Source organism: Pinus tabuliformis, chromosome 5_2, assembly GCF_031772625.1.
Source record: "Pinus tabuliformis cultivar Carrire ecotype Pingquan chromosome 5_2, CPIR1, whole genome shotgun sequence".
Lineage (NCBI taxonomy): Eukaryota > Viridiplantae > Streptophyta > Pinopsida > Pinales > Pinaceae > Pinus > Pinus tabuliformis.
The window spans coordinates 164,531,591-164,819,948 of NC_142306.1; positions in this window are offsets into that span (position 1 = coordinate 164,531,591).

Here is a 288,358-nt window from a genome sequence, read left to right on the forward strand (position 1 = left end):
ATTTTTATCGGACGGTTGAAGTTTTGTAATCTTCTAACATCTAATCGTATGACGTTCAAGGATGACAAGTAGGCAAAAAGGGGAATGGATTTCAGAGGGAACGCCTTATGGCGTAAAAATGAGTTAAACATTAAAAAAAACATTGCAATTATTTATGTAAATTTACTGTGGTAATTTACTTTTCGAAGGAAGAGGTATTATAGGGGGTATTAGAGCCCAGGTTACAAAATTGTGGCCTTTGAGTTAACTATGTTCTTGTTGACTAATGGGTGACTTTGGGTGTACAGAAAAGACAGAGAGTGATTTTGAAGGAGATGTGAAGATTAAGCGAAATGGATAAACCACATGGCACACATGTTGGAGAAGAGGAAATTTATGTACACCTAGGATAATAACGTAAAATCTTAACAGAGAATTTTGGATATGATGAGAAATATATAGACTAAAATAATAATTTTATGTGCAAGACACGAGAAAAAGCTGAAATTCAATGCAGAATAGGGGTAATTAATAAAAAATGAAGAGAATCAAGGGAAATGTCTAAATGTAAGAATTTGGAGGAAGTAGAAAAAAGAAAAGAGGAGAAAATTGTTGAAGCAAGGGATCATATCTCCTCCAAAATGCAAGTGAAGGTGGGAAACAAGTCGAAGATACAACTCCATGGATAGTTTCGAAAAATAATTCCCCTGAATTTTGATGGGGAAATGAGGAAGCAACTAAAGCTCGGTTGCTGATTATTAATAGATATTTCCAAGTATATTATTGCTCCTCAGAATTAAAGTCAAAGTTGGCCACATATTAGTTGTAAGGGAAAACCTCCTTATGGTGGGATGAAATGACAAAAATCCACAATTTGGAAGGTGAGGAGGTTGAATGGGAAGAGTTTCAGAGGTTGTTCAAAGGGAAGTATTTAACTAAGCATTACTTTGATGACAAATCAAAATAATTCCATGATTTAAGATTGGGACAAATGTAAATAGATGAGTTGGTAACAAAATTTACTCATTTATTATGTTATGTGCCCTATCTTAAGGATGAAAAGGAAAAAAATACAATGTTTCTTGAATTATCTTCCACTTTCTCTTAAAGAAAGGGTTGAGTATGATAATCTGAAGACTATGGATGAAGTAATTAGAAAACATTGGATTTGTTATCAAAAATCTAAACAGAGTGAAATTCAAAAGTCATGACCAAGTAAGGAAAAATACAAAATGCATTAGGGGGTAAGGAGTGGGAAACTTGGTTTGTGTAAACAGTTTAGGAGGAGAAAATAGAGAGGGAGATGGTACAATATTGGTAGCCAAACAACCAAGGCACAAAATCAGTCCCAAGTTGGGACCAAGAAAACATAAATTAATAAAGGAGGCAATGGTAAGACAAGGAACCTTTGAGATGTTGGGTTGTGGAGAACCTCATTTATTGAGGATTTTCACTTACACCAATAAAAATGTGCAAAATTTATAGCATTTATATGAGGCTTCTACTGTCAATGATGTAGCTATGAGCATACCATGCATTAACATACTGTTAGAAGGAAGATGGGCCAAACATCAGTCCATGAGGGTGTAACTTGATGGTATTATTTCTAACCAAAAAAATTATATATTGATAGATCCTCCTGCTAGTCTAAGTTACATTAGCCCTCAGGTAGTAGAAAAATGAAAGCTTAAATCTAAAAAATACAAAAACTCGTGGTTAGTTTGCTAGACATAGGACAAAAAGGAAGGTGACAAGATGGGTAACAACTTTCCCAATGACTTTGAATGGAATTTACACCACTGAAAATTTGAACATATTACCTTTGGGTTATTACGACATTTTGAGAGGGATGGATTGGTTGGTAGAACAATGATCAATTTTTTATTATTTAAATAAAACTATTACATGCATAACATAAAATGGGAAGTACAAATTATCAGAGATATACCAAGACTTATTTCTATGTGGCAAGTGACAACATTATAGTTAAAATGAGCAAAAAAGAAGGGGTGCCAACATTTTTCCATCCAAGTTGAGTATCAAACAACAAATAAAAGGGGAAAATCTATGGATGAATTGGAGATTGTTGGAGATTACCCAAACATGTTTCCAGATGGCATTCTAGGACTACCACCAAAAAGAGATATATATTTCTCTATAGATTTGATACCAAGAGTAGCTCCGGTATCAAATGCCCCATATTGAATGAGAGTTCCATAACTTACCGAATTAAAAATACAATTGCAAGAAATGCTTAATAAGGGATACATACGACCTAGTGTGTCACCACGGGTTGCACCAATTCTCTTTGTTGAACCAATAGATTATGCATTGATTACCATCAATTAAACAAATCGACTATTAAAACAAGTATCCTCTTTTAAGGATTGATGACTTGTTTAATCAAGTCAAAGGAGCGACGATATTTTCAAAAAATATACCTCAAATATGGATACCACCAGTTGAAGATCAAGGAAGAAGAAATTTCCAAGATGGATTTTTGAATGTGGTACAAATATTATGAATGTACGGTTTTACCCTTCGAGCTCACAAACTCCCCTGCTACATTTATGTGTTTAATGAACATGCTTAGTAAGTTGGACAAGTTTGTGCTGATTTTAATAGATGACATATTGGTATACTCCAAGACATTGGAGGAGCACAAACAACACTTGGAAATAGTGTTGCAAACACTGCGAGATCATTAATTATATGCAAATTTCAGAAAGTGTAAATTCTACCATGATAAGATACAATATATTGGTCATTTTATATCCAAATATGGCATAGCAGTGGACCCGGAAAAAGTAAAAGCTATACACGATTGGCCAGTCCTCAAGGACATGGAAGACATAAGGTCATTCAGGGGAATAACCAGATATTATTGCAGAGTTATAGAACGTTTTTAAAGAATAGCACACCCCATAACTTCCTTACAAAAGAAGGGGGTAAAATTCGAATGGACTCAAAGATGTTAGAACAACTTTAAGAGACTAAAACATTTGTTGATAGAGGCACCCATATTACAAATAGTAGACCTAAAAAAAGAATTCATTGTGTGTATTGATTCAAGTTTGAATGGTTTAGGGGGGATATTGATGTAAGCAGGACACGTGATAACATATGAGTCTAGTAAATTAAAGGAACATGAGAAAAACTGTGCAGTTTATGATATGAAGTTAGTAGTTGTTATATACACCCTTAAAACATGGCAACATTATTTATTGGATAAGAGATTTAAATTAATAATAGACCACCTTAAACTAAAATATTCTTTTAGCCATCCTCACTTAAATTTCAGGCAGGTTAGGTGGATGGTGTTCTTGAGCGAATACAATTTTGACATAAAACATATCAAAGGGAAGGAGAATAGGGTGGCTAATGCTTTAAGTGGAAATTGAGGATCCTTATGTGAAATTGGAGTGAGCAAAGTTAAAATATATTTTTTTGAACAAGTAAAAATGGAAACAATAAGTGATCAAAATTATAAAATGATTTATGACAAAGTGAGAGATGGAATTACACAAGAAAGGAATTTAAAGTATGAAATTAGGAAAAATGGATTATTGTTATACAAAAAACACTTTTCATTCGAAATGAGGATGAAATTAAACATTTATTTTTGGTTGAAAACCACAACAAACCATATGCACCACACCTAGATTACCAAAAATGATTTTTGCACTTAAAAAAGAGTTTTATTGGCCTAGAACGAAAAGGGATGTTCTAGAATACTTGAAAATATGTCAGGAATTTTAGTTGGTGAAAGTAAAACACCAGTATATAGAAGGATTGTTGAATCCCCTACCAATTCCAAAGTGGAAATGGGAAGTGATATCCCTGGACTTTATCGTCGGTTTACCCAAAACAAGAAAGCAACACAATTATATTATTGTAGTGGTGGAAAACTAACCAAGGTTGCTCACTTTGTTCCTGTACATTCCACTTATAAAGTTGTAGAAGTTGTAGAAGTTTTTATGAGAGAAATATTTTGACTACATGGAATGCCAAAGATAGTAATATTGTACATGTATGCAAAGTTCACATTGAACTTCTAGAAATCTTTGTTTATTAGATTAGGAACATAGCTAAATTTTAGTACTGTATATCATCCGCAAATACATGGACATATATAAAGGGTTAATCAGGTATTAGAAGACATGTTGTGCATGTAAATTATAAATCAACCCACTAAGTGGGAAGATTATCTACACTTGGTGGAATTTTCCTACAATAATGGATATCAGGCCTCATTTATGATGAGTCCCTTTCAAGCCTTGTATGGAAAAAGATGTCAAGTTTACTTGAAGTAGTGTAAACCAGAAGACAGACTCATGTTAGGGCTAGAACAACTGCAAGAAATGGAGGAAATGATAAAAAAGATCAAGCAAAATTTAAAGGTTGCCCAAGATAGGAAGCAAAGTTTACATTGACCTCAAAAGAAAACAAATAATTTAGCGTGGGATAATTTGTCTACATCAAAATAAAACCAAAGAAGATTTCCTTAAGGATGGGAAATTTTTCTAAATTAGCTCCACGATTTTGTGGACCCTTTGAGATTCTAGCGAGAGTTGGATTAGTGGCTTATCAACTGAGATTGCCAGCACATGTTAAAGTTCATAATGTTTTTCATGTATCTTTGTTAAAAATGTATGTATGGGATCCATCTCATGTAATTTATTGCCATGTGGCATAGGTCGAATTAGAAGGAGAATTCCATGTCGAACCACAACAAGATATTGGCCCAGAGGGAGATTATAGTATGGAGTCGAACCGTTGCCTAGGTTAAAGTGAAATGGAAGCACTTTGGACCTAAGAATGATACTTGGGAACTAGAATATGAGATGAGAAATTATTTCCCAACACTACTCAAATGAATACGAACCCATGAAAGTACATTGAGGATGGTGTTTTTTTTAGTGGGGGGGAGATGTAAAACCATCGTGAAAATTAATATATGAGTTATTTTATTTAATTTTGATCAAAGAAGGTAAATGGCATGTGATAAATATTATAATAGAAGTATTATTTGACAAAAAATAAATTATGAAATTATATTAAGTTGTTAATCCTCTAAGGAAAAAAAAAAGTAAAATGCTAACATTAGAGATTAACCCCTAACTGTCAGGGAAAATAGTTGGATTTGGTTGTGCCTAGTGAGGTAGAAATAAAATAGAAAAATCCTTCTTCTATTAGTTCTTATGGTAGAAAAGAGAAGAAATATAGATTGAAAGATCACAATATATTTACATGGTTGGAGATATATTCCATGATGTGGAATCTATGAAAATCAAGATCTTTGGGAGATAAAGATAGTTCTTGAACCAAAGAACAATAGGAGAGAAACACTGGTAGAACCCAATTATTTTAGCAGGACAATGCTAAGGGTTCAGCAGAAGTTAAAGATAGAGAAAAAACTCTTTATGTGATGTCGTTTTTCCTGGCAGTTTGGGGGAAGCTTGGGGGAAACTAGTGAAGAATTGGTTCATGGTCGGGTGGAATGTGGTAGGCTCTTACTTCTTCTTTTTTTCCATAAAGGATTCAAATAAGAGTAGGATACAATTCTTTGTTTATATATATAAATGAGAGTAGAGTAGTTTTATAGAAGAAAAATGTTTTCTATGGACTAATTGTGTTTTTCAAGAAGAACTATACATAAAATATGTACTGGTACAAAAATGTAGGTTTTGTGTAGAAGAAAGATAATTGTTAAATATTTGTTAAACTAACTATGACATGTTACAAGATAGGAATGGACTAAGAAAGAAAAGAAAATAAACACTTCTAGAAAAAAGAGTTGTTATACTAATAATCTAGGTTGATTACAGGTATTGAACAATGTTTAAGTTTTTATGAATGTTTTGTTGGAACTATTTATGTATAGGAAATGAACATTGGTATATGCAGTAATTAAGTATATACATATTGTGATGAATAAATATTAAATAAAATTCATACAAGTTAGAAGGAATGTTGAAGGAGAAAACCCCCATAGAAAAACTTCAATCCTAAACGAATAAAATAAGACTTGGAGAAAGGGTAGGGGTTCTCTAATATAGAGATCCCCTTCGTTATCTCTAGACTAGAATACATTATTTTAAAAGAAAACTACTCATTAAGATAAGTAGAAGATTATTCATAACTTAATATCAGTACAACATAGTAGATAAGTGTATCCCACAATAAATAGTGGTACAATAACTATATGTATAAATGTAAAAATAAAATATGTGCATAAGCTAGGTCGTTACTATGCGGGAAAAAGAATAAGAGATTATTTATCATTCAAAAAAAAACATACAACAGTGTCTATGGGACCTTTATTTTATGCAAAACGAATTTGACTCTTAAATGTATTTGTATGTATATCCATTGAGGTTGGAAAAAACAGAACAAAAAATAAATCTTTGTAGCAAAACTAATTATTGGGGTTTCAAAACCAATACCATAACCTCGAAACTACATATTTGATGTTTTAACTGAGAGAAAAAATTGAGAATATAGACAAGAAATCATTATAGAAGCATTGAAAAGTAATCACAGTACAACACAAAGGGCATACAACTCTTTTGTTGGAAGAATAAAGAACATAAACTATATGTTAAAGAGTTTTCTAATAATCTATGGTGCATCAGAGTACAAATATTTTGGTTTGAAATCTCACGATCCATCATCTACGGAAACAAAAAAATATAGGTCGATGACCTATATCTTAGAATCACTTTTGACATATTCTAAATATATTACAAACTAAATGATTGGAAATAACGAAATCTAGAGCCAACTCCTGAAGAGTTAGGGTTTCAAAATAACATCACAGTGAGCGAACTCTACCACAAATAGGACTAAATTGCAATGACATAGTCTCACGATGTGGCCCATACTGTTGTAAAGGTCAAGAAAAATGTCATTTTTTTAGTTTTGTTGTGAGCCATAATTATGACTTATGACTTCTAAGGCATATTTATTTCAACTAAAAATGCCATTCATCACAAGTGGGATAGACTATGATTGGATTTGGACTTGTGAAAAATTACTTTTATGGTCAAATTTTTGCAATTGATGGTTTTTTGCATCATGTGTTTAATGAAGAGCTAATGTGTTAAAATTATGTTCTCACTATAATCTTCTTAAAACTTAGGAATAATGGTTTTGGTCTTATCGATCAAACTAGAAGGGAATCTTAATAAATCAACAATAATGCTTGCAATTAGGTGGCAACCTTCTATCAATTTTGGCGATCATATTTTTGTATACATCTAGACATAGAACATCATGATTTGAAGGGCCCAGGACAAATTAGAATATGTTAGCTCCATTCTTAAAGGAATTCTAATGTGGGAAACATTTGATCCTAGAGAATAAGATCAGGTTGCATGCACAAACACATGGGATAGTCTGAATTTTCCTAGGGATGGCATCCTTTCCAATATGGAACTCAATTTCTTTTAATATAGTTTCATACCTGCAACTCGAGTTGGAATTAATGGTGGTTCAAATGGTCTCAATTCTTGTTAGGATCCCTCTTCATTATATAATGGAAACCTATGATTATGTAATTGTATAGAATTTGGGCACAAAATCCTTCTCTGTCAAATTAATATTCTAGTTTGTTTCAATTTAGTGAAGATGGAGAACGAAAATAGTTTAACGGAGGATGTGTTTGGACATATGATGTCATGAGTGATAGGTGCCTTGGAATTCTTTAGTGAGTCCATCTCCAGGCATGCAGAGATGATTTTGATGGAGTCCCAAACTCAGATCAAGCTTCTGTCACAATGAATTGGCCTCTTGGAGGCCAAACTAAACCATTTTGCAGTTACCCTATGAAATGTTAAACTTTCAGATAGAGAACAAATTGTTGGCCTATGAATTTTAAGCAAGTGGGGTTCATCTCACAAAAGATGAGGATAACATGGAGATGTAGGGAAATTATGCAAAATGAAGAAGACAATTCCTCTGTTGGAGAAGAACAGGAAGTCACTCCTCCACAGTTTGACACTAAAGAACTGAATAGCCAGTCAACTATAATATGGAAGAAATTTAGAGACTTGATTAGTATTATATTAGTTATCATGTCATGTAAATATGTAGCATTCGTAGGTGTTTTCTAGTGAATCTACGATGAAAATTAGTTTAGGATAGAATTTAATAGCTTAGGTGGTAATAATGTTAATCCATTAGAGAATTTTTAGACTATTGTACAAGAAGTTTTGGCATATGATGTATAAGGTTCTTTCCTTCAAACCATAATTTTTTTATGAAATACATAACTGTTTCCTTTAAAAAAAATGTGTTGATGTTTACTGACTCCTACCAATATTTTCTTGAATATTAAAGTGGAACTAAGATCTTTGATACAATTTCTTCATAAAAAAAAATCCTTCATAAACATCAATGACCAATGTAACATATAACCCTCAGATTGTTGATTCAATATGAGAAGAGCTTCCACCATAATTTCACAATGGAAAGGATAGATTATAGCTGCAATATCAAATATATATATATATATATATATATGTGTGTGTGTGTGTATATTACGCACTATTGAGCTATATCTAATCATGTACAAGTAGTGCCTACATATCAATGAATGAAGATGAAAAAGTCTGCATTCAAGGAATGCATGAAGATGAACATCAAAACTTGTAATGGAAGCAAGATTTTATTTTTTACCTTTATGTTAGACATGAAGCTCCTCTACATGAATGTAAGTGAAGCTCCACTAAATTATTGTAAGTAACAAATTGAAATAAATATATTATATTACATAAAACACATAACCACAACCACCCCTTGCTACATTGTACTCCAATTGAGTGGCAATCGATCAGGAAGGGATGACAAGAACATTACACATCTCTAAGGATACATATATACCCACCATGTCTAAAATTTCAAATTCAATTGTGTCACCAACAACAGACACATTTCCTTAACAAAACTTATATGGCAGTCAAAATTCCCATTTTTTCATCGCGACATGGAAAAAAGCATAACCTACAAACCATGGTTATGATATTGCATTAAAAAAAATGTAAACTACCAAGTGCATTGCATAAATAAATGACAATATGAACCCTACACTTAGATGCATAACTCGCTAACAATGAAACAATAACACAAAATGTGGACACCAAAGTTAGAGTAGAGAAAACCCCCAATAGGGAAAAATCCATTATCTTCCGAATGTGTGAAAAATCATACAAAGGACTACATTGATAATGTGATACTCCAAAGTGGCTGCTTCAATTCTCATATTGAGAGGAATCTGAACAACCAAAAGATAGTCATTATTCAAGTAGCTCTCTCATCAATTTGGCGCATACACTTATCCTCACAACACGAAGTCCCTCTCCTTAACACTTCGGAACTTTGTTATTTATAAAAGAAAATATAAAACATACTAATACATAAACCATTAGGCAAAGCTTGTCAATACATTGCAACAAACTTGCAAGAATTTATTGCATCTTTCTAGCATAAAACCTTAAGACCTGATATGTTTAGAGAATGTCATCTATGCATTATTCTCTAAAGAGGAGTAATTATCATAACTTGTTTCCTCTTAAGATCATCTATCCTCCATGATCTCAAGACCATTGTTATGCTTCCTACATAACAATATGAAAAATATAGCTACATAGTAAATATGATTTTTTTTGCATATATCTCATTTGCCAGTTGTTATAAAATATATTCATTGGACAAATAAAAAAATGAGTGGAAAGGTCACAATTGAACCATTAAACAAATTCACTAAGGAAAATACACACATAACAAAAATGTATGAAGTAATGGGGTGGCTCTTTAAAATTATTAAACATTTAATCAATGGGGCATTAGTTCGCTGGTGTAGATAAGAGTATTATGTCATTTACCATAGTTGCAATCTTTGATGCAATATGCCCCACCCACATAGCATGAGTTTCAAATGGATAGGTAGTTGTATAAGTCTCAATAATATTGAAAAAAATAGACACCCCTCAACATTAACACCAAACCAAAGTATGCTCTCTGTAGTGCACATTCTTAGGAAATATTTTTTGTTTAAGTATATATACATATTTTTGAAATTCCAAGTCTTAGCCAGCATAAATAAAAAGTAATTGCCTCAAAATGCTAGAATGCAAGCCCTAGGTCCTAGAATTTTAACTGGCTCTAATACCATATGTGAAGTCCTTAACCTTCCAACTAGGTTTATTACCTAAGTTACCCAAAATAGGTGTTTTTTTTAATGAACAAGAAGACTCCTTAAGAGATTTATTGTTAGAGTCTTGCATGTGTTCCTTTACATCTTGGCGGTTGTGAACAAATTATAGTTCCAATCATAACAATAAATGAATAAAATTATAAATAATAGTTAAATCAAAGAACTTGTCGCTCATTCAATTATAACTACTAGAAAATATATGAAGTTACTATTGCCATAAGACACATGTTTTCCTAAAAGATAATTAACATAGTCACCAAGATCTAGAGTTAATGCATTTGTAGAAGTATAACACACAATCAAGGAAATCAGGATGAATTATGGCACTTGAAATTAAAGGATCATAGAAAATAACAAGTCCTAAGAGGCACAAATGTATAAAAGAGAGTTTAGAGGTTGCAACAATTGAGACCTGAGGGAACAACAATTGTGACTTGAGGGAACAACGGTTGTTACTTGAGGGAACGACAATTGTTACTTGAGGGAACATAAATAGTAATTAAAGGTAATATTTTTTTTGTTTCATGTGTGACAGACCATGTTTAGGGTCACTATTGCGACGAATCACATATGTTGTCGCAGTTGTGATGACCTATGGTTGTTTGCACCCCGAGGTTAATTTGATCGTTTGTTTAATTGGTCATCTATGACTTTAACTAGTCCTATGTCATGAAAATTGTGACAATAAATAAATATATAAATATCCCGCATGTAAGAGATGTTGTGACATATTTTCTATAACTGCAATAATTTTGAAAGGATATCAGGCCTTTTTTGCGAGCGAAAAAACATACTTTTTTTATATAATTGTTTTGTGGTTGCACGTGGGAAGAATGCCAAATAACATTAAATAGGGTTTGATAACTAATATGCAAGGGTAAATAATGGGAAATGTTATTGCCCTTGCAATTAATTGTAGGTGCAAACATCCATGAAGAATTTCATTTGAAATAGCTTATAGACATTGTAGGAAGAATGGGCACATTGAAGGGGGGGAACAAATATCATCCAGTGGTAAGTTGCTATTTATATTGAATCATTATATATATTTTCTTTATACTAATAATATTTGTAAAAATAATTATTGTTATAATATTTCTTCTACAAACTAATTATTTCACATGATTGTTTAAAATTATTATAATGTCAAGATGGCCCTCTAGGTCCACCTCCCACATTTACCAACTTTCACCAATTTTCCCAGGGTAAACATGAGTTGAGGGTCACTATGATAAGACACAACCTTCAAAATGACTTTAAGGAAATGGAGTTGAAAACTTAAAACCTTACTAACTTCCCTCAGGTGCTACAGGACCTCCAGGAGCAACCAAACCCCTCTAGGTGTCCAACTCTTGAGATAACACTCTTTTTCACTAACCTAGAGCCGCAGTTGCTCCCTTGCCAAGGAATGCAAGTGATTGTAGCTATCTAGTCACACTGATAAGGTACCTCCATGCGACTATGGACTTTTCCAGTCAGATCTATGATAGTGACCCCAAATTCTGAGCCACTTTTTCAGGGTCAGGACTCAGGCCTCTGCCCACAACTCAGTGAAACTTCCAAAGATGACAAATGACATAGAAATAAATCTTATGAACTAAAAATTAAACCAGGAATTAACCTAACCTCTCCCAACCAGGACTGGTATTTCGTCAAACACACGGTGAACATGCAACCTATAGGTCATGAAAGCATATATGAACATAAGGGTCTGAAAACTTATCTGGATTTAACAATAAGGGTTTATGCCTTCTCACAGTAGCTATCATAACACCAATTAGGTCTTTCATTCATTATCCATACATTCATAAGAGAAATGTGTTAAGTTCCATACTTAGATCTATCAATTAACCATGCTTATAACCATCGCATAATGAGATAAATAACAATGAGAGAACAACCATCATAGCCACATAATAACAAGTACATTTACTTATCAAAATCAAGAGGAACTTAGATCTTATTAACCATAAGAAAAAGGCAACCAAGTCAGGGACTTCCACATACCACCCAACCATAGATTCGGCTTAACCAAATCTTTCTTTCATCTAATCACCCCCATGCCATATTCCAAGCATGAGTGTGGGATCTCATGGTATAAAACCATCCATAAACAACCAAGGGAATCTAGAGGTTAAACCACCTCCACCCTCACCATACCGTGGTCTCACCTAAACTGGTCCTCATATCACAAAATCAAACCGAGCTTAGATGCCTCATAATTCCTTCACCATCCCTTGAGGAGTTTTCATGTCTCCACCCATGTGTTGAGTGCTTCCTGGAGAAAACCATCCCCACCCCCAACCCTTGGTATTTTCCTAATACCACCTCACCCAAATCCAAAACCTTCTGGAAATCCATAGCTCAATCAAGAAAGAATCCCATCACACCATAGCTATTTGTAAATGGAAAGGAAAGGTTGATATAATTGTCAAAGCCTGAAAAAATTGATGCAACTAACAAAAAAGAAACCAAAATACACACATGCATATGCCATGCATGCCAAGACTAGCTAAGAAACCATACATGTAATCTATTACCTGTAATTATTCCTCCTGTAGTTGCTTGATCTGACCTTTCCTTGATTGGTCCTTACTTTCCTTTTCTTTCCTTGTCCTTTATTTTCTTTCCTTATCTTTCCTTTGCTTCCCTTTTCCTTCCTTTGCTTGCTTGATTTCCTTATCCTCTTGGTGATCTTCTCCTCTCTGAGACTAACTCTAAAAATAAATTGACAAATGGATACAAACTCATGCTCTGATGTGTTTTATTATTGATGCCTCTAATTTCTTCATTTTCCTTAATTTTCCTTTAATTTCCTCCTCACAAGAAACCTGTGACCTTTCACCTCCCTTTTCTCCTAATTTCCTTTATTTTCATAAACAAATATGTCAATAATACCTTTTTGCCTTTTCAAATCCCTTACCAATGCCTTTTCTAATTTCCCTTAACCACAAACACAACAAGTGATGCCCACTATTTTGCCCAAAATTCAACTTGGAATAAGTGTCCCTTGAACTTGGTCTTATTTTTCCTTTATTAACTTTTATTACATGAACTTTTGACCCGGAGTTGTTACAGACCCCTCCCCCTTAGGGGAACACCATCCTCAGTGTTCTATGTCGCCTACAACCAGCAAAACTGTTGAAATCCAAAACATACTACCCATGGAACTTTATAATGCAGCTTGTTGCATTATTTACAATGAACAACTTGCTCCAAAGAAAAATCACCATGACAAACATGACATCATGACAACCATACCACTTGTTGGAGATTTATAACACAACTCATTGTAGTATTTACAATAACAACCATACATGAATATGTACATATACCAAAATTGATTTGCCTCAACCAACAAACGATGAAGGATACATAGCCCACATCTGATCATCCATCTCCCATGTGGCTTCATTGGGCCCTAAGTGCTTCCACTGCACTTTAACTTGTTTGATTGCTTAGTTATGGAGCATGAGTTGTTTCCACTACAATATGCACTGAGGTTCTGACTAGAATTCTTCTTCTAGTTCCACCTGCAATACAGACCAATCAATAACATGATCAACATCCTTTACATATCTTTTAAAGAAATGAAACATGGAAAACATCATGGACTTTCATTATCGAAGGCAGTGCAAGTCTGTAGGCTAATGGTCCAATCCTCTCAAGGATCTTGAAAGGCCCACAATATTGTGGTGCCTACTTGGCACATGTTCCAATCCTCAAGGATCTCTTCTTAGGCTTGATGCACAAATACACATGCTCCCCAACCTAAAACTCCTTGACTTCCCTGTGTTGGTCTGCATAAATCTTCTGCATGTCTTGTGTTTCCCTTAGATTCTTCTTTACAAATTTCATTTATTGTTCCACGTCAGCCAACAAGTCTGGTCAAATAAGTACCCTGTTCACTAGATCACTCCAACTTATGGGAGTATTACAACTCTACCCATACAATGCTTCAAGTAGACTCATCCTCAGTGACTCCTGATAACCGTTGTTGTAGGAAAACTCAACCAAATGAAGTTACTCCTCCCATCTCCTTTGTTGATGTATCACGTACATACTTAGCATATCCTCCAGAATCTTGCTAACCCTCTCCGTTTGTCCATCTTTCTGCGGATGCTAGCATTGTATTAAAGGCCAACTCTGTCCTCAAACCTACAAACAACTCCTTCCAAAACTTGGAAGTGAACTTAGCATCCCTGTCTGACACAATAAACTTCGGAACACCATGCAATCTCATAATCTCTGTGATGGAGACCTATGCCACCTCACTAAAAGAATAAGCAGTCTTCACTAGAATGAAGTGAGCTACCTTTCTTAACCTGTCTACCAAAACCATGATAGAATCATGTTTCCTCGATGTCCTCAGAAGACCTGTAATGAAGTCCATGGAAATGACCTCTCATTTCCTTTCTGGAATCGGAATAGGCTGAAGTAATCAACCTAGATGCTTACACTCTACTTTCACCTGCTGGTATTCTAAACATATATCCGCGAACTCTACCACTTCTTTCTTCAGATTTGACTAGTAGTAGAACATATTCACTGTTGTTAATGTATTTTGATATCGTAAGTGACCTAAATATGGATTGACATGAAACTCCCTCAAGATAATATTCTTCAGCCCATTTTCATCCAGCACATAGATCCCGTCGCTGAATCTCACCAATCCATCTTCCATGAGATGATAGTCCACATCCTGATCACTTGTACGTTGTTTCTATAACATGTACCTAAGCTCCCTGTACATGTCATCATGTTATCCTTCCTATAAGATATGATCCTGTAAATATGCCCATACATGCTCACTACTACAACATGGTTCATCTTCACTCTCTTGCTAAGAGCATCAACAACCCTTATTTCCTTACCCTTCATGTATCTGATCTCAAATTCTAACTCAAAGAGGGTGGCCAACCATCTAACTTGCCTGACATTTAGATTTTGTTGGTCAAATATATATCTCAATCCACTATGATCACTCATTAATACAAACTCCTGCTAAGAAGATAGTGTCTCCACATCTTCAATGCATGGATAATAGCTTCCAACTCAAGATCATGAGTCACATATTTCTACTTGTGCTCATTCAGTTTCCTAATCTCATATAATACCACATGTCCCTCCTGCACCAAGACTCCACCAATTCCTCTCTTGCAGACATTTGTTCACACAACAAACTCTTTATCTCGTTCTGCAATCTTGAGAACTGGAGCATTTGTCAACAATTTCTTCAGCTTCTCAAAACATGCTACACATTCCTCTATCCATTCAAATTTATTCCCTTTCTTATGTAAATATGTAATGAGATATGCAATGAGTGAAAAGTTCCTAATGATGTAGTAACCTGCTAATCGCATGAATGATCTAACGTCATCCACATTCTTAGGAGCTACCCACTCGATGATAACCATTATCTTGTATGGATCTACTACTATGCCTTCTTTGGAAATAACATGTCCCAAGTTATGCACCTATGTTTGAAAGAAACTACACTTTCTAAGCTTGGCATACAACTCATGCTCTCTTAGCAATCTCAACACTATTGCTAAATGCTTGGCATGCACTTCCTCATTCTTAGAATATATCAAGAGGTCATCAATGAATACAATAACAAACTTGTCTAGATAAGTGCACAACAAGCTATTCATCAAGCACATAAAAGTAATTGGAGCATTACTCAAACCGAATGGAACTACAACAAACTCATAATCCCCATACATGGTCTTGAAAGTAGTCTTGTAGATGTCCCCTTCCTTGATTCGTACCTGATGATACCTAATCATAGATCAATCTTCGAGAACACTATTTCTTCCTTGAACTAATCAAACAAGTCATCAATCCTTGACAATGGGTACCTATTCTTGATCGCCACCTTATTTAATTTCTTGTGATCATGCACAACCTAATAGTATCATCCTTCTTCTTCATGAACAATACTAGTGCACCCCAAGGCAATACACTTGATCAGGTGCTCAAAAATAAAAGTGTCAAAATTTTGTTAAACTTAGCTTCATATTGAATAGCTTGCCATTCTGATTCCAATGGTGTAAACAAAACTCAAATCCGAGCTCGTATGCAGAAGTTAGAGAAATTCAAAGTTCATATTTGACTTTCTTACATGGCATGATTGGATGATGTGGCAAGGTCTTTTAGCGAATGAGGAGGCACCAAGAGGAAAACCACCATTCGCCCTGGCATATCGCGAATCACATGTCGCAAGCGGGTCGTGTTAAAGAATCAGCCCCAAGCGAGGCCAGGGTTGTGATGCGGTAAATCGCAATCGCACTTCGCAACAGGGAAGTCATTGCAGAAATTGGCCCCTGGTAGGTATCGGGTTGCGATGCGATCACAATCGTAGATCAACGAAGGGTCATGTTAAATAATTGCCCCCAGCATACTCGGGTTGCGATGCAATATCGCAATCACAAATCGCAACACTGCAAGTCTCACATATACAAACACCCCATGTTATCTGCTGATTGCGAAATGTGAATAAGATCTGAGATGTGAGATGTCATCAGTCCCAGTTTAATGTCCTGTCAGGTCTGCGGAATCGAAATTGCATATTGTTGTTGGGTTTATAGTACATAATCCCACATGACTCCGCTGATTAAGATTTGCGATGGATAGTCGGTGCCGATGGATTATGGCCCACTGCTTGACAAAATTCTCGCTTGGTTAGTAGATTTTGGAGTGAAATTGTGGGTTTATGTCGAGTTTGGAGTAATTTGTGGAATAGATAGTGGGAGAACTAGGAGAAGTCATAAATGCTTTAGTTTTCCAACAATTTGATTGCAAAAAGAGGCTAGATAGCCATTTTTTAGTATTTTGAACTCATTGAGATAGGTTTCAGAGAAATTTGAGCATTGTAAACACACTTTTGTTGTAATTTTGAGCATAACGGAGAGGCCCAAGCATTGGAAGCTAGACTAAGGAGACGTAGCCTAGAATGGGCGAACTCCTCATCAAATATTTTTGTCGTTTGTTGTATTTTGATGTTCTTTGCTGTTATTTTGCTATTGTTCAACATATGTTTTATGTTAAATTGTTTATAAAATTTACATAAGAAAATCTCATGGGAATTAGTTAATTAAGAAAAAATGGTGAATCCTTAAGCACTTGATAAGAAAATGATAAGCATCTCGCGTTTGATTCTGAATGGGGAATTAGCACAACATTACTAATCTAGTTCATTTCAGATCAAGTTGGTATTAGAGCACTGGTTTTTGCTTACTAGATTTGCTTTGTGAAAGAAGGATTTTATTATTTTCTAGTTTTACGTTCTGCTAACAAGGTTAAAACTCAAAAGAGGTGAAGGAAATCTAGTTGGAAGCCCTAAAGTTGGGTTAAGGGGAAGAAGAGAAAGGTTGCCACAATCTCCAACACCATTTTAACCTCAAGTTCCAGTTGAGACTCCAAAGATCATGTCTCATGGAGGAGAACCTACAAGCATGATAGAAGATGAGAATACCTTCAGAAAGGATTTCTTTGATATGATAGATATGGTGAAGGTCCTCTATGAAGGGAGGAATAGCAAGTTGCAAGGAGAAAGTTCCAAACCTCCCAAAGGAGAAGGCTCTTTAGGAGAAGGTAATGGAAACATAGGTAATGGGAATGGAGACAAACCTCCACCCTCTTCACCATCTTCTTCATCTTCTTATTCACAAGCATCTTCACACTCTTCCACTAATACAACCCTTACTCATACTCATCATAATTCTTCAAAAGGAGTTGGAAAATCACCTCTACTTAAACTAGATGTTAAATTCTGGTTGCCCATGTATAATGGTGAAGTGAATGCAAAGAAGCTTGATAATTCAATTCATAAGTTGGAGGTGTATTGCAGAATTCAGAACCTTCAAGAGGATGATATCAAAATTCAGTTGGCTTCATTGAGAATGGAGAGTGCAACACTCATTTGGTGGGAAGCAAGGACTCAATACGAGATCAAAAAACATGGTAAGATCTCTATTACTTGGTTTGATTTCATTTCTGCTAGAAAAAGAAAATTCTACCCTTTAGCTCATATGTAAAAGGCTATCATTAATTGGAAAAATTTCAAACAGTTAAAAGGTCAAAATGTGCAAGAGTATATTTAGGAGTTTGGGAGGAGCTCTTATGCTAGGAGTATACTTGCAGTCACAAGATATTGTTTTAGAATACATAGGAGGTTTGCATAACTATCTTCGACACACCATACTTATGTTTAATACCACGAATGTTGATGAGGTCTATGTTCAAGCTACACACCTCGAAGCAAGAGGAAAAAATGTACAAGAAGAAGGTAATAAGAATTCATTCCAGAGTGGTGAAAAAAGAAAGAAATCTAAAGGAAAGAAGAAGAAAAATTATTTTGTTAATAAAGAAGGGGAGAAAACTGTGTGAAAGAATTGTTCCAAATAGGGCCATGATGAAGGAAATTACTGGAAGCTTCATCCCGAATTAAGACCAATGAAATTTAACAATAAAGGGAAACAGAGGACAAACATTCTTGTACAACAAGACTTCGGTTCTGATTTAGGTGATGAAACAAAGATTGCAGCCATAGTCACTAAAGGAAAATCTGTGGAAAAAAATCAAAGAGGAAGTCATGGCAAGCATCAACGCAACAAATAACTCCAACAATGCTTCAAATGAAGAAAACATAATTGAGTTGTTCCGTATCAGAGTTATTTCCAAACACACCAAGATTGATACATTGTTTGACTGTGGATCCCAGGAAAATTTAATTTATACGGACTTGGTCAAGAAGTTGAAACTGGAAACTATGCCTCATCATAAACCGTATCCGTTAGGTTGGATAACCAAGGATGCAAATCTTCAAGTCACAAGGAAATGCGTTTTCAGGTTTTCTATTACTGCCAATTTAATTGATGAAGTCGAATTAGATGTAGTGCCATTGGATATTTTTGGAATTGTGTTGGGAAGACCATATCTATATGACTGTAAAATAGTTTTCCATAGATTTAAGAACAAATATTATTTGTTAAAAGATGGAGTGGAGTATATTGTGAGAGCCCATCATAGAAATCTTAATCTATCTTTAGCAAGCGCAGGGAAAATGAAGCAACTGGTCAATTCCAACAAGAATCTTGTGCTCCTTATGATCAAGCAGAAGAATGACACAAAGCGTGAATCCTTTGTAGGTTGTGACGTGAAGTTGAAATCCGAATTGGTTGATGTGGTCAATCAATATGGAGATGTGTTTCAAGAACCAAAGGGATTTCCACCAAAAAGGGGAATTCAACACGAAATTCATCTACCACAAGACTATCCACTCCCAAATATCAGTATGTATCGAATGTCAATTCTGGAAAGTTTAGAAATTAAGAAACAAGTCTAGGAATTGTTAGATAAAGGTGTAATTCATCCCTCTACTTCTCCATGTGGTTCACCAATTGTTTTGGTACCAAAGAAAGATGGAATCTAGTGCATGTGTGTAGATTATTGAGCTTTGAATAAAATTACCATAAATAATCGATACCCACTGCTCAGAATAGATGATTTTCTAGATCAGTTGAAGAATGCAAAATATTTCACTAAATTAGACTTGAGAAGTGGATATCATCAAGTTATAATAGTTGAGGAGCATATTTGGAAGACTGCTTTTAAAACCAAACATGGATTGTTTAAGTGGTAGGTTATGCCTTTCGATTTTTGCAATGCTCTAGATACATTCATAAGAGTTATGAATGATGTTTTAAGATCCTTTATTGATGAGTTTGTAATTGTCTATTCAGATGATATTTTGATATTCAACAAATCACTAGAAGAGCATGTCAAACATGTGAGGAAAGTGTTGGATGTCTTGAAAAAAGAACAGTTATTTCTGAAGATGTCTAAATGTGAATTCGAGAACACTTCCTTAGTGTATTTGGCCACATAGTTGGAGGAGATGAGGTGAAGATTGACCCCTCTAAAGTTTTGGTCATTTTGAATTGGCCAATAACCAAATCAGTCACAGAAGTAAGGATTTTTCTGGGAGTAGCGCGACACTGGAGGAACTTCATTATCAATTTCTCTTCCATAGAAACTCCACTACATGCTTTAACCAACGTGAAGGTTTTCTTCTAGTGGGGAGGAAAACAACAAAAAACATTCGATGCTTTAAAACAAAAGATATGTTCAAACCCATTTTTAGCATTTCCGACTTTGAAACAACCATTTGAAATACAAATAGATGCAAGTGACTACACCATGGGTGCATTTATTTTAAAACACGGTAAGCCCATTTCATTTCATTCTAATATTTTTAATGGTGCTATTATTAACCATCCGACATATGATAAAGAGATTTACACATTGGTGCAAAGTGTGAAGAAATTGAAGCATTACTTAATGGGAAAAGAAACCATTACTCACACCGATCATCTATCTTTGCAATATATGCAATCTCAAATAAAATTGCAGAAATCAAGGCACTTCTGTTGGATGGGAGTCTTACAACAATTCCACTTGGTAATCAGGTACAAGAAAGGTATTTATAATAGAGTTTCTTATATGCTTTCTAGACCTCTACTTAAACTAGATGTTAAATTCTACTTGCCCATGTATAATGGTGAAGTGAATGCAAAGAAGCTTGATAATTCAATTCATAAGTTGGAGGTGTATTGCAGAATTCAGAACCTTCAAGAGGATGATATCAAAATTCAGTTGGCTTCATTGAGAATGGAGAGTGCAACACTCATTTGGTGGGAAGCAAGGACTCAATACGAAATCAAAAAACATGGTAAGATCTCTATTACTTGGTTTGATTTCATTTCTGCTAGAAAAAGAAAATTCTACCCTTTAGCTCATATGTAAAAGGCTATCATGAATTGGAAAAATTTCAGACAGTTAAAAGGTCAAAATGTGCAAGAGCATATTTAGGAGTTTGGGAGGAGCTCTTATGCTAGGAGTATACTTGCAGTCACAAGATATTGTTTTAGAATACATAGGAGGTTTGCATAACTATCTTCGACACACCATACTTATGTTTAATACCACGAATGTTGATGAGGTCTATGTTCAAGCTATACACCTCGAAGCAAGAGGAAAAAATGTACAAGAAGAAGGTAAGAAGAATTCATTCCAGAGTGGTGAAAAAAGAAAGAAATCTAAAGGAAAGAAGAAGAAAAATTCTTTTGTTAATAAAGAAGGGGAGAAAACTGTGTGAAAGAATTGTTCCAAATAGGGCCATGATGAAGGAAATTACTGGAAGCTTCATCCTGAATTAAGACCAATGAAATTTAACAATAAAGGGAAACAGAGGACAAACATTCTTGTACAACAAGACTTCGGTTCTGATTTAGGTGATGAAACAAAGATTGTAGCCATAGTCACTAAAGGAAAATCTGTGGAAAAAAATCAAAGAGGAAGTCATGGCAAGCATCAACGCAACAAATAACTCCAACAATGCTTCAAATGAAGAAAACATAATTGAGTTGTTCCGTATCAGAGTTATTTCCAAACACACCAAGATTGATACATTGTTTGACTGTGGATCCCAGGAAAATTTAATTTATACAGACTTGGTCAAGAAGTTGAAACTGGAAACTATGCCTCATCATAAACCGTATCCGTTAGGTTGGATAACCAAGGATGCAAATCTTCAAGTCACAAGGAAATGCGTTTTCAGGTTTTCTATTACTGCCAATTTAATTGATGAAGTCGAATTAGATGTAGTGCCATTGGATATTTTTGGAATTGTGTTGGGAAGACCATATCTATATGACTGTAAAATAGTTTTCCATAGATTTAAGAACAAATATTATTTGTTAAAAGATGGAGTGGAGTATATTGTGAGAGCCCATCATAGAAATCTTAATCTATCTTTAGCAAGCGCAGGGAAAATGAAGCAACTGGTCAATTCCAACAAGAATCTTGTGCTCCTTATGATCAAGCAGAAGAATGACACAAAGCGTGAATCCTTTGTAGGTTGTGACGTGAAGTTGAAATCCGAATTGGTTGATGTGGTCAATCAATATGGAGATGTGTTTCAAGAACCAAAGGGATTTCCACCAAAAAGGGGAATTCAACACGAAATTCAGCTACAACAAGACTATCCACTCCCAAATATCAGTATGTATCGAATGTCAATTCTGGAAAGTTTAGAAATTAAGAAACAAGTCTAGGAATTGTTAGATAAAGGTGTAATTCATCCCTCTACTTCTCCATGTGGTTCACCAATTGTTTTGGTACCCAAGAAAGATGGAATCTAGTGCATGTGTGTAGATTATTGAGCTTTGAATAAAATTACCATAAATAATCGATACCCACTGCTCAGAATAGATGATTTTCTAGATCAGTTGAAGAATGCAAAATATTTCACTAAATTAGACTTGAGAAGTGGATATCATCAAGTTATAATAGTTGAGGAGCATATTTGGAAGACTGCTTTTAAAACCAAACATGGATTGTTTAAGTGGTAGGTTATGCCTTTCGATTTTTGCAATGCTCTAGATACATTCATAAGAGTTATGAATGATGTTTTAAGATCCTTTATTGATGAGATTGTAATTGTCTATTTAGATGATATTTTGATATTCAACAAATCACTATAAGAGCATGTCAAACATGTGAGGAAAGTGTTGGATGTCTTGAAAAAAGAACAGTTATTTTTGAAGATGTCTAAATGTGAATTCGAGAACACTTCCTTAGTGTATTTGGCCACATAGTTGGAGGAGATGAGGTGAAGATTGACCCCTCTAAAGTTTTGGTCATTTTGAATTGGCCAATAACCAAATCAGTCACAGAAGTAAGGATTTTTCTGGGAGTAGCACGGCACTCGAGGAACTTCATTATCAATTTCTCTTCCATAGAAACTCCACTACATGCTTTAACCAACGTGAAGGTTTTATTCTAGTGGGGAGGAAAACAACAAAAAACATTCGATGCTTTAAAACAAAAGATATGTTCAAACCCATTTTTAGCATTTCCGACTTTGAAACAACCATTTGAAATACAAATAGATGCAAGTGACTACACCATGGGTGCATTTCTTTTACAACATGGTAATCCCATTTCATTTCATTCTAATATTTTTAATGGTGCTATTATTAACCATCCGACATATGATAAAGAGCTTTACACATTGGTGCAAAGTGTGAAGAAATTGAAGCATTACTTAATGGGAAAAGAAACCATTACTCACACCGATCATCAATATTTGCAATATATGCAATCTCAAATAAAATTGCAGAAATCAAGGCACTTTAGTTGGATGGGAGTCTTACAACAATTCCACTTGGTAATCAGGTACAAGAAAGGTATTTATAATAGAGTTTCTTATATGCTTTCTAGACTAGTTGTTAATGTATCTATTTTACTCAAGAATCATTCTATTTTTCCTGAAAGTTATGTTGAACAATATGCACATGATCCTGACTTTCAAGAGGTATATTCAAAATTGAGTCAAGGCCACCAAGTTGAGAAATTAGACTACAATGTACATGATAATATTTTGTATCATTTGGGAAAACTTTGTGTTCCACAGGGAGAGAGAGTAAATTTCACAAGGGAAGGGCACACTTCTCTTACTGTTGGACATTTCGGTGTAAGTAAAACAATGGAAAATATTCAGAGGTATTTTTACTGTCCTCGTATTCTTGAAAGTGTGTCACGTTTTATCAGAGGTTGTTCATTGTGTGAAGTTAGTAAGCCTAGTAATATGAAGCTAGGATTGTACACACCACTTTCAATGCCTTCACGTCCATGGGAGAGTGTTTCTATGGATTTTGTAGGAGGTCTTTCTTATGAAGAAAAGGTCATGATTATTTGTACGTAGTTGTGGATAGGTTCAACAAGATGTGCATATTAATTCCTTGTAAAAAAAAATTACAGCTGAACAAACAGCTCAACTTTTCTTTCAAAATGTATGGGTTCATTTTGGATTATCTACTTCTAATTTGTTTGGAATTTTTGGTCAAATTTATGGAACTTGATCGACACCAAGTTGAAGAAAATTACAACCTTCCATCCGTAAATAGATGGTCAAACTGAAGTGGTTAACATGACAATTATTCATTTGATAAGAGGATATTACAACAAACATCCTAAGTTGTGGGATGAACAGCTGCATTATATTCATCACGCTTACAACCGAGCAAAACACTCTTCTACTCTAACTTCGCCTTTTGAGGAATGTCTTGGTTATTTGGCTAAATTTCCTTTGGATTTCATCTTTGAGAAAGATGTAGTTGTAGATGGACATAGTGACATAGATAGAGCAAAGAAATTCATTGAGAAAATTTAGTTGATTCACCAAACAGTGCAAGAACAACTAGAAAAGGGTCAAGGTAGGTGTAAGGAAAGGCATGATAAGCATCATGTGGATCATCAATTTCAAGTAGGAAATGAAGTTTGGCTTTACATTAGAAAGGAAAGGCTTCAAGGTGAAGGTAAAAAGTTGAAACCAATCCGTTATGGTCCATTTAAAATTATGGAAAAGATTGGTAATAATGCTTTGAAGCTTGATTTGCCTTCATATATGAAAATTTATTCCATTGTTAATGTTGAAAATTTCAAATCGTATGAGCCTCATTTGATTGGAGATCAAGGAGAAAGTATACAGATTTCATCAATTGAATATTTTTCTCCAGGCCAAATGGATTGAAGAGGGGAAAGTGAGGGAACAATACCCTCATCTATTCAATAACTGAATATAATATTTTGGGTTACAAAAGCTTCCAGTGGGGAGGTGTGATTAGGTGCTCAAAATTATGCTAAAAAATCGAAGTGTCAGATTTCTATTAAACTTAACTTCAAATCGAAGAGCTCATCATTCTCATTCCAATGGTGTGAACGACACTGAAATCTGATCTCGTATGCAGAAGTTAGAAAAAGTCAAAGTTCAAATTTTGCTTTCTTACATGGGAGGATTGGATGATGTGGCAAGGTCTTTCAACGACTGAGGAGGCGCCAAGCTACTAATATCCCCCACATATCATAAATCGCATGTCGCTGGCAGGTCGTGTTAAATAATCGACCCCAATCAAGGACAGGGTTGCGATGCAATTATTCTCAATCACACTTCACAACAGGGAAGGCATTGCAGAAATCATCCCCCAAAGATACTCGGGTTGTGATGCAATATCACAATCACAAATCGCAACGCTGCAAATCTCACATATATAAAGACCCTAAGTTATCCTCTGATTGTGAAATGAGAATAAGTTCCTGGATGGGAGATGTCATCAGTTCTAGTTTAATGTCCCGTTGGGTCTGCTGAATCGTAATTTCATATCGTCACTCGGTTTATAGTCCATAAGCCCGCATAACTCCATCGATTGCGATTTGCGATGGACAGTCGGTGTCGATGGATTATGGCCCACTGCTCGGTGAAATTCTTGCTCAGTTAGTGGATTTTGGAGTGAAATTGTGGGTTTATGTCGGGTTTGGAGCAATATGTGAAATGAATAGTGGGGGAACTAGGAGAAGTCATAACTTCTTCAATTTTGCACCAAATTTGTTGCAAAAAGAGGCTAGATAGCCATTTTTTAGTATTCTAAACTCATTGAGGTAGGTTTCAGATGCATTTGAGCATTTTAAACACACTTTTTGTTGTAATTTTGATCATAATATAGAGGCCCAAGCATTGGAAGCTGGACCAAGGAGCCGTAAGCCAGGAGGGGTGAACTCCTCATCAGATATTTGTGTTGTGTGTTGTATTTTGATGTTATTTGCTATTATTTTGTTGTTTTTCAACATATTCTTTATTTTAAAATGTTTATAACATTTAAATAAGAAACTCTCATGGGAATCAGTTAATTAAGTAAAATTCGCGAATCCTTAAGCACTTGATAAGAAAATGATAAGCACCTTGGGTTTTATTCTGAATGGGGAATTAGAAAAGAATTACTAATCTACTCCATTTCAGATCAACACTTGGCCTAATGTATCCCTTATCAAGCATTTCATTCAAATGAAAATTCAAATCTACTAACTCTAGTGTTCTCATCTTGTAAGTTTCCTTTGATGTTGGTGCTACCCCTGGTACTAACTCAATATAAAGGTCCACTTCCCTATGGGGAGGTAACTCTGGAATCTTTACTGGAAACACACCCTGAAACTATTGTAGTATAGGGTACTTCTTGAATATTTTTGTATCCTCAACATCCCTACCTTTGTCACTAGATATATGGACTGCAAACATCACACATAATTTCCTGCAACTGCACTTAGCTTGCATAGCGGTGACCATCCTCACTGATGTAGGATTATTATTTCCTTGCAGAATTCTCTTTTCCCCATTATCATCCAGGAACTCAATAGCCTTGTCATAAAAATCTACTTTGGTCTTATGAAGGTACAACGAATCCATACCCAAAAGCATACTATATGATCCTAGTGGAAATACATTTAGATGTGTTGTTGTAGGCATACCATTCATCTCGAATGAATAAGCTCTTACCCAGTGATGAACTCTCTTCTTAGTACTTGTAGCCAACTGCACCAACCAATACTTTGCATGCACTTCTTTTCTCAAGCCACACTTATCCACCAGGCTAGGATTAACATAACTATAGTTAGATCCAGTACCAATAAAAATAGAAACAACTTGACCACAAATCTTACCTTTTGTCTCAATAATGGATGCTCGATGATCTTCCTATTTGTTTTCCACAACAACATAAATTTGAGGAATGCTATGACCAACATGCCCAATTGTCTATGTCTCCTAAGCACTATAGATATGAGGCCTACCCCCTAGTATAATGTAAAATTCTTCTTGTGATGATATTTGCCACATATCCAACACTGCAACTATCCTCTACTATCACCTCAGTTCTACTACTCTCCAGGTTGTGACCCATGTCCCTTCTCAATTGCATTGAAATTCTTATAAGGAACCACTTTTTCTTTCTCGCCTACATCCTAAGGTCTTCCTCGCTTTGGTGGCCACTTCCCTTTAAATTTATCATTTCCTTTCAAGTCACGCTTAGGTTTAGCTTTGTGCTTTGAATTCTCATAACAATGTTTTATCTTCCTGATGGCTTCCTCTAATGATTTAGGCTCATCAAACTCAATCTGGTCTCGATATGTTGCCAAAATTCCACTGATGAATCTCTAGATCTTATCCTTCTCATCCTTGAGATAAGGCACATACCTCAATAGCTTCAGGAACCTGCTAGTATACTCATCATCTATCATATAACCCATCTGCAACTCATAAAACTCCTTAGCTCTATCATCATAGTACCTCTCCGACAGGTACTTCTTCTTGAAGAGTCTTTCAAATTAACCCAAAATCAACGCCCTTGACATTATTCACATCTTCCCACGAAATATATGCTTCCCCTTTGATACTGAAGGTGGATATCTTGGCTTTCATGTTCTCTGAATAGGTGTGAAATCTAAATAATTTTGTCATCCCAAGCAACCATGCCTTTGCATCTTCTGACTTCTTCATCCCTGCACAAAACATAGGCAGCTTGAATTTATTGAACTCCCCAAGTAATTACTCACCTCTATTATAAGGATGATGATGGTGATGACTGTGATGATGTCTCCTAAATGAGGAACTAGAATGATCCCCATGCATATTAGTCCTCTTGTCAGGTGTGTCCAGTGATCTGCCACCTCTAACTGTATCCCCTCTATCCAACTTGTATCTGGACCGAGACCTGCTACCATAGGTTCCATTAGTTTTCTCTTCCTACTCTTGACTAATTCTCAACTATCACTATCTCTACAAATATGAAAAGCTCTGAAGAATCGTTGGATTGACCTCTACCCGCTTCTCTTGAGCCTTTGCAAGTCTTTCTTGAGCCTCAACCAACCTGTCATTGCCCCCTTTGCAACTTCTCATCTCTGCCCTCCAACTCCTCAATGTATCTACTATACGAGGAGAATGCTCTCCTCCTTGTTTTCCAACTAATATGTAGGGAGAGTCATGGGAACTGTATTCTACCACTTTTCTCGTCATCTTTGCTTTTATTCTTCTTGCAAGTGTACCATGTCAAATAAACCAAATAGATACCAAAATCAAAACCATACCTCATTGATGTTCAAGGGAGGCTTATCTCATCTGTAAGATCAGTCGACATTAGCGTGATACATATATAATTATAATCACATAAATATGACAACATCATGCATGACCATACCAATTGTACGTCATGACCCCATGCATGACAACCATAGCCATGAAAACATTAGATTTTACCCAAAGAGAGAGCAACCCTCTCTGATATCACCTTTTGGTATCAAATATCAACAAAAGAGAATGGAAACATGCCTTAATACCACTTTGTGGTATCATATATTACCCAAAGTGAGCAAAACCTACTCTGATACCACCATGTAACCTACCACCTCCCACATTTATCCACTTTCACCGGTTTTCCTGGGGTAAACATTAGTTGAGGGTCACTATGATATGACTCAAGCTCCTAAATTAGCTTAAGGAAAAGGAGTTGACAACTTAAGACCTTACTAACTTCCCTCAAGTGCTACAGGACCTCTAGGAGAAACCCAACACCTCTAGGTGTCCAACACCTGAGATGACTCTCTTTTTCATTGACCTAGAGCCCCAGTCACTACCTTTCCAAGGCATAAAAGTAACTATATCCCTCTAGTCACATTGAGAAGCCTGCCTCCATGCGACTGTGGAATTTTCAAGTCAGATCTATGCTAGCAACCCTGAATTATGAGCGACTTTTTTAGGGCCACGAATCATACGTTTTCCCAAAACTCAGTGAAACTTCCAGAGATTTCAAATGACATAGAAAAAAAATTCTTATGAACCAAAAATTGAACTAGGACTTGACTTGATATCTCCCAACCAAACCTAATATTCTGTCAAACACATGGTGAACATGCAAACTACAGGTCATGAATGCATATCTGAACATAAGGATCTGAAAACTTATATGAGATTTAAGAAGAAGGGTTTATGCCTTCTCACGATATCTATCATAACACCAATTAGATCTGGCATTCATTATCCAGACATTCATTAAGAGAAACGTGTTAAGATCCATACATAGATCTGTCAATTAATCATGTTTATAACCAAAATATAACTAGATAAATAACAATGAGAGAACAACCATTAAATCCACATAATAACAAGTACATTTACTCATCAAAAGCAAGATGAACTTAGCTCTTATTAACCATATGCAAAATTCAATGAAGATAGGGACTTGCACGTACCACCCAACCATAGATTGGGCTAAATCAAATCTTTCTTTCATCCAATCACCCCAATTTCATATTCCAAGCATGAATGTTGGATCTCATGGGATAAAACCATCCATAAACAACTAAGGGAATCCAGAGGTTAAACCACCTCCACCCTCACCATACTATGATCTCACCTAAACTGGTCCCGAGATTGCAAAACCAAATTGAGCTTGGATGCCTTAGAAATCCTTCACCATCCTTTGAGGAATTTTCTTGTCTCCACCCACCTGATGAGGGTTTCTTGGAGAAAACCATATCCACCCCCAACCTTTGTGATTTTTCAAAGACCACCTTACCCAGATCCAAAACCTTCCATCAATCCATAGTTCAACTGAGAAAAAATCCTATCAAACCAAGGCTATCTGGAAATGGCAAGGCAAGGATGAAACCATTGTCAAAACCCAACAAAATACATGCCACCGATAACAAAGAAACTAAAATACACACATGTATATGTCATGCATGCCAAAACCAGCTAGGAAACCATACATGCAGTCTATTACCTGTAAGTATTCCTATTGAAGCTGCTTGATCTGACCTTTCCTTGCTTGGTTCTTTCTTTGCTTTGCTTTCCTTATCCTTCTTCTACTTTCCTTGTCCTTCTTATGCTTGCTTGATCTCCTTCTCCTCTTGGTGCTCTTCTCCTCTTTGAGACTAACTCTAAAACATAACTAACAAAAGGATACAAACTAATGCTTTGATGTATTTTTATTATTGATACCTCTAATTTCTTCACTTTCCTTAATTTTCCTTCTATTTCCCCGTCATGTGCAACTTGTGACATTTCACCTCCCTTTTCTCCTAATTTCCTTTATTTTCATAAAAAAAAATATGCTAATGATACCTTTTTTCCTTTTCAAAGCCTTTACCAATGCCTTTCCCAATTTTCCTTAGCCATAAACACAACAAGTGATGCCCACTATGATATTTTTCCCAACATTCACCTTGGAATAAGTGTCCCTTGACCTTGGTCTTAGTTTATCTTTATTATCTTTTATTACATGAACTTTTGACCTGGGTTGTTACAGTTACCTCATACATATTAAGATTTATGTGTTTTTATGAAAGAAATTTGAATGGAGTATCAAGCTATATATGTCAATGTCCTAATGATCATATTATATATTATGGAAAACATGCATCAAAAACAAATTGCTTGAAATGTAACAAAAGTAGATATCAAACTGATCAAATAACAAAACAGGTGCCTCAAAAAGTTCTTTGTCATATTCCCATATTTCTATGTTTACAACCATTTTTTAGGTGTGAAATCACATCAAAGTTTATGCATTACCATACATGGAAGAGAAGTGAAGATGGTTTTCTTCGAATGCTTGTAGATGGTTATGTATTTAGGTAAATTGAGGAGAAATGGACACGTTTTAAATATGAACCTCCTATTATTAGGATTTCATTAACAGTTGATAGTGTTAATTCATTTGGAGAACCCAGGTCTATTTACTCAGTGTGGGGAATCCATGAGGAATGAAAAGTTATCCCGATGAATTCATGAGGTTGTCCTACTATGAGCACCTAATAATGGCCCATTTGTTTGATACAATGCATATAGAGAAGAATATTACAAAAACTTTAAGGAGGATCATAAATGGTAGGAGGGATAAAGAAAAAAGCTAGAAAATTTGTAATGACATTGTGGAAGCCAATCATTTAATGAAGAGTGGGATACGATTCAATAACGATGGAGATTGAAACAATTCTTCCATGGTTATTAATAGAGAAGCAAAGTGATGATCTAAAAGAGGTCATTTGAAGAATTAAATTTGCCACAGGATTTTCTTCAAACATAAATAATATCTCAACAAAGAAAGGTGAATTTGGTGGAGTAAAAACACACGATTGGCATACCTTCATTAAGGTAATTATTTTGGTACATATATTTCTATATTGGTCTATTATATACATATTTATAGTTTTTTTTGTCCACTTTGGATTAAACAAATAATGATTCATTTTTTTTGTTACAATATGTTATGCCTCTATAGCTCCCAAGCGACTTCGAGAAAAACACCAAACAAGTTATATATTATCTTGGAAAATACATGAGGTAAGTAGTGATTTATATGCCAAGTGTTTTTTCAATTAGTTGTTGATCAACTTAATGTAATATAATACTTTTGATGTAATATATTATGTTTTGTTGAAACATGTACCTATTTTCTTGTATCATATGTAGATGATTGTCATTGAAATAACACATAAAGACGATATAAATCAGTGGAAGAGATAAATTCCTTGGATAATGTGTGAAATGAAAAAGTATCTACCTCTCGAATTTTTTAATGCACGAGAACTGTTATGAAACTAGCTCAAGAAAAGATAGAAAAGATAGATCAACGCCTTAGAATTCAGCCTCTTCGAGGGGGCAACCTCCTTTACATTACATAAATGAACAATTCTTGGATGATACAAATGACAAAACCTCCTTTCTATATATAGGAGTCTAAGGAGTCATAATATAATCCAGCCAACCTAACAATAATAATATAAAGCCACAAAAATAACAATAGAGGGATTCTATGGGGCACAGTAATAACAATATGGGGGCAATAGGGGCACAACAATATTAATAAGGGTTATAACTACAATAGTAATGGGGTAATCACTAGTATTATAGGGACCCAACATGCCCCTCTCCTTCAAAAAAAGTGTTGTCCTCAACGCTTGAGTAGTTCTGGATACTTCTGCATAAAATTCTCATCCTCCCATGTGGAATCTTCAGCGGATAAGTTCTTCCACTTGATAAGATACTCTGAAATTGATCGATTTCGTAGCTGTCGAGTTCTTGTTTCTGTGACTGCTTCCGGTTCCAATATAATTTTTCCTTCCTCGTCAAGTTCAGGCAATATTGTTTGAACTGGGAGCTTGTCGCCTTAACCTTATTTAAACATGAAACATGGGAAACTGGGTGCGATCGAGAAGCTGCAGGAAGCTCCAATTTGTATGCCATAGTACCAATCTTTTGCAACACCTTATACGGACCATAATACTTTGGTGATAATTTATTATCCTTCTTAGCTTGCTTGAGGGACATTTGCTTATATGGTTGTAGTCTTAGGAATACCCAATCACCTACATCAAAACTTCTTTCACTGCGATGTTGATCTGCCTGTTGTTTCATTCTATTATGTGCCAACACAAGGTTATCCTTTAAGAGTTGGAGGACTTGTTGTTGATGTTCGATGTGATGTTCCACTGCCTGAACCTTAGAATTTCCTCTTAAATATGATGTGATGGATGGTGGTTGATACCCATAAAGTGCCATAAATGGGGTCATTTTTGTTGCTGTATGGAAGGAAGTGTTATACCACCATTCAGCCAAAGGCAACCATTTGACCCATTGTTTCTATTTATCAGATACAAAGAAACGAAGATATCCTTCCAAACATTTGTTTACTATCTCAGTTTGCCCATCAGATTGAGGATGATAAGATGAGCTATGAGCTAACTAAGTACCAAGACAAGAAAATAATTCTGTCCAAAAATTTCTAGTGAAAATGGGATCTCTATCACTTACAATAATCTTTGGGTTTCCATATAGCTTTTGAATTGTTTCCATAAATGCAGTAGAAACTGTACTGGCTTTAAATGGATGTGATAATGCACAAAAGTGTGCATACTTGGTAAGTCTGTCAACTACCACCATGATGACACTCTTTCCCTCAGAATTTAGTAAACCTGTGATAAAATCCATTGAAACCTCCTCCCAACGTTGGCTTGGAATGGAAAAAGGTTGTAATAGACCTGGTGTCTTAATTGTTTCAACTTTATTTTGTTGGAAAACCAAACATTCCGCCACAAACTTTTGAATATCTGATTTAAGGCCATCCCAAAAAAATTCCTTCTGAACCCTGTGGTAAGTTTTTAAAAATCTTGAGTGCCCTCCTAAGGGAGAAGTTTGCAATTCCATAAGAATCTTTTGTTTTAGCTGGGAATTCTTACAGAGGTATAAGCGATCTTTGTACCATAACGAATCATTTTGCCAGCTAAATGTATCAGACATACTGGAATCTTGTTGTAACTTTCGAATAAGTGCCCACACTTCTTCGTCATTCTTCCATTCCTCCCTTGCTTCGTTTATCCAATCTGGTTGGATAATAGAAATGGCGCACAACAATGCTTCCACATCCTCATCCTTTCTTGAGAGTGCATCTGCCACCACATTTTGCTTCCCTTTTTTGTAGATGATTTCAAAGTCATAACCCAACATCTTTGTGACCCACTTTTGTTGCTCTTCAGAGGATAATCTTTGTTCTAAAAAGTATTTAAGGCTATCATGATCCGTTTTTACGTTGAAGTGTCTTCCCATTAGGTAGGGTCACAATTTCTTAAGTGAATGGAGTATTGCCAAGATTTCCTTCTCATAAATAGCTTTGTGTAAAAACTTTCCCTTGATTGGACGACTTTCAAAAGCAATGGGTCTTTCATCTTGCATTAAAACAGCACCAATTCCATTTCCTGAAGCATCACATTCCACAATAAAGGTTTTTGTGAAGTCTAGTGTAGCTAAGACCGGTGCTTGGCACATTGCCTCTTTAAGATGTTCGAATGCCTTCGTTGCTTCCGGGGTCCATGAAAATGCATCTTTCTTCAATAATCTTGTTAGAGGTGCTGCCATTCTCCCATAATTCTTAACAAACTTGCGATAATACCCTGTCAACCCGAGAAATCCTCGTAGATGCTTTATGGATGTGGGAATTTTCCATTCCTTAATGGCTTTAATTTTGCTAGGGTCTACCTTAACTCCTTCATGAGATACATTATGACCCAGATATTCCACCTCTTGTACTCCAAAGAAACATTTGGATCTTTTTGCATATAACTGTTTCTCATCCAATAGTTGTAACACCCTGTCAACATGTTCAACATGATCCTTCCAAGACTTGCTGTAGATTAGTATATCATCAAAAAATACTAACACAAATTTTCTAAGGAATGGTTTGAAAATTGAATTCATCAAAGATTGAAATGTTGAAGGTGCATTGGTAAGGCCAAAAGGCATGACCAAAAATTCATAATGACCCTCATGAGTTCTAAATGCTGTTTTCGGAATGTCTTCAATCTTCACTCTGATTTGATGATATCCCGAACGAAGATCCAACTTGGTGATGTAAATTGATCCATGCAATTCATCTAGTAATTCATCAATGACAGGAATGGGAAACTTATCTTTAATAGTGAGCTTGTTGAGCTCCCTATAATCTGGACACACGCGCCATGATCCATCCTTCTTGTGCACCAATACAACTGGAGCAGAGAAAGAACTTTGACTTGGTTGAATTATACCAACCTCTAGCATTTCTGCAACCATACGTTCAATTTCACTCTTTTGGGCATAGGGATATCTGTACGGCCTGATGTTTGGAGGAACACTTCCTGGAATCAGATGAATAGCATGATCATGATCACAAATAGGTGGGAGACATTTGGGAGTCTCAAATACCTTGGAATGATTGTCCAAGACTTTTTGGAGATCTGGAGAAATAGATGATTCCACTGTGGACACATCTAGCGAACATAATTGTGTAATTACACCTCTTTGTTCCTTTTTTAGAAGCTTTGTCATACCGTTAGAGCTGATTATCTTTCCTGGTTTTCCTGCAATACCCCTTAATTCAACTTCCTTTCCTTCCACAGAAAATTTCATGAAAAGTTCTTGAAAATTAAAAGCTATTGTACCCAAGGATTGTAGCCATTGGACTCCTAGTACAACATCAGCACCTCCCATTAGAATGGAAAGCATTGGGCTAGTCAATACATATTCTCCCATGGATAGCTTGATATTATGGCACTTTCCCGAGCAATTTATTGTTCCTCCATTCGCAACCATCACTTGACACTCTGGTGCTGGATATAAGAAGCAATTCAATTCTCTTGCTACCTTACAATGAATAAAATTGTGGGTACTTCCTGAATCAATCAACACTATTACCTTTTTCTTCTTGATTTGTCCTTCTATCTTGATGGTTTGAGGAGTGGTAATTCCCGCCAATGCATTACAAGATATGGTCGGATTCATTTCTTCTTTATCTAGGCTTTGTTCCTGGAGTATATCCTCTTCTTTTGACCTTTCTTGCTCCTTTTCTTCTTCCTCTTCACAATCTATGTAGAATAATTTCTTCTCAGCACACTTATGACCTTTAGTGTATTTGCTATCACAACTGTAACAAAGCCCTTTTGCTCTTTTTTCTTCCAATTGTTGTGGTGTCAACCTTATAGGTTGTGGAAGACTAGCAGCAACAACACTTCCGTCTTGATAGTTGTGAGTGGTATGCTTCCTGGTTGCCATAATTTTTCTTTCCATTTTTCTTGCTAACCTGAATGCCTTCTCTAATGAATCAGGTTCCTAAAGGCGAACATCATGTTGGATATTATCCTTTAAAGACCCTATGAACACATCAATCCTATGCTCCTCTGGAATATCTTTTACCCTTATGTTCAATTTTTGGAACTCCTCAATGTGCTCCATTATTGAACCCTTTTGTTTGAGACTTATCAATTGACTAAAAAAAGTGTTGCTTTTTGTATCCTCATAATGTGCTATCAATTCTTCCGTAAAAATTGCCCAAGTGATAAATTGTTTACGAGAGCAAAGCCATTGATACCATACAAACTGATTTGGTTCCAAATATAAAGTTGCCATACGTACCTTTTGTGTGTTTTGCACATTATTGAGATCGAAGAATTGCTCCATCTGTAATATCCATGTGGCGGGATCCCTACCATCAAACTTCCTCATATCGATTTTTGGAATATGGTGAGTCTTCTATCCAGCATTAGAGTCTATGGAATCATGATTAAATTTCTTTTGTTCTCATAATGAGTTTCCTTTAGTACCCTTTCACCCTTAGTGACCATTTCTTGTAGCAACTTATTCATATTTATCTTCAATTGTTCCATCTTATCATCCATGCCATCAATTTTAGCGTCCATGCCATTCACCTTAGCTTCCATGCCATCCATCTTAGCTTCTACGCCTTTCTTTAAACAATCCATCTTAGCTTCTACACCCTTCTTTAAACCATCCATCTTAGCTTCTACATCTTTCCTTAAACCATCCATCTTAGATTCTGTTGCTTTTTGTGCAAGTGACACTTGTTGCACTTGTTCTTGTAATTTTGATATATCATATAGCATTTCTTCTTCTTCTTCATGAGTCATGCTAGAGCTTTCAGGTTCCTTACTAGGTGTTTGCATTTTCTTTCCTCGGAGCATCAGTTACCGATAATAATTCTCTAATATGCCCTTTGAATTCCTTCAAAATAAATTTTCAAACCAAGCTTAAGCAAAAATTAAAGAAAATCTACACACCTTTTTTCACTTTGTAGGAGCTCGATATTGCCTCTGATGTATCTCTGTACTTTCTAATTATCTAGTTCTGAATTTGTGACTTGTAGTAGCCTTCTGTGTCCTCTTTCCAATGCCACAAGTCTGACCCAAATTGGATTCTCCAAGGAAGAGTTATGCGAAATCTCCCACAGTGACTTGATTATAGACTAGTTCAGTAGAGCGAACTTGTACGACGTGCCACGAGTCACTGTTTCGACCTTTGGATCTGAAAAACACCCACAAGAAACTACAGTCTGTCCTCTTCTTATACCTTCTTACAAAACTTCAATCCAATCCCAGAGAGAAAGTTATGACGATTTTCCCCAGGTCACCTGTTTTGAATGTAATTCAGGAGTCTACAAAAAGACCATCTTCCTCAGATCATATCTCCGCAAATATCGCGCGAAAATCTCTGAAATTAGGACCCAAGGTTCAGCGCGATTGCTTCTCAAATGGGTTTTTTTGCGACTTCTGAAACGTCACAGAAAAAAAGTTATAGCGAAAATGCCACGATGACTTGTTTGGAGCAGCGAAACCCTAGAATCCAAAGATCTGATACCAAATGTTATGAAACCAACTCAAGAAAAGATAGAAAAGATAGATCAACGCCTTAGAATTCAGCCTCTTCGAGGGGGCAACCTCCTTTACATTACATAAATGAACAATTCTTGGATGATACAAATGACAAAACCTCCTTTCTATATATAGGAGTCTAAGGAGTCACAATATAATCCAGCCAACCTAACAATAATAATATAAAGCCACAAAAATAACAATAGAGGGATTCTATGGGACACAGTAATAACAATATGGGGGCAATAGGGGCACAACAATATTAATAAAGGTTATAACTACAATAGTAATGGGGTAATCACTAGTATTATAGGGACCCAACAAGAACACTACCGCATACACCAAGTTGAGGAGATTGAATTGTGTGGACCTATACACACAAGGCCAATGTGGATGGTGGAGAGGCAATTGAAATCATTGGAGGCTTTGGTTAGACAAAGAGCACATCTTGAGGGTTCTATGGTGGAGGAATATATGGCATATCAATCCATGGTGTACATTGCTCAGTATCTTCCTATATTGTCATCAATATGCAGAAAATATGTATGGGAAAGCAATTGTTACTTAAGAGAACAAAAATGGTAATTCAAGGAAACAACAACAGTATCCTAAAGTAAAATAAAAATAAAATGTGCAAAATCAAACACAAAAAAAATCAAACAACAAATTAAAGGATAATGGGAAATTAAAGGATCATAGAAAATAACAAGTCCCAAGAGGCACAAATGTATAAAAGAGAATTTAGAGGTTGCAGTAGCTAAGACCTGAGGGAACAACAATTGTGACTTGAGGGAACAACATTTGTTACTTGAGGGAACAATGGTTGTTACTTAAGGGAACAACAATGGTAATTTGAGGTAACATCAACTATATATTAAAGTAAAAGCAAATAAAAAAGGTGGAAAATCAAACAATAAAACAACAAAGTAAAACTAAAAAGAAAAAAAACATAACTATACAATATTTATTTATTTGCAAAGATTCATATTTATACACATATTGAAACCAAGCAAAATAATTTTTACCTGATAACGGATAAGGGGGAATCCCTTGGTACTTGCAACTTTCAAATCTTTGTCATCTAAAATTTTACAAAGAAAGACTCTTTAATTAGTGGCTAGTGATATAAACACAATCGATGACCATTTACAAGGAAAGACACGCCATATACATCAATTGTAATGAGGTTTATCATTCCATTATCATATACCTCATCAACCTCATAGGGTCCTAGCCACATGGTTTGTAATTTTCCCAGAAAATCTTTGAATCTCTAGTCGTAGAGCAATTCCTAGTCAACTTTCTGAAAGGTTTTCTTTTAATGAATCGATCATGTGGCCGAGCTCTTTGTTTAATTATAGAGGTCTAGTGAAGAGCATACAAGCACATCTCATATAGTTTCCTTATCTCGTTTAGGTGTTGTTTCTATGCTTTTGAGAGGTCCAATCTAAATTCTCGGGTTGTTCGAAGATTCTTACTCTCAAATTTGATTGGGAAAATTAGAATTTTACCATACACAAGTTGATAGGGTGAAAATATTATGGTATTATGCCAAGTGGTGTGGTAAGACCATAAGGTTTTAGGGAGCCTATATTCCCAGTATTAGCGATTAGTAGCCAATTATTTTTTTAAGATCTATTCTAACACCTTATTTGTGCTTTCAACCTACCCATTCACTTGAGGATGGTAGGAAGAAGTGATCATGTGCTTAATACCATGATTCTGTAATGTTGTTGAAACACTTGCATAGGTTGGGCTTGCTCTCTTTTATTGGACATACAATGAAATATTGAAGGGATTTGTTGGTGACATCTTTTTTTCGAATGATTTTGTTGAATCATCATAGATTTTGAGAGTACATAGGATTATTAAAACTATTATATGCAAGATCATAAATAGACATATCCTTTTTAATAGTTAGTAATTTATAAATTGATTATTATCTCTAATACCACCAATAATTTCCTATCATTTTGTGTCCCATATTTTGAGTTTTGAAGGGCTTGCAATTTTACAATGTTATTTTTAAGGGTCACCATAATATTTCCACTTAGGGATAGAATTTGATGGAAAAATTGTCATCACAGGGAATTTTGGCTATCGAATATGATTACAAAATTTAACTTCTTATTGTCAATCGTATGAGATGACTGATTAAAGAGTAACAAACTCAACCTTTCTTGTGATCAACTTATTTATTTTTTACATTGATGTAGAGTTTTTCCTAGCTATATTAATTTTCTTTCAAAATTTCAATGCCATGAATAATTTTAACATGTTATACCAAGAACTATGAAAAATTATAAATCCCACTGTTATTCCCACTTTGCAAGAGAAACACAATGTTAACTCTCTGAGTTATATATATATATGTGTGTGTGTGTGTGTGTTAACATCTAAAATTATAAACATTAAGTTTTAAAATTACAAAAATTAAGTTTTCAGTTCTATATGTTAAACATTCTAACATATATAACATTATACATAAAATATTAAAATATATATAACATTCTATATAAAATGTTTAACATATATAAAATTAAAATAATGTTTTAACTAGGTTTAATAATTTTCCTGTCATTTTTGAGCATTGAGTCTGTGGAAAAATAAATGGAGCACTGGTTCCCGTGGAAAAAGGAATCGAGTACTGAGCCTTGGCTTCACTTATTTATAGTTGGAGCCCTTAGGGAAATTACAAAATTGTCGTTTCATTCATCGTTTTTTACCCTAGTTTATTTGCTAGTGTTTTGTTTCTTTCCAAAGGCCTCTACTTACGGAGTCATATAGGTTTTGGGAAGTACCAGAGCCATGCTAGCCATTTTGTGAGGGTTCACCATTCTAGGAGTATTTTTATTGGAATAAGCCATCCAAGGTTTTGGGAAGCATTGAAGTCATTCCATCCATTTCGCGAGGGTTCACCATTCTAGGAGTATCTTTATTGGAATAATCCATCCAAGTTTTTGGAAAGTAACAAAGCCATTTCAGTAATTTAGCAAAGGTTCACCATTCTAGGAGTATTTTTATCGCAATAAGACCTCCAAGGCTTTGGGAAGTACCATATCCATTCCATCCATTTTGAGAGGGTTCATCATTATAGAAGTATTTTAGTTGGAATATGTTATGAAACCAGCTCAAGAAAAGTTAGAAAAGATAGATCAACGCCTTAGAATTCAGCCTCTTCGAGGAGGAAACCTCCTTTACATTACATATATGAACAATTCTTGGATGATTCAAATGACAAAACCTCCTTTCTATATATAAGAGTCTAAGGAGTCACAATATAATCCAACCGACCTAACAATAATAATATAAAGCCATAAAAATAACAATAGAGGGATTCTATAGGGCACAGAAATAACAACATGGGGGTAATAGGGGCACAAAAATATAAATAAGGGGTATAACTACAATAGTAATGGGGTAATCACTAGTATTATAGGGACCCAACATGCCCCTCTCCTTCAAAAAAGTGTTGTCCTCAACGCTTGAGTAGTTCTGGATACTTCTGCATAAAATTCTCATCCTCCCATGTGGAATCTTCAGCGAATAAGTTCTTCCACTTGATAAGATACTCTGAAATTGATCGATTTCGTAGCTGTCGAGTTCTTGTTTCTGTGATTGCTTTCGGTTCCAATATAATTTTTCCTTCCTCATCAAGTTCTGGCAATATTGTTTGAACTGGGAGCTTGTCTCCTATAACCTTCTTTAAACATGAAACATGGAAAACTGGGTGCAATCGAGAAGCTGCAGGAAGCTCCAATTTGTATGCCATAGTACCAATCTTTTGCAACACCTTGTACGGACCATAATACTTTGGTGATAATTTAGTATCCTTCTTAACTTGCTTTTGGGACATTTGCTTATATGGTTGTAGCCGTAGGAATACCCAATCACCTACATCAAAACTTCTTTCACTGCGATGTTGATATGCCTATTGTTTCATTCTATTTTGTGCCAACACGAGGTTATCCTTTAAGAGTTGGAGGACTTTTTGTTGATGTTCGATGTGATGTTCCACTGCCTGAACCTTAGAATTTTCTCTTAAATATGATGTGATGGATGGTGGTTGATACCCATAAAGTGCCATAAATGGGGTGATTTTTGTTGCTGTATGGAAGGAAGTGGTATACCACCATTCAGCCAGAGGCAACCATTTGACCCATTGTGTCTGTTTATCAGAAACAAAGCAACGAAGATATCCTTCCAAAAATTTGTTTACTATCTCAGTTTTCCCATCAGATTGAGGATGATAAGATGAGCTTTGAGCTAACTGAGTACCAAGACAAGAAAATAATTTTGTCCAAAAATTTCCAGTGAAAATGGGATCTCTGTCACTTACAATAATCTTTGGGTTTCCATGTAGCTTTTGAATTGTTTCCATAAATGCAGTAGAAACTGTATTGGCTTTAAATGGATGTGATAATGCACAAAAGTGTGCATAATTGGTAAGTCTATCAACTACCACCATGATTACACTCTTTCCCTCAGACTTGGGTAAACCTGTGATAAAATCCATTGAAACCTCCTCCCAACGTTGGCTTGGAATGGATAAAGGTTGTAATAGACCCGGTGTCTTAATTGTTTCAACTTTATTTTGTTGGAAAACCAAACATTCTGCCACAAACTTTTGAATATCTTAGTTAAGGCCATCCAAAAAAAATTCCTTCTTAACCCTATGGTAAGTTTTTAAAAATCTTGAGTGCCCTCCTAAGGGAGAAGTGTGCAATTCCATAAGAATCTTTTGTTTTAGCTGGGAATTCTTACAGAGGTATAAGCGATCTTTGTACCATAACGAATCATTTTGCCAGCTAAATGTATCAGACGTACTGGAACCTTGTTGTAGCTTTCGAATAAGTGCCCACACTTCTTCATCATTCTTCCATTCCTCCCTTGCTTCGTTTATCCAATCTGATTGGATAATAGAAATGGCGCACAACAATGCTTCCATATCCTCATCCTTTCTTGAGAGTGCATCTGCCACCACATTTTGCTTCCCTTTTTTGTAGATAATTTCAAAGTCATAACCCAACATCTTTGTGACCCACTTTTGTTGCTCTTCAGAGGATAATCTTTGTTCTAAAAAGTATTTAAGGCTATCGTGATCCGTTTTTACCTTGAAGTGTCTTCCCATTAGGTAAGGTCACCATTTCTTAAGTGCATGGAGTATTGCCAACATTTCCTTCTCATAAACAGCTTTGCTTAAAAACTTTCCCTTGATTGGACGACTTTCAAAAGCAATGGGTCTTTCATCTTGCATTAGAACAGCACCAATTCCATTTCCTGAAGCATCACATTCCACAATAACTTTTTTTGTGAAGTCCGGTGTAGCTAAGACCGGTGCTTGGCACATTGCCTCTTTAAGATGTTCAAAGGCCTTTGTTTCTTCCGGAGTCCATGAAAATGCATATTTCTTCAATAATGTTGTTAGAGGTGCTGCTATTCTCCGATAGTTCTTAACAAATTTGCGATAATACCCTGTCAACCCAAGAAATCCTCGCAGATGCTTTATGGATGTGGGGATTTTCCATTCCTTAATGGCTTTAATTTTGCTAGGGTCTACCTTAACTCCTTCATGAGATACAATATGACCCAAATATTCCACCTCCTGGACTCCAAAGAAACATTTGGATCTTTTTGCATATAATTGTTTCTCCTCCAATAGTTGTAGCACCTTGTCAACATGTTCAACATGATCCTTCCAAGACTTGTTGTACATTAGTATATCATCAAAAAATACTAACACAAATTTTCTAAGGAATGGTTTGAAAATTTAATTCATCAAACCTTGAAATGTTGAAGGTGCATTGGTAAGGCCAGAAGGCATGACCAAAGATTCATAATGACCCTCATGAGTTCTAAATGCTGTTTTCAGAATGTCTTCAATCTTCATTCTGATTTGATGATATCCCGAATGAAGATCCAACTTGGTGAAGTAAATTGATCCATGCAATTCATCCAATAATTCATCAATGACAGGAATGGGGAACTTATCTTTAATAGTGAGCTTGTTGAGCTCCCTATAATCCGGACACATGCACCATGATCCATCCTTCTTGTGCACCAATACTACTGGAGCAGAGAAAGAACTTTGACTTGGTTGAATTATACCAGCCTCTAACATTTCTGCAACCATACGTTCAAATTCACTTTTTTCGACATAGGGATATCTATACAGCCTGATGTTTGGAGGAACACTTCCTGGAATCAGATGAATAGCATGATCATGATCATGCATAGGTGGGAGACTTTTGGGAGTCTCAAATACCTTGGAATGATTGTCAAGGACCTTTTGGAGATCTAGAGAAATAGATGATTCCAATGTGGAAACATCTAGCGAACATAATTGTGCAATTACACCTCTTTGCTCATTTTTTAGAAGCTTTGTCATACCATTAGAGCTGATTATCTTTCCTAGTTTCCCTGCAATACCCCTTAATTCAACTTCCTTTCCTTCCGTAGAAAATTTTATGAAAAGTTCATGAAAATTAAAAGCTATTGTACCCAGGATTGTAGCCATTGGACTCCTAGTACAACATCAGCACCTCCCATTGGAATGGAAAGCATTGGGCTAGTCAATACATATTCTCCCATGGATAGCTTGATATTATGGCACCTTCCAGAGCAATTTATTGTTCCTCCATTTGCAATCATCACTTGACACTCTGGTGATGGATATAGGAAGCAATTCAATTCTTTTGCTACCCTACAATGAATAAAATTGTGGGTGCTTCCTGAATCAATCAACATTATTACCTTTTTCTTCTTGATTTGTCCTTCTATCTTGATGGTTTGAGGAGTGGTAATTCCCGCCAATGCATTATAAGATATGGTCGGATTTATTTGTTCTTCATCTAGGCTTTGTTCCTGGAGTATATCTTCTTCTTTTGACCTTTCTTGCTCCTTTTCTTCTTCCTCTTCATAATCTATGTAGAATAATTTCTTCTCAGCACACTTATGACCTTTAGTGTATTTGCTATCACAACTGTAACAAAGCCCTTTTGCTCTTTTTTCTTCCAATTGTTGTGGTGTTAACCTTATATGTTGTGGAAGACTAGGGGCAACAACACTTCCGTCTTTATAGTTGTGAGTGGTATGCTTCCTGGTTGCCATAATTTTGCTTTCCATTTTTCTTGCTAACCTGAATGCCTTCTCTAATGAATCAGGTTCCCAAAGGCGAACATCATGTTGGATATTATCCTTTAATGACCCTATGAACACATCAATCCTATGCTCCTCTGGAATATCTTTTACCCTTATGTTCAATTTTTGGAACTCCTCAATGTGCTCCATTACTGAACCCTTTTGTTTGAGACTTATCAATTGGCTAAAAAAAGTGTTGCTTTTTGTATCTTCATAATGTGCTATCAATTCTTCCGTAAAAATTGCCCAAGTGATATTTTTTTGACGAGAGCAAAGCCATTGATACCATACAAATTGATTTGGTTCCAAATATACAGTTGCCATACGTACCTTTTGTGTGTTTTGCACATTATTGAGATCGAAGAACTGCTCCATCTGTAATATCCATGTGGCGGGATCCTTGCCATCAAACTTCCTCATATCGACTTTTGGAATATGGTGGGTCTTCGATCCAACATTAGAGTCTATGGAATCATGATTAGCATTAATTTTGTTCACATCATGAGTTTCCTTTACAACCTTTTCACCATTAGTAAGTATTTCTTGTAGAAAATTTGTCAAATCTGTCTTCAAATCTGCCATGTCTGTCTTCAAATCTGTCTTCAAATCTGCCATGTCTCTCTTCAAATTTGTCTTCGAATCATCCATCTTAGCTTCCATGCCCTTTATCTTAGATTCCACGCCATTTATCTTACATTCCACGCCATTTATCTTAGCTTCTGTTAGCTTTTGTGAGCGTGACATTTGTTGCACTTGTTCTTGTAATTTTGATATATCATGTAGCATTTCTTCCTCTCCTTCATGAGTCATGCTATAGCTTTCAAGTTCCTTACTAGGTTTTTGCATTTTATTTCCTCGGGGCATCAGTTACTGATAATAATGCTTTACTATGCCCTTTTAATTCCGTTAAACCAAGCTTACGCAAAAATTTAAAAAAAAACCTACACACCTTTTTTCACTTTATAGAAGCTTGATATTGAATCTGATGTATCTCTGTAGTTTCGGATCATCCAGTTCTGAAATTGTGATTTGTAGTAGCCTTCTGCGTCCTCTTTCCAATGCCACAAGTCTGACCCAAATTGGATTCTCCAAGGAAGAGTTATGTAAAATCTCCCACAGTGACTTGCTTCTAGACTAGTTTAGTAGAGCGAACTTGTACGACGTGCCATGAGTCATTGTTTCAACCTTTGGATCTGAAACATGCACAAAAGAAACTAAAGTCCATTCTATTTCTGTAAATTCTTACGAAATTTCAATCCGATCCCCAGAGAGAAAGTTATGACGATATTCCCTAGGTCACCTGTTTTGAATGTAATTCATGAATCTGCAAAAATACCAAATTCCTCAGATCATATCTCCACAAATATCACGTGAAAAGCTCTGAAATTTGGACCCAAGGTTCAGCACGATTTCTTCTCAAATGAGTTTTTTATGTGACTTCTGAAAGATCACATAAAAACAGTTATAGCGAAAATGCCACGATGACCTGTTTGGAGCAGCGAAACCCTAGAATCCAAAGCTCTGATACCAAATGTTATGAAACCAACTCAAGAAAAGATAGAAAAGATAGATCAACGCCTTAGAATTCAGCCTCTTCGAGGGGGAAACCTCCTTTACAATACATAAATGAACAATTCTTGGATGATTCAAATGACAAAACCTCCTTTCTATATATAGGAGTCTAAGGAGTCACAATATAATCCAACCGACCTAACAATAATAATATAAAGCCACAAAAATAACAATAGAGGGATTCTATGGGGCACAGAAATAACAACATGGGGGTAATAGGGGCACAACAATATAAATAAGGGGTATAACTACAATAGTAATGGGGTAATCACTAGTATTATAGGGACCCAACAGAATAAGAAATCCAGGATTTTGGGAAGTACCGGAGCTACTCTAGTCGTTTCCTGAGCGTTCACTATTCTAGGAGTATTTTGATTGGAATATGGGAATGCAGGGTCAGAACAAAATTGATTCAGATCCTTTGCAGGTATGTCCTCAACCTTCCAATTTCATATAAGGTTTTATGTTCCAGTTATATGTTCCCTATCCTCTGTAGCAAATTTATACCCCATTCATTCCCTGTCAAGTTTTTAGCAATTGGAACAAAGATGTGGTCATAGACAGGCACCAATAGAACAATAAATAGGCTAATAAAACAGTGTAGGCTTGCAAGAGGAATCTCAAAATTTTTTCCAACCTTCCTATCCATTTCACTACCCTATTTTGTGAAATTTTAATGTTTGTGAAAATATAACTCCAAACATCAAACATGCCATCCAAACTGGTGACAACCCAAGAACAAATTTCACCTCTTCAACCTCTTGGACTATGCATAGTTGCTAGTTATGGATTGTTTTTCACTCATAATCTCTTCCATTTTCAATAGTTTCTTTGTCAAGAAATGTGAAAGACAAAAGTGAGGGTATCCATTCTAGATCTCTCAATTCATATAAAAATGTCCATAACAAATTAATCCAACAAAAAGCAATAAAGACAAGACTGAAATAAAACAACATTAGGAATTAAGTATCACTACATTGTATTCATGGTCAACTGACACCAATGTCTTGTCCTATGTTTTTAAAAAATTCATTTATTTCTTCCTTTATTCCTACAAAGGATTATTTCAACTACCAAGAGATTCAACATTTCACATGTCATAGGGAAAAATCACTGTGACTCCAATAAATTCGATTTGCAGCATTGGCCAAATTTAGAAAAGTAATTTTAGTGGCAATGATTTTCCATGATTGATTTAATATAAGGGTAAAAACACTAAATGTGAATTGGGAAGAACTAGAGAGGGCTTACCTAAATTGATCAATAGACATATATTGTCTTCTTGAGTTAGATTTCAGAGCTTCACTTTCTTTAATGATAATTGCTTTTTTTGAAGCATTCCATTTGTGAAATGTTACAAAAAAGACATGGATAATTCAAGTGAGAGGACTACCACTACGAATTTTATTCTGGTAGAACATTGTCCCACAAAAGATGACAAACAATGCTACTGCCATTGTCACGGGTGGAATTATAAATCCCAGACCCCATCCAACATTGTCTTGAATGCACATGACTATAGTGAATCCTACAATAGTACTAATGCATATACCAAAGTACCACCAATTGAAGAATGATCTATTGTGCTTCTTCTCTTTCGGGTGCTCCTCGTCAAACTAATCTGCACCAAATTCTTGTAAACAAGATTTTTGGCCTCCTTTCCCCAAAGAAACCAAGTATATTGAGAAGAATAAATCCCCATTATGGAATGGTGAAGCTTTAGGACAATATTATGAGTTTTTGTTGCATGGAGGAGGTCTAAAACTCCCCAAAGAGGCTGATAAAGTGACCAAAATTAATCCCTGTAACAATCCATTTCATGTAGTGTTAGTTATTTTGGGTTTTGTACACTAGGTCAAAGTAGAAAAATTAACAACTATTTTGAAATAAGTTGAGGGTTCAATTCACCCAAATACATAGAAAACCTGACGTTATCCATCGATTTTGAATGAATTCATTGATCAAGTAGTTATACAGATAGAGGATTACTCATTTCTTAATGTCGGAAGCAAAAAAAAACCTCATGGGTTGTCTAAATCATTAAGCTAGTTAGGTACTCATCAACCCTGGTTTCGATAAAGGTCTTTCTCTACAAGTTTGATTCTTTCAAAGTAAGGTCCACGTTGGCTTTATTGAGGTGGTATTGTTCATGTAAGATCATGTGCTAGAAATATGAGATTTATTGAATGTTAAGTTGTTCATTGGTGTTCCATTTTCATTTGTTGTACTAATCAACCTTGTTCTGACAAAAGGTATAATCTTCAATGTTGATATTTTGAAAGTAAGGTCCATCTTGGCTTTATTGAATTCAAGTCTCAACATAGCCAATCCTTGAATAATCATGTAACATTATGAAATTTATTGCATGTTAAGTTGTTTGCTAGTGTTCCATTTTCATTGTGGTATAGATTCATGTTGTTATAGGCCATTTTGCACATCTGATCAATATGGAAGCAAATCAGATCAATCACCATCTGCGAACATGTTGTCATAATCCCTACACAAATCCATAAGAATGACCTTTCCAAATAACTAAGTCTCTAGGCCTATTTTCTTCAAATAATTGCTTTTAAGGCCTAGCGCACTCTACTGCTTTAGAGACTTGTGTTCAATAGTAGGCCGCTCCATTCTACACCAACGTTGATCAAATACAACTTTCTCCTTGCTAGGGGTGCATTTATTCTAGAAATTTAGTAAAATTAAAAAGGATCCCAAAGCTTCCTCTTAAATAAGCTTCCAGAGGTTATTTAACCATTCACCTTGGATAACAAGTTCAAATCCTATCTGATCTTACCTTGGGGACTTCACCTCTTATCCCCTGAGCTCATCCTCCCATCTTAAGCCTAGATTGGGAAATGGATAAGAATTACCAAACTACCATACCTCTACTATAAATTTACTACGGTCTACAACATTAGGGTTGGATTTGGATATTGATCATGGCATCATGATTCTTCCTTGAATCTAAGAGAGTCATCATCTTCATGCATTAGGGTGACATTAAGGTGTGCTTTGTGACAAGGAAGGACAAGTCAACTTGGGGAGATCTCTGCAAGATCAACTACTATTCTTGGTTGTAAACTCTCTCATGTTCTATTAATATAAATAATATATCATTTTCCTATATGTGTTATGTGATATTTACATTCATGTATTTAAGTGCTTCAATAATCCATTGAATAGAGTAATTGAATTATGTTATGTATATTTTGTGGATATTTGGCTTGTTATGAATGTATGTGCATATTCTAATTATAACAATCGAAGCTACGATTAGAATTTACAAGCCAGGAGGAAAGTAAGGCTTGCTACAGAATCTAAGGAAGCCTATTTCCCATTCTTCAATTTCTCTAAGGGAAACTTTATATTCTTTTCTTTTTGTTGTTCTAGACTAATCCACTAGGTATAGGGAACATACTTTTGTCCACAATCGTAAATTCTGCATAACAAATTGGTGACTCCACCAGGCATTGTTTTTTTCCCATAAATGGTTTCCTTGACCTTAGCCCTTGTTTCACCTCTTGAGTATACCTTCATTGCCTCACTCAGTTTGGATTGATCGAGGAAGACATTTCATTGAGCTTGATTTGATTATTTGTAGTGGAATTTGGCCACATCTTAATCAATGCTCCCCTGTTCTAGAGATAGAGCGTTGCAGCGCACCCTAGCCTTCTCTTAAATTGTGTTTCAGAGCACTGATGATCTCTTAGCACCTGTGTTGACCCTTATTTGATGAAAAAAATTGCCATTTTGTGCTTTGCTCTCTGATTATCTCTGTTCTAGCTAGTTCTCCTTGTGTCCCTGAGTGTGTCTTGGTCTCTAAGAAGCCTTTATCTTGTTTGATTTCCTTTGATAAGAGTGTTTTTTGGATTTTGACTTGTTCTTGTCAATTAGGTCATTAGCAAATTGATAACTTAATCGTTGATTGCTTGGAAGAATTGGTGTTTCAGTCATCATTCTGAATAGTTTCTTTGGTAGTGATTTAGCAACTATCTTAGTTTTCATCTCATTTGAAAATCAAGAGGATTGAAAATAAATATATCATGCATTTTGCATTTCATTTAGGGTTTTGTGTGTGAAAATGGAATTTGGAACAGTTGCATTAGGGTATTGACTTAACAATTTTGTTTGTTGCATGTTGTATGTTGCATTACTCTTTCTTTTATTGCCTCTCGTACTTAGATTTTCATTGAAAAGAAGATTTTGCTTTGTCATGCTAGATTGAATCTTTAGGATATTCAGGTGAAATTCACAGTGAGCCTTGAAAATAGAAACATAATTCAAGATAAAATTTAAAATTTGTTGAATCAATCTCGAGAATTTGAAACATTAACAAAAACATCTAGAGTTCTAGGCTAGAGACGTGTTCTGACATTTATAAACATAGGAGCTATCATTTTCTCCAGCGTTTCATTTCGGGGTTGGTATCTGATTCCATGTACTTAAGTGTATCAGATTTTTCTCCACGTACCTCCGAGTATATTGGATGGTGCTCCATGCATGAAAAGTATATGGGAATGATCTCATCGTATGGTTACATATTAGAGAGCACTAACACAGACTGCACTTCCATGTACCATCGAGTATATTTTGGATGTCCACCATAGGTTACTATCCTCACCTTAGGTAATTGAGTCATCCGCCTTGTATACTATGATACACCGAACACAACATTCAAGGACATCATCTGCTCGTATGTAAATCCTTGGTTCTCTAAGGTACTATATTGTAGTTCACAGTTGCTTGGTAAACCTTTATGCTTGGATTACCCTATTTGATTTATTTTTGTTGTTAATTTTTTGAATATATTAAACCAACGTGGAAGAACAACACCCTACACTCTGTCGTTCACACAGAATGCAAAATAAGCCTCCTCTTCCACTTGATGCAACTCTTGGTTGTCGTCAGAAGAAAAAATGATTCAGACTACCAAATCTAGTGCTTTAAGAGGTACTACTTCTGGTCCCCCACCTTAAGTGGATCCCCCAGAATCATCCTTTCCTATGAGTATTGAACTCGAGATTACTTCTTCATTGGCTAGTGAGACTGACATAGTTGAAATAGAAGCACATGTAATATAATTACTTGAGGTTATTGAACCTGACTATATTGAATCATAATTGAACAACCGAAGGTTATACAACCTAAGGCACATCACTTATCTACACCTATTACTTCAAGACCTGCCTCTTCTCTTCCTCTGTCTCAGACCCAACCACCACCTCTATATCTTGGACCTGACGATGAACCACTTCCACCTGGTCTTATGAGTATTACGTATATTCCTTAGGAAGAGCCTCAAGCATCCTCTCCTATCCGAGTAGGGACTCATTTTTATTAGGCTCATCCTTTTCCTTCTCCTCACACTCCATCACAAGATCCTTTTTCTCATTCTTTTCCTTTCAACTCATCCTTGAGTTTCCCTCGATAGCCCCCTTTGGGATAGTTAACCATGATTGAATCTACTATGGTTTATCAGCTTTCATCTACTATTATGACCTAAACAACCAATTTTGCAACTTCATACATGTTTGTAACATCGCCATATACACATTTGTATGGTGGCCTGTCTGTTCTACCTGGTTACCAATCTTTGTCTGGTACCTTTTTTGGCGCAACATCCAGTCCATGGACCTCTCCCATGTTTTCTGCATCTGGAATCTTATCTCACACTTCTTTGATTAGTGCTACACAATCTTCTCTTCCTCCTCCATCTACACCTATGGTTTAGCAGCAGGTTGGTCCTTATGTAAATGGGCATGTACAACTATAACAACCCAATTCGCCTCCTATTGGGAACCCTCATGTTGGGGTGAAATTTCCTCCATATAACCCTCCTCTTTCGGCAAGGGGGAAACCTATTGCGAGAATATTTCCATCTCCTCAAGTTAGTGCTCAACCTCATTTGAGTCCTCCACATTTGAGAATGGATGTTAATGTTTGGAAACCTATCATTCCCATACAACCTGGTTTGGTTGTGGCTTCATCTTTAATCTCTCAACTTGTTCCACCTACATCTCAGATTCTTGTTCATCAACCTATATCTCAACCTATTCAAGCTCAAGTGAATGTAAGCCAACCTTTACAGGCTGCATCTTTAACTTCACCTATTCCACCAGTATCTGGTGCCTCTCAATCCATGTATACCCAACCTTTTCAAGGTAACTTACAATCTCAATCGCTTGGTCAGGCCATTCCTCAAATTCAAGTGGGTCAAAATGTATATGGTATGGTGTAGCGACAACCTAACCAACCTTATCTCTGGATGATGAAAAACCATACAAGGCAACCATCTCAACCATATCAAGGTATCCCTCAAATACCTTACGGTGAGTGAATCCAAACCTAGTCATTTCAACCTTTACAAGTTTATCCTGAGGTTGGGAAGTAAGGTTATGTGTATACTGGTTATCAAAATCCTCCCTATTCTGGGACACATATACATGTTGCTCAGGCCATCCCATCTTACACAAGATATCCTCCACCGGACCTCAACAAGCAGTTTTGATTCATAGCAACTCTTGAATTTCCAGATTTGACTAGGCTCACTAATGATCCCATTGTTCATTATCCTTGGTGGTCAGTTATTCAAATGAAATTTCCCATTGATATCCCTAAATTCAATGGAAATCCCAGGGAAGACCCATCTAGACACGTCATGACTTATTATTTGTGGTGTTGTTCAGACTCTATCAATTATAACTTCGTTCGCTTATGTCTTTTCAAGCGCACACTCATCGGTACAGAAACAAAATGCTATATTGAACTACCACAAGCTTTGTTAGATAATTTTAGTTCCTTGGCTACCACATTCCTCACACATTTCCAGTTACGCATTCAATATGAGACTAGAACTGAACTTTTAACCAATTTCAAACCAACTGATGCTCTCACATTTTGGATCACATTTTTTATTGGTGATTGCATCGTCGTTTGGTTAAAATTTTTGTTCCTAATCAGTTGTTAGATGAATGGTTCATTAAGTCTTTGTTGGAAATAATACTGAGAGGGGGGGGTGAATCAATATAAATTTTGCGTTTCCATATTAAGATTCATATACGCTACTTCAATTAAGGAAAACCGCGTGTATACGCAACTATGTGTAGTGAAACAAGCATATATCCATTAAACTTATGATTCAGTTAGTTGATCCTTAATGAGTGCATTAGAACATTATTAGCCATATGAACAGTAAACAGGAGCAGTAAAACAAAACAGATCATCACACACAAGAAGCACACATGAACACCATGATATAAGGTGGAAACCCAATGTGGGTGAAAACCACCTACTGCAAGTCGTCTCAATCTTTTTTTAATAAGAAACTTCTTTTTACAATATTTCTGTACTGGTGCAGTCTTATACCAGCACGCAGGCTTCAACCTGCTGAAGGCAATAACCTTCTCTCGTTCTCCAGCTTCTCCTGGAAGGGAGCTACAACCCCCTTAGCTCTTGTACTAGCTGAGATACTAGTACGTAGGTGCCGGTCTACTGAATGCTCCAACCTTCACTCGTTTTCCAGCTGCTACTGGAAGGGATCTACCACCCCATTAGCTTTTGTACTAGCTGATGTACTAGTACCTAGGTGCCAACCTACAAAATGCTACAACCTTCTCTTTCTTCCTCCAGGTACCATGTTTCATAAATTTTTAGACTAAATACTCATGGAACACGTCATCATAATCTGAAGGCCACGTTTCATCAAATTTTCATACTAGACCCATCAACAACATTGAAGCACAAAATTAATCATCACGGCAATACACCCATCAACTACACTTGCATCATCAATCTCTGAATCACCCAATATTGAAACACTGAAACCCTATCAACAACACAGTCACCAAAACACAAAACAGACAATAGAACTCTGCAACAATAATCAGATCCAACTGCAACTTCAATTATCATATCTCATAATGTATATGCTACTATGAAGAACCAAACCCGCGTACATACGCGCTTTCACCAAAGCCAACCCGCGTACAAATCTGCAAATATTTACTCACAACTTTGCGACTGTTTCAGACATCAGTCATACCCAGATCATAACATTCATACAATAAAACATGCATCAATAATTTAGATCTAGTATATCCATAATCAAACCATATAATGATAAACATTCCAAGCCTTAAGATCCTGATCCATCCTTAGATCTTGTTCTCCATCAACCGTTGAGATTCCTTCTTAGCTTAGATCAAGCCATGCATCATGAACCCATAACCTGCATACTGGATCTCATACTTCATCAAATATTCAAGACTTTCTCAATGCCTTTTCCTAATGATCTTCTTCTCCTTTTATAGTCTTAGGCCTTACTCAATACCATGGTCCAAAGCCATTGAGAACCAATACTAGGGACCCAATACCTGGGTTCAACACTTCGGACGCAATACCAAGGACCAAAACCATAGGTCTAAATACCATGGACCCAAAAATAAGCTTTCCCACATGTACGTGCTTTTCCGTGCATGAAAGTGCGTGCATACGCATACGCGACTTTTGATCAGCAATCACGCGTGTATACGCGTCATTGTATATAGTGAACCTGCATGTATAGCCTGTGTGTATACCCTACTTGGTATATAGTGAACCTGCGTATATACGCGACTTGGTACATAGTGAACCTGCGTATAACCTGCGTATGTACACGACTTGGTATATAGTGAACCTGCGTATATACTCTTCTTTCTTCATTCTTTGTAGTCTGATCATCAACTCTTTGCTACTGACTTGCTGCACTATGATCTGTCATCTGTGTGAGTTGCCATCAAGGACAACACTTGTATCATAATGCCAACAATCTCCCCCTTTGGACTTGATGGAAAAGCTAACTTGTCATACTGAGAACTGTCATCTGATTCCTTTGAGATGTCCTGCATCCCATGTATTCTGTCACATCTGATATCTCTTCTGTAGATTCATCTAGTTATATATAAGTGAGTTGTTCTTCTACGAGTAGGTTGTCATCAAGTAAAACACATGCATCATAATGCCAACAATCTACCCCTTTGGACTTGATGGCAACAACACCAAATCACTCTCCCCCTTTGACATCAAGGGCAAAGGACGGACCAAGATATTCTCTTTCCTTGATAAACATTCCGCTGTCCATACTCCCCCTGAGTACCTGCTGAAATCTCTGAATGAGCTCCCCCTTTGTATATGCCAAGGTGTACCAATCTGACCATGCTCCCTCTAAGTACATGTTGAAGTCTCTGCTCTGTTGAAGTGTGTTGTTCATGCTCCCCCTGACTGTAAGCAAGGTCTGCAAAAAGATGTTATACAAGAAGAACATGACTCTATCGTAAATGACCTTCTATCACCAAGGACTCATACATACATCCATCTCCCAACCCAGTGGGGATATACCAATATTGACTCATCCACCGAACCAAGTGGGGATATGCTAGATACCAAATGTTTATACATGACTTAACTATTATATCATCCTTCCCATGCATAGTGGGGGTACAAATTACATCATATGACCAAACGGGATTCATCAAATGACTACAATAGATAGAGACAAACTATTACATCATGATTCTTGATATGACCTTTACATGAAATTTATAATAGAGACCAAACATCTAAATAAGATCATGATAGTCATTAGCAACTATCATACACAATGTATGACTTGCTCCATAATCATCTGAAAATAGAATTCTAGACCAGCAACAAGGTATGTCTGCATCAACTCATCCTTTTGAACAGAATTCTGCATATGACATACAGAATCATTCACATTATATCATATGTAAAAAACACCATAGCCATCTCATCAACATCAAGATCTGCATGATCCAAGTACCATCACATGGGAACATTTGCATCAATCAACATATGTAAGTATCAACCTATCATCATATAGGTAAGAACTTATCATCATCATGTCTCCAACAATGCAACTTTGAGTAAACATTCATGTATCCAGCACTATGTATCTTGAGCTCAAGATCATTTGTCAAGACTTCTTGATATCATCAACAACAACAATCCTCATCCACATGAGCGCCAAGAACTATAAGAATCCTGCATCATAATTGTATTATATGATCTTTATGCATATGACGACAGCAGCATATGAGTGACTCATCATCAAGTGTATTCAAGCTTTGTACTTCTCCTTATCCTTATGAAGATCACCATGTAAGCACCATATATGCATCCACAAATCTGATCAGAACACCAACTATGTAAACCCAAGAATCATATGAGATTTTGTCATGGACAACTCATAACCATATCATAGCAAGATGTATCATTTAGCCATATAAGCATCATCACTAAGGACTACTAACCATAATGCCAACAATGCATTATTAAAAGCATATGCTCCCCCTGAACCTGTGCCATCTTGCTTACTGTCAGATCTGATCATGCATATATTAGCAAGAAGTATCATCATCCACAAGTTAAGATCAAATCATTCCTAAACATCTTACAAGTATCAAGACATTTCCACACAACATCAACAGATTGTAACCATTATGAAATAGAGCAAATAATGGACTGAATCATATCAGACCCCTTTTCCTGAGCCTGTCCCACTGCTTTTCCTCAAACTAACATATACGTGACTGTGCAGTAACCAACTCGTGTATATACGCGACTTCCCTTTATGAAACTTGCGTATGAGATTTAGGACACTGAATTTTTACACTTTCAGCTCCCTCTGAGTCTGTTATGTCTGTATATTGTGTTGTGTCACATCTTTCTGTCTGTACTTCCTTCTTCTTCCATATCTTCAAGTGTGATGATGTTTTATCCTTTTGGTATGGTGCCAGTACTTTGTTCCCACAATCCTTAGCTATATGTCCAAGCTTGTTACATGCATAACATCTCACATGTTTCATATTCCTTCTATAGCAATCAACAGCTCTGTGACCAAACATATTGCAAGCAAAGCAATATCCCTTAAAGTACCTGGAACGTGATGGTCTTTCTGTGCGATGGTATTGAACCATTCTTCTTCTGCATCTGGCTCCAACATGTCCAAGATTATGACATACATAACATTCAACATTATTCATTGGAGGAGTAAAATATTTTCTTTGAAGAATTTCTTTCCTTGGCTTTTGATAGGGTAGTCCTCTCATCTCCTTGTTGATTATTTTAGATTTCTCATTAGAATTGCTTGCCTCTCCTTATGAGCTAGATTCATCTTCAACAGATTCATAAAAACCAAGGCCAGTTTTGATACCAGGAGATCTTTGACTACTAAGAATATCATCCAAGATCTTAATACTTTCTTGAAATTGTAAGAGCTTATCCTTTTCTTCTAAGTTATCTTTTAGAATATTTACCTCAATCTGATGTTGCTCCTCTTTTTCATGATACTGCTTCTTCATGTTTTCTTCAGCTTTTCTTCCTTATTCCAACTAATGTCTTAGTTCAAGAACTTCTTTTTCTTGTTTTTCAAGAGCTTGGAGTAGTTCTTTATTCTGCTTATTTGATTCTTCAAGATCTTCTTTTAGTGAGAGAATCGTAGCTTCAAGACTTTCATAGTAACTGGATCTTTCTCTGAGTTTCTTGATTGTTGTGCTCCTTCCATTTACTTCATTTCTTAATGATGTCACTTCATCCTGCAACTTTTGACATTGATCTTCCTTTTCCTTGACTAGCATCCTTACCTTGTTTCCTTCCTCTAGTTGAGCTTTTAGTTTGGTAACTTCTTCTTTGGAGATACATTCCTTTTTGTGCAATAGATCTTGTTGATCTCTAATTTTGTTTGTAAGCCTTTTAAATTCTTCTTCTATTTGATATCTTTCTTTCTCACCCATAAGAGAAAATTCAGTTGTTTCACTATCACTTTCATCATCTTCAAATGGATAGATAAGTGTATCACCAGAGGATAACAAATTCATACCTGATAGTTCATCTTCATTCTGAAGTGATTTTGAATCTGAAGTGATTCTCCCACATATTCGCCAATCAATTCTCCCACTGTCATAGTTCTTCTTAGATGTCTTCTTCTTCTTAGGCGCTTTCTTCTTAAGCTTCTTTCCCATTGTTCTACGGATCTCCTTCAAGAGATCAAGCTTCTACCAAAGGACCTGCTTTGATACCAATTGTTGGAAATAATACTGAGCAGGGGGTGAATCAATATTATTAAATCAATATAACTTTTTCATTTCCATATTAAGATTCATATATGCTACTTCAGTTAAGGAAAAACGTGTGTATATGCAACTGTGTGTAGTGCAACAAGCGTATATCCATTAAACTTATGATTCACTTAGTTGATCCTTAATGAGTGCATCAGAACATTATTAGCCATATGAATAGTAAACAGGAGCAGTAAACAAGAACAGATCATCACACACAAGAAGCACACATGAACACCATGATATAAGGTGGAAACCCAATGTGGGTGAAAACCACCTACTGCAAGTCGTCTCTATCTTATTTTAATAAGAAACTTCTTTTTACAATATTTCTGTACTGGTGCAGTCTTATACCAGCACGCAGGCTTCAACTTGCAGAAGGCTACAACCTTCTCTCTTTCTCCAGCTTCTCCTGGAAGGGAGCTACAACCCCCTTAGATCTTGTACTAGCTGAGATACTAGTACGTAGGTGCCGGCCTACTGAATGCTCCAACCTTCACTCGTTTTCCAGCTGCTACTGGAAGGGAGCTACCACCCCCTTAGCTTTTGTACTAGCTGATGTACTAGTACGTAGGTGCCAACCTATAGAAGGCTACAACCTTCTCTTTCTTCCTCCAGGTACCACGTTTCATAAATTTTCAGACTGGATACTCATGGAACACATCATCATAATCTGAAGGCCACGTTTCATCCAATTTTCATACTGGACCCATCAACAACATTGAAGCACAAAATTAATCATCACAGCAATACACCCATCAACTACACCTGCATCATCAATCTCTGAATCACCCAATACTGAAACACTGAAACCCTGTCAACAACACAGTCACCAAAACACAAAACAGACAACAGAACTCTGCAACAATAACCAAATCCAACTGCAACTTCAATTATGATATCTCATAATGTATATGCTACAATGAAGAACCAAACCCGCGTACATACGCACTTTCACCAAAGCCAACCCGCGTACAGATCTGCAAATATTTACTCACAACTTTGCGACTGTTTCAGACATCAACCATACCCAAATCATAACATTCATACAATAAAACATTCGTCAATAATTTAGATCTAGTCTATCCATAATCAAACCATATAATGATAAACATTCCAAGCCTTAAGATCCCGATCCACCCTTAGATCTTGTTCTCCATCAACCGTTGATATTCCTCCTTAGCTTAGATCAAGCCATGCATCATGAACCCATAACCTGCATACTGGATCTCATATTTCATTAGATATTCAAGACTTTCTCAATGCCTTTGCCTAATGATCTTCTTCTCCTTTTATAGTCTTAGGCCTTACTCAATACCATGGTCCAAAACCATTGAGAACCAATACTAGGGACCCAATACCTGGGTTCAACACTTCAGACACAATACCAAGGACCAAAACCATAGGTCTAAATACCATGGACCCAAAAATAAGCTTTCCCACATGTACGCACTTTTCCATGAATGAAAGTGTGTGCATACGCATACGCGACTTTTGATCAGCAATCACGTGTGTATACGCGTCTTTGTATATAGTGAACCTGCGTGTATACCCTATTTGATATATAGCGAACCTGCATATATACGTGACTTGGTACATAGTGAACCTACGTATAACCTGCATATGTACGCGACTTGGTATATAGTGAACCTGCGTATATACTCTTCTTTCTTCATTCTTTGTAGTCTGATCATCAACTCTTTGCTACTGACCTGCTGCACTATGATCTGTCATCTGTGTGAATTGCCATCAAGGACAACACTTGTATCATAATGCCAACAGTCTTTGTTACCATCCATCACAAAATATTTTTCCAAGCGCGAAGTTGTGATCGAAGGGCAGGTAATTTCTCATGCCCAGTATTTGGATCTTATTTATACCCAATCTGGCATGCTCTATGATAAAATACCAAATTCTTTGTGACCTTCCAATATTGTTCCTCAACCTCCCAGTAAAGAATCACATGCCACTGATGGTCTGATTGGTTCTGCCAACTAGGAGTCGACAAGTAAACCATCTGGTTCGACTCCTGTTGTGGCTACCCAGATCCCTCATTCCACTCTTGTGACTTCTACTTCCATGATTAATGTTGTTCAATATTCCAAAGGTAAATCTTAGAAACCAGGAAGTAAGAAGAAAGGAAAAAGTAAAAATAAGAAGAATAATCCTTTGTGGGATAAACAAAACAATCAGTCTTCTACAGAAAAATGGAAATCTCGTTATCCATGTTTTATTTGTAATGAGGAGAATTCCACTCTCGATTGCCCACAGTAGGTGTAAGTTAATCAATTCCTTAAATCATCCATTGCATTCGTTGTGTTGATAGATCTGTTTCTGAATCAGGAGACCAATATGGTTTCCTAGGATCCCGCTTCCTCTAACTTTTTTTTGATTCTTTCCTTTGCTAAGCCAAAAAGTGATGTTATGGTGCCACCCGAAATAAATACTACAATAACATGAATCCCTTAAATGGTCAGGTAATTGATCAACTTGCTAGTTTTACTACATCTCCATCAAATCCTACTTCGAATGAATTTCCTATCAAATTGACAATTAAGCCTCCCAAAGGTGTTATCCATAAATCAACATTCAACCCTCGTGCAAGAGCTGCTTAGAATTATAACATAGTCAAGGATCTGGCTTAGGATCCTTCAGCTATGCCAACTCTTGAGGTGTTGGAAAATTGTCTTGCCCATAAAAAGGCTTTCCTTTCTGCAATTAGATGTATTGATCCTTCATATTCCAACCTAGTCATTTTTAACCATGATAATAATACGCCTGGGCTACCAACCTAATTAGCCTTCATGATTCAAGTTTTTATTTGCAGTAAGAATATCCATCGTTCCATTGTGGACGAAGGGGCCTCAACCTGTATCATGTCCCTTTCTTATTGGAAGGCTATTGGTTCTCCCCAATTGAATTAGTCACTGACCACTCTAAAGGATTTTGATGAAAGAGGCTTCAAGCTTTGTGGAATTCTAAATTATTTACAAGTAGAATTAGGTGGAAAGACAGTGTTATTAGAAGTTGAAGTTATCGACAGATCGCTAGATTATAGCCTTTTGTTGTTTCGTACGTGGGTTTATCCTATGGTTTCTATTGTTTCGACATATTTTAGAATGATTTCTTTCCCTCATAAGGGGGGTATAGTAGCCATTGATCAACTCACTTTATTTGTCACAAATTCTCATTGATTAGCTTAAGGGTTCTTCCATTATGGGAACCTTTTCTCTTCTTCCTCCTCCTGACAACTCTAATCCAGTTGCCCATGTCAACATGATATCTTCTTGTACTACTTCATCTGATCCTTGGGTAGTGCCAGATGAATCCAATATTGAAACTTTTGGCGACTGCATGCCGCTCAACCCCATTAAAATCGAATATGAAGCCATCTATTCGGAATATGTGGCGCATTCTACTCTTTTCTCTTAGATCAATTGGGTTGACCATTAGATTATGACACATTCTGTGATTCCTTCTCATATATTTTCTACTGATGAGAGCATCATGGAGATCATGATGTTAGATGATACGTTGTGGGATGATCATCATCATTGTTCCTCCTTTGTCAGATTCCTTCAAGGATAATCTTAGATAACTATATTGATCCAATATCATTGAGATGTCTGTGAATTTCATATCCATCCATGGTGTCGATTTTGAGAAGAATTTGTTGAACATTGAAGAGACTATCCATCTAGACATTTTGATCAAACCCGACATTATTGAGAAAATACATATTAGTGCTTCTTTCTCTCCTGATGAGATAAATACCTATAAAGCCCTTTTCCAGGTTTTTTGAGACGTTTTCTTGGTCTTATGAAGAGATGTAAGGTATCGACCTGAACATTGTTGTACATGATATTAAGCAATATCCTGATGCTAAGCCATTTCGGCAATGCCTCCATTCGGTTCATCCCAAAAAGGTTTCCACTATCAAAGACAAAGTTGAAAAAATTCTATACATTGGTTTCATCTACCTAGTACCTCTAACTGATTGGGTGTCAAACATTGTTCCTGTCATGAGGAAATAGGGAATAATTCGTGTGTTTTTCGATTATCGATAAATTAATCGTGCTTGTCCTAAGGACGATTATGCTATCCTGTTCATCGCCTAGATTATTGATGATTGTGCTAGATGTGAAATGTTTTTTCGTTTATGGATGGTTTTTCTGACTACAATCAGATTAACATTCTCCCAATGGACTAAAATAAAACTAAATTTATTTTGTCCCTGGGGTACATTTGCATATTGAAAACTCCCTTTTGGATTGAAAATTTTGGGGCTACGTTTCAGAGGGAAATGAATTATGCCTTCCATGATATTAAACACACCATACAACCATACTTGGAAGACCTAGCTTCTCACTCGAAATTTCGTGTTAACCATACGATGCACCTTAGGGCTATCTTTCTACGTTGTCTAAACTGGCTCAATTCACACAAGTATTTGTTTTATGTTAGCTTCGGTCGACTTATTGTTTTCATTATATCAAAACATGGAATTCATATTGACCCATTCAAAGTCTAGGCGATCATAGATCTGCCTGCTTCTTCTTCCCTCCTTCAGCTTCAACGACTCCAAGGGAAGGTTAAATTTCTATAGAGATTCGTTCCCAACTACACTAAATTGACCAAAGTATTTACTCACTTATTAAAGAAAGGGGTTCCCTCCCATTGGGATAATGTTGGTCAAAAAGCGTTTGATGCCTTGAAAGATGTTCTGATTCGATCATCCTTCTTATATCCCCCTGATTACCAATGCAATTATTTCTTGTACCTCGTTGCTACAGTGACTACTATCACTATGGTATTGGTACAAGAGGAAAATGTAGGGACTGAACAACCTATTTATTATTTTATTCAAAACTTGAATGATATCGAGATCAAATATAACCACATTGAAAAGTTAACTTTAGCGGATGTCCAGGTTGTCCAAAGGTTTCACCACTATATCTTGCTCCATGAGACTATGGTTGTTTCCGATTACAACCCCATGATGTACATCTTGTCACAATAATTGTTGGGGAAAAGTACTCAAAGTGGATTGTCATCCTTCAGGAATTCAATTTGGAGTTCATAAAATCCAAGTCGAATAAATCCTTAGTTTTTTCTGAGCTAATTTGTGACCCTCCACTGCTGAAATTGAGACAACATTTGGTGATTATCTTCTGGATGAGTCATTGTTCCTAATCACATCATCTTACCCATGTTATGGAGACATTATCATATATCTCCAAACCCAAACTTTCCAATCCGATACCTCTCGCTCCGACCAACGATGTATCTGATATCAAGCTAAGAACTATATCATAATCGACGACACCCTTTATCATTGCAGTATCGATATGATTTTTTGAAGGTGCCTCACCCATGAGGAGGTTGAGAAAGTCTTTAATGAATTTCATTCTGGGGCATGTGGTGGTCATATGTCTGGTTATTCCACCGCATAGGATATTTTGCATGCTAGATACTTTTGGCCTACTATGTTTCGCGATTGCATCCTCACAGTTCAAAAGTGTCATTCCTGCTAGATATACGATCGTAAAACCCATGCTCCACCTACTCCTTTACACCCTATTATCACCATTGGACCATTTGTGAAATGAAGCATTGATTTCATGACATGTAACCCTCACTCGACCGTGGGGCATGGCTATATCATTGTAGCGATAGACTATTTTACTAAGTGGGCCTGTCACACGGAATCTGTCAAGGGTGCGGACACGACTGACCTTCCTAGAAGTCTAAGACATTCTAATGACAAACAAGACAAAATGGAGTGATCTTTCTCTAAATACACCTTTTACAACATGAAAACTACAAGTGTTTAGGCTTACCTTATTCCAAAACGCTGTTGTTGAAGTCCGTTCTTGACGATCCGGATGAGCTCCTCCTTCAAGTCAATTCCTGCAACCACAAACAATCAAACAATTACCAAGCACTTGCATTTCATATAATAAAACATATATTCAACATGCAGACCAAGGAACACATGAAATAACTCATTAACACAAGCTATTGAGAAAAATAAACCAGTTTGTATTAATAACGAAACAAAGAAACTCTTACAACCTGGCCTTGGTGTTGTGCAAGTTCCTCCCAGGGTCCATCAAGGGTTTTCCTCTACTTTGACAAAGCTCACCCTCTCCCAAGTAGAATCAAGTGAAGACAATCTCTCCTCACAAAGGCTCTAATGGAAGACCTAAATCCTGCAGCATTTACCCAAAGAAAATGTATAGCTCCAACCTCCTCTCCTTCTGGCTCAATGCCTTTATTTATAGTGCTGTAAAGAGGTTATTCAGGTCCACTATCAATGGGATCATCCCCCTCTATGGGTGGGATAGCTCCCTTATTGATGGGATAAGTTCCCCCTTAATAGAGATACATGAACCAACTGGAGGCGCATCCATTTCATCAAACCGACCTCTAGAATGTTCTAGAAGTAACCACAAGTAACTTTTTCAAGATAAAACTCGCGCATTTTGCCTTTTACAGAGGGACGCACCTGTCCCTTAACATACAGAGCGTCCATGGACGCAGATTTTGTGAACATGGTCAGCGTCCCCGCAGGTAAGGCTAGAGAGAACCTGCGACCCCAGAGATAAACATAGTTTTTACAAGACTTTCTCTCTTCTTTGAGTTTGAGATGGATAACAGAGGCATGAGACTTGCCTAAGAGGGTAGCATGACTGTTGATTTGAGCCATACTAACTGTAAGTAGTCAAGGTGACATTTTTTAGTGTAACAGATTGCCCCCTAAAGTGCGAAGCCTGGAATAGAATAGGGTTTTGTAATTCTAGGAAGGGTGAAGCGCTTTATCATTTCAAGGATTGCCTTGTGGATGGCCTGGTTGGAACCTGCAATTTTCAACACAAAATACATGGATAAGATTATATCATCACTGAGGTAGGCATTCCCATACTCAGATTCAAAACTTTAACTAATGGACTAACTATTCTGATACAGGAATGATCTTGCAGTACATCATTTTTATAGACTTTTGTAGACACAGTATGGACGCAGCCATCTGTTTATGATTAGTCTACATAGATAATGAATACAAAACTCCTCGCAGCCTGGATGGTAGAAACTAGATCCAGGGTCTTCACTTCTACTTCCCGAATTGGTACGATTCTAGCCATGTGATTAAATGATTTGATGTCGAACATGGTAGAAACCACTTGATTACCAGTCAATGATGTAAACTGTTAACAAGCGTGAGAGAAACCACCAGTAATGTCAATGGTTCTCAAAGTACCAAGCACAACCCGTGAAATGTGAATAGATGTTTTGATGTCGAACACTTCACGGAATCCTCTGATCGAAAGTCAATGATGTAAACTGACGTCAAAGGCGAGAAACCTGCCATTGATGCATGCAGACTTCAAGGTACTGTCGATTCCTAAGTCATCTTTCTAGATAATGTGTCGATGTCGATAGAAAGCGACCCGTTGCAGGCAAGCCCGCAACACGAAATCATTGTTCAAGTTGAAGAAATGTTGCTGTAAGGACTGACTCAGGGATGGTCAAATGGATGACAAGTATTTTGCAGATGAAAGTTTTTGCTTGCAGACCTCTTGAACACATAACGACACAACAGATGGCTTGGTGACGTATAACTCAAAGTTAACCCCTGGAACCCGGTTAAAGACTTTCAAAGTGATTTGGTCAACTGTGAGGTAAAAGATTTCCCAACCCAGGTGAATGAAAAGTGTCGTGTTCAAGAGCGGTAATAAAGTTTCTTCTGAGACTAAAGGTGACAAACAGGTTCATTCTTCTCTCTTTTCCCCCACCATTTCTGGCAAGTACCTCTTTATTTTTAACAAGCTTGAGGAGGATAACATATGCTTGATTATAAGCTCATCCTTCGGACGAGTCCAACCTAGTTTAAATTCGAACCCTAGGAAGGAGTGGTTCGTTCCTGTTTGTAATTGAACAGGTCCTCTACTGTAAAAGTTTAACGAGCCCAGTATAGGAGAAACTCGGCGTTTTTCAATTTTAGAGAGTCTGAAAAAACTAAAGGAGACTCCACGTTGAACTTTTTCGTATATTTGTGTCCCTCAAGCCCGAAAAAGTATAAAATAATACCTGGGGGAACCGCTTGATCTTGCGACCAAGGAGTACTTTCATAATAGTGTCGTTAACCTGAAAAGTAAAAAGCGATCAAGGACACGTCGTTTTATTTCCTTATCGAGTTCGAAACGACAAAAACCCGGCAATCTTTTCCTGATTTTGCGGTCAGAAAAGAGCTAAAAGGGGACCGTCTTTTAATTCCGTTTTAACGAGTGAAAAAGAAACACTCGGCGATCTTTTCATGTTTTAGGAGTCAGAAAAGGGCTTAAAAGATGACTCTGATATTTTTTTTGTGAAAAATTACAATTTCCCTCGAAATCCCTTTGTCCTGCACAAAAGTAACACATTACTCATACCTGTTTAAAATAGGCAAAAATACATCCAAAAACATCTTTTCATGGTAAAAAATGAACTAATTCATCCAAAAAACCTATAAAAAGACCTTTTACCATGTCATTTTTACCGTTTCACTGTTGAGGTTGAAAAAGGAGCTTTTGACAAGAAACTTCCCGTGGTTGCTGCGGAAAATCTGACCGTCGGAATCGAACGCCGTCTCATCCAGGTATTTTACACATCCTACTCTGCATTTCTATCCGTTTAGAATCAATTTTTAGGTTTTAGTTTCATTTTTTGGGGGGGTTTTGGTTTTGGAATGCGCCTCTCGGCGGACGCAGGTGCCCTTCGGGTGACCTGCGTCCCCCGACTTTTTCTCATACGGGAAAACGGTCGGAAGACGCAGCCCGCCTTCAGGCCAGCTGCGTCCGGGCGCCCTGTGCTACAAAGCCGGGGTGCGTCCTCCGAGAAACGCGCATTTCAAAACCCCAACTCTCTCAAAAAACCACCAAAAATTCCCAAATCAATTTCTAATTGCTATTTTTGATATGCAGGGCATTAATCATGTTAGACTGGAGAGAAAGAGAGCATGTAGAGGAAGATGAAGCTGCAATAAATCATCAACCTTCCCTGGATGCCCTAAGAGCATGCGGATTATACAAATATTGGACCATACCGGGCATGAGGGGCCAGGTAAGATTCTTGGAATGGCTGGTTGAGCGATGGAACGTACAAGAACAATGCTTTTACATAGGAGGGCACCAGCTCGAGATAGAGCCCTCGGATGTATACTTTCTCACTGGCTTGCCAAACAGAGGTGAGCAACTCAGTCTTGCGGGGACTAGGCCGGGTGGCCAATCCCTTGATAGTCTCCGCGAGAATTGGTGCACACCTGGGGCTCACCATTCAAAAGGCATAGAGATAAAACACATCACTCTACCGAACTCAAAGTCATAGCGTTCACGGTTACCAGAATTTGCGGCGCGGCCGCTTTACACATTGCTTCCGGATCCCAAATGCGGATGGCAATTGACTGTTACCAAGGCACCATTTTCAACTGGTGTGAAGCTGTGTCGGCTCATATGAAGAGCCAACTGACCAAGGCAAAGAACGGACGACTAAAGACTTTTGGATATGGGCCTATAGTCGTGAGCTTTGCCTTGGAGAGAATTCCAATGCTGATCCCTCAGCAACTCACTGTTGATATCTTGGGTCCCCAGCAGCCAAAGCTGATACGATGGGTTGCGGTGATGGCCCGGCATCCTGACGAGGGCGCGACAGTAGTTCGATTCTCAGATAGTTATTTTGACTGGTTAGAGGGCCAGCTTTTTGTGATACAGGACTTTCCGTATGCCGGAATGGATTTCAGAGGTGATCCGGACATGGTTCTTCCACAGGGAGAACAATGGGACGACAGAGGTACTTTTTATTTTCACAAGTTTTCTAGTTATGTATTTTTTGTATTTTTTATATATATCGTCTCAAAACTAATAGTAAACTTTTTCAAAATGCAGATGTTGGTCCACAGCGTCCAGCCAACCTCCGGCCTTATGATAGACTACATCCAGCTGCACCGGTACCGGCCCCACAGGATGCGACAGCAGAAGTACTAGCTGAGTTGGAGCATGATCTAGAGCGTCTCACGGCAGATATACCTGAGACTACTATGGACGACATTCCTATCAGGCTTCAGCGCTTCGTAGTCGCGGTCCCTGGACCGTTTAGGAGATTTTTGCGTAAGGTAGCCCGCGCAGTGGTGTCGTACAGAGAGCACCACCAGTGATTGACTAGTCACTTTTGTAGTCACATGTGACATTTTTGACTTTTTGTACTATCATTTTGCCGATCATAAGGTGTTTTAAACCTATGATCGAAGACGATGTATATATTTTTTGACACACTTCTATCTATATATATCACTATTACCGGCTTATCTTGTTTAACATATGTGATGAAATGTTTTTAAATTTACTTGCATGATTATCGTAAATGTCTGTCCAACATTCGAGAAGCAATTGCATCTGCTAATGTATTCAAAGACCTTGGAATATGTTGATATTCAATGTAATCAAATTCACGTTCCAAGAGACGCACTCTCAAAAACAACCTTAATAACACAGGATTTCTAATGGCATAAACTCTATTAAGCTGTAATACAACAAGTTCAGAATCTAACCTCACTATCAAACGTCGAATTCCAAATGAAATAGATTCGGATAATAATTCAACCACTGCACTGTATTCTGCAATGTTATTCGTTGTTTGACCGAGGCTTACCCCATGCATAGAAACTAACTCGTCAGAGGGCGAATAGATAACCCAAGCTGCGGAAGAGATATTCCGTGTATTACGACAAGCACCATCAGCAAATCCAATGTATGTTTGGAGAGGCGTCGACATCTACAATATCAAGAGTAAAACCAAGATAAGCCAGAATAATGACGAAAAACCACACTTGCTAAGCTAAGCACACTGACTAAACTAACACACTTGCTAGCTAGAAAGAAAATCTAACCTATCTAAAAATTTCTCCATACCCATCATTTTAAGCATAATACCTCTTTAGGTAAAGTCCATTTCTGGGTTTACCCAAAGAGTCCCCATCAAAATCAACTAACTCATAAGCCCCTTTTGCTAGCTTTCGCTTTACAATGTAGGGCCCATGCCACATGGGAACGAATTTTCCGGCACCTAGCTTATCGTTAGCTTGATCATATAATAGTACTAGGTCTCCTTCCGAAAAACTTCGAGGGGTTACATTTTTATCGTACTGAGCTTTCATTCGTTTCGCGTGAGTCTCGATAGCTAAAGTAGCGTCACGTCGAGTCTCATCTAATTTAGCCAAGTATAATAACCGTTTCTCCTCTTCGGAAGTAGCTGGAAGTAATTCGACAGCCATTTGAAGTGATGGGATTTCGCATTCAATAGGTAACACAGCTTCTAAGCCATAAACTAGCTGGAAAGGGGTGAAACCTGTTGAATTTTTCACTGAAGTTCGATATGCCCATAGCGCCGAAAATAACATGTTATGCCAATTCGTTCGATGGATACCAATGATCCGTCGAATCATGATGACTAGAACTTTGTTGATTGACTCAACCAAACCGTTGGCTTGCGGATAATAAGGAGTAGAGCTATCGTGGCGCAAACCAAGCTGGCTTGTAAGCTCAGTCATCATGACGTTTCGAAAATGGCTCCCATGGTCAGTAATGATTGCTTGTGGGACACCAAACCTAGTTATGATATGATTGAATACGAAAACTGCAGCTGTCTTGCCGCTTGCGTCGAATGTAGGCATCGCCTCGGCCCATTTTGTAAAATAATCAACCGCGAGGATGATATACGCATGCCCCCCGGCCGAGTGAGGGTTACAAGTAATAAAGTCAATGCCCCATTTGGCGAATGGACCAGCGGCAATTATAGGGTGGAGAGGAGCAGGTGGAGCGCGCATCTTTCGATCAAACACTTGACAGTTGTGGCATGTTCTGACAGCAAGGATACAATCTTTAAACATAGACGGCCAGAAATAGCCAGCGCGCAACACCTTCTGAGCTGTGGCATACCCAGACATATGACCGCCACATGCTCCAGAGTGACAATCATTCAAAACTCTCTCAGCCTCTTCGTGAGTTAAACAACGTCGAAAAACTAAGTCTGCCCCCCGGCGATAAAGTGTATCTCCAATAATTCTGTATTGCTGGGATCGAAACCGAATTTTTCGACGGTCTTCCTTGGAAGCTTCAGGCCGAAAGGTTTGGGTTTGGAGATAGATGATTATATCCCCATACCACGGATCTAAAGTGCTAATAAGAAACAAAGATTCGTCCACAATGGACTCCTCTGCCACAGTCTCTGTGTCAGCACTCGGGAAATCACACATCAATTCCGCAAAAACTAAAGATTTCTTAGACTTGGACTTCTCGAACTCCAAGTCGAACTCTTGCAGGATAACAATCCATTTAGAGTACTTGCCCCCTAGCAGTTGTTTTGTCAAAATATAAATCATAGGGTTGCAATCCGAAATAACTGTAGTCTTGCGGAGAAGAATGTAGTGACGAAAACGCTGGACAGCTTGAACGGCTGCCAGGGCCAATTTCTCCACATGCGAATATTTTAACTCAGTGGGATTTAAGGTTCTACTAAGATAATATATCACATGCTCTGCTTTGAATTCATCTTCTTGAACTAACACCATTCCAATGGTGGAATGCGAAGCTGCGAGGTATAAGAAGTAGTCCTGGTTGTAGTTGGGAGGATGCAATAACGGTGCATGGGTCAACGCGTGTTTCAGTGCATCAAAAGATTGTTGGGCAATCTCGTCCCAAAAGAATTGTGCGTTCTGTTTCAACAACCGTGTAAAACCTTTAGTGACCTCGGCGTAGTTTGGGATGAATCGGCGTAAAAAGTTCGCTTTCCCTTGCAAACTTTGGAGTTGGCGCAAACTCGAAGGAGGAGGCAATTTGATGATAGCCTCGACTTTCGAGGGATCGACGCGAATGCCGGCTTTTGAAACAACAAATCCCAGCAATCGACCTGTTTCTATACAGAAAACACACTTGTGGGGATTCAACCGAATTCGATAATGCCTACACCTCATAAAGATTGCTCGTAGGTGGACAAGGTGATCAGCTCGTTGTAAAGAATGAGCAGGCAAATCATCGAGATAGGGTTGCACAATGTGCTTGATGTCATGAAATGCATAAGACATCGCCCGTTGAAAAGTGGCCCCGGCATTCTTAAGTCCAAAAGGTAATTTGCAATAAGCAAATGTCCCCCATGGACAAATGAATGCCGTTTTTGGTTGATCGGCAGGTAGAATATTGATTTGATTATAGCCTGAGAAACCATCCATGAAGGAAAACATCTCACTTCCGGCACAATCATCAATAATTTGATCGATATAAGGCGTAGGATAGTTGTCTTTTGGACAAGCTCGATTGATATCCCTATAGTCGATACAGATTCTTATTGTTCCTTGTTTTTTATTGACGGGAACAATATTCGATACCCAATCCGTTAACGGGATCGGATAAATGAAACCTGCTTTCAACAGCTTTTCGACTTCTGCTTTAATCGCAGCCGCTTTTCGAGGGTGAATCTGACGCAACCGTTGCCGAATGGGTTTAGCATCCGGGTAGGTTTTGATTTCATGAACAACAATGGCAGGATCAATTCCCGGCATTTCCTCGTAAGACCAGGCAAACACGTCGCGGAATTCTTGGAATAGGGCCTTGTAAGTTTGGATTTCTTCTTCAGTACATGCGGCACCTATATGAATGTTCTCCTCGATTCCGGGCTTCACTGAAATATCAATGGGAATAGTACGAGAAATATTCCCTAAATTCAGCTCTGAATCAGAATGTTTCGTTGGATCCTGAGCGTCTTTGACATATTCAGCGGTAAAGATAGATGAAAAATCATTTTCAAATGCATCATCCTTAGGTAAAAACGAAGATCTGTGATGGAGATCTTCCCATGGTAGATCATCTACACTTAGGATTTCGCGAAGTTGTTCGTCAGATGACACTTCTTCGGGAAACGTTATCCGTTCTAAGGGTGAGGTGAAAAGTGACTCTTCACTGACCACATTCATTTGGTCGGTTGAATGAAAGTCGGTAAAAGACATAAGAGCTTCATAAGCAATCTCATACGGACTCAACGGCATAACATCACCGAGTGAGTCTAGCTCAGAGTCAGAGGGAACATACCAAGGATCATCATAAATAATGTTTTCTGACGTGATCATATGAATTGTTGCGAACGAAGGGTCTGCATTGAGTGGAGGGAGAGGAAAAGTTCCCAGTAAACCGGAATCCTTAACTAAACCTACACCAATGTCCCTATAAGGGATTGTCGTTTTACCAACATGCTGGATAGTTTCTAAAGAGGTTGGGTCGGATGAAAAGTATGTCAGCTGATCAATAGTCACGATCTTACCGTTATGTGGAAACTTAATGACTCTGAAGACCGATGAAACGACCGCTGTCATAGCATATGACCAACTTCGACCCAAAAGAAGGTTGTAGTCTAGAGGGGCATCAACCACTTCCACATCCAGACTAACGGTTTTACCTTCGACCCCTATAGGCAATTCTTGTAGAATACCAAACGGACGGAACCCACGGCCATCAAAGGCCTTAAGGATGGTGGGGGATTGGTTCAACGAAGGAGAACCAAGCGATCTCCAACATTGAATCGACATAATACACGTAGAAGCTCCCTCATCAATCACAGTCCGATGAATAGGCCTGTTTTTGACTATCACTGGAATTTGGAAAGCCATTTGATGGGGGAGACGCGGTGTACTACTTTCTAGATCAAAGATCATTAGGTTCGGGTCCTGAACATCGACAGCTCCAATAGCCGACAAAAGCAATTTTCGTTGCGCTGGACATGATTGCAGCACTTCGAGTGCCGACATTGCTGAAGGTGAAACAGCTAAGTCTTCAACAATGTTGTAATTCTGGGCTGCTCTCGCATGTGGATTGAAAGCAGACCTTCGAAGTACACCCTTGGCGGGCGGCTTAATCACTAAGTCTGGGTTAGGTTTTTCGATCTGTAGTGGATCGGAACCAGGAGCTGAGGTTGATGGGTTAGAGTGAGAAGATTCTGCTTCCTTACCATCAACAGGAGCCTTACTACCATAATCTTGCGATCGAGTCGCAATCCTGACATGAGACATCATCAAAATGGGTTCTTCACTGGCATTCGAAGAAGAACCTATCATCTTATTCTCCTGCTCTGGAAATGGATTTTTTAACACAGCAGGAGTGGGAGAACCTTTGACTATTTTCACTACCTCGGCCCGATGAGGGCAGTCTCTCGTAAAATGATCTTCTTCACAAATAAGACAAGGATATCGAGGTTTGCGTTTTTCGTCATTGGTTTCCGACTTTTCCGTTTTCTCCTTTGGAGCCTTGTCTGCTTTAGCCTTCTTCTTTCCTTTCTTCTTTCCACCGTTTTTGGATTTGGCCGTAGATGACTCTACAGCGTGAATGTCGGCGGTAAGTTCAGGAGGAGAAGACTCTCCTGTCGGAGAATCAGGCAAAGTGATAATTGGAGTATTGGAGGCCTTGGAAGACTTCTTCTTACTCTTCGTAGTCACGATACCGATCATACCATCAGCGGCATGAGATCCCGAAGGAGCAGCAGCGATTTGGTTTGACTTTGGAAGATCCGGAATTTTCTCGTGTAACGTACCCGACTGAGTGTAAACTAAGTCAAGGTATTGTGCCTGAGCAATGACTTGCTCCTCAGTAACTACTCCGGCCTTAGCTACATCTTCAGTAATTCTTGGTAATAATGATTTGACAAACCATTCAGCTAAGATTTGGTCCGGGATAAAAACTTTCACTAATCTTCTTCGACGTCTCCACTCATGGATGTGATCAGAAATGTACGTGGATGTCGATTGTTTTAGCGAAGTTAATAACTCTGTACCATTATCGTATCTGACTGGTAACTGAAAATGAGTTAAGAACGAGGTAGCTAACTGGCTAAAGTTGTAAAAAGAGGCCCGTGGTAACTCAATGTACCACTTGGCTGCGAGACCAATGAGTGTACGCTGGAAAAGACGTAAGCGGATGGAATCATCTGAGATGGAATTTGATGCACACCAGAGGTGGTAAGTCATCACGTGATTAGACGGATCCTCTCCAGACTTACCTTCGAACTTGGGTATATCGCTGGGCAACTTATTTGGCATTGGCGGCCAGAACGGAAGATATTGAATTGGATCGTTCGTTAGGCGCGTCAAGTCGGGTAAATCTAAAGTCGCAATAAACGGTAACTGCCGGTTAGGATCTCTAAAACTCTGAGTCACAATACCAGCCCCAGGAGGAGGATATCCAGGATAACTAGGAACAGGAGTCGCATTGGGGATATTATATCCTCCTGGAAAACCAGGATTAACCGGACCGTACTGGGGTTGCTGAGGTGGTTGATAAGTGTACCCAGGATACGGTTGATACTGGTAAACCGGTTGTTGGGCAGCTTGCCCAGGTTGATACTGTCCCTGGTACGGAGGTTGAACAAATTGAGGTTGAGTAGTAACAACCGTACTTGTACCAGGTTGGCCTGCAGGCATCTGGACTGTGGTTTGAACCGTGGGTCCAGACAACGGTACAGATGTCTGAGGAGTGGTTACAGGGACAGTAGAAACCGGAGCTGCCGATACTCCAGAAGTAAGCATGGTAGATGAAGCGGTAGTTGCTGCAGCCGTGTGAGGTGGAGTACTAGGTGCAATTGGCGGCTGAGTAACTACGGAAGTTACAGGGGTCTGAACACTTGACTGGACAGGTTGCGGTTGCTGGGGTGGACCAGGAACTGCAGGTTGTCCTGCTTGAGGTACCGACTGTATACTTGGTTGCGACATCTGTTGACCCTGTGACGGATCCCATGTTAACATTCCAGGGTATTGACTCGTAACAGGTTGAGGATACTGAGATCCATAGCCGTATTGAGGATAGGGTTGATAACTGTAAGGTGCAGTCCCATATGATTGCCCTTGAGGTGGTTGATAACCTTGACCAGGGTATTGACCCGTAGGTTGATAACCTTGAGGTAAATACGAATACTGGGGTTGACCTTGACCTTGAGGTTGGTATCCTTGAGGTTGATACCCTTGGGGTTGATACCCTTGGGGTTGCCATCCTTGAGGTTGCCATCCTTGAGGTTGATATTGATACTGAGGTTGACTTTGGGGTACATATTGAGGCTGGGGTTGATACCCTTGAGGTTGCCCCCCAGTCACGAATGAAGTACCTTGAGGTTGCCCCCCAGGCATTAACGAAGGTTGCCCCCCAGGCGGTAATTGGCCACCTTGAGGTTGGTTAATGGGAGTTGAACCTGACATCATATAAACTTCACCTATACTCAATGGTACATTACCACTGTTTCCAACTAATAACCCATGATCAATGGGTTGAGGAGATGCTCCCGCAAAGGTACCAGAAAGTGATTGATACCCAGTAGGAACAGAAGGACCGCCATGTAAAAATGATTCAGGACTTTGTGAAAACACAGATGACTGACCAGACATATTTACAGGAGAATGAATTCCTCTAGGTGGAACCGGAGTACGAGGTGTAGAAAAACCTACTGAGTTGTCTAAAAAATTGGTTAATGCAAGGTACCAAGATTCACTTCTAGGAGGACTGTAAAAGATGGATTCACGCTCCCTTAGATCAAGGGTAATTAGATCTTCAGAATCAGAAACGCCTATTTCTTCCTCTGGAACAAGTTCTTCTATAGCAATTAATCCAACAGGAAGATTTTCGGTGATAATTCTTTCTATTCTTGGTGAATCAGGAACACTAGGAGTTGGAGTAACAGGTTCTGAAATTTCAGGTTCTTCGCCTGTTTCACTGGCAGATGAAAAACTACCAGCAAGCTCGGAAACTGTAACAGCTTCGGGATTGTAACCTGTTTCTAAACTTTGGTAATCTGGATGGACTACCAAGGAAGATTCTCCTTCTTCAGGTGATCCTACTCTACTGCCACTAGGAGGAGTTACAAGGACCTTTAACCCTTCTAAATTACCTGGGTCGTCTCGAGGAGGGGATCCCCTAAGTCTACGGGATCTTCTCAACAATTCGGCCACAGAAACAACTTCAGGAGACTGGCCCGCAATTCGACGGGACCTTCTCGGTAATTCCGCCACAATTAAAGATTTTAACTACAACACACGAAAACAAAGTAAAAAATTTCAAATCAAACCACCTAAAGTCTTCTAAAGAACCAATCAAATTTGAAGCACACGCCTAAATAATCTAGAGCGTCAAACCACACACAAACAGTAGTCTTCCGGACCAAAAACGCTAGTTGGTGATTAGGCCCAACCTCGCAGGATTCAGTACAGAAATAGTGGGTGGAACAGTTACCCCGGCAACCTGCTTAATGAATAGACTGGACCAAGTTCCTCCACTTTAACCGTCTCGAAGTGAAGCGAACCCCCCAGAAAATCCAAGTGAGTATAACCGACGTCTGCTCCAGGTACAGTGGGACCTTCCCTCCACCGTCACCTTGGGTAGAATCCTAGATATTATGGCCACTAAGGTTACCAATCACAACAATTACACCTGGGGGAACAGTCTAAACTCCGACAGCACGCAAGGGCAGAGTAGCAAGCTCCAATCCCCTTACCGGCTCCTTGACAACAATCCAAGGTTTACCGATAAGTGACCCCTGGCTCCTCGACAATGGTTAATCCGAGGTTTACCGTTTGTAATACGTACTGCCTGGCGTCGTTCCCAACGAGGGAGGAATGATCCCCTCACTGGTTCGGACACGAGCTCGTGCTTCTCCTTTAAGAGGAGCTTTCCCAGAATGTAACTGAAACAATTGGATTTGTTCTACTCAAGATAGACTATCTGTTTGGTTTTGTAGTCTTGGAGAGTTAAGTACTCACCTACTCCAAGACCCTAGCCTAAGCTATGTTGGTGCTTCAGAGCCCTAGAAAAATAAAGATTACTAGATTGATTTTAATTTAAGCGTTACTTTTAAGGTTGTTTCTTAAGTCAAAAGGTGATGGAAGTGAAACCAGTGGTGTGTTGACTCGACTCGAAACCACTACAAAATGCACCTAGAATGATTTATCCACTACTTTACTTTTTCGATGAATTGCTTAACTAAAAAGTTGAGAGAATGCAATCTTTGTAAAAGCAACTTCTTAATTGAAGACAATCAAAGAAACAATTCGTTTTTCTTTTCCAAGCATAAAAACATAACCTCTCTTTACATGCACGAAAAAAACTCTTTTCTTCTTTCGAAAACAAAAAGCTACTTGAAACAAGACTTTTTAAGAAGATGTTTTTGTATTTTTCTTTTAATAAAGCAAGTAAATCTAATATAACCAAAAATCAATCTTAACAACTCTTAAAATCTATGAAAATGCACTCATAAGCAAACTAAAAGCAAATTTACTCTAAGCAATCTTAACGAGGCCAAAACTAACAATGATTATTTCTAAGGTGTTTTACTTGATCACAATCAAATCAAGGACTAGCTTATTGCAGAATCAAAAACTAGCCAAAACAAAACTCTAATCTTTTTGTTCTTTTTGTAAAATGGAAATCAATACTTTATAAACAAGTAATTCGAAATTTGACCCAAAACAACTCAAATGGCAAGTTGCTCACAAAAGGAGACTTTACGACAGGCCCGACTTCTAAGAAGGTTGACTAACCAGAGATATCTAAGGCTGGACAACTTTCTACTATCAAAGTCACTACAAAGCCTTTCCAAAAATCAAACCCTAGGTCGAAACTTCGTTGAAAACCACTAAAACACTCAAAGCTCACAAAACAAGTTTAGGTGAAAATTCTTGACAGGGTACTAAAGGATCTGGGCAGAAAACACTAAGGAAAAACAAAATCTAAAAGCAATTTGAAGCAAAAATGGAATTTTCTTAAGTTTTACAGGAAGACGCAGGCAACCCGTTGTCACAGGTGCGGCCCCGCTCTGTGCAGACGGCAACAGCGCGTCCAAAGACGCACTGTGCAGTACTAAGAGGGTGCGTCCTTCTGGAAAAATGAAGAAAAACCAAATCTAACTAAATCTAAAGCTAAGCCACCCAAATACTAATTCTCACAGTCAAAAACCAGAAAATAAAAATGATTTTCTCAAAGCAAAGTTCATATAAAGGAAAAGACTCTCTCATTAATGGATTCCCCAGTGGAGTCGCCAATTTGTCACACGGAATCTGTCAAGGGTGCGGACACGACTGACCTTCCTAGAAGTCTAAGACATTCTAATGACAAACAAGACAAAATGGAGTGATCTTTCTCTAAATACACCTTTTACAACATGAAAACTACAAGTGTTTAGGCTTACCTTATTCCAAAACGCTGTTGTTGAAGTCCGTTCTTGACGATCCGGATGAGCTCCTCCTTCAAGTCAATTCCTGCAACCACAAACAATCAAACAATTACCAAGCACTTGCATTTCATATAATAAAACATATATTCAACATGCAGACCAAGGAACACATGAAATAACTCATTAACACAAGCTATTGAGAAAAATAAACCAGTTTGTATTAATAACGAAACAAAGAAACTCTTACAACCTGGCCTTGGTGTTGTGCAAGTTCCTCCCAGGGTCCATCAAGGGTTTTCCTCTACTTTGACAAAGCTCACCCTCTCCCAAGTAGAATCAAGTGAAGACAATCTCTCCTCACAAAGGCTCTAATGGAAGACCTAAATCCTGCAGCATTTACCCAAAGAAAATGTATAGCTCCAACCTCCTCTCCTTCTGGCTCAATGCCTTTATTTATAGTGCTGTAAAGAGGTTATTCAGGTCCACTATCAATGGGATCATCCCCCTCTATGGGTGGGATAGCTCCCTTATTGATGGGATAAGTTCCCCCTTAATAGAGATACATGAACCAACTGGAGGCGCATCCATTTCATCAAACCGACCTCTAGAATGTTCCAGAAGTAACCACAAGTAACTTTTTCAAGATAAAACTCGCGCATTTTGCCTTTTACAGAGGGACGCACCTGTCCCTTAACATACAGAGCGTCCATGGACGCAGATTTTGTGAACATGGTCAGCGTCCCCGCAGGTAAGGCTAGAGAGAACCTGCGACCCCAGAGATAAACATAGTTTTTACAAGACTTTCTCTCTTCTTTGAGTTTGAGATGGATAACAGAGGCATGAGACTTGCCTAAGAGGGTAGCATGACTGTTGATTTGAGCCATACTAACTGTGAGTAGTCAAGGTGACATTTTTTAGTGTAACAGGGCCGAGGCGATGTCTGCATAGAATAACAACAGTGAAACAATTGCTCTCTTCTTTTTCAATCATGACATTGTGAGGTTTGGTGTACCATAGGCTATAGTTACAAACCATGGGAAACATTTCCATAACTACATGATGTCTGAATTAACTGCTAAGTTGGATCTCTCCCATGAGAGTTCAACTCCTATTACCCTCAGGCGAATGTGCAAGTTGAGGCCATCCATAAATTTTTGAAAAAAATGCTTCAATGCATGATAGGGGTACACAAATTGGACTAGAATCTTATCCTTTATTCAACCTTGTAGTCATATCAAACTTCTATTCAGACTCCTACTGGGTTTACGTGATTTCAATTGATATACGGTATGGAAGCAATCCTCCCTATTGAGTGTGAAATTTTAGTCTCTAAGACTTAATGTTGTACTCCTCCTTGCCACTTATATGGAAGAAGAGTGTCTCTTACATCTAACATGCTTAGACGAAACCCAACGTGATGTTGGAATATATATTGAAGCTAATAAGAAACACATTAAGGTGCAATATGACAAGAGTGTCAATCCTCATGTCTTCTTAGAAAGTGATGTTTTCTTATTGTATGACCAAGAGTCTGAAAGTTGGGAGCATGGAAGTTCAAGCCAATGTGGCTAGGCCCATACATTTTTAAGCATGCTATGAACTTGTTGATTTCAATGGAGATCCATTGGTGCAACCTAGAAATGGGTTGTAATTTAAAAGATACTATGCTTGAGTGATTTTTGCGTAGTTCACTGTGTACATGTTGTATATAGTTGTATTGAGAGTGATTCCCTTTGGAGTTTCTTATGATTTCTGCTAATATTGTTTAGATTTGGTTTGCAGATGTCAACATCCCTTCAACCATATGTTGATTATGCTGATGGTGCTATTCATAGGAATCAAAACCTTTCTTCTGCAGCATGGGCTATATATGCTCTGAATGGAGAGTTAGTGAGTTTACAAGGGATTTTTATTGATCACTCTACAAATAATATCGTTGAGTGTAGCACAATGATCGAACTATTGTCTGATGCTATTTCACATGGTATTCGTCGTATAGTTATCAGACTTGACTTACAACTTGTAGTACCATATTCGACTAATGTCTATTCAGTTAGGAGCAAACTATGCTTCATATTTTCTTAAGGGTTCGCCTTATGGAAATATATTTTGATTATATCCAGTATCAACACATTTATAGAAATTTAAACACATTAATAAATGCAATAGAAAATCATGTTTTGTAAATTAAATTCAAGGCACATCACATACATTGAATGAGATAATATAACATATAAGAATATATATATATATATATATATATATATATATATATATATATATATAATTTTGGTTTTACAAATATTTGTGCCAAAGACACATGTGGCCACATGGCATGTCATATCAAAAAATATAAATGCAGTCAAAATATGGTTATATATATATATATATATATATATATATATATATATATATATAGAGAGAGAGAGAGAGAGAGAGAGAGAGAGAGAGAGAGAGAGAGATAAGCCTCCTAATAGACTACTCATGATGCTCATGATAGCAAAAAACTGCGAGAGCCATCTTGCACAGTAGCCACCTAATATGACTAGGCATGCTAATAGTATGACGTTGTAGTCTCATAGGGATCTAGTCAACCCTAGTCTCGATTATGCCCTAGGTCAACTCCTCCATGTGTCGCTCAACCTCTGCAAGAGTCTCAACCACATTGAGATCCTGCCATACCTCTCATCCCCTGTAGAAACCTGTACTCCTACTGGTCCCTGATGTGGTTCTTCCGCACGTTGAAGATAGGAGGAACCCATAGGTCGAACAAATCCAACGTGTGCATGTAGAAAAATCAATATTTTAGTCTTGAATACACAGAAAATACAAAAAAACAAAAAAGTAAAACTTAAAAAAATCAAAAAGTGATCAAAATGTTTCTACTTTTACCTGTGGCACCCCATCATTTGCCATCAAGAAGCAGGAGATCTGGATCTTTATGGAAATCCATCCTTTCATATGGATAGTCTTCAATCATAATGAGTTGCATGCGCAACCATCAGAAGAAGACCAGTGTGTAGCTCATCAATGACGAACCTGCGTGTCTAGACATGAGATCCACCCACCTCCTCATCCATAGGACTCTTAGATCTACGAGCTCGAGTGAGATATATTGTGGCTAGAGTAATGGAATCCACTCTAAGGCAAATGAAATCAAGATCAAACCATAACCAAATTTCTTCAACCACCCATCCTTTGCCTTGGTCAATTTTTCCTTCATATTTTATAGTACTCCCTCGCTATAGTTAGTTAAATATTTATTCCTTCATACACTATAAAGCATATTTCATGTGAGACCTATTGACTAAATGTAGAGTAGCACTACTATCTAATCTGGCAATGATAAATAGGATCGTACTCAGAGGAAAATAGATCACATCCTCGATATTGATTTTCCCATCGTTGGTCGATTGGGATCAAGGTATACAGTGTGCACTAATGTAATCCTTGACTGTCTCTCCACCCCTCATCGAAATAGATAATGAGATGGGAGCACCTCACCTTGATAGACTTGTTAAGAAGTATATATCTTCTGCCTATATCTCAAGCATATGTTCTCCAAGTCTAAATTTTTGTGCCTAAACATCCCATGCTCGGACAAGATACTCTTAGATTTCCCATTCGAGATAATGATATGGGTGTTTATATGAAGAACATCCCTTCGTCTTTCCTTCCTAAGTTCCATGGTATGAGGTCAAAGGATCCGGAAACCTTTCTCTTTGAATTTTAAATCCTTTGTAGATCTTATGATTACTTACTAGATACTCAAAAAATTGAGATTATTTCTAACAAAATTGAAGGATAGAGCGCTTAAATGGTTCATGATTTTAGGGACTAATTCAATAAGGTCATGGAATGATATGCAAAATATATTTTAAGAAAAATATAGAGATCATGATCTTAAATAAGAAATCTTTAGAATGACTCAAAAAGAAGATGAGAGCCTTGAGGATCTAATAGAAAGATTCATGTATAATGTTAAGAGGGAAAAATTACATCATTTAGGATTTGACACACTAAAAACCTTGTTACTTAGAACAATTAGGATGAGTGGATTGATATCCTTGATTTCATGGGTAGAGGTGATGTATACGAATTATCGTTTGAAGAAGTTTGTGAAATATGCAAGAGCATATCAAGAGGAAGGGCAAGAGTAAGTAAATCAACATCAAGATCGATAAGTCAAGTTGAACTTGGAAATTTGCTTGATAACTTTAAAACAAAAATTGTTAGCAATATAAGTGAACAAGTAGAAATGTTAAGAATGAAAAATGAGAAAAAATAAGATTTTGATACTTGTGTTGTCCATGCAGAATCACATGCTACTAAATATTTCTCATCAATACCAAGGTTGAATGTATTTTACCAAGAAGAAAATGGAGCAAGTCAATCACCAAAGAAACTATGTCATGTAGCTCCAAGAAGACCATCACAGCCTAGTCAACCTGGTATGATGCAAGAACTTAATTCACAATTTCAAGGATATGTGCAACCATCTAGAAGTAATTGTAACACACCCTTTCCATGGAAACCTTGGCCATCTCAACCCCAAAACTGTAAGAACCCTATTCAAAAATCCATGTAATAAAAGTTAATAAAGGAAAACTAATAACCATGGTTATGGGACACATATTCCAAGCTATATGTTTGGAAAAAACATAGTGACAGGGATCACTTGTGATTAATTAATGGCTATGGAAATTGGTGAAGGATTTGGAAAGGCATGACGCATTAATTGGCATTTTATTTATGAAAATAATGGAAATAGGAGAAAGGGAAGGTGAAAGGTCACAGGTTGCATGTGAGGAGGACAATGAAGGAAAATAATGGAAAATAAAGTAAAATAGAAGCCTCATTAATAAAAATGATTATGAGGATTAGTTGATGGACTTTTATCAGTTCATTTTTGTAGCTCTCTCTATATTCTCTCGCTCTCTCTCATAATATTGTTAGTTAGAGTTTTCTTGGAGCACTCTTGGAGGAGTGTGGCATACCTAGGATTTGAAGCAAGAAGGAAAATGAAAAAAGGAAAGCACAAGAGGAAATCGAGATCAACAACTATAACGAGTTTTTCTTGCAGGTATAGAGTTGCATGTATGAATTCCTTGCTAGTTTTGGAATGCATGCCATGTGCATGTGGTTATTTAGTTATGATATATCATTGGCATGGAGGGTTGCCTAGATTTACAGTGGTTTTGCCTAATCTTGTAATTTCCTGGATAGCCATGGTGTTGTGGGTTTTTCTTTTATTTTCTGGCTGGTTCTCATATTCCTTTGGTTGTGGGTTGAGTTATTAGTTCTTGGAGCCTTGGTTGGACAAACGCTCTAGAAGCCCTATAACATCTTGGTTTGAGTTACTGGTCCTGGAGCCTTGGTTGGAAAAAAACTTTGGAGCCCTTGGTGGGTTGAGTTACTAGTCCTAAAGCCTTGGTTGGACAAATTCTCTAGAGCCCGACAACAGTTATGGGTTGAGTTACTAGTCCTAGAAGCCTTGGTTGGAACAAATGCTCGAGAACCTTGGAAAACTTGGGTGGAGACAAGTCTGGTGATGGTTCATGATGTTCGACAATGAGGTGGAATCAATGGTTGAGGGTTGAGGTGGTTTGGCCTCTGGAAGCCCATGGTTCGATTTTTTTTGGATTTGTTTCATGAGATCCCACATTCATGCTTGGAATATGGCACACATGTGATTGGCTAAAAAAGAGATTTGGTTAAGCCTAATCTATGGTTGGGTGGTTCATAGATGTCCCATACCTAGTCGACCTATGAATTCATTAATAAGAGCTCTTTCTCCTTGGTATTTTATGTGTAAATGTATTGGTTCATATGTGGTATTATGGATGTCACATCCATGATATTGTTTTTCGTTATATGTTGGTTATGAGTAAGTTTTATGATAGTAATGATGTTTGGTTCTCATCCTATTTTGATTAATAAATGAATTTACAATTAATATATTACCCAATAGATGATAATGCAGCTATTGTGATAAGGCATGAATGCTTCTTAGTGATTCTCAAATAAGTATGAGACCCCTATGCTCAAATATGTTGTTATAACCTGTATAATGCATATTTGTGACATGTTTGACAAAATTCTTGTCATGGCTAGTAAGGGTCAGTTCAAATATTTGTTCAAGTATTTTCTTTAATATCATTGTTTCGATGCTATTTATTATTTTTGGAAGTCTCATGAATTTATGGGCAGTGGTGTAAGACCTAGCCCTGAAAAAGTGCACATAATATGGGTTCGCATGCTCAGAACTAGCTGAAAAAGTCCCTAGTTGCTAGAATTCCCTTGCTGTGGGAATGATTGGAGGGTTCCATTCGCATGCATTCTCATTTCATGGGAGCGGTTGAGGCTCTAGGTCATTCAAATGTTAAGTTGTCTTAGGGGTTGATCACCTAGAAGGGTTGCTTGCCTCCTGAAGGTTCTGTAAGATGTGTAGAAGGTCAGATTGGTTGTGTTGTGTTGGTTACACTTCCTTAACTATACATGGGGAGTTGAATCACATCATAGTATCCTCTCATCAAATTTTTACCCCAACGGACCATTTAACTTGGGTAAATGTGGGAGGAGGATGCTATAGAATGGTATCAGAGCATGGTTCACATATTGGACTAGATGGGCGGTGTGTGTTGGTCGTGCATATATATCCAATTTCATATGTGTTCTTTATCCTTGTGGTCTATGTGCTTGTTGTGTATTCATGGTGGTGGTTGTGGTTGCATTTGTTTTTTCCACATGAAATTCGATGGTGTCGTAACTGATTGTATTTGTTTATGCACTAGTTATGCATGTCATTGTTTATATGTTATTACGTATACATTGACTTGGTGATGGTTTTTGTGCATAAAGTCATGGTATGTGGTCAGTATAGTCATAAATTGATAACTGGATAATGGTTGAAATGATGATTAGATGTTGACTTGGTTGTGTTTATATATGTATATTTCTAATTTGATCGGTCTTTCAGATGAGATATCCTTCCCCAAACTACATTGAGGTATGTTGGTATGTTTATGATTTGGTTTAGGTGACATAATATACCTCGTTAGAAGAAAAGAAAAAAGATGACTAGATATATGGTAGACTAAAATTCATGATACTTTCCCTATGGATCAGATGAGCAGTGTGGTGTTGGGAACTCTTCTAAAATAGTAGACACATTGAGAATCTTGAAGGAAGAAATAAGGAGTTGCAAAGCAGACAACGACAGAATCATCCAAGCATAGGAGAAAAAAGGAAAAGTCAATGTAGTAATTCTTTAGAGTTTGTCATAATTGTAGATATAGGGATCACTTCAGATCATCCATGAATAGGAGGATAGGACAAATGGGGAATATGGTAGTAGATCTCATAGTGGGCACATGTAAGATAGAGATGACACGATTATAGATGGAAAGTTCTTGGACACTCCGGACAGGAGAGGAAATGGACACAGGTTCTATTCTAGTTCTGGTTTTGACAGATATCATTATCATCGTCCTTATCCTCCTTACAGGAGGAGTGACAAAGGATATTTGGTGGATGAGTTCAAGAAAGAAAATCCACCTAAATTTGACGGGGAAATGAATTAATCACGGGATGCATAAGAATGGTTGCTTGGTATGAATAAGTTCTTCAGGTTGCATGATTACTCAACGAACATGAAGGCCAAAATAGCTACATTTAGTCTTAAAGGTAAAGCAGACATTTGGTGGGAAGATGTAAATATAATCAGAGGAATTCACAGAGAAGAGTTGACTTGGAATGAGTTCGAGAGACTATTCAGGAAGAAGGATTTTTTATCACTCTGTATTTCGTAATATTGTGAAAGAAATACAAAGGTAGCCACAAAACTAATTTGGAAGATAGGATCTAGCCCTCACAGCTTCAGAGAGGGATCTCTCTTTCAGATTTAGATTTGTTCATTTTGATATATTAGGCTAGTTATGAAAGTTAAATGGTTTGGTTTTAGATTTTGTTTTCTTATTTGGTTGATAATGTAACAGTACACCATTGGGTATCGAAGTCAATATACTTTGAATGGATTTGTTTTATCATTTACAGACATATCTAATAGGGAAAGGTAGGAAAATTTATTGGATCTTATATATTTAATGATATGGAAAAGAAGAAATGATTAAGTGTCCATTAAGCAGAGACAAATTAAGAATGTTATTGCTTAACTTTATTAGAAAACATTGATATTGTTTTTAAGCCAGAACAAGGTGCTGTTGAAACAAATCCTGAACTTAATTTTCTTTTAAAAATAGAGAAAAGAAACATATATTAAAAATAGAGGAAACACAATAACAATAGAGAGTATCACTTCACCAAAAAATATGACACAAGAATCCTAAAAAAGCTTCTATATTATTGAAATGTGTCCACTGGAACTCAGTGGAACAACTTTACATCAATGGTCCTTTCTTTACATAAAACTTATCCTCTACTACTTTTAATTATGAAATAGTTATAGAAAAAAATAAAAAATATCTTGATGTCAAAAGATCAAGAGAAAACCCTAAAATATCTAAAACATATTACATAAATAGTACAAAAATTTAGGAATTCGGAACTGATAGAGTTGGTGGCACTATTGTTGAGGATGGTTGTTGCTGATTGGTCCAAAAAAGTTGTTGCTTTGTTGTCTGAGTTGAAAAATGTTTCACTCAAGTAATCCACACAAGTGATCCCAATGATCTTCACTAGGGATAGAAAGTTTTATTAGCTTTCTATATGTTTCATCAACTTTTTTATATTTATCAAAGATAGGTTTGTTGATGAAAATATGTTTCATCTAATGTTTTATGATGAGATCAAAATATAGAGCCTCCAAGAAATATTTTCTTGTCATACTTCCTTTTACCCCTTAAAACTTGGATTTATCTTTGGCAATAGTGTATTTTTTTTACTGTAGTCACTCAAGCTGATTAACCTATCATTCAAAGCCACTAAACCTAACAAACCTCTCTGATTCATTAGATTAAACCTGGTATGAAATATCTAGACAATAGTTTCCAGAGTCTTGCATTTGTTCTATAATTGAACCATCAGGTTTCTCTTCTGCAAAACCTTATTGATTTCTAAGATGGTTTCAATCCCATCTTCCATCTGCATCTCCTATATTTCTTCTTTGGTCTTAGAATTTAGGAATTTTATCAACATTGTTGCTTTAGTTGGCTTGTCTCCCAATATTTCCCTCACTTGTTCTATCAATGTTCTTGACCTCTGTATCAACTCTTCCTATTCGAAAATGATTTGGATTGATGGCCAAATATCAGTTATAGCTTGATTGGTATATGTCCATATGTTTTCTTTAGCCTATGCTATAATTTGATCCATTACTAACTCACTCTCTAAAAAATCTATTCTTTGAGAAAGCCTGTGATATTTCTGTAACTCTGCTATATAGGAGTTGTCATTCTTAAATTTATGTTCTTGTATATTCTTCAACTGTTCTTTCAACTTATCAATATTTTTCCCCTAAATGGACATCTCTTGCATGGATTTAACCAATTCGGTGGCAGAATCTGTAGTTGGTGACGGTGTTGTTGTTGATGTTGAAGCCTTTGCTTCTCTTGCAACTACAATTGGTACTATTGTAATTGGAACAATGGCCAACTGTGAGGACTTCTCCTTCTCTTTGAGCAACTTTTCTAGTTCCACTTCCATTTATCTAATCTAGATATTCTATTCAATTATTATCTTGAACATGTCTTCCTGTTTCTTTTCAAGCCCTCCCATTTCCTTGATTTGCGGATCCTTTGTAGATGGAAGCTTGAGTTTCTTCCTCGAAGCTTCTATATCAACATTCTTGTTCTTTACAATCTCCTCCAATTTCTTTACATCACTGGGGTCATAACCCAACTTAATGACTAAGTCCTCTAACGACTTAATTCTAGTATCTTTCACCAAAGATGAGATTTTCTCCAGCTTCAATTGTGATTATATGTTGCTGATGGAGGCTTGCAATTTTGAAGTTGTCATGGCAGTGTTAGTCAATGTAGAATACAAAATCTCTCAAGTCTCTTTGTGCATGTCCATTTGATCAATCAGATGGATTTGATTTGTGTCAAAGGAGAAGATTGTCTTCTTATATTCTATTGGTGATTTAGGAAATGGAACATGTGCTTGCAAGAAATCCATCTGCATTCTCCCTTGTTCAATATCAAAGGCTGACAGAAGTTTGTGTTGGGAAGAAGCAGTTTGCTTCCAGAACTGAGTGTATGTGTTGGCCTTTAGCATCTCATTCTTCTGATCTATTTCTTTGTACTTAGAAAAAATATTGGGCTATTTTTGGCCTTCAACCAAGTTTGTTGTCTGAGCTACATCGGGAGGATCTTGTGAAGCAAAGGAAGATGGAGAGCCTACAAAACTGTCTTCTTGTCTTGTACCTGTAAAACTTTCTTTCGGTGTTGTTGAGTTATGTTTACCTATCATGACTATAATAGCTTTTCCTTCATCATCCTATAATAAAACCAGTTTTGGATTAATTTTAGGCTTCTTTGTGTAAGTTAAGAATTGCTTGGCACCAATTTCTGTCACTTGAGAACGGTTTCTCCTAAGGGACCGGTGTTTGCGAGGTGGTTGTAGATAAAATATTCTCCTCTGCTTCCTGCAAGGTGTTCTCCTCCCATTGATATTTGTGTTGGCATTATGATTCAAGTGTTGTCCTTGATGGCAACTCACTCAGAGGTTGGTACAGGTGCTCAGAGGTTGGTACAGGTGATGGCAACTTAATCAGAAGACAGATCTTAGTACAGCATGCCAAGGAAGTTAATATACGCAGGTTCGTTAAGCCCAAGTCGCGTGTACACGCTAGTTGGATTCAGAAAAAGCGCGTGTATGTGGAAAAGTACCTTTGGTCCATGGTGGTTAGTCCTTGGAAGTTGTGCCTATGATTTCGGACCATTGTGTCTCGACGGGCGTGTCGATCCCTAGTTTTGAAGTTGATGGTATTGTGTTACTATGGTTTTGGTTCTTGGTATTGAGCAAGGCCTAAGACTATATAAGGAGAAGAAGATCATTAGGCAATATCATCTTTCGACAAGGCTTGAATATCTAAGAGAGAAAGAGATCTGATATGCAGGTTCTGGGTTGCTTGATCTAAGCCAAGGAGAGATCACATCAGTTGATGGAAGACTAGATCTAAGGATAGATCGGGATCTAATGGTTTGAAATGCACTATCATGATATGGTTGATTATGCGTATTTCTAGATCTGCATATTGTCGCAATGTTATGTTCTGGGTCTAACTGATGTCTGGTACAGCTGCAAATTGAGAAAGTTTATTTTTAGATCTGTACGCAGGTTGGCTTCGGTAAAAGCGCGTGTATACGCGGGTTTTGCTCATTGAAGTAGCGTATATCTTTTGAAGCTTGATTTTGGGTTTACAGTGGGGTCTGACTGTTATTGTAGAGTTCTGTAGTCTGCTCTGTGTTCTGGTAACTGGTGATTGACAGGGTTCAGTGGTTCAGTGATTCAAAGTTTGATAATACAAGTATTGGTTGTTTTATGCTTCAATAATCTGTTGTGAAAGTTGAATGAATTGGGGTCTACAGATTGTAATGTTATGCTTGAGGATTATCCAGTCTGAAAATGTATGAAAGGTGGTACCTGAAGGAAAGAAGATTGTAGGTCAGCACCTACGTACTAGTATCTTGGCTAGTACAAGAGCAAAGGGGGTTGGAGCTCCCTTCCAAGGAAGTTTGGAGAACGAGAGAAGGTTGTAGCCTTCTGCAGGTTGTAGCCTGCGTACTGGTATAAGGCTGCACCAGTACAAAAGATTGTAAACTGAAGTTTCATATTAAAGAAAGATAGAGACAACTTGCAGCAGGTGGTTTTCACCCACATTGGGTTTCCACCTTACATCTTGGTGTTCATGTGTGTGGCTTTTTGATCTGTTCTGTTATACTGCACCTGTTTACTATTAATGTGGTGAATAATGTCCTGATGAACTTAACTGAAGAATAAGCTAACTAAATTATGAGTTTTCTTCTTATACGCTGTTTTATTTAGTCACAGTAGCGTGTACACGCTGGTTCACCTAACTGAAGTAGCGTATATGTTTCTGAGCATTGAAAAATTTTGATTGATCTGATAATACTGATTCACCCCCCCCTCTCAGTATTATTTCCAACAATTGGTATCAGAGCAGGTCCTTCAGAGAAGCTTGATCGCTTGAAGGGAGATCATTCATCATGAGCAACTACGAGAAAGAAGCATCAATCAGGCCACCGATTTTTGATGGGACAAATTTCAATTATTGGAAGGTAAGAGTTACTGCATATCTTCAATCTCTTGGTACAAAAGTTTGGAACATTGTAGAAACAGGCTATGCTTTTCCTTCAGCTACTCCTACAGATCCGGCTGAGAAAAAGCAGTATGAAACAAATGCAAAAGCAGTCAGTACTCTATTAGGAAGTATATCCCAAACAGAATTCATGAAGGTCATGCACTTCAAATCAGCAAAAGAGATATGGGACAAAATGATCACTAGCTATGAAGGAGATGAACAGGTAAAGCAAGCTAAACTTCAAACTCTCAGGATTCAATATGAGACTCTCAAGATGTATAATGATGAAAGTGTGGCTAATTATTTTCTTCGGGTAGATGAGATTGTTAATTGCATGAAAAATTTGGGTGAAGAAATAAAAGAGACTATAGTAGTTCAAAAGATTCTAAGATCATTATCCCCCAAGTTTGAATCTAAAGTATCTGCAATAGAAGAAAAAGAAAATCTCCATGTTCTCACTATGTCTCAGCTACATGGAATTCTAACTGCTTATGAAATGAGAAAGGGAGGTCCATCTGATAGAAGGGAAGCTGCTTTTAAGGCATCAGGAAAAGAAGATTACTATGAAGCAAGCCATGTTCCAGAAGAAGAGGAAGAAGAATCAAATTTTGTCAGAAATCTTCAAAGGGGTTCTGGAAGGTTCAGAGGTAAGCTACCTTTCAAATGCTTTGCTTGTGGAAGAGTAGGTCATTATGCTGCAAAATGTCCTTATAAGGATAAAGGAAAAGAACCTGCTAGATGGAACAAGAAACAAAGTGCAAATAAGAAAAGCTACTACACCCATGAAGATAGTGATGGCTTATCAAACAGTGATGAAGATGAACAAGGTAATAAATATAAGCTGTTAATGGCATTTGAAGATGATGATTATGAGGATGCTGTAGATGTGGATAATCTCTATAATGAAATTACTAGACTCAAGAGATGCATAGAAGAAAAGAGTGTGATCATTGATACTTTGCAATTTCAAATTGATGAAAAGGAAAAACATCTTGAAAAACTAGAAGGTGAAATTGTTGGTCTCAGAAAAGAAATTGAGAAAACAAAAGCTATTAATCTTAAGTTTGTCAAAGGATCTGAAACTTTGGATGAGATTATCAATGTGCAGCGGTCTCCTCTAAACAAGACAGGTTTGGGCTATAATGGAGAAACCTCTAAAGCATCCACCTCAAAAAGTTATCTTGATGCAGCAAGAAGAAATGAGCAGAAGAACAATGAAGATAATCAGGTAAAGCAGGGACGAATTACAAACAGAAACTATCAGGGACAATCCTTCTTAAAGGTGAACAAAAGCTACAACCAACCACAGGTAAAATCTTCTCAGTTTGGCTCAAGAATAGATGAAAATTACAATCAGTTGGCTGGTAGATTCAATAACCGCAGAAGCTTCTTCAATGGACAATGCTTTTCTTGCCATAACTTTGGTCACAAAGCAGCTCAGTGTGTTGCATATAAAACAATCATGACTAGGGAAGCTCAAAAACAAAGAAGTATGACAGGGATTATAAAGAGGACCTATAACAACTTTTCGGTTCTTGAAAATGAAGTTGAATGTTCTATTTGCAATAATTTTGGTCATAAAGACTCTGAATGCAGGAGCAGGTTTCAGGAGAAAAAGGAACAAGCCACGAGCACCAAAAAATGGAGAATAAAGGAACCTCAAACAGAAAGATGTGGGATAGCTTTTTATGCAGAAGGACAGGAAAATCTATGGTACATTGACAGTGGATGTTCGAAACATATGACAGGTGATAAAGAAAAACTTGAATCTTATTCTACTTTAGAAAAGGGAAAGAAAGTTTCTTTTGGAAATGATACTCCTGCAACTATAAAAGGAAAAGGTATTGCTCCTTTGAAAGAAACGGTCAAGGCTGGAAATGTTTTGTATGTTGATGGATTGAAGCATAATCTACTAAGTGTCAGCCAGATGTGTGATCAAAAAACCGAGGTTATTTTCAGATCGAATGGATGTCTTGTTCGTGATCTTGATACAGGTAAAACAGTTCTCAAAGGCAAAAGAACTCCAAATAATCTGTACATATTTGAAGAAGGACAACAACAATGCTATCTTAGCAAGGATGAAGAGCACTGGTTATGGCATCGAAGGTTGGGACATCTAAGCTTCTCACAAATAAGGAAAGCATGCAAATATCAGGCAGTTCGTGATCTTCCAGATATCAAAATTCCAGACAACACCATATGCAAATCTTGTCAGTTTGGAAAGCAAACCAGAACTAACTTTCCAGAGAAGGAAGGATCAGCTAGCTTGCCTCTTGAGCTAGTCCATACAGATGTATGTGGTCCATTTAGGAAAAGGACACCTCGAGGAGAAGAATATCTGATATTATTCATTGATGATTTCTCAAGGTTTGTTTGGTTAGGGCTTATGAAGCACAAAGATGAAGCATTCGAAAAATTCAAATCCTTCAAAGCATTGGCTGAAAATGAATCAGGACACAAAATTAAGTGCCTCAGATCTGACAGAGGTGGGGAGTTCACATCAAATGAATTTTTCGATTTCTGCGATGAACATGGGATAAGAAGAGAATTCTCTACAGCTAGAACTCCTCAGCAAAATGGGGTTGTGGAAAGAATGAACAGAACTATCCAACAAATGGCTCGTGCTATGCTCGATGAATCAGGTACTCCTGCAACCTTCTGGGGTGAAGCTGCACATGCTGCTGTTATTATTCTTAACAAAACAAATGTCCGAGTAAACAGCACTCAAACACCTCATGAGCTTTGGAGTGGTAAAACTCCTTCCGTGAAGCATTTCAAAATCTTTGGGAGCAAATGTTATATTAAGAATACTGATGAGCAACTTGGCAAACTTGAACCTAGAGCAGATGAGGGCATTCTTCTTGGTTATTCTCCACATAGCAAAGCATACAAGTGCTACAATAAAAGACTTGGCAGAATTGTTGACAGTATTGATATAGTGGTTGATGAGAAGGGATATATTCCTAGGCAAGTTCATCATGAAGACATTGAAGAAGATGAAGGTTACTCTCAAAGGCGAAATGATGAAGAAGAAGAACCTCAAGAAGAAGAAGAATCTCAAGAAGAACCAGAGGAGCAGACAAGAATAGAAGAGAAGACTCCATCCAGATATGTTCAAAAGAATCATCCAGAAACTCAGATTGTGGGGCAGAAAGAAGCAGGAGTACAAACAAGAAGGACACTTGCAGAAGCTTCAAGCTACTTGGCACTACTCTCCTCCACTGAACCACAAAATGTGAAAGAGGCATGCAAAGATGAATGTTGGGTCAAAGCAATGGATGAAGAACTTGAGCAAATCGAAAAGAACAACACTTGGGAATTAGTTCCTAGACCAAAAGATAAGAATGTAATAGGAACAAAATGGGTCTTCAAGAATAAATTAAATGAAAATGGAGAAGTAATTAGAAACAAGGCCAGACTTGTTTGTAAAGGGTATGCACAGCAAGAAGGAATAGATTTTGAAGAGACCTTTGCTCCTGTGGCAAGACTTGAGGCCATCCGAATGTTCCTTGCTCTCTCAAGCTTTCAAAACTTCAAGGTATTTCAAATGGACGTGAAATCAGCCTTCCTGAATGGAGACTTAGAAGAAGAAGTATATATTGAGCAGCCAGATGGTTTCATTCTTGGGAATGATCCAAACCTTGTATGCAGATTGAAAAAGGCACTCTATGGACTCAAACAAGCTCCAAGGGCTTGGTACTATCGGTTGGACAAATATCTTCACCAACAAGGCTTTTCAAAAGGAGCAGCAGATAGCAATCTCTATATAAAAGTTGAAAATAACAAATTGCTAATTCTTGTTGTTTATGTAGATGATATTATTTTTGGCAGCAATGAAGAGACTATGAGTCAAAACTTTGCCTTGGTTATGCAGAAAGAATTCGAAATGTCACTTCTTGGAGAATTGACATATTTTCTTGGATTGCAAATCCAACAAAATGAAGGAGGTATCTTCTTATCTCAAACCAAATACCTCAAGCAGATCTTGAAGAAGTATGGCATGGAAGAGTCAAAGCCAGTATGTACACCCATGGTTACAGGATGCAGCCTCAGTGCAAATGATGAATCAGCAGCAGTTCACCAACCCACTTATAGATCCATGATTGGGAGTTTGCTTTATTTGACAGGTACTCGACCAGATATTACACATGCAGTAGGAATGGTTGGAAGATTTCAAGCCAACCCAAAGGAAACTCATCTTCAGGCAGTCAAAAGAATCTTCAAGTATCTTCAAGGGACCCAAAACTATGGCTTATGGTATCCTAGAAATACAGATCTCACTCTTCATGCTTACACAGATGCAGATTGGGCTGGAAGTGTGGATGATAGGAAAAGCACAAGTGGTGGTGCTTTCTTCATGGGTTCCAGATTAGTATCTTGGTTCAGCAAAAAACAGAGTTCGATTGCCTTATCTACAGCTGAAGCAGAATATGTGGCTGCAGCATCTTGTTGCACACAACTTCTTTGGATGATGCAGACCTTGCAGGACTTTCAAATCACTTGCACTCCACCCGTCTCTATCTTATGTGATAATACAAGTGCAATCAGCATTTCAAAGAATCCAGTCATGCACTCAAAGACCAAGCACATACCAATCAAGTACCATTTTCTTCGGGAACAAGTGCTTGAGCAGAAGGTCAAGTTGGAGTATGTTCCTTCTAAGGAACAAGTTGCTGATATTCTCACAAAACCACTGCCCAGGGAAACTTTTGAATATCTCAGACAAAAGCTGGGAGTAGTTGATGCTTCATCCTGCTGTTGAAGCTTGTCTGTTCTACAGAAAAGTTGGTATACGCAAGTTACGAAAGGTATATACGCGTATACACGCGGATTTATGCTGGGAAAGTCGCGTGTATGGTGTACGCATGTTGCAGAGATTATATCCGCGTCCATACGCCGTTTCATGCAGGAGGAATCGCGTATATGAAGTTCTGAACAGCAAGGGCAAACTCTGGAGTTCTGAACAGCAGTGGGTATGTCAGAATTCTTCAGGCACGGTTTCAGGAGGTGCAGCAGGCACAGGTTCAGGGGGAGCAGCTTAAAAGTCTCATAAAACATTGTTGGCATTCAGATGTTTTGGTTGTTGATTTCAAGAAAAGGAGCTCAGAAAGAAATCCTGGTTGCTGATCTAAAAAGATGTTTATAATATGCTGCTGATGACTTTCATAAGTCTTGGTCTAGATCTGTTGTCTCTATGTCATATATCTCTCTTGTGATATCTCTTTTATGGTGTCAAGGTCATGTAACGGCCTATGTTGGTTTCCCCACTATGCCTGGGATGAATGCTGTAATGTAATTGGTTGTTTCTGATATGTCCCCTCTTGGTAGGGAGTATGGATGTAAGTATTGAGTTTTTTTGGTGATAGGAAAGTCCCTTATGGTGTATAAGTCTTGGTTCTTGTTGAAGAACATCTTTTGCAGATCTGGCCTACTGTCAGGGGGAGCATGAGTCAGCACAGCCAAGCAGAGGTATCAGCCTGTCCTCAGGGGGAGCACAGCCCTTTGCCCTTGATGTCAAAGGGGGAGAGTAACTTGGTGTGGTGGTTGCCATCAAGTCCAAAGGGGGAGATTGTTGGCATTATGATTCAAGTGTTGTCCTTGATGGCAACTCACTCAGAGGTTGGTACAGGTGCTCAGAGGTTGGTACAGGTGATGGCAACTTAATCAGAAGACAGATCTTAGTACAGCATGCCAAGGAAGTTAATATACGCAGGTTCGTTAAGCCCAAGTCGCGTGTACACGCTAGTTGGATTCAGAAAAAGCGCGTGTATGTGGAAAAGTACCTTTGGTCCATGGTGGTTAGTCCTTGGAAGTTGTGCCTATGATTTCGGACCATTGTGTCTCGACGGGCGTGTCGATCCCTAGTTTTGAAGTTGATGGTATTGTGTTACTATGGTTTTGGTTCTTGGTATTGAGCAAGGCCTAAGACTATATAAGGAGAAGAAGATCATTAGGCAATATCATCTTTCGACAAGGCTTGAATATCTAAGAGAGAAAGAGATCTGATATGCAGGTTCTGGGTTGCTTGATCTAAGCCAAGGAGAGATCACATCAGTTGATGGAAGACTAGATCTAAGGATAGATCGGGATCTAATGGTTTGAAATGCACTATCATGATATGGTTGATTATGCGTATTTCTAGATCTGCATATTGTCGCAATGTTATGTTCTGGGTCTAACTGATGTCTGGTACAGCTGCAAATTGAGAAAGTTTATTTTTAGATCTGTACGCAGGTTGGCTTCGGTAAAAGCGCGTGTATACGCGGGTTTTGCTCATTGAAGTAGCGTATATCTTTTGAAGCTTGATTTTGGGTTTACAGTGGGGTCTGACTGTTATTGTAGAGTTCTGTAGTCTGCTCTGTGTTCTGGTAACTGGTGATTGACAGGGTTCAGTGGTTCAGTGATTCAAAGTTTGATAATACAAGTATTGGTTGTTTTATGCTTCAATAATCTGTTGTGAAAGTTGAATGAATTGGGGTCTACAGATTGTAATGTTATGCTTCAGGATTATCCAGTCTGAAAATGTATGAAAGGTGGTACCTGAAGGAAAGAAGATTGTAGGTCAGCACCTACGTACTAGTATCTTGGCTAGTGCAAGAGCAAAGGGGGTTGGAGCTCCCTTCCAAGGAAGTTTGGAGAACGAGAGAAGGTTGTAGCCTTCTGCAGGTTGTAGCCTGCGTACTGGTATAAGGCTGCACCAGTACAAAAGATTGTAAACTGAAGTTTCATATTAAAGAAAGATAGAGACAACTTGCAGCAGGTGGTTTTCACCCACATTGGGTTTCCACCTTACATCTTGGTGTTCATGTGTGTGGCTTTTTGATCTGTTCTGTTATACTGCACCTGTTTACTGTTAATGTGGTGAATAATGTCCTGATGAACTTAACTGAAGAATAAGCTAACTAAATTATGAGTTTTCTTCTTATACGCTGTTTTATTTAGTCACAGTAGCGTGTACACGCTGGTTCACCTAACTGAAGTAGCGTATATGTTTCTGAGCATTGAAAAAGTTTGATTGATCTGATAATACTGATTCACCCCCCCCTCTCAGTATTATTTCCAACAATATGTTCATAAACTTATCAATTTCGGGCCTGGGAGTATGAGAATGAGTGGTCTTCTACACCACTCTTAGACTGGAAATTATGTTGAAGGGGTCATAGGACCAAGTGAAACTCGACTGAAATTTCATCTGCTTGAGAAGTGTATCTGATTCAGTACCTGTTGCTTCGCTGTTGCATATGAATGTCCCCACTTATGTTTTGGTCTTGAATTGGGCCTTCTTTTTGGCTGAGACAAAATACAAATCATCCATATTGATCATTTCCCTTATATATTCCAATGAGAAAATTCACATAGGAACATATTTTTGCAGTCTGTATGGTAGCAGCTCACAACCATACAATCTGATTTCTGTATAGTTCTGGTAAAAGTAACAGTCTCCTGTTTTGGCTTGATCACTAAGTTCCAAGGTTCTTTGAATCTCATAGCCTATTCTGGGTTCCACATTGTTGTTTAGAATACACACCACTATATAGATAAACTGATCAATGAAGTCACTTAAGGTGAAATCACTTGAATTCTTCCTTACTAAAGATGTCCATTGTGTAACTGACTGTGCATTACCTTGATCATCCAATTCCTGCAAGGTCGTTGGAAATTTGTTTGCCTAATGAAACAAAAACATGTACACTAACACTGATGAATGTTTGAACATTACTTTTGTTGTGATCTTGAGTAATTTGTGTTGGATACTGTCTGCAAGGAATTGACTAAAATTAAATATTACAGAAGGTTTTTCTTGTGTGGAAAAGATGGACAAAAAACCTAAAATAGCTTCATCTACCCATTGATCTGAGTGGTATCCTAGTAGGCAAGACACTAATGACACAATTTGTTTAGTTTCTCTTAGGAAACATAGAGGCTGGGTATGGTGGATTCTTCTTTGGGAGTTGAACATCTTCTAGTAGGAAAATATCAAATATCCTAGCTCTCTGAGGGAAGGTCAATTTTTTCTAGAGTTCAATGAGGGAATATACAGTAAAAGGGCTCAAAGAGTCATTCTGGGGGATTTGCAACATTTGGTTAATGGACTCTAAGGTTATGGTCAGTAGAATGTCACCACTTTCGGCCACAATGGCTCTCTGGCTATGAATATATCTGGATTGACACCATATGACAAAGTCTAGAAAAGGATGAGTTTGGGGAAATATGAATTGTGGCAAGAGGGATTGCCAAAGGTTGATTTCATCACTTTGGTCCAAAAAGTTCTGTTTGAGCCAATTGTGTAGTTCTAACATGTTTAACTCACAATTGGTCTCTACAATTTGGTAGTGTTGATCTGCCAAGGGTATATGGTCCAAGTCGATTATAGGAGGGATCATCATATTTTCACTGGTTTGGTTTGACTTTCCTTTAGGTGCCATTGTTCAGAATAATAAGGAACAGAGCATAGGTGAATAATTTGGTCTTTTGCCCGATAAAATTTGAATGTCTGATGAAGAAACTAATTCTTGTGACAGGTACATGGTCGAAAATTGCTGACTAGAACCTGCAAGGGTGACCAAGCAATTGAGAAGATGAGGTGGCATTTTAAAATCATGTACTTGTTTATCTGAAATGGAAGGGGGGAACAGAAAGGGACCACATTGGAAAATTTGGGGATTTTTATAGATAATTTGGAGTTTTCCGTTACTTCTGGTTCATTATGGAGCGGATCAGTTGCTAGGTAGTGAACGTTCGAGAGGTAACGAACATGGTATAACGAGAAGATTGCAACGAAATTGGAGTGGGGAGGCCACATGGTGAAATAGGAGTGGCTGGGAAATAGGGACATGGTAGAGGAATAATGTGATGGGTGGATATAAACGTTGGCGAGAAGATGAACAGTTTTTTGGGGGGTAGCTGGTAAGCAGTTTGGAGGGGGGCGGGGGTGCGAAGTAACGAGCGCTCGCCACATACTGTGGGGCCTGGTATTGGGAACACTGCTTTTCAGACCCCCATGCTGATAAAGATGGAATGGCAAGGGGGGTTCGAACTTGATTCCCAACCGTTGATCTGGGTGGGGTAAATCAAAACTATTTTTTTGTGCGCGCGAGCTACTGCAAACCGACAAATAAGTCTTGTCACTTTCAACTTTATAATAAAACCCAAACTTTAGTGCCAACCACCTTATTACACATTAATAAATTGTGTTTAAATTACATGATTAAATTAATTAAATCAAGATTAATCTACGGTAAACATAATTAATTTAATCCTAAGGGCGTGTTTTGATTAGCAAGCCCATATTATTTTTCTAAGGTTGCTCCTAACCTATTCTAATGCATATTTATGCAATTAACCAAGTTTAGAAACTTTGATTAATATTCCTCTAATCTACCTATTGATTTAAACCAAGATTAGGCTTGATGGTTGATTTATTATCTAATCTATGCCACTCTTTTTAAAACTTAGTCTAATCATGATTAAGCAGGATGATTAAACTATGCAATTTATTTTTCAATTGCATTTAAACAAGCTGCATACTTTTATTTGAAAACATTCTAAAGTAACTTCAATGCATTTTTTATTCTTTTGGTGGAATTTCAACTTGCTCACTTGCATACAATTTTTCATGGGGTTTTTTCATTATTTCTTTTTTATTCTATTTTTTCTTTTTCTCCTATACATTTTTTTTTATACCCTCTTTTCATCATTTTATATATATACATATTTTGTAAATCATTTGTAGAATACAATGTTATTTACAATTTTATCAACTGAAAGGAAATAGCCAATCATCAATTTAAGCTATGAATCATAGGACCATAATAGTATATATGGGAGAGATACTATGACAATAGAGAAAAATAACTATATGAGTTAAAGATGGGATCCATGACAGATGAGGAGTATACTAGCAGATTCTTGGAGTTGTTGAGGTATGTGCCTTATCTGAAGGAGAAGAAAACTAAGATTCAAAGATTCATTAGTGGGTTGCTGGTAGCGTTCAAAGATAGGATTGATTGATGAGCCTAAATCATTAGAGGAGGCCATTCAAAAGTTAAATAATTGTTATGATCAATCAAAGCGCAGATATGAGACTAAGAAGGATCAGAAAGGTAATGATAAGATTAAATGAAAATGGGACAAGAAGCAAACAAGACCTCAAGATACAAGTAACAAAGAGAATGCAGCACTACGTAAGAAGTTCAATGCATCTGGCAGAGGATAGGAATTTCATTCTGAGAAGAACAAGGGTGATGATAGGAAGCTCGTATAGTGTTGGACTTGTGGAGGAAAGAATTGCAGGATATATTGTCCACAACATCATGGTGGTAGGTCGCATATCTAAAGTGCTCAAGAGGCGTAGACAGTGGGGAATTTTGGACAAAGTATTCCTCATATTTATCCAATGTTGGATAACAGGCAGGTAGATCACCAAACATCTATTATTGAGATGGACGGTAAGCTCTGTGATCAAATTGTTTCTATTTTTATTGACCATGGATCTAATTATAGTTATGATAATGCCAACTTGGTGGATAAGTGTGGCTTGAATAAACAAGTGCATGCAAAATATTGGTTAGTGAAGTTGGTTATAGGTACAAAGAAGCGAGTTCATCATTGGGTAAGATATTATGCATTTGAGTTTAATGGTATTCCTACATTAACACATTTGGATGTATTGTCATTGGGGTCGTATAGTGTGCTTTCGGATATGGAATGGTTGTATCTTCACAGAAATAAGGTGGGCTGTTATGACAAATTTATTGAGTGCTTGGATGAGAATCAAGAACAAAGAGTTTTATAGGGTAAGAGGAAGGCAACATCAGTTAGAATGGTGACAGCTATGCAGGCAAAGCGTAATCGTGGGAAAGGGTGTGTATTATTTGCAATACATATTTCCAGTGATAAAGGTAAGGAAGTTGAGGATGTAGAGGTATTGAGCAGGTACCCGATCTTACAACAATTTCATGATGTATTTTCTACATATATTTTAGAGTTGCTACCTCACACAGAAGTGGATTTTTCTATTGAGTTGTTACCAGGGGTAGCACCAACATCTAAGGAACCATACAGGATGAGCACACTGGAGTTGGTGGAGCTGAAGTTGCAGTTGAAGGAAATGCTTAACAAAGGATACATTAGGCCAAGTATATTGCCTTGGGGTGCACCAGTATTTTTTGTAAAGAAGAAGGATGGTACTCTCAGGTTGTGCATTGATTACAGGCAGTTGAACAAGGTGACCATCAAGAATAGGTATCCATTGCTGAGGATTGATGAATTGTTCGATCAGTTGAAGGGAGCAATAGTGTTCTCAAAGATTGACTTGAGATCAGGATATCATCAAGTACGCATTAAAGAAGAGGACATTCACAAGACTTCTTTCCACACCAGGTACAAACATTATGAGTTTATTTTCGTTCCTTTTGGTTTGACTAATGCTCCAACTACTTTTATGTTCTTGATGAATAGTGTGTTGTGCCCTTATCTGGACAAGTTTTTTATTGTGTTCATTAATGATATATTGATATATTCTAAGAATGAGGAAGAACATGTCGAACACTTATCAATAGTATTGATATTACTAAGAGAGCATCAGTTGTATGCTAAGCTTAGTAAATGCAGTTTATTTCAGACAGAGGTACATTACTTTGGGCATGTGGTTTCCAAGGAAGGCATAGCAGTGGATCCAAAGAAGATAAGGACTAGCATGGAATGGGAAGCTCCTAGAAATGGGGATGAGGTAGGATCATTCATTGGGTTAGAAAGTTATTATAGGAGGTTCATCAGGAACTACTCTCACATTTCTTATCTTGTTACATCATTGCAAAGGAAATGTAAGAAGTTTGAATGGATAGAGGAATGTGCAACAAATTTTAAGCAGTTGAAGCAATTGTTGAAAAATGATCCATTGTTAAAGATTACAGATCCAGACAAGGAATTTGTGGTATCTACAAATGATTGCAAGAGAGGACTTGGTGGAGTTCTTCTGCAAGAAGGACATGTGGTATGCTATGAATCAAGGAAACTAAATGAGCACAAGTAGAATTATCTGACACATGATCTTGAGTTTGCAGTGATCATCCATGCATTGAAGATGTGGAGGCACTATATTTTGTGCAGGATGTTTGAGGTATCTATTTCACCAACCAAATTCGAATGTCAGGTAATCTAGATGGTTGGCCATGAAAAACGAGTTTGACTTTGAGATCAGGTACATCGAAGGTAAAGAGAACATGGTTGCAGATGCTCTTGGTAGGCAGATACAAGTAGATCATATATCATCTACGAGTTTTATGGGATAGATTTACAAGCTCAGATCTTACAGGGAGGTTAGTAGGATGATAGGTATAGGGCACTTATGCACATGTTACAACAAGGTATAGGTGGTTAGGATGTGGACTATCATCTTACAGCAGATGAGTTGGTTAGATTTAGGGACAGGATATATGTGCCAAACAATAGTGAGACTGTAGAGTCTGAAGATTGTCCTACCATGACATCCTTTTTTCCTAAATATCCTCTCTTTTTCATATATATTTATCACTTAAATAAGGCCATATCTACCAGGTTTTGATGAAGGTATGCAATAGTATGTTTTCTTGTTCATATTTAAAGGTATACTCTATTGTTTTATTAAATTTGCAATTGGCTATCGAATCAGCTTGATTCCGCAACTAATCTAGGTTTCCGTAGTTGTCTTCATTGTTCGCAAGGTTCTAGAGTTCCAAGTCAACAGCAAAAGGTGTGGATAGATAGAGTATGACTCCCTCATGGATACCTTCCCATCCACTTGAAACTATTTGCTAAAATAAGCATAAGAGATCGCGGTCAAACTCCAAGTCAACCACCGAATTAATGCATAACAGAACCTGAGATCAATTGAAACCTTATCATTTTGATTTCGGAATAGCAAAAAGATGGTTTAGCGATATAAGTTTAGATAGGTTAGATATATAAGGCTTGAAATCTTCATACAATTATGCCAAGATACCTGCTATAAAGCTAATGGCCGCACTGTTATTTGGGTGCGCGCCGAATGATATGTTTATGAACAGTTTTTGAACTTCATGTGAATAGAATTGGTTTTTGTGTGCAAGCATTGTGTTGATTTGAAGCTCTGAACTGCTACGTGGAGGGCCCCTACAAATAGTGGCAAATTTTAATACAATCTGATTTCCTTTAATTCTTCAATTGCTCTATTTTGTGAAAGCTGCATAATAATCTTGTCAGCGAATTGTTATCTACATAAGAACTTTAATTTTCTTTATACCTAGCTTAGACTGTTATCTAATTTTCTTTATACCTGGTACTACACAGTTCTTTCCTTTGCTTATTATCTGGCATAATTGAAGTGTGTTCAGTTCACAATATAGATGTTTCTTGGGTTACTTTGTTTAAGAAAAAATTGAACAAGCGAGAAGACCTCTCCTAAAACAATTGAGTTCAACAGTTTTCCTTCATTGCTGATAGAATAGATTTCCTTTTACACTTGCAGAATTAGGAGTTGCAGCATAGAGATTTAAGATAAAAAAATCCCAAACAGTCTAACATAAGTAAAATCACTCTCACATCATCTACAAACTAATTGTATAGAGATTAATTCCTAGAAAACTTAATCAACATCCCTAAGAATTACGACACTAATACAATTGACAAACACCGCCCCCATATTAAGTTTGGATCTTAACAAATACATAACGACCTAATGAATAGCTTCTAAGCACATATTGTGCACCTGTACTTCATCATTCTACACACCCTCGTTGACAATTTATGATTTCCAATTCAAGGACATTGAATTGACCAAACATTTTGGCACTATTGTCGGGGAAGTACAATTAGAAGTGAAAAAAAAAGAAACCATCATTAATTTAAAACATGACATGCGTAGGGATAAATATTCTAGGGGTATATTTGTAGGACAAAGAAGAAGTTTAATTCCCACAAATCCACTCACTCCACCATGATTTCGATATTCCATGCCACCTACTCAAACCCGAATTCCATTTAGAGGTCGATGAAGACTTCTTGAAGTCTCAAGATCAAAAATTCAATCCAAAACTTCACCTACTTCTTCTACTAAAGTTGTAATTGAAGAAACTCCTACATCCCCAACCACAGGAGTAATCTTTCTATCCCCCACTGGTGAACAAATTTTGGGAGAAGAATTAGAAATTCCTAGTGAAGAAGAGGAATTGGAAACTTATTCTGAACGACCATTGATAGAGGAACCAGAAAGATTAGAAGAACACTATCCTACCTCCGAAGAATCTATCATGGCTGAAGAAGGGGAAGGATAAGTACAAAATGTCCATGGCGAAGAAGATAGGATTAGAGGTAGAGGAAGAGAAAGAGGTAGAGGTAGAGGAGGGGGTAGAGGCAGAGGAAATCAAGATCCTTCGAGATTCCCTATTCTTGATGAAGATACAACCCTCACAATGAAAAATATATCACTCTCGATTCTTCCTAATTTCCATGGGAAAAGAAACGGAGATCTAGAGACATTTCTCCTCGAATTTGAAGTATTATGTGGATCATATGACTATCTGCATGATGCTCAAAAGTTTAAATTGTTCCTCACCACATTAAAAGACTCAACATTAAAATGGTTCATGAGTCTAGGAGTGCATTCTATAACAACATGGGCACAGATGAAAGAGTCTTTCTTAGGCAAGTATAGAGATTATTGTATGCCTAGTAACCTTAAAGATGAAGTCTTCAAAATGACACAAAACGAAGATAAGAATCTTGAAGACTTCGTAGAAAGGTTTATTTATAATGTTAAAAGAGAAAAAATGGATAATTTGGATTAGTAAACCCTAAAATCTCTTTTACTCAGATTCGTTAAAGATGAATGGATCGATCCTCTTAACCTAACTAGACAAGGAGATATTTCCCAACTACCATTTACAGATATTTGTGATTTCTGTGTACATATCTCAAGGGGCAAAGCAAGAGTTGGAAAGAGTCCTAGACACCCTCTCTTATCAATAATAAACAAGTCTGCAGCTGGGACATTTAGTAGGCAAAAATAGGAAATCTGCTTGACACCTTTAAAACAGATATTTTAGGGAACCTAAGTGAACAAATAGACACCCTTAAAATACAAAACAAGAAAAATTCCAAAAATGCTACACTATCTATCTTTTGTCCCAAATTTCAAAAGAAACATGCTCTGAGATAATGTCCCTTAGACTCAAAAGCCATAGAAACCTGTGTCATATGTGTAGATAATCATGATACAAAGGAATGTCCATCCTTACCAGGTCTTAAGGCTATATTAAATGATGAAGTAATCTCAGAACCAGTAGACCCTCTCTATTTTATAGCCAAAAGACCATGGAAAAACCCCCAACCAAATCAATCACAAGGATTTATAGCACAACAATTTGCCCAGTCTTCACAAAGTAATTGGAATTTAGCCTGGCAGCCTTGGGCTCTGCCACAATCACAACATTGGAGTCAAGGATGGCAAAATCCTTATGGAGCCTATGCTCAATATCAACAATACTTGCCATCCTACCTTCCACCATAATTCTTAACCCCGTCCAATCAAATTCCTCAAGCTAATAAATTGCCACAAGTCCTAGTACAAAATCAAAACCCGCAACTTTCCCTACCATTTCCACAAAAATCAAAACAACTACCCGCTCAACCACTTCCAAATCCTAATAATAAGATACCACAACAACCAATATAAACATGGATGGTTAGAATCCTCAAACTTATATGATAACCCCACTAGACCTAAACAAGTCCAATTAAGGTCTGGAAGAGTATTACCAAAAAACCCTCCTGTTGTCATTCAGAAAACAAAATCTGATCTTCAAAAACATAAAAATCAATTAGAAGAAGGGGAGACTTCTCTCCCTCAAAAAGAAACTAAACAAATAGAAGAAATTCCAATAGATGCTCCTATCATAAAACAACCTTCAATATCAGTTAAACCACCTTTCCCAGAAAGGTTGAAAATCAATGAAGGAGTAGAGAAACAAATTATCTTGCCTAATTATAATATGATGGATGAATTGAGAAAAGTTTGTATGAAGATTCCTTTATTACAAACCATAAAATAAATACCAATTTTTGCAAAAACAATTAAGGACTTAGGTACACAATGATCAGGGAGAAGAAGAAAAGATATAAAAAGAATTCAGTTAGTCGGAAAAATTGCAGACATTATGATGGGGAAGACGACAATTCAAAAATATTTAGACCCAGGAAGCCCCATTGTAAAAATTCGCTTCAATGGAACTGAAATACCAAACACATTGATTGTCCTAGGAGCCGCCATAAAAAATAATGAGCAAACAGGTTATGGACACACTTTGGCTTCCTAACCTTCAATACACACCAACCATATTGCAATTAGTAGATAGATCTGTCATTAAACCAGATGGAGGATGTTTGTGTATCCTTAGATTCTTGGGAATATCATGTTGATTTGATGTTCTTAACACCCAAGAACAATCTAGGAGGACATCCATTAATTTTAGGAAGGCCTTGGTTGGCTACGGTAGATTCTTTTATCGGTTGTAGGTCAGGTGATATGTTTATCTCAAATGGAAATTCTACAAATAAATTTACATTATACCCCCCTGCAAGAATAAAAATAGATATAGAAACTGAAGAATGGATAGAAGATGGAGAATATATACAATATATTTTTGTCACTAGACAAGTAAAAGAGGAAGACAAACTTTTAAATTTACTAGAAAATAATGAATCTTCCTCACATTATGAGCGTAGTCGAAATGAATATCTCTCCTCTAAACAAAACCTTAAATGTCAATGAAAACTTGGAAGGCATGCAAAAGAAACAATTGATAGAAATTTTACAGAAACATTCTTCGGCTTTTGCATGGGAATACACTGACATGAGAGGGATTGATCCTAAAACTTGCATACATCATATCTACATTGAAAAAAATGAAAGACCAGTTAGACAACCTCAGCGAAGAATGAACTCAAATCTAAAATAAATTGTTAAGGAAGAATTGCAGAAATTATTAAATGTAAATTTCATCTATGCAATATCTGATAGTAAGTGGGTTTCACCCCTAGTAATACTCTCTAAAAAGAATGGAAAATGGAGAGTATGCATCGATTATAGGGATTTGAATAAAGAAACATTAAAAGACCACTTTATTTTACCTTTCATAGACCAGGTCTTAGATACTTTAGCAGGGAAAAAATATTTTTCCTTCTTAGATGGGTTCAGTGGATACAACCAGATTCAGGTGGCCCCTGAAGATCAGGATAAAACCAAATTCACTTGTCCATTGGGAACTTATGCTTACCAGGTACTTCCCTTTGGGTTATGTAATGCTCCGAATCAATCCATCATAGCTAAGGATCTAAGGGATGAGAGCAAGCAAATTGACTAATTATAATAGATTAAATATAGTGCATGATTTTTTAAAGTTTTTCATTATTTTATTTTCTTTGACATGATTGATCCAAAATATATGCTCAATATTTTACAACCAATTAAGTTTTTCTAATCTAGATCATTTCTTAAACAAAAAAAATGTGATCAAATTTAAGAGAGAGATGGGGAGGGGGTGGAGAGAGGGAGTGAGATGCTGAAAAAGTTTGGAGGATAGAGAGAGAGAAAGAGAGAGAGATGGGGGGGGGAGAGAGTGAGGTGGGAGAGTGGGAGTGAGAGGAAGGAAGAGAGAGGAGAGAGAGAAAGAGAGATGGAGTTGGAGTGGGAGAGAGAGGGAGGAAAGAACAAAGACATAGAGAGATAGAGGTGGAGAGAGAGAGGAGTGAGAAGGGAGAGATGGAGAGAGAGTAAGGGAAAGAGGAGAGGAGGGAAAAGAAAGAAGAGGAGAGGATAGAGATAGGTAGAGAAGGAGAAGGGAGAGAGATGGAGACATAGATATGGAGAAGCATAGGGAGGGGGGGAGATAGTGATAGAGTTGGATGGAAGAGAGAGAGAGAGAGAGAGAGAGAGAGAGAGAGAGAGAGAGAGCTATTGTTTTAGGTCACCATATTTCCAGAGATGAATTAAGGTAGACTCATCTAAGGTGGAAGTCATTTCCAAGTTATCAGTAGCAAGTTGTCAAAAGGATATTAGGAATTTTCTCGGTTTTACCGAATACTATAGAAGATTTATAGAAAACTTCACAAAAATTGCATCCCCGCTCTTTAAATTACTCACCAAAGACTGTGAATTTAGTTGGGATTCCGAATGCCAAGTTTCCTTTGAAACATTGAAAAAGAGAATTTTTGAAGCACCCATCTTAAAAGGACCTAATTGGAAATTTCCTTTCCATATCTCAATAGATGCTTTAGATTCAGACTTAGGAGCTATTTTAGGAAAAAACGATCTCACTCCTTATGCCATTTATTATACTAGTAAAAATTTAACCCCTGCAGAGTTAAATTATACTATAACCAAGAAGGAGTTCTTAGTTGTAATTCATGCCATTAATAAATTCAGACATGATATAATTAGCTATGAAACCTGTGTCCACACATACCATGCTGCCATTAGATACCTAAATGAATAAACTAGTCACTAATGGAAGAATAACTAGATGGCTCCTACTTTTAAAAGAATTAAGCATAACCATTCTAAATAGGCCAGGAAAACAGAACACAATTGCCTATTTCCTATCTAGAATACAAAATGAAAACAATGATCAACCCGTAGAAGATAAATTTCCCGATAAATATCTTTTTACAGTATCTACTAAATCACCTTGGTATGCAGATATTGCTAACTATTTTGCCATAGGAAAAATGCCATTTCATTTATCTCCTAGAGAAAAAATAAGAACAGTCCACAATAGCACATCCTACTCATGGATAAATGAGGATTTATATAAGACAGGACCAGACCTCATCATCAAAAGAGGTGTTCAGGAGGACGAAATACCAGAGATACTAAAATCTTGTCGCAATGAGCCATGTGGAGGACATTTTTCTAACAAGAGAACAGCTTACAAAATCATGCTTTTAGGATATTATTGGCATTCCATTTTCAGGGACACCAAGGAATATGTTAAAATATGTGACAGTTGTCAGAGAATGGGCAAATCTACTCTTTCAAATGAGATGCCATTGCAACCACAGGTAGTTATCGAAACATTTGAAAAATGGGCACTGGATTTTTTTGGACCAATTAGCACACCTTTAAAGCAAAAGAAGTATATTTTGGTGTGTACTGATTATGTCACTAAATGTGTAAAAGCTAAAGCACTTCCTTTTGCTACTAAAAATATTGTAGTTTCATTTCTTTTTGAGGATATTTTTACTTGTTTTGGTGTTCCAAGAGAAATTGTAACAAATCAAGGGAGATAGTTCACATCCAGACTAGTGCAGAAACTTATGGACCAATACAAGATAAAACATCGGAAGTCAACTCCATACCATCCACAAGCCAATGGACAATTTGAGTCCACAAATAAGGTGATTGAGGCTATCCTTACAAAGAATGTACATCTACATAGGAAAGACTGGGTGGAAAAGCTTCCAGAAGCCTTATGGGCCTATAGGACTACATGGAGGAATACTACAGGATATACTCTCGATGAACTTGTTTATGGGAAGCAATTCTTACTTCCAATAGAGTTCCAGATCTAGACCTATAAGACAACAATCCAGTTAGATCTTGACTTATCAGAAACCCAAAAGCAAAGGATGACACAATTAAATGAGCTCGATGAAATCAGACAAGAGGCCTTCCAGAGGACCAGCTTAGTGAAACAAGAGAGGTCAAGATGGAATGATAAGTACATTAAAGAAAGGAAGTTTCATCTGGGAGATTGGGCATTGCTTTTTGATTCAAAATTCAAAAATTTTCAAGGGAAATTCCAAACCCATTAGCTTGGACCTTATGAGGTTGAGAATGTCTTTGACAATGGTGCAGTTAGAATCAGGACTATTGACGAAGAAATAACTCCGCTATTAGTAAATGGACATCAACTCAAGCTTTACCAGAAACCATTAACAAGAGAGGAATTTGTTAAAATATTTCAGGATAATTCAGAACTGAAGATGGTCAAGAAGAATTCTTCTCTTTTTCCACCTTAGAATTTTTCATTCAGTTTGCTCTTCAAATAATATATATGTGTTTGTGTGTGTGTGTGTGTGTGTGTATTTATGCATATATATATACATATAATATTATGAAAAAAATATATTAAAAAATAAAAAAATAAAAATTGTATAAACATGAAAACCAACATGTTGTTGGTATGTTTATACAGAAAATTTAAAGTGAAAACCAATTTGTTGGCACTTCATATTTTCTTTTCAAAAGAAAAAGAAAAAAACAATAAAGTTCATCTACTAAAAGCTGTCTTTATCTTAAGCTGCAGAAACAACAACTTTTTGTAGCTTGGACAACTTTCCACAGCTTGGACAACTTCCCGCGGCTTGGACAAGTTTCCGCAGCTAAACAATTTTTTGCAGCCTAATAATTTTGGAGTCTACAAGGATGCTTGGTGATCTGGATTAAAGGACAGTTGACAACAAGGCACCTGCAGGAGATTAAAGGACAACAAATAAGGTTAGCAACAGAAAATTAAAGGTACGTGCTGCTTTAATTTAACAATAGGGAAGGTTATATAGCATGTATGAGTAAGAAGATATAGTACTAAAGTGAAATCATTATAACCTAAGGGTAATGGCCACCTAACGAAATATCATATGCCACTACTCTAAAAGTCATGTCATGACCTTGTGCCAAATCTACCAAATTAATTACCAAATCATAAGTTTTAATGCGCCTAACGGTCAAGTTCATTCCCATAATCCTTTTGATAACCCATTCGTTCTTCCCTATTCCTACACTCCTTTGATCTTTCACAACCACTCCATCTTTCCGCCAGCTAGCAAGCCCTACTAGTCCCGTTTTCCTGTCAAGGTAGCCAATCTTTGAGGCAAGGCATCCTTTGGCATGGGGGTAATTGTTCGAACTGAGCCAGCAAGGAAGTAGTTCCTAAAGGGGTACCCACAAACTAGGGAGTTGCTGCAAAGAAGACAATGGCTACAATGCACTGAGAAATTTAACGACTTCCACAAGGAGGTAACCAAGACATTTGCACGTTCATTCGATGGAATGGAGACCAAAATTGGGGACATAAAACTCACAATAACAAAGTCTATGATTGCTGAGGCCACCGAGCTGCCAAGACATGGACAAAAATGGTTTAAAAACAAAGGGATTGACAATGAGGACTTGAAGGTTTTCCTCAAGAATCCAAACATGGACACAATAGTCTACAAAAAAGGTATTCCAAGCTCTGCTCTTAAAAACAAATGGAGAAACTTATTACTTGTGCTTCAGAAGTTTATCACTTGTGAGGGTAGGTTTGGGAAAATGTATTTTTATCATGTTAGAATGATGATGCACTTCCTTGAGGATAATTAAATGAACCTCCCATGTTTTCTCTTGAATAGCCTCAAGAAAATGGCTACAAATGTTCAAAAGAAAATTCAATGCATAGAAAACACCATGTATCATCATGGTTTGGTAAAAATATTGGTCGAATTTCACCTCCAAAGTATAGGGGATGACTGGGAAAGTTTCCTAATAAGGAACCATTTTGAGGAAAAATCCCCAGAAAAACCAAGTAGTAGCAAGGCCCTCAGAGAGAGAAATAGAACCATAGAAAATGATAAAGGAACAAGCACCTCAAACTCAGACAAAGGTAACAGAAGAAGAACTGCCTATAGTAAAAATTTTGCAGAGAATGAAGAGGGGAAACCCTAGAAGAAAGAAAGCCAGCCCGAGTAAAGAAGAATTATCACAAACCAAAACCTCTCCTCTAGAGGAAAAATCAGAGAATAAGAGGAGGAAAGTGTAGAAAACACAAACCCCAGGGTTGAGAAGGAGCATGAGGTTGAGCATGATTCCACAAACAACCTCAAAAACTACATAATACATTAACCTTGAGGAAAATGAGCCAACTGAAGAGGAGCCAATAGAGAACACTCCAACAGAGATTGAGCCAACAGAGGACGAGCCAATAGAGGATGAGCCAATTAAAAGCCCTGGGAATTCTCCAAAAGAGTCACCAAGATCATGACCACAACCTTACAACTCACCTTAGGAAGCCCGATACATAGTCTGGGAATTGACCCCGCACAACAGGAAATATATGACTACATAGAGTCACTGGAGAAGAAGGCGACAACAACAAAAGAAACAATATAGAGCCCTGGAGAAGGAAGAAACCAAGCGAATGAACAATCAGCCTCAAATATCTTGAAGCAGGAAATCTTTGAACTAGAAACACTGAAGCGGTATCTTAAAAATAAAAATCAAGCCCTGAAGACACAGAGTGAGATATAGATTGCGAAGAGTGAAAATCTGATCCTACATCTAAGCTTGTGGTATAAGAAAAACAAGAAGATGAAGAAATAGAACAAAATTATGCAGAGAGAGATAATCAGTTTAAAGTACAAAATTCTAATGAGGAATCCTAGAATGCCAATCTCTGCCAAAAAGATGAAAACAGTGAAACAAGGAGATGACAAACAAGAGGTACAAGCAAAAGACAAGGAACAAGTGTATGAGGACATACAACATATCCAGTTTGGGGGAATGTAGAGTCTAAAGATTATCCTACCATGACATCCTTTTTGCCTAATGATCCTATCTTTTTCATATATATTTATCACTTAAATAAAGCCATATCTACCAGGTTTTGATGAAGGTATGCAATAGTATGTTTTCTTGTTCATATTTAACTGTATAATTCATCTTTTTATTGAAGTTGAAATTGGCTACTGAATCATCTTGTTTCCACAGCTAATCCAGGTTTATGTAGTTGTCTTCGTCGTTCGCAAGGTTCCAGAGTTCCAGGTCAGCAGTGAAAGGTGTGGATCGATAGAGGATGACTCCCTCATGGATACCTTCCTATCCACTTGAAACTGTTTGCTAAAAGAAGGACAGGAGATAGCGGTCAAACTCCAAGTCAACTGCCAGATTAACGTAGAACAAAACTTGAGATCAATTGAAACCTTATTGTTTTGCTTTCGGAATAGAAAAATAACGATTTAGCAATATAAGCTTAGATAAGTTAGAGATATTATGCTTGAAATATTCATACAGTTATGCCAATAGACCTGCTATAAAGCTAATGGTCGCACTGTTATTTGGGTGCGCATTGAATGATATGTTTATGAACAATTTGTGAATTTTGTGTGAATAGAATTGGTTCTTTTGTGCAAGCGTTGTGTTGATTTGAAGGTCTAAACTGCTATGTAGAGGGCCCCTACAAATAGTGGCAAGTTTTAATCAAATACAATCTGATTTCCTTTAATTCTTCAATTGCTATGTTTTGTGTGACAATGCTGCATAATAATCTTGCTAACAAATTGTTATCTTAATAAGAACTTTAATTTGCTTTATACCTAGTTTAGACTGTTATGTAATTTTCTTTATACCTGGTATTGCATAGTTCTTTCCTTTGCTTATTATCTAGCATAATTGAAGTGTGTTGAATTCACAATATAGATGTTGCTTGGGTTACTTTGTTTGAGCAGAAATTGAACAAGCGAGAAGACCTCTCCTAAAACAATTGAGTTCAACAATATTCCTTCATAGCTGATAGAATAGGTTTCTTTTTGCACTTAGAGAATTAGGAGCTACAACATAGAGATTTAAGATAAAAAATCCCAAACAATCTAACATAAGTAAAATCACTCTCACATCATCTACAAACTAATTGGATAGAGATTAATTCCTAGGAAACTTAATCAACATCCCTAAGAATTACGACACTAATACAATTGACAAACACTGCCCCCATCTTAAGTTTAGATCTTAACAAATACATAACTACCTAATGAATAACTTACAAGTAAATATTGTGCACATGTACTTCATCAGTCTACACACCCTAGTTGACAATTTATGATTGCCAATTCAAGGACTTTGAATTGACCAAACGGAGACCAAGAAGACTATCTTGAGAGAGTTTCATGGAAAACCGTATCCAGGTCACCTAGGATATCAAAAGACATTGACAACAATGAAGAAGTTTTATTATTGGCCGAATATGAAAAAGGATGTGGTAGAGTTTTTGGCTAAATGTTTGGACTCTTAGCAGGTGAAGGAAGAATGTAAACATCTGGGAGGACTACTACAGCCGATTTTGATTCCATAGTGGAAGTTGGAGGTCATTTCCATGGATTTTATCATAGGGTTTTTGAGGACATCAAGTCTACATGATTTTATTATGGTTGTTGTGGATAGGTTGACTAAGGTAGCGCACTTCATTCCAATAAGTTCTACATATTTAGATAATGATGTAGCATAGATATTCATCAAAGATGTAGTGAGGTTACATAGTGTTCCAAAGAAGATTGTGTCAGACAAGGATTCTAAGTTCACTTCTAGATTTTGGAAAGAGTTATTTGTAGGTTTGGGTACAAAGTTGGCCTTCCATACAACTTATCATCCACAAACAGATGGACAGACAAAGAGGGTCAACGATATTTTGGAAGACATGTTGAGAAAGTATGTCATTCATCAATAGTGAAAGTGGGAAGAGTATCTTCCACTGGTTGAGTTCACTTACAACAACGGGTATCAAGAATCTTTGAGGATGGGTCCATTTGAGACACTCTATGGGCAGAGTTGTAATACTCCCATAAGTTGGAGTATTCCAATGAACAGGGTATTGATTGGACTAGGCATGTTGGAAGACATGGAATAAGAATGTGGTTATAAAGAAGAATCTAAAGGCAATATAGGACAGGAAAAAAATATATGCCGATCAAAACATGTTGTTTAAGAATTTTTAGGTTGGGGAATAGGTGTACTTATGCATCAAGCCCAAGAAGAGCTCCTTACAGATTGGATTGTGTGCCAAGCTGGCATCTCAATTTTGTGGACCTTTCAAGATTCTTGAGAGGATTGGACTAGTATCTTATCGACTTGCACTGCTTCCAACAGCGCAAGTCCATGATGTTTTCCATGTGTCATTGCTTAAGAATTATTTTAAAGATGTTGATCATGTGATTGACTGGTATGTATTTTAGGTGGATCCAGAAGGAGAATTCCAACCGAAACCTTAGTGCATTTTATAGAAAAATATTCTCATGCTATGGAACTGAGCAATTGAGCAGGTTAAAGTGTAGTGGAAGCACTTTGGGCCCGATGAAGCTACATGGGATATTATGGATCATATGCGGGTTATGTATCCTTCTCTATTCATTGGTTGAGCGAATGTTTTTTGTATATTTTTTGGTGTGATGTTTTGGTGTATTTATATATGTATATGGATGTAAATACCCATGAGATATGTTACAAAGATCCAATAAGTGGTATAGTTTCTATGTCGTTATGGTTTTCATGTTTCTCATATTAGTTTTCTTCTCAACAACTTGATCATTTTAAATACTACATCGAGCTAAGTTATGAATCTCCATGGGTAGTATGTTTTTCTTTTATTAGTGTTGTTGGTTGTAGGTGTTATTGAACACTGAGGATAGTGTTCCCCCAAGGTGTAGGGTTCTGTAACAACCCTGGTTAAAAATCCATGTAATAAAAGTTAATAAAGGAAAAATAATAACCACGGTAATGGGATACGTATTCCACGTTGAATGTTGGGCAAAAACATAGTGACAAGGATCACTTGTGATTAATTCATGGCTATGGAAATTGGCAAAGGAAATGGCAAAGGTTGTGGAAAGACATGAGGCATTAATTGGCATTTTATTTATGAAAATAATGGAAATAGGAGAAAAGGAAGGTGAAATGTCACAGGTTGCATGCGAGGATGCAAAATCAAGGAAAATAATGGAAAATTGAAGAAAATTGAGTTTTCATTAATAAAAAGGCTTCTGAGGATCAGTTGACGGACTTTTGTCAGTTCAGTTTTGGAGGTTTCTCTTTATTCTCTCTTTCTCTCTCATTCTCTTACACACTTAGAGTTTTATTGGAGCACTATTGGAGGAGTGTGGCATACTTGGTATTTGGAGTAAGAAGGAAAATGAAAAGTAGGAAAGCACAAGAGGACATTGGGATTAGCAGCTACAATGGGTTTTTCTTGTAGGTACTGAGTTGCATGTATGATTTCCTGGCTAGTTTTGGCATGCATGCCATATGCATGTGGTTATTTGGTTATGATTTGTCATTGGCATGGAGGATTTCCTAGATTGATAGTGGTTTTGCCTAGCCTTTCCATTTCCTAGATAGTGATGGTGTTGTGGGTTTACTTTTATTTTTCTAGTTGGTTCTCATATTCCTTTGGATGTGAATTGATTTATTAGTTCCTAGAGCCTTGGTTGGACAAATTCTTTGGAAGCCCTATAACAACTTGGGTTGAGTTACTAGTCCCAAAGACTTGGTCAGAAAAACGCTCTGGAGCCCTTGGTGGGTTGATTTACTAGTCCTAGAGTCTTAGTTAGACAAATGCCTTAGAGCCCGACAATAGTTGTGGGTTGAGTTACTAGTCTTAGAAGCCTTGCTTGGAATAATATCCCTAGACATCTTGGGTGGAGACCAATATGGTGATGGTTAGTGATGACCGATTGTGGGGTGGAATCATTAGTTGAGGGTTGAGGTGGTTTTTCTTGTGGAAGCCCTGGTTCGATTTTGTTGGATTTGTTTCATCAGATCCCACATTCATGTCTGGAATATGGCACAGGGGTGATTGGCTAAAGGAGAGATTTGGTTCAGCCCAATCTATGGTCGGGTGGTTTGTGAAAGTCCCATACCTGGTTGGCCTATGCGCTCATTAATAATAGCTCCTTCTCCTTCATATTTTATGTGTAAATGTATTGGTTCATATGTGGTTTTTATGGTTGTCATATCCTTGTTATTTTTGTTGGTTATATGTTGTTTATGAGTAAGTTTTATGATAGTGATGATGTTTGATCTCATCATGTTTTGATTAATAAATGAATTCACAATGAGTATATGACCTAATATATGATAATGCAACTATTTTGATAAGGCATCAATGCTTCTTAGCGATTCTCAGGTAAGTATGAGACCCCTATGCTCAGATATGTTGTTAGACTTGTAGAATGCATATTTGTTACATGTTTAACGAAATGCTTATCATGTCTAGTAGGGGTCTGTTCAAGTATTTGTTGAAGTATTTTCTTCAGTATCATTGTTTTGATGTTATTTTCATTTATGGAAATATTATGAATTTCTCGACAGTGGCCTTAGACCTAGCCCTGAAAAAGTGGCACAGAATCTAGGGTCTCGGGCCTAGAACTAGCTAAAAAAGTATCCAGTTGTTGGCATGCCCTTGCTTGGGGAGAGACTGGCGGGTCCCAGTCACATGCATGCCCATGTCATGGGAGTATATGAGGCTCTAGGTCAGTGAAATGTGAAGTTGTATCAGGGGTTGATCACTTTGAATGGTTGGTTGGCTCATGAAGATTCTATAACATGTGTAGAAGGTCCGATTGGTTTTGCTGTGTCAGTTCCAATTCCTTAACTATACATGGGTATTTGAATCACATCATAGTAGCCTCTCACCACATTTTTACCTCATTGGACTGGTTAACTTGGGTAAATGTGGGAGGAGGGTGTTACAATAAGACCATGGCAGTGTAGTCACCCTAGTATAATGCAAGAACCTAATTCACAATTTCAAGGATATTTGAAACCATCTAAATTAATTGGAACAAACCCTTTCCTTGGAAACCTTGGCCATCTCAACCCCAAAACTAATATTGGCAACAAACTTATGGGATAAATCAACAATATCCTCAATATTGTCCTCAATATCCTCCATAACCAACTCCATGCTATCCCTACCATCTACCTCCAACACAACCACAACCTCAACCACATCCATATCAAATATCCACTCCCACTCAAGTACCTATACCACCATTTCCAAACCCAAACAATGAAGTAATTCAACCCACTTATAATGTTGGGGTACAACACTTTCAAACAATACCTCTTGATTTGAATGGTATTCACCTTAGATTAGGAAGTATATTGAAACAAAGAGGTTTTCTTGATGCCATTGAAGAACAACATCCAGAAGAAGAATATCCATAGAAGAACAAGGAATCATGGACCACGTTTAATGAAGAGCACCGATTGGAGCCTAAGAATGAAGAATTTATGTTATGATTATCATAAGATTCGTTATGTGTGCAAAAGACTAATCGACAAAAATAAGAAGATTTTGTGGGAAATAATACTGAGAGGGGGGTGAATTAGTATTAGAAAGTCAATAATTTTTCATTTCCATAATTAGATTTATATATGCTACTTCAATTAATGGAACTCGTGTGTACACGCAACTGTGGTTAAGGCAACTAGCGTATCTCCAATAAACTTATGATTCAGTTAATTCATCATATGTTGATCTTTAATCAGTGCATAACCATATAAATAGTAACCAAGTGTAGTAAAAACAGAACAAACCATCACACATAAGAAACACACATGAACACCAAGATATAAGGTGGAAACCTAATGTGGGTGAAAACCACCTGCTGCAATCGTCTTTGTCTTCTTTGAATAATAAGGGAATTATGTTTACAATTTGTGTACTGGTGCAGTCTTATACCAGTACGCAAGCTTCTACCTGCAGAAGGCTACAACCTTCTCTTGTTCTCCAGCTTCTACTAGAAGGGAGCTACAACCTAGCTCTTGTACTAACTGATATGTTTACTAGTACGTAGGCGCCGGCCTACAAAAGGCTACAACATTCTCTTTTCTTCCAGGGATCACGTTTCATAAATTTTCAAACTGGATCCATCAACAACATCATTCAATCATCAAATATATCTGCATCAACCAATCTCCTTTTGAACCAACCACAACTGAATCGATCAACCACTTCGACAACCCATTAATCTAATTATTTAGAATGCAGTCACCAAAACCCAAGCCAGAACCCAGAACATTGCAATAGCAAACAGAAGCAACTAAAACATACTTTATAAGGTATGTGCTACTTCCATGTGTCGAACCTGCATGCATACATGCTTTCCTCAAAGCGAACCAGCATACAGATCTGCAAATCAAACTTATCATGTATACGCAGCTTGGATATGTAGAACCAGAGTGTATTCGCTTCTTTGTTAAATTGAACCTGCATACACATCTGTAAATGATGATTTAAACATTACAAATATTCCAGACTTCAGTCATACCCAAATCATCATATTTACAGACTACAACATGCGTCAGTTATTCAGATACATGATCAAACCACGTAAAAATAATTCACTTCAAGCCTTAAGATCTTGATACATCATTAGATCTTATCCTTCATCAAACGCTAAGGTTCATCCTTGGTTCAGATCAAGCATAGCACCATAAGCCAATAACCTTCATATTAGATCTCACACTTCATCAGATATTCGATACTTGCACACCTTGGCCTAATGATCTTCTCCTCCTTTTATAGTCTTAGGCCTTTCTCAATACCATGGACCAAAACCACTTAGGACCAATACCTTGGACCGAATACCTGGGGTCAATATGTTGGGTCCCTATAATACTAGTGATTACCCCATTACTATTGTAGTTATACCCCTTATTTATATTGTTGTGCCCCTATTACCCCCATGTTGTTATTTCTGTGCCCCATAGAATCCCTCTATTGTTATTTTTGTGGCTTTATATTATTATTGTTAGGTCGACTGGATTATATTGTGACTCCTTAGACTCCTATATATAGAAAGGAGGTTTCGTCATTTGTATTATCCAATAATTTTTCATTTATGTAATGTAAAGGAGGTTTCCCCTTCGAAGAGGCTAAATTCTAAGGCGTTGATCTATCTTTTCTATCTTTTCTTGAGCTGGTTTCATAACATTTGGTATCAGAGCTTTGGATTCTAGGGTTTCTCTGCTACAGGTCATCGTGGCATTTTCGCTATAACTTTTTTCTGTGACGTTTTAGAAGTCACAAAAAAAACCCATTTGAGAAGAAATCGCGCTGAACCTTGGGTCTGAATTTCAGAGCTTTTCGCACGATATTTGCGGAGATATGATCTGAGGAAGTTGGTCTTTTTGCAGACTCCTGAATTACATTTAAAACAGGTGACCTGGGGAAAATCATCATAACTTTCTCTCTGGGAATCAGATTGAAATTTCATAAGAAGGTACAAAAAGAGGATGGACTGTAGTTTCTTGTATGTGTGTTTCAGATTCAAAGGTTGAAACAGTGACTCATGGCACGTCGTACAATTTCGCTCTACTGAACTAGTCTAAAAGCAAGTCACTGTGGGAGATTTCACATAACTCTTCCTTGGAGAATCCAATTTGGGTCAGACTTGTGGAATTGGAAATAGGATGCAGAAGGCTACTACAGGTCGCAATTTCAGAACTAGATGATCCGAAATTATAGAGATACATCAAATTCAATATCAGGCTTATATAAAGTGAAAAAAGGTGTGTAGTTTTTTTTTTAAATTTTTGTGTAAGCTTGGTTTAACGGAATTCAAAGGGCATAGTAAAGCATTATTATCAGTAACTGATGCCCCGAGGAAAGAAAATGCAAACACCTAGTAAGGAACCTGAAAGCTCGAGCATGACTCATGAAGAAGAGGAAGAAATGCTACATGGTATATCAAAATTACAAGAACAAGTGCAACAAATGTCACGCTCACAAAAGCTAACAGAAGCTAAGATAAGTGGCGTGGAATCTAAGATAAATGGCGTGGAATCTAAGATAAAAGGCATGGAAGCTAAGATGGATGATTTGAAGATAGATTTGAGGACAGATTTGAAGACAGACATGGCATATTTGAAGACAGATTTGACAAATTTTCTACAAGAAATACTTACTAATGGTGAAAAGGTTGTAAAGGAAACTCATTATGTGAACAAAATTAATGTTAATCATGATTCCATAGACGCTAATGTTGGATCAAAGACCCACCATATTCCAAAAATCGATCTGAGGAAGTTTGATGGCAAGGATCCCACCACATGGATATTACAGATGGAGCAGTTCTTCGATCTCAATAATGTGCAAAACACACAAAAGGTACGTATGGAAACTGTATATTTGGAACCAAATCAATTTGCATGGTATCAATGGCTTTGCTCTCGTAAAAAATTTATCACTTGGGCAATTTTTACGGAAGAATTGATAGCACATTATGAAGATACAAAAAGCAACACTTTTTTTAGCCAATTGATAAGTCTCAAACAAAAGGGTTCAGTAATGGAGCACATTGAGGAGTTCCAAAAATTGAACATAAGGGTAAAAGATATTACAGAGGAGCATAGGATTGATGTGTTCATAGGGTCTTTAAAGGATAATATCCAACATGATGTTCGCCTTTGGGAACCTGATTCATTAGAGAAGGCATTCAAGTTAGCAAGAAAAATGGAAAGCAAAATTATGGCAACCAGGAAGCATACCACTCACAACTATAAAGACGGAAGTGTTGTTGCCCCTAGTCATCCACAACCTATAAGGTTGACACCACAACAATTGGAAGAAAAAAGAGCAAAAGGGCTTTGTTACAGTTGTGATAGCAAATACACTAAAGGTCATAGGTGTGCTGAGAATAAATTATTCTACATAGATTGTGAAGAGGAAGAAGAAAAGGAGCAAGAAAGGTCAAAAGAAGAAGATATACTCCAGGAACAAAGCCTAGATGAAGAACAAATAAATCCGACCATATCTTGTAATGCATTGCCGGGAATTACGACTCCTCAAACCATCAAGATAGAAGGACAAATCAAGAAGAAAAAGGTAATAGTGTTGATTGATTCAGGAAGCACTCACAATTTTATTCATTGTAGGGTAGCAAAAGAATTGAATTGCTTCCTATATCCAGCACCAGAGTGTCAAGTGATGATTGCAAATGGAAGAACAATAAATTGCTCTGGAAGGTGCCATAATATCAAGCTATCCATGGCAGAATATGTATTGACTAGCCCAATGCTTTCCATTCCAATGGGAGGTGCTGATGTTGTACTAGGAGTCCAATGGCTACAATCCTTGGGTACAATAGCTTTTAATATTCAAGAACTTTTCATCAAATTTTCTACGGAAGGAAAGGAAGTTGAATTAAGGGGTATTGTAGGGAAACCAGGAAAGATAATCAGCTCTAATGGTATGAAAAAGCTTCTAAAAAAGGAGAAAAGAGGTGTAATTGCACAATTATGTTCGCTAGATGTTTCCACATCAGAATCATCTATTACTCCAGATCTCCAAAAAGTCCTGGACAATCATTCCAAGGTATTTGAGACTCCCAAAGGTCTCCCACCTATGCGTGATCATGATCATGCTATTCATCTGATTCCAGGAAGTGTTCCTCCAAACATCAGGTCATACAGATATCCCTATGTCCAAAAAAGTGAAATTGAACGTATGGTTGCAGAAATGCTAGAGGTTGGTATAATTCAACCAAGTCAAAGTTCTTTCTCTGCTCCAGTAGTATTGGTGCACAAGAAGGATGGATCATGGCGCATGTGTCCAGATTATAGGGAGCTAAACAAGCTCACTATTAAAGATAAGTTCCCCATTCCTGTCATTGATGAATTACTGGATGAATTGCATGGATCAATTTACTTCACCAAGTTGGATCTTCGCACGGGATATCATGAAATCAGAATGAAGATTGAAGACATTCCGAAAACGGCATTTAGAACTCATGAGGGTCATTATGAATTTTTGGTCATGCCTTTTGGCCTTACTAATGCACCTTCAACATTTCAAGGCTTGATGAATTCAATTTTCAAACCATTCCTTAGAAAATTTGTGTTAGTATTTTTTGATGATATACTAATCTACAACAAGTCTTGGAAGGATCATGTTGAACATGTTGACAGGGTGCTACAACTATTGGAGGAGAAACAATTATATGCAAAAAGATCCAAATGTTTCTTTGGAGTCCAGGAGGTGGAATATTTGGGTCATATTGTATCTCATGAAGGAGTTAAGGTAGACCCTAGCAAAATTAAAGCCATTAAGGAATGGAAAATCCCCATATCCATAAAGCATTTGCGAGGATTTCTTGGGTTGACAGGGTATTATCGCAAGTTTGTTAAGAATTATGGGAGAATAGAAGCACCTCTAACAACATTATTGAAGAAAGATGCATTTTCATGGACTCCGGAAGCAACAAAGGCCTTTGAACATCTTAAAGAGGCAATGTGACAAGCACCGGTCTTAGCTACACTGGACTTCACAAAAACCTTTATTGTGGAATGTGATGCTTCAGGAAATGGAATTGGTGCTTTTCTAATGCAAGATGAAAGACCCATTGCTTTTGAAAGTCGTCCAATCAAGGGAAAGTTTTTAAGAAAATCTATTTATGAGAAGGAAATGTTGGCAATAATCCATGCACTTAAGAAATGGCGACCCTACCTAATGGGAAGAAACTTCAAGGTAAAAACGGATCATGATAGCCTTAAATACTTTTTAGAACAAAGATTATCCTTTGAAGAGCAACAAAAGTGGGTCACAAAGATGTTGGGTTATGACTTTGAAATCATCTACAAAAAAGGGAAGCAAAATGTGGTGGCAGATGCATTCTCAAGAAAGGATGAGGATGTGGAAGCATTGTTGTGCGCCATTTCTATTATCCAACCATATTGGATAAACGAAGCAAGGGAGGAATGGAAGAATGATGAAGAAGTGTGGGTACTTATTCGAAAGCTACAACAAGATTCCAGTACGTCTGATACATTTAGCTGGCAAAATGATTCATTATGGTACAAAGATCACTTATACCTCTGTAAGAATTCCCAGCTAAAACAAAATATTCTTATGGAATTGCACACTTCTCCCTTAGGAGGGCACTCGGGATTTTTAAAAACTTACCACAGGGTTAAGAAGGAATTTTTTTGGGATGGACTTAAATCAGATATTCAAAAGTTTGTGGCGGAATGTTTGGTTTGCCAACAAAATAAAGTTGAAATAATTAAGACACTGGGTCTATTACAACCTTTATCCATTCCAAGCCAACGTTGGGAGGAGGTTTCAATGGATTTTATCACAGGTTTACCCAAGTCTGAGGGAAAGAGTGTCATCATGGTGGTAATTGACAGACTTACCAAGTATGCACATTTTTGTGCATTATCACATCCATTTAAAGCCAGTACAGTTTCTACTGCATTTATGGAAACAATTCAAAAGCTACATGGAAACCCAAAGATTATTGTAAGTGACAGAGATCTCATTTTCACTGGAAATTTTTGGACAGAATTATTTTCTTGTCTTGGTACTCAGTTAGCTCATAGCTCATCTTATCATCCTCAATCTTATGGGCAAACTGAGATAGTAAACAAATGTTTGGAAGGATATCTTCGTTGCTTTGTATCTGATAAATAGACACAATGGGTCAAATGGTTGCCTCTGGCTGAATGGTGGTATAACACTTCCTTCCATACAGCAACAAAAATGACCCCATTTATGGCACTTTATGGGTATCAACCACCATCCATCACATCATATTTAAGAGAAAATTCTAAGGTTCAGGCAGTGGAACATCACATCGAACATCAACAACAAGTCCTCCAACTCTTAAAGGATAACCTCGTGTTGGCACAAAATAGAATGAAACAACAGGCAGATCAGCATCGCAGTGAAAGAAGTTTTGATGTAGGTGATTGGGTATTCCTACGGCTACAACCATATAAGCAAATGTCCTTAAAGCAAGCTAAGAAGGATAATAAATTATCACCAAAGTATTATGGTCCGTACAAGGTGTTGCAAAAGATTGGTACTATGGCATACAAATTGGAGCTTCCTGCAGCTTCTCGATTGCACCCAGTTTTCCATGTTTCATGTTTAAAGAAGGTTATAGGCGACAAGCTCCCAGTGCAAACAATATTTCTAGAGCTTGATGAGGAAGGAAAAATTATATTGGAACGGAAGCAGTCACAGAAACAAGAACTCGACAGCTACGAAATCGAGCAATTTCAGAGTATCTTATCAAGTGGAAGAACTTATCCGCTGAAGATTCCACATGGGAGGATGAAAATTTTATGCAGAAGTATCCAGAACTACTCAAGCGTTGAGAACAACACTTTTTTGAAGGAGAGGGGCATGTTGGGTCCCTATAATACTAGTGATTACCCCATTACTATTGTAGTTATACCCCTTATTTATATTGTTGTGCCCCTATTACCCCCATGTTGTTGTTTCTGTGCCCCATAGAATCCCTCTATTGTTATTTTTGTGGCTTTATATTATTATTGTTAGGTCGGTTGGATTATATTATGACTCCTTAGACTCCTATATATAGAAAGGAGGTTTTGTCATTTGTATCATCCAAGAATTGTTCATTTATGTAACGTAAAGGAGGTTGCCCCCTCGAAGAGGCTGAATTCTAAGGCGTTGATCTATATTTTCTATCTTTTCTTGAGCTAGTTTCATAACAAAATACCTCGGACCAGATACCTTGAACCAATACCATGGATAAATATACCATGGACCAAATACTTCGGACCAAAAATTTAGTTTTCCAAGGTATTCGCACTTTTCCTTCTGTGGAAGTGTGTGTGTACGTATACGCGGCTTGTATACGGTGAACTTGCATGTATATGTAGCTTGGTCAATGGTGAACTTGTGTATACCTCTCTTTCTTCATTGTGTGAAGACTGATATGTAATTCTTTGTTGTTTACCTGCTATACTTTTATCTGAGTGAGTTGCCTTCTGAACTAATTTCTTGAAGCTGCCCTGCATTTCATCACATCTGTAAACACTACTGTCATGCATTCTGTTACATATGATATCTCTTTTGTAGATTCACGTAGATACCATATACAGGGTGAGTTTTTCTACTACAAGTGGGTTGCCATCAAGTACAATACATACATCATAATGCCAACAATCTCCCCCTTTGGACTTGATGGCAACAACTTCACCAAGTCACTCTCCCCCTTTGACATCAAGGGCAAAGCATCATGCTCCCCCTGAGTGCATGTTGAATTCTCCGATATGCTGAAGTGTGTTGATTAAGTTGTCATGACGGATTCCATGCTCCCCCTGAGAATAAGCAAAGTCTGCAAAAATATGTTCTCAAATAAGAACATGACTCTATACATACATCAAAAATGACCTTCCTATCACCAATGACTCATACATACGTCCATCTCCCAACCAAGTGGGGATATAACAAATTTGACTCATCCACCCAACCAAGTGGGGATATATCAATTGTTTATACATGTCAAAAACAAAAAAATTACATCATCCATCCCATGCATAGTGGGGTTACAAATTAGGTCTTTTCATGACGGTTAAATTAAAAGATATACATGACATATATAATAGAGACCAAATATCTTAAACAAGACCATGATAGTCATCAGCAACCATCATATGATCTGCACCATCAGCAGCATCTGTCAACAACATCCAGACCAGCAACATGTATATGTCCATCATCAACCATGTTCTCCCCCTGAACCTGTTCCACCTGTTCACTGTCAGATCTGATCATTGCATATGTTAGTAAGAGATATCAAAGCATCATCATCAATCAGATATACATCAAGTTATCAACAACTTTATGAGGACCAATATATTTCCACATGTTATCAGCAGATTGAAACCATCATCAAACAGAGTAGATAATTGACAGAACCATAGTAGACCCCTTTTTCTTGAGTCTGGCCTACTGCTTTTCTTTAAACCAACATATACGCGACTGTGCCCACAGAAACTCGCGTATGTATGTGACTATGCTTCATGAAACTCGCGTATAACCACCTTTCTCTGAAAAATAGGATTTAACAGCAGGATGATGCAGAAACTACTCCCAGCTTTTTCCTGAGATATTCAAATGTCTCCCTGGGTAGTGTTTTAGTGAATATATTAGCAACCTGTTCTTTGGAGGGAACATACTCCAATTTGACATTTTGTTCAAGCACTTGTTCACGTAGAAAATGATACTTGATGGGTATGTGCTTGGTCTTGGAGTGCAGCACTTGTTCACGTAGAAAATGATATTTGATGGGTATGTGCTTGGTCTTGGAGTGCAGCACTTGTTCATGTAGAAAATGATATTTGATGGGTATGTGCTTGGTCTTGGAGTGCATGACTGGATTCTTTGAAATACCAATGGCACTTGTATTATCACATAGAATGGAGATGGGTGGAATACATGTGATCTGAAATTCTTGTAAGGTTTGCATCATCCAAAGTAGTTGTGTGCAGCAAGATGCAGCAGCCACGTATTCTGCTTCAGCTGTAGATAATGCAATTGAACTTTGTTTCTTGCTGAACCAAGACACTAACCTGGAACCCATATAGAATGCACCACCACTAGTGCTTTTTCTGTCATCAACACTTCCTGCCCAATCTGTATCTGTATATGCATGAAGTGTAAGATTTGTATCTCTAGGATACCATAAACCAAAGTTCTGTGTTCCTTGAAGATATTTGAAAATCCTTTTGACTACCTAAAGGTGTGATTCCTTTATATTTTATTGGAGTCTTCCAACTATTCCCACTGCATGCACGATGTCCGGTCAAGTACCTATTAGATAAAGCAAACTGCCAATCATGGATCTGTAAGTTGGTTGATTTACTGTTGTTGATTCATCATTTAAGCTAAGACTGCATCTTGTTACCATTGGAGTACTTACTGGTTTAGAATCTTCCATGCTGTACTTTTTTAGGATCTATTTGAGATATTTGGTTTGTGAGAGAAAAATACCATCTTTATTTTGTTGAACTTGTAGACCAAGAAAATAAGTAAGCTCACCAAGCAAGGACATTTCAAATTCTTGTTGCATTATTGAAGCAAAATTCTGACTCATGGATTCTTCGTTGCTTCCAAAAATGATATCATCAACATACACAACAATTATTAGCAATTTACCAATGTCCATCTTTGTATATAGATTGCTATCTACTGACCCCTTTGAAAAACCCTGTTGGTGGAGATATTTGTCAAGACGGTAATACCATGCCCTTGGAGCCTGTTTTAGACCATAGAGAGCTTTTCTGAGTTTACATACAAGTTTTGCATCATTTCCAAGAAAGAATCATTCTAGTTGTTCAATATGGACTTCTTCTTCTAAGTCTCCATTGAGAAAGGCAAATTTTACATCCATTTGGTATACTTTGAATTTCTGAAAACTAGAAAGAGCAATAAAAATTCTTATGGCTTCAAGTCTAGCAACAGGTGCAAAAGTTTCTTCAAAATCTATACCTTCTTGTTGAGCATATCCTTTACAAACAAGCCTGGCCTTGTTTCTAATAACTTCTCCATTTTCGTTCAACTTGTTTTTGAATATCCATTTAGTTCCTATGATATTCTTATCATGAGGTCTAGGAACTAATTCCCAAGTATTATTCTTTTTTATTTGTTCAATTTCTTCATTCATGTCCTTGACCCAACATTCATCTCTACATGTTTCATTTACATTTTGAGGTTTAACGGAAGATAGTAATTCTAGATAGCTTGAAGTTTCGGCAATGGTTCTTCTAGTCTGCACAGCTGCCCCCCTTTCCCCCAAAATTTGAGTTTTTGGATGACTTTTCTGAACATACCTAGATAGAGTCTTTTCTTCTATCATTATCTCTTCTTCTGGTGCTTCATTGGTTTCTTCTTCAGAATCAGTCTGATTTGATGTGGGAAAATTATCCTCATCTTCTTCATTGTCATAATCTTTGGTTTTTATCTATTTTGGATTTTTGCACGCTTCATCAACCACAACATCAATACTTTCAATAATTTTCCCAAGTCTTTTATTGTAACATTTATATCCTCTACCTCGGGAAGAGTATCCAAGAAGAATACCTTCATCTGCTTTGGTTTCAAACTTACCAAGTTTTTCATCAGTCCTTTTTATGTAACATTTGCTTCCAAACACTTTGAAGTATTTTACAGTAGGAGTCTTAACATACCAAAGTTCATGTGGAGTTTGAGTGTTGTTTACCCGAACATTTGCTTGGTTGAGAATAGTGACGGCGGTGAATGCAACTTCACCCTAGAAGGTTGCAGGAGTTCCAGATTCATCTAGCACAGCATGAGCCATTTGGTGAACAATTCTGTTCATTCTTTCTACCACTCCATTTTTTTGAGGAGTCCTTGTGGTGGAGAACTGCCTTTTCATTTCATGTTGTTCACAAAAGTCAAAGAATTCATCTGAGGTAAATTCCCCTCCTTGATCAGATCTGAGGCATTTGATTTTGCAATCTGATTCATTTTCAACCAAAGCTTTGTAGGCTTTGAACTTTTCAAATGCTTCATCTTTATGCTTTAGAAGACCTATCCAACACATTCTAGAAAAATCATCAATGAATAATATAAAGTATTCTTCTCCACGAGGTGACTTTTTCCTTGATGGTCCACATAAATCAGTATGAAAAATTTCAAGGGGCTTAATACCTGACCCTTCCTTTTCAATGAAGTGAGATCTGGTTTGCTTACCGAATTGACATGATTTGCATATAGTATTTTCAGGAATGTTGATATCTGGAAGATCACAAACAACCTGGAATCTGCATGCTTTTCTTATTTGAGAAAAGCTTAGATGTCCCAATCTTCTGTGTCATAGTCAGTTTTCATCATTTTTGCTTAGATAGCATTGTTGCTGTACTCCCTTGAGTATGTATAGGTTGTTTGGAGTTCTTGTCCCTTTGATCATGGTTTCTCTTGTATCAAGCTCACGAACAACACATCCATTTGATCAAAACACTACTTCATTTCCTTGATCACACATTTGACTCACACTCAATAGGTTATGCTTTAAGCCATCAACATACATAACATTCCCAGCTTTAACTTTTTCTTTCAAGAAAACAGATCCTTTACCTTTTATGACAGTAGGAGTGTCGTTTCCAAATGAGACACTCTTTTCCTTTTCTAAGGCATTATATGAGTGCAGTTTTTCTTTGTCACCCGTCATGTGTTTTAAGCATCCACTGTCGATGTACCATTGGTTTTCTTGTTCTTCTGCATACAAGGCTATACCACATCTTTCTGTTTGTGGTTTCTTTCTCCATATTTTGGGATTTAATGGAGTTTTCTCCTTTTGAGTTATTTTCTGAAATTTACTCCTACATTTAGATTCTTCATGGCCAAAGTTGTTACAGATTGAGCATTCTATTTCATTTTCAAGAAGAGAAAAGTTATTATAGGAACTTTTCTTGATCCCTGTCACATTCCTTTGATTTCGTGCTTCTCTAGTCATGATAGTTTTGTAGGAAAAACATTGAGCAGCTTTGTGTCCAAAATTATGACATGAGAAACATTGACCGTTAAAGAAATTCCTGCGATTATCGAATCTACTGACTTGTTGAGTGTAGTTTCTATTGATATTTATCTTTGAAGCAAATTGAGTACAATTTAACTAAGGTTGATTTTGGCTTATGTTCATCCTTGAAGTAAATTGAGCCTGATTCACCTGGTGATCTGCTTTATACCTTTGCTGATGGTTTCCAAACTGTTCACTTTTCTTTGCTGCATCAAGATAGCTTGTAGTGGAGGTTGACGGCTTCTGTGATTGAGATGTTTCTTTAGTATATCCAAGACCTATCTTTATCAAAGGAGAGCGTTGCACTTTGATAATTTCATTTAAGGTTTCTGATCCTTTAGCAAATCTAATATTGAGAGCTTTAGTTTTCTCAAGATCCTTTCTTAGACCCACAATTTCACATTCTATATTTTCATTGTGTTTTTCTCTTTCAACAAGTTGGTATGTCAAGGTATCTATAATCATATTCTTTTCTTCTAAGCAGATTTTGAGTTTAGAGATTTCTTCATAAAGATCATCTTCATCTAAAGCATCCAAAAAATCATCATCTTCATAAGCCATCAGAAGTGTATAGTCATTACTATTTTCATCTTCATCACTATTTGATAAACCATCAGTATCTTCATGAGTATAGTAGCTCTTTTTACTTACACTTTGTTTTCTATTCCATTTCGTAGATTCCTTCCCTTTATCATATTTATCTTTATGAGGACATTTGGCAGCATAATGACCGACTTTACCACAGGAAAAGCATTTGAAAGGTAGTTTACCTCTGAATCTTTCGGAACCTTGTTGAAGCTTCTTGATAAAGTTTACTTCCTCTTCTTCTTCTTAAATATGTCCTGATTCATTGAGTTCTTCTTTTCCTTTTGCTGAAGTTTTAAATGCGTCTTCTCTCATATTTGATGGACCTCCTTTTCTCATCTCAAAGGCAATTAAGATTTCGTGAAGTTGTGTCATAGTAATAGTCTGCAGATCCTGCTTTTCTTCTATGGCAGATACTTTTGATTCAAATTTAGCAGATAAGGATCTTAAAACTTTTTCAACTAAGGTAACTTCCTTTATCTCTTCACCTATATTTTTCATGGAATTAACAATCTCATCTATACATAAGAAGTAACTAGCTATACTTTCATCATTGTGCATCTTGAGAGTTTCATATTGAATTCTGAGAGTTTGCGGTTTAGCACGTTTTACCTGAGAGTCTCCTTCATAGTTTAGAATGATTTTGTCCCATATTTCTTTGGCTGATTTGAGTTGCATAAATTTGACAAACTCTGATTGTGACAGACTTCCCAATAATGTATTGATAGCCTTGGCATTGGTTTCATATTGCTTTTTACCTGTTGTATCTCTAGGAATTGCTGATGGAAATGGATATCCTCCTTCCACGATTTCCCAAACATCTGTTCCAAGAGATTGAAGATAGGTTGTGGTTCTTACCTTTCAATAAACAAAGTTTCTCTCATCAAAGATTGGCGGTTTGATGGATCCCTCACTTTCTTGATTACTATGATGATGGATCTTCCTTCAAGCGATCAAGCTTCTTCTGAAGGACCTGCTCTGAAACCAATTCTTGGAAATAATACTGAGAGGGGGGGTGAATCAATATTAGCAAGTCAATAATTTTTCATTTCCATAATTAGATTTATATACGCTACTTAAGTTAATGGAACTCGCATGTACACACAACTATGGTTAAGGCAACTAGCATATATCTAGTAAACTTATGATTCAGTTAATTCATCATATGTTGATCTTTAATCAATGCATAACCATATAAATAATAACCAGGTGCAATAAAAACAGAACAGACCATCACACATAAGGAACACACATGAACACCAAGATATAAGGTGGAAACTCAATGTGGGTGAAAACCACCTGCTGCAATCGTCTTTGTCTTATTTTAATAATAAGGGAATTCTGTTTATAAATTTTGTACTGGTGAAATCTTATACCAATATGTAGGCTTCTACCTGCAGAAGGCTACAACCTTCTCTCATTCTCCAACTTCTGCTGGAAGGGAGCTACAACTCCCTAGCTCTTGTACTAGTTAATATGTTTACTAGTACGTAGGTGTCAGCCTATAGAAGGTTACAACCTTTTCTTTTCTTCTAGGGACCACGTTTCATAAACTTTTAGACTGGATCCATCAACAACATCATTCAATCATCAAATATAATATATGCATCAACCAATATCCTTTTGAACCAACCACAACCGAATCAATCAACCACTATGACAACCCATTAATCTGATTATTCAGAATGTAGTCACCAGAACCCAAGCCAGAACCCAGAACACTGCAACAGCAAACAGAAGCAACTAAAACATATTTTATAAGTTATACACTACTTCCATGTGTCGAATCTGCATGCATACACGCTTTCCTCAAAGTGAACTAGCGTACAGATCTACAAATCAAATTTATGATGTATACGCAGCTTGGATATGCAGAACCAGCGTGTATACGCTTATTTGTTAAAGTGAACCTGCTTACAGATCGGTAAATGATGATTTAAACATTACAAATATTCCAAACTTCAGTCATACCCAGATCATCATATTTACAGACTACAACATGCACCAGTTATTCATATACATGATCAAACTACGTAAAAATAATTCACTTCAAGCCTTAAGATCTTGATACATCATTAGATCTTATCCTTCATCAAATGCTAAGGTTCATCCTTGGTTCAGATCAAGCATAGCACCATAAGCCAATAACCTACATATTAGATCTCACACTTCATCAGATATTTGATACTTTCACACCTTGGCCTAATGATCTTCTCTTGCTTTTATAGTCTTAGGCCTTTCTCAATACCATGGACCAAAACCACTTAGGACCAATACCAGACCAAATACCTAGGGTCAATACCTCGGACCAGATACCTTGGACCAATACCATGGATCAAAATACTATGGACCAAATACTCCGGACCAAAAATTTAGTTTTCCAAGGTATACGCGCTTTTCCTTCTGTGAAAGTGCGTGTGTACGTATACGCGGCTTGTATACAGTGAACTTGCGTGTATACGCAGCTTGGTCAATGGTGAACCTGCATATGCCTCTCTTTCTTCATTGTGTGAAGATTGATTTGTAATTCTTTATTGTTTATGTGCTATACTTTTATCTAAGTGAGTTGCCTTCTGAACTAATTCCTTGAAGCTGCCCTACATTTCAGCACATCTGTAAACACTACTATCATGCATTCTGTTACATTTGATATCTCTTCTGTAGATTCATTTAGATACCATATACAGGTGATTTGTTCTGCTACAAGTGGGTTGCCATCAAGTACAATACATACATCATAATACCAACAGATTTTAATGTCATGGTAGAAGAGGACACATAAAGAGATCCAAATGTGCAAGTGGACCAGGGGCATCACAACTATATTGAAATATGGTTCGAGACAACCATTAAGTTGCAACGACACACTCTTCTTCAACAATTCCTAATCTCATCTCAGTCAAAACATTTGGTCTCTTACATTCAGATACATGTCAAAGCATATATTTCAAGCATACACATGATTTAATCTATCATCTTGATGTGCACATGGCTTCATTGGAAGTATTTGTAGACTTGAAAGAAATTTTTCTTTTTCAAGTAGAGTAGGATAGGAAAAAGGAAATAAAAAATAGAAAAAGAGAGAAAAAAAAGAATAAAATCTTAGGTGAAAACCTCTTTTCAGGCGCTAGATATTGGCTCATTGATTGAAAACCTCCTTGAGGTGGTTAGTGGGTTGGAAAGAAAAAAATGAAAAAAAAGAAAAATATCGTAGGTGAAACCATCCTTTGAGGCCCCTAGGCAAACTTACTAGTTGAAAACCTCATTGAGGCAGCTAGTAGGCCTAGGGAGAAAAAAATGAAAAATAAAAAGGAAAAAAATATTTTCTCCGTGTATCTCTCTCTAATGAATGCAGGTGCTCTCCAACCTTTGCAAGAAACAAGAACAATTTAGCACCAAAAGACAAAAATTGATCAAAAGCTTAGAAAATGGAAGTCAAACTTGGGCTTTCTCCTCCTTTTCCTAGATGCTCCAACAGAGCCAAGTTCATGTTAATCCATCACCCTCATCCATTTATAACATCCACCCATCATTTCCAAGCCTTTACCATTCATTTCCCTCATTGTCCTAAAATGCTACAGGAAGGTTCTGTTTTGCTACTAGAGGCGAAAATACACAGGGTAGAAATTAGTTTTATCATATCTCAAAAATCGTGCATCCATTTTCCGAGTTGTTTCGTGGGGATACAAATATTGATGATGGTGAAATGATCAAGGAATTTCAGCAAATTCCAGTCAACACTTTTCGAGAAATTTGGCTCCATCACCTACAACCATTTTTTATTTTTCTCAAGATTCGTGCATTCGTTGGCCAAGATGTTTTATATGGAGATGCATAAGGATGATTGATACATTCTCACAAAATTTAAGGTCAATCTAATGTATCATTTTAGATGTATGGATAAAACAATTCTGCTATAGGAGCATTACAAAATTTTTAGAGGAGTGACAATAATTGCTACAAGAACGTGGTTGGCATGGAAAAAGGGTTTAGATGTTCTGTTTTTCATCTAGGAATAAGAGGATGGGTCCACCAAAACCTCATCATTCATTTTCCACACAACTTGACCTTTTTTCCACTCTCATTTTCATCTTTATCCATGAAAAGAACCCATTTTCACCCCTTATTCCATCCCTTCCACCACAAAAAAGGCCTTTGATCCTTGTAAATAGATTACTCATGAATTATCTATATTTTTAAATGTATCACCTGAGGTAAATAATGATCCTAGGAGGTTCTATGTGACTAATACAGGAAGACACACAGTGTTGTAGTAGTCTGCACATCCCATATCCAAACACAGCTAGAGCATCATATTTCGAATTCAGTCACCATGAGCACTTGATGATTGAAATTTTGATCCTTCAACAGCCACAAGACCTTAGATCAGTTGTTACAAGATTTTTGACCACCTAGCAAGAAATAACACTTGATTCCAAAAGAACCTGCACAAAAGACAAAGGACCCACATCATCAAGTTTGAACTAGTAGAGAGCATAAAATGTTTATATTATTCTCAAGAAATTGCAGAAGGCAAGGGAGGCAAAGCAATGACCTCATAGAAGACACTCAAAAATAACCTCATCAATGTCCAGATCGTCCATGCAACTATCAATGGATCATTACTAGCAGCTTCAGAACCACCAAAGGAAACTTCAACAGTCATATCAACAACCTCAATATCACCTACAAAAACACATCAAGGGTGAGGCCTAGGTATGCAATCCTCTAAACCTTTCATATACAAACTTATTTTAGCTTGAAAAAAATTGCAAGTATATGAGGGAAAAGGTTTTTATAGCCAAAATTACTAGCGGAGAAACCTCATCCTTATCTAGTAGTTAGCTTCACTTTTCCACCAAGACACTTGCATGTGTGATAGAGGAACAAGACAAAAGTGAAGAGGAATTGAGAAGGTGGGTTATAATCATTTAGTCATGATTGAAGAAAAGTAGTGTGAAGGGATAAGTGAGGGCTAACTCAGTTAACAAAAAACACTCTGAGTTTATTTTTCATGCAATGAAAACAGAGAAAAATTTTAAATATATATATATATATAATAAAATAAAAATAAGGGGTGGACCCACCAACTCTTGGCATGCAAATACTAGTTGCTACAGGATTCAGGTTTTGTGCTACAGGAAGGAACATCACTACTACAGGAAGAACATATTTGCTACAAGAAGCTAATAGAGTGCTACAGGAGGGAAAATTTCACCCATAGGGATGCCCACCACTAGAGAAGTCACATATAAGAAGTTCAAAACACAAGCTAACCTGCTACAGGAGAAAGTAGAGGAGCTACACACAAACAGAGGGCTACTACAAGAAGAAAAAGAATTGCTATAAGAGCAATAAGGACTGCAATAGGAGTAATAAGGAATGATACAGGAAGGCGAAAACACATCAAAAGGGGGGAAAATACCTCCAAGAACTCTAGGAGTCTGATCCACAACCTAACCTTGGATCCTACTACAAATTTGTTGAGGGTGGGAGAATTATACCCACCAAATTTGCAATACCACTCTTCTTTGAGCTAGAAAGGGAAAGAGGCAGAACTCACATATGGGTACAAATTGAAAAATCCAAGAAGGTGGAGGATGTGGGCCTCATGAAGGAAAAAGTGCAACAAATGGGTAAGGAATTGTCTGACTTGGGGCTAAAAGAATTAATCATGAAGGTGAAGCTGGAAAGGCTTAGAGAGAAACTACAGGAAAAGGAGGCATAACTTCCCGCCGTGGCAAGCTTGTCCATGAAGGCCATCCAATATAGGCAATCATCCAAATCATATTCCATTGAGCTAAGGAAATGAATTATATGAAATACATCTAAAGCATAAAAGAAGAATGACAGGGAAAGAGGTTGGGTAGGTTGCTTAGAGGATGAGCAACAATTTCAGTAGGGGGTATGATGGGCCTCCAAATTAGATACAAATTAAGGCCCATATAGCCTTTCTTAGGCACATGGAGGCTATATTAAACCTTTCCTTCTACACTTAATAATGTTTTTTTATCTTTAATATGTTCTTAGGAAGGTTTAGAGATAATTGAATATTATGTGCGTGATATTATTTATTTTTCCATAATATTGGGAGAATATGGAGTAAATTATGAATGGGATAATATATGGACTTGCTCCCTACTATAGGAGGATCAAGATTGGATAATAAATTAACAAGTTATTATGAAATTATTGCACAAATTCTGGAGGTTGCTCTAGTGATTGAGAAAATCTAGGAATGTGCTCCCTGCCATTTAATGTAGATTCCTAATGTTGAGAACCAGATCCACTATTAGATGGATTTTGTAGAGGAAAGCTTCCTACTTTCAAGTATAATACTTCCTCATAATTTTGTATAAGTACCAATTCAAATTGGCCTTTAGGGGCATGTATTTCTTAGTCTTCTTTTGGAGAAAACTTGTTTTCTAGCAGCTCCACTTTCATTTCTAGCAAGGATTTACTTGGATTGATTCAAATAATGAGGTAAGGTGCAATTTTTAGCTTCTAAATATTGTTTTCCTTCATAGGAATCTGAATTTCCTTGGGTTTGGCCATCCTAGAAGCCTCAAAGCCCTCTTGTACAATTTATTTATTTCCTTTGAAAATATTTTTCACTTGCATCTCTTATTTCTGCATTTACTATTCATGCTTCTTTTGTTGTAGGTTACATTGGTTAAATGATTGAAGTGAGTTTTTTTGTAGATTATTTAAAAATTCATAAGCTTGATACATCCTTAGAAAATCTTTGAAAAATCATATTCATCATTGAGCTACTTGGATTGGTCTACTAGTTCACAAATCTAGAATTTATGGAAATCCCTTGTAGCAAAATAGTACTAATTTTCTACTATTTTTTAGAAAATGTTAATGAAATTAATGCACGTTTATTCCACTTGTATTGGGTCATAAAAATATTCAATTTAATAACAAAATTTACCTCATAGAAATTTCTCTTGATTAGGTTAGAAATTTGGTAGGTTAACTAGCTCACTAGTTCTTGAATTTTCAGTTTTTAGAGTAGTAATTTTATGCTATTTTTTAGCACGTGTTAATAGGGGTATTTTCGAGTTATTCCCCTTGAAATGGAGTCCTACAACATCATACTTAATAAAATAAAATAAATCCCATCCCATTTTAATTTTATTTACTTGGGAATTCAGCAAATTATCTCTCTCTTATAGCAAAACAGGCCCTCCTGTAGCACCTCCTATAACACTATTGTAGAACGTGTAAACTTGACCAAATTTGCTCCAAAAGCTTGGTTTTTATCTCTCAGGATTGAATCATGACCCCCAGGCTCTGAATTCGTGAGTGAGTAAGACCAAAAGACCTATTAAGCCTTGCCTCTTCTCTATTGCAATTCACCTATGAAGTTTGGATTAGTGGACAAATTCATGACTTGAAGAGCATAATGATGATTTTAATGATTACTTTATGAAGCACCTTGTGAACTATATTGAAAAAATCTATCTTGAATGGAGTGATTGAAGAATGATTTCATTGACTAGGCTTCCTTTTGATGTACCATTTTACTATGAAAATAGGTTAATGCTTACATTTCCACAAATAGGATTAACATTTACATTCATGCAAAGTAGAATAGCCTTTCCTTTTTGCAAAAGTAACTAGGAATTCCTCTCTGCAAAATTAATTAGGTTTCCTTTATGCAAATAGAGTAACATTTCCATTTCTACAATTAGTTTAGTCTTAGATTTCATGATATTCACTTCATTTCATCAGATCAACAAAAGAAGGGGACATGTCATGTTGCACATATAGTGTTGACACCTCTTAAGTTTTTACAAACATCGGGTTGATAATTTAAGTCGGTAGCCTCAGGAGTTTCCACATTCTTGTTGCAATACTGGGGCTCATCAGTTCTAAAGTCTCTAGAATTTTTGGTGGAACCATAGTGCTTTAGTGCATTTGTCATGTTGCAACTTAGTTGTAGAAAGAGATAGCAGAATCTCTAGTTCTTTGTTCATTCGTTGATGGTGTTTGATTGCCAAGAAGAACCCCCAAAACTATGGTATTTGGCTCAGGGGTGATAGTTGCAAGTGAGAATTGGCTGCAGTTTTCTATGGCTAGGTGGGAAGTCATATTCCCTAACTTAGTTTCCCTAAAATTTTACAAGATAAGTGCTCTTTTGTATTTGTTTAAATGATAATGAATGTATGTTTCATTTTTGGTTTGAAATGGTGTTGTAAAGAAAGATTCATGAGTACATTCTAACATTATAACAATGAATAGTATATTGTGCAATTCCTTTACATGATAAAAAGGATTATGTTTCATTTCTGGGTTGAAATGGTGTGTTGTATGAAATGCTTCACTGTGTTATTAATAGCACACAAATGAATAACATATTGTGCAAAGGTTAAAGACATTGAAGAGATCTATAAGAATCTAAACTAAATCATGACAATGATTGATATAAGGATTTCTTTTATTATAGTATGATGGTTACATGGAGGACAACCTGTGTTGACAAGGTATACATGTAGTGTGTTGAATGTACTCGTCACCAACCCTTGTTGTTGTTGTTGCTTTGCATTGTAATAATGTTGATGAATTTCTCCTTACCTAAATTAATGACCTGTGATCTTACATAAGGGTCTTCTTAGCTACTATGACAATTCCCTGATGTTAGGTTAAATTTTTCACTTGAACAGGATTTGCTCCTAGGACCTATGTGCACTCTTGAGTAGGGCAAGGCCTCATAAAGGGATTGAATTACTTTATATTCTTGTATTTTCAGGAAGATGTGTTTTTCCCTAGTTGCAATAATGTTTAACTTTATTAGGCAAGAATCAATCTCTTGTGTAACATCTTAGCACTAAGATGTTGTTGGTATTATGCATGGTATTCGAGGTGATAATATCTAGTTTGAGAGGGATGGTTTTTCATCCCTACTAATAGCCAAATGCCCATGAAACCCTTAATATGTGTCGCAGTCTTGCTTCTAGGCTTTTCATGGACCATAGGGTGTACCTTGGCATGTGGTAGGAGAGTTGTAGGCCCTTCAAGATCCATAAGTTCTTAGTTGGGGGTAGCCAAAATGTCACCAGTGCAGTCATCCCTGGAATTCCATGTCCTTGAATAGGGAATAGTTGAAGGCCAGGAACTTATCCATTATTTATTATTCCATAAGGCTCATGCCTACACTCGGATCCAAAAGAGGAATTCTCTTTCTTTTCGATGAGCGTTGAACTCCTCATGGCACTCTAGACTCTCATGAATCTCGTGGACTTGGGAAGGTTAAATCTAGCTTAAGATCAAGAGGATAGCACCAACAGGTGCCTTAGTAAACCTTATTGGCCATAGTGAAACTCTAGCGCAAGTCCAGATGTTTAAATATCCATTGCATCTAATCCATAATCAAATTAATGAGTGGATGGTGATGTGTGCCTAAGAGGAGAAAACCCACATGAAAATCACCCAGCTCAGGGTCGTGCATATAACTCATAGTCTAGATTTATCTCCCTAATCGGGCCATGGAAAGATTCTATTGTGAGAAAAATTACAGTGAAGTCAAACTTGGATTCACACTTATAGCTTCAACTAGATAAACCTCATCTAATAGTCTAATAAAAACCTTATATTTGAAACCAAGGATTGGTTGTCCATATTTCACCTCATCACAATTGGGTAAAGGAAGGTGTGACATGGCCCAGATTCCACATTCTATAAGTTGAAAAGGGGAGTATAGTTCAAAAGATTGGGATGACATGTGGCCTCCACAAAATCCTAGATAGAATGGCATTTGTGTGAAGCAGGCCCTGAGATTAAATAAGAAGCATTAGAGGAGAATCCAAGATGGAAAGGTTAGAATGACTCAGCGTAGGCTGTCATGGTGGAGTGAAAATGGTGGACCAAGAGGAAGAAGATGTCTAATATTGAAGGTGCAAAAGGGGAGAATTTAAGGAGAACGATGGGATGACAGGACTGGGATGATGTGTCCTGGAGGTCCCATCCTAGAGGTGCAAAGAGGAGTAAGCAAAGAGAATCGTCAGGGTGATAGGACCAGGATGAAATGCCTCAAAGGTCCCTTCTTGGATGGTTAAGAGGGAGCAGATGAGAGGCGTTTTCAAGATGGTAGGGATAGGGGGGACATGTCATGGATGTCCCATCCTAGAGATGGAAAGGAGAACAATGGCATAGAAGTGTCAGGATGATGCAGTGGGCCAGTACCATAGAAGAGACTGGAGGGATGGGACCCATCGTGTCGTAAGCACATGTTAGAAAACCTGTGAGTGGTCTTAGAAACCTGATATCGCCTTCTTCAACACCCCTACAGTGGTTTCAGAAAAGGTGATGGAGGGTGTTAGAATTGATCCCAACTGTAGATTTGAAGCTGGGCAGATTTGATAAATCACTCTTTCCTCCACCCCTACCTTTGTTAGCATATATGCGTGTTGACCCATTGAAATGCATTCATCTGGGGCATGTGTATCGTGGGTTGTCGATCGATGTGAATTTTGCACGAGGTGTAACCGTGGTGGGGCCTGGGTGATAGTGGGGATCGCCAAGTTCTAGCGGGGTGACGTGGTGAGTTTCTATAAGTGTCAGGGATATGAAGATGATGTGAGTCCCATTGCAATTAGGCAACATGGCACCTAATAGGATAATGTAAAGTCCACCAATAGAGTGGTCATATATATATATAGATATATATATAAGTGGCAGAAAGATTTATAAATAATTAAAATGAAGTGAATAAGATTTAATTCATTGTGCTCATGTGTAAAATGAGGAGCCATAAAATTAATTAAATTAATTCAAATCTTTGAAAAGGAATAGGAGGATAAGAGAGAGAAAAAAATCCATTCTTCTAATAGCACAAGAGGAATTGGATTAGCAGTAACCACCCTAGTGGGGTATATGGCGTATTGGTACATCAAGTCATCCTTCTCTCCGGATTTATTTACTTTAGATAAAATATTTTTCATGTGTCATGTATCAAATATCATTCTGATTGATTTGTCTAGTTATTTGTTGATGACCATTTCATGGTGAGTTCTTATCCATACCTAATCTGTTTAAGATCTGGCAATGTTTGAGGTTGTTTTCCATGCGATCAATGTTATAATGGAATGGGTATTACATTTGGTATTTTGATTACTTTTGGATTAGAATTTTCAAACAATCTCGTAACCAAATATTAATAATTCCAAAAAAATTGTAACATATAGTGATCATCCTCTATGAAAATTTTTCCTTGACCATTCTAGTTACAATAATTTCAAATTCTTTTTCACCTACATTCCTTGGTTTTAATGTATTTAGGTTCAAGGTTTTTGTTGAACTTGGTGATACAACAAATACTTAATTTTTGACTCAAAGGTTCAAGTTAGGAACTTTATTTTACAATAAATCCATCCATTTGGTAAACTTACCTAAGTTTATCATGGTTTAATATTGACTAATTCATAATTAATAATTAGATATTGGAAATATGAAAGGAAAAATCACTCTTATTGGTGTTATATTATTTTAATTAAGTCATAAGTAATAGTTAGATGTTGGGAAATATGAAATGAACGGTCACTTCCATTAACACCATATAAACAACTCTCCTATCTTTTGGAATACAAATTAGATTTGAAAAGTTCTCTCTCAATTATTAATCTGAATTTTTGCTATTGTGTGTATAATCTACTAAATCAAATGACCCAGTTGTATAGAAGAAATGGTCTCATGTGAGCTAATAGAATGGATGTTAAATTAATTATTAGTGTGTTAAAATGCTATTGCAAGAAGCAAGATTCAACATTAGAAATGGTATGTGTTCAGTTTTAATACAACTACACATTAGATCTATTGCAATTTGTTGTAATTGCAAAACAATGAAATGGTGAAAGACAACAAGGACTAGAACAAATCCACCTGAGAAATATGGTTGGATCATTGATCTATTGGTCAATTGAAGAAAACATGGAAGTAGGTTTAGATCTGGATATATGTTGGTGAGAATCACCTTCTATTGGGAGAACACTCTCTATCTAAAGAGAAATAACCTCTATGTTTTATAGGAGAAAAAAATTACCAAGAAACAAAGTCTTGGAAGGGGAAATCACCGTGGAATGATGGTTGGAGGAATCAAACCCAAATATCTATTCATTCGAAAAGCTATGCATCAATCAGTTGGAGATCTGAAGAATGAAATGGAGGGAAAAATTCTTGCTAGCCAAAAATCGATTATCCAAGTCTCTGACCAATGCCTATGAAGAAACGAAGCTTCAAAGTAAATTACCTTGACCATGCATTGGAATTGGTTGACTAGATCAATGCATGAAGGTGTGGAAGAGTATAATTGTCAGAGGTGTGAAATAAAAATTAGAAGTGTTTTGGAGGTATGTGATCTACACATATAATTTTAAGTTCCATGTAAAGCCCACAGAATTCGCTTCCTTCAAATTTGAATTCCTTCATAAACCCAACATATATTTATGGAATGACTTGATGAAGCAGAGAATATGTTTTGAAACAATTATTTTGTTATGTTAATATAATTCACTTATGTTACGGTAAAACCAACGTCATATGAAGTAGATAGCATGGGTTCAATTTTCGATTCAATGTGAATAAATCTATGATCATATTGAGTCCATGAAAATAAAATGCCTGTAGATTAATTTTTTATGGGATTCGATGCTTGAATTATTTCTAGAGAAGCAATTTTCTAGACCACCGATCTAGATAGGATTTTCTCTTTATTTTTTTCTCACATGAAATTCTCACAAGCATCATAGGATAACCATTGAGGTCTTTATACAGAGTCGTCTTCCATGACACCAAAAATCCCTTGAGACCATATTTCTAATGCATGTGATTAGATTTAACTAAAAAGTTGACCTAAAGGTTGTAATTCATTGAGCTACATGATCTAAAATGCTAGAATAAGATCTAATCATAGTTAAAATGAGATCTGCTCATGTGTCATCTATAACCTCCATGAGTTTTCTCAATAATTTTGGTTTAAAACTTATACAATTTCATGTAATCTTCACATCAAACTCCTCACAATGATTTTCCCAAGATTTACTCAATGACCTCTTCATCTATTGCCTCATATGGTTTGCTAAGGATTCATTGATTTTCTTGAAATATTTACATCATGTAGGTGCCAACTACATGAAGTAAGAATGCACATGATAGTGGGTATAAAAAAAAAAAAAAAAAAATTAACCATTTTATAAGTATCGTTGTACTTTTTTAATAAAACTTTCGTCATATATTATTAATTTTCATAAAAGTAATAAAGCACTCGTAATAAATTAGAAATTCATGGATTAAATTTTCACAAGTTTACAAAGTGTATGAGTATGATATTAGATTATTACAATAAGTTTAAGTTTACAAAGAGTGTGTTTGGTATTTTCCAACATTTGTATAAAGATATTTCCCCAATCGATGAGTGTGAATTAAATTTTCATAGTACACGTTTAATTTAAAAAGACTTTAAGGGAAGGTTGGACCTATAAAATGTAGGTACTTTTATCTTTGCCTATGTCGTCACTTCCAAGTATGAGGCAAAATACAGGAATATTGTTTACTGTTAATCCTCTTGGTCCTTTGTCATGCTGGGGGCATCACCGGTTCCCTCCTATTCTGCCCGTTAAGGTTTTGTAGTCATGATTTCGTTGTATCATATTACTACCTTTGACTTCATAGCATACCACTTACCTATACCTTTTCGTTGAATCATTTTCCTTTTATTTTCGTTGAATTAGCGTGCTCGACTTCCTCGCTCATATTTTATTTTGTCTATTTTTTCCGTTAAGTTTCCATGCATGCCTTACAAAGGAGCATTTAGTATTGATAAGCTCTTTACATTATTGCAAGAATTTCTCATGATATTTTAGGTCTAGAGGAGCCAAATACGTACTTATAGAAAGAATTGCACTATTATTTCAATTTATTTATTTTCATTTAGATATTGTTGAGGTTATTTCATCCCTCTTGTTTTAGACCTTCTTAAACTTATACATTTGGGATATTATTATTAATTTCTCCCACAATTAACTATTCAAGTGTCATCTTGTTTATATGAATTTGTGTGGTTAATGTGTTAGCAAATTCTTGAGCACATGATGATTTACAAGCTATTTTTATATTTACCAAGTAGTCCTTTAAAGTTATTTTATGATATATCCATTTTATCTTCCTTTGATCTTGCAACTTCGTAGTTGATTCTGGATTCACATTATTTGAAGAGGAAGACAAAATATACGTTGAGAGAAAACCTCGTAGATAAAATTATATACATAAAAAGTAAACATACTAAATTATATTTTTATTGGAAGACTTGTTTGGGTTTTATGATGATGATGATGATGATGGTTGTTAACGTCCACTGAGACCAAATAATGATCTATCGGACCTAAAAAGACGAATTATTTATTTTGATTTATGATTTTATTCCGATGCTCAAAAAGCTTGGAGAGAAGCCTCCCGAGTTCACTATAATTTTGGCATTGTAAAAGGCTAGAAAGGTCAGTATTATAACAAAGGTTGTGAAATTGAGATCTAATAGCATATAATAGCATATGAAGAATCTTCCATATATCAAGAGAGGGGTAGCACTTTTATAAAAATGAACAGTGTCTTTCTTGCTCATCTTAATATTTTGTCTTAATATTGGTTAATTTCTATGTCTAGAAGAAGTTATCAACATTTTTGGTGACCATACTCCGGACATATTCTTTTTCAAGTAATATAACACTTTTTAGGATCAAATATTGTTGAAAAACTATAAGTTATCGAGCTCAACCCTTGGAAAGAGATTAGATAGATTTCTAGCCAAATCATTTAAGTTGAAATTGGTTCTTGAAAACCTTATTCAAAAAAAATTATATGGTCTTGAACATATTTTATTGAAGTTTTGGGAAAAATTTGGAGCTTTTCATTATGTTATCTCCCAACAATTAATCACATAGTTGTGTAATCTATGACAAAGAGTCAAGAACCCAGAGGTTTGTTCCCTTTACAAATGAGTTACTCAAGATACAGGAAATAATAATAAAAGTTATATAATTTCATCTAACAAATAATCATGAGCATGTCACTATGTAATTTTCCATTACAGAATCACAAAAATGTGTAATATATGGTAGAGAATCAAGAGCGCATATACTTATTCCCTTTGGAGATGAATTACTTTACAAAAAAATAATCGATGTGACTATATTGAATAAAATGTGTTATAATTATAATCGAATTGATTTTTAACTAGTAAATTGAATAAAATATAAAACTACCTAAACTAATAATCCAACACATCTTCTGGGGAATGGGCCCTCCCCCCTAGAATAGAGTGTTGTGAATTGATTTCAGGAGCTACAAGACTTATGATCCAATATGCATCAACTCATAAAAATAGGAAATTGACATATATTATTCAAAAATACATTTCAAAATATAATTCAATCATCAATTCCCTCCCTCATAGAGCAGGACTACCTACTTATAAATCTTTTGACTTGCCTAACCTTAGAAAATATACTAAGAACAACCTAGAGGATCCATGATTCTCAAGTTATTACGCGTATTAATTAAAAAGGGAGTTAGATATAGACAATTGTGTCAAAATAATACATCATATTTCCTTATTATATGTTATCCACATTATATGTTGCAATTGAGCCTCATTAGTAGCCACCATTTAATAATGATTTCAACTACATGCACAAAAATAACCTAGATTTGTTGTTCCACCCAATCATGAATTATTAAATGGAAATAACTATTACAGTCAATGAGATCCATTTGTAAGGGAGACAATTATTATCTTAAGATTCATGAGGAGCAAGGGGTCCTAGTTGTATCATTCCTTTACTTGGAATAGTAGTGGGAATAGCACCACTTTGGTGTGATTGGAGTAGCAACAACAAGAGTAGTGACACATTGATAAGATAGGAGTAGAAACACACTTGTGGCATTGAAGAAACAACTAACATACATCATTTTCTTAAGTGAGTTCAAAAGGAATATTTCTCTATAACACGCTAGCTAATTCAATAAAATGATAAGAAACACAAGAAAAGCATACCTTGGACAAAATGCAATGTTATGCACAATAGTGAACTAAAAAAAAGTTGTAAATGGTGGAAAAGGTAGAAAGAAAATAATGTTAGAATATGTCATTTGTAGGGCCCAATATTCATGCAAAAAATATAACACATTCCCAACACTTGTTTCCTATACTCAACGTGTCCACATAATTCTCCCACTACAACAGTTAATATCTAGTCATTTTCAAATTGGAAAAGGAAATCTAATGTGATTCTTGGATTTGGTAAAGGCCAAAATAAACTTCCATTTGTTTCAACTAGCTTCAAGACCTCATCATTAAATTAAGCATCAAACATTGGTATTTTAAGGTTCACCTAAATTTTGAAAGGAATATTGGAAGATGAAGAAAAAGTGTTTTCATTACCTAGGTTTCCAAGCTTATCACCTTTGGAATATTTTGGGCCATCCGTGTGTTCTACATTCTCAGTCTCCATTGAATGTGTTTCCTTACTTTTCATTTCCATCAAACATGTTTCAATATCTCTCAATGCAACAACACTATGCTCTAGCTAAGTAAAACTAACTTTCAAATCTTCATTGTCTTATTATTCATGAGGAATCCATGCCATCAATGACCAAATTCTCCTTTGTAAGTCTAGAAACAATGCTTTTCCACTATTTAAACTTTTTCTATATGTGTTTACCATATAGGTTTCCCCAAGTATTTTCAAACTTGGGATGTGATACTAGATTATTTTTAGATGGCGGGCTTGTGGAATGTCCATCACATCAGCACAAATGCTAATTATGGAGAGAAATGTTATGTTTTCTACCATGAAACTTAGGAATAAATATGTGTTTAACTGTTCTCTATTAATAGGTATGAAAAAACTATCTACTACTTATCCATGTTCGGCATCTACTATAACCAACACTTTCAACAATAATGTACTTCCACTAGAAATTTCAATTCTAGAATTCAATTTTAAAAAATCCCAAAGAACTATACACTCTCTTTACAATGATTTTGTCTTAAAGGTAAAGATAAACATGCTCTATTTCAAATTTGGTTCTTACTTATACTACTTGTGGCTGATGCTTAGATGCAACACCATTCAACAAGGAAATACTTGGTAAATAATATTTGAGAAAATAGACTGAAACAAACATAACAAGGAATCAATATACAATTTTTTATTGTTTTCTTATCCCAATCAATAAATCAAGTTTTATGCATTCATAGAGACAATGTAATTTTGAAACATGTAATTTAGTTAGCCATTCACAACAAAAATTCTCTAAATTAATACATGAAGCGAGAGGAATCATTTGTTCTAAATGGTTGATTAATTAAAACAATGGGATTCAAATTGGAGAGTCATGTGTGCAATGTTTGTATAGCAATGCCAAATACACATAATAACCAACTTTGAATGGTAATGAATGGTCTATGATATTCATTTTTATAGTGAACTGTGGAGTATCACAACTCTCTATGTTGTTATCAATCTTCTCTTATAGGAAAAATCAAAGTCTCATTGTTAATTTTTGTGAGAGATCCCCTTCCTCGTTCTTATTCCTATATTTAATAGATAGTCTAGAGCATTTTTATAGTGGAAGTCAAAAAAGTGTGTACTTGAACCTTTAACTCCCTTCTATAACACTCCTTTTATATTTTGTCTTCCTCCATCTAGAATGGGTTTCATATTCTGGTGGGGGATTAGGTGGTTGAGCATATGGCTAGCATGCTAAATGATCATTGTCACCTCTCCATCAGTTCCCATGGTATCAACCATAAGTATTGTCCCTACTAATTATTTTTACTTAGATCTAAGTCTTACGCCATATTTGATTGTTTTGGATCCCCTTTTTTTATCATTCATGCATATTTTTAGTGATGCACAAATACCACTAAAATTTTCAATGAATGTCCACTAGAATATTTTCTAACAATGAAATGTCCTTTCCTAAATGGTGTTCTTTGATGTACACCATTTCACAATGGCTCTTAATTTATTAATTCATATTTAACCCAATTCAGGTATCAAAAGGATAGAGGTTCTTCCTTCATGAATGAATACTTTCCTATATTTATCAATAAATTCTCCTACTTCAGCTAATCCAACACTTTCTTGTAATGCATCATGTGTTATTCTTGTCTTAATAAACATTAATATATCATTGAGATATGGCATTAAAAACTTACACAAGTAATGTTTCATCTAATTATTTACAAACCTCATTAAAGTGTTGGGTACATTTTTAAACCCAAATGACATGATCAACCATTAATATATATCTCTTCCTTTACCTTGTAGGCTGTGTTACACTCAGCACCATCATGAATTTGAATTAGGTGATATCCACCCTTTAAATAAATATTACTAAATTACTTAGCTCCATTCAACCAATCCATCGATCGTACATTTTTGGAAATGAACATTGATATTTTATGGTTATATTCTTAATTCCCTTTGAATTGGTGCACATCATTCACTTCCTTCCATCATTTGGTGCTATTGGGATAGGTACTATGCATGGGTTCAAGATTTCTTGTATCTCTCCTTGATGCAACAAATATTGGACTTACCAATGGATCTCATCAATTTTAGAAGGAGCCAACCTATGGGGTGTCTTATTTGGTAATCTCAAACCTAGAATAAAAATATTTTATGAGAAATGTTCTTGACAAGTGGAAATTCCCTCATAATCTTCGCCTTATACAACCTCCCAAAACTATTTTAAAAAATTTACAACCTATGCTAGTATTTCATCATTCCTCAATTTAGAATTAGCATTGTTTGGAAAAAAATTAAAGCAAAATTTCTCCCTCTTATCATTCTTTCAAAACTTTTTTGTTGCATTCAACAAAAAATTACTATCATCCAATTGTGATTATTGTTGTTCATGTTGTCCCCCTTTTCCTCTTTCATGGGAAACAACTTAAATATCGTTCCACCCTTGTTTTAAGTGAGAGTATCATTTAATCCATTATGAACAACTTCCCAACCAATTATCAAGGCCTTTGATTCTTATGGAGCTTGATTATCTTCCTTATTTAGAGGTATTGTTTCAGCAGCATTTGGACCCCAGTCCCTAATGAGAGCAGTGTGGAGGGGACTACCCTCCTCAATTACTATAGGGGGTGTGGGGGGATGGAAACATGCTTCTAAGCCCCCATGGTGGGGTTTGAGGAAAGCGCCACTGAAAGCAATATTTTTGAGAAAATTACCTTGTAAAATATGTAATTTCGTACTCAATCTCGATTGTTCATTATGCAGAAGATCTGACGGTAGAATGTATGTTAATTTAGGGTTCTTTTTCTATTAGGAAACCCTCGGTTTATATGAGGGAATTTTTTTTCAGTTGTGTATTATTTTGTAAACAAAAATGGGGGGAAGAGAAGAGATTGTGTGAGAGAAAATAGGAAGTTATAGTGGATGTGTTATAGGTTGTATCCTTCATATTGTTGGATAATATAAAAGGAAGGATTGTCTATTTCTCCATGGACATAGCCCAGATTGGGTGAACCATGTATGTTTTTGTCTCTCTTGTTTTATGCTTTTATGTGTTCCCAATATTTTCATTTTATTGCTCTATTATTTAATTTTCAACATCCTTCCCAGCAAGATGTGATAAGCACCCCCGGATGCGGGTGAAGAGGTGGTAGATGGCATGGTGCCACATGCCAAGACGACGATGCCACGTGAAGAGGACGAAGGCTTTAATACCATAAGCCTCCGCTCCAAAACACCTTAATGCGCATTAATGCTGGCTGACGGCGAGGGAGAAGCGCATTCATGGTGCTCTGGTTCCGAGGGAAGGCCGCGGAGGTTAAGGATGGAGCAAGAATGTTGCAGCAACATTCTTGGCGAGTTCTGGTTCTGCAGACGAGTGAGAACATTCTCTGCACTTGGACGCTTCTGGAGATTTGGCATTTGTTTTGTAGAACGGACATTCTGGGCAGCTTCTCTGTTCATATGGCAAGAACTAGAGAAAGACAGCCATGTCGAAGAGGGCCTGGTCGTGGGGCACCTTCTCGCCCTCAAGCAGTGGCAGAAGGGTATCACCAGTGCTGTTGCTGTTGTAGTTTACGTCGGGCTGGAATCCCCCACCTGCAAGTATCTCAATTCGTGGATACCTCCGACCCGAATGAGAGACCGCCAAGGCAGCCTGAAATCCCAGCAATCGGCACTGCGGTATTCAAGTTGGGCAACTTCAATGCCCATGTTTCCATCCTCTTTGTCAGAGAGGCAGAGCCGGACCTCGAGGGGCAAGCAATCAGGAATTGCCTCCCGCGAATCCGCTGGACCAAGGCGTGGCTCAAGCAGAAGATGCAAGAGGGAAGGCGCCTATCCAGACTCAGACCCAGGAGGCGTCATCGTCCAGAGCGGGCGCGAACAAGGACCAGGATGACACCTTTGAAGGCTACCCGATCGTGGAGATGGACCTGGCCGACTTGGAGCCAGACGAATAACTCTATCATCTGCCCGCCCTTCAGGTCCTTTTTTGATGCACCCGGTCTTGGTTGTCTGATCATGTTTGGTCTTCTGTCTTGGTCACTTGGTCTTATGTCATGGTCGCATGTTAGCTTGGTCTCGTTCTGGACGCTGATTATGTATGGTCCTGCTCTGTTTTCAATTTTGATCCTGCTCTGTTTTAAATTTCATCATCAAGTTTATTATGGAAGTCTGGTAACTTACAGGGTCGCCCCTGCGTGGGTAGTGTTTTTGGATCTCAGCCCCTGCGTGGGTAGTGTTTCAGTGTCTCAGCCCCTGCGTGGGCACTGTCTATGTTAAAACAAGGGATTTTTGTTGAGGTTTTGGGGTATCCAGCGCTCAATGCACGCCTCTGTTGGCTGCAATGTCATAGTGCCATCGCTGGCCTGGAAAACTTGTTTCACTGCATGTAATTTCTCTATGTACATAATATAATTTCCTAGAGTAGTATTATCGATAAAAAAAAAAAAAAAAGATGTGATAAGCACCCATTGGAAAAACATTTGTAATGTACCTCTTTTAACTCCAAATTTATTTATTTATTTTTGTAAACATTTTATCCATTATAATATATATATATATATATATATATATATAACACACATTTCATCATATTGTTTTCTTAAATCTCAAGTGTCATAGTTTATTAAACCCTTGAAGATATAAAATTTCTCTTTTACAAAGTTAGTTGGTTCTACCAATGAAAGCATCACATTCCTTTCTCAACAAAATTGTTTGATTTACATTTACATAGTTATGAGTAACATTATATGTTCATACCTATACCATGGTTATATATATTTTTCACTATGTTATTATACTATCATCATAATTACGTCAATATTATTTAAATCTTCACAATAGAGTTTATTGTATGCCCATTTTTATGACATATAACCAATGTACACTCTTTACATATATATTTTTTGATAATGTTGCATTACTGAACCTTTAACATAATACAATCCATGTGCTCATTGTTTAAATGTGGTATAATTATTTATGTGGTTTTTTTCGCATATATATCATTTTATTTGGTTTGATGTTATTTATATATATATATTACACCCTCCATAACCTTTCTCGCGAACAAGTTTTGGTCTATGGAACTTCCATGGAAGGTCATTTCGACCTACCACATTGACAAATGTCATTTTATCTTTACAAATTGATGGTGTAAATACTCTTAGGGTTTTTTTCTGAGATACAAGGACTATTCCAACAACTTGTCAACTCATTCCCTCACCTTGTGGCTCTCAAAGAGTTGATTTCCATGCATATTTGTTTCTATCTATGATTATTGGGTTAGGGTGTGTTTTATGGACATTTCCGCCATCCAGTATGTTATCTAATATTTTGGTCCTTCAACTGCTCGTTGTATTCGTGGTTTTCTTCACATTTTTCTATCAAAGGTAACCACTATAATTATTACTCAACATCCTTTCTTGTTTTTAATCTTATTTTGAATGGAATTTGCAAGCATTTGAACTATTTGGACTGGCATAGTGTGATATGTTCTCCCTAGGTGGTTTTCCTTCATATTTTACAACATCTTCTTGGTGAGAAATTGTTTCAAAACCTATGTCCACTGGTTATAAGGGTTTTATTTGTGTTTAATGGCTGTAATATTGTGTGGATATCTCTTTCCTTCCAACATTGACAATCTTTTAGGTAAACCATGGGTAAACCCTTATTTCAAATTTTCACCACATATATAGTGTCCTCATATGTATTTCCATTTGAGTTTTTCTTTTGGGGTTTTCAATTATTAAGGATTTCAAAATTTTGTTGCGGGATTCCTTTTTTTGAAATGTAGAAACACTGAAGCATTGGAGTCACTAGAGAACTAAAACCCCTACCACTGCTCTGATGGACTGGCTTTTAGGTAGTGAATTCATTGATTTTCACTATTTGTGTTTCTATACGGACTCTCAACCCTCTATATATGTTTACAAACCTTTGTTTTCCAGCCTTTCCTGTAAACCCATTCAAGGTTTTAAATTTATTTTTAATTCAAAAAGGGTTATATTTTTTTATTAATTCTCAATCGTTTTAGGATTTAATGTTCTTAAAACCCTAATAGTATGTTTTACCTTTGTTCTTTTATGGTCGGTCTACCTATTCAAAGGTTTATGTATGTAGCAACTCTCAACTATGTATTAGATACTTTTGGTCAGGGTTTATACCCTCAAGAACATATTGATAAATGGAAACTCAGTTATTGAGAAGTATATCTATTTTGTTTTTCATTTTTGGTGTAATTGTTAAATATTAGTTTGAATTTTATTCTCCACTCTAACCCAAATTAAGGTGTTCCTTCATTGCTCATAATTTAATACATCTATATATACATATTTTCTCTTCTTTATTGGTTCTCAAATGTAGCTCTAAAGCTACATAATTTTACTATTCCTCTTGTGTCAAATTTCTTAGAGTACTTTTATATAATATGTATGATTATATTTGTCACGTAAATAATTAATTTTTCTTATCCTTATATGAACATTTAATTGATCTATCTCTTTTGCAAGTAAAGACTACTATGGGACTCATAACCTTTTCAAGGCTATGTCTAAGAACCCATTTTCTCATATACTTTCTTATTACTAATACTTTTTTTACAACTTTTGTCTTATTTTGGGTTTTTAATAATTAATATTGTATTTTCCAAGCAATAATATTGTATTTATATATAACATATTTTCCTTTGATGTTTCCAAGTCTAGGCTTGTTTCAGTTTTGACTCATCAAAATAACCATTTTTTCTACCAGGTCAGATGCTCTTGTAATTAGTTTCTAAGTCTATGACTTTGTTGAAATATCTCTTTTTTTATATATAGAGAGAATTCTCCATGAATTCTCTCTTTTTACTTCCAATTCTTAAAAGAGTGTAATATATTCAAGCCCTCACACCTATATGTATTTTTTATATATTTAAAATAAACATTTTCTTTATAAGGTCATTGTTACGACCTTATCCACTTTTTAGCAATTCATGTCTATAATAATTGAGGGTATTTATATAAATGAAATTTATTTCCTTTATATTTAATAAAATGTACATAATCATGCCTTACCCTTTAACATGATTGTTTTTCTATTAATTTAACGGTTATTTCTCTCTATTGAATGTTTATATTTTGTTCTTTTATTTTTAAAAGTGAAATAATCTGTCTAAACATTTTCTTCCCTATGAGCAAAATTTCTCTTATAAAAGTAAATACACTTTATTTTAATTATCTCTAATTCATTGGAGGATATCTGCGCTAGAAATTGTAGTGAATTTACTTTCATAAATGCTTCTCAATTCCAGTTCTACTCATATTAGAAAATTTATACGATTTTCCTTCTTCTTTCAAAAAACAAATTAAGAAGGGTTTTATTGTTCTTTTATGTTTACTAAAGGGAAAAGCCTTATGTTTATTAAAACCTCCTCGCACAGAATTATATGTATATGTTTGCAAATTTTTATTTCTAATTCCTCGCCTTAATTACTTTGTATATGACCATTATTTGGTCTACTATATATATTTACATATCTATTTTTTCTTACAAATATATTTATAAACATGCTTGTGCTTGTTTCCAAATCATTCTTTTTATGCCATCGCACATGGAAATGGAAATTTTCTACGGTAACATAAATAATGTCTACTTACATATAACTGCATCCATTTCTCTTTTCAAAATTTTACCTAAATAAAAGTAATTTTATTCTATGTTATATTTTGGTTTTTATTTTGTTCAACGTATTGTGCAGACTACTTAAGTAAAATATTAACAGTTCAATGGTTATTATATAAAGTTATCATAAAAACATAAAACTTTTATTTTTTTTCATTGTATAGAAATTTGTAATTAGAAACGTAGAAAATAATTTTTCTTTCTCAGAATATGATTTTTAAATGAAAACTCAATTGCTTCTTTTGTCTTTCTTTGTATAGTATTTTCTAAAGAAAAACATAGTTATTTCGTTTTTCAAAGAAAGAACATGGTAGGTAAGAACACCAATTTGAAAATTTAGTTTGGAAAATTAATAATTGAGTACTTGGCTCCTCCCAACCATGATATCACATCCAGCCAATATCCCCCAAAGCATAACAAGTATGCAATTCTCCTCTTGTCTTTTACGCTTCCCCTCTCAAAATGAAACAAAAACAAGAAGACAAAATATTTTGTATCCATTATCCATCTACCACTCTTTTGGTGGTTATTAACTGCCTCTATCTCACTCATAAGTGGCAGGTAGTTACTATCTCATTAATGAGCTTATGTTTCCCACACCCAAAGACAACTTCCTATCTTTTGGGGAAACATTTAATTGGCCAATTTCATAATTTCTTCAATAAATCTAATCATCAAAATTAGATGCCTAGGAATTATTGATGGATAGTAAATATTTAGCAATAGTCTTGGAGCCTCAACTTTTTGGCCCTCTGTATTCACGAATAAATTTTTCCGTATTTCTTCATCCTAAAACAAAATATCATTATTACAATTTTATAACTAGTTATTATTAGTAATAAATTACTAATAATTAAATTCTTCAGCTATCTTTCAGGCTTTAAACATTAGAAATAGACACACACACATATGCACAATTATTTACATAAAAATATCAAGCTAGAGGATATTACAACATCATAAAAAAGCTGGTCATGGTGATTTCCCAAGTGGAAAACTATTAAACATTGTTAAGATATTGTTATGCAACAAAAACACAAATTCTATAAATATAAATATAAGTAATTCCACACCTTGAGAATAATATGAAAGAATGAATGAGAAACCTCTTCAAGGGGACAACCTCCTTTACAATATAATAAATGCACAAGATGAGATTAACTCTAAAACCCTGTCTCCATGGTATATATAGGAGTTAAATGGTATAATTATAAAAAGGGTATAGCTTACTATTAAAGGGCCTAGTTGAATATTAAGGAAAATACTATGGAGCCATTAGGAGGGGAGGGGGGTTCATTATTTAGCATCATATTTTTTGCATAGCTGAGAATAAAACATCTAGGAGTGTATTCTAGAAGCATAATATAATAGGAGGAGGATTATGTAGCAAGCAATCAAACCACAATGTCAAGAGCTAACTCCATGATGAGTGCTCATTCTTTTGTATGCACATTTTTATAATTGAAGAAAAATAGAGCAAGCATATACATCACCTTCTAACCATGTTTTCTCTCCTATTAGTTTTTATCAAGATAAATATTATATTCATTGTGTGGAGGTGTGTATTTTGTGTGTGTTCTTTCATTTTCATAGTTAATTTATTTTTTAAATTAAAGCCATAAGCTAGAGATAAATAATATGATATCTAAGGAAATAAACCCACTTTATATAAGATTTTAGAATATTATAAGATATGTTGTGATGAACTACTCTAGTGGAATATCTTTGACAATTTAGAAATCAATATCATATGCCAATAGTTATAATTTTGTTTTAGGGCAACAAGGAGTTACTAAGTGCAATGAATAGTTGTGAAAGTGTTAAGTTTACTACTATTAGAATTAACATTGAGGACAACATAGTTGATTATATGTGAATTTCATTTCTTATAGCATGATCACTAATTACCACCATCCATATCGTATTAACATAATTGTGTTATTTTGGGAAATTGTGACCATGAAACGATGATCTAGTACATGGTGAGCAATCTTATAATGTGAATAACGATCAATCACATACATCAAAACTAAACATAAATCCATAAAACATATCAACATTTAAGGCATGTTTTCCATTGTATATTAGGATGGATTGTTCCCAATGAAATATCACAAGTTTGAGCATTTCAAATGGTAAATAAATCCTAAGTACCAATAGTAGTTATCTAAATAATTGAGTATTATCAGAATTGTGTAAAAATGTACCAATAGTGAAAGTATGAGTAGGTTTAAATTATGTTTGAAGGTTGTGTATCATTGAAATGATAAAATATCATATGGTCTACATTAAATGATCTTGTAAACCCTCAATCATATTTAAAAACCATGATATTTTGACCTTAGGAACAAAATTGCTCCAAATATTACTATATTAATTAGCATCATGGTGTGCTCGAGAAGTTGGATATGCTCAAATGTTGCAAAATAATTTGTATCAAGACCAAAATTTAACCATATTCCATATTTGAAACCCTATCACAAGTACTGAAGTGATAAAATAACAATATTGTCTAATGCATTCATGTGCTCATGTGGGTTTCTAAGAGATGTATTATGCAAATATAGAGCATGCCACATCCACGATAGACAAGTCAATATATCAAGAAAAATCTTTAGTAAAGTTTAAGTGCCAACAATTCAAATCATTTTACTCATTGATTAGGTCATTGCACCACTTGTGTCATCAATTTGATCTCTCTAGGTGCACTAACCATGAAATGATCTCAATGTTGGCAATTTAACCCTTGCAAAATGAAGTAAAGAAAAGAAAGACTTCTATTTATCCATATTTTTCAAAGCATGAAACAAAATAACTCAAGATAAATTAATAAGTTGAGCATGTTTAGATTTATTTTGTTTATGAGGGTTAAATCTAAAATAAAAAAGTTAAAATGAGATATATAACCCAAGCTTATGCCAACTTTAAAGGTATACCAAGAAACAATTAGTTAGCATGAGAGAGATCCAAGTCATGTAATATTTGAAAATGAAAACCAACATAGATATAGAAATCTAGATTAATATATCAAGAACTTTAAATCTAAGATTTAAAAAATAAACAAGAAAATGAAATAGTGAAAGTAAAGGTTTCCTAGTTTTTTTAGTTGAAGAGATTACCAGATTGGTCCCTAAAAGGAAATATGGGGTTTGTACACCAATTTTAAGTGAAATCTTGGTTATAGATGAGTTAATGTTGAGGGAACCAAGGAGGACTATCTCTCTTGTATTGGCTAGGGATATTTAGGCTTCTTTAAGCATAGACAGGGGAAATTTTAAGGATGGAAGTTTATTTTAAAGTTTAGAAACCTTGGCGAATCTTACTAGTCCCTAATATGCAAACTATAAAATGTTTGTTGATATTTTTGTAGAAATATTTATATTTCCAATGATTTTATAGTAGTATATATAAAATTTTGGCGATTGTTAAAGTAAAATAATTTTGTATTGTAAAATTTTGGCGAATCATTTTTAGGAAAAAATGGAAATTGGTGGAATCTTTTTTTTGGAAAAAGCATGGAAAATTAGCCCACCTACGAATATTAGCCCCTAAAATTTTCCTTGGGCATAGATAGGGTAGTTTCCTCTACGAATCTTATCTAAGAACTGTTAAGGTGAACATAAGGCTTGGCCAAAAAAAAAGGGAAGAGCCCTAGGATTTCCTATATCAATTCAAAGGAAACCAAAAATAATGATAATAGGTGATAATACAACAAAATAATACCTTGATTATTATCTTGAGTGGAACAAGGTGCCCTTATTTAACCTTATGGTAGCCCCTTCCTTGAGGACATGTAAAAAATTTCTAACAAGCCCTTGAAAAATATTCTAGAAAAACACATAGGAAAAATATAGACATAATAAATTTGTAGGAAAACCTCTCAGTATTCTCCAACAAATGAATATTATGAAAGCTCCCTACTTATATGCATAAGGAACTTCCTTGATACAAGGTGTTAATACATTGTGTTAGCTCAAACCATGAGCTCAAGTCAAAAACGTGAGTAAATATAATGTGTGGGCATAAAAATACCCTCAAAATCCTCAAGTATAATATTTATCTCCATAAAAGTGGTCAAAATTTAATTAATGGTCACACGTGTGGTTTAGAGGGGCCACAAGCAACACTCTCCTTAAAAAGTGTCAACGTCCATCAAATAAGTGAAGAAATAATCAAAAATAGACCTAAGGACTAGGGTGCACCTCTAACTAACTCCATAAGGTGAAGAAGAGGTTGTCTCCAAGTATATAAAACTCCCAACAAACTCGATATCATGCCACATGTGTGGGATTTAAAGGTTGAGAATCCAAGGTAAGGTGGCAGGCATGGCTCCTCACACTACAAGGAAAATACCATCTAGCGGAGGTTATAATGGAGGTTTTTAGTTTTATAAAACTGGCAAAAATTATCAAAATAATAGTTGCTATAACATTTGTTTGTGATAGCGGATGTTTTAGAGGAGATTATAATGGATCTTTATCACAACTAAAAAAATATCTGGGCGGCCAAAGTTTTTAGCAGATGTTTTTTTTGTAGTACACTTAATGTAACAAGTAGCACCGTTGTGCTACATATATAAATGCATCAGGTTGCATACATAACTAAAAGCACCAAGGCATTGAATGGAAAGTACATATGTGTGTAATGTATACTGCACCAGTGCTAATATATAAAAAAAAAACTGGGGTGTTCTTGTAAGGAACGAAACCAGGGCCACAAGAAATAATTGTAGTCCTGGTGCTTTTGTTTAAACTTGCAGCGCTGATGCGTATTTTTTGTATAAATGCACCAGTAAATTGACTATATAAAAATATCATTTTTGTTAATTTTCATAATGCATCGAGGCTAGAAATATTATTTTGTAAGCCTGAGGTGTTAGTTCTATTTTTTTTCCACTGGAAAAATCGTAATCTTTCATTAATTTGAAAAATTACATATTGTAGATGCACTATGCATATGCTATAGAGTCTGTCTGCCTTTTGAGGGCTCAGTATATGGTCTAATATATCTGTTATATAACCAAAATCATCACGCAGGATGTTCGTTTGTTGTTCTATTTATATATACATATTGCCACGCAGGGCTTCTGAAAAGTGGTGTTGTCAACTATATACAAAAAGTTGTTCAAAAAATATCATTATCCTGTTTTGTATCTCATGGGCTGGCTACCCTATGATAATGTGGATCTATATAAGGACGATGATAGTATTGATATGCATTTGTTCCTTACTGCTCCTGTATCATCCACTCTCCTCTGGGTAGTGTCGTGGCCTCCTTGGATAGTTGGTCAGCACTGCTGTTGTGTTCCTTGTAGATATGGTTACAAGTAATGTCAATAAATTGTGCCTTCAATATATTTATTTCATCCAATATGTTACTAAGTGTGTGTGTGTGACAAACAATAATGTTGTTGAACCAATCTATGATGATCTTCGAGTCTCCAAATATATGAATGTGCATGCAGTTATGCCCCAATGCAAAATGCATGAGATGACGAAGAGTGATGATCTCTGCAAAATTGTTTGAGCCTATCCCCAAACCCATCCGGACTTTATAGTAATGATGATCGTTAATGTATAATATGAAACCTCCCCTGCATCCTTGCTGCTGAGCAGCGCCATCAAAAAATGCCCATGGGGTGCGTTTATCAATATGTGGTGGGTCACGGGGTCTTCGAGTACGGGGTTGCGGAGGCTCAGGCAATTCGTTATAGGCAGATATGATGAGAGCAGTTAAATGAGGCTAGCTCACTGGTTATTAGTTCTATTAAAGCATTGGTGTTTTAAGAATTGCAATGCATCAAGGCATTAATTGCAAACAATATTAGTACTTGAAGAACTAAACACTCTAGTGTTCAGACACTGGTCATGTAAAAATATGTCTTCATGGTGATTTTAGATAACAGAATACACCGATGCGTTATGATGTTATGGACGCATGGTTTTTGTATGATATTTTCTCTTTTTTTTGAAACATCGGCCTATGACAATGCAATTATTGTAATTTTTTAAATCTGTTATTCATCGAAAAATCGACATATATCTTACAAAATTATTCACGTAAATTAAAATTTGATTAGTGGATTTGTATATAATGTTTGGATTAATTTGTCATATTATCAAATTTCACAACTCTTCATTATAATATTTAATCATCCATATATTTAATCAATGGTGTAACATTTTACAGTGACATTGGATAACACAATAGAATAAATTAAAAAATATTTTATTATATATCAAAAAGAGGCTGTTTTTCATAGAAAATGGGATTGTTATTGATAACTCATTTTCTTTCGATTAGGACACTATGTCCATTAAATCAAACCAATTGTTTGATTTTCATAGACAATTATTTCAAAAAATAAAGCAGGTTGCATTGATATCCAAATAGATCATCATTCTTCGTTGGAATTTTTGTTAGTGCTCGAGCTACTTCCATGAATTGGGTTATTTGAAGGAATGTTTTGTTGATTGCATCGATTTTTTCATCTTCTTTATCTTGTTCCATCTGCAAACATAAAAATAAAGTGAAATGAGTGTATCTACATTGGTGAGAATAATGAAAATTGAAATAATAATATACATCAATGTAAATTGAATATCAACGTATAATAACAAGAAACGACTCATAAATTGTGCACATGGATTCAAAACAAGGTCTCATGCCTTGTTGTAACAAGTCTTCTATTGTCGTATTTTCATACTCTGTTTCCTGCACTATTTAAACCCTATTATAAATCATATATTGAATACAAAGGATTTTTTTTCTATTAATTATAAACTCAAAGAAGTAAAACAACATAGACACTTACAAATTCCACAATTAATTTTTGATATGCCAACATATACTCACAACCTATATTTAACCCAATGTCAATCAGTTCTTCCAATGGCTCTTCTTTGTATGTTAGCACCTATTTTAAGGCATTAAAGGATGGTTGTTGTAAAACAACTTAAAATATACAAAAATGAAACCTTTAGTTGTTGTAAGGAAATATTAGCAATTACTCACAAACATTGATATCAACCCTTTTCTTCCTTGTTTCATTTTTTATGTGTTGAATGAATTCCATTTAGTTTTCTTTTCTGCAAGAAAATACTTGAAAATTGATATTTAATGATAAATTATTTGTTTATATGTAAAAGGTCAATCATGATCACATACATTTGAAGCACGTTGTTGTTCAGACGGCTTCTCCTTTGATGCAATTATATCAATTTATTTGACCATCTCCTTGTACATTATTTTGGACATTCCTACTAGTGCGTTTTGCATATCATTTCATTGATCATTTCAAATTTTCATAATATTTCTAAAAAAAGTAATAAACTATTTTTATGTTGATATATGAAAACTAAATATAACAAAAATTGATATTAATAAATGAAGGGTTTGTAGTAATATATATATATATATATATATATATATATATATATATATATATATATATATATAGATATAGATATAGATATAGATATAGATATAGATATAGATATCATTTTAATTAGGAATATTACCTTTTGAACGATTTGTTTTTGTTGTTTTATGTATTTTCTAAGTCTGACATGTCTCATTGACCTTTGCTCTAGAAACACTTACTGTAGTTTAGATATAATTTAGTTCTTAGAATAATTGGATTTATTTTTGTATTGTAAGTAAAAAGTATGTTTATGGTGATGATGATGATGATGATGATGGTTAACATCCACTGAGACCAAACTTTGGTCTATCGGACCTAAAGAAAACGAATTATGTATTTTGATTTAAGATTTTATTCCTATGCTCAAAAAGCTTGGAGAGAAGCCTCCCAAGCTCACTATAATTTTGATATCAAAGAAGGCTAGGAAGGTCAGTATTGCAACAAAGATTATGAAATTGGGATCTGATGTGGTTGTACGTGAGGCACTCTAAGAGGAAGTGATTTTCATCCTCGATGTTCATATTCTCACAGAGATGGAAGTTCCTTTCCAGCCATGCTGTTTTAGGAACTACCCAACGACCCGTTTCACTATGGAGCTCATCAGAGTTCGTCTAATATTGGCTATATTAATTTTCTTCATTTCGCTAGTTAAAGCCGAGAGATACTTTTGATCTTCTAGGGTGGGGTTGATGACCTCCTTATAATATCATAATTTTCTTTTAGTTGCTAAATATTCCTCACACCACGTTTTTTCTTTGAACTTAGAAGTAACAATATTTTTAATGGTATTAATGTTTTTCAATGCAACATTCTTGTAAATCTTCCAATGGTTTAACCAGGCCCTGGTGTCTTTATACCAACCTTGTTTGAGCCTTAGGTGGTTTTGGCTGGAATTTAAAGCTAGCTTAGGAAGTCTGTGGTCTCCTATGTTATTGAGTTTGTGCTTATACAACAGAAACCTAGTCATAGCTAGGCTCTTGATAGGGGAAAGACCCACTTATATAAGGAGAATAGGATAGGGTGTATTTCTTTTAATTTTGAGGTTATACGTTATAAAATGCTTCTGGATTTTCTCAATATTTCTCCAGGATTCTCTAGAGATGTTGTAACCCCAAACCTCACATCCATATAAGATAGCAGGAGTGACTAAAGTTTCAAAGAGGAACTTCTTTCTATCCCACATTACGAGGTTTGTCATTTTACAATTATTTTCAAGACCAAAATAAGCTTTCTACCCTCTATTAAGCCTTTTCTCAATTCTATAGTTCCAGTTGCGCTTGTGATGAATATCAATTCCTAGGTACTTGTAAGAAGACACTTCCTCCAAGTTACTATTGTCATACATAAAATTAGTGTAAGTGTCCTTCTTGGATTTTATAATCATAACTTTTGTTTTGTCAGTGTTAACATTCATACCCATGGTAGAGCAGAAATCCTTAAGAAGTATAAGTTGCTTATCAAGATCAGATGGGCACCTTCTGAGAAGAACAATATCGTCAGCATAGAGAAGAAGGATGATGACTATCCCAGCTAAGACCATGCCATCACAGCCTGCTTCCTCTAAACAACCTTCTAGCTTGTCGATGTAAATGCTAAATAGGGTAGGGGAGAAGGGGCAACCTTGTTTAACTCCGATATTACACTTAATATCTTTCGACTACCCCTCATTGCTCTTTCACTTGGAAATTACATACTCGTATAACCTTATAGTGGTAGCTCTCAACTCAAAAGGAACCTTTAGCTCTTCTAATCTATTCCCATAGGTTGTTTCTAGGAACTGTATTGAAAGCCTTTCTATATTCCACAAAGCAACAAAAGAGATTGGATTTATCATTGTGGCATTCTCCATAATGATCGTAAGCGTAACAAGGTGGTCTGTTTTTTAGTGTTTCCTCCTAAAACCCGCTTGGCCTTTAGCCCGCTAACCTTCACTTTCAATCCATATGCTCAACTTCTTTTCCAAAATAATACTGGTATAACTTGGCTAAGAGAGGGTTGATCATAATTGTCCGATAATTAGAGGGGTTATTTGTATCCCCACTTTTAAAAATAGGGATAATAAGGCTCTGATTCCAAGGCTTAGGGAACCCTTGCTTGACTGCTTGATTGAAAAGCTTGTGGATGTGGGGGATGAGGACAGGACATCCAATTTTTAAGATTTCCACCTGGTAACCTTCAATGTCCTTAGCTTTCCCATTTGCCAGGCATTTAACCCCAAAATCAATGTCTTCTAATGAGAAAACTTCTTTCGTTGTGAGCAGGGTTTCAAAGTTATCCATGACATTTGGAGATTCGTAAAGCTTTTTAATATAGGAATTCCAGTTGTGTAAAGCAATTTTATTATTATCTTTAGTTTTCCTAGTTAGAATCTGCCTCCAAAATTTCTTAGGAGCTACCTTAGAGAGGTGTAAGAGATTCCAAGTCTTTTATGAATATACTGCCTTTTTTTCCTTTTATTTAGGGCTTTGTATATTTTTATCTTTCCAATTTTAAGAGATTCATCAACAGCTTCCTTAATTTCTCTCCTCGCACTTTTACAATCTTTTTCATACCATTGGTTGGTTTTGTTGTTTCTTTTATTACTTGAAACTTCAATTGAGAACTTGGTAATAAAATATGAGAGAGTTGTAGTTATATGTTTGATCCACTAGATCCCTCATAGTTTTGTAAAAAAATATCCCTTTCATTAACTTCCAACCCCACTCCAAATGAGCTAAGGACCAATTTATCGTCATTTGCATTTTCTATAAATTTTCTTTTCTTAGAATGACATTGATATTTTATTTTGTTGTTTCTCCCTGAAGAACATTAAACATATATGAATTAATATATTGTTTGAACCATATTATTTAATATTCTTAAGTATATTATCAATGAAAAAAAAACCCATATTGAATAGTATTTTTTCATTCACCTAATTCATCCTTCTGCAATTTTTCTATCAGGATTTTATGCTCTTCTGCACTTATATCAGAAATAATTTTATCAACCTTGTTCATTTTGTGGCTCTACATGACACACACTAACCAATACATATTAGTTAAACTTACATATAGTTCAAACATATTAATTTTGTAACGAATTTACTAAAAACTTGTCTTCTCTGCTTTTTTCAATGTATTATCATTATGTCAATCAATATTTTTGTTACTTGACACCTTATCAGACATTTTTTATCAATATATAACCTATACCATTCAATACAAAATCTGTTAAATATATTTTTTAAATAAACCAAATAATTTTCATCCAAAGAGAGTTTTGGTAACCAGTGTGTTTTTCTGAATAAACGCACTTCTGCATTTATCCCAATAAACGTACCAGGCATTTAATTGTTTGGCGCCATAAGGGAAAATCAAAATTTTAAAATAATTTTGAATTATGACGATGTGATTTGTAACAATAAACGTACCACAATGATTTAACGGTGTTATTTGGCATAGGCGCACTAGTGCATTATATTACATTGGGAGCAATGATGAACAGACCAAATAGTAACAATAGTGTTATAACATATCAATGCGTTGTATTACACAAGGTGCACCGGTGCGGTGTGTTATATTACACAAGGTGCACCGTGAAACATATATTCATTTTTTTTTAAACATACAGGGCCGACAAGCTTTGGATTTAATTCAATAAGTGATTCCCATACTTTACATGTCAATCATCCTACATATAGTAACTACACAAACCAATTAAATCTTAAATTCCTAAAATGAAAAACCTCAATTGTGAAGTGGTAGAGGAAGTTAAACCCTAAGGTGAATTTTTGCAAGAAGAAGCAAGGGTTTAAGGTAAGTATTGAATTTTTTATTTTTTTCTAAATTTTAATTAAATTTAAATAGGAATAGAGATCATAAAAAGTTATACTAGTAAAATCAATAGTAAATTTTTTATTATACAAGGTTTTTATTTTTTTCATGAATTGTGAATAAATATAATAGAAATTGTAAAAAAAAATTACAGTAAAATTTAAAAATTTTGTTATTTGGGGTTTTGTGTGAATCACCATACCTTTCAAATTTTGATCTTTTTGCGGTTCCAAAATATTTTGCTGCTCTACAATGCTCCCAGTATGTCTCTTACAAATGATCTCTCTTTTAATCAAACCCTAATAGAAAATGTAATTTTTTTATTAATAAAATAAACAATAAAATTTTAAAAAATTACTATGCATGGTTTTGAGTGAATCACCATACCTTTCAGCTTCTGATCTTCTGAATAGTTCTACTACTCCAAAGTATTTTGATGTTGTACAGTGCTTCTCATTTTGCAAATCTCTCCCTTGAAATTTTGGGAGAAGTAACGAAATAGTGAATAACTTTTTACTGTTTAAAATACTTTATGAAATTAGATTTCGGAAAATTAATTGTCGCTCATTTTTAATTTTAGAAACAAGAAAAAAAATCACATTTTTTTTCAATTTATCTAAACATCGGTGCATTCAATAGTCAAAAGCACCAGTGCATTTATAAGAAAAGTGCACTGACATTGCTTGAGCGCCGAATTTTTTCAATGCACCAACATGATACAATTCTTTTTTTTTTTAAATCCTGAAATGGTGCGATTAATTTTTTTAATGCAATGATGTGGTTTGTATTTAGAAGCATTGGTGTTGTAATTGTTATAAGAGTGCCGAGATGGTTGAATTCATTTTTATTTTCTAAATTCAGGAAACATGTACGTACTGTGTTGTTTTTTTTAAATGCATCATTGTGATTTTGTACAAGAGCATCGATATGATAACATATTATTTTGGAATGTTGTAAACCGATGCGGTATTATTTGAATACCTTGGTGCTAGTATTTTTTTTTATCAAGTAAGAGTAGGACCTTCTATTAATCTAGCCAATAATACATAATTTACATGTAGCCGCACCCACTCTGTGAGAGTTCAACAGACGGCAGGGCAGGAAAAATCTGAACACGCACCCAAAACCATGAGAAGCCTGAACAAGAAAACCGGTGAGATCTAGCCAAACACTTTGGGAAAAAAGCAAGCAATTGACCATCTGGTGGTATTGATGTGCACCAAATGAACCTTGAACTCCTTGGAAGATGAGTCCATAGAACCAAGGCCCACAAAAAGCCACATATGACACTCTAAGGGTTCACAAGAATGCCAACAACAAACCACACTTAAAACTTTCTTATGGACTCGACGAAAACTTAAGGCCTAGCACACTAAACTCTTTCAGGTCCGAAACACCAAACCAACTAACACGAAAAAATATCCACCTTTGATCACCCAACTTGGATCCGACAGTCTTCATAGAGATCGGGTGGACAAGTAGTGCGAGGGTTAACCACCTGATGAGGGCAATTTTCTCTCACCTCCTCTCCGCAACGTGTTGCACGAAGAGTGGAATCGGGGTCAACCTCAAAAAACCAGAAACCACTTGGACCCCGCTCGATATACCACTTGTGGTTTTTGAATCGCTCATCTCGCGGAAAAGCATGCGCACTCTTTTTGCCAAGCGGAAACCGTTAATCCAGTCCGGCAGGCGGTTCTTAAGCCTTCCTCCCTTATTCTCTATCAAACACCATCTAAGCAATATAAAAATGTACAACCAAACCTGTGGTACATCCCGAGTTAGTCCTTTTGCCACCCGACTGAAAGAAAATAGAGGTTTGGATTACATTCAAAACCAAAAAGGGCAGATGGTTTAAGGTTCTCCATCCTCGTGCTTGTCTCCTAAACCCCTTCAATCCATCCTATTAATCCATTGCTCCATATCTATGTTTTCTTGACAGAGACAATCCTCCCACAGCTTGCTTGAAGGTAACAAATCCCAAGCATGTCGAGAATCCCTATCCCTATTGGTGACTCCTTCATTCGCCAAACAATCCGCTAACATGTTAGCTTTCCTTTTCACATGGACAAATCTAACAATTTTTAGGGTTTGTAGGTGGGAGTAGATATGGTGAAAGACTTGCAAAAGCTTCCAATGCTTCAACACTTTGTCTAGAGAAGTTCCATTGCATATTTTCTTGGCCGCTCTAATGATCAATTCCAAATCTGCTTTAATGATAACATTATGTGAATTTAAATCCACCTGGATTTCCAAGCATTGCTCTAATGCCATGAGCTCCGCCATGTTATTAGTAGCCTTCCCCAAGTGGCCATGGAATATCTTCTTTATTTGCCCCTCCTCATCTCTTATGGCACCCCCAAAGCTAGCTAATCCTGGGTTTCCCTTAGAAGCTCCATCTATATTAACCTTTAAGAAACCATAAGGAGGAGGCATCCAAATGTTAACATCTGTATTTGTTTAGCTCACTCTCTTTATTATTCCCTGTGGTCTTATGGACTGGAGACCCAAATGAAGTATAATACTTGCCTCTTGGGGCAGAGGAGGATCCTTAGGAAGTGTCCTCAACAAGCTTCTCACTATATCTTTGAGCTGCCTTAGAATCTGGTCAATTATGTGTTGGGGCTTGCTTGTTTTGTTTTTGAAGATCTAACTGTTGTGCTCTTTCCAAACATTCTAGATAACAAAGCCTGGAACCAGAATCTGGGCTTTATTAATAATCTCATTCCCTAAGAAGTTCTTCCTCCAGTTCTTCAAAGTGTTGGATATGTTGAGTCTGTCCCTATCAATTTGTCTAAAGATCGAGGCCACCTAGTCCCACACACTAGAAGTGAAAGGACAGAGGTTGAGAAGGTGTTCCATTGTCTCCTCATGTGAGCCACAAAGGTAACATTTAGAAGGACCAATAAAGCCTTTCTTTAAGAGATTCTCCCAAGTTAAGATCTTCCTTTGATGCACTAGCCAGATAAATAACTGTATTTCATCCAGTGGGGGTTGTGCCATAGTTTCTTCCAAACTTGATCAAGATTCAGATAGTTAAATCCTATGACTTCCTATTTAGCCTCTTTGAGGTTAAAGTTACCTTCTATGTTCTTTCCCCATCTTAATTGGTCAGGTGAGGAGGAAACTAGAATCCTTCTATGCTCTATATCCTGGGTGAGAGCATCTGCCTGGGCCTTCAGAGGACTCTCATCATTGTATCCTAGCTCCTTCCAATTCCTCCATTTTCCATTATTCCTTTCCTGGTCCCAGAAGTATTTTACCAAAATTAGTCATTTGTTATCTGTGTCACTTTTGAGCACTGCTAATTCATCCTTATAAAGGTTGGTTTCCTGTTGCCAGTTGTCCTCCCAAAATCGAGCTAGGTTCCCTGCTCAGATTTCCCAGAAACAATGTTGCTGAAAAAAACTTTTATTTGCCCAGGAAAGGTTCCAGATACGGGAGCCCCTGATTTTCCCTGACATTAGATAATGTGGTATTTCTCCTGCCAATACTTGGCATATTTTTATTTCCAAAGCTTAGACCAGGGAGCAGTCGACTCCTTGATCCATCTCCACCAAAGTTTGGCTCCCAAAACTCTGCTAAGGGTTTCAATATCATGAAGTCCCAACCCACCATGGCTTTTGGGCTTGCAAAGCTTGTCCCAGGCTACTAAAGCCCACTTCTTTTTCTCTTCCCCTCTACCCCATAGAAAGTCCCTTTGTATGCTCCTTATTTGCTGCTTAATGCCTTGAGGAGCATGAAGAGCTGGAAACATGAAAATGGGAATGGCCTACAAGACCACCTATGAGAGCACAAGGTGCCCTACCAAATTTAGTGACCTGCATGTCCATTTTTTGACCTTGTCTTGAAGTTTATTTAATATTGGCTCCCACACTTTCTTTCTTAGAGGTTTTTCATTAAGAGGTATGCCAAGATATTTGGAAGGTAGTTGTTCCCTTTGAAACCCAAGAATTCTGGTAATGTTTCTCTGAATAGCAATATTAGTGTTAAAGAAAAAGACTTTGGACTTGTTGAGGCTTACCTCTGTGCCTGCTGCCATAGCAAAGTCATTTAAGATGCTTTTGATTTCTCTGGATTCCCTGACTGTGGGTATGCCCTGCAACATTGTATCATCCACAAATTGTTGATGTGTGTTTGTCGCTCCATCCAAGGTAAGTTTGATACCCTGGATTCATCCTTCAACATTTGCCATTTTGATCGCTCTACCTAGCCCTTCCATCATGAGAACGAAGAGGAACGGTGAGAGTGAATCTCCCTGTTTGAGTCCTCTGGAGGGTGTGAAGGTTCTTGTTGGAGCTCCATAAGTAGTATGTAAAAAATAGTCATGGTGACTAGTGCCATAACCCATCTTATCCAATTTTGGTCAAAGGCATAGGCTCTTAGAATTTCTCTTATGTAAGACCAACTTAGCTTATCATAGGCTTTAGCTAGGTCCAGTTGAATGATCATACTAGCTTGTTTGTTGCTTTTGAGAGAGTGTACCACCTCATGAGCTTGGATGATATTGTTGAGAATTTGTCTTCCTTCCACATAGCCTGTTTGCTCCTCTGAGATTAGAGATGGTAGAAGGGGCTTGAGTCTATTGGCTATCACTTTAGAAATAATTTTATACACCACATTGCATAAGGCTATGGGTCGAAAACCATCCGGAGTCATGGAATTTTCCTGTTTTAGGATCAAAGCTATGAAGGAAGAATTAAGAGCGTTTAGAATCTTTTTGGATTTTCTGGAGTCTTCCACAACCTCGAGGATATCCTGTTTGATTGTTTCTCAGCAAGCTTTGAAGAAGTCTACATTGAATCCATCCCGGGCCTCGTGCTTTTCCATTTTGCATTTCATTAATCACTTCACTGACCTCCTCTTCCGACACTGGCCTGTTAAGATTGTGGTTGTCCTCTCTAGTGACCAGATGAGGAATATACTAAGTGAAATGGTCAATGAACCTGGATATATCCTCTAATGGATCCTTTGTAATATTGAGGAAGTGTTGTACAAGGACCGATTCCATATCATTGTGAGCGACAAGCTCAATCCCTTGAGAATCTTTGATCTTTCTGTGTACCCGGTGAGCCATGGTGGAATTATGAAAGACTTTTGTGTTTCTTTCTCCCTCTCTAATCCATTGTATCCTTTATTTCTACCTCTAGAAAATTTCCTCTTGTAAGCATCGATCTTCCCACTCTTCCTGTAGAGAGTCAGTTAGCTTTTGCCACTCTTCGGTGAAGCCATCTGTGATGTTGATCTGATTGATCTCCTGGAGCTTCTGCTCAAATTTTCTTTTGGCTTTGAAGATATTTCCAAATTCCTTTTTGTTCCAAACTTTAAGTCTGGATTTGATATGTTTAAGTTTCTGTTGGAGCATGAACATTTTAGTGCCTTGAATGTTCAAATCCTCTCTCCATCATTTATCAATGTTACTAGTGAATTTAGGGTGAGAGAGCCAGGCATTTTCAAACCTGAAAGGTCTATTTCTCGGTGTGCCCATAAAGGTGGCTTCTAGCTGTACAGGCCAGTGGTCCGAACCTCCAAAGGGCAGAATGGAAGCTATCATGGCAGGGCATGTGAGAAGGAGGTCCTCTAAAATAATAAATCTATCAAGTTTGGAAGCAACTTGAGAAGCCCCTCCCCTCTTATTGTTCCATGTGAAGGTTGCTTTTTTGTTTCAATGTCCACTAGTCCCATGTTCATAATGAAGTTTTGGAAGGTCATGGAGTCTCTGCCTAGCTGCCTAATACCTCCTTTTTTTTTTGAAAGAGATCTTATCATGTTGAAATCTCCTGCAACAATCCAGGGCATATTGGGATGTCTTGCTCTTAGATCCTCCAGGGAGATGAGAAGCTTGAGTTTTTCTGCTTGCTTTTGAGGTTTATAAACATTTGTGATCATGTGTAGCTCCTTATCACCTACAGGTTGACATACCATCGAAAGATAGTTCCTAGATGCTTCAACATCCAGGATTCCAAATTTTTGTGGATCCCACAGTGTGAGAATCCCCCCCACCGAGTTATTTGCCTTAACCTCTAGATACTCATACTTGATTAACCACTTATTATGAATTTCTCTTATCTTATCCATTGAACATTTTGTCTCCTGAATAAAAACCATATCTGGTTTTTCTTCTTTCATTATGTTACTAAGTTTTCTTTGTTTCCGTCTATTTCCTATGCTTCTAATATTCCAGGTTGTGAGCTTCATTAAAAAAGGTTAGTAAAGGAATAGCTGGTGAGATCTTTCATCTTACCTGAGTTAATCAATAGTTTTCCACATTCATTTAGTGGCTCATTCTATCTTTTCCTTCCTCTTTTCCTGCCTGATTTTTTTGGATATTGTGCTTGTGTATTCTCTATTATTTTGACCCCACTGGGCTCCTAGCTTTCATGATTTCTTTTGACTCCAGCTCCCTTCGATTGTGATATCCATAGAAAGAGCTGTTGTACTCTATCATAATCCTATTTTGGCAAGGAGTCCACTCCTATGTTCTTCCCTTGTTCCGGAAATTTCTCTAGATCTATATTTTCCCTATTTAGAATCTCCTGTAGTTCATGGTCCTCCGTTCCCACTTCACTCAGAGTCATATTGTGGTCCCTAATGATCTCCATATAGCTTGGTGGATCATCCTTTTGTTGGTTGTTTACTGTGATACCCTCCATGTCAGCTACCTTTTCCTGCTCCTCAGTTATGTTCTCCATGTCCTGGACTGTATCCTTATTCCCCTCTTCTTCCTCTAGGATCTTGAAACTATTATGTCTTGTGTGTCTGTCCTCATTTATCCTCTTTTGTGGACGTTTACCTCCTTTCCCTTTACCCCCAACCTTGGTGAAACCCTCTTGATTTCTATCCACAATAGTTTTCCCATTACCTTCCATGTTTATTGTTGGACAGTCTCTGAGTAGATGCCCATGTTCATGGCATTTTCGGCACCTAAATGGGATGTGCTCATAGTCCACTGTCTGCACCCGTTCTTCATCATACACTTCTAAAATTATTTCTTCTAGAAGGGCTCCAGATAATTCCATTTCCACACATAATCGTGTGAAGGATGTATATTTTCCTTTCAGAGTTGCCTCTGAGATCTTTAGAAAATGCCCCAACTTGTTGCCTATTTTTTCAAAGATTCTGGTAGCCAATAATCCAGAGGAAGGGACTATAGTTTGATCCATACCGGTACCGATGTGAATGTCTCACATTCCGGGACAAAATTCATCATCTATGGCCGCATGTAGAGTCCTGCCGAAGCATAGAAATATGGCCCCCCTTCGAACACTCTATCTTTGTCCTCTAGGCTTGTAAACACCACTGTGAAGAAGCCCTTAGAACCCAGATGTAGGTGTATTTCCCCCTTTGGCTTCCAATGGTTCCTTATCCAAACGTGTAACGCCCTCTCTGTTGGCCATAACCCCATGAATTTACATATGATTGCATGTTCTTTCATATGATCCCTATGCGCTTGTATCGTTGGATTGCTCAATATAACCCAGGGACTAATGCTCGACTTGGTTTTGTAGACCCCAGTTGGCTTTATGGAAGTAGGTTTTTCACTACTGCCTCCATTCTCCTTTTCCTTAATTGTTCCCTATTGATCTCCTTCCCGATCCTGAAGTTCGTTTCTTCCCAATGTTCCCTTGCTTCTTGTCTCTGATACCTTCTCCAGAGGTTTTTTGAAATGCTTCTTTCCTGCGTCCTTGCTTCCCTCTGTAACTACCTGACTGTAGGAGGGAGTAGCAATCCCCCCTGCGCGTCTCGCCATGGAACCCTAAGTCAAAACCCTAGTGTCAAATCCAACCCTAGCTCCAGTTGCAGTCCGTCGTCTCCAGTATATGTCTACTTAGTTTAGTCCGCTAAAAAAAGCCTTGGTGCTGGTATTATTTAAATGTATCAGTGCAATTTTTTCTGGAAAGAACACCAATCATGTTTCAAAGCTATCTAAAATTTTACTTTCACATAAAATGGCATATTAATCTCAAATTATCATTTAGGACATATCCACATGAATTACATTAGTTCATAGTCACTACATTTTCTGCTTAAAGTCACCTTATTCTTGAAAATTGGTTTGAAATCTATATTGAAATTTAGATTGTGGTTATATGGTTCTCGAGATTAATTTTAGATGTGCCCACAAAAATTTACTTCTGATTTTTCTCAAATGTAACATAGTTACGGATGAAATGGGAACTATTACCTCAAAACGGGTACTCGAGCCCAAAAACCCCAAAAAAACATGAAAACACAGCCAAAAAATGAAAATTGTTTATTCTAGAACGATGTTTTTTTAAGGTAAATTTTCAACATGTTTTGATTCAGTTACCGGAGAATCCACAGTATGAACATTTTTATGCCAACGTTTCAAATCCCAACTGGGATCCATCATCAGGGCTTATGAATGATGATAAAAGAAGAGCCGCTAAGAAGGAAATAAATAATGATGAGGAAAATAAATTTTTAAAATCAGCAGAAATCAGCTGAATATTTTAATTAATTAATTTATTAATTAATTAATAATTCATTCAATTATATTTTCAACATGTTTTTTAAATGGAAGTAAAAACCATTTTTTTTTAAATTGATGAAAAAAACACCCTTAAAAAAATTGTTTATTTTGGAATAACAAAAAAAAGGGGGTTACAATTTTGACATTTTTTAGCAATGGAGTTAAAGAGAAAATATCCAGATTTTGAAAAACTATAAAATTCCAACAATTATCGGACATGATGTTAAAGATAAAATATCATGTATGATAATTCCAACTATTTCCATCCATGTTGTTAAAGATAAAATATCTTGACTCTAAAACACCTTGAAATTGTAATTGTTTTCGACCATAGCATTAAAGATAAAATATCATGACTTAGAAAAACATTAAAATCTTGACAATTTTTCAACCATGCAATTAAAACCAAAGATTATGACTACAAAAAAATCTCAAGTTTTCAAAATATTTCAGGCATGACATTATGGAAAAATTTTATGACTAAAAAAACATTAAAAATGAACCCCTAAATGAAAGAGTTATTATACCAAGAGTATTTTTTTTAAATGTTAAATGTATAGCGATTTTAAAATCTTAGCCTAAGACAACTTGAGACATTACAAAAAAAAATAAAAATTAAAATCAACTATCAAATTAACACCTAGTGTAGGTGAACTCAACCCATTGTAATGAAAACTTAAAGACCAACCACGAAATTAACACATTGTGGGACAGACTCGATTCATTATAACAAAAAATTTAAAATCAACTATCAAATTTCACATAATGGGATCACGTTGCTAGACAAACATCATGGACCCTATATATATATATAAGAAAACAAAAATTCAAATATTGAAAAAAAAAAAAAAAAAAACACAAAAATACAAAAGAAAACAAGAATTCAAATATTATAAAAAAATAAAAAATAAAGCATAATAACAAGTAATAAAACATAATAAAAAGATGACAAAAAAAAATCAAATATAAAAAATATATAGTAATGACAAAAAAACCTATAAAATGTAAAAAAAAATTAACCATGCCATGTTAAAAAAAAAACAAAACAAAACTTGCAAAAATAAAATAGAACATTAGAAAAATAAAATAAAATAAAATAAATAAAAATAAAAAATTTAAAATTTAAAAAAAATGACAAAAATAAAAATAATAAAAACATGTTAGTTTAAAAAAAAAAATCACCAAAAAAAGAAAAAAAAAAGAAAAACCATAAAAGATGTTAGTTAAAAAAAAAAATTGACAAAAAAAAATCAAATACAAACAAATATATTAAAAAAAAAGGAAAAAAACAAAAAATAACCAAAAATAACTTGTAAATAAATAAATTTACATAAAAAATTAAGCAAAAAAAATTTAAAAAATGAATTTTTTCAAAAAAAAACATATAATTTAAAGAAAAACAAATTGAACCAAAAAAAAAAAAAAAAAAAAAAAAAAAAAAATCTAAAAACCTTTTTTTTAAGACAAAAAACAAATAAAAAGAAAAACCTCATTAAAAAAAATAATAATAATAACAACAACAAGAACTTAAAATAATTAAAAAAAAATAGAAAAATAATTAATCAAAATAAAAAAATAAAAATATTTAAATTAATTAATTTAAATAAACAAAATTAAAAAATAAAAATAAAAATTTATAAATTATTTTTCTAAATTAAAATTATAAAAATAAAGAAATAACATAAAATAGAATTTAAAAAATAACAAAATAATAAAAATAGAAATAAAATTCAAAACAATTAGGAAAAAATCAAAATATATTTAAAAAAATCAAAATCAAAATCAAAACAAATTAAAAAATTAAATTAAATTAAAAACCATTAAAAATATAACTTTTTTTATTTAAAATATAAATAATAATAAAATTAATAAATATATATGGATAATTATTTAATAAATATAATTAAAAAAACTATATTATTATTACACATATCAATAAAGGTCTATTGCTTATTTTATAACTTATATCTAAAATTTAAAGTAAATTTATTTTTTCTATAATACTATGAAACAATGGAAATGTTTTTCAATAAAAAATTACATATTAATTTTAAAATACAAAATATATTAAAAATTATTTTTCTAAATTAAAATTATAAAAAAAAAAAGAAATAACATAAAATAGAATTTAAAACATAACAAAATAATAAAAATAAAAATAAAAATTTAAAAAAAATTCAAAACAATTAAAAAAATTCAAAATATATTAAAAAAAATCAAAATCAAAATCAAAACAAATTAAAAACTTAAATTAAATTAAAAACAATTAAAAAAATAACTTTTTTTATTTAAAATATAAATAATAATAAAATTAATAAATATATATTGATAATTATTTAATAAATATAATTAAAAAACCATATTATTATTACACATATCAATAAAGGTCTATTGCTTATTTTATAACTTATGTCTAAAATTTAAAGTAAATTTATTTTTTCTATAATACTATGAAACAATGGAAATGCTTTTCAATTAAAAATTACAATTAAGTAGACAACACTAAAATCATTGCGGAAAATTATAGCAATTAAATAGAAACGGTGCACGCAGCCCTCTTTGCCTACTGAAGCCCCAGCCAGCGGCCTCTTCGCCATTGGATGGGGCCTGGGCAGGGAAGGGAGAGTGGTGAGCAGGTATCGGGGAGGGGTGAGGGACGTGGGGGGTGAGAGGGGATGGAAGGGGTTAGGTAGTGAGAAGGAGAGGGAGGGTCGAGAAGGGGGTGAGGAAGGGTCGAGGGTGGGGAGGGGAGTGGTACGGGAGAGGGAAGGCGAGGGGGCAGGGTTGGGGGAGCCAACCAAGGGTGGATAGGGGGATTGTTTTATTTTATTTTATTTTATTTTATTTTATTTTTTAATTGTTTTATTTAAAAAATTAATGTATTTTTTTTATTGTTTTTTTTTTTCCTTTTTCTTTTTTTTTTTAAATTTGTTTTGATTTTTTTGTAATATGTTTTGAAATTTATTTTTTTATTTTTATTTTTTTTCCTTTTTTTTTCAAATGGTTTTGAATTGTTTTTTTCAATTTTTTTTTTTAATTTTAATTTTTGTTATTTTTATTTATTTATTTTTATGTTATTCGTTTATTTTTATAATTTTAATTTAAAAAAATAATTCTTAAATTTTTATATTATTTTATCTTCTTTTTTTTAATTTTGTTGATCTAAATTATTTAATTTAAATATTTTATATTTTATATTTTATATATATATATATATCTATATATATATATATATATATATATATATATATATATATATAACTTCAAAAAAAAAAAAAGATTTTTTATGGTTCAATTTGTTTTTCATTAAATTATAATTATGATTATATATATATATATATAATTTTCATTATTTTTTTTATTTTTTTTATTTATTAATTGTTTATTTTTTATTCAATTTTTTTACATTATGAGGTGTTTTTTTTCTTATTAGTATTTTTGTTTTTTTGTTTTTTTATATATATTTTTTTGTATTTGACTTTTTTTTGTCATGCTTTTTTATTTTTATTTTTATGTTTTATTATTAAGATGTTTTATGTTTTTTTTGTTATAGGTTTTTCTTTTTATTTTTATGTTTTATGCTCTCTTTTTTTGTATATATATATATATAACATGTTTTTATTATTATGTTTTATCACTAGCATGAAAATCACCAACATTTAAAAAAAATTATCCACACTTGATTCATTAGAGAATTTAAAGTGTAAAATCTAAGCCCTTTAAACAAAAAAGGTTGACGCTCATCAGCGCTTTTCAAAATGAAGATGAAAATCACTAACAAAAAAAAATGTTCACACTTGATACATAAAAAAAATTAAAGTGTCAAAAATAAGCCCTCAAAAAAAATGTGGTGATGTTGCATCAACACTTTTCAAAATTAGCATGAAAATCACTAACATTTAAAAAAATGTGTTGATGTTGTATCAACGCTTTTCAAAATCAACATGAAGATTACTAACATCGAAAAAAAAAAAAAAAAAAAAAAAAAAAAATCATACTTGATACATAAGAAAATTTAAAGTGCCAAAAATATGCTCCAAAAAAAATGTATCTCACATCACCACTTTTCAAAATCAGGTGATTTTTTTCTACCTCATAAAAATGGGTACTGATTCACTTTCTCGTTTTATCGGTAACTATGTTATGTAGGGACAAAATCTCAATAATATCAAATGGTCAATTCTTCAAATTCCAACTCGTTCCATATTGTTGATCAAATTCCTTCACAGAGTTCACCATTTTTCTTTCTAGTAAATTCATATTTTATTTATACTTTGATTATCTAATTGAATTTAATTTTTTTTAATCCATGTTAATTTGAATAAAAATGTATCCAAATTTGCAGGATCCTTATTCAGAATCAAGTTTTGATGCAGAAAATATTCCTCCATTTTAAAAACATCGAAATCTTTTATCATGAGTAGCATATCGCAAGAAGTTGGTAGATGAAAATTGACAACCTCTTCACTTTGCAAATTAGAACATGGCATCTTCTAGTCACAATCCTGGATCAACAATTGTAATAATTGTTGCTATAATGTATTTTCAACAAACCAATTGCATTGTTGTGCTTACTAATATCATTGATATTGTGCTAATGACATTTAATGTTTTTTGAAATTAGGATTCTAGTGATAATGAGAAAACTGCCTACCATCTTCTTATGCACCCCACTACAACTTCAACTCTAGAGAAGGTTGCATTTAGAGAAAGACTCAAAGAGGAAGAATACAAAGAATGGTTGAATCTACCACCTATTCAATTCTCATTGTGTCCAGATTCACCAATTAGGAATGACTACATCAATAGTAGTTATTCATCACAAGTTGGCAATAGAAGCAATCAAATAGAGGTTGGTATGAATGATTACTTGCAGGATACAACTGCCATGGAGGCAATGTTGTTATATGCATTATAGAACGATGAGCTAGGAGATGATTTTCATAGCACTGATACCTTATTTGAAAGCCTAAAATCTGCTTCCACCACTCCTCTCTTTGGACCTAGTGGCAAGTCAAAGTATACTCAGTTGGGGACAATGATGTTGTTGTACAACTTGAAAGAAAAGTTTGGCATGTTGAATGCATGTTTCTCAGTAGTATTGAGGTAGTTCACCTGCATGATCGATCAAGTACCTTATATTTTGATCACACAATCAACATTAAAAATGGTTGATTTTAAGAACATTAAATATTGACATTGTATAATTATATTCCCCACCAACTACAGGTTATTCAAAGATAAGGTTATTCCAAGTGATAATGTCTTGTTGGGTAGTTGCGAAGAGGCAAAGTAGTTGTTGAAAATGTTGGGTGTTGAGTACATATCATATCATGTATGTCTGAATGATTTTATTCTATATAGAGGAGAATATGCAGACAAAGAGATATGTCTAAAATGTGGGCATGAAAGGTACCATAATTAAAAAAAAATGGGTAAATCACATGGTCCTTCTCATAATATATTGAGTGACATGCCTATAATCCCAAAGATTCAAAGACTCTTTCATTGCAAATAATTAGCTATGTTGTATGGATGGCATGCCTCACATAGAAGTGAGTCAGGAGTTATGTGAATCAAAACAGATTCAATAGCCATGAAGCATATAGAGGATACATGGCCTGAAAAATTCAAGGATAAAGTAAGAAATATATGACTCAGCATAGCCATGGATGGCATCAGCCCATATTCCCTCCAAAACACCAACTATTATGTTTGGCATGTAGTAGTGATCAATAATAATATCCCCCCCATGGTTGTTTGTGAAGAATGAACATATTATGTTGGCTCTCATAGTCCCTGGTAGAAGACAAGTGAAGAATATGGATGTCTACTTACAACCATTGGTATATGAATTGAAGGAATTATGGGAAGGGATACATGTGTACGATGTATCAAGACCCATCTCAACAAAGAGGAATTCTATGTTGTATGGTGTATGTGCTTAAACCACACATGGTTATCCAAGCTTAGGAGTTTTCTCTGGTAAATTAAATTTTTGATGATTTGTTTATATATGTAACAATATTGTTTCACATATTAATTTAATTCGCTAAAATTGTCCTGATCTTCATGGTCGCTAACATGTTGCTTCATTATGGAATATCGTTTGTTGGGGTTGAAATCACATGACCATTTGAACCTTCTAAGAGTACGTATGTCAAAAACATGATTTTTTTATTTTTACTTTTTATTTTTATGTAATGGGAAATTTTATAATTATTTTTCGTATAATGTACTAATTATTGTGCAATGGCATTATCCTCTACTCGTGCATGGGTGTGTGAACCATGACTTTCCCCAAGACCTATGACATGCCATATCTAAATAATCTACATTTATACGTTCGATCACATCAAAATAGATTCATATGGCTAGCATTCCACAGTGGCATCAAGAGATAGTTGAGATTGTTTGTATGCTTGAGAAGGAACTGCCAACGAGATTCATGGACTTGCAAGTTCATCTTCTAATTCACCTAGTAGATGAGGTTGAATTAGTTGGGGTGGTTTCTTTTCATTGGATGTTCCTTTTAGAGAGGTACATGAATAAATTGAAAGGTTTTATTCGATAAAGGGAAAAACCCGAGGGTCTATAGCAGAGGGATATATATCGTATGAGTCGTTCTATTATGCTAGTGAGTACATCAAGCATATCGACAACACAGGTGCGGTGATTTGGGATGATGAAAGGGATGAATACAAAAGAGAAGGGGAGCATCTCAAAGAATATGGAAAAAGGCACATGATAAAGAGTAAGTGTAGGCTTATCATTTGTCAAATTACTATATTGTAACTATTCACACTGAACTTCATATTAATGCATATTTTGATCACATACGTACTATATATATATATATATATATATATATATATATATATATATATATATATATATATATATGGTTTGATTTCATCTGCAAATTCAGAAATTGAAGCCATCAACAAATTCATTCTTTACAATATGGAAGCGACACAATCGTGAGTCGTATTATACGAACAAAAGATGAGGAAATGGGATAGTGAGAGGAAACAATTCAAACATTTAAATCGTAGAAGTGTGTCTTATCTTGATCATTTAAAATAAAATATGCCAATGACATTCCCTAATAGTTGAGTTGCTAGTGTCAAGTCAGAGAGAAATACGATGCATATGGTCATTACACGCATGTGGAAGAGGATGCGTTAAACATAGGGATTGGGTGCAGAAACTCAGTAATTATATGCTCTTTCTATACATTTTTAACTTCATATTCCACCTTTGAATTGTAACATCTATATATATTTTATATTTTTAATTATATTTAAGTTATTAGACACATGAAACTATGATTTTTTCACTTTTTGATAGGTGCATTTTTTCCCAACTATGTGGGTATATGGACATCATTTTCACATGGAGGATGTCAATCATGGATGCATGACACAATACTATGGAGTGGAAGCCAATTTCGTTCAATCTATTCATGCTAGCCACCATGATCAAAACCTAATGCAGGGGATGTAGTTACTTTGGAAAGATACAATAGATCATTCAAGTGGACTTCTCTTTGTTCCAATGTGTTAATTTTAGGTGCAAGTGGTGGGACAGCTTTGATCAAATAATGTAAAGGAAGATCACGATAATGGGATGATATCTATCAACTCTATAAAGATGTGGCATGAAGCTAAGGAGCCTTATATTTTCCCAAAACACTGCAATCGGGTGTTTTTTACCCATATGTATTGGATATGGATTGGTGGTTCGTATTAAGACCCAACCCTAGATCAAAACATATTTTTGAGAACAACAGTGTTATCATGCCAAGCGAGGAAGATAATCAGGGTGATGACAATGGAGAGTGATACATACTTGTGTTATTTCATCATTTGTACTATTGTTGTATGTTTTTGTTTTTCTTTATTTCGCTAATTATATTTTTTTATTCGTCTTGTTGGAATTTTATAATATAGTTGGTAAGATTCACAAACATTTTTATACTTTTTTTTGCAGTGGAAATGTTTTTACACTTAAAACTAAGTATTTCCAATTGTGTACAATATCTATGATAATAAGGATTCAAGGTCACAACCCTTCTCAAATAGGAAAATGAGAAGAAAACAGTGAATTTAGAAATAACATTGAAGTTTTATTCTCGATTTAAATACTTACTAGTTTATTAATTAGTTCACATGTTTTTTCTTCTTGTTTAGTTCAAAATCAATATAAAACATCATGTAGTGATAACTCTCTGAGGACTTTAACAATGAAAAAATTGAGTATTAATATGTAATATTAAATTCTTGACATGAGAGGTAAAGTCATGTTTACTATATTTAAGTCACAGTTCTTGCAACATTATGTAAACTAAAAGGAGGTTTTATGCATGTATAAAATGACGATTACATCTTTTTATGGACCATAAGAGAAACAAATGAGCTTACATGGATGCATGAGAGCTTTTAATTTTTTCTTCATGGATAATGGAAGAGTTTTGACTTTTCTTTTCAATGGTAATTATAAATAAAAGTTGAGTTAATAAATATTTTATGGCTAAGAGTTAAATGATAAATAATGTGATGGTGATTAAAATGCATTTGTTTGACTTTCAAATAGACTTGCTCATGCATTTTTCTTTCCTATTTAGATTATGTAAAATAAATATCTATTTGTATGTATTTATAAGTAAATTATTTAAAGTAGACATGTCCTTATCATTATGAACATGATGTAATATTAACTAGGAGAACTGTGAAAACATGAATTTTAGTGACTATTGTGTGATAAGTATGTGGAAAAAATAATATTTTTGAGTCGTTCATTAAGAAATAATCAAATATATTATTTTCCAAAAGTTTAAATCTAATATAGTATCATTTTTGTATTATTTAACTCATATTTATTATTAAAAAGAGTTAAATTTAAACTAGTACAATAGCAAATAAAGAACCAAAATAACACCAAAATGTTATATCTTTATTACTAGAAAAATGTTCACTTGCCTCTTTAAGGGAGAACTTCCAATAGAGCAAATCCCCAACTACAAGTAACTTCACAAGCCTTATTTTACATTTCTTGATCCTCATCTTTAGAGAGAGAAATTTCTAATTTAAATTAGTAAGAGTTGCTATAAATATTAAATTTAAATTGCTTTAAAATCTCATAACTTTAGTAATAAATTAAATTTTATAAAATTAGAATTTTTTAAGTTATATTAAATCTAAATTAATTATAAAAAAATTGGCTTTAGTTTTTTAAATTTAATAATAGATTGAATTTTATAAACCAATATTGAATTGGCTAAATTGTATTTTTGAATAATTTACTATTATTAATATTTACTATTAAAAATTGAATGAGTTACGCATTTGCGTCTTATTAAGAACTAACTAAATTATTTTACCTTTAATTATTTTTTCCTTGTGAGTATTGAAATATTTTACTAATTAAGTTAGATTGAATATTAATGAACTATCTAAGCAATAGAAAATTATTTATCGTAATTTTACAATCATAGTTTCAACCATACTAAACTTTGTATTCCATCTAAAATCGTAAATCATCCCTACAGCCCTAGACGCCCACAACCCCCTGAGGATGTGCCTCACCCTCTTCGACCTCACCCACCTCCTCATCTCCTCCATCTAGTGGGGGAGGAGGCATGTCCCCATTGAATGCGTCGATGTCTACAAAATATATAATACACAACAATAATTAGACAATTTTATTGAGCAATTTAATAAAGCAAGTTAAAGAACGTGCTAGAATAAATTTTATTCTAATTAATTAAAAAAATGAAATGAAACTACATTAATTTAAAGAAAACACTAATATTACCTCTATCATCTAGAGGCTCATTCGGTGTGAATAGGATGTTGCGAAATTGTCTCCAATCACTCCCCACATACGAAAACCCAAACAAGACAAACGTATGGTCATCCTCGCTAGCCAATAGCACCAATGCCTAGTCGGAAATCCTGGCCAGATACTCTAGCATGCCCCTCTTTGGCATCATCTGCCCCCACATGCACATCCAAACCTCAATGGTCAGCTTAGGATGGTGACTATCAAATGTAGGCCTCGTCTTTGGAAAGGGAAGGTCTCCCTCCCATGTATCATCACATGAAACGTATCTAAATCCATACAAAATTGCCTCAAAAAAATGGCATACCATTTGATACAATGTGGTACCTAAATCAAAGAATCAACATAATACAAAAGAGGGAAACTAATATGTTTCCCATCACTACTAAAGTGCGCAATGGTGGTGATGAATAATAAGAGGAACCTAACCTCTTGTGTAGCAAAAGAAGAACTCCATAGCTATCCACCATGCACCTAAAAATATGTTGGACAGACTACATGAGGCCCGACATATATCTGAGCGTAGGCAAGTTGACTCTCAATTACAACCCCATGGGTGACATTAGGGAACTAGGGAAAATAATCCCCTCTCCTAAACAGGCCAATGATAAAGTATATGTCCTCCTCATAGGGCCTATACAATACCCTGTAATCGACATGGAAACCTTACTCCTGGGCACTCCATCGGTGGATCAGATGCGCCAATAAGATATAGTGCACTTTCAGGGATGTAGCTTCCTCATAGTACTTTAGGAAGCCTGCATTCCTTAAGAGTGCTCATGTCGTTGCAATAATAGGGCAAGGGTATAAAACCCTCTCCCTCTCTTTGGCCTCCCATGGTCAGACCATATCGTACTGGTCTGCCATTTTCTCATGCTCCTACTACTGCTCCCTCTGCCAATGTCTTTGTTACATGATTGACATATAAAATACATCAACCTCCTACATAAAATACAATTTTTTTTTTAAATGAAGAATGTATTTATAAATATGGAAACACAACTTTTAATTTAAAAAAAAAAATCATTGGTGCACCCAAAAAACAGTCATGCACTGGCTCCGATATGCTTTCAAACACAACCACACTGGCATCAGTTCGCACATACATATGATGCACTGTTATTGGTTCACAAATTTTAATTTTCATCACAGTGTGTCACACTTATGCACCAATGTGCACGTATAAACTTTTCACACTGGTACGGAATGTTCAGGTTATTGAACTCACTGAGCTATAGTTATATTTTTAAATATTTTTTGTGCAGTGTGTTTCATAAATATAAACACACTTGACATAACCTAAAAATTATACAACTGATGTACAATTTATAGCTTTCCTAGTCTGTTTTCATTTACAAAATGCACCATACCAATAGTGTTGCATTATGTTCACGCATTTAACGAAGGTGCACCCCATAAATTTATAGGGTGCACTGCTATCAGTGCGATCCGAACATATCGAGCACACCACGTAAGAAAAAAATAATAAAAAGCAATGGAATTTTTAAGCTAATTTTCAATTCTAATTTGATAAAAAAATTAATTAGAGAGAAACATAAACATTACCTATACATTTTCTCATTGGGGAGGCATTGTTGACACGTAATGGAGAAAAACAAATTTTACCATGGTTTGAAAAAATTGGAAATTCAAGCAGTGAGCATAGTACAGAAGTATGATGAGCAAGAGAAGCACCAAAGTGAGGGCTCTTGCATGAGGCAAGAGTGGCACCAGTGCTTCAGAGCTCTCTAGCACTGTAGATGGTAAAAATGAAATTTACGGCTGAGATATTTTTTTTATTTAACCCTCCTGCAATGCATTATGATAACCACACAGGTGTTGAAGATATCCAAGAGCACTACATGTTTTTTAAAATTAAAAAAATATATAGTGGTGATTTTTTTAAGATGCTCGCGGGTGTTCTAATACAGGTACCACACTGGTGCTTTGTTTGGCTATAGCACCGCTCTTTTTAAAAAATTAAAAATCGCCTAGTGGTGCTCTTTACAAGATGCCCCACGATGTTTTAATACATTTACAACACTGGTGCATGATTTGAAAATAACACCACATTTTTTTAAATTTTAAAAACTATAACGGTGCTACTTCTTGGTATGCACCAGGGCGATTTACTACATGAAGGGAACCAGTCTTGCAGGTGTATATAGCACCGATAAGTTTTAAAAGTTAACCTTTTTCTTGTTCTATTGATTATTCAAGCATCTATTTTTTGTGTTATTTAGCGCGACATGTTTTTTTTTATAAAATTAAATTTTCCACACTACACTATGTTGTATGCCGCATCAGTGCTTCTATGGATAGTAAAACATTGGTACATTTTTATATATTAGATACAATGTCCAAAAAAAATCCACCTAAACATCTGCCCACCCACCTCCACTAGTGACCTCCGCTACAAAGTATTTTTGGGCTATTTTTATAGGGGTTGCCACAAAACCTCTGCTATAAGATCTTTTCCTTGTAGTATCAAAATAAGTAATGTGATCAATGCCACACCACCCTATAACTATTGTAGCAATATGTGACCATGTGTAACCACATCTTAAGATTCCTCATTAAACTCAACCAATCTCCCTTATGTGTTCCAAGAAGGAATAATCATGCATGAATATAAATGAAGGTGTCCAACAAGGTAAAGGGGGCATCCTTTAGTGTTTCATGTCATATTTTTATGATGTGGAATCCATCTTATTACTCATTGAAACTATCACAATATCAATGAAATGCCATGTATCCAAATTAAGTACATGGATCTCAATGTCAATATATATAACCAAGCTTAGGTACATGGATCCCAATGTAATGTCATAGATCTGAAGGCATGGTACATGGATCCCAATGCAAAAAAATTAGTTGTAGTGATGGTTCCAACTTTTTGGTGGCCCATTAGGTTGTGCACTCTTATTTATTTCTCTTAGCACAACATATTAAAGGCTAATTTTCTAATTTTCCTAATTTTTACCACATTAACCCTTTTACATTTGTCAAGTCCTAGGAAAAAATGTATTTCACAAGTCCTTAAGTCAAAGGTGGGTGATGTCGAGGATAATTATGGAAAGTTATTGATTTATTTTTGCACTCCTATTATATTTTTCACATCCCCATAATTTTTCTTGACTTGGTCAATTTTCAAGGGAAATGTGCATAAATACTTCACCACTCCACACATCTTTGCACACTTTCACATCGACATTATGGTTTCCACATTTCTGATACTTAGTAATTTTCCTTTTGTGAGAAACAATACATCAAAAATTCTTCCACACATATATTCTTCTGCATATCCATTATTCCCACACATTCAATCCTCCACAAGAGCATTTTTTCACACATTCATGTTTCCTCACAACATTCCATAAACTTACATTTTCGCTTGCATTCCATACTTAGTGAAAATCAATTGTTTGCTGCTTTTGAGGCTAACTGAAAGCTTATTTAAGGAATTATGATACTAGAAAGGTGGGAAAAGGTGCTTGATATTGTGCTATGTAAATAATATCTGCATGCACCTTGATATCATGTTAAGTGAATTATCCACATGTCACATTCTACCCTTTCACTATGGGTATTACTTAACTAATCACCTTGATATTATGTTGCATGAATTATTTCCCATGGCATCTCTTTAAGACTTTCCTTAATTTATTAACTACCATTATCACTCTTGCATGCTTGTTGAAGTTGGTACCTAAAAAGGAAATATCCTATTAAATACTACTATAACTTGGGGATTTAATAGCTAAGACTCATATACATTAATTATGGCGACTAAAAGAAGGTAGGAGTAAATTTGTGGAGACACAACAAACTCATTAGCTAGACAACGCAAAAGTTTCCATTGGTCTACTACATACCAGTGGTGTTGAAACTTGGCTCTAGTATAAAAACAAAGAAATAGAATCTAGAACACAAAGCTAGTCAATGTTTCATGCGTCCCTAAATTATTTGACTTCAAAGGGTTAATGAACTAGTGTGCAAAATAATTTTCCTTGAAGACTAGAACTATTAAACTCAATTCAGAGAAGAATCTGGTGATTCTTATTCCAAATATTTTTAGAAGAATTATATAGCTGCCCAAGCCTAATAAGCAACAAAAACTCATAAAATTTGATTCTTTCTTTCACTCACAAGGTCACAAAATGAATATTCTTTAAGGATTTATACTACCCTTTGCACCCACCTATCTAGTCTTTCTTCCATAGACATTTTTATTTTTATTGAATTGTCTAGAGATTTTTCCTAGTTATTTGCCTGAGTTATGGGGCATGAGTCAAATTCAATGGTTCCTAGGTTAGTATTGTATGTTTTGTAATTCTCTTTCAAAAGAGACACTATATTTCATTGGGGGGAAGTTATTTTTAATGAGAATTTGTATCAGTTAGTCAAATTCTAAAAAACCAAAAAATCTACATGATGGCCTATCTAGTGATGGCAATAGTCTCATGCAACATACTTGATTGTACCCTGAAATGCAAACATGAACCAAAATATTGAACCAAGTCAATTCTGGCACCCTATCGTATGGAAGCACAAAGCTCCATTTCGTCTTTATCAAGACTAGGATTATTTTTCTGTGAGTTCAATTGTATGCTAACAGGGAAAGACCCCAAAATACTTTCTTATGAAGCAGTGAAGTTTCTAATAGGAAAAGGGATATATGATGAGTGAGAGGATAATACTCTCATAAATATATATGGATATCAAGGAAAACCCTTACTACTCCTTGTTTTTGTTCTTGAAAGATGCTTTGTTGTTGAAGTATGCCAATAATACCATTCTTAGTTGATTCTATTTGATAGAAAAAATAAAATACAATTTATTACACTCCCTTTTACTATAGGAGAGATCATAGTAATAAATTTTATGTATTTAAAAAAATTGAATTATTGAAATCCTTTATTTTAATTGAAGTTGAATGTGTCAAGGATTTGACCCAGAAGGAACCTTTTCTAGTCACTTGGCATCCATGAGATATGCCAATTTATTCATAAGGATGTTAGAAGGAAGTGGAGAGAATCAAGTTGACACTAACAATGTTGTGATAGAAACAACTACCAATATCAAAGGAGCAAAGAAGAAAAGAGGGAAAAGGTCCTCAAACTATCATCCCACTCGGGTACCATATAGAGGTGTCGAAGTTCCTCTTCTGCATAGAGGATAAAATAAACAACTGCTATAAAGAGACAACAATAACCAACATTTAGGTGATGGATATGGAAAATATATACACCATTTTTCTTCTCTTGAAAACTCACATGTGGTTTCATCATCTAAAATTAAAATCTCATCTAAAAAAAGATCATAGAATGCAGAAGGACCCATGGACAAGGAAGTACATAGTATTGTAGTTCCAAAATAGGTAATAACATGGAAGCCCATAAAATTGTTAAAAAAAAGGCTACTACAAAGCCTATATTATATGAATACTAGCCTTTAACCATGTAATATACCCATTATGATAAATCTACAAAGAATTTGTAGTTTGAAAAGATGCAAATAACAAAGAATAAGGTAGTGAGTCAAATGAAGGGTGAAATATATGTTTCGAGAGTTTTACGTTCCAAACTTCTGAAACTACATCAAACTGTAGTTGGCACTCTTTCTCATTCAATAATAGAGAAAGAAACTAAGAATTTGAGACTAAATAAAGGATACATGAGCTTGAATAAGTTATTATTCCTACACCCATATTCATGACTCCATTATTAATTTAGGCGCCTGAAGTAATAATTACACCTAGTATACTACATAAGATTAGAAAGGCACCATAGTTGTTAACATGAATCAAAACTTACATCGCTATGAATATTAACAAGCAACTTGAAATTATATAAGAAGCATGGAAAATTTCCCTCCATTTGAGAAATTTATCTCATCAAATTAAATAATTTTCTAAATATTTATGAGAGACCTTGAGAATGATCTGTGATTTGTTGAAAGTGATTTAAATACTTTTGTAAATAAACGTAACTCGCTGAATGAAATCCAAATAAATTAGCAATCATTACCTACTCCAAATAGGATTAAACAAATCAAAGTAGGTTGTTATATTATATTTAAGATGTTGAAGGATCCTCTTGTTGAGCGTTCAAGCCTCAATGAACACGGAAGCAGTAGTTTCTTCAAATCCAATAATATTTTTAATGATCTCAAAGGGCCCCGAATGATTAGAGACTCCATGATGGTCCCTAAAGTTGTTTTAAAAGAATAATTTGATGCTATAAGAGTATCATTTGGGGTTGACTTTGACAATCTAGACAATTTTATAGAAGACTAAATCAAGAAATGGTTGGTCATGTTTGTTAAAAAAACAACAACCAATTACCTTATATTATGCAACTGCAGTCGAATGTTAAAGACATAGAAGATGCCATATTTACTCTCATGGTGAATTATGACATAACCATCCCACCCATGAAGGACTAAATTGAAGGACTTAGGAAGTTCTTGAATGAGGTTGTTAACCCACAATAATTGCCTGAGCACCTAGGATAACAAACAATCAAGGAGACAACTATATAAATTTATTCTACAAAATATGTAAAGAGAGAGGATTCATTCCACTTGTGATCCTTATTTTTGCATCAAAATTTTCATGCAAGGAGCTATTGCTCCATGATATCGTGCCTGAATAAGATCACTAGACATGAAAATGAAAATAGACAATATATCTACAATGGAATACCAACCCAATGGTCAATCAAGTAGAAATCAAACATTCCTAGATGTTATAAGGGAAAATTTGTACACCTGGGCTCCTCGCAAGTTGGGTAAGGATTTTGGGTTTGATGCAGACTCCATCGCTCCACTCGAGTAATCTACCTCATCTGCAAATGATCTCAATATCTACACACAACCACAAACATACAAAGACGACAAGTGACTTTCCTCTGAAGATCATTCGAACAAATCATCATAAAACAACTATAAATAATTGTTGAATACACATGAATATAGGGAAGGAACATGTATTTCTATTAATCATAAATCAAAATCATATTACATCATGATACCTTCACCTCAAAGCTCCCTCTCCATGACCTAACAGAGTCTCTGTTCTATGACAAGGAAATGAGCATGAAGATAAATAACCCAAGCAATAAGAACCTCACATGCTCTCTCTAGTAGCAAAATGGCAGCATAGACTCAAGATCTCTAGCTCTCCCAGAATATGGCTCTCCAAAACTAGCCTATCCCTCTCAAATGATCCAGTATAAATAGGTATAACAGAGGTCCTAAGAGGATAAATGTAGACACTCAGGACAACGAGAAGTCATGGAAACTTCTAAATGATAAGTCTTGGCCAACTCGAATAAGAGATGATTCGAACTGATCTCCTATGGACCAAGACACTCTAGAATAAATCCCTAGTCACAGGCATAGAAAAGACTGAATAAGGCAATAATCGCTCACACAAGGAAGGCCTATGAGAAACTAGGAGGCTCTAGTCGCTCTCATAGGCCTCCATCTATGTGACTGGGAGGTATGATTAGAAAAAGAAGGTCTAACACCTGGAAAAAATCAAATAGCAATGAGGATTAAGGAACACTAACCCTAGGGGTTAAAATAGGCTGATAGAATATGCCCCTTAATGTATGAGGTCAGAAGTGAAGTTGATGGCCAAAATACATTATGATAAAGCTTAGAGGTCAAAAGAAGAGTGAGGATACAAAGCCAAGGATGTAGATCAGAACACTCTGGAGCTAAAGTCTCATATGTGTTAATACGTCCACAAGGTGGGCATACCCATGCTCAATCAAAAGAATATATTGAACATGGCCACCTTAAAATACATTGTGGATCCATGACATGAAATGCTAGAACATGGCCACGGAAAACATGCACAGTGGATCCATGTGACTCAATAAATGGAGCATGGCCACCAGCAACTATAATGTGGATCTATGTCACAATATACATCAATAGGACTATGGACACATGATAGACAAAGAAGTGTCCTAGATATCCCTCAAAGTACATAAATGATACATAACTCCAATGCAACCTGGGAAGGATGTCATATAAGAGTGAGATGTCCCTAACCAAAGTTCTTTGACATAACCCTGATGGTACAAATCTACATCATGCAAATAGATGAGATGCAGTCGAGCATGGTAGAAACCGCTTGATTACCATCCAATGAGGAAAACTAGTAAAAAAAGTGAGGGAAACCACCAATGAGGAAAATGGACCCCAAGGTACCTAGTACATTCCACTACGTGTGAATAAATGAGATGACATCAAACAACAGTGAACTCTACCAATCAAGAGCTAATGAGATAAACCCACTGTCAATTTTGAGGAATCCTACCACTAAGGTCTGCAAGCTCCAAGGTACTATTGGTTCCTAGATCAAGCTCCCGGATAATGAGTTATATTTCACAGGAGAAGATTTGTCGAAGGAGGGCCTTGATGTATCCCCTATCAATCGACACGGAATAGACCAGGATGATGTGATGTATGGATGAAGTCATGAGATGATGGCACAACTGACACATGGATGGCTAACTCAAAAGGGTCAAAAGGTTATTTTAGATGGGCAATGCAGGCTAAGACTTCCCTTGAACACATAGTGGCATGACACAAAAGTGACTTGGCAGCATGACTAATTATCACTAGATGATATTATGCGATGATGCATGAGGCATTGAAGCATGCTCCATATGATTGGAAGAGTAACCAATATAGGAGTAAACATACTCATATGGATGGTATGGCTCCTAAGTAAGCTAAACCCCAACTATGAGATAATGAAATAGACAGGTGTCATGTTCAAGGGAGATACAAAGAATTCTACTATTTGATTACTAATATAAATGAATGTTCCCTCCCTTCTCTTTTTATAAGTTCCTTTTTCATAAAGTTGTCCCCCAAGCCTAAAAAAGAGATAAAAGTATACAAAGGAGAACCTCCTAGCCATAGTATACTAGGGTATTCCTTTTTCGTAACTAGTATATCCCATTCTAGAAAAGAGTTAAACTTATACTACGTAGATGGCCCTTCAAGTACTTTTATGAGCATGAAGGAGACAAGTTCACTCTGCAATATTTTCTAAATTAAGGAGTCTAAAAAGAGATTAAAGAAAACTCCTCCCGTAGGAATGAGTGGTATAAAGGATAACAACTAGTTCCAGTAATGATGGAACTTCTCATGACATAATGAAGACAAGAGGTTGGCTAATAGGACCACTCATCACAGTAGTTCCTCGAAGAAAACAGCAAGTGAAATTGTATGATAGGCCAAGTAGGTGATGACGATGGAAGAGATAAACCAAGGCCCATCGTGTAGAATTAGGCTGATAAATGTGGCAATCATAAGGGATAAAGTGTGGAATCCTCATGGGATATATCCATAAATATGATGAAGAAGAGGACATGAGGCTCAGCTTGTAGGTCATGGTTACTCAAAAGGAGGGATTCTAAAAATAGGAATAAAATTAACTATATGGACACCAAAATGGAAAAAAATTGTTAAACTAGGGCATCCATGTATAGGTAAGCTCTACTGCCAAGCTACAATGTGCATAGAAAAGAGTGGCTATTGCCATAACTTAACAGGGTTGGACCTAAGGCACAGTGATGGTACTGACGATAAAAATGCATCAAAGATGGTGATATGTGACCTACCCCTATATGCCAAGTTCAAGAGAAACGTACATAAGGTCCAATGGATTTCACAACAGAAACACCACCCTATCCTGTAAAAACCATCTAGAAAGACTAGACCCATGGTTAAATCACAAAATGAATGACATAAAATATGGATGAGGTAAAAACATGATTATATATTTTTGGTTTTTTTTATTTTATAATAATATTTTTATTTTTATTTTTTGTTTTTGGCATAAATAAGGCATGGAAAATACTTGCATCACACACCAAACCAAAAAGGGTAAGAACATCACACTACTATGTACAATATGTACAAGTACAACACGTTCCAGTAGGTCACGTTAATGTGCACAAATAGTTGGTCACAAGCTAAGGTTTTCTATATGTGAACTCATGGAGGGTAAAGGTACCGTATGGCTCAACAATGTGGGGCCATGACAAAGGAAATCAAACTGCGCAATCTGGAAAGGTTGACCATGCTAGGGACATTGTAACATAGTTGTCCTCTTGAAATTAGCCTGAGGACATAAGAGAGGATCAAGACATAAAGGGGGTACAAGACACTCGTCGACAAGTAGAGAGGCATTGAACAATTGATTGGAAATTTCAGCATTAGAAACCAAAGACTTGACTTGGTCGATGGGTGGCACTTCCAAGGAGGACCGAGGAGGTGCCCCCTAAATCGTTCCAAGATTTATGTTTCCAAGCTCTACTTGTTATAAATCGGTGGGAGTAGAGACAAAAAGAAACATAATCTCCCTACAATCATCAATGGGTAGATCCATGACCTCCAAGTCGAAAAGTTGAGGAGGTTCTTCATCGAGGGAGTCATGGGGAATAGGAAGAGTGACTACCTATGTGGGCAAAGGGTCCTGGTCATAGTCCATATTGGGATGGATTTTTTTACTAGTGTTAGGAGGTACTGCAAGGACTACCAGAGAGGAAATCTCTTCCACAACAGGTGGCATAGGATGCTCATTAGCTTGATCAACTTCCATAAGATTAGATGACACCACCCAAGGATCAAGAGCTCTATGGGGCCCACAGGTGTTAGAAGAGATCATATGCATAGGAGCTTTAGAAGAGTATGAAGGAACATTAGGAAGTGGTAATTGAGGAAATACCTCAATAAGAGATGAGATTTTACACAAGCATGCACCAACACTCTGATATTGACCAAGGTTATCTCCCACAAGCGGTACTGAGTTCCCTGTACTAGAAATTTGGGTTAATGGCATGCAATAGTCAAGTTGGTCGATGGTAACAATATTTCCTTCATGAGGAAAGCAAAGTACACAAAATACAAACAAGACAACTACAATCATGGCATAGAACCAACTATGGCCAAGGAGAAGGTTATAATCCAAAGGAGCATCGACATATACATTTTTTCCTCCTAACTCAATGGAAAACTTGGGAAGGATCCCCTTGGGTACAAAATTATGCCCATCAAAGGCTTGAAGAGTTGTATTGGAAGTTGCGAGCATCTGAGAGTTGAGAGCCTTCCAACATGATGTTAACATGACACAAGTGGAAGATCCTTCATCAACCAAAGTGTGATGAATATTCTTATGGAAAATACACACATTAATCTAAAAAACAATCTATTAGGAGAGTTGAAAGGAAACCTTGTCAAAATTAAACGAATGAGGCTTGAGTCAGATAGATCTGCTCCACTAATCGTAGATAACAAGGCTTTGCACTACTGAGGACAGCTTTGCAAAACCTCCATGGCAGACATGGCACAAGGAGCCTAGGAAAGATCTTCAACAATATTGTAGTCTTACAAATGACACCCTTAAGTGGGTGATAGATATGTTCCACGTGCTTATCCAATGTAAGAGATCCACTGGAAGTAGGTGGAGACGGTGAGTCCTTAGAAAAGGAACTCGACTCAGGAATATCATATGACTTAGCTCGCATGGTCATATTCACATCTTCTTTGCAATAAAGAAGGATGAACTATTGGTAGGATAGGAAAATGGCCCCTTGTTTCCCCCTTGTGGAGATGGAGAAGGCTGGGCAACCATTTGTTGTTGAGGCTATAAAGGAAATGGATGAGTTAAAATAGCAAGTTGTTGGGTAGATTGTGGTGGTGCAAGGAGCCTATGAACTTCATCCATTCGAGGGCATTCGTGAGTAAGATGTTCACCTTGACAAATTTTACAAGGGAATTTTATCTTTCAATGATGCTCACTGGTGCCCCCTCCCTGATTCTAGGGATCTAGTTGAGATTATTGAGCAGTTTTATTATTTTTTTATTCTTCTTGTTATTATTTTTACCACCAGGTTGTTGGTTGTTCTTAGGTGTTGTGGACTTCACCATCAGAAAATTTGGTGGACTACTCAGAAGCAGTTTCTTTCGTAGATCTAGACACACTTGTTGGGTCCTAAGATGTAGCGATCAAGTGCCCAAGTTGGGCAACAAGTTGGCTCACAGAATCACAAACATACCCAATCACACCATCAGCGTGTGGGCTCGAAGTAGGTTTTGATAGGTCAATGGAATGCCTAGGAGCATTAGGAAGAACTTCATATAGTGTTCCTGACTGCGAATAAATTAAATCGAGTTATTGGACAGCTAAAATAGATTGATCCTCATTAATGTCCTGTAACATAGAGACATCCTTGACAATTTGAGGTCTTAGAGATCGAATGAACCATTTACACAAGATCTCATCAAGAGGCTTGGTTCTAACCAACCTATTGCAACAACGCCACTCATAAATATGGTCATAAATTAGTGCAGCACCATCTTGTTTATAGTTATACAAGAGGTTAGAATCGATATTTTACCTCATGGGTAATTGGAAGTGTGTCAAGAATGTCTAAGCTAAACAGGAAAAGTCACCATAGGATGTAGTAACATCCCTGGTGAAAATTTCATGTAATCAAAGTTAATAAAGGCAAAATAAGACCACAGTTAAGGGACACTTATTCCAAGTTGAATATTGCACAAAAATATCCTAGTGGGCATCACTGGATGTGGTTTTTGGCTAAGGAAAATTGGAAAAGGCTAAGGAAAAAGAATTAAAAGGAAAAAAGGAATTTTTGACACATTTATTTATGAAAATAAAGGAAATTAGGAGAAAATTAAGGTGAAAGGTCACAGGTTGCATGTGAGGAGGAAAATGAAGGAAATTAATGGAAAATGAAGAAAAGAGAGGCCTCATTAATAAAAGGGCTTATGAGGATCAGTTGGTAACCTTTTGTGAATTCAAGTTTGGAGCTCTCTCATTATTCTCTCTCTCTCTCTCACTCTTGGTTACTTAGAGTTTTCTTGGAGCACTCTAGCTTTGGATCAAGTAAGGAAAAGCAAGCAAGGGAAAGGAAGGAAAGAAAGGATCAAGTAGCTTCAGCAGGAATACTTTCAGGTAACCTTTTTCATGTGTGATTTCCTAGATGGTTTGGACATGTATGGCCTTACATGTTGGTGTATGGTTCTCTTGTTTTTTATCAAATGGTTTTTTCGGGTTATGATAATGGTTTTCAGCCTAGCCTTTCCTTTTTCTGAACACCATGGTACGTTGGGATGTTTATCTCGGTTTTGAACTTTGGTTTTCCATATGGATTTCTGAATTTGGGGTAGAGGTGGTCTCAAGGTTCACTCCTGAAGGCATAGGAATCCCTTGACCGGTTTTGGTGGGATACACGGTATACCCTAAGGGAGAAATCTCGGTTTAGGGCTTAGTGATCCAGGTTTGGATTGCGGAAAATCCTGAGAGACTGCTCTCAGTTTAGGGCCTAGTGATCCAGGATTGGATTGAGGTAAATCCTGAGAAACAAGGAGACAGAAAATTTGTCAATGATAGTGATGGATTCTGGATGGCATTCAAAGTTTGATTCAATTATGATCGAAGCACCGGTTTTGGTGTGATCACAATTTTGGGAGAGTGGAGGTGGTTTAACCTCTGGATTCCCTTGATTATTCTTGTATTGGTTGTTCTATGAGATCCCACATTCATGCTTGGAATATGGCATAGGGGGTGACTAGCTGAAAGAGATATTTGGTTCAGCTATGTCTATGGTCAAGTGGTACGTGAAAGTCTCGAACCTGGTCGGATTTTCCTATGATTAATAAAATCTAAGTTCTCTTACTTTTTCACTTGTTCATATGTGGATTTAATGGTTGTCATATCTCTGATATTTATATGGTATTATGCTAGTTATAAGCATGGTTATGTTACTGGTTCATGTCATGGTTACTTCATGTATTTACTTGTAATTGTCAAATGGATGGATGCAAGACCTAATTCATGATATAATAGTTCAACGGAGAATATTGTGATCCTTCTCGTTATGTTTCATAAGTTCTTTTAGTCATTTATGCTTTGTCTTATATCCTAGACCTATAGGTTGCATTGATGCCAAGTGTTTGACAGAATGTCAGTCCCGGTTGGGGATGCTCAAGCCTAGCCCTAAGGTTGATTTTTTATTTGTTTATATTTTCATCATGTATTTGATGGATTCTAGAGGTTGTAACAATTTTTGGGCTGAGGCCGAAATTCAAGGCTAGAAAAGTGGCTCAAATATCAAGGACGTAGGCACATGTCTGTTGAAAAGAGTCCAGTGACGCTGGCACATAGGCATATAAGAGCGACGTTGGCTTATGGACACTATCATGCCTATAGCATGAGAGTGACCAGGGGTTAAAAGGATTAAAACATCAATGGGACTCAGGGGCAAGATGTATGAGTAGATGACATGTCTTATGAGGGTGTTTTTTTTTATGTGGATGGTTTTTTTAAGGTGTTCTATCGATTCCATTTCTTTAAGGTCACCAAGGAGGTTGAATCCCTTATAGTAGCCTCTCTCGTTGCATGTTTACCTAGTTGGCTAGTTTCTTGGGTAGACTTGGGAGGAGGGGGTGTTACATATTGGTATCAGAATGTGGTTGCACTATCCTTGGGTGAAGGTACTTGGTCATCCATGAATGTCATTTTCATGTGTGCCTCTTACACTTGCATTCCAGGTGCTTGTTGCACTGCATCATGTTGATCATGATTGTAGTAAGGTTGTCATGAGGAGCTTGATTTGATTTTGTGGGATGCATCGTCAGAAGTAAATGATTGATTATATAATTATATGCAACTTGATTACATCCCTTTATGTTGGGTTGTATTCTTGGTTGTTTGATTACATGTATCATTCTTTTTGGTTGGTTACAAGAATTGACCAATAGTGCTCAACTACATGCATTCATATGTATGTGTAGTTGATTAGGGATTGCTTATGAATGTTGATAGTTTCATGTGGCATTGTGTACATTGGATTAACAGTTGTTGTCATGCATGAGGTCATAACATGCATTGTTGATATGGCCTTGCATTGATGCTGAAACCCTAACTAGAATGATGTTTATGTGTTGATACACTTATTCGATATACATCTATATGTTGTTATGATTATGTTATACATGTATCATGCTGATTTAATGATCTTGTAGACAAGTTATCCTCCCCAAATCATGCTAAGGTACGTTGGTTTATTGTGATTTGGGTTAGCTGACAAAGTATGCCTTGCAGGAAAGAGATCAAATGGCTAGCAAGGTGGTAGACTACATGGAATCTCCCTATGCAACAGATGGCCAGCGTGGTGTGGGGCACTTATGATTTGGAAGACACATTGAGAAGCCTGAAGGAAGAAACAAGGAGTTACAAAGCAAACAATGATAAAATCATGCAAGCACAAGAGAAACAAGCAGAGGTGAATGTGATACTACTTCAGAGTTTGTCAAAATTGCAACAACAAGGGCCACTTCGGATTAACCATGGATATGAGGATAGAACTAATGGGGCATATGGCAGTAGGTCTCCTAGTAGACATAGGTCGGATATATCTAGTATGGTTAGAGATGGCATGTTGTTGGACACTGCAGATAGGAGAGGTGATGGACACATGTACTATTCTAGTTTTGGTTCTAACAGGCATCTTGATCATAATTTTTATCATCCTTATAGGAGGAGTGATAGAGGATACTTATCGAATGAGTTTAAGAAGGAAAATCCACCTACCTTTGATGGAGATATGAATAAATTGTAGGATGCAGAGGCATGGTTTCTTGGTATGAAGAAATTCTTTCGATTACATGATTATTCAAAAAACATGAAAGAAAAGATAGCCACTTTCAATCTCAAATGTAAAGAAAATATTTGGTTGGAAGACATGAAGAATTTTAAAGGTATATATGAGGAGGATTTGACTTGGCATGCATTTGAAAGGAGCTTCAAGAAGAAGTACTTGTCAAAGAGGTACTATGATGATAAGGCTAAGGATTTTTATGAGTTGCGGATGGGTTCTATGACAAATGAGGAGTATACTAGTAGGTTTTTGGAGTTGTTGAGATATGTGACTTACCTCAAGGAAGAGAAGGCCAAGGTTCATAGATTCATCAGTGGACTTCTAGTAGCATATAAATACCGGATTGAGTTCGATGAGCCTAGATCATTGGAGGAGGCCATCTGAAAGTTGAAACATTATTATGAGCAGTAGAAGCACAAAGTTGAGCCTAAGCATGACTTGAAAGGAAATGAGAAAGCTAAAGGAAAATGGCCTCCAAAGAGAGGAAGGCCTCAAGAGGCAAGTGGGAAAGAAAACACAGTTCCTTACAAGAAATTCAATACAGTTGAGAAAGGACATGGAGAGTAGCAAGCTAGAGGTGGTGGAAGGGAACCACTGCAATGTTGGATATGTGGTAAGGATCATCATAAGAGGGATTTTCCACAGTATCAGAGTGGTGGTAGACCCCAGATATATAGTGTTCATGAGGCGCATATAGTTGGTGATGTTGGTCATATCATTCCTTGTATCTATGCATATATGGAAAACAGGAAAGTGGATCATCAGGCATTCATCATCAAGATGAATGGTAAGTTTTTTGATCAAGTTGTTTCTATTTTTATTGATCCTGGATCTAACTATAGTTATATTAATCCTGACCTAGTGGATAAGTGTGGTTTGAGAAAAAAGGTACATGAAAAATATTGGTCGGTACAGTTGGCTACAGTTACAAAGAAGAAAGTTCACCATTGGGTGAGAGCTTGTGCATTATGGTACGCCCATAACAACACATTTCAATGTATTGCATTTGGGAAAATATAGTATGCTTTTGGGTATGGATTGGCTATACCTCCATGGAACCAAAGTAGTTTTCTTCAACAAGGCCATTGAGTGTGTGGATGAGAGTGGAGAAAAGAGGACTTTGCGGGGGAAAAAGAATCCTACATCAATGAGGATGGTTATTGGCATGCAGGCTAAGCGTAGTTGCAGAAAAGGTTGTGTGATGTTTGTAGTACAAATTTAGAGTAATAAAGGTAAGGAACTTGAGGATGCAAATGTGTTAATTAGGTACCCAGTTTTGCAACAGCTTCAGGATGTATTTCCTAAGGATATTACAGAGTTTCCACCACACCAGAAGGTAGATTTTTCTATTGAGTTGGTGTCAGGGGCAGCTCCAGCATCAAAAGCACCTTACAGGATGAGCACACCTAAGTTGGTTGAGTTGAAGTTGCAGCTGAAGGAAATTTTGGACAAAGGATACAACAGGCCCATTGTATCACCTTGGGGCGCACCAGTGTTTTTCATGAATAAGAAAGACGGTACTCTTATATTGTGCATTGACTACAGGCAGCTAAACAAGGTAACAATCAAGAATAGGTACCCTTTGCTGAGGATTGATAATTTTTTTGATCAGTTGAAGGGAGAAGCAATGTTCTCTAAGATTGACTTGAGATTGGGATACCATCAAGTACGCATCAAGGAAGAGGATATCTTCAAGACTATGTTCAAGACTAGGTATGGGAATTATGAGTTTTTTGTTGTTCCATTTGGTTTGACTAATGCTCCAGGTACATTTATGTGTTTTATGAATAGTGTGTTGCGTCCTGATCTGGAAAAAAAAATTATTGTATTCAATGATGACATACTGGTATATTCTAGGAATGAGGAAGAACATGTCAAGAATTTAGCAACAATGTTGAGATTGCTAAGAGAACATCAGTTGTATGCTAAACCTAGTAAGTGCATATTCTTTCATTTTGAGGTACATTACTTGGCTCATGTTATCTCCAGTGATGGCATAGTAGTAGATCCAAAAAAGATAAGGGCCATCATGGAGTGGGAAGCACCTAAGAATGTGGATGAGATGAGATCATTTATGGGATTGGCAGGTTACTATAGGAGGTTCATCAAGAACTTCTCATGCATTGCATATCCTATCACATCATTCTAGAGGAAAGGTAAGAATTTCGAATGGACAGAAGAATGTGAGGCTAGTTTTGAGCAGCGTAAGAAGTTGTTGACACATGCACCAGTGCTAAAGATTACGGATCTAGACAAGGAATTTATAGTGTTGACGGATGCTTGCAAGAGAGGAATTGGTGGATTTATCATGCAAGAAGGATAGGTATTGTGCTATGAGTCATGAAAACTGAATGAGCACGAGCAGAACTACCTGACACATGATCTTCTACTAGTAGCGATTATACATGCATTGAAGATGTGGAGGCACTATCTTCTTGGCATGAGGTTTACATTGATGAGCGATCATAGAGGGTTGAGGTATTTGTTTGACCAGCCGAGTCTAAATGCCAGGATAGCTAGATCATTGGCTACCTTTAGTGAGTTCAACTTCGATATCAGATACATCAAAGGGAAGGAGAATTGGGTTACAGATGCTCTTAGAAGAAAGGTACAGGTAAATCATATAGCAACTATGAGCTCGATAGAGTTACAGGATAGGATCATGTAGGGAGGATAGTGGGATGACAAATACATGGAGATTATGCACAAGTTACATCAGAGAGAAGGTATAGGTGTAGGTGTAGGTACAGGTGATCAGGATTCATATTATCATCTCACGGCAGATGGTTTGGTGAGGTTTAGAGACAGGATCTATATCAAATTACAGTGAGCTCAAGAAGCTTATCTTGAGGGAGTTTCATGCCAAGCCATACTTGGTTCATCCAGGATATCAGAAGATGTTGACGACGGTGAAGAATTTCTACTATTGGTTGAATCTAAAGAAGCAAGTGGCAGATTTCATGGCTAAATGTTTAGATTGTCATTGGGTAAAGGCGAAATGTAAGAATATAGGTGGTTTACTACATCCTATAGTGATTTCGCAATGGAAATGGGAGTTCATTTCCATGGACTTCATCACAGGGTTTCCGAAGACAGTGAGACAACATGATTTCATCATGATTATTGTGGACAGATTGACAAATGTTGCACACTTCATTCCAGTGAATTCTATATTATCATCTAGCGATGTAGCACAAGTAGTCATCAAACATGTGGTTATATTGCATGGTGTTCTAAAGAATATTGTGTCAGACAAGGATGCAATGTTCACTTCCAAGTTTGGGAAGGAGCTATTTGCAGGCTTGAGTACAAAGTTTGCCTTCAGTACAGCTTATCATCCACGAATAGATGGACAGACGGAGAGGATCAACAGGATCTTGGAGAATATGTTTAGGATGTACGTGATGCACCAGCAGAGGAAATGGGAGGAGTATCTTCCATTGGTTGAGTTCGCATACAACAATGGTTATCAGGATTTATTGAGGATGAGTGATTTTGAGGAATTGTATGGACGGAGTTGTATCACTCCCACAATACAACTTATCATCCATGGATAGATGGACAGATGGAGAGGGTCAACAGGATCTTGGAGAATATGTTTAGGATGTACATGATGAATGAGCAGAGGAAATGGGAGGAGTATCTTCCATTGGTTGAGTTCGCATACAACAATGGTTATCAGGATTTATTGAAGATGAGTGCTTTTGATGAATTGTATGCACGGAGTTGTATCACTCCCATCAGCTGGAGTGATACAATGAATAGGGTACTCATTGGACCAGATATGTTGGCAGACATGGAGCAAGAAATTAAGGTTATAAAGAAGAATATAAAATAAGCACAGGATAGACATAAGAGTTATGCAGATCAGCATAGGTGTTGGCTTAAGGGGGCCTGACCCGGGTTTAGATTTATTCACGCCAACCAAAAAAACCATAACTGCTGGCCCTTTTAGCAACAACCTATGTAGAGTAGGTTGTAGTCTCACTATAAGTAGTATTAGGGGATTCTAGAACCAAGTTTCTGCATCTGGAGACTGTATGATGTGTAGTTTGAAGCCCTTGTAGCTCAGATCTACCTTTGCGCAGATCTATACCTTTCTACTTTCCACCACTAAAATTCTATAAAATTGACCTCCAGTTCTTCGTGAAGGTAGATCATGCTTATTAGACATAAAAGAGGAAGATTCGCGACTTCGACTTAGTAAATAGAAAACCCATATCTTCCCTTGTGTAGATCTTCTCGTCCTGAATAGTTATAATAACATAAATATCTAATATCTTTGCGAAAACAGTTCATTATACTTTTCATGCATGGGTATTAAATATCAAATAGATTCGCACAATAGAACACATTAATTTATAGGAAACTTATTACAAAGAGAAGATACATTAACTTAAGCATAATTAAGGAACAAGGCACAGATGCATTCAATTCAACCCAAAACAGTCTTTATTAGATTCAACGTTCAAATTACATACTCTTCTACCCTGTGCACTCAGTTGCAGGGGCCCTTGCACTCCGCTGTGGAATTTCCAAGGTCTCCGCGCACTCAATTGCAGGAGCCTTCTCCTTTCACCTAAGTATGAGAAAAAAACCTTTCCTATCTTAACACCTTGCCCTTACAATGATTTTCTATCCAAAGTTATATTTTTTAGACTTGCTAAGACTCAACTATATATAGCTTTTTCATTACAATACCACAGTCTGCGACCCATGGGTGAGTCTCAAAACTAATGTATCACCTACCCATAAAAGGGACTAAATCCCCTTTAAATATTACTTAGCTACGCACTCTACTTCCACATTTCGCGGAGAATTTACATTCATTACAAAATTCTAATCAAAAATTGATTAAACTATCAAAATTTGACCCTAGGGACCTTATCCCTTTAGGCCCCCAACACAAATATGGTGACTCACCCTCAATTCACTCAGTTGGCTTCTCTACTTTGTGGCGAAGCTCATTGAACTCCTACTTCAATGCTTCCAGTTCTACAATGCTCTGTATTGTAACCTGTTTCACCTCCCCAGCTAGCTTTTCTGTAGTTGGTCCCTCCACCGCAAGGTGCATGGTCCTTTGATTCTGCTAAAAAGCTTTCAGATTTTCCTGAATAGTTTGAGAAATTTGGCTACCCTCCTCTATTCACCAACATTCTCTAATACTTCATCTGTAAATGGTGTTGGAAATGGATTGTACATAAATGCATCATTCAACTTTATTAGGTCTAAGCATATCCTAATTTTGCCTTTTTGTTTCTTTTCTTGCAAAACCATTGGGCTCACCCAATCGGATTCCTCTGTTGGTTCAATAATTCTAGCATCCAACATCTTATCAATTTATTGGCACACCTTTTCTTTATACTTTGGATTGAGCCGATAAGGTCTCTATTTGACAGGCTTTGTGTCAAGTTTCAAAGTGATTTTCATTACGCCAAAATCTCATATGATCCCCTTTAGATCCGAAAACTTTGTTGTCAATAGGCCTTGGTATTCACACAACAGTTCGGCCATCTTATCAACTTTATCTTCATCCCAATAGTCTCATATCTTCGTGAACTTAGGCTCCGCTTCAGATCCAATATTTACTTGTCTAGTTTTCAAAGGCTCTGAAATATCCAAGTTCTCTGCTTTCAGTCCTTAGACTTCATGTTGTCCTTCTGTCTCTAGAATGTTAATATTCTGAGGGTCTTCTTCTTCCTCCTTAGTAGTCACATTGTAACATTCCAACGCATGGCACAACTATGTACTCCAATCCGGCTGAGTCCATTCTACTGGTTCCTTAGGCATTCTGAATATAGCTTCTTTTATCTCCTGGAGTGCTTCATCAATGCATTCAAACCCATCCTCAAAGTTGAAATTCAATAAGAAACTCTCTCTTAATATGTCCCATTCAACTATCCAATGGTGAAGCTCTGTTTCCAAAACCAATTCATTGGAATTGTGTCTAAGATATGACAGAAAATGTGCACCCATTCTGGTTGTGGCTCCATTCCCCAGGCCTTAGTCCACCATGCCAAATGATTGCGAGGATCATCCTTACTATTCTACTTATTAGTCATCCTGGTATTAGCATATCAAAACCTCAATTTCATCCCTCTATAGTCCTTCCAACCCACAAAACTCTCCTTATGTGTACCCCACCAACGGAGAGGTGTAGCACACAATGCTAATTCTAGTCCTTGGAAGCAATGTGCTTCAAGTACTTCACTTTCAAATTCATCCCGAAACAGATCAACATCAGTCAAACCATCATAATTTGGAAGATTCCTTACCTCAGTTGAGACACACGATAGTGATTTGGTCATCATATTGCAACGCAGCGTAGATACTTCATGCAACAGATTATGCCAGTGTTCGAGCTCTTCATCTAAATCTAAGGTGCAGGAACTATCCCTGTCCAATGCAATTCATCCATCATCCATAGGATGGATCCAATCTTCATCTCCCATTGTGATCTTGTATATCTAACTGAGATCATCATCATCCTCCACAAAGTCGCATACAGGGTCAATAAAGCGCGCTCCCTCAGCAGGGTCTAGTGGCACTACAACCCTGAGCACCTTCCTTTTAAAAGTCGTCTTCCTCTTTGTTACAGATCCATTTGGGCACATCAACCCCAACTTGCAGATCGATACTATTAGGGCCCACCAACCCCTATTACAATTGTTACATGTCCTAAAGAAGTTAGTCATCAAAATGCCTCACTTCTAAAGAAGTTCCATCACTGAAAACATCCAAAAACTACCTCTAACAAGATCAGCACAGGTAGGCCTTCATTAGGGTGCACTGCAATGCAAACCATACACTGATAGGGTGCACTGCAATGCAAACCATACACTGATAGGGTGCCATGCAGCGCACTTGGTCCCTCTTTAGCCTGCGCTGGGCAAATTTTAGCGAACTTCCGTGAGGGTCTGAAGATTCCTTATCCATTAAAAACCTATAGAAGTTTCTCAATGCCAGCTGCTCCTTTGAGTTTGCATTTGGATGAGGAAGGGAATTAGGAAACATCAATCCCCTATCCCTTCTTCCATGGAACTCATTTCTAAATTTAGAAAGGCATTCATTATCACCATTGATGGCATAACCTCCTTCACTCACCTATATAAAGATCACTCATCTAAGAGATCAAGGGCTATAAAATATTGAGTTGTAGGGAGATGCTGGTGATATGAGATTAGAATTGATTACAAGTATTGTTATAGTGTAGAAGTGTCTTGCTTGTCATGAGGTGAAGAAGGATTGAATTGGAAGAGTGTCACTGGATCGAGCACATATGGGTTGTAATCTTTCCTCTTATCAATAAAGTTTTCAAGACTTTTTCCTTATGCTTTTGTAATATGTTAATGCTTTCATGTGTATATCATGTTCTCTATTCCATGTTATTTATAAGCAATAGATCATTATCATTTGCCTTGATGGGTTTTTGTTTTCGTGTTTGTGCAGGTACTTTCCAACCGGCTTAAGTATGGAAAGGAGTAGCAAGATCGATCAAGGGAGACAAGGAGCTAGCGAAAACTACAAGTAGGTTTCTCTTCTCTCTTATTTTATTTGTTGATTATAGAAAAGGTTGAGTTTACTTTGTCTATTGTTTCTAGACCTGTTACTAAGTCTAGAGGGTTAGGCATTTGTCCAATAACACTAAATATTCCCGAAACAAATTGGCGACTCCGCTGGGGAAATTTTATACATCTTAGTAGCTTACCAGCCTCTTAAGACATTTCTACATACTGTACTTGTGGTCGTTTATTGATTTTAGTCCTCTTTTATTGAAAATTGAGTCGAAACTGTGACAAAATTGCCTTCAGGATTGCTTACTATCATCAACATAGTCTGATGAAGGACACAGTGTGCTGCAGTGCACTTCCTGCATAGATTCAATGCGATTCATTGCACTGTCTCTAACTGCTACCTGTGTTGATCCCTTTAGGGTCAGTTTCCCATATAGGAACTAAAAGTTTTTGCCAATTTTCTCTTGTTTGAATGAGTTGTTGAATGTCAATGATGTTTTGTCTCTGAAAATTTTTTCATATCCTTAATTTTGCCCTACTTAGATTACGATTGATAAATGTTTCTTATGTATTTACTTTATCATTTTCAATCTATAGTCGAAAGTTAGTTTTAATCAATTGATCTTTAGTGAAAGAAAGTGTCGTAAAATCATTTTTTCCTTCAAAAGTTGAATTGTTGTCAAATCTTGATTCATGAAAGATCAATTGGTTTATATGTGCATATGATTAGTTTTTTCGTTGAAAGTGTCGTAATTCCTCATTTCTTTGAAAACTAAAGTGTCGTAGAGTCTTCCTTTCCATGAAAAGAAATTGTCACAAATCGTCATTTTTTATGAAAAGAGCTTGCTAATTGTTTGTGCATTAGTTTTCCTTTTTGAATCATTCATATTAAAGGAAATTGAAAAGAAGTACATGCATCTTGTATTGAAAATAGTTTGTGTGTGCTAGATGGAATAGTGTAGGGAATTTGCATTTAGATTGTGCTCTTTTCTCTTTGATCAAAATAAATCTGATTTCTCTATCCCTAAGTAGTTAGGATTTTCATTGTTAAAACTGAATGGAAATAATGCTTATCATGATAGTTGCATTCCTAGGAATTTCAGAACACATCACGCGGTGAAATTGAAAGTCAAATTCCTAAGCAAGATCAACTTAAAATAAACATCAATTTACCTAATGGAGCATTGTCATTAATGAAAACATTTAGTGGTTCTAGGCTAGAGACGTGTTACGGCGTCATTAAACCAAGAAGTTGTCTCTAACTTGTCTGCAATACATCCTGAGTGTGATACCTCAATCCATGTAAGTGAGTATATTGTAGCTCATCCACGTACCTTTTTGTATATAGGGGGGAGTTACAGTAGGTAAAGTATATGGGAATGCTCTCACTATGCAGTTTTGCATTAGACGATGCTTATACGGACTGGGCCTCCACATACCTTCGGGTATATATGGGAGGACAATACTAGGTTGCTATCCATCCTTAAGTAACCGAGTCAACTGCCTTGTAAATTTGATACACCGAACACAGCACTCAAGGAGATTGCCTGCCCATACTTCTTGGTTCACCAGGAGGCATTCTGCAGTTCGCAGTTGCCTAGTAACCTTTTTCCTAGTTATCCCTTTTTGTTTATTTCTTTTTGATAATAAAATTAATCAGCAATTGTGGAGGAACATCAACCCAAACCCCATCGTTCATGGAGAATAGCGAGCCAACCACCTTTGCCTCCCGAAGCGACACTAATTCGAACAAAGCGATCTCTTTTAACTAAGTCTAGTACATCAAGAACTCTTAGTTCTTCATCAGGATTACCTGAAACATTTGTTTCAGTAGCCACAGAGACTCCAATTACTCTGACTATTTCTGGTACATCCATTCCTAAAGAATAAGTTTCACAATTACCTAAGGACATTAGCATTGATCCTAGTGAAACAGTAACCGAGGTTGTCCAACAACAAGTTGATACTCAACTTGAAACTGTTCAACCAGAAAATTCTTTTGAACTTGAAACAACTTAACCAGAAGTTAGTCCAGAATCTATCCCTGTCCAAATAGAAGTTACATCTAAACCTGAAGTTGTTTGGAACCTCCCTTTGAAACTGTTGTTCATTTACCTGAACATCTGGACTTCGAATTTCGACATTCAGAAGTTGTTACCCCTCAGACATTAATTACTGTTGAAACTACACCTTCATCAACACCAGAAATCTTTTAGGGACCTGATGGTCAAGTTCTTCCACCAAATTTGATTTCCATAGAGGAGGAATTAGTAGAAGATTCCACACTTGGAACCCTGTTTCACTATGGAACTGGGCTTAATCTTTACCATACTACTCCTGATTACTTTGCTTCATTTGATCTTGCTTCCTTTCAACTACCTGTCAAATCTTTAGGACAACTTTTGGGCGAGTTAACCATGGTTGAAAAACCATTAACATCCCAGGTTGTATCATTTGATGCAGCTATAGTAGAATCTTCTGTTGTAACTCCTTCGATGTTTTCTACCACACCTGAGTCACACCTGTACGGTGAATCGTACATCTCGATTGGTTACCAATCATTGTCTGGAACCCACTCAAGGGTTGCTTTTGCACCATGGTCATCACCCATGTCCTCAACCAGAATTCTACCTGGTTCTTCTCTAACGAGAACTCAATAGTTTGAACCTGCACATCAGTATCATGATGGGAAATCTGGTCAACAAAGACATTTCTATCCATTAAATACTGTATTTCCATCATATGGAGAGCAATATGCTTATTCATGTATCCTCCTTATTCTAGAGGACAACCATATGGTAGTTTTCCAAATATTCAATTCAAACTAGAATTAGAGTTTGTCAATGGCAACCAATAATGCCAACTCAACCAAGGCTTGTGTATCCAACACAACCAATGCAAACTGTGTCATCTATTCCTACTACACCTGTTGTTACTACCGTGCCACAGTCACAAGCTCAAACTATTGTATCTCAACCGATACAAACTGATCCTTCTCCCTTGCAACCACAAGTTTCAAGTCAAGAGGTTCAAGTTTGTCAAGTTGTTATACAACATCCACTTGTTTTTGGAGCTCAGCAACAACCTCAAGCTAGTATACCTTTATTTTGACTAACATAGGCTTACACTGGTATAGTTGATTCACAACTTGGCCAACCTTTCATTGTTGGGCAACAATAGTTGGTTCAGCAACCGTGGCTGCCGCAATTCCAACAACCCCAGTTCCAACCTCAGTTTGGACTTGCTTCACAAGCTCAACTTCGTTTTGGTCAATATCAAGCTTACCAAGGTCCTGGACAACAAGGCTTTGCAGGTTATGGAAAACCACAATTTCAATATGGTTATCAAAAACCACCTTATACTGGTTTTGTTCAACAACCATACCAAGGTTACCAAATGCAGATGCCCTACAATGGTCTGCAAAGACCTATTGCACAGGCAATTCCAGCATATCCTGGGTATGCTCAACCTAACTTGAATCAACAGTTTCCATTCATAGCAACTTTAGAATTACCAGATTTAAACTGACTCACCAATGATCCAATAGCATATGTAGCTTGATGGTCACTAATTCTGCACAAGTTACTATCTGATATTCCGAAGTTTAATGGAAATCCTGGAGAAGGCCCATCAAATCATGTTATGACCTTTCATTTATGGTGTTCATCCAACACTTTGAAGGATGATTCGATCAGACTTCGTCTTTTCCAAAGAACACTTACTGGTCCAACTGCTAAATGGTACATTGAATTACCAAGAGCTTCTTTCGGTAACTTCACCACTTTAGCCACAACCTTTTTGACCCACTTCCAGTTACCTATCAGATATGAGACTGGAACGGAGCTCTTGACCAACTTTAAACAGACTACCACCACCCATATATCAAATCATATTCATGAGTGGCGGCGTCATTGTCGAATGGTTAAGGCATACATTCTCGATCAGCTTTTAGCTGAGTGGTTCATAAATTCCTTGTTTCCATCCATCACTGAGGATGTGGCAAAAGGTGGAGTTGTCACAGAAGAGAAAGTTATCGCTCATACCCAATACTTGGATTTGATTTACACAAAATCTGTCATGCTCTATGATAAAATCCCCAATGCACCTAGACCAGCTTACACTATTCCACCACCCCCACAATCAAGTAAGGACTCTCATGTCAGCGACGGTGTGATCGGTTCTTCAAGCACACAGGCAGCAAGAAGACCATCTGGTCAAACTCTTGCTATTTCCAATCAAGCTACCAATGCATCAGAAAACACTCATGCCTCAAATATTAATGCCGTGTCATTTGACAAAGGCAAAAATCCAAAGCAAATAGGAGGTAAGAAAAAGGGAAGAATAACAAAAAGAAACAAGAAAATTCCACTCCAGAGAAATCATCTGATTCCCCTACCACAACCAGGAAACCTCATTATCCATGTTTGATATGTCATAACGAGAATTATACAAGAGATTGTCCACATTGCTCTGAAGTCTCTAAATTTTTAAAGACTTCAACCACATCAGCAGTGTTGACAGATCCGTTTCCAACCCCGGAGACACATTTGGTTGCAACTAACCATGCTTCCACATCCCAAGTACTCATGTTATCCATCACAAATCCACAAAACAATGTTTTGGTGTCAACAAGAAACAAAGATTATGGAAATCCGTTGTCATCGAATAACTAGGCCACTGATCAACCTAGTACTTCGAACTCGACTTCATCAGAAGTTGTTCCACCAGTTGTACTTAAATTGATGATAAAGCCACCAAAGGGAGTTGTGCACAAATCAACATTCAATCGTCGTGCTCGAGCAGCTCAAAACTATAATATAGTGGAAGATCTAGCTCAATCACCTTCTGATATGTCGACACTCAAGGTGTTGCAAAATTGTCCCTCCCAGAAACAAGCTTTATTGTCAGCAATAGGTGGAATAGATCCTATGGATTCAAATCTTGTGGTTTTTAACCATGCAAGATATTCACCACAGTTATCGGCGCAATTATATTTCCTAATACAAGTAAAATATCTCAATAAGAATGTTCACTGAACTATTATTGATGAGGGGGCATCTACTTGCATTATGTCCATGAGCTGCTGGAAAACACTTGGTTCACCTCCATTGTCACAATCACCAACTAAATCAAAAGCCTTTGATGGAAGATCATATACTCCATATGGGATTTTTCGTAACCTACAAATCGAACTAGGGGGCAAGACAGTTATTGTTGACATTGAGGTAGTTGAAAGACTCCTTGATTACAACATTTTACTAGGAAGGCCTTGGGTATATGCTATGGCTGCTGTCGTTTCCACGTACTTTCATACAATTGCATTTTCTTTCAAGGGTGGAATCACAATCATTGATCAGCTAGCCTTCTTTGCCAATAGTTCACAGGCTATGGGAAGCATTCTGTTGATACACGGAAACCCACTATTACTTCAAAGTGTTGGAGTAGGTCTCCTTAAAGATCCTTCCTTGATGGGAACTTTTACCCTCCCATCACCATATGGTTTGGTGGAAGTGGCAAGAGTAGAGATTTGCAACATGATTTCTTCTACATCATCTGATTTTATGAAAATTTCCAATTACTTTGAAACTAATGGTCATAGTGAGGCATTGTCATTAAGCCCCATTGAATCCTCATAACAATCAATTTTTCGAGCTTGTGTGGCAAACCCTAATTCACACTCAACAATTGTAGGGGTAGATAGATCATTAGAATATTGTACCTCTTCGAATCCTTTTTCACGTATACATTCTACAGATGAAGGAATTTTCCAAGCAATGATGATAGGAGAGACGTTGTGGGAAGATTATCATCATCGTTCCCACCTTCTATATGACAATGAAGATTATTCAAATGAACTACATCACCCATCGATCGTTGATTTTTTGTCAAACTCTATAAATATTGTAGATTCTAAGCGTAATTTGTCCAACATAGAAGAAACGATTTCTATAAACATTTTGACCAAGCCTAACATTATAGAAAACATTCATGTCAGCAAATCTTGTTCTCCATTGGAACTTGATAATTATTGTGCTATTTTTCGCGAATTTTGAGATATCTTTGCATGGTCTTATGAGGAGATGTTGGGCATTGACTCAAGTATTGTCGAACATGAGATTAAAATGTACCATGATGTCAAACCAGTACTACAACGGTTTCGACCTGTTCATCCTAAGAAAGTTGTTTCCATTAAAGCAGAGGTTGAAAAACTTTTGCGTGCTAGCTTCATTTTCCTTGTACCTCTTGCTAATTGGATATCTAATATTGTTCCAATGATGAAAAACAAGGGACAATTCGAGTGTGCATTGATTATAGGGATGTAAAATAGGCATGTCCAAAGGACAATTATCCTACACCTTTTATCGACTAGATTATTGACGAATGTGCCAGATGTGAAATCTTTTCATTCATGGATGGATTTTCTGGCTAAACTCAAATCAATATCTTCCCACATGACCAATCAAAAACCACTTTTGTTTGTCTGAGGGGCACATTCACCTATTGAAAGTTACCTTTTGGTTTGAAGAATGCAGGGGCTACATTTCAAAGGGCAATGAATTATGCTTTCCATGACATCAAGCACATTGTTCAACCATATCTTGATGATTTTCCTGCTCATTCACGAAAACGAACAGATCACCCGAAACATTTGAGAGAAATATTCTTACGATGTCGACACTACAATATAAGACTCAATCCACACAAATGTGTGTTTTGTGTTGGCTATGATCGTTTACTTGGATTCGTTGTTTCAAAAGATGGAATTCGACTTGATCCCATTAAGGTTCAGGCAATCCTTGACTTGCCTCCACCTTCAAACTTGTTACAAATATAGAGACTTCAAGGGAAGGCAAACTTTCTGAGGAGGTTCATTCCAAACTATGTTGAATTAGCTAAAGGTTATACACGTCTATTGAAGAAAGGGGAACCCTTCCATTGGGACCAAGTTGTGCAAGCTTCTTTTGATGCTCTCAAAGATTCCTTGATTAGAGCATCATTAATGTATGCCCCAAACTATCAAGAAGATTTTTGTCTATATCTCGCCACTACAGATACAACCATTGGTATAGTTTTAGTTCAAGAAGAGAGTGGAATTGAACATCCTATTTACTATTTGAGTCGTACTCTCAACGATATAGAAAGTAAGTATTCATATGTCGAAAAGTTAGCCTTGGCAATCGTTCAAGCTGTGCAGATATTTTGTTATTACATCCTCCTCTGTAAAACTACCATTATATCAGATTGCAACCCTATGACATACATTTTGTCACATCAATTACTGGGGGGAAAATATTCTAAATGGATAGTTATCTTGCAGGAGTTTGATTTGGAGTTCATCAAGTGTAAATCAAAGAAATATCTTGTCTTTGCCGAGTTACTTTGCGATCTTCTGTCATCCTCCAATGATTTAACAACAGAAGCATCAATCTTGGATGAATCTCTGTTTCTTATCTCATTAAGTGATCCATGGTATGGAAATATACTGATCTATCTCTAGACCCAAGCTTTTCAGCCTAATAGCTCTCTCTCTGAACAACGACGTATTCGATACCATGCCAAAGATTATCTAATCATTAGTGATACACTTTATCGTCATGGTGTCGATATGATTTTACGTAGGTGCCTTACTCATGAGGAGGTAAAAAAAGATTTAAATGAGTGTCATTCAAGTGCTTGTGGGGGCCATTTATCTGGTTACACAACTGCACAAAAAATTCTACGTGTTGGTTACTTCTGGCCAACCATATTCAAAGATTACATTCTTGCTATCAAAAGTTGCCATGCTTGCCAAATATTTGACCGTAAAACTAGATTACCACCTACACCACTGCATCTAGTCATTACTGTTGGCCCATTCGCAAAATGGGGCATCAACTTTATGACATGTAACCGCACCTCGGCCGAGGGGCATGGGTATATTATAGTCGTCGTTGACTATTTTACCAAATGGGCCGAGGCAATGCCAACATTGAACAACAGTGGCGAAATGGCTGCTCTGTTTTTTCTCAATGATGTGGTTGCAAGGTTTGGTGTACCACAAGCTATAGTTATAGATCATGAGTCACATTTTCACAATCACATGATGATTGAATTAACTGCCAAATTAGAATTGTCGCATGATAGTTCTACTAATACTACCCGTAAGCTAATGGACAAGTTGAGGCTATCAACAAAGTCCTTAAGCGCATGTTGCAAAAAATTATTGGAGTTCATAAAAGGAATTGGAATTTAATCCTATACTCGGTTTTGTGGGCATATCGAACCTCGATGAGAAATGAAACCATATTTACGCCTTTTCAGTTGGTGTATGGTTTGGAAGCAATCTTACCAATCTAATGTGAAATCTCGTCTCTCAAACTGGCAATTGACCTGCTACCTAACACTTCTAAAGAAGAAGCACATTGTTTGGAGTTAATCCATCTGTATGAAACCCGTCATGATGCCGCAGTGGCTAACGAGGCACATAAAAAACGCATCAAGGCGCAATATGATAAAAATGTTAAGCCTCGTGTCTTCTTAGAAGGTGACCTGGTCTTGCTTTACGATCAGGATTCTGATAAACTTGGAGCAAGAAAATTTGAACCGCTATGGATGGGCCCTTATATTGTTAAATGTGTATTGATGAAAGGTGCCTATGAGTTAATGGACTATGATGGGATTCCATTGTCGCAGCCCTGAAACGGGTTGTATTTTAAAAGTTACTATGCTTAGCTAAGTGTAGTAAAACTCACTATATATATGCTTTGATTGCATTTGTGTATGTGTTTATTTTAGAGTTTTCATTTGGTTAGGTAATCCACTTTGCATTTGTTGCAGATGTTGAAATTTTTGGAACCATTTGTTGGTTATGCCAATGGAGCTAGTCGTAGTATGCAGAATTTATCTTCTGCAGCATGGGCCATTTTCGCTCCAAGCGGCGAGTTAGTGAGTTTTAGAGGGATATGTATTGGACAATCGATAAACAATATCGCTGAGTATAGCGCATTGATTGAACTCCTCTCTAATGCCATTTCACTTGGCATACACTGAATCATTATTAGGCTAGACTCACAACTTGTCATACTACAACTCACTGGCATCTATACCATCCAAAACCCAGCAATTCATTGCATGTTCCTTAGAGTTTGTATTTTGGAAAGGTATTTTGAGTTTATTCAATTTCAGCATATTTCCATAAATATAAACACATTAACTGACTCTCTAGTGAATTATGTGTTAAATAGACATTTGCGACATATGTAAAGTAAACATTGTCAATTCACATCATCATTTGAATAGGATTGCATCACTTAACCATAATAAAACTCTGAAAGTCAAATAGATAGTTGTATATAAGTTCTTACAAATAGTTTGTGTCCAAGACAAAAATTGGTCATCTGACCCAAAAAACTCAAAATGTATGCAGAAAATATCCAAGTAGACTAGTGTTGCTCATGATAGTAGGCCACAGCCTGTGCTATCATGCGTAGGAGTCTCATCCAACGACTCGGCATGCCAATGGTATAGTGATGCAATTGCAAAGGTAACTCCTATCCGTACATCCGGAATACCTAGGGTCAAACCCTCTATGTGATCCTGTAGCTCGGCCAATGTCTTTGCTAAATCCAAGTCTCGAAGAACTGCCCTCCCAACAACTCTTTGTACTGGTGCACCTGCCTCTCCTTGGTGTCCCATAGGTCGAATAGATCCTACATCTGCATACATGTAAAAAATATTTGTTTAGTATTGGCAATAATCAAAAAACACAAAAAAAAAAGTAGAAACTTTAAAAAGAAGAAAAACACTTTGGTCAAACAATTTACTAATAGCACTCCATTGCGCTCCAACCAATAACATCAGATCTGGATCACCACGAAAATACATTCTTGAATGTGGATATTCTGCGAAGGCCATCTCGTATTGGTCAAACACCTCAAAGAAAGCAGAGGTAAATGAGATCAAGACTGGACAGCATGCCTAGCCATAAGATCTACCCACCTCTGCATTTGTGGGTCCCTAGGTCTAGGTACTCCCAGTGAGATGTGTTGTGGCTACATAAGTGGAATTCTCTCCAAGGAAAAGAAATCAAGATAGACCCATAACCAAAAATATTTGTCTTTCCATTCTTTACATTGGTGAGTGGTTCTTTTATGGATAAAAGAACTGCCTCACACCAGTTGAACACTTTTGGCTCCAAACACTCTAAAGCATACTGCATATATGACCTGTTTTCCAAGTGTAAAGTTGTGCTGCCAGCCAGTTTGGCGAGGGTAAAAAGGATTGTTCTCAATAGTAAATCACTGACATCCCTAATGTTGATCTTTCTGTCTCTACTAGGTTGAGCTCCTTCCCGGCAGAACCGTCGTATATAGTCTCTCACTGATTCACCTCCTTTGGTAAATCCTGATAATGATATGGGGGCACCCCGCCTCGACATTCCAGTTAGAAAGTAAATATCATCGATGGTAAAGGGGATCATTTTTCCCCTAATATGAAAAACCTGATCAGTAGGATCCCAAGAACGAACAAGGTACTGTAAAAGCTCAATTTGTTTCTGTATGCTGGATAATCGGAAATACTTCAGTAACCCACAATTCCTTAGGGCATCAATTATTCCCTGATTATTTAGGGTAATCATATCTTGTTCTTCATGCTCTCATTCTCTCCATATAATCACCATTTTGATCTGATGAATGTCTGAAATGCAACCATTAGACAAATTAGGATCCATTTTTTCCAAGAAACAGTTGAAAATTTGGGAGAAAACAGCTATCAAAATTTGGCTTTCGCACCCATCGCACCCCTCCCTTAGAGACACTGTGATGCAATGCATCGCACCTTTCGATATGGAAAGGGTGCGCTGATCCAGAGAGAGAATAATGAAACCCTAGGGGCCTCAAAAACCTTTTTGTTTTTGCTTAAAACTGAAAATAAATGGAATAAAATGGAAGAGAACAGGGATAGCTCCTACCTGGTCCGAACTTCACGAGAAATGGTCCACTTAATCCTTCGCAATCAGCTAGTGAACTTTGAGGTGAAAAACTTCTTCAGAGCATCAAAATCAAAGGGTAAAGGTGAAATGGTAAAAATGAATGATAAAACTTGTTTTTATGTTTATTTCTTGCACATTAATCGAGTAAACATTAGCTTTTTATTCATTTTATCCATGAACATGTATTTTTAATCCTCTTTGATGGAGTTTTGAGCAATTTTAACAACTGAAAGCAAAATTCAATGTGCTAAAGTGTAAATTGAACATCTTTGACCACAAAGCAAACTTTTGTCTCTTTTTCGAGCTTTGTTAAAAATGAAAAAGAACCCCTTAGAGTCCTCTTTAAACTCTTTTCAAACTCTTTAAATATGAAAATATTGTCGAGCACTTGTTATTCCAGCTCGTTAAAGGATTGGAAATGATATCTCTCTTGTATTATTTTACTCTTTTTTGGACATGAGAGATTATTTTACGAAAAATAACTTATGGAGTTTCCTTTTCGTCCCTTTTCAAACTCTCTAAAATGGAAAAGGACCGAGTTGTCTTTGTAGTTAAACTCATTAAAAACATCAAATAGTGACAAGCTTGTCCATCTAGACAAGGTCGAGTTTCACCTTCGCTAGACTCGTTAAAGCATCAAAGAGCAATGGATTCGCCCAAAGGGTGAAATTATACAACAAGCATATGTTATCCTCCTCAAGCTTGATAAAAAATAAAGAGGTACTAGTAAGCAATGACTGGGGAAAATGGGAAAAATCCGAGAAAAATTTATGGTAGCAAGTCACTCTTGAACATGACACTTTCATCTCATCACCGTGACTGTGGGTTGGGTCGTTCAGCTTGATGGTTATCACACCGTTGGTCTGTCATACCATCCATTACTTTATTTTGGGTCAATGTTACCGATTCATCTTAGTGTCGTCAACATGTTCAAAAGAAGTCATTCAGTTCAAACTTCATCCTTTGCAATATTGTAAACCTTCATTCTCATGACTGCCATTCCTGAAATTTGTGTTGTCAGTTGATTTTTCATCTCCAAAATCATTTATCTCGTTTTGTGTCGTAAATGTGGGATACATCAAGGCCCTCCTACAACGAGTTGCTTCTTGTCGACATTAGCACATCATCCAAGAAGTTGACTTAGAAACACCCCTTCAGTACCTTGAAGCTTGCATACATCAATGGAAAGTCTCTCGCTTCCGGCGATAGGTTGACATCAGTGGCCTTCGCCCGAAAGACTTTGTATGGTGTTCGACATCAAATCATTTATTCACACCATGAAAAATGTATTGTAGTACCTTGAGGGTCATTAACATTATTGGTGATCCTTCTCGCGTCTGTTAACAGCTTACATCATTGGCTGGTAATCAGACAATGCCTTTCCATGTTTGACTTCAGAACATCTATTCACATGGTTAGACTTGTACTTGAGCAAAATATTGAACGAGATTGAAGACCCCGGATCTAGTTTCATCCATCCAGGCTACGATATTTTCAGGAGTATTAAATCAAATGTACAATGGCCTTACATTCATGGTCAACCATTCATGGGTCTATATCTGTAGACGACTATATTTGTACATGTAATGAAATTTTATAAGCTAAGCATGGGTATGCCTTCCCTTAGCTAGTTCATGAGAAAGATCAAATTATCATGATATATGTATTGTAATTGATGCAAGTCACCTTCTGTTTCGAAACCTCCTCTCCTCGTGATAAAGCATTTCACCCGACATATATATTTACGACTTCATGCTTTAGGGGGCAACTATTACAGATCCATTTGGGCACATCAACCCCAACTTGCAGATTGATACTATTAGGTCCCATCAACCCCTAATGCGGTTTTTACATGTCCTAAAGAAGTTACTCATCAGAATGCCTCACTTCCAAAGAAGTTCCATCACTGAAAACATCCAAAAACTACCTCTAAGAAGATCAGCGCAGGTAGGCCTTCATTAGGGTGCGCTGCAATGCAAACCATACACTGACAAGGTGCTATGCAGCACACTTGGTCCCTATTTGGCCTGCGCTGGGCAAATTTGAGCGAACGTCTGTGAGGGTTTGAAGATTCCTTATCCATTGGAAACCTCTAGAAGTTTCTCAATGCCACGTACTCCTTTGAGTTCGCATTTGGATGAGGAAGGGAATTAGGAAACATCAATCCCCTATCCCTTCTTCCATGGAACTAATTTCTAAATTTAGAAAGGCATTCATTATCACCATTGATGGTATAACCTCCTTCACTCACCTATATAAAAATCACTCATCTAAGAGATCAGGGGCTGGAAAATATTGAGTTGTAGGGAGATGCTAGTGATATGAGATTAGAATTGATTACAAGTATTGTTATAATGTGGAAGTGTCTTACTTGTCATGAGGTGAAGAAGGATTGAATTGGAAGAGTGTCACTGGATCAAGCACATATGGGCTATAATCTTTCCTCTTATCAATAAAGTTTTTAAGACTTTTTCTTTATGCTTGTGTTATATGTTAATTATTTCATATGTATATCATGTTCTCAATTCCATGTTATTTATAGGCAATAGATCTTTATCATTTTCCTTGATGGGCTTTTGTTCCTGTGCTTGTGCAGGTATTTTCCAAGTGGCTTAAGTACGAAAAGGAGCAGCAAGATTAGTCAAGGGAGACAAGGAGCTAGCAAAAACTACAAGTAGGTTTCTCTTCTCTCTTGTTTTCTCTGTTGATTATAGAAAAGGTTGAGATTACTTTGTCTGTTGTTTCTAGACCTGCTACTAAGTCTAGAGGGTTAGGTGTTTTTCCAAGAACACTAAATATTCCTGAAACACTCTTCTTCAAGTTGATTATCGTGTCCATTTCAAAATCCCAATCAATTCCTACTAGAGCAGGGTAAGGGTTACTATCATCCACTATTTCAATGACATCAAAGTCAGCCAGTGCACTCACACCCTCGATGTCTATCGTTACACCATATAAGAATCCCATTGAAATAATATTTTGTTGATTAGCCATGCACAGCTGAATAGGAGACCACTATAGCGCAGGTCTCCCAATCCTTTCCCATGTCTTCTTAGGCAGGAAATTTTCATCAGACCGTAGATCCAATATTACTTGGTCCATTTCTTATTCTCCTATCTACATGGTTAGCCTCATTTCATGCCCCGTTTGCTTCTTATGCTTACCAAGCTTCCTCACAGTGCATTGTTTAGCATGGGTCTTCTCTTTATTCACGCACTTGTTGATTATATCTTGCATCCCTTATACTTCTTTCTTACCACACAGCAACTTCATACAGGTCTTTAGAAAAGTAGCTAACACTAAAGGATCTACCTCCTGTGTTGTACTAGTTTCGGATATTTTCTCCTAAATTTTAGAGGTGGAGACCTCAGCGAAGATTTTCTTTGCTTCCAGGAATGTCTCTTTAGCCTTCTTGAGATAAAATTCTACTTCTTTCTCGATAGCCTTACGAAGCCAACCTTTAGCCTGAAACTACTTTACCTTGTCTTCTCCTATGGCCATACCACTTCTTGTCACTATATTTACACTATGATCTTCATCGTGAGGCTCCGCCCTCATCATCTAGATGTTCTGTATAGGTTGCTGAGGTTGCGTCTTCTTTTCTTGCATCTTTGCAATAAGGATTGGACAATATTATATCACATGGTCGAACGGTCTGCAATACTGACATGAAGGATAAGTGGGGTTTTGATAGTCATGTGCAAAATGTCCAACTTTGCCACAGATAACTTGTCCACAACCTCTACTAGCCCCTCCTCCTCTTCCTCTTCCATGTCCTTGGAATCCTCCGTGCACTCCACCCACGCCCTGCTCTTAAGGCTGATTTTTCGCCTGCATGTGGTAGGTAGGGGTTCTATCCATCATCAATTCATAGCTTCGGCAATGACACTCATCATGACCCACAAACTTGCAGAAATTGTAAAACGATTACTGAGGATTTTTTACAAACTTCTGTAGTAAATGGAAATTATCAGCTGCATGTTGCCCTGTAACCTGATAAATAGCGCACCATGGCATAACTCCCATGCTCGGCGCAGCAGTATTTTCTGGCTTCAGGGGGACAGGCCCTCCCCTATAAGATAATTTTGATAGACAGGGAAATGGTCCTTATCGTGACCATGGCCCTTGAATTTCAAGCACCAACCTTCAACGCACACTTTAGACTAGGATTCCTTTCCTTTCTTCAAGCTCTTCAACTCCAAATGTAGGCTTTCTAGCTGACAGTGAATCTCTTGTACCCCAATGTTTGTATCCTATATTAGTGAGGCTTCCAACCTCATCGCAATCTCTAAGGCTTCTACTTGCATTTCTATATTTTGTTGTGACAGCGACAATCTTAAATGTGGTAAGAGCGATGCGATATAACATTTTCAATGTTGTGAATCTAAGATCACCATATTGGCGTACCGGATCAGGCATTTCAACCTCTGATCGATATCCCAGGATGACTCATATATATTTTGTCGAATTTCTTTCAACACAGTTCTCGACTGCACCTCTCACATAGACTTTCTAGATTCCTTATTCAATTCTTGTTGAGTTTCCGCCATCGTCACGTTGGGGTGATCTACAGCACTTGATATACTAGGTTAAAGCTTGGTCTTATAAGGTCATGACCAGTTGTTCTTTCTTGATGTTATCATCCGTAATCTGTTGTGTTTTCCACATAGGTCCAGCAACAAACTATAATTGTTTGTGGTCTTCGCTCCCTACCCCTTTAAAAACTGGCATCTTCATGGCATTCACCATGTTGAATTGGTGGAAAGGAGTTGGAGGTAGAGGTGAAGGTGTAGGTGTATGAGGTGGAGGTGGAGGTGGAGGTGGAGTGGATGGATGAGTTATCCATGGGATACCATGTTTAATCAAATATACTGCACTTCGTGATGTAGTCAGCACTATCCCTTCGTCGTCACTTGAAGGGGATTCAATGAGCGGGCTATACTCTGAGCTCATTCCTTCATTTCTTCTATATAATTTCCCACTTCGCATAGCTCCAAAAATCAAGGTAATTTCATAACCCTCTTTTCACATAACAACATTTTAATCCACGTTTTCAATGACTTCAAATACTTACCTTGTGGTCTCTTGAAGATGATAGTTCCACTTTGTTATAGATGATAGTTCTATTGATCATGAAATTAGTCACAAAGCTTCCAAGTGTGTGATCAATATAGTGATCCATGGCCCGCACGATGTTTCTTTCGGATGCTTCATGGATCTGATGATGCTCCTTCTGTAGAGGCGAAAACCACCTCAGATGAAGGTGGGGATGTGTACTTGGCTTCTTCAAGTACACATGTAGATCATGAGGCATGGTTGAGTGACTCAGGTGCATCCTTTCACTTCACTCCCCATAGAGAGTGGTTCTACGAGTATGAGAAATATGATGGTGGTGATGTCTTCTTGGGGGATGACAGGAAGGCTAGAATTATTGGTCGTGGAAAAGTAAAGTTGAAGCTGCAAGGTGGAAGGGTTAGAACACTTCTGGGTGTTTTGCGTACTCCTGCATTAGCCAGAAATCTGATTTCTGTTAGCAAGCTAGATGATGCAGGTGTAAAAACAATGTTCGAGAAGGATACCTACAAGATGGTTCGGGGAGCACTGGTATTGATGCGGGGAGTTTGGATTGGAACTTTGTACAAGCTGCAAGGTAGCACTATTATTGATGGGTGCAACAGTTCTGTGGTTCTTGAAAGTGGAGCAGAAAATCTAGTGGTCTCTGGAGAAAATACCATGTTGTGGCATCAAAGGCTTGGACATATTGGAGAGAAGGGCCTTCGAATACTTCATGGTAAAGGTATGGTAGAAGGTATGAGTAATAGCTCTCTGGATTTTGATTTATGTGAAAATTTTGTATATCGGAAGCAGAATCGGGTGAGTTTCCCCTTTGGTAGTAAGAGGGCAAAACAGATATTAGAGCTTGTGCACAGTGATGTGTTTGGACCTGTGAAGGTTCCATCACTGGGTAAGTCTGTGTACTATGTATCATTTATAGATGACTTCTCAAGGAGTACATGGATATATTTCCTTAAGAAGAAATTTGAAGTCTTTGACAGGTTTAAAGAATTTAATCATGGAAAATCAGACAGAGAAGAAGATAAAGGTGTTGAGGACAGATAATGGTGGAGAGTTTTGCAGCAAGGAATTTGAAGAATTCTGTAAGAAGTGTGGTATAGCATGGCAGAAGACTACTCCATATACACCTCAAAAAATGGAATTGCAGAAAGAATGAACAAGACATTGATGGAAAGGGAAAGAAGCATGCTCAGTGGTGTCGGCTTAGGACAGGAATTCTGGGCAGAGGCGGTGGATACTACATGTTACCTAGTCAATAGATCACCTTCATCGGCGTTGGAGGATAAAACTCCACAAGAGGTATGGACTGGTAAGAAACCCTCTCTTTCACATCTGAGGGTATTTGCATGTGATGCATATGTACATGTTCCAAAGGAGAAACGAACCAAGTTGGATAGTAAATCTGAAAAGTGCATATTTATTGGATATAAGGATGGTTTAAAGGGTTATAAGCTTTGAAACCCAGTAACAAGGAAGGTTGTGTATAGCCGAGATGTGGTGTTCAGAGAGGTGAAAGATGTTATTAAACATGAATTCCAACCAAAGGAACCTGAGAAGATAGAGTTTGAGCTAAAGGAGGAAGAATCAAACTCTACAGCATAGGAGGAATCAAAGGATGAAGAGCCACAAACTCTGGTTGTGAGAAGATCCGTTCAAGAAAGAAGGCAGCCAGAAAGGTATAGTCCATCTGCTTTCTGTTCAAATTTTGTTTTGTTTGTTACTGATGATGATCCCAGAATTGTGAAGGAAGTAGTGGATTTAGAGGATGGAAAACTCTGGAAAAGGGCCATGGTTGATGAAATGGCATTTTTGCACAAAAATGAGACTTGGGATCTGGTGGAGTTGCTGGCTGGAAGGAAACCCATTGGTAGCAAATGGGTGTTCAAGAAGAAGACAAATGCGGAAGGAAAGGTGGAGAAATACAAAGCTCGGTTGGTAGCAAAAGGTTATTCACAGGTGTCGGGAATTGATTTTGGTGATATTTTTCTCCTGTTGCCAAGGTAACTTCTATTACATTACTTTTATCTGTTGCTTCTGCTTTTGATTTGAGGTAGAACAAATGGATGTGAAGACATCATTTCTTCACGGGGATCTAGAAGAGGAAATCTACATGAAGCAACCTGAATGCTTTGCGGTGAAGGGTAAGAAAGAACTGGTATGTAAGTTAAAGAAGTCTTTGTATGGGTTAAAACAGTGACCAAGGATGTGGTATCAGAAATTTGATACATTTATACGGGGACTTCGCTTCACCAAAAGCAAAGCAGATCACTATGTGTATTTTAAATTTATTGGTGACCATGTTATTTATTTGGTCTTGTATGTGGATGATATGTTGCTGGTTGGAAATGACAAAGAAATTATCCATGATTTGAAGATCCAATTGTCCTCCAAATTCGACATGAAAGATCTTAGTGCTGCAAATTATATTTTGGGCATGGAAATTAAAAGAGATCGAGAAAAGAGGAAGCTCTGGTTAAACCAAAGTAAGTATGTCAAGACAATATTGCAGAGGTTTAATATGCAAGATAGTAAACCGGTGAAGGTTCCTATTCCTGTAGGTGTGAGGTTATCTACTAAACAGTATCCCAAGACATAAGAATAGGAAGAGGACATGTCCCGTGTTCCATATGCAAGTGTATTTGGTAGCCTGATGTATGCAATGGTCTGTACTAGACCAGACATTGCACATGCAGTGGGAGTATTGAGCAGGTTTATGTCAAAACTAGGAAAGGCGCACTGGACAGCAGTGAAGTGGGTTTTCAAGTATTTGCGTGGCACAAGTGATTATGGTTTGTGCTACCAAGGAAGACCAGGATTGGATAGAGTGTTGGATATTCAAGGCTTTGTTGATGCAGACTGGGCTGGAGATCTAGATCAAACAAGATCTACAAGTGGGTATGTGTTTAACCTATTTGGAGGTGCATTCAGTTGGATGAGTACGAAACAATCTATAGTGGCACTATCAACCACAGAGGCAGAATACATGGCATCCACTCATGCAAGCAAGGAAGCAATTTGGTTGCAAAGATTGTGTTCAAGTATGGGGTTAGTACAAGGAGCTATAAGGATAGACTGTGATAGCCAAAGTGCAATTTCCTTAGCAAAGAACCCCGCATATCATTCAAAGATAAAGCACATTAATTTTCAGTATCACTTTGTGATGGATATGATAGAAGACAAAAAGGTGTTGCTGGTAAGGGTGGACACTTTGAAGAATACTGCAAATGCATTGACAAAATCTATGAGCTCTGAGAAGTTCTCTTGGTGTAGAGAGACAATGGGTGTTTCAGGGCTGAAAAAATGACTAAGATTTGTGATATATTCTTTCCACAACTAGCCTACATAGTGAACCAAGGGGTTAGAGGGGGGGTGGAACCCCCCCCCCCTTCGTTGTGCTGATTGTGTAGCGGGGGGGGTCACAGGGGGTTAGGTTGGGCGGACCCACCTATGGTTTTGTGCATGATTTTCACACATGTTTTTTGGACGCGATGGTTTTCGGTCCATGGTATTTTATGCTTTGGCATGTATAAATATGTATTATAACATTGAAAGGAACATAATGAAAAATCAAGTTGGTAGTCCCAGGTTATGGATCTAGGGGAAAATCTCTGTGTATATGTGTTTTATGTGTTATGCTCTTGCATTGTTTATTTTATGTGTTTTAGAATTCGTATGAAGGTAATTTATGTACGGGGTTAAAACCTACAGCCTCCACGTCCCCTGACTATCTACCAATCTAGACAGCCACTCATGTAGTTCGTCAAGGAAGAAATAGAAGAACGCTTTGGTTTCGTTTGTGTACAAATATCTCTACAACCACTGCTCCTTAGACAATTTATGGCTCTTGTTCTCTTGAGCTGCAAACGCGTACAATTTCCAGTAAATCCACTTCTCAATCTCTTTCTTCATAGGAAACCACTTATTCGACATCACACATCTCTTAGATAGATCCCGCTCCTAGAAATAGAACCATTTTTTGGCTTAAGGGGGCCTGACCCAGGTTCATAGTTATTCGTGTCAACCAACAAAACCCTAACTGTTGGCCCTTTTGGAAGAAACCTGCATAGCGCAAGCTACAATCTCACCTGAAGTAGTATTAGAGGATGCTAGAACTAGGTTTCTACATCCAGAGACCATGTGATGTGTATTCTAAAGCCCTTATAGCTCAAATCTTCCTTCGCATAGATCTATACCTTCCTACTATCCACTACTGCAACTCTATACAACTTACCTCCAGGTCTCCACAAAGGTATATGATCATGCTTAATAGATATAAAATAGGCAGATTCACGACTTTCACTTAGTAAATAGCAAACCCAGATCTTTCGTCGCTCAAATCTGCTCATCCCGAATAGTTATAATACTAGAACTATCTAATATCTTTGTGAAAATAATTCATTACACTTTTCATGCATAGGTATTAAATATCAAACATATTTGCGTAGTAGGACACATTAATTTATAGGAAACAAATTACAAAGAGAAGATACATTAACTTAAGCATAATTAAGGAACAAGGCATAGATGCATTCAATTCAACCCAAAACAGTCTTTATTAGATTTAGTGTTCAAATTATAAACTCTTCTACTCTGCACACTCAACTGCAGGGGCCCGTGCACTCAATTGTAGACTTGCCAAGGTATCCGCGCACTCAACTATAGGAGCCTTCCCCTTTTGCCTAAGTATAGGAAACAGACCTTTCCTGTCTTAACACCTTGCCCTTACAATGATTTTCTATCCAAAATTATCTTTTTTAGACTTGCTAAGACTCAACTATATATAGCTTTTTTCATTACAATACCATGGCTCGCGGCCCATGGGTGAGTCTCAAAACCGACCTATCACCTACCCATACAAGGGACTAAAGCCCTTTTGACTCTTACTTAGATGCATGCTCCGCTTCCACATTTCACGAAGACTTTACATTCGTTACAAAATTCTAACCAAAAATTGATTAAACTGTCAAAATTTGACCCTAGGGACCTTATCCCAACAACAGGGTATTGAAGGATTTTCAAGTTGGGGAGCATGTGTATTTATGCATCAAGCCCAAGAAAATCTCTTTGAGGATTGGCTTATGTGCCAAGTTGGCACCACGGTATTGCGGGCCTTTTAAGATCCTTGAGAGGATTGGACCAGTGGCATATCGACTTGCACTACCTCCAATAATGAAAGTCCATGATGTTTTCCATATTTCATTGCTTAAGAAGTATATAAGGAAGGATGGAAAACTCTAGAAAGAGGCCATGGTTGATGAAATGGCATTTTTGCACAAAAATGAGGCTTGGGATCTAGTGGAGTTGCTGGCTGGAAGGAAACCCATTGGCAGCAAATGGATGTTCAAGAAGAAGACAAAAGCAGAAGGAAAGGTGGAGAAATACAAAGCTCGGTTGGTAGCAAAAGGTTATTCCCAGGTGCTGGGAATTGATTTTGGTGATATTTTTTCTCTTGTTTCCAAGGTAACTTCTATTATATTACTTTTATCTATTGCTGTTGCTTTTGATTTGAGGTAGAACAAATGGATGTGAAGACAACATTTCTTCATGGGGACCTAGAAGAAGAAATCTACATGAAGCAACCTGAAGGCTTTGCGGTGAAGGGTAAGAAAGAACTGGTATGTAAGTTAAAGAAGTCTCTATATGAGTTAAAACAGTCACCAAGGATGTGGTATCAGAAATTTGATACATTTATATGGGGACTTGGCTTCACCAGAAGCAAAGCAGATCACTATGTGTATTTTAAATTAATTGGTGACCATGTTATTTATTTGGTCTTGTATGTGGATGATATGTTGCGGGTTGGAAATGACAAAGAAATTATCCATGATTTGAAGACCCAATGGTCCTCCAAATTTGACATGAAATATCTTGGTGCTGCAAACTATATTTTGGGCATGGAAATTAAAAGAGATTGAGAAAAGAGGAAGCTCTAGTTAAACCAGAGGAAGTATGTCGAGACAATACTGCAGAGGTTTAATATGCAGGATAGTAAACCAGTGAAGGTTCCTATTCCTGTAGGTGTGAGGTTATCTACTGAACAGTGTCCCAAGACACAAGAATAGAAAGAGGACATGTCCCGTGTTCCATATGCAAGTGTAGTCGGTAGCCTGATATATGCAATGGTCTGTACTAGACCAGACATTGCACATGCAGTGGGAGTATTGAGCAGGTTTATTTCAAAACCAGGGAAGGAGCACTGGATAGCAGTGAAGCGGGTTTTCAAGTATTTGTGTGGCACCAGTGATTATGGTGTGTGCTACCAAGGAAGACCAGGATTGGACAGAGTGTTGGATATTCATGGCTTTGTTGATGCAGACTGAGCTAGAGATCTGGATCAAACAAGATCTACAAGTGGGTATGTGTTTAACCTATTTGGAGGTGCAGTCAATTGGATGAGTACGAAACAACCTGTAGTGGCACTACAAACTACAGAGGCAGAATACATGGCAGCAACTCATGCAAGCAAGGAATCAGTTTGGTTGCAAAGATTGTGTTCAAGTATGGGGTTAGTACAGGGAGCTATAAGGATAGACTGTGACAACCAAAGTGCAATTTTCTTGGCAAAGAACCCCGCATATCATTTAAAGACAAAGCACATTGATTTTCAGTATCACTTTGTGAGGGATATGATAGAAGACAAAAAGGTGTTGCTAGTAAAGGTGGACACTTTGAAGAATACTGCAGATGCATTGAAAAAATCTGTGAGCTCTGAGAAGTTCTCTTGGTGTAGAGAGACAATGGGTGTTTCAGGGCTGAAAAAATGACTAAGGGTTGTGTTATATTCCTTCCACGACTAGCCCACATAGTTAACCGGGGGGTTAGAGGGGGGGTGGAACCCCCCCCTTTCGTTGCACCGATTTTGTAGTGGGGGGGCCATAGGGGGTTAGGTTGGGTGGACCCACCTATGGTTTTGTGCATTATTTTCGCACATGTTTTTTGGACACGATGCTTTTTGGTCCATGGTATTGGACCCGATGGTTTTCGGTCCATGGTATTGGATGCTTTGGCATGTATAAATATGTATTATAAAATTGAAAGGAACATAATGAAAAATCAAGCCGGTAGTCCCATTTTTGGGATCCAAGGGAAAATCTCTGTGTATATGTGTTTTATGTGTTATGTTCTCGCATTGTTTATTTTATGTGTTTTATAATTCGTATGCAGGTAATTTATGTACGGGGTTAAAACCTACAACCTCCACGTCCCCTGACTATCTGTCAATCTAGACAGCCACTCATGTAGTTCGTCAAGGAAGAAATAGAAGAACGCTTTGGTTTCGTTTTTGTACAAATATATCTACAACCACTGCTCCTTGGACAATTTACGGCTCTTGTTCTCTTGAGCCACAAACGTGTGCGATTTCCAGTAAAACCACTTCTCAATCTCTTTCTTCATAGGAAACCACTTATTCGACATCACACATCCCTTAGATAGATCCAGGTCCTGGAAACAGAACCATTTTTTTGCTTAAGGGGGCCTAACCTAGGTTCATAGTTATTCGCGTCAACCAACAAAACCCTAACTGTTGGCCCTTTTGGAAGAAACATGCATAGTGCAAGCTGCAATCTCACCCGAAGTAGTATTAGGGGATGCTAGAACTAGGTTTCTACATTCAGAGACCATGTGATGTGTATTATGAAGCCCTTATAGCTCAAATCTTCCTTCGCATAGATCTATACCTTCCTACTGTCCACTACTGCAATTTTATACAACTTACCTCCAGGTCTCCACGAAGGTATACGATCGTGCTTAATAGACATAAAAGAGGTAGATTCGTGACTTTCACTTAGTAAATAGCAAACCCAGATCTTCCCTCTCTCGGATCTGCTCATCCTGAATAGTTATAATACTGGAACTATCTAATATCTTCGTGAAAATAGTTCATTACACTTTTCATGCATAGGTATTAAAGATCAATCATATTTGCACAGTAGAACACATTAATTTATAGGAAACAACTTATAGAGAGAAGATACATTAACTTACGCATAATTAAGGAACAAGGCACAGATGCATTCAATTCAACCCAAAATAGTATTTATTAGATTTAGTGTTCAAATTACAGACTCTTCTACTCTGCGCACTCAGCTGCAGGGGCCTGTGCACTCAATTGTGGACTTGCCAAGGTATTCGTGCACTCAGCAACAGGAGCCTTCCCCTTTCACCTAAGTATAGGAAACAGACCTTTCCTGTCTTAACACCTTGCCCTTACAATGATTTTCTATCCAAAATTATCTTTTTTAGACTTGCTAAGACTCAACTATATATAGCTTTTTCATTACAATACCATGGCTCGCGACCCATGGGTGAGTCTCAAAATTGACCTATCACCTACCCATACAAGGGACTAAAGCCCTTTTGACTCTTACTTAGATGCATGCTCCGCTTCCACATTTCACGAATACTTTACATTAGTTACAAAATTCTGACCAAAAATTGATTAAATAGTCAAAATTTGACCTAGGGACCTTATCCCAAAAACAGGGTATTGAAGGATTTTCAAGTTGGGGAGCATGTGTATTTACGCATCAAGCCCAAGAAAATCTCTTTGAGGATTGGCTTATGTGCCAAGTTGGCACCACGGTATTGCGAGCCTTTTGAGATCTTTGAGAGGATTGGACCAGTGGCATATCGACTTGCACTACCTCCAATAGTGAAACTCCATGATGTTTTCCATATTTCATTGCTTAAGAAGTATATAAAGGATGTTGATCATGTTATTGGTTGCTCTGTATTGCAAGTGGAGAAAGAAGGAGAGTTCCAGCTAGAGCCTTAGTGCATATTACAACGGAAACATCTCATGCTCAAGAACAAATCCATAGAGCAAGTTAAAGTGTAGTGGAAGCACTTTGGGCATGAAGAAGCTACATGGGAGATGGAGGATCAGATGCAGGCCTTGTATCCTTCATTTTTTTCTAGTTGAGGCAAAAAAAATTTGGTTTGATGTTTTGTATTTGTTTGGCATATGTTTTGTTGATGTTTTGGTATATGTATGTATATGTATATGGATGTAAATACCGCCATGAGATAATTTATAAATCTCCAATAAGAAGTATAGGTGTCATGTTATTATGGTTGTTATCTTGTCATGTGATGAGCCCTAGAAATGGGTAACTATATGGGCTCATTTTGCCTATTACTTTCATTTAATCCACCATTCTCCATAGTTTTGTGCATGTTTTTGAATATATTTATGTTAATTGAGTGAATGGGGATAGTCACTTTACCACAAAGTCTAATGAGTGTTTATTGCAGATTTTTGGATATTTTTGGACCAAGACCAGGAATTTATGAGTAGATTGGCAGCCAAACTCGAAGAAACAAGGTTGAAGACTTATAGGAGGGGTGTCTCCTGCATTAAATTACCCCTTCCTCGAGTTCTCCATCAACAGCTCGGAGTACAACAACCCACAAATGATGATTCCAAGGTGCAGCCGAGCAGGTCTAGTGAAGTTGTTGTTATCTACAGTTTTAGGTAGCCGAGTTCCTAAAATTTAGGAGGACTGTTGGGGGTCCTCACTTGTAGAAATAAGAAGGCTTCAAGCCTCAATAGGTTATCCATTTGATAGTCTATTTTCTCACTTTAGTGCAGCCTTGTACTCAGCTCATTTTCGAAGCTCTTTTTGCAGACAATTTTGTGATGTAACTATTTTTTTTATCAATGAAGATGAATCCAGCTTTGAACCAGCACTGATCTTTCCTAGGGGTCTGTAGCTCTTGGGTTTGGGCCCAACCCAAGTGCCTAGAACCTCCTTTGTGTATTTATATGTTTTTTCTTACATCCATGAAATAATTTCTGTTGTTTAGGTTAAATCTTGCTTCGTTACTTAGGTTGTTTTTGATGATTAGAATAGTTGTTCTTGCTTAAGGTTGATTAGATAGTTTGCTGCAATAACAGAAAAAGATCCACAAAAAGGCTACCAAGCAGGCTTTGATCTCCTTTCTCCCTCCTTGGGACCAGGAATTGAGACCAAGGCACTCTTGCTGCCACCAAAACACTATTTTTTATTTCCAATGCAATTGCTAGTGTGAGATTTCGAGTTGGAGAAGTTGATATCAATTGTATTTACATGCTTAGATATTTTCTTGTTTAGTTTCCATGGCTTTCTTGCATAACTTCCTGTCCATAAAGTTCTGTTCAACACTTTTCTGGGTTTTAGGTCAGAATTAGGTTAAAATAGGTAAAACTTTGTTTTTTAGTTTTTGCTTGGGATAGTTTTTGAAAGTAAATGTGCAGCTCACTTGTAGAACACTCTAGCTTATCATTCTTCCATCACATAGCCTGATCCAATCCATCTATCAATATTTCCTCCACTCAGTCACCATACTTTCCCAAACTGCCCTAATTCCTACGTTCTTGTGCAAAATTGCTTCCTTGACCTTTGAATAAATCAAACCATCTCCTTCATGTCTGATCATCATTGACAAAGTCCTAGACCCTTTTACACCTCCATCCAGCCTTCATTTCCCTTTTTCCACCATTTTTCCACCTTCAAACCTCCAAAAACCACTTTCGGCCTCTTTCTATAGATCCCCTGCAGCCTCCTGTAGAAGTTCATGCGAGTGATTTTTCGAAGTCTGATCATAGTGGTAGTCTCTAGAAGGGTACTAGAGGTTCCTTAGGTCCTCTCCACACCTTCCCAACCTCCTGCAAAAGCCAACTCCATCTCCCTTCGCCGCCAAATCTCTGCACAGTCACAAATAATTAAAACACAAGCATAATAACTTTGCATAAAATTGCTCAAAAATATAAAAAGATGATTTTTCCATATTTTCCTTTAGAAGTAGCTTGAATACATGCATTTTACCTTTTCAGTATTCAATGGCATCCATTTTAGTAGTTTCATCTCTTTTCTTGCAAAAGTAGGGTTAGTGGGTAAAATTAGGGTTTGCTAGGGTTTGCGTTTCCTTTTAGTTTTCATCTTCTTTCTGCAAATAGACTAGCCTCTTTAGAGTTAGATTTTTTCCATCACAGTCAAAAGATTCTTCTGAGAACTAATAGAAGTTTGCTTAAGCTCCTAGCGAACTTGTGCCAACTGATCAGTGATAGCCCGCAATAAGAGCTAATACTTGTGCATACAGCACCGTCACTTCCAAGTTTGTTACGAACTACCGAGTTGATAAAAGTAAAGTAGGGAGCCCCAGGAGTTGTAGCATCATTGCTGCAATACAGGAGCTCACCATCTTTTTGGCACCATTGTCGGGGAAGCGTCAGAGTATTTTGTGATTACTGCTTTTCTTCTATTTTCTAATGCAACCTTCTGCTAAGTAGTTTATTTCAGCAAGAGTAGAGTAGTTGTTTCCTTTCAATTCTGCAATTTCAATTCTGCAAAAGTAGATTAGACATTTCCTGCTTTCATTTCAATTCCAAAATTTCATTTCAGCAAGTGTAGGTTAGACATTTCATGCTTTCATTTCAATTCCGCAATTTCATTTCAGCAAGCGTAGATTAGTTATTTCCTACTTTCATTTCAATTCTGCAATTTCATTCCAGCAAAATAGATTAGTCCTTTCCTGCTTTCATTTCAATTCTGCATTTTCATTTCAGCAAGATAGATTTTAGTTAGTTGCAATTTTTTGTACAATCCATTTCAGTTTTTGCAGGTACAAGCAGAAAAAGAAACAAAAAAATTACCCAAAACGAGATTTCCTTTCATGCCTTGTAGGAACAGAGACAATTCAGGAAAATTCCTACCCAACACCTCCACCGCATCACTAAGTCACCCTTCTCTCTTCTTTGGTGGCAGTGATCTAGAAGAACCTATAGGTGAACCTCCAGAGATATACGAAGATCCTATAACAGAAGAAGAGCAAGAAACCATTCCTCCTCAGACCATGGCTGAAAACAGAAACGTTAGAGGAAATGGGAAGAGAATAGAAGGTGCCTTTCCCATCCAAGATTCCAATGGGGACACAAATATGAAAAACATAAGTGCCTCAGCCTTACCTCACTTCCATGGATTGACTACTGAAGACCCTGATACCTTCTTGTTTGAGTTTGATGTCCTTTTTTCAAACCTATGACTATGCAGAAGACGAGCAAAAGTTGAAACTCTTTCCCTCTACCCTCAAGGATGCAGCACTACGCTAGTTCATGGGGTTACCTAGAAATAATATCACAACTTGGGCTCAGATGTAGCAAGCCTTTAACAACAAATACCAGGACTACTGTAGGTCAAAGGATACAAAGGAAGAAATCTTTCGAATGACCATGGGAAGTGATGAATCTTTAGAAGACTATGAAGAGAGGTTTCAACTCAGTTATAAAAGGGCCAGGTGCACACTTGACCCCGAATCTTTGAAGTTGGTTCTGCTCAGAGGAGTCCCTAAATAACTTCTAGATACCCTCCATTTTTTGGTTGGGGGAGACATCTACCAGCTACCTTATGATGACATAAAGACTGTGTTTAGAAACCATTCTAGGGCAGCCAGAAAAAGAGGTAGGGTAAGTCAACCTTTAGCCAGTACCCCCTTATCTAGTTCATTTCTTAAAAACGAATTTGAAAATCAGATGGAAGATTTCAAAAGCAAGATGAGACAGACTATTGCCATGCAAATGGATACCTTGCGAATCCAAAAGAAGCAAGAGGAAGCCGAGAGGGCTTTGGCCATCTTTTGTCCCAGGTGCACTAGAAAACATCCTAGGAACGAATTTCCATTGCACTCCATAGAAGTGTGTTTTGTTTGTGAAGAAGACCATCATACGAATCAGTGCCCTTCCTTACTTGGATTTAAAGTTATGTACCAAGGGGCTGAAGGAGCCACTGAACCACTCTACTTCATGAACCAAAGGAGGCCACATGGACCCAGACCTTACCAGCAGGGAATGCAAGGGACAACATAGACTTATTACAACCCCAATCAAGCCACTCCCATGCCTTCATGGGGTCCCCCTGCTCATCCTTCCTGGTCCACACCCCCTCCTTGGCCGTATCCATCTCAATACCATACTCAACTAGCTTCTCATTTGTTTCATTCTCACGCTTAGCTACAACCTCAGTGGAATGCACCTCATCAGGGGTGGAGGCCCCAATACAACTCTCCTCCTACTCTTTTGCCTCCACCACTTGCTCAACCACAACCATTACCTCCTGCTCCTCCAAGACAACCCCAAATACTTGCTCAACCGAACCCGAACCCCAATAACAGATAGGCCCAGTAGGTATATACTGGAGAAACAACATGCCCTACCTATGTTGTGGAGATTCAGGAGATCAACCTACGATCTGGGAAGGTCTTCCCAAATAGCCAACCTCCTCCTAAGGAGGATGGGGAAGAAAAACAAGAAAGTGAACCAAAAGTCATTCCACCCTTTCCTGAGAGACTAACCGAAACCACACAACCGAACCCAGAAGAAACTGAACTTCTGGGAGAACTAAAACAGTTATGTGTAAAAATACCACTTCTCCAGGCCATAAAAGATGTACCAATCTACAACAAGTTGATCAAAGAGAAATGTTTCAGGCACTCAAGTAGGCGCAAGAGAGATGCCGCAACTATCAATTTTATAGGATAATTGTCCGACCTGATGTTGGGATAGGTAATCTGTCCAAAATATCTGGACCATAGGAGTCCTGTAGTCGGTGTCCACATCAATGGCACCATAATCCCCCATGCCTTGATTGATCTAGGGGCTACAATTAACGTAATTCCCAGGGACACTATGCTCAAACTCAACCTTCAGGGTTCCCTAAGAAAGACCTCAACAGTACTATAGTTGGCAGACCACTCCACTGTGACTCCTGAGGGGATTGTGGAAGATGTCATGATCTCCATTGATTCATGGGAGTACCCTGTTGACTTCTTGGTTCTTCAGCCAAAGGCAAAGCTCATTGGGTATCCTCTCATCCTAGGAAGGCCTTGGTTAGCTACTGCAGATGCTTACATTAGTTGTTGAGCTGGGAGCATGACCATCAAGAATGGGCATATGTCCAAACAGCTAGTCCTATATCCTCCTGCCCAACATCTGCTAGAACATGACTTACCTCTCTAGTTGGAGGAAGATGAGGATGAAGTCTACTCCACACCATTGTGCACAGTGGAAGCTACCAAGGGGGGTCCTAAAACCGAGGATGATCTTATTGAGAATTTTATTCAAAATCCACCCCCCATTGTGTTGCCATTAGAAGAGTTAGTGGAAGAAACCCAAGCCAATGATTTAGTTGATCTTTGTGTGGCTAATTCGACCTCTCTCCAAGTTAAGAATGTGGAATTTGGCCTAGAAAGAACCTTGAAGATCAACTCATCTCTATCCACCTCTCAGGAGATTGTGTAGCTTATTGAACAGCCATTTGGATGCTTTTTCTTGGAGCTATAAGGATATGAAGGGAGTCCACCCTTCAGTCTGTACTCATCACATTTACATTAAAGAAGATTGTAAACCAGTCAGGTAGCCTCAAAGGAGGATGAATCTAGCCCTTAAGGACATTGTCAAAGAAGAACTACAAAAGTTGTTGGATGCAGGATTCATCTACCCCATCTCTGACAACGAATGGGTTTCTCCTTTGGTGCTAGTACCAAAGAAAAACGGGAAGTGGAGAATCTGTGTAGATTATCGAGAACTCAACAAGGCCACCAAGAAGGACCATTTCCCTTTGCGTTTCATAGATCAAGTGTTATATGGCCTGGCAAGGAAGAATTTATTTTCCTTTCTAGAAGGGTTTAGCGGGTACAACCAGATCCAAATCAGCCTGGAAGACCAAGATAAGACCACTTTCACTTGTCCATGGGGTACCTTTGCCTACCGGGTCCTTCCCTTCAAGTTGTGCAATGCTCCTACCACTTTCCAAGAGCAGTACTGAGAATATTCGCTGAGCTGGAGCATGATTTAGTGGAAATATATATGGATGACATTACCCCTTATGGTTCTAACTTCCAAGAAGCTTTGACTAACCTGAGGAAAGTTTTAGCCAAGTGTATTGAAATGAACCTGTCCCTCAGTCCTGATAAATGTGAATTCCTAATGACTGAAGGGACCATGCTAGGTCATACAATTTCTAAACAAGGATTACAGGTGGATCCCAACAAGATTGCTATCATCCAAAGGGTCCCACCTCCTCAAAAGGTAAGAGATGTTCGGAGTTTTCTAGGCTTAGTAGGGTATTATAGAAGATTCATTAAGGATTTTAGCAAGCTAGCCTCTCCATTGTTTGGTCTTTTGGGAAAAGATGTTGAGTTCATATGGACTGACAACTGTCAAGAGGCTCTGGATGCCTTGAAAGGTAAGCTGATAACTGCCCTAATCTTGAGAGGTCCAAATTGGGCCCTACCTTTCCACATTCACACAGATGCCTCGAACAAAGCTATAGGAGCAGCCTTAGGACAGGTTGAAGAGAAGCTACTGTATGTCATATATTTTGTCAATAAAAACCTGTCCAAGGCAGAATTAAACTACACTATAACTGAAAAAGAGCTCATGGCTGTAGTCCATTCCCTAAACAAGTTCAGATACTACATCACTGGCTATCAAACATTCATACATACTGATCATGCTGCAATTAGGTATTTGATGAATAAACCTGATGTAAATGCTCGTATCATTAGATGGTTACTTTTATTGCAGCAATTTGATTTGACCATTCTTAATAAGCCAGGTAAGGAAAATGTTGTTGCTGATTTTCTGTCTATACTAGATCTACATGCAGGTGAAGAAGGAATGGTGGATGATCAAATGCTAGATGAACACCTATTTTCTATTTCAGTACTCTCTGCATGGTTCGCTGATATACCAAATTATTTGGTTTCAGCACAGTTTCCACCACACCTGTCCTCAAAAGAGAAGAGCAAGATCGTGAGGAAAAGTGCCCCATTCACTTGGATTGGGGGCAATCTTTTTAAACTTGGCCCAGATCAGATTTTGAGGCGATGTGTCAAGGAGGAGGAAGTTTTTGACATCCTCCTAACCTATCATGATGGGCCCTGTGGGGGCCACTTTGCAGCAAAGAGAACTGCCTTCAAAATTCTGCAGGCAGGTTACTATTGGCCCACTCTTCATCAAGATGTCAGGAGATACATCAACCAATGTGACCGATGTCAAAGGATGGGGAAACCTACTCCAAAGGATGAGATGCCCTTGCAGCCTCAAGTGACTTTCGAGCCATTTGAGAAGTGGGGCATGGACTTTGTGGGTCCTATCAACCCTCCTTCAAAACAGAAGTCTTACATCATTGTGTGCACGGATTACCTAACAAAGTGGGTAGAAAAAAGGAAATCAAAGTAGCAACAGAAGAAAAAGTAGCTAAGTTTTTGAGGGAAAATATCTTCTACAAGTTTTGCTATCCAAGAGAATTAGTCACAGATCAAGGAAGTCAGTTTACCTCCAATCTGATTGAAGACCTGCTCACACATCACAAGATTAAGCACAAAACTTCCACCCCTTATCATCTGCAAGAAAATGGACAAGTGGAAGTCACTAACAGAGCTTTGGAAGGGATTTTGACTAAGGTAGTGAGCAGCAACAGAAAAGATTGGGTAGACCGATTGGTTGAGGCTACCTAGGCCTATAAAACTACTTGGAAAACCATCACAGGTTTCACACCCTATGTGCTAGTCTATGGGAAGAAGGCTTTGTTGTCCATAGAATTTGAATATAACACATTAAGGATGGTAGCTCAGCTGGACCTAGATCTCAACCATGCACAAAAGGAAAGATTGCTTCAACTAAATGGATTAGATGAACAGAGAATGCAGGCCCTTCTCCACTCATAGGTAGTCCAACTTCAAAGAAAAATATGGCATGACCGACACCTCAAAGAGAAACATTTTCAACCAGGAGATTGGGCGTTGTTGTATGATTCAAGATACAAGGATTTCAAGGGCAAACTGAGGACAAGATGGCCGATACCATATACAGTAGAAAAATGCAATGACAATGGTTCAGTCCTTATCCGGACCATTGATGAAAAAGTCATCCCCATGGTCGTCAATGGGCATAGATTGAAGATCTATAGGAAGCCCCTTTCCAAGCAGGAGTTCATTAAGACTCTGGGTAAATCAGTGTTGGTAGTGGAGCAGGTCCCTGTCTCCACTCCACCCACACCCTGAGCAAAAAAAAAAAAAAAAAATGGAATAAAAGATCCTTGGGTGAAAACCCCTTGGAGGTGCCCAGGGTAGGAAGTGAGGGTGAAAACCTCCTGGAGGCGCCCCAACTATCTCAAAAAAAAAAGAAAAAAGAGAAAAAGAAAAGGAAAACCTAACTTCTTTTGAATAAACTGTAGGTTGCAAGAGGGTCGCACAAGAGAAAAAAGACATGGCCAGGCTACATGCACCCTTCACAGTCCATCCCCCCATCACCGTTATCCTTTCCCAAGTTTTGGTCTCATTTGTTCTAAAATTTCACATCCTACAGGAAACTTTGTGTATTCTACAAGACGATCTTGTAGAAACTATAGAAAGGCCAAAATCAATCTTAGAGAAGGACACGAGGGTTGGAAATTTGTCTATGAGGCCTGTGAACCTCCCTGCCATCATCCATCTTCCTATTTCACCATTCCATCCCTGTACACCTACATTTCCACTCGTTTTTTGTGTCCCTGCACAGCCACATACAGAAATTCTATTTCTTTCATTTTGCAAACCAAAAAAAAAATGATGACAAATAAAAGCAGCAGCATTTTTACTCATTCCTACCTAATACCTTCCAACTATGATTTATTTTCAATTGAGACCTTCTTCAATTGTTTTAGCCCTACTCAAATATTAGCTTGAATTTTAGAAGGAGAAGCAGCTACAGGAAATCCTACAGGATTCCTGTAGCAGCTGATCCCTTTGAAAAACATACTCCAAAGACAGGGTCAGTGCAACAGGACGTATGAAACATGCAAGGAGCAATGTTTGAACAAGAGATCATCAGCATAAGCCCAAGGCCGAGCATGCAAAGTGCAAGCAGCAACAGCAATAAGGAAATGAAGTGCCAAAGTCTGAAATATGCATAACATAGCAGCAACTAAGCAAGTAAGTGCCTAAACCTATTCCTCGATTACATGAGTAATATTTCAAAACTGCATGAACTGTGGGAATGGTCACGATTAAATGGAATTGGTGGCCAGCTAACTGGCCACCCTCATTCAGTTACACACCCTCGTGGAATTCAAATGAGCCCCATCAAATTCAAACTGCCGATCAGATATGCAGCCATCACGTGTGGTATGTCAATTCGGGAAAAAACATTCAGGACTGGTAGTGGTGGTGGCGTATAATGGGAGTAAGGGAGGTGATGGCGGTCAGGCAGCATGCAAAACCATTATGACCATGATGTAGGGCCAACGGTCTGGATGGGGATAACGTACCCATCCGGCCACCTCACCTCCTCACCATGGATAACGCCAACAGTTAAAGGATAGTGTGGTCGAAGCCTCCACCACCCTTTGTTTAATTCTTCATTCATGACATTCTCGACTGCAGTACTCACCTGCCACTTCCAGAACAACCAACCAGTCGTCTTTTGCCAGTTTTCTACTATTTTTTCAAAACCCTCCCGCCTATCGAGCTCTACAAAATCACTGTTGTGTTCTATAGGAGCCGGAAGATTTCTATAGGAAGACTTCTACAGGAAGGGCAGAAAGCAGCTTTGCAGGAGGAAAACCCAAGATTTTTGTCAAAATTTGAGCTTGAAACGAGGTAGGCTTGAGAAACGTCTCTGCATATGACTTATTTGTATAAGGTGGTGGATTAAATACACAGCATTGGGTTGAAAGAAATGAGAGTGAAGCTTAAAATTCTACCTGCATATTTTCTCTGAGTTCTACACAGTTCTCTTTTTTCTTCTTTGCGTTCGAAGTCTGCCTTCTTCTTTCCCACATTCTACTATAAATAAAATACATGCAATCGTAGAAACTAGCCTGTGTGAAAAAAAACCAAATTTTCATATCTGTCTACTCTCTAAAAAAAAAAAAAAAAAAAAAAAACCTTGTGCTATTTATCCTCTGTTCTGTCAAAAAAAAATAAAAAAATATTTCCAAAAGCAGAGAATCAAATTCAGGATAAAAGCAGTTTGAAACAGGGGAATATTGTAATTTGATGTTGTAAGGAGAATCACATGGGAAATTCCTTATCTGGTTTCATAAAAAGACAAAATTCAGCTATCCCTCTATTCTCGGTTTTGCCTGCGTTCTCACCTGAGCATTTTTAAAAAGCACTCAACACCATGCCAGGAGGTTTCATGAGAAAAGAACCTTTGAACTCCAGCAAATTGTATGAGCACCCTAAGGTGGTGGCCCTCTTCACCAGGGCAAACTGGATACCCTTCTTTGAAAGAATTCATGGATATGATGAGGAGGTGACCGAAGAATTTTTGATGTCCCTAATACCCCATTCGAAAACACATGCTACAATCAGTTTTAAGGGTCTAACCCTAGAGCTTACACCTGATTTCATCAGCAGAATCACAGGTTTTCCGGAATAAGTCGATCTTGCAGACAAGATAGACCTTCCTAGAATCTAAAGAAGACCTAATGACAAGCAAACCAACCAGACACTATCTTTCTCTAAATATGCTTTTATAAACAATGGCAAACAAGTGTTTTTAGGGCCTACCTTAGGTCCAACGCAAGTTTGTGGATGCCCTCGCTCCTTCGATCCAAATGAGCTCCTTTGTCGCGAATCTACAAACACAAACAAGGCAAACAAATTAAATAGCACCTGAAAAGCCAATATCATAAAACATATTTAACATGAAAGTCAAGTAGTCCATGAAACAAATAACATGAGATACTTGTTGAGAAAAATGAGTTTGATTGTATTAATTCAAAAGAAGAAGAACTTTACAACCTGTGCCTTGACGCTGTACAAGCTCCTCCCAGGGTCCAACAAGAAGTCTCCTCTACTTTGACAAGTTTCACTCACTCCCTAATGAAGCCAAAAAGGTATGTGATCTCTCCTCTTAAGCTCAACTAGGAAGTCTTGATTTCACCAGCATTTACCCTCAAAAATGTTCAGCTTCTAACCTCCCTAGCAACCAGCCCAATGCCTAAATTTATAGTGCAATGGAGGGAGGTTACTAGGTCCTCCTTCAAAGGGATAAAGCCCTCCTTCAAAGGGATAGCTCCTCTCATCAAGGGATTAGCTCTGTCTCTTTTGGGATGCATGAACCACCTCAGAGCGAACAATCCACGTCAAAATTCCTTCTAGAATCCTCTAGAATTAACCCAAAGTGAGTTTTTAAAGATAAAACTTGCGCCTTTTGACTTTCACAGGGGTCCGCACCCACACCTTTAGGGACAGAGCAGGCAGGTCCGCAGTTTTTGTAAACAGAAGGTGCGGGACCGCAGGTGACAGTGAGAGAAAGTGCGGAACCAAAGTTTCATTGATTTTTAATGTCTTTCTCCCATTTTCAAAGCTTGACTTGAAGAGCTGAGGTCTGAGACTTGCTTAGGAGGGCAGTACAAGTGATGATAGACCCATACTGACTGCAAATAATCATGGTGACGATATTTTTATGTAACAGGTTGCCCCCTAAAGTGCGAAGTCTATAGTAGATGAGGATTTCATTTATCATTTAGGAAGAGTGAAGTACTTTATCATTTCGAGGATCATCTTGTGGAGAGCCCGGTTAGAACCTGTAAAAACATTCAATGCAAGATATATATATGAGATCATATCATCGCTGAGGTAGGCATTCCCATACTCAGATCAAAACTGACTAGAAAACTAACTACTGCTCTGATACAGGAATGATCTTGTACAACATCACAAGTATAGACTCATGTGGACACAGTATGGACGCAGCCATCTGTTTGTGAATAGTCCATTATATAATGAATACAAAATTCCTCGCAGCCTGGATTGTGGAAGCTAGATCCAGGGTCTTCATTTCTACTTCCCAAAACAGTACGATTCTATCCATGCGAATGAATGTGTTGATGTCGAACATGGTAGAAACCACTTGATTACCAGTCAATTATGTAAACTGTTAACAAGTGTGACAGAAACCACCAGTGATGTCAATGGCTCTCAAAGTATCCAGTACAATCCATGAGATGTGAATAAATGTGTTGATGTCGAACATGTCACGGAATCCTTTGATCGAAGGTAAATGATGCAACCTATCGTCAAAGGCAAGAAACCTGCCATTGAGGCATCCAGATCTCAAGGTACTGACGATTTCTAGATAATGAGCTGAAGTCGATAGAAAGAGATCCGTCATAGGCAAGACCACAACACAAAATCATAGATCAAGTCGAAGAAATTTAGTTGCAAGGACTGACTCAGGGATGGTCAAGATGGATGACAGATATTTTGCAGATGAATGGTTTATTGGCAGTGACCTCTTGAACATGTAACGACACGACAGATGGTTTGGTGACAATTGACCCAAAGTTAATACCCAGAAACCAGCTGAAGACTTTCAATGTGGTTTGATCAACTGTTAGGCAAAGGATTTCCCAACCCAGGTGAATAAAAGTGTCGTGTTCAAGAGCGGTTACAAAGTATGACAAACAGGCTCATTTTTCTCTCTTTTCCCCCACCATTTCTGGCAAGTACCTCTTTACTTTGACAAGCTTGAGGAGGATAACATTTGCTTGATTATAAGCTCATCCTTCAGATGAGTCCAACTTAGTTTAAATTCAAACCCTAAGAAGGAGTGGTTCGTTCCTGTTTGTAATTGAACAGGTCCTTTACTGTGAAATTTTAACGAGTCCAGTATAGGAGAAACTCGGCGTTTTTCAATTTTAGAGAGTCTGAAAAAACTTAAGAAAACTCTAGGGTTGACCTTTTTCGTAAGTTTGTGTCTCCCAAGCCTGAAAAAGTATAAAATAATACTTGAGAGAACTGCTTGATCTTTTACAACCAAGGAGTACTTTTCGTCATTAGTGTCCCTGATCCGAAAGAGTAAAAAAGCGATTAACGACACGTCGTTTTATAACCAATATCGAATTTGAAACGACAAAAATTCGGCAATCTTTTCATGTTTTTACGGTCGGAAAAGAGCTGTAAGTGAACCGTCTTTTAATTCCGTTTTAACGAGTTTAAAAGAAAAACTCAGCGATCTTTTCATGTTTTAGGAGTCAGAAAAGAGCTTAAAGGTGACTCTAAATGTTTTTTCATCGAAAATGATAGATTTCGCCTGAATAATCCGTTATCCTGAACAAAAACGCAAACATTACTCATACCTACTTGAAATGGATAAAAATGCCGCAAAAATACCTTTCCAAAGTGAAACATAAACAAATTTGCAATTTATTTACTCAAAATACTTATAAAAAGGGCCTTCGTCAATTCATTTTTACCGTTTGAGTTTTGGGTGAGAAAATAGTGCTTTTGTTCAGAAAACTTCCTGTGAAGATTGCGGAAAATCCAACCGTCGGAATCGAACGCCGTCTTCTCCAGGTAATCCACATCATCCTACTCTTCATTTTTGACCATTTCAATTTTTGTTTTAGTCATTCATTTCATTTTTTGGGAGGGTTTTTAGGCTTAAAACCCGCGCGCGGGGGCCCGCAGGTTTACCACTGCTGGCCTGCGGACCCCGACTTTTTCTCCATTGGGAAAAAGCCAGGGGTCCGCACCTTCCATGTAGACAAGGTGTGGTCCCACACACTGTGTCTAACCTAGAGGGTGCGGTCCCCGTCGCAAGGGTTTTTAACCGAAAAATTCTCAAAAATGGACCAAACAAAATAATTTCTAGCAATTTAATTTATCTTTATACTTGATGCAGAGAGTACATCATGCTAGATTGGCGCGAACGAGAGCATGAGGACGTGGATTCTGTCGCATGGAATCATCAGCCTTCACTTGATGCTTTGAGGGCATGCGGCTTGTACAAATTCTGGGCCATTCCTGGCATGAGGGCTCAGGTGGATTTCTTACAGTGGCTGGTTGACAGATGGAGCATACAGGACCAGTGCTTCTTCATTGGTGGCCACCAGCTCAAAATCGAGCCAGCAGACATATATTTCTTGACTGGTTTGCCTAAGAGAGGCGAAGACTTGACTCTGTTTGGGGCTAGGCCCGGTGGTCAGTCTGTCGATAGCCTCCGGCTAGAGTACTGCAACAGCCAGGCTAGAGACAAAGGGATAGACATAAAGACCATATCCCGTCCTGAACTCATGGTGATTGCGTTTACTGTCACCAAACTTTGCAGGGCTGCTGCATTACATATTGCCACCAGATCCCAGATGCGTATGGCAGTTGATTACTTTCGAGGCACCATCTTCAACTGGTGCGATGCCGTGTTGGCCAATCTGAAAGGCCAACTGACCAGGGCCAAGAACGGACAACTAAAGACCTTTGGTTATGGGGCTTTGGTTGTGAGTTTTGGCCTCGAGAGGGTTCCCATGTTGATCCCGCAGCACCTTACTGTTGGAGCTGGGCTTCCTCGAGAGCCCAAACTGATGCGATGGGTCGCAGTTATGGCCCATCACCCGGACGAGAGGACAGAGGTTGCTCGATTCAAACCTGAGTATTTCCAATGGCTGGAAAACCATGTCTTTTCTATTCAGGACTTCCCTTACGCTGGGGTAGATTTTCGTGGTGACCCAGACATGGCTCTTCCACCAGGAGAGCAGTGGGATGACTTAGGTAAAATAATTTTCAACATTTTTTTAATTTTTTTATTATTTTTCCATCGTCTCAAAACTGATAGCAAAAGTTTCAAATGCAGATGTGGGTCCACAGCGACCAGCTGCTCTCCGGCCTTATGAGAGGAAACAACCAGTTGCACCCGCGCCAGCCCCACAGGACGAATCAGCAGAGGTTTTGGCCGAGTTGGAGGGTCATCTCGAGCGCTTGACAGGAGATATTCCGGAGACCACTGTAGATGACATTCCTCGTTGACTTCAGTGCTATGTGATTGGGGTCCCGGGACCTTTTAGGAGGTTCCTTTGCAAGGTGGCCCGTGCAGTGGTTTCTTATAGAGATCATCACCAGTGATAGGATGATCACCTATTGTGGGCACATATGACATTTTTGTTTTTTGTACTTATCATTTTTGCCGATCATAAGGTGTTTTTCAACCTATGATCGAGGACGATGTATTTTTTGACACACTCCTATATATATATATATATATATATATATATATATATATATATATATACACTATTATCGGCTTACCTTGTAAATCATGTTATGGAATGGTTTTAAATTTACATGTATGATTATTGCAAATGTCTATTTAACATTCGAGAGGCAATTGCATCTGCTAATGTATTTAAAGATCTTGGAATATGCTGATATTCAATATAATCAAATTCACGTTCCAAGAGACGCACTCTCAAAAATAATCTTAATAACACTGGATTTCTAATGGCATACACTCTATTAAGCTGTAATACAATGAGTTCAGAATCTAACCTCACTATCAAACTCCGAATACCAAATGAAATAGATTCAGATAATAACTCAATCACTGCACTATACTCGGCAATGTTGTTCGTTGTTTGACCGAGGCTTACCCCATGCATAGATACTAACTCGTCAGAGGGCGAATAGATAACCCAAGCTGCGGAAGAAATGTTCTGTGTATTACGACAAGCACCATCAGCGAAACCAATGTATGTTTAGAGAGGCATCGACATCTGCAATATCAAGAGTAAAACCAAGATAAGCAGGAATAATGACGAAAAAACACTCTCTAAGCTAAGCACATTGTTTAAACTAAAACACACCAGCTAGAAAGAAAAACTATCCTAACTAAAAATCTCCATACCCATTCTTTAAGCATAATACCTCTTCAAGTAAAGACCATTTCTGGGTTTACCCAAAGAGTCCCCGTCAAAGTCTACCAATTCATAGGCCCCTTTTGCTAGCTTTCGCTTGACAACATAGGGACCATGCCACATAGGAACGAATTTTCCAGCGCCTAATTTATCATTAGCTTGATCGTAAACTAAGACTAGATCTCCTTCCAAAAAATTTTGAGGGGTCACATTTCGATCATACTGAGCTTTCATGCATTTTGCGTGAGTCTCAATCACCAATGCAGCATCACGTTGATTCTCATCTAATTGAGCCAAGTATAACAAACGCTTTTCTTCTTAGGAAGTGGCTCGAAGTAACTCGATGGCCATTTGCAGTGACGGGATTTCGCATTCAATGGGTAACACAGCTTCCAAACCATAGACTAGCTGGAAAGGAGTGAACCCTGTTGATGTTTTTACTGAAGTTCGGTATGCCCAAAGCGTTGAAAATAGCATGTTATGCCAATTCGACCGATGAATCCCAATGATTCGTCGGATCATGATAACTAAAACTTTGTTGATGGATTCAACCAGATAGCTTGTGGATAATAAGGGGTTGAACTATCGTGACGTAAACCAAGCTGGCCTGTAAGTTCAGTCATCATAACGTTTCGAAAATGACGCCCATGATCAGTGATTATCGCTTGCGGGACACCAAACCTAGCAATTATATGATTGAACACGAAAATTGCAGCTGTCTTATCGTCTGCCTCAAATGTAGGCATCGCCTCAGCCCACTTGGTAAAATAATCTACCGCAAGGATAATATACGCATGCCCCCCGGCCGAGTGAGGGTTACATGTAATAAAATCGATACCCCATTTTGCAAAAGGACCAACGGCAATTATAGGGTGGAGAGGAGCAGGTGGAGCGCGCATCTTTCGATCAAAAATTTGGCAGTTGTGGCATTTTCGGACCACCATAATACAATCTTTAAATAAAGACGGCCAGAAGTAGCCAGCGCGCAATATTTTTTGCGCTGTGGCATACCCAGACATATGACCGCCACACGCTCCAGAGTGACAGTCATTTAGAACCCTTTCAGCTTCGTCATGAGTTAAGAAACGTCGAAAAATAGAGTCCGCCCCACGACGATAAAGAGTATCTCCAATAATCTTGAATTGTTGGGACTGGAATCGTATTTTCCGACGTTCTGACCTTGAAATTTCTGGCCGAAAGGATTGGGTCTGGAGATAAACGATGATATCCCCATACCACGGATCTAAAGTGCTGATTAGAAACAAGGATTCGTCCGCAATGGGCTCCTCCGCCATAGTTTCCATGTCAGCACGCGGGAAGTCACACATTAATTCCGCAAAGACTAAAGATTTCTTAAACTTAGATTTCTCAAATTCGAATTCGAACTCCTGCAGGATAACAACCCATTTAGAGTACTTGCCCCCTAGCAATTGCTTGGTCAAAATGTAGGTCATAGGGTTGCAATCCGAAATTACTGTAGTTTTATGTAGTAAAATGTAGTGACGAAAACGTTGGACAGCTTAAACAACTGCCAATGCAAATTTCTCCACATGTGAGTATTTTAGCTCAGTTGGATTTAAAGTTCGACTAAGGTAATATATCACATGTTCAGTTCTGAATTCATCTTCCTGAATTAAGACCATTCCAATGGTGGAATGAGAGGCGGCGAGATACAAGAAGTAATCCTGGTTGTAGTTGGGAGGATGTAATAACGGTGCATGGGTCAACGCTTGTTTAAGTGCATCAAAAGATTTCTGAGCTATCTCGTCCCAATAGAATGGAGTGTTCTGTTTCAACAACCGGGTAAAACCCTTTGTTACCTCGGCGTAGTTAGGAATGAATCGTCGTAAAAAGTTTGCTTTCCCTTGCAAACTTTGGAGTTGGCAAAGACTCGAAGGAGGAGGCAATTTGACGATAGCTTCGACCTTCGAGGGATCGACGCGAATGCCGGCTTCAGAAACTACAAACCCCAACAATCGACCTGTTTCTATACAGAAGAAACATTTGTGTGGGTTCAACCGAATCCGATAATGCCTACACCTCATAAAGATTGCTCGTAAATGGACGAGGTGATCAGCTCGATGTAATGAATGAGCAGGAAAGTCATCGAGATACGGTTGCACAATGTGCTTGATGTCATGAAAAGCATAAGACATGGCCCTTTGAAAAGTTGCTCCGGCATTCTTAAGCCCAAAAGGTAACTTGCAATAAGCGAATATCCCCCATGGACAAATGAAAGCCATTTTTGGTTGATCGGCAGGTAGAGTATTTTTTTTATTGTATCCTGAAAAACCATCCATGAAGGAGAATATTTCGCTGCCGGCACAATCATCAATGATTTGATCGATATAGGGAGTTGGGTAATTGTCCTTTGGATAGGCTCGATTAATGTCCCTATAATCGATGCATATTCTTATTGTTCCCTGCTTTTTGTTAACCGGAACAATATTCGATACCCAATCCGTTAACAGGATCAGATAAATGAAACCTGCTTTCAGTAATTTTTCAACTTCTGCTTTAATTGCAGCAGCTTTTCTTGGGTGAATCTGACACAAATGTTGGTGGACGGGTTTAGCGTCCGGGTAAGTCTTGATCTCATGAACAACAATCGCGGGATCAATTCCTGGCATTTCCTCATAGGACCAGGAAAACACGTCGCAGAACTCTTGAAATAAGGCCTTATATTTCTGAATTTCGTCATCTGTACACGAGGCACCTATATGAATGTTCTCAACAATTCCAGGCTTAATCGAAATGTTAGTGGGAATAGTTCGAGAGATGTTTCCCAAATTTAACTCTGAATCGGGATGTTTCATTGGATTCTGAGATTCCTTGACATATTCAGTCGTAAAAATTGATGAGAAATCATTTTCAAAACGATCATTCTCAGGTAAAAACGAAGATCTGTGATGGAGATCTTCCCATGGTAAATCATCTACTCGTCAAAGTGAACAAGTTCAGAAAATGTGATTAAATCCGAGGTTGATGTGAAAAGTGATTCCTCACGGACCACATTCAAGAAGTCAATTTTGGTTGAATATGGGTTGGCAAACGACTGCACGGCTTCATAGGCAATTTCATATGGACTCAAAGGCATGGCATTACCAAATGAGTCTATCTCAGATTCAGAAGGAATGATCCAAGGATCATCATAAACAATGGTTTCTGATGTGATCATATGAATGGTTGCAAATGAAGACGATGCGTTGATCGGAGGAAAAGGAAAAGTTCCCAGTAAACCGGCATATTTAACTAGTCCTACTCCAACATCCTTATATGGGATAGTCGTTTTACCGACATTCTGAATACTTTCAGAAGAGGCTGGGTTGGAAGAAAAGTAAGACAATTGGTCTATTGTTACGATCTTTCCATTATGTGGAAACTTTATAACCCGAAAGACCAATGAAACGACTGCTGTCATAGCGTAAGACCAACTTCGACCCAAGAGAAGGTTGTAATCTAGAGGGGCATCAACCACCTCCACATCTAGACTAATGGTTTTTCCTTCAACCCCTATAGGCAAATCCTGTAGAATGCCAAAAGGATGAAACCCACGGCCATCAAAGGCTTTTAGAATCGTCGGGGATTGATTTAGCGAAGGAGAACCAAGCAATCTCCAACACTGTATCGACATAATACACGTTGAGGCTCCCTCATCAATTACAGTCTGATGAATAGGCTTGTTTTTGACTATCACTGGAATCTGGAAAGCCATTTGATGAGGCAAACGCGGTGTACTATTTTCTAGATCGAAAATTATTAGGTTCGAGTCCTAAACATCAACAGCTCCTATAGCCGACAAAAGTAATTTACGTTGTGCTGGACATGATTGCAGCACTTCCAAAGTCGACATTGTTGAGGGTGAAACAGCTAAATCCTCAACAATGTTATAATTCTGAGCTGCTCTCGCATGTGGATTGAAAGCTGACTTTCGAAGTATACCCTTGGTGGGCGGTTTGATTACCAAGTCTGCATTAGGTTTCTCGATCTGTAGTGGATCGGAACTGAGAGCTAAGGTTGATGGATTAGAATGAGAAGATTCTGCTTCTTTACCATCAACAGGACTTTTACTACCATAATCTTGCGATCGAGTCGCAATCCTAACATGGGACATCGTCAGTATGGGTTCTTCATTGGCATTTGAGGACGAACCTATCATCTTACTGTCTTGAGCTGGAAAAGGATCCTTCAAAACAGCAGGAGTTTGGGAACCTTTGACAATCTTCGCAACCTCTGCACGATGAGGGCAGTCTCTTGTAAAATGTTCATCATCACAAATGAGACAAGGATAATGAGGTTTGCGCTTTTCATCATTGGATTCTAATTTTTTAGGTTTCTCCTTTGAACTTTTGTTCGTTTTATTCTTCTTCTTTCCTTTCTTCTTCCCACCGGATTTTGATTTGGCTGTAGATGACTCTACAACGTGAATATCGGCGGAAATCTCTGCAGAAGAATCTCCTGTTGGGGAATCAGGCAAGGTTATAATAGGAGAAGAATTCTTGGAGGACTTCTTCTTAATTTTAGTGTTAACCGTACCAATCATACCATCAGCGGCATGAGATCCCGAGGGCGCTGCAGCGATTTGATTTTGCTTGGGAAGATCGGGGATTTTCTCGTGTAACGTACCTGACTGAGTATAGACCAAGTCAAGGTACTGTGCTTGAGAAATTACTTGCTCCTCAGTAACAACTCTGGCTTTAGCTACATCTTCAGTGATCTTTGGCAACAAATATTTTACAAACCACTCGGCCAAGATCTGATCCGGAATAAACACCTTCACTAAACGTCGTCAACGTCTCCACTCATGAATATGATCTGAATGTAAGTAGATGTCGATTGTTTTAACGAAGTTAACAATTCCGTGCCATTGTCATATCGGACTGGCAACTGAAAATGAGTTAAAAATGAGGTAGCTAACTGACTAAAATTATAAAAAGTGCCTCGCGGTAACTCAATGTACCACTTGGCCGCGAGACCAATTAGAGTGTGCTGGAAAAGTCTAAGACGGATTGAATCATCTGAAATGGAGTTAGACGCACACCAGAGGCGGTAAGTCATCACATGGTTCGACGGGTCCTCTCCTGATTTACCTTCGAACTTAGGAATGTCACTGGAAAACTTATTCGGCATTGGCGGCCAAAACGGAAGATAATTAATGGGATCGTTTGTTAGGCGCGACAAGTCAGGTAAGTCCAAAGTTGCGATAAACGGTAACTGACGATTAGGGTCCCTAAAACTCTGGGTCATGAGACCAGCCCAAGGAGGAGGATATCCAGGATAACTAGGAATAGGAATTGCGTTTGGGATATTGTATCCTCCCGAAAAACCAGGATTAACCGGACCGTACTGGGGTTGTTGAGGTTGTTGATAAGTGTACCCAGGGTACGGTTGGTACTGATAGACTGGTTGCTGCATAGAAGGACCGAATTGATATTGTCCCTGGTACGGTTGATAAGTAAATTATGGTTGACTTGTGACAACCGTACTTGAACCAAGTTGTCCTACAGGCATCTGAACCGAAGTTTGAATCATAGATCCAGACGGTGGTAAAGATGTCTGAGGAGTAGATATAGGAACAATAGAAACCGGAGCTGTCGATACTCCAGAAGTAGGTGGGGTAGATTGAACAGATGTTGTGGCAGTTGTAGCAGTCGTTTGAGGGGGAGTACGAGGTGTACTAGGCCCAGACTGAGAAACTACCAAAGGTACAGAAGTTTGAATGTTAGACTGGACTGGTTGCTGGGGTGTACCAGAAATTAAGGGTTGTCCAGTTTGAGATGACAACTGTACATTTGGCTACAACACCTGTTGAGTTTGCGATGGATCCCACACTATATTCATTCCGGGGTACTGACCCATAACAGGTTGAGAATATTGAGGAACATAACCGGGTTGAGGGTAGGATTGGTAATTGAAAGGTACATTTCCCGTTCCTTGAACATACGTTTGATCGGAGGGTGGTTGGAAACCTTGGTTCAAGTACTGACCTTGGGGTTGATACCCTTGAGGCACGTACTGATACTGGGGTTGACCTTGAGGTATAAATTGATACTGGGGTTGACCTTGGGGTACATATTGAGTCTGGGGTTGACCTTGAGGAACGTACTGTCCCGTAGGTATGTACTGTCCTTGAAGTTGCCCCCCAAATGAAAATTGGGTACCTTGAGGTTGCCCCCCAGGCGATAATTGAGGCTGCCCCCTAGGCGGTAACTGGCCACCTTGAGGTTGAGGATTGGGAATAGAACCTGACATCATAAGAATGTCTTCTACGCTCAACGGCTTAGTACCATTGCTTCCAGTTAATAACCCTTGCTCAATGGGTTGAGGAGATGCTCCCGAAAAAATACCAGAAAGTGACTGATACCCAGAGGGAACAGAAAGACTGTCGTACAAAAAGGATTCAGGTATTTAACGGAGGATAATAACCTCTAGGTGTTGGGTGATAAGGAGCGCGAGGTGGTGAAAAACTTAACCCTGGGTTTTCTAAGAAATTAGTCAAAGAAAGATACCAAGTACTGCTCCTAGGTGGACTGTAAAAAATTGATTCACACTCCCTTAGTTCAATAACAAGTTGATTTTCAGGGATAGGGATGCCTACTTCTTCTTCCGGAGTAGCAAGTTCTTCAATATAAATAATTCCAGAAGGAAGATCTTGGGTGATTACTCTTTCTACCCTAGGTGAACCAGGACCACTAGAAGCTGGAGAAACTAACCCCGATGTTGGAGTAGCAGCAAATTCACTTTCAGGCTTGGATACTTCAGGTTCCTCACCTATATTACTAGTAGATGAAAAGCTACCAGTAACTTCAGAAACAGACACTGACTGTGGATTATAATCTGCTACTAACGTTTGAAAATTAGGATGTACTATCAAAGAAGATTCTCCTTCTTCAGGTGACCCAACTCTACTGTCTCTAGGAGTTACGAGGACTTTCAAGCCTTCAAGCTGGCTCGGGACTTCCTCAGGAGGTTGGCCCCGAAGTCTACGGGACTTCCTCAGTAATTCAGCCACGTTTAAAAACTCATGAGGTTGGCCCTGAAGTCTACGGGACTTCCTTGGTAATTCAGCCACGGTTAAAAACTTTTAACTACTTCACACGCAAACAAAGTAAAATCTCAATGAAAACCACCTAAAGCCTGTAAAGAACCAAACAAATTTGAATCACACGCCTAAAGAATCTAGGAGATCAAACACACACAAACAGTAACTTTCCGTACTGAAAACACTAGTTGGTGATGAAATCCAACATCGCAGAGTTCAATACAGAAATGGCGGTTGGAAAAGTTACCCCGGCAACCTGCTTAATGAATAGACTGGCACAAGTTCCTCCACTTAACCGTCTCGAGTGAAGAGAACCCCCCAGAAAATCCAAGTGAGTCTAGCCGACGTCTACTCCAGGTACAGTGGGATCTTCGCACCACTGTCACCTTAGGAAGAATCCTAAAGAATATGGCCACTAAGGTTACCAACTGAAACAAATATACCTGGGGGAACAGTCTACGATCCGATACGCACGCAAGGGCAGAGTAGCAAGCTCAATCCCCTTGAAGGCTCCTTGACATAATCCAAGGTTTACCAACAAGTGACCCCAAGTTCCTCGACAATGGTTAATCCGAGGTTTACCGTTTTTAATACGTGAATATCTGGCGTCATTCCCAATGAGGAAGGATTGATTCCCACACTGGTTCGGACACGATCTCGTGCTTCTCCTTTAAGAGGAGCTTTCCCAGAGCATAAATGCAACAACTGGATTTCTTCCCTACCACAAGATACAGCTACTTGTTTGTTTTTACTGTCTTGGAGAGTTAATTACTCTCCTACTCCAAGACACTAGCCTAAGCTAAGTTGGTGTATCAGAGCCCTAGAAATAAAAATGTTACTAGATGAATTTTACTTTAAGCGTTTATTTTTATTGGTTTTTGTTTAAGTCAAAAGGTGAGGAGATGAAACTCGTGGTATGAAGACTCGACTCAAAATCACTAAAAATGCACCTAAGATGATTTAAACGATCTTTTTCTCTTCGATGAACTTCTAAACTAAGAAAGAGTTTGAGAATGCAAATACTTTGTAAACACAAATCCTTCTTAAGAAACAAATTAAAAGAAGAGCTTTTGTCCTTTCCAATGCACTCAAAACGAGACAACTAGTTATTTCACAAAAATTTCCCTTTTTCGTTTCAAAGCACTCAACCACTACAAAAAAAAACTTTTTCCAAAAGAGATTTTTTATATTTTTTATAAAACACTCAACACTATGGAAATGACTAACTTTGAGATCTATAAATTATAAAAACCTATTTGAAGTCAAAGCCTACTAGATGTCTTCTTTAAGTATGTTTTACTTAGCTAGATGTGAGCTAAGGACCAATTTATGCAGAATCACAAATCAGTCAAGAACAACCAATTTTGTTTTCTTTTTGAAAATGAAAATCCAAACTTTTAAACACAAGCTTTTCGAAGTTTTGTAAAGAGAAAACTCAAAGCGGATTCCTCAACAAGGGGAGATTTCATAAATGGTCAGACTCATAAGAAGGCTGGTAGACACTAAGGTGATCTAAATTCCCTACAACTTCTAAGCTCAGAGCCACTACACAACCAAAATGAAAAACAAACCTAACAAGCAAAACTCCTAGGAATTTCACCTAAAACCCTAACACTAATGAAATCAACCTAAAGAAAGCTTCTGACAAGTTATATGCAGGTCTAGGCAGTGGATAACAATTTCTAAACAAAAACTAAGCTGACTAACAGAGGAAATCTTAGGTTTTTCAAAATTTTGACAGGGTCCGCAGGCCCACAGTTGACACAGGTGCGGTCCCGCTCTGTGCTAAAAGCAAAGGTGCTGATAGGTACGCACTGTGTCAAAAGACTAGGGTGCGGTCCTCTTCCAAAGCTATGAAAAACAAAAAAAACCCTGGATCTACAAACTCTACCCAATTTTACACATAACAAGCCAAAAACAGAAACAAAAACACAGTTTCTCAGGTCAAAGTAAAACAAAGGAAAACAATCAAGTCCCCAGTATGGTCGCCATTTTGTCGCACGGAATAAGTCAATCTTGCGGACAAGATAGACCTTCCTAGAATCTAAAGAAGACCTAATGACAAGCAAACCAACCAAACACTATCTTTCTCTAAATATGCTTTTATAAACAATGGCAAACAAGTGTTTTTAGGGCCTACCTTAGGTCCAACGCAAGTTTGTGGATTCCCTCGCTCCTTCGATCCAAATGAGCTCCTTTGTCACGAATATGCAAACAAAAACAAGGCAAATAAATTAAATAGCACCTGAAAAGCCAATATCATAAAACATATTTAACATGAAAGTCAAGTAGTCCATGAAACAAATAACATGAGATACTTGTTGAGAAAAATGAGTTTGATTGTATTAATTCAAAAGAAGAAGAACTTTACAACCTGTCCCTTGATGCTGTACAAGCTCCTCCTAGGGTCCAACAAGAAGTCTCCTCTACTTTGACAAGTTTCACTCACTCCCCAATGAAGCCAAAAAGGTATGTGATCTCTCCTCTTAAGCTCAACTAGGAAGTCTTGATTTCACCAGCATTTACCCTAAAAAATGTTCAGCTTCTAACCTCCCTAGCAACCAGCCCAATGCCTGAATTTATAGTGCAATGGAGGGAGGTTACTAGGTCCTCCTTCAAAGGGATAGCTCCTCTCATCAAGGGATTAGCTCCTTCTCTTTTGGGATGCATGAACCACCTCAGAGCGAACAATCCATGTCAAAGTTCCTTCTAGAATCCTCTAGAATTAACCCAAAGTGACTTTTTAAAGATAAAACTTGCACCTTTTGACTTTCACAGGGGTCCGCACCCACACCTTTAGGGACAGAGCAGGCAGGTCTGCAGTTTTTGTAAACAGAAGGTGCGGGACCGCAGGTGACAGTGAGAGAAAGTGCGGAACCATAGTTTCATTGATTTTTAATGTCTTTCTCCCATTTTCAAAGCTTGACTTGAAGAGCTGAGGTCTGAGACTTGCTTAGGAGGATAGTACAAGTGATGATAGACCCATACTGACTACATATAATCATGGTGACGATATTTTTGTGTAAAACAAACAATCAATGCTAAACCTGAAAGCCAACTGGATTGGTCTTAAGTTCAGTCCTCCATTACTGCTAGGACTGTTGGAAGGGGTTAAGGAGGAGGAGGAACATAAACAATGGGAGGAAGTGGACAGAAAAGTAGGTTTTCATGACAGAGAAGAGGACATCATCTCAGAGGCCTAGGATGTCAGGGAAGCTATTAAAGCTATCAAAGATGAAGAACTGGATTAGTTGCTCAGAGGATGAGCAATACATTCAACAGGGGGGTGATGATGAAACCCAGAAATGAGTAACTATATGGGCTCATTCTACCTATTACTTTCATTTAATCCACCATTCTCCATAGTTTTGTGCATGTTTTTGAATATATTTATGTCAATTGAGTGAATGGCAATAGTCACTTTACCACAAAGTCTAATGAGTGTTTATTACAGATTTTTGGACATTTTTGGACCAAGACCAGGCATTTATGAGTAGATTGGCAGCCAAACTCAAAGAAACAAGGCTGACGACTTATAGGAGGGGTGTCTCCTACATTAAATGACCCCTTCCTCAAGTTCTCCATCAACAGCTCGGAGTACAACAGCCCACAAATGATGATTCCAAGGGGCAGCCGAGTAGGTCTAGTGAAGTTGTTGTTATTTGCAGCTTTAAGCAACCAAGTTCCTAAAATTTAGGAGGACTGTTGGGAGCCCTCATCTGTATAAATAAGAAGGCTTCAAACCTCAGTAGGTTAGCCATTTGATAGTCTATTTTCTCACTTTAGTGCAGCCTTGTATTCAGCTCATTTTCAAAGCTCTTTTTGCAGACAGTTTTGTGATGTAACTATTATTTTTTGATCAATGAAGATGAATCCAGCTTTGAACCAGCATTGATCTTTCCTAGGGGGCTGTAGCTCTTGGGTTTGGGCCCAACCCAAGTTCCTAGCACCTCCTTTTTGTATTTATATGTTTTTTTCTTGCATCCATGAAATAATTTATGTTGTTTAGGTTAAATCTTGCTTTCTTACTTAGGTTGTTTTTGATGATTAGAATAATTGTTCTTGCTTCATGTTGATTAGATAGTTTGCTACAGTAACAAAAAAATATCCACAAAAAGGCTACCAAGCAGGCTTTGATCTCCTTTCTCCCTCCTTGGGACCATGAATTAAGACCAAGGCACTCTTGCTGCCACCAAAACACTATTTTTTCTTTCCAATGCAATTGCTAGTGTGAGATTTCGAGTTGGAGAAGTTGATATCAGTTGTATTTACATGCTTAGATCTGTTCTTGTTCAGTTTCCATGGATTTCTTGCATAACTTCCTATCCATAAAGTTTTGTTCAACACTTTTCTGGTTTTTAGGTTAAAATAGGTAAAACTCTGTTTTTTAGTTTTTTCTTGGGACAGTTTTTGAAAATAAATGTGTAGCTCACTTGTAGAACGCTCCAGCTTATCAATTCTTCCATCACACACCCTGCTCCAGTCCATCTCTCAAGATTTCCTCCACTCAGTCACCATACTTTCCCAAACTGCCCTAATTTCTATGTTCTTGTGCAAAATTGCTTCCTTGACCTTTGAACAAATCCAACCATCTCCTTCATGTCTAATCATCATTGACAAAGTCCTAGACCCTTTGACACCTCCATCCAGCCTTCATTTTCCTTTTTCCACTGTTTTTCCACCTTCAAACCTCCAAAAATCACTTTCGACCTCTTCCTGTAGAACCTCTTATAGAACTTCTTGTAGATCCCTTGTAGCCTCTTGTAGAAGTTCATGCGAGTGATTTTTCGAAGTTTGATCACAGTGGAAGTCTCCAGAAGGGTACTAGGGACTCCTTAGGTCCTCCCCACACCTTCCTAACCTCCTGAAAAATCCAACTCCATCTCCCTTCGTCGCCAAACCTCTACACAGTCACAAATAGTTAAAATGCGAGCATAGTAATTCTTCATAAAATTGCTCAAAAGTACAAAAGATGATTTTTCCATATTTTCCTTCAGAAGTAGCTTGAATACATGCATTTTACCTTTTCAGTAGTCAATGGCATCCATTTTAGTAGTTTCATCTCTTTTCTTGCAAAAGTAGGGCTAGTGGGTAAAATTAGGGTTTGCTAGGGTTTGCGTTTCCTTTCAATTTTCATCTTCTTTCTGCAAATAGAGTAGCCTCTTTCGAGTTAGCTTTCTTCCATCACAGTTAAAAGATTCTTCTGAGAACTCATAGAGTTAGCTTAAGCTCCTAGCAAATGTGTGCCAGTTGATCAAGTGACAGCCTGCAGTAAGAGCTAGTACTTGTGCATACAACACCATCACTTCCAAGTTTGTTACAAACAACCGGGTTGATAAAAGTAAGTAGGGAGCCCCAGGAGTCGCAACATCATTGTTGCAATACTGGAGTTCACCATCATGTTGTCATGATCTTTTTCTTTTGAGAAGGTCTTTCATTGTAAATACTGCAACGAGCTAAGTTATAAAGCTCCATGGGTAGTATGTTTTCTTTTCAGCAGTTTTGTTGAGGTCATTGTGTGGTTTAACACTGAGGATGATGTTCCCCAAGGGGGAGGGTTCTGTAATAGCCTTGGTGAAAATTTCATGTAATAAAAGTTAATAAAGGAAAAATAAGACCACAGTTAAGGGACACTTATTCCAAGCTGAATGTTGGGAAAATATATCCTAGTGAGCATCACTGGATGTGTGTTTTGGCTAAGGAAAATTGGCAAAGGCTAAGGCAAAGGCAACAAGGCATTTTTGGTACATTTATTTATGAAAATAAAGGAAATTAGGAGAAAAGTAAGGTGAAAGGTCATAGGTTGCATGTGAGCAGGAAAATAAAGAAAATAGAGGCCTCGTTAATAAAAAGGCTTCTGAGGATCATTTAGTAACCTTTTTTTAGTTCAATTTTGGAGCTCTCTCATTAGTCTCTCTCTCTCACTCTTGGTCACTTAGAGTTTTCTTGGATAACTCTATCTTTGGATCAAGGAAGGAAAAGAAAGAAAGGGAAAGGAAGGAAAACAAGGATCAAGGGAGGAAAGTAAGGATCAAGGAAGGAAAAGCAGGATCAAGCAACTTCAGTAGGAATACTTGCAGGTAACCTTTTTCATGTGAGATTTCCTAGCTGGCTTGGACATGCATGGCTTTTCATGTTGGTGTATGGTTATCTTGTTGTCGATGGCATGGTTTTTCATGGTTATGACAATGGTTTCTGGCCTAGCCTTGCCTTTTTATGGATGTCATGGTATGTTGGGATGTTTATCTCGGTTTTGAGCTTTTGTTTGCCGGATGGATTTCAAAATCCGAGGCAGAGGTGGTCTCAAGGTTCACTCCCAAAGGCCTAGGAATCCCTTGACCAATTTGACAGGATACATGGTAAAGCCTAAGGGATAAGTCTTGGTTTAGTACCTAGTGATGTGGGTTTGGATTGTGGTAAAGTGTGAGAGAATGGTCTCAGTTTAGGACCTAGTGATTCAGGATTTGATTGCGGTAATGTCTAAGAGACAAGGAGGCAGAAAATTCCTCAAGGTTAATGATGGATTATAGATGGCATTCCAAGTTTGGTTCAGTTGTGATCGGAGCACCGGTTTGGTATGATCACAATTTAGTGAGGGTGGAGGTGTTTTAACCTCTAGATTCCCTTGTTTTTTCTTGGATTGGTTGTTCTATGAGATCCCATATTCATTCTTGGAATATGGGATGGGGGTGACTGGCTGAAAGAGAGAATTGGTTTAGCCATGTCTATGGTTGGGTGGTATGAGGAAGTCTCGAACCTAATCGAATTTTCCTATGATTAATAAAAGCTAAGTTATCTTAATTTTTCACTTGTTTATATGAGGATTTAATGGTTTTCATATCTCTAATATTTATATGGTTTTAAGTTGGTTATAAGCATGGTTATGTGACTAGTTCATGTCATGGTTACTTCATGTATTTACTTGTAATTGTTAAATGGATGGATGCAAGACCTAATTGAGGATATAATAGTTCAATGGAGAAGGTGATGATCCTTCTGGTTATGTTTTGTAAGTTCTTTCAGTCATTTATGCTCTATCTTGTATCCTAGACCTATAGGTTGAATTAATGCCAAGTGTTTGAAATAATGTCAGTTCCAGTTGTGGATGCTCAAGCCTAGCCCTAAGGTTGATTTTTTATTTGTTTATATTTTCATCATGTCTTTGATGGATTATGGAGGTTGTAACAAGTTCTGGGCAGAGGCCGGGATTTTGGGCTACAAAAGTGGCTCAAATCTTGGGGATGCTAGCACAGGTCTGCTGAAAAGAGTCCAGGGACACTGGCGCATAGGCCTGTGAGAGTGACTTAGGATTTTGGATGTTGTCATTCCTATAGCATGAGAGAAACCAGGGGCTAAAAGGCTTAAAACATTAGTGGGACATAAGGATATGATGTCTGAGTGGCTAACGTGTCTTTTGATGGTGTTGTTGTTGATGTAGATGGCTTTTTTTAAGGTGTTCCATCGATTCCATTTCCTCAAGGTCACCAAGGAGGTTGAACCCCTTATAGTAGCCTCTCTTGTCACATGTTTACCCCGGTTGGTCGGTTTCTTGGGTAGACCTGGGAGGAGGGGGTGTTACAGATGTGATACCTAGTTCAATGTAGGATTTTGTGACATCCCCTATTAATGTACATTGGAACAAGTGAATCTTAATTGAATCTTTCATGAGAAAGTTGGATGAACACCATAGATGATACGTAGTGGATATGAGTGGACAAATTCTCTCCATTATTTCCTTCAAATTTGGGAATATCAGAAGCAACTTGAAGGGCATTAGTGACTACTAGGGATCATGTCTAAAAATGGATTATGAAGTTGGCTAAATGGATCATATGCAGGAGAATCCCTTGACCAACCTTTTGTTACCCCCATATAGAGATTATGATGCATGGATTGTTGGTGAAGGTATGGGTTCACCCTGGTATATGACTACTGTGAGACAAAGTAACTGGTGAAAGGATTTTTCCCCTAGAGTATGTTCCCTCAGAGAGAAAAGGACCCCCAAGAGTATGACTACTCACTGGGTTGTAGCCAGGAGGATATGACAGACCAAACTATGTAGTAGGACCAACATAAGGATAATAACATATATGGCTGATGGCACTAACAATAGGGGTGCCTCCAGGTAAACTAGCCCCTCTAGGAAAAGTATTGGTAGGTGGTGTCCCTACAAATAGCGAACTATACCAGGATTGACATGCTCGAAGCAACATTGCCCCCAGGTTGATTAGGAACAACTGATGATTCCCCACCACATATTCCCAGGAGTTACAATACTTAATTTAGGAACAAGAATCGTTGGTTGAGAAAAACTAGGTGAAAAGACTCCTGACCCTACTAGCTTACTAAGAGGAATAACCATGGTCAGCGTAGAAGACAGAGTAAGCATGGAAACATTCAGGAAATCTGTAGGAGCTATAGAGGAAACTTGTGGGATGCCCCAAGAAGATGTGAGAGGTGTAGACATAGAGTAGGTATGACCCCACTAATTGATGACAATGATGACATGGTAGCTGACACTATCGATGGAGAAGGTAAAGAAGTCTCAGACTCTGCCATAGGAAAAACTAATGATAATGGTTAAAAAGTATAAACAGATGTGGAACTGTCAAGGTTCAATCGCAACAACTTAGTTTGTAGTGGATCAATCAAAGGTGGATTGGCAGGAGTAGCAGAATCATCTTCCAAAGTTTTGATATAAATCAAGTCACTACCAAAAGGAACAAGTATAGAATCTAAAACTATGTGTTGATCTAATTCTTGAGCACCGACAGGAACTCTCTGTGTAAGAGTGACAAGTCCACCTCATTCATGAGGCAAATGAAGATGATTAGACTGACGGTGAAAAAATTCAACGATGGTGAAAAATTATAAATTAACATAATTATGTTAGTGAAAACACCCTAAGGCCACAAAAACTTACTTGAACCAAATAGCACACACTAGAAATGTCCTAAAATATAGTCATAGACAAACCAAAATACAAAGTAGTGATGGAACAGTTATACTTTTGACCTGCTTCCCTGCCCTTTTAGCTGCAAACTCAATCCAAGTTCCCTCACTAGTCGTTGAACACCATGCAAGAGGACTGAGGGAGTATGACTAGTATGTGTCCCAGGTACAGATAATATGACCCCAGCCCTGCACCTATGTATGAGGCCTAAACGGTAGGCCACTATGGTCACCACTGACAATAACACGACCTAGGGGAACAGTCGCAGGAAAAATCCACATGCATGGGCAAGACACTTAACTCGAAGAGGTAAGACTAAAACGCCCTTGATATTTTCCTCCCAAGTGGTCCCCAAGTGCTACATAAAACTATAATAACATCATTTGTGTGCATGAAAATTCTTCTATATCACGCCACCCAAAACTAAGAGAAATGGGTCATATCATCGTACCTAGCCCAAGTATGACCTCGTGCTTAACCCCCTTGTTATAAGGGATTCCCATACCACAGTACTAAAAATGGATTTATCTCCCTACCACAAGTTGTTATGTTTGTTTTTTAGTCTTGGAGCAGTTGACTCACACACCTATCTCCAAGACCATAACCTCAGTTAATGTTGGTGTACTACCAGTAAAATAAAAATATGAGTCTGGTTAATTTTATTATCGTGTTAATTTTAATTGGTTGTTGTTTACATAGTTGGGATGTGGCATGAAACTTTGATGGTGTGAAAGACTCGTATTAATGACCCTGATGCAGCTATATGAAAATTCTTCTTTTCTCTTCAATGAATTCTAACTACAGGAGGGGAAGAGTTTTTCACTACACACCAATGCCTATTGTGATTCACCTCTCACTAAAATCTTAAATTCAAATACCCAAAATTAAAAAAAGAAATGACCTAATAAGAAAACCAAAAAGAAACAAGAAAATCTGAAAAAGAGGCCAAAGAAATCATCGAGCTAGAACGTAGAGCACTCCAAAAGCGTATCAAATAGTAAGTCAATGCCAAAAAGAAAAACCAAAACACTCAAGCAATCAAACAAGAAAGCCAAAGTGAAAAAGGAAGGTAATGTCAATAAGCTAGGGTTGTAGCACAATGGATAAACTAAGGCCAATGTTCTACAAAGGTCAAAACCAGACCCTAGAGGCAGGAAGGCCTAAACAATATAAAACAAGAGTGATATAAAGCAATCAAAAACACAGTCAGATGTACTTTTCTGGATGACAGTTGCAACCAGTCACAACACCACCAATTGTGGCAAAACAAACAAGAAAGAGAAAACAGCACCTAAAAACAAGCAACAAAACCACATAAAATGCAAAAAAAACTAAAAGTGGGATATGAAAAAAATCCAAACAATCACCAAAAGCAGCCAAATAGATTTGAAGATGAGATCTAAAAATTAGAACACTAGTCCTCAACCAAAGCACACAATAAATCCTCAAGAGAACCTTGAATAACACAAGCAATGGAAGATCCAAAACAAACCAATAAGAAATGGCTCATATCTGACATAAATCAACAGCTAACAACAACAAAAACCAATAGATCCAACATATCTCTAATAGATTAGCAAAACACAAGAATATCAATTCCCCAAACAAGACAAAAGCCTTCTCCAGATAAAGGAAAGAAAATATAAGGAAATCATGCAACAGAATATGGATCTGGACCAGATCCAGCCAGTAAACAAAGAGCTCAAACAGATCAAGGATAGAGACAGAAACTTTTGAGGACCAAAATAAATTTTTCAGGGCTAGAAGCCCAGTCGCACACACAATTTAGGCTAAATTTTGTCGGTCACTCTATTACTAACTACAAGGTTGTGATTGGGATCCTCCATCGCACTAATGACTCCCTGTGGGAGTGACTAGGGAGAAAACTAAGAATTCCCAAAAAAAATCCACGCACAGGCTGAGAAAAATTAAGTATTCAAACACATAAACCCTGAAAAACAACCATAAAGATTCAAAAATATTGGAGGAAGCTCAGAAAACTAGAATAGAAGACAAATCACCAAATACCCAAGGCAAAGCGAACACGAAGAAATAATACTCTCATTTAATGAACCACTTCTATTGCAATGAAATTTTTAGGCAAGAAGCTATTGCTCCATGATCTCATGCCCGAATAAGATCACCAGACATAAAAATGAAAATAGTCAATAGATCTACAAAGGAATCCCAACCGAATTCTCAATCAAGAAGCAATCAAACATTCCTAGATGCTATAAGGGAAAATGTGTGCACTTGACATCCTTGCAGGTTGGGAAAGGATTTTGGGTCTGATGCAGACTCTCATACTCCACTCGAGTGATCTACCTTGTCAGTAATTGATATCAATACTTACACAACCACAAACAAATAGAGATGACAAGTCACCTTCCTCGGAAGATCGTCAGATCAAAGCATCATAAAAAAACTATAAATAGTTGTTGAATACATATGAATACAGGGAAGGAACATGTATTTCTATTAATTAGAAATAAAAATCAAATTATAACATTATACCTTCACCTCAAATCTTCCTCTTCGTGACCCGATAGAGTCTCCCCTCTATGAAAAGGAAATGAGCATGAAGAGCAATAACCCAAGCAACAAGAACCTCAAAAGCTCTCTCTCTCTAGCAGAAAAATAGCAGCATAGACTCAAGATCTCTAACTCTCCCTGAATCTGTCTCTCCAAAACTAGCATGGTCGTCTCAAATGGTCCAGTATAAATAGGCAGAAGAGAGGTCCCAAGAGGATGAATGTAGACGCTCAGGACAATGAGAAGTCATGGAAATTGCTAAATGAAAGTCTTGGCCATCTCGAATAAGTGATGGTTTGAACTGATCTCCTAGGGACCAATACACTCTAGAAGATATCCTTAGTCGCAGGCATAGAAAATACTAGGCAATTCCATAGTCACTCGCATAAGAAAGGTGTAGGAGTGACTGGGAGGCTCGAAACACTCTCATAGGGCTCTATCTATTTGGCTCGTAAGTATGACTGGAAAAGAAGATATAAGGCCAAGAAAAAGCAAAATATCCTTGATGAGTAATGAATACTAACCCTAGGGGGTAAAATAGGTTGATAGCATTAGAAATTGCATCGAAATTGCATGCATGGCGATATGGGTTGGGCATTGTTATTAGATTTTCTTATCCATTTTCTTTTGTTTTCTAGTGATCTTAATTGGGCATGAGATCATAGAGCAATATATCCTTGCTTGTAAATTTCATTGCAACACTTCTACAGTTTTGTGAGTGTTTATTTTTCTTTGAATAAATTCCCTATTCTTTTCCCAATATTTGATCATCTAACTTTATTGAACTGGTGTGTGTTTTCTAAATCCAATCATTGACTGTACTTTCTCTCTTTCTTCCAAGTAACTTTATCGTTACTATTTTTTGATGAGAACCCTATCACAGTCCCTTAGGGATGAAAAAGTTTTATTTTACGCTTAAGTAACAAGATTTTGTGATTGTGCTTTAAGCACCCAACTTTATTTCGAAAATTTAAGTCTGTAAATTATTCTTTTGACTCATGCAAAGAGATTTTTTCTGGAAACCATGTCATTTGTGATTCTAAAACATTAATTTTCAAATAAGAAGTAAGGTTTTCAAAGGTGTCACTGACCCCCAAAATTTTAATCTCATTGAGATTTTTCTTAGATCAACCTTTTCCAGTTTCCAAGGGGAATTATTTAAGCGAAAAACTAGTGTAGAAATGGGCTTTTCCTTATCACCCATTGTTGCCAATCTTTTTATGGAAATGTTTAAGAAAAAGGCCATCAACTCTTACCACTTGAAACCAAAAATATGGAAGAGGTATGTAGATGACACCAATGTAAAATGGCCCCATGGTAAGTTGGAACTTGACAAGTTTTTGGAACATCTCAATGAATTTCTAATGATATCAAATTTACCATGGACCTAGAAGATAATAATAGCATTCCATTTCCTTATGTTCTCCTCACAAGGAAAGAATATGGAATCATTGGGCATCAAGTTTATAGGAAGAAAATTCACATAGACAGTCTACATGTTAATTCTCAACATCACCCTCCATAGAAGATGGGAATCCTCAATACACTAATCACTAGAGCCTCGATATTATCAGACAAAGACCATTTCCATCAAGAGACTGACCACCTTACTAAGTTTTTTCTTGATATTGGATATAATTAAAAAGGCATATGCATATTTATTAAAAGAGCCACAATGAACTCCCCCTCTCCTTCCACTTCTTATCCCCCTTACAGAAAATCATTCCTCTCGTACATTCGTGGCACCAGCTATAAAATTACTAAGGTACTTAAAAGAAACGGTATTATTACATCATTCAAACCCCTTGAGACCATTTAACACAAGATGATATCCGTTAAAGATAAGGTTGTTCAATTTCAGTTTAAAGGATTTTACATGGTTCACTGATCTTGTGGAATATGATACATTGGGGAGATTGGTCATTCATTCAGAATTAAACTCAAAGAACATGGGGAAGACATTAAGAATGAAATAACTCACTCCTCTTCCCTTTCTAAACATTCATCCAAAACTAAGCATCACTTGTGCCTCGAAGACACTAAAATTATCACTAAATAAGGTCATTGTTTCAAGCAAAAGTTTAGAGAAGCTCTTGAGATCATTAAACTTCCCAACAATTTTAATAGGGATGGCGGTACTGAGGTAAGTAATAGTTGGATTCCTTTACTCTCTCAAATATAATCTCTACACCCCCCTCCCCCCACATTTTCCCCCTTTCCTTCTCTATCTTTCCTCCACTTTCATTTCACCATCTTGCTTTGCATTCAAACCTCCTCCCCTCCCCTCGTTTGTTTTTCATTTTCTTTCTATTTTTTCCCTCCTCTCATCTTTTATTTTTATTTTATTTTGTTATATTTTATATCTTATTTCTTTATTTTATTATTTTATTTTATTTTATTTCACTTGTCTTAATTTATTTTATTTTATTACTATTTGATTGTATTCATTTTATTTTATATCATTTTATTCTATTTTATTTTATTTTATAAATTATTTATATTCTTTTCTTTATTTTACTTTATTATTTCTTGATTTGCTTTATTTTACTTTGTTTCATGATTTCATTCAATTTATTCTATATTTTTGCATTATGGTTTTCAATTTTATTATTTTTACTTTACTAATTTTAGGTTATTTTTATTTTTATTTTTATTTTTAATTTATATTTCTTTTTTCATTGTACTTTGATATTTTAATGTTTAGTATTGTGCTTTATTAATTTATTGTTTATTATTTTTCCATATTCTATGGTATGTTCTTTTTATTAATACTATTTTATCTTTCTATCATTTTTCCTTATTATTCTTATTCAACTTTCTCTTCTTTTCATGTTATTTCTTCTTTTCTTCTTTTACTTTCCTTTTATCAAGTAAAATCACTTATTTTTCCTCTCCCTCATTATTCACATTCATTTCATATTTATTCATTCATTTTCCTCTCCTTTCTCTCGACAATCTTGTCCTGATAATGAGTCTTGGTTTGAGACTCGAAATGTAGACCTAAAATGACAACTGTGGATTTAGATGTGGAACAATATTCTTCAAGAAGTAAGAACCTCATTAATGTTTTCATATGCTCTTATTATTTTAGATGTGAAATTATTTTATGTTTATCTAAGTATCTATACCCATAAATTATGTTTTTGTCTATTTGAATTTGCTTCAAATATGTATCCTCATGTATTTCTATGGATGACAATGTGGAATGGATTCATGAGCACATAATTTCTTTTTCTATCATTTCTTTTTACTTTGGAAAACACATGGTCCACTCAAAGGTGCATGCACTAAATATTTAATTTTAATTATTCTATTTATATGCATATCTCAATGTGATCAATAGAGTACAACTTTTATAAAAACATAGAGGGAACCTCGAACCTAGGAGGTTGACTTTTTTCCCTATCACAAAAAGAGATCAACAAGAGGGGAAGGGGAAAACTTTATGCAATACCTTCAATGTCATGTAATATAATGCATAGGTCTTATATATTTGGTCAAATAAATTTCAAGAGCTAGGAGATTTGTGTATAAATGCCTTTAAGTGAGAGCTTAACATTGAGTTATTTGTCCTCAACATTGTTTCTTACTACCTTATTTGGCTTTTTTTTGTGTTCATTTCATTGACCAAGACACTATTCCGTTTTATATTCATAGCAACCATGGGACTAGGGGCATTGGCATTATAGTGAGGTGGCATAGCTCAAGTTTTATGTTCTTGGATTTTAACTTTATTAACTCTCCATCTCTAGTGTTTTTGGGCTTTATTGACTTAGGCTTTATCATTTACACCTTTCTAGTGATATTTGACAAATCAAATTTGAAGGATGAAATGGAGTGGAAAGAAAGAAATGGGAAGTGCTAAGTATGGTTATGATGTGTAAGATGTTACCTCAACCAATTTCCTAGTAGTAAAAACTAACCTAAGAGATAAGGATACATCTAAAGGAAAATTATGTCCCCCATGCTACAACAAGAAAAATATAAAATCGTAATGTTATGAAGTTCTATCAAATCTCATTTAGTGTAGTATTGATTCCATGGATGACTTGGAAGTTATACCACATTCAAGTATGAAACCAATGCATGGAACATCCTACAGAGCATGTTGAAACAATAATTCACAATCCATAAGTGCATCTATCATTTGATCCAGGGAGGAGCTCCAATATTTCATAATTGAGCTAGTACATTCATATATCTAAAGGAAAAATCGAGAGACTTGGGAAACTAATAGGGTAGAAATTAGGGTTGATTTCTATTACTTGATAATTTCTTATGAATATATGTTGGTTTTTTATTATATTTTTATTATGTTCTCTTTCATTAAATAATTACAAAAACATAAACCATGAATATCACAAAAGACAATGAACACAAGATATAGGCTCCAAGCCAGGGAAAAACCCCACAAGGGGTGAAACCCAACCAACTGCTCTTCTTATAGAACCATCTCAAATTGAGAAATCCAGGACCCAAAAACTGAGACCAAGACCTTCCATAAGACCCAATTCAGCCCTCCCTCAAACCTTGTTCAACCAAGTGAACGATGGTCAAAGCTCTTCAAGTCAAAATTTAGGACCTGCAACTTCATAGAGTTGCCCCAACACCTTTGCAAAGTTTCCCTAGTACCTTCGCAAAAAAATAATTTTGGACATAAATTTTGCAGAGTTTCCCCAACAAAGTACACGTGTGAAAAAAGAAAAACAAAATTTTTATTTTCCTTCCTTCATGACCTTCACTCTCTCTCCTTTGAATTTTGTTATTTCTCTTTTGACTTCCTCTTATGTTCTTTCTCTTGTTTGTACAAAAATAGAAGTTTCCAATGTGTGTCTAAATGAGGTTGAATTATTCCCTATATATACACATCTAGGAGGTCGAATTGTCCCTTCCAGGGTTGATTTGTCCAGGCAGGGCCGACTTGGTCTTATGGATGACAAAATGATTCTTTTGACTCAAATAAAAGTACTTTTATTCTTTCTTTCAAAATTCCAAATGGGAATTGACTAAAGTACAATAGATTGACTGATGACAAGTTTTGTTTTGACTCAATAAACCCTATAAGTACAAATAACATGCTTAACTGATGAAATAATAATAATAATAATAATTTATATTTCTTCTTTTGCTTTTACATGAAATATACAATGACACAAGTATAATGATAATTATGAAGACCGAACCTACTTACATTTTCCCTCTTAACTATAGAGGTATTCATAATTACACACCAGGATACAAGGATACTCTCAAATTGAAATATTTTCATAAGAGGAATTTTGAATGATAAGCATCATCACATCAACAACATAACCAGCATTGGCAATTGCAAAGTAGCGATGCCTTGGCTAACAAGCTCTAACTCTCCACTAGGTTAGAGCATAATGTTGGTAGGCATACATTTGACACCACCACCACTGCCTCTCAAGGAACATACCCCATATGGATGTTCACCAAGTACGTCATTACAGGACTATTTTTATCTTGGATTCCCAATCCTCAAAGAATATTAGTCCTCTTCAACTACTCTTATCTTGGATAATTTGTCATATCATCAAAGATCATTGATCCTAGGGACTACTCCTATCTTGGATTCCAAATCCTTAAGAAGTATCAGTCCCAAATGCTTATCCAATCCTCCATTCACCCTACCAGTGGCTTCACTATACTTACGAATGTTACTCCTAGCCTAGTGCATGATACATGGAGAATACAGTGTCCATCATCACTCCCTTTCAACCAGGGAGGAGATCCTTACTCCCTCTCAACAAGGAAGACACAACCACAATCCTCAGCTACCTATTCTTTTGTGGAGATCTAGTTGTAGTTGCAGGGCTCCTATTTTGGATCACATCATACCAAGCTTCAACCTTCCTAGATGTTAATCATCTCATAGTTCTATCAAGTAATTTTCCAAACATCTAATGGAGCTAGACCCTTTCACAATTTATCATCATGATAGGGATTTGCCCATCATCCTTTTATATCACTTTCCACTAGCCATCAGTATTATCTCTATCATCAAAAGTATCTTCCAAACCAATCAATGTAGAGCTAGTTATATCTCCCTCTATCCATCTAGGAAATGTGAACTTCTAAATTAGTACTGAATCCATCATACCAAAATATCTCATTGCTTCTTGTATCAATTTTCTACATTTCTTGCCTTTATGGTGTACACAATCCTGCCATATATTCTTCCTGGAAGTCATATCATATCCCAAACATCTTTTTTCATCATCAGAATTGCAAAAATAAGTGAAGCTACTTTAAATTTCAAAATACAAATTCCTTCAATCCAATTCATGCCTTTATCTCCCTCACGAGTTATCATCAATATCTTCCTTACGTTCTTCAAGAGACAATATCAGATCTTTGATTAATATCAAAAAAGGTTCTTCCCGTCTTTCATATCATATCCCAAAATTATTTTCTCATCATCAAAATTTCAAAAAAAAAGTGAAGCTACTTCAGATTTCAAACTGCAAGTTCCTTCAAGCCACTTCATGCTTTTAGCTCCCTCGCGAGTTATCATTACTATCTTCCTTACACTCTTCAAGAGACCATATTGTTGGCATTATGACATGTGTTTTCCTTGATCGAAACCTACTTGTTGAGTTGTCTTTTGATGGAAACGTACTTAATGAAGATGTCAACAGGATGTGTCTACATGTGACAGAGAGTTTGGTCAAAGGCATAGCAGTTCAGAGGCAGAGGATTGATAAAGTTGAAATTTCAAGAAGTATACATGAGTTCTGTAAAGAAAAGTCACGTACACACGCAAGTATGAAGAAGGAAAGGCGTGTATGGTTTCTGCACCATGGTATTCTTAATACCAAGGGTCTTTACCAAGGTATTGACCTGTGGCATTGAGCCCAACAATGGATATTTGATCCTGTTGAAGAATACCATCAGAATTAGTATGGTTTTGACCTTGGTATTGGATAAGGGTTAAACTATATAAGGAGATGAAGATCAAAGTGGTAGAGGTGTGCAAGTGATGAATATTTTCATGAATAGTTAGATCTGAAGAAAATGTTCATGTAATGGGATATTATTGATTTTTATTTGATCTAAAACTAAGTATGCACCCAAGAATTTGATGATGGATCAGATCCAATAGCTTTGAAATGGCAATTTTGATTAGGGGTTGATTTTATCAATGATGATATTGTCTTTACGTGTGATTTTTATGTGTATGTCGAGATTTGGGTATGTATGAAGTTATGTGATGCAGCAAAGGTTTGTGCCAGTAATTATAGATCTATATGCAGGTTTGATGACCTAAAAGTCACGTACACACACGAGTTTAACACTGGTAAGTCGCATATATATTCAGATCTATGTGTGGGTTTGTTTCCTGAAAAGCATGTATACACATGGAAATGCTTTGAGGAAAGTGCGTATATAAGCTAGGATTTTGCTGGAAAATATGTCTCATCAGTTTAATTAGTCTTACTGTGTTTCTGTTGTCTGTCAATGAAGTCTTACTTGATGACCTGGTCTTAATAGTGATGTTTTTCATGAGCATTGATTTATTGAAGAATGATGAAGCTACTAGTTGTTTGTGACTGAAGATCAGGGATGATTTTGTGATTATTGTAGAATGATGTAGTGGTTTTGTGTATGATTAAGTGTTTATTTCAGAGTGACAGTGATTTAGTTTTAGGGTTCAATGTTTTAAGATATGTACATGGGTATGCTTCAAGGAAGTCAAGTATATGCGTGGGTTTTCTACAAAATAGTAGCATATATATTCTAATAGTTTATTGATTATGGCTTTTAGTTGATTTAGTAAGATGATGCAGTGATTGGGTTCAGTATTAGTACTTTGGTTACAGTAATTTCATTGTTCTAGTTATTTGAGAATAAGTTGATTGAGTTGGGTCTCATTTAGTGATTGGTTGATTCAGTTGATTCAGAGATTGGTTGTTTCAATTGATGATTGATTGATCTATTGTAGTGATCAGTTACATCTTTGATATTTGTTATTGGGCTTAAATGTTGGTATTAGGTCTAGTCTGAAAATTTGATGAAATGTGGCCTATAAGTTGTGATGTTTTGTATCAGGTGGATCTAGTATGAAAATTTATGAAACGTGGTCCACTGAGGTGTTGAAGGTTGGAGCCTTCAATGAGGAGGTTAAATATTCCTTCCAATGGTAGCTGGTAAATCAAATCAGGAGGTTGAAGCTCCCTTCCAGTGGATACTGATAAACGAGATCAGGGGGTTGGAGCTCCCTTCCAGTGGGTGTCGGTGAACGAGATCAAGGAGTTGAAGCTCCCTTCCAATGGGTGCTAGAGAATCAGTGAAGGTTGTATCCTTCTACAAGTGGGTGCAAACGCGCAGGTATGAGTCTACTCTAGTACAAGATTGTAAGTTTTTTTCTTTATAATAAAAAGAAGACAGAGACAACAACTGCGATGGTTTTTTCGCACGTTGGGTTTCCACCTAAAAATCATGGTTTTCATGTATGTTGATGTGTTGCCTATGTGTGATGGTTTATTTTGTTCTTACTACACATGCTTATTTTTTATTTAATGTCTAATGAACTACTAATTCACTAGCTCAAGATAAACAGATGATGAATTATCTAAAAAGTAAGTTTACTAGATATACGTTAGTTGTCTAAATAATAGTCACATACATAAGCAAGTTCCCTTCAGTAAAGTCGCATACAAAAAGCAGGATATGAAATTGAAAATTTTAATTATTTGAAAATATTGATTGTTGAGCCTCAACCTTGCACTCACTTAGCTATCTTCCCAACAGCTTTTTCCCATTCACTTCCTCCTTTTTCCATCTTTTCCTCCATTAACTTGTTCAAATTATTGCATTAACATGTCTTTTTATCATGGTTTGTTAACTATGCTAATGTTTGACTGTTTGATTAGAATTTTGGAACATATACAGCAATTCCGCAGCTGATCAGCAATTCCGCAACTACTCAGAGATTCCGCAGCCTTTTTGTTGTTTGATATACTCCACGTGTCTTCTCAAGGAACAGGCCACATGGGCACGTTGGGATGGATGAACACATGGATCGTATGCTATTGGTTGAGTCAAACCAGTCACGTATGCCCTTGGTCAACGCAGGTGTTCCCTCGGTCAAACGGTCAAGTTCTAAACGGTGGCACGGGAGCCGTGAGCAGCTGAGACACGGAACCGTAGCTGGCACTTCCTCCACGCCACGAGGACAGCAAAAGACAGGATCCAAACATAGATTTACTTCCCATGATGACCGTTTCCTCCAAACGTGCACGGAGTTGCCTGCGTGTTGCTGCATAAGTTAATTAGTTAAGACTGCGTGTTGCTGCGTAGTTAATTAGTTAGGTTGTAGTTGCTTAGTTCACGCAGAGGGTAGTTTGTCCCTGCGCCTATAAATAAAGCGTGTGCCAACGCTTATAGATTAGCTTTTTGAATATTGTAAGTGCTGCGCTTATTTTGTTATCAAAACTCTGTTTTAGAAGGCTGTTTCTACAGCACTTGTTCACTGTATTTTGACATGCTGGTTTTATAAAAGAAGACTGTTTCTGTTCACCTTTTCGTCGCTGATCTTTAGCTGGTTGCGTGGATGGAGGGCCCCCATCTATGACAGCCTGTGTACATAGTGTTTGATTTCATTTTCCTGCCTTCAGCAATTTTTATTTCTTTCATCATGTATCATAGTGTACAGTTTGATTTCATGTCATTTCATTTCCAGCATTTATTTTAAACTGATCAGTATTATTTTCTGCAGGTTTTAGCCCGGGATTATGTGTCTTGTGTATTTGCTTTATATCTGATGGCATTTTCAGTTGTCATATTCATAGTTGCTGCCTTTACTCTGTTTTTCTAGCTTAATTTCTAGTTTAGTTTCTCAAGTTGTATGCTAACACATTGATGGTCTCCTTATCATAAGTTGTTCATCTTTAAGAGATCAGAATACTAATAAATTGCAGTTTGCTTTGAGTAGCTTTTGGCTTATATCACTAACTCTTTCTTCACTTGTTACACATAACAATGTATGTTGGAAGCAGAATGCTGGAGAAAGGCACAGTGGTGTTATAATTTGTCATTTAGAGCTTTATCACTTTTTAGACTTATCTCTAACTACTTCCTAATCGTGTTTTACATAGTACTATATGTTGGAAGCAGAGTGTTAGGAAGAGATGAACATTATCATTGGTCTTTGAAGTGGTTTTTTCCTTACCTTTTGATTTGCAGCAGCATGAGTAGTGACTAGTGCCATTAGAAAGTGGTTCTTTGCTTTCAGTTCATTTCAAGATATTTATTTCAAGCTCTTTCTTTGCAAAGTTTAGAAGGTAGTTAGGAAACACCAGTTACACACACTCACTCATTTAGAAATCACCTTACACACACTATCACTCATCTGTTTATAAAATCATCACTCCATCTTAGGAGGTTAAATTGACCACAAACAACACCCCCAAACGACAAAAAGATCTAAGAGGTTGCTTAAGTACATATAGTACACCTTCACTTCATCAGCTTACGAGCTCCTGGTTGACAATTTATGATAGCAATTTAGACAACACTAAATTGACTAAACATTTTGGCGCCGTTGCCGGGGAAGTGAAATTAAGTAGCCATATTCTTAGAAAAAAAAAAACATAAAATTTCAAGGAAAGAAGTTGATAACCTATCAAAGTATGCTCTCCTCTTGCACTTCAAAGTGATCTGGAGGATCAGAAAAGAGAAAGTTATTGATTTAGTAGTTTCTTGAGTATGCTCTCTTCTTGCACCTAGAGTGACCTGGAAGATCAGAAAAAGAACTATTAACTTGACTTGAAGAAAAATAATAAAAAAAAAAAAATGACATGCATAGAGCTAGAGATTCTAGGGGAAGGTTTTTAGCTAGAGCTCGAAGTTCAATTTTTACAAGTCCATCTGCTTCAAGGGATAGACAAGAGACACCTCCCTTATCTCCAACCGACACTTCTAGTCCTAGAATTCCTGGGATTCAAGAGCCAAGAGTTGACTCTCCCACACCTTCTATTGAATTTGAACCAGGAAGAGACTCTTCTCTTTCTCCTACAGAAAGACCAATTGTAATTGAGGAAGTAGAATCATCTGAAGAAGAAGGAGAAATCTCTTCTCATTCACCCTTTGTAGAGGAACCAGAAGATTTTGAAATCCCTAGGAGAACCATCATGGCAGAGGAAGAAGGAGGTGGTAGAGGTAGAGGTAGAGGTAGAGGAGGAGGAGGAAATAACAACAACAATGGAGGAGGTAGAGGTCCCCTTGGAGGAGGAAATAGAGATGGGGATAATTCATTTGGGTTTCCCATTGTTAATGAGGATTCCCGAGCCACTATGAAAAACATATCGCCATCTGTCCTCCCAAATTTCCATGGGTTAAGAACTGAGGACCCTGAAACATTTTTATTTGAGTTTGAAGTGGTGTGTCGAACTTATGACTATCTGGATGACTCCCAGAAACTCAAATTGTTCCCTTCAACACTGAAAGATCAAGCTTTGAAATGGTTCATGGGGTTACTCACTCAATCCATTAGGTCTTGGGATGAAATGAAACAGACATTTTTGGATAGGTATTTGGACTGTTGTATGCCTACTAATCACAAGGACGAGGTATTTAAAATGATGCAGAGAGAAGATGAGAGCTTAGAAGATTTACTTGAAAGATTTCAATATAACTTGAAAAGAGCAAAAATGAGTAGCTTGGATGAAGAGACCTTAAAAGCCCTCTTATTAAAAGCCATTAGGGATGAATGGATAGATATCTTAAACATGATGGGGAAAGGGGATATTTCTCAACTTTCACTCAATGATATAGCAGAACTATGTATCCATCTCTCAAGGGGCAAATCAAAAACTCAAAAAGGGCCTAGAGATCCTTCTCTCCTTAGAGCAAATAAATCTGCAACAGGATCAGTAAGTAGGGCTGAAATCGGCAATATGCTTGATGAATTTAAAACTGACATCTTAGGGAGTCTTAGTGAACAACTAGATACCCTTAAGATTCACAATAAACAAAAAGCAGAAGCTGAAGCTTTGGCCATTTTTTGCCCGAAATGTAGAAAGAAACATGCTTTAAGGGAATGTCCCTTGGATGCACACGTTGTAGAAACATGTGTAATTTGCTCAGAAACTCATGAGACCAAGGATTGTCCTTCAATTCCTGGCCTCAAAGCAGTCTTTCAAGAGGATCCAAACACACTTGAATCTCTTTGTTTTGTTGCAAGGAGACCTTGGCAAGGGCAACAGAATCAAGGGTTTAACAACTCTATGAATTTTCAATCCCAACCAAATTGGAATCCTTGGCAACAACCTTGGCCTCAACCTCAAAATGCTTTCCAAGCATGGATGCAAAGCATGCAAAATCCTTATGGGAGACTTGCTCAATTCTATCAATATCCTCCATCATTTCAAAATCAGCAAGCTCCACAACTTCCAAATCAAGGTCAACAACTATCATTGCCATACCCTCAACAACAACAACCTCCTCCACAAAATCAAAATTCTCAACTCTCGCTTCAGTCCCAACAGAAGTCAAATCAACTTCCCTCCCAGCCATTACCAAATCCAAATAATAGGAACCCTCAAAATGCTTACATGATGGAAGGTCAACCATTCCCTACCTATATGGTTGTTCCTCTCAATGAAGTACAACTCAGATCAGGTAGAATCCTAGATCAACCTTCTACAAGTGTTCAACAACCAAGCATTTCTGAGGAAGAATCTCTCAAAGTCAATAAGGGTTCTGAAGTATCACTTCAAAACCAAAATATCCAAAAAGAAAAAGAAAAAGAATCAACCTCTACAACTCCCATAGTTGAGCAACCTACATCTTCATCTACACCTCCTTTTCCTGAAAGATTACAGATTGACAAAGGAGTGGAAAAGCAAATTTGGGTGCCTGACTATAGTTTTCTAGATGAATTGAAGAATGTCTGTATCAAGATTCCCTTGTTACAAGCCATTAAGGAAATTCCCATTCTAGCGAAGACAATAAAGGAGTTGAGTTTGAAGAAAACAGTAAAAAGAACCAGAGATACCAAAAGGATACATCTAGTTGGAAAAATTGCAGACATTATGATGGGTAAGATTACCATGCAAAAGTATGTGGATCCCGGTAGCCCTATTGTCAAAACTCATATTAATGGGGTTGAAATCCCAAATACTTTGATTGACTTAGGAGCCGCTATCAACATCATGAGTAGACAGACCATGGATCAGTTAAAGCTTCCTAACCTTCTCTTTACACCTACTTTACTGCAACTTGCAGATAGATCAATCGTTAAACCTGATGGTGTATTGGAAGACATTCCAGTCTCCCTAGACTCTTGGGAATATCCAGTTGATTTAATGATTTTAACTCCCAAGAACAATCTAGGAGGACATCCTCTTATCTTAGGAAGACCTTGGCTAGCAACAGCTGATGCTTTTATCAGTTGTAGGTCTGGGGACATGTATATATCAGATGGTAATTCTACCAAGAAATTCAACTTGTATCCTCCAGCAAAGGCAATAACAGAAATAGGAGAAGATGAGTGGGTTGATGATGAGGATACTATTCAACCTGTTCTAACCATCTCTGAGATCAGTGAAGATAGTCAAATTCTAAATACATTAGAAAATTTTGAAATACCTTTAGAATATGACTCTACACAGTTTCAGTTAGATGCAGACATTGAATATCTCTCCTCTAGACAGATGTCTCTCTTCTCAATGGAAGAGTTTGGTAGTTCTACAGTTGAAATCCTTCCAGGAAAAACATTGAACATTAACAGAAACTTGGAAAGACCACAACAAGAAGAATTAACCAAACTTTTGCAAAAACATTCCACTGCATTTGCATGGGAATACACTGACATGAAAGGAATCGATCCTAAGACTTGTATTCATCACATCTATATTGAAGAAAACAGCAGACCTATTAGGCAACCACAAAGAAGGATGAATCCAAACCTTAGGGAAATCGTGAAAGAAGAACTCCAGAAATTGCTCAAGGTAAACTTCATTTACCCCATTTCAAATAGCCAATGGGTTTCTCCCTTGGTTATAGTGCCCAAAAAGAATGGTAAATGGAGAGTTTGCATTGATTATCGAGAATTGAACAAGGCAAACTTAAAGGATCATTTTCCTCTACCTTTTATTGATCAGGTACTAGACACTTTAGCAGGTAAAAAGTATTTCTCATTCTTGGATGGTTTTAGTGGGTATAATCAAATTCAGGTAGCACCTGAAGATCAAGACAAAACCACATTTACTTGTCCTTGGGGAACTTTTGCCTACCGAGTACTCCCTTTTGGATTATGCAATGCACCTGCTACTTTTCAAAGGGCTGTATTAGGTATCTTTTCAGATCTAATTCATGATTGTGTAGAGGTCTACATGGACGATTTCACAGTTTATGGTAATACATTTGAAGAAGCTTTGGAAAATTTGGAAAAAGTACTGATAAGATGTAAGGAAACAAATCTTTCTTTAAGTCATGAAAAGTGTTTTATGATGTTTACTGAAGGGATTGTTTTAGGACATCATATTTCAGGAGATGGGATTAAGGTTGATAGATCCAAAGTAGAAGTCATCTCTAAGTTACCTGTTCCAAATTGCCAGAAAGATGTTAGAAGTTTTCTTAGGTTTACTGGATATTACAGAAGGTTTATTGAAAACTTCACTAAGATAGCATCTCCTCTTTTTAAATTGCTTACCAAAGACTGTGAGTTCAAATGGGATCCTGAGTGTCAATCTGCCTTTGAAGCTTTAAAGACTAGAATATCTGAAGCACCCATCTTAAGGGGGCCAAATTGGAAACTCCCTTTCCACATTTCTACTGATGCTTTAGATACAGCTCTAGGAGCTGTTTTGGGACAAAAGGATTTGATCCCTTATGCCATTTATTACACCAGTAAAAATTTGACTCCCACTGAGTTAAATTATACTGTTACAGAAAAAGAGTTCTTAGCTGTAGTACATGCAATCAACAAGTTTAGACACTACATAACCGGCTATGAAACCTTTGTCCATACTGATCACTCTGCCATAAGATATTTAATGAACAAACCTGTTACTAATGGCAGAGTTACAAGATGGCTTTTACTTTTACAAGAATTCAACATTACTGTGCTAGATAGACCTGGAAAACAAAACACAGTAGCTGATTTCTTGTCTAGAATCCAAAACACTAATGAAGATTCTCCAGTAGAAGATAAGTTTCCAGATGAATACTTGTTTGCAGTAACGACCAAGACTCCTTGGTATGCAGATATGGCTAATTATCTAGTTACAGGGAAGCTACCTCTACACTTATTTCCTAATGAGAAAAGGAAAATCATTCAGGAGAGTTCACATTATTCTTGGATTTCTAATGAATTGTTCAGAACAGGGCCAGATTGTATAATCAGAAGGTGTGTTCGGGAAGATGAAATGCCTGACATCCTTAAGGCATGTCATGATGAACCATGCGGCGGGCACTTTGCTGACAAGAGGACAGCCTATAAAATCCTTTCTCTAGGATATTATTGGCCTTCTCTCTTTAAAGATGCAAAGCAGTATGTTAGAAGGTGTGACAGCTGCCAAAGAGTTGGGAGACCAACTCCTTCAAATGAAATGCCACTACAGCCTCAGGTATGCATCGAACCCTTTGAGAAATGGGCTCTAGATTTCGTTGGACCAATTAATCCACCATCAAAGCAAAAGAAGTATATACTGGTTTGTACTGATTATGTTACTAAGTGGGTAGAAGCAAAAGCATTGCCTTCTGCCACTGAAAATTTAGTTGTTCAATTTCTTTTTGAGGATATTTTCACTCGTTTTGGTGTCCCAAGGGAAATTGTGACAGATCAGGGCAGCCAATTTACATCTAAATTGATGGAGAAGCTGATGGAGGAATATAAGATCAAGCACAGAACATCTACTCCATACCATCCGCAATCAAATGGCCAAGTGGAATCTACCAATAAAGTTCTTGAAGGCATTATCACCAAGACTGTTCATCTTCATAGAAGAGATTGGGCGGAAAGGCTTCCTGAAGCCTTATGGGCCTATAGAACTACATGGAAGAACACAACAGGACATTCTCCCTATGAACTTGTTTATGGGAAGGAAGTCCTGCTCCCCATTGAGTTCCAAATCAAGACCTTCAAGATGGCAGTCCAATTGGGAATGAGCCTCTCAGAAGCCCAAAAACACAGAATGGACCAGCTAAATGAGCTAGATGAAATGAGACAAGATGCAATTCTAAGGACCGATCTAGTTAAGCACCAAAGATCTAAATGGCATGATCGTCATATCAAATAAAGAAAGTTTCAGAAAGGAGATTGGGCTCTATTGTTTGATTCAAAGTTTAAAGACTTCAAAGGAAAATTTCAAACTAATTGGCTTGGGCCATATGAGATTGATGAAGTCTTTAGTAATGGAGCAGTTCGAGTGAAAACTATTGATGAATTTCATACTCCTCTTATTGTGAATGGCCATCGCCTGAAAATCTACCAGAAGCCACTCTCAAAAGAGGAATTTGTCAAGTTGTTCAAAGAAGATTCTGCAATGAGGCTGGTGGAGAAGAATTCTTCTCCTCCATCAGCCTAATCTCTGTTTCTTTCAGTTAAAAAAAAAAAAAAAAAAAAAAATCTCTTGTATAAGCCTGAAAACCAATCTTGGATTGGCAGTCTTATGCAGAAAATATAAGGTGAAAATCAGGGTCACCTGACACTTTATATTTTCCAAAAAAAAAAAAAATCCCTCTTCATTCATCTCATCCATCTCATTCATTTCATCCATCTCATCATCTTAATTCCATTCCATTTTTTTTCAGTCCATTCACTCCATCTCATTCTCATCAATAAAGTCCCTATCAGGACTATTTCATTTAGTCAAGTTGTTTTAATTCTCTTGGTGCAGGAAGAAAAATGTTGCTGCAAATTCTACAGCTAGAAGCCAATTCCGCAGCTGATATCCGAATTCCGCAGCTGATATCCGAATTCCACAGCTAATACACTCTGTCCCTGCAACAAAAATAAACTCTGTTTCAAAAAAGGAAAAAGTCTGCAGTCAGAAGTACTAGCATCATGAAAGGGTGAAGACACACAGCATATACAAAGGCAGCAATAAATCAAAGGTTAGCATCATGATTAGCAAAGGAATCAAAATACACAAAGATATGTTCTAAACCTCTAACTAACAGTTATATCATTATGTATGGTTTTCGAATTATGGTATTAGGCACTTAGTGTAATGATTGAACAAGATCTTCGTTCACTCCTCATCCATTATGCTGCGTAGTCCACCTCACCTCCGTTTTAACGGTCCCATAATCGTTGTGATTCAAACCTGATACGGCCCGCTCCCTTGCATTAATTCTTCGTACCAGAATGACGTGTCCTGTTATACCACGGCTCTTCAACTGATCATTCCGCAGCCAGGTGTATACAGTTACCCGACGTCGATGGGATTCGGCCGTTCTATCCTTTAATACCTTTCTACGCACGCATAACTTCATTCCTATCGCTGTTCACTCCCTCGATTTCATCGATTCCACTCTCGGTTCATTCACTACTCTGTCTCACCGTAAACCTACGCTGCTCCATTCTCCTCATCTCTCCGCTTAAAAACCCTGACCAACAGGCTCGCAATTCCATTACGGCCATCCTACTGTAGCCATGTAGTTCTCTGTTCCAGCCGTAATTTACGCTGAGGAGCACTGTTTTCCCGTGAAGTCTCTTTCCTCTAGCGTCCAAACAGTATTGTCAGAGCAGCAAGAGAATTTGGTAACCGAAATGGGCAAGCTATTAAGAGCAGAGCCGGAAGGTTCTAAATTTTTAGACGGATACCCACAAACAAGGAATGCCCTGCAGAAGGCCAAGTGGTTAAAATTTATTCAGAAATTCAAAGGATACCACAAGGAGGTTACCAAGGCCTTTGCTCGGTCGTTTGATGGGAAAACAAACACTGTGGAGATTGGGGACCTGCAATTCACTGTCACAGAAAGTAGCTTGGCTCAAGCAACTGCTTTGCCTCGTACTGGAGAGCGATGGTTCAAGAATCGAACTGTTGAAAGCCAAGAGTGGAAGAACATATTGAAAAATCCAGGTATGGATACTACTATCTTCACCAAAGGAATACCTGTAAGTAACATTAAAAAGGAATGGACTGCCTTACTTTTGCTAGTGCAGAAATTTTTGACATGTGAAGGCAGATTTGGTACAATGTATGTTTATCACACAAAGATAATGATGCATTTTATGGGTGAACATACCATCAATCTCCCTTATTTCCTGTTGTCTAGTTTAAAGAAAATGAGTGCTATTGTGCAAAAACATGTGGGTAACATTGAGCCACACCTATACCACCATGGCCTCATCAAAATATTAATTGAAGAGCAGTTAAAAATCAGGAAAGACACATGGGAGAAATTCCTTATTAGGAACCATTTTCAGGAGGCGGCTGAAACCTCTGTTAGCTCTCCTAAAGTACCAGCCTCCATTAGCTCTCCTAAAGTGCCCCGGAGAAGTAGAAGAAAAGAAAAAGAAACTGCTGCCCAAGATACTGATGTAGAAGAAACTGTCCAAGAAATCATTGCAGAAACTCTTCAAGAAATTGCCCAAGAAGCCGTCCTAGAAACTGGTCAAAAAGAGAAGGAAAAGGGCAGCAAAACAAAAAGACAGAAAAGGGATAAGGGAAAAGCTATTTTGCAAACACCATCCCCTTCACCTGAGCCTTCAACCGAAGAAGATACCCAAACATTAGCTCATAGGCTTGCTCAGCTTCAGGAAACTGCCATCTCCAAGAAGAAAAGCACTAGCATACAGGTAAGAAGAAGTAGAAGGCTCATAGAAAGGAAAAGTGTAATAAAAGGAAAACAGTCCCATTTTGTTGACTTGAGCACACCTGAGAAGAGGCAAATTCAGCTAGACATTGACTCAAGTCCTCCAAGAGAGGAAAGCCCTTTTCAACAAGAAAGAGAGAGCAGCTTTCAAGGGTTTGAATTCAGACCAAGGCAAACTCCAGATATTGACCCTGTTCAGCAAGAAGCATATGACTATTTAGAAACATTGGAGCAATCTGTTGCTGGTCCTAGCACAGTCTTGCCCCTTGAACAGCAGGTTCAATCCCTGAAGCAAGAAATATTTGAGCTAGAAGTCTTAAATCGCCACATCAAAAATGAAAATGAAAAATTGAAACAACAAGGTAACGTGGACAAGATGATCCACGACAATACCATGCTTCATTTGGGCCTTTGGCAAAGAAAGAATAGAAAGTTGAAGAGAAAATGCAAAAAGTTGAGCCGGGCATTGATCAACTTAAAATTCAGGTGCTTGGTGAAGAAACCGAGAACAAGTTTGGCAACAAAGAGGAAGAGAAGAAGGTTGGATGTCTTGGCAGAGGCATCCGAGCATATGAACTAAAGGATTATGCAAAGTTTTGGTTGCATGAGGACATGCAACACCCTCAGAGTGGGGGTATGTTGAGCCTCAACCTTGCACTCACTTAGTTATCTTCCCAACAGCTTTTTCCCATTCACTTCCTCCTTTTTCCATCTTTTCCTCCATTAACTTGTTCAAATTATTGCATTAACATGTCTTTTTATCATGGTTTGTTAACTATGCTAATGTTTGACTGTTTGATTAGAATTTTGGAACATATACAGCAATTCCGCAGCTGATCAGCAATTCCGCAGCTACTCAGAGATTCCGCAGCCTTTTTGTTGTTTGATATACTCCATGTGTCTTCTCAAGGAACAAGCCACATGGGCACGTTGGGATGGATGAACACATGGATCATATGCTATTGGTTGAGTCAAACCAGTCACGTATGCCCTTGGTCAACGCAGGTGTTCCCTCGGTCAAACAGTCAAGTTCTAAACGGTGGCACAGGAGCCGTGAGCAGCTGAGACATGGAACCGTAGCTGGCACTTCCTCCACGCCACGAGGACAGCAAAAGACAGGATCCAAACATAGATTTACTTCCCATGATGACCGTTTCCTCCAAACGTGCACGGAGTTGCCTGCGTGTTGCTGCATAAGTTAATTAGTTAAGACTGTGTGTTGATGCGTAGTTAATTAGTTAGGCTGTAGTTGCTTAGTTCACGCAGAGGGTAGTTTGTCCCTGCGCCTATAAATAAAGCGTGTGCCAACGCTTATAGATTAGCTTTTTGAATATTGTAAGTGCTGCGCTTATTTTGTTATCAAAACTCTGTTTTAGAAGGTTGTTTCTACAGCACTTGTTCACTGTATTTTGACATGCTGGTTTTATAAAAGAAGACTGTTTCTGTTCACCTTTTCGTAGCTGATCTTTAGCTGGTTGCGTGGATGGAGGGCCCCCATCTATGACAGCCTGTGTACATAGTGTTTGATTTCATTTTCCTGCCTTCAGCAATTTTTATTTCTTTCATCATGTATCATAGTGTACAGTTTGATTTCATGTCATTTCATTTCCAGCATTTATTTTAAACTGATCAGTATTATTTTCTGCGGGTTTTAGCCCGGGATTATGTGTCTTGTGTATTTTCTTTATATCTGATGGCATTTTCAGTTGTCATATTCATAGTTGCTGCCTTTACTCTGTTTTTCTAGCTTAATTTCTAGTTTAGTTTCTCAAGCTGTATGCTAACACATTGATGGTCTCCTTATCATAAGTTGTTCATCTTTAAGAGATCAGAATACTAATAAATTGCAGTTTGCTTTGAGTAGCTTTTGGCTTATATCACTAACTCTTTCTTCACTTGTTACACATAACAATGTATGTTGGAAGCAGAATGCTGGAGAAAGGCACAGTGGTGTTATAATTTGTCATTTAGAGCTTTATCACTTTTTAGACTTATCTCTAACTACTT